The sequence below is a fragment of the Bos indicus x Bos taurus genome, chromosome 21, assembly GCF_003369695.1.
Source record: "Bos indicus x Bos taurus breed Angus x Brahman F1 hybrid chromosome 21, Bos_hybrid_MaternalHap_v2.0, whole genome shotgun sequence".
Lineage (NCBI taxonomy): Eukaryota > Metazoa > Chordata > Mammalia > Artiodactyla > Bovidae > Bos > Bos indicus x Bos taurus.
Window position 1 is genome coordinate 68,112,065 of NC_040096.1, and position 224,743 is coordinate 68,336,807.

The window sequence follows — 224,743 nt, forward strand, 5'->3', positions numbered from 1 at the left end:
TGCGGTGTCACCGTGGCCTCCCCCTACCAGTGGGCCCTGGCGATTGGCCATCCCGGGTCCAAGCCCTGAAGACACGCAGCTGTCCAGAGAGTTGCACAGACCCCAGGGGCCCAAAGGGTTGCCTCGGAGTTTTTTCCGTTTACCCCGGTGAGGCAGAGCCTGTTCCCCAAGTTTTCCAGAGCAGATTGCTATGGGTCATGTCCCTCTCTTTCAGTCCTTGTGAAAGCAATATTGTTTGAAGTAGGGTTATGTGGTTATAAAATGATGAGGCTCCCTCTGTGCTGAGTCCTGGAGCCGTGGTGGTGGGCGGGGAGACTGTCCTCAAGGACAGACAAGACATCTGGATTTTACCAAAAGGCAGAGGTTTTTGTTCCAAAATGAGGTGTGACAGTGGTTGACAGGCTAGTTTTCTTCTGTAGCTTACTAACTGCCACCCAAGATGATCTCCGAGGAGAAATTCTGGAGACCAGGGGAAGCACCCCCACCCCCACTCCAGGCTGCTAAGGGCCCTGCAGGTGGACGTGGGAATGCCGAGGTGCCGGGCAAGGCTGCGCAGTCCATCAGCTCCGTGGGCTGTTAACCCAGTGTCCACAGAGGCCCCCGCGGAGTGGAGCGCGTGCACCAAGCAGCCTGAAACACCAGGCCTCCCAGGAGTAACCCCGTCGCACTCACCACGCCACCGCGCAGCACAGCCCATCGCCAGCCCGGTGACACCACCGGTCTGCAGAGAGACAGCAGCAGGGTTGGGGGCCAGGCAGGGCCCTGGTTCCACGTGAGCGAGCCTGGAGGCGTGAACTGTTCTTCGGCTTTTTTTTTTTTTCATTCTCTGGCTTTTAATTCTTGCTCCCATCCAGTCAGACTCACTGACTGGCTTTCAGGTTATTTAAGTCTTAAATCGGAAAGATTGAAGACAGAAGGAGAAGAGGGCGATTGAAGACAGAAGGAGAAGAGGGCAACAGAGGATGAGATGGTTGGATGGCATCACCGATTCAACGGACAGGAACTTGGGCAAACTCTAGGGGATGGTGAGGGACCGGAAGCCTGGCGTGCTGCACTCCATGACGTTGAAAGAGTCAGACACGATTTGCCAACTGAACATCATCTCCCAGCAACTTCCAGTGGTATGGTTTCTAATTCCTTTGGCTCGACAATTTTTAGAGATTTTTGAGGGTGTCTTTTCACAGTAACCAGTTGCTGCTGCTGCTGCTGCTAAGTCACTTCAGTCATGTCCAACTCTGTGCGACCCCAGAGACGGCAGCCCACCAGGCTCCCCCGTCCCTGGGATTCTCCAGGCAAGAACACTGGAGTGGGTTGCCATTTCCTTCTCCAATGCATGAAAGTGAAAAGTGAAAGTGAAGCCGCTCAGTCGTGTCTGACTCTTAGCGACCCCGTGGACTGCAGCCTACCAGGCTCCTCCATCCATGGGATTTTCCAGGCAAGAGTACTGGAGTGGGGTGCCATTGCCTTCTCCGAGTAACCAGTTGCAAACAGTTAAAAGATCCCTCTTGTTATGCGTTACCATCTCTGTGAAGACTGAGGGAGAGCTTGAAAATGGTCACCTGTGGGCTGGTGAGTGGCCATGCAGACACGGGTGTGTCCTGAGACATACTGAGATGCTGAGGTCCCGGCAGTTAGCCTGGACCTCCGGACAGCTGATTTATGGGCTCACTGAGCAAATGCACTCTGGGCTTCACCTGGAGGCCTGGTGACGCACTCCCTGTGTTTGTCTTGTCCAAGAACGTCTTCCCTCCGCAGCTCTTCCTGCACGGGTCATAATCTGCCTCCTCAGGGCAGGCCTCCTGAGGTTCCAAGGGTCAGAACCTTAGGTAAGCTCTGGGCAAGGGTCAGGGGCAAGTAACAGGTAGGAGCCAGAGGTCTTCAGGAACGGGCCCCTTGGGCCTCCACACTGGAGAAAGCCCGACTGCCAGAGCCACTGTATCCCCAGGCTGGGGCCTCAGGGTGGCGGGGCGACGCAGGGCCGGGCAGAGACTGAGGCTCTGGTCCCGCCTGAGCCCCTGGGGGCTGGGGCCAGGAGATGCTGCTGCCCCCACGGTTCCCAGGATGTTTCAAGAGTGACTTTGTCACAGTGAGAGAAAAGCGCGTGTACTTCACCAGAGAAGCCTGCATCCCCAGCAGAGAGCCCACACACCGAAGCTGAGACCCACTGTCGCCAAATAAATAGTGGCTTCAGGGTGAGCCAAAGCATGTTCTGTATTCAGACAAAAAGCGTGCATGCTTCTTAGACTTTGTAATTAAAAATTGTGAAAGGCAAGTTTGCTTTGAGAAACATCTGAAGCAGCAGCGCCCACAGTGGCCGTGCCCTGGGCTGGGGGGTGGGGAGGGGACCACGGATGTCTCGACACCCCTGTGACAGGAGGCCAGCGGGGGGCGCGGTGCAGAGCACCCCCAGTCCTGGAGCCCAGAGTCCCGAGTGGGTCTCCAGGTGTTTGCACTTGACATAAATTACATGGCAGTTGGACGGTGGGGCCTCGAGAAGCGTCTTAGCAACATGGGTCTTAAGCGTGGTTGAAATGCAGTAACTGCATGTTGTCTTTTTGTAATAATTTAATGCCAAGTGGCTACTTGACTAATGGTGTACACTGTATTGCTAGGTTCTCAAATGCTGAGGGAATTAACAAGAAATGTCAGTGCTGCTTTCCTCTTTCTTCAGTTCTTAAACATTTAAAATTAAATGACTGTGTTAAATGTTACTTTAGGTCACAAATAAATGCAAATAAAATTTTTATTGAAGTCCAGTTGATTTCTAATGCTGTGTTAGTTTCAGGTATACAGCAAAGTGATTCGGTTATACATATATATATGCATACCTGTATTCTTTTATTATTTTCCAATATAGTCAGATCAGATCAGATCAGTCGCTCAGTCATGTCCGACTCGTTGCGACCCCATGAATTGCAACATACCAGGCCTCCCTGTCCATCACCAACTCCCGGAGTTCACTCAGACTCACGTCCATCGAGTCAGTGATGCCATCCAGCCATCTCATCCTCTGTCGTCCCCTTCTCCTCCTGCCCCCAATCCCTCCCAGCATCAGAGTCTTTTCCAGTGAGTCAACTCTTCGCATGAGGTGGCCAAAGTACTGGAGTTTCAGCTTCAGCATCATTCCTTCCAAAGAAATCCCAGGGCTGATCTCCTTCAGAATGGACTGGCTGGATCTCCTTGCAGTCCAAGGGACTCTGAAGAGTCTTCTCCAACACCACACTTCAAAAGCATCAATTCTTCGGCGCTCAGCCTTCTTCACAGTCCAACTCTCACATCCATACATGACCACAGGAAAAACCATAGCCTTGACTAGACGAACCTTTGTTGGCAAAGTAATGTCTCTGCTTTGGAATATGCTGTCTAGGTTGGTCATAACTTTCCTTCCAAGGAGTAAGCGTCTTAATCCTTGTTTATCAAGTAAATTTTAATTACGTTTATTTACATGTGGTGCTAGTGGTAAAGACTCCAGCTGCAATGCAGGAGGCCCCAGGTTCAATCCCTGGGTTGGGAAAATCCCCTGGAGGAGGAAATGGCAACCCACTCCAGTATTCTTGCCTGGAGAATCCCATGGACAGAGAAGCCTAAGGGCTACAGTTCAGGGGGTCACAAAGAGTCAGACATGACTGAGCACACACACAAATTTGGCTCTAAATTTGTATGCTCAGTTTAAAAAAATTAGGTTGTTTTAAGATGATTCTGTCAGCCACATTTAAATATTTTGATAGACTTTTAAATAATTACAGAATAAAAGTTATCTCAGTGATGTATTTTATTCTGCTCTTCCCAGAAAACATCTCTGATAAGATTGAATGCTTCTGTTCTGATTTAAAAAGTAAAATAAAATTGTCTCTCCCCCTCTGTGTGTGGGCGCTGTTTGTTCAGTTCAGTTTAGTCACTTAGTCGTGTCCAACTCTTTGCGACCCCATGGACGGCAGCACACCAGGCCTCCCTGTCCATCACCAACTACTCCCGGAGCTTGCTCAAACTCGTGTCCATCAAGTTGGTGATGCCATCCAACCATCTCAACCTCTGTCTTCCCTTTCTCCTCCTGCCTTCAGTCTTTCCGAGCATCAGGGTCTTTTCCAGTGAGTCAGTTCTTTGCATCCGATGGCCAAAGTATTGGAGTTTCAGCTTCAGCATCAGTCCTTCCAATGAATATTGAGGACTGATTCCCTTTAGGATGGACTGGTTTGATCTCCTTGCAGTCCAAGGGACTCTCAAGAGTCTTCTCCAGCACCACAGTTCAAAAGCATCAGTTCTTCGGTGCTCAGCCTTCTTTATGGCCCAGCTCATCTGTACCTGACCACTGGATAAACCATAGCCTTGACTAGACAGACTTTTGTTGGTAAAGTAATGTCTCTGCTTTTTAATACGCTATCTAGGTTGGTCATCGGGTGCTGTTTATAGACTTTGGTTTTTTAATTGCTCATATTTGCTGCCCGCCAACCCTGGGCTGGAAGAAGCACAAGCTGGAATCAAGATTGCCGGGAGAAATATCAATAACCTCAGATATGCAGATGACACCACCCTTATGGCAGAAAGTGAAGAGGAATTAAAAAGCCTCTTGATGAAAGTGAAAGAGGAGAGTGAAAAAGTTGGCTTAAAGCTCAACATTCAGAAAACGAAGATCATGGCATCTGGTCCCATCACTTCATGGCAAATAGATGGGGAAACAGTGGAAACAGTATCAGACTTTGTTTTTTGGGGGCTCCAAAATCACTGCAGATGGTGATTGCAGCCATGAAATTAAAAGACACTTATCCTTGGAAGGAAAGTTATGACCAACCTAGACAGCATATTCAAAAGCAGAGACATTACTTTGCCAACCAAAGGTCCGTCTAGTCAAGGCTATGGTTTTTTCAGTGGTCATGTATGGATGTGAGAGTTGGACTATGAAGAAAGCTGAGCACCAAACAATTGATGCTTTTGAACTGTGGTGTTGGAGAACTCTCTTGAGAGTCACTTGGACTGCAAGGAGATCCAGCCAGTCCATTCTAAAGGAGATCAGTTCTGAGTGTTCATTGGAAGGACTGATGCTAAAGCTGAAACTCCAGTACTTTGGCCACCTCATGCAAAGAGTTGACTCATTGGAAAAGACCCTGATGCTGGGAGGAATTGGGGGCAGGAGGAAAAGGGAACGACAGAGGATGAGATGGCTGGATGGCATCACCAACTCGACGGACATGAGTTTGAGTGAACTCCGGGAGTTGGTGATAGACAGGGAGGCCTGGTGTGCTGAGATTCATGGGGTCACAAAGAGTCGGACACGACTGAGCGACTGAACTGAACTGAACCCCACAAAGGAACCAGGATGATCGTCAGAAGTGCAGGGTACTCGACCCATCTGGCGAGGGTCGCTGACAGTGCACCTGAGTGAACCGTCTTCCCGTGATAACCCTCACCCACGTACTGGACCGGCGGCCTCCGGAGGGCCTGCGGAGCGGCTGTGTGCCGGCCTGCACTGAGGAGCCTTCCGGGGAGACCAGCCCAGCCTCAGCCTCCTTGGCTGCAGTGACTCACCTGGCAGAGCCCCCGGGCATGTTGCAAGTGTGTTGGGGGGACAGTGCCTGGCACTGACCAGGCTGCTCACAAATGTAGAAGTTAGCGCCTAATAATGTCCGAAGGCCCAGTTCCTGAGCACCTCCTGCTTCCACGGGCGAGGGGGACAGGAAGCTGAGCCCCAGCACCAGCAGGAGTTTCAGCAGGAGGTAGGTGCCTGTAGGTAGCTGTCACATACGGGGGTCTTCCAGGGTCGCCCCTCCTTGAATGAGCCCGCACTTTGATCCCTGCCATCCCTCCCCTGAGGAGACCCACCTCCGTGACCGCTCTCGTTGGAAGCCTGACCGCTCTGCAGAGCGCTCCCCTCCCCTGGAGTGGACGAGCCTCATCTCAGAGCTCCGGCCACAGCTGCGGGCACTGGCTTGTGACAGCGTGGCCCATCTGCTGGGAAAAGCAGAAGGCAAACGACTTTTCAAAAGAAAGGAGCCTCCCAGTGTGTGCTGGGGCCTCCCCAGGCCTAGCCATAGTGGTCAGGTGCCAAGTGCAGCCCTGGCTGGGGGGCATCCCCTCACAGGACATCTGCCGAGCCACCTGCACAGACACAGCTCCCCCACCACGGCGGGGGCTCCCGTCAGCCAGAGCCCCGCTGCATCTGGGCCCCAAATCCAGAATCTGAGACATGGGCCCAGAGGCCACCAGGGGATGTGACTCCCCGTCCAGGTCAGGCGGCCTTCTTCCTTGTCGTGCCCAACCCCTGCCTGGCTTCCCACGCTGCCTGGCGCAGGGTCGGCCTCGGACACACAGGTGTGCTAACGAGAGCAGTGTAGCCCTGGACCCCTTGACTGAGTAATGATAATAGCTGGTGTTACTTCCTGCCGGGCACGGCTCTTGGAGCTTCATTCAGATGGCTGCCTGGCATCCTCGGAGCAGCCCTCGGAGGGCCTCAGCGGCCCCTCAGGGCACAGGGTCCGGGCAGGCCCCTGCACCCAGGGTGCTCTGGAATCAGACCTGTTCTGATTGGCCAGCCAGGTCCCGGGCCTGGCCCCCGGCAGGGAGGATGGACACTGAGAGCCCAGGTTGGAGGCGTCCTGTTCAGTGCCTGGTGCACAGGGCTGCTCGGGGAGGGGGCCGTCCGTGAACAGAGCTGGCAGGAACCCTCGAGGGGCAGACACACATGCAGTAAGGTCAACAGATGCTCAGCGCTGGGAAAATAAGCAGGTACAGGTTTGGGAGGGAGCGGATGGCAAAGATGCCTGACCCAGATCTGGGCAGAAGTGACAGGTCCTGGGGCTGCAGGGGGCCCGGCAGAGCCAAGAGCAGCAGGTTGGCCAGCGTGGTGGGGCAACGGAAACCATGGGGGACAGCGGTTTGGGGAGGTAGGCCAGGGCCTGGCAGGCCACCACACTGACCCTGGCCTTTCCCTTGAGTGTGGGGGGGAGCCACGGAGGGCTCTGAGCAAGGGAGGCCATGGCCTGATCACTGTGCTGATGGCCAGGGCTGAGACCCCGCTAAGCTCCCGCCAGGACTCGGGGTGGCAAGGAAGGTGGCGTGAAGTAGCCTGTCCAGTCCAGGAGCCACTACCTTTCGTGGCCTTTTGTGTTTGTGTTAGTTGCTCAGTCGTGTCCGACTCTGTGACCCCGTGGACTGTAGCCCACCGGGCTCCTCTGTCCGTGGAATTCTCCAGGCCAGAACACTGGAGTGGATTGCCATGTCCTTCTCCAGGGGATCTCCCTGACCCAGGGAGGGAACCCGGGTCTCCTGCATGCAGGCAGATTCTTTACCATTTGAGCCACAGGGAAGGCCTTTGATCTTAGCCAAAAGGCGGAGAAGCGAGAAGTGTGGCTCTTTACGTTTCAGTAAATATAAAGTGAAGTTAAAACTCAGTCCCTCAGTTGACCTTGTTCAGTCGCTCAGTCATGTCTGACTGCGAACTCCTGGACTGCAGCACACCAGGCTTCCCTGCCTTTCACTGCCTCCCAAAACTTGCTCAAACTCATGTCTGTTGAATCGGTGATCCAACCACGACCCAACCACCACATCCTCCGTCACCCCCTTCCCCTCCTTTCTTCAGTCTTTCCCAGCATCAGTCTTTGCCGGTGAGTCAGTTCTTCGCATCAGGGGCCAAAATACTGGAGCTTCAGGTAGTGCTCGGTTGCCCAGCCCTTGTCGGATGACCAACAGCCATGTGTGGCTCATGACTACTGTGTCGAGCATCACAGATTTGAAACATTTCCGTCATCATAGGAAGCCCTTAGTGCCAGGCCAGGAGGTGCGGTGAGCAGTGTTCTTCCTTCTCTGGTCCCGGGGGCTGGCGGTCAGAATGTGTGAGTGTGCACTCAGCAGTACGTGGGGTAGGAAGAGCTGAGAACTGAGGAGGGGATGCAGGAGGCTGTGTCCCTGGGAAGACAGGTGGGCTGCTCAGGGGAGTCAGTACCTGGCCGAGTGGGGCGGGGATCCAGGAGATGCTCCACATCCAGCCAGCCACAGCCACTCAGCTTTTCCCAGGATGTCTGTCTGGCAAGAAGCGCTGCAGCTGAGGCCACAGGGCCACGAGCATTGGAGATGTGGCCGGGCTGAGCTGAGCTGTGCTCTGAGCCTGCGCTGCACCCCAGACTCCAGACTTAGTGTGAGAAAAGGAACGCAAACCATCTCAAAGCTTTTTATCTGTCCAATAGATTATGTGCTGAAATGGTACTTAGATATATCGGGTTCAGTAAGATATATTTTTTGTTGTTAAGTCACTCAGTCGTGTCTGACTCTTTGTGACCCCGTGGACTGCAGCACACCAGGCTTCCCTGTCCTTCTTTATCTCCTGGAGTTTGCTCAGACTTATGGACTTAGGTCTGTTGACTCGGTCATGCCATCCAGCCATCTCATCCTCTGTCGTCCCCTTCTCCTCCTGCCCTCAATCTTTCCCAGCATCAGGGTCTTTTCCAATGAGCTGGCTCTTTGCATCAGGTGGCCAAAATATTGGAGCTTCAGCTGCAGCATCAGTCCTTCCAGTTAGTATTCAGGGTTGATTTCCTTCAGGATTGACTGGTTTGATCTCCTTGCAGTCCAAGGGGCTATATCAAACAGCCTTAAAGGAAATTCTGGGACTTCCCTGGAGTTCCAGGGGCTAAGACTGTGCTTCCACTGCAGGGGGCCTGGGTTCGATCCCTGGTCAGAGAACTAAGATCCTACATGCTGCAATGAAGGTTGAAGATCCTGTGTGCAGCCAAATAAATTAATTAAAATTTAGAAAACAAGGAAATTCTGACAGAGGCTGTAACAGGGATAGACCTTGAGGACAGTGCATAAATTAACACACGCCAGACAGAAAAGGACACATTCTGTGTGATTCCACTGACGTGAGGTGCGTGCAGTCTTCAAACTCCCGGAGACAGGAAGTAGAGCAGTGACTTCCAGGGGCTGCAGGAGGCGAGGTTATTGTTCAGTGGGTATAGAATTTCAACCCAGGAAGATGAAAAAGTTCCATGGCAATGGTCATACAATAATGTGAATGTACTTCATGTTCCTGAACTGTACACCTACGGTAGCTAACAGAAAATATTTTAGTATGTCTATTTTGCAAGGAGATCAAATCAGTCAATCCTGAAGGAAATCAACCCTGAATATTCATTAGAACCACTGATGCTGAAGCTGAAGCTCCAATACTTTGGCCACTTGATGTGAAGAGCCAACTCATTGGAAAAAGACACTGATGCTGGGAAAGATTGAAGGCAAAAGGAGAGGGGGGCAACAAAGGATGAGATGGTTAAATAGCATCACCGACTCAACGGAGATGAGTTTGAGCAAACTCCGGAGATAGTAGAAGACAGAGGCACCTGGCATGCTGCAGCCCACGGAGTGTCGAAGAGTCAGACACAGCCGAGTCACTGAACAGCAACAACATGTTTTGCCCCAATTAAAAACAATAGTTTTTTTTCTGATAAAATTTGCTGAAGAAAGAACAATAATATATCTATCTGAGTAAGGTTAGTTTCCCCTGCTTCTTTTCACCTTTTTTTTTTTTTTTACTGTGGCTACCAGACAATTTTAAAAAACAGTGTGGCTTGCTTGAGTTCCCTGGTTCTGTGAAGAGCCTGGCTGTCCCGGTGGCCCCCAAAAGGTGCATCCACATCCCAACCCTTCCTACCTGGGATGGACCTGATTTGGAAGCAGAGGCTTTGCAGAGGTCATTAAGATAAGGATTATCAGGAAGAGATCATCCTGGATTTAAGGGTGTCTTTAGAAAGGGGAAGAAGAGCTTTCTTGGTGGCTCAGAGGTTAAAGCATCTGCCTGCAACGTAGGAGACCTGGGTTTGACCCCTGGATCAGGAAGATCCCCTGGAGAAGGAAATGGCAGCCCACTCCAGTATTCTTGCCTGGAGAATCACATGGATGGAGGAGCCTGGTAGGCTGCAGTCTACGGGGTCGCAAAGAGTCAGACACGACTGAGTGACTTAACATAACTTAGAAAGGGGAGGGAGAGGAAACCAAGACGCACAGGGAAGGCTGTGAACAGACAGACAGGCTCAGAAGCTGCAGTGATGCAGCGTCTTCAAGCAGGGGCCTCTGGAGCCGCCAGAAGCCGGGGAGAGGCCTGTGACAGAATGCTGAGGGAGGCAGCTGCCCCCGCACCTTAGTCCCGACCTCTGACCTCCAGAGAGCACATTTCTGTGTTTAAAGGCCCCCCGTTTGTGGCCTTTTGTTCTGGCCACCACAGAAAACACTCTGATGGGCTTATGGCAGACTTATGGTGAGTAAGGAGATGAGCAGGAGAACACACTGCATTTTGGATGAGGTTGGGTCGATTTACAACCCTGAAAAAGGACAGGGAGATTTATGTCTGATGGATCAGCAGCTTCTAGAATGAATCAATAAATGAAAATTTCCAGAGGCCCTACTAAAAGCCTCTTCCTGAATCTAATCTTCAGAGGCAAAAACGTGGGCAGAGGCTTCAGTCTTTCTCGCTGCAGCAGCCACGTGGGCACTCGACTTGGGGTCCCGGGGCTAGACCTCAGCTGAGGCCTTACGGCCAGTTTCCGCTTTCGAGCCTCAGCTTCTCCATCTGTGAAGTGGGATCGTGCTTCCTGCCCTGGCTGGCTCTTGGGGAATGGGTGTGCCAGAACACGGGATGCAGTGGTCTGTGGCCTCTGAGCTTCTCTGCAGACGAGGTCACCGTGCTGGATGAAGCAAGAGGCCTTGGGTGCGGCTTAGAGGGGCTGGCACAGCCCAGCCCAGGTGAGCTCACCTCGGCTCTTAGAAGGCCAGTGTGTTCCTTTGCAGCCCTTGCTGTGACGTGTCCCTTCGCACAGTTCCCTGTTCAGCGCCTGTCCCTCCCCCGCTCTGTCCTGCAGAGCTGCGTTGGGGAGGGTGCGGCGGGCACAGACAGAGGCCCGTCCCAGGACTGACAGTCCTCCCTGGGCGCAGCGGCTGGGTCTGCTGGCTCCAGGGTTTCTGCTGGCCTGGCCTTCCCCTCTGCACTCGGGGCCAGCGTGGCGGCCATCCTGTGGAGGGGTGGGCGGTGCCACTCCTCTAGGTCCACTCTGACTGGCCTCTGCCCCCCATGCCCCATGCCCTTCGTCCTGGGCATTTCTCAGGTCACGTGGTCCCAGCTGGGCCAACCTGCAGGTGACTCGAATGGGACAGGATAATGGGCCCTCTTCTCCCAAAGGTGACAGTGAATCCACCTGGTCGAGTGAGAACCAAGAAATCCACGCAGAGAGAAAACCTTCGTCAACGGTGCCCGCAGTCGCACTTCATACAGTCAGGCGTGTTTGGCAGCCGGGGGTTTGGGGATGGAAGGACGGAAGCCAGTCTGGAGGCAGGGACATGGGGCCTGAGGGTTCAACAAACCTGACTGGCTGAGCCAGAGCAGAGGTCTGCTTGGTGGTTCCCCACCGCACCACACCCCTAGAGGGAAATGCCTGCGTGAGCTCAGAGAGCCCCCTGCACAGAGGACCTGCCCCCAGCCTCCATTCTGTCCCCTGTCCGGCGGCAGCAGGCTCCCATCGTCTCACTCTGCCTGCAATGCAGGAGACCTGGGTTCGATTGCTGGGTCAGGAAGATCCCCTGCAGGAGGGCATGGCAGCCCACTCCAGTATTCTTGCCTGGAGAATCCCATGGACAGAGGAGCCTGGTGGGATACAGTCCATGGGGTTGCAAAGAATCAGACACGACTGACACTTTCCCTTTCAAGTCGAGGTGTTCTCCCAGAGGTTGGTACCAGGGATCTGGGGACTTGGGAGGTGGCATCCTGCTGAAGCCCTGGGCTAGGCGTTACGGATGGATGAGGGGTGAGGGGCTCTCTCGCTGCCACTGGTCAGCGGTGCCCAGGGATCAGGGTGAAACACGGCACTGGCACTCTTGAGACCTCTCCCACCCATGGGCTCCTCCCGAGTTTCGCAGGGGCAGGTGGGCAGCCTGATTATTTCCACTTCACAGGCGCAGCCGGGTCCGGATCTCTGGACTCCAGCAGGAATCTCCTGATCACGGAGGCGGGTGGGCAGCTCAGGACTGCACGTGGCGCCTCCTCTTTCTCTCCCTCCTGCCCTCTGCTGTTAAGGCTCTGTGTCCACCAGGAGGACCTCACCTCAGCTGTGCACAGGGAGGGGCCTCGTAGGCAGTGCTGAGGGCCCTCAGGGTGGCAGGGGCTCCCAAAGGGCTGTGAGCACCGGAGGAACGCGGTCCATCTGGGGAATGAACCACCCCCAAACTCATCGGCACAACACAGTGCTCTGTGCTCACGGCCAGCCTGGTCAAGGGTCGGGGCTGGGCACGCACACCTAGGGTGGCTTGTCCACGCTCCTGAACGTCTCAGGGGCTGGGGCACACCAGGGCTGGGGGCCTGCACCGTCCGGAGGCCTCTGCACTCAAACGTCTGAAGGTGATGCTGGCTGTCAGCTGACCATCTATGCAGGCTGCTCTGTGGGGTCTCACCTGGGGAGCACTCAGGCCTCCCAGCTGCATGGCGGCCAGGTGCTGAGAGTGAGCTTCCCAAGAGAGCCAGGCGGAGGCAGGATCAGCCCGTGAGAGCTGGCTTCTCAGAGTCACATGGCGTCACTTCCACTGTAGCGCAGTTCAGTTCAGTCACTCAGTCGTGTCCGACTCTTTGTGACCCCATGAACTGCAGCACGCCAGGCCTCCCTGTCCATCACCAACTCCCGGAGTTCATCCAAACCCACATCCATCGAGTTGGTGATGCCATCCAACCATCTCATCCTGTGTCGTCCCTTTTTCCTCCTGCCCCCAATCCCTCCCAGCATCAGAGTCTTTTCCTGTGAGTCAACTCTTCGTATCAGGTGGCCAAAGTACTGGAGTTTCAGCTTTAGCATCATTCCTTCCAAAGAAATCCCAGGGCTGATCTCCTTCAGAATGGACTGGTTGGATCTCCTTGCAGTCCGAGGGACTCTCAAGAGTCTTCTCCAACACCACAGTTCAAAAGCATCGATTCTTCGGCGCTCAGCCTTCTTCACAGTCCAACTCTCACATCCATACATGACCACTGGAAAAACCATAGCCTTGACTAGACAGACCTTTATTGGCAAAGTAATGTCTCTGCTTTGTAATATGCTGTCTAGGTTGGTCATAACTTTACTTCCAAGGAGTAAGCGTCTTTTAATATCATGGCTGTAATCACCATCTGCAGTGATTTTGGAGCCCAGAATAATAAAGTTAGCCACTGTTTCCACTGTTTCCCCATCTATTTGCCATGAAGTGATGGGACCAGATGCCATGATCTTAGTTTTCTGAACGTTGAGCTTTAAGCCAACTTTTTCACTCTCCTCTTTCACTTTCATCAAGAGGCTCTTTAGTTCTTCTTCACTTTGTGCCATAAGGGTGGTGTCATCTGCATATCTGAGGTTATTGATATTTCTCCCGGCAATCTTTTTCCAGCTTGTGCTTCCTCCAGCCCAGCGTTTCTCGTGATGTACTCCTGCATATAAGTTAAATAAGCAGGGTGACAATATACAGCCTTGACGTACTCTTTTTCCTATTTGGAACCAGTCTGTTGTTCCATGTCCAGTTCTAACTGTTGCTTCCTGACCTGAATACAGGTTTCTCAAGAGGCAGGTCAGGTGGTCTGGTATTTCCATCTCTTTCAGAATTTTCCAGTTTATTGTGATCCACACAGTCAAAGGCTTATTGCCAAACTCAGACTGAAATTGAAGAAAGTGGAGAAAACCACTAGACCATTCAGGTATGACCTAAATCAAATCCCTTATAATTATACAGTGGATGTGAGAAATAGATTTAAGGGACTAGATCTGATAGACAGAGTGCCTGATGAACTATGGATGGAGGTTCATGACATTGTACAGGAGACAGGAATCAAGGCCATCCCCAAGAAAAAGAAATGCAAAAAAGCAAAATGGCTGTCTGAGGAGGCCTTACAAATAGCTGTGAAAAGAAGGGAAGCGAAAAGCAAAGCAGCAAAGGAAAGATACACCCATTTGAATGCAGAGTTCCAAAGAATAGCAAGGAGAGATAAAGCCTTCCTCAGTGATCAGTGCAAAGACATAGAGGAAAACAACAGAATGGGGAAGACTAGAGATCTCTTCAAGAAAATTAGAGATACCAAGGGAACATTTCACGCAAAGATGGGGACAATAAAGGACAGAAATGGTAGGGACCTAACAGAAGCAGAAGATATTAAGAAAAGGTGGCAAGAATACACAGAAGAACTGAACAAAAAAACCAAGATCTTCACTGTAGCCCAGGATTCAAAGGGAGGGGACAGAGACACTATCTTCATTGGGAGGAAGGTCAAAGCCACTCGGTAAGAAGAATGTGGTGGTAGCGGCGGTGGGGTGGGGGTGGGGAGGGACTGAGGCTGCCGTCTTTGGGAACTGTAAGCTGGGCCCACAGCGGGGCCGGTCCTAAGACCACCCAGCTGCCACCCATCTTTTCCCCTGAGATGATGGCTCGTGCCCCCTCCTCACTCTGCACCACACCACACCTCCAGTTCCTGCAGCTTTGGAGCACATGTTCCAGTGTTTATAATCATTTAAAAAATATTTACTTATTTTTGGCTGCACAGGGTCTTAGTTGCAGCCCTGGGGATCTTTCAGTTGTGGCCTGTGGACTCCTGGTTGTAGCAGGATCTTGTTCCCTGACCATCAAACCCCAGTCCCCTGCACTGGGAGTCCGGAATCTTAGCCACTGAACCACCAGGGAAGTCCTTAATCATTGGTTTTTAACAGCAGAATCCGTGGCCTACAGGATGTCTCATGAAGGGATTTTGCACCTGGGGGCTGGCTGTCCCTGAGGAACTATGGCCCTTCCCGCAGGAGGCCTGAGGCCTCCCAGCAGCCATCTCTGCTTAGCCAGCATCACCCCATGTAATCCAGGTGTGGCGCCCCTGGGGATTCCTGCTGGGAGGTACGACTGCCCTCTGTTCCAAGCCGTCTTTTCAAGGGTGCTAGGCTAGCAGATTGCCACATGTGGAATGCTCATACCCTGGGGTGTAAAATGGCCAGTCACAAAGGAAGAGGGTCTGGAAGTTTCTTACAAAAGTAAACACGCCCCTTGCTCTATAGCCCAGCAGTTCCAGTCCTAGGTATTCACCCGAGAAAGGAAAATGTATGTCCTCCATTTCTTTCCGACTGTGGTGCTGGAGAAGACTCTTGAGAGTCCCTTGGACTGCAAGGAGATCCAACCAGTCCATCCTAAAGGAATCAGCCCTGAATATTCATTGGAAGGACTGGTGCTGAAGCTGAATCTCCAATACTTTGCTCATGTGATGCAAAGAGCTGACTCACTGGAAAAAACCCCGGTGCTGGGAAAGATTGAAGGCAGGAGGAGAAGGGGACGACAGAGGACGAGATGGTTGGATGGCAGCACCAACTCAATGGACATGAGTTTGAACAAGCTCTGGGAGATAGTGGAGGCCAGAGGAGCCTGGGGTTGCGAAGTGCACGGGCACCTCCCTGGAGGTCCAGTGGCCAAGACTCCCGGCTCCCAGTGCCGGGGGCGAGGGTTTGAACCCTGGTCAGGGAACTAGGTCCCGTGTGCCTCAGGGAAGACCCCGCGTGCTGCAACTAAGACTGGGCACACCCGAATACACAAACAAAGTAAAATTTAAACAAAGGTGTGTGCATCCTACGTTGTGTAGGTTTTTCCTAAAAAAGGAAGAAATCGTGAACTGCACTCAGCATTCAGGAATGCTGGGGGTCCAGGGCCCTCCTGCGGGCTCGGACTTCTCCAGCAGAACCCAGGCTTCACATCAGAAAAAACAACAATGACAACGACGAAAACGAGAGGGCGGAGCTTCTCCCTGCAGCCCCCCTTCCCTCCGCGCCCCCGCCCCACCCGGGTCCCTTCCCACCCGGTGCACGCTGCTGTTTTCCCATTTGTCTGAGCCAGCCGTTCCCGAAGCTCAGTGAAGGCCGGCAGCGCCGGTTCTTTAAAGGAAAAGCCCCTGGAAATCTGATAAATGCCATTTTCAGAACCGAAGCCCGAGAGGGTGCGGCCTGCCGCGGTTAGCGAGGCCGGCCGCTCAGGGGTCGGCTCGGTGGGTCTGGATGCCAGGCTGCCCCTCCGCGGGTGCACCGGCCGGGAGAAGGCCCGAGAATGCCCAGGCTGCTCCGGCCGGGCTGGCGGGCGGTGCCCAGGCTAGGGGCGCGCGCGGTGGGGCCGGCGAGGAATTGGGGGGTCCTGGCCGCACAGCCTGTATTTACCCTCCCCGCTCCCTGTCCCTCCGCGGGAGCAACGCCCGTGTGGCCTGGGCCGGGGTCGCCACCCAAGTACCGCTTCCCGGCCCCTCCCGGGCAGGCCAACTTAACCCCTTCCTCCCTCCCTCCCTTCCTCCTTCTCAGGCCCTCACGGAACTGGGGCCGCTGCCTCCTACCCCCACCTCTGAAGACCCCGCAGGATAAAAGGGAAACCCCTGATCCCGGTCTCCCCCAAAGGGATGCCTCTGGACACAGACAACCACAGACATTTCAATAAAAAGATGGATGCTTTAAAACTATGGTAAAGGCAAGCCCCACTGTCCACTGGAGACAGAAGGCTGTGTGGTTTGTTGGGTACCATGCTTTTCTTCCTGCAGTTCCTCCACTGAGGCGATCCCAGTTGCCATGTGAATGCCTCTCTTGCAGGGGTCCCCTGATCCCTTGCTCACCTGGTCCACCCTCCTCGCCTAGCTTCCTGTCTCAGCTGCTGCAGGCCCTGGGCTCCCCAGTGCAGGGGCGTTCTCCCGTTGCCCAACCTTGCATCAGTGGTTCTCAATAAATCCTGGCTCTAGTAGTCGTGTATGGATGTGGGAGTTGAACCATACAGAAAGCTGAGGGCCGAAGAACTGATGCTTTTGAACTGTGGTATTGGAGAACACTCTTGAGAGTCCCTTGGACTGCAAGGAGATCCAACCAGTCAATCCTAAAGGAAATCAGTCCTGAATATTTATCGGAAGGACTGATGCTGAAGCTGAAGCTCCAATACTTTGGCCACCTGATTGAAAAGCTGACTCACTGGGAAAGACCCTGATGCTGGGAAAGACTGAAGGTAAGAGAACAGGATGACAGAGGATGAGATGGTTGGATGGCATCACTGATTCAATGGACATGAGTTTGAGTAAGCTTCGGGAGTTGGTAATCGACAGGGAGGTCTGGCGTGCTGCAGTCCATGGGGTCGCAAAGAGTTGGACACGACTGAGCGACTGAACTGAACAAAACCCTCCCAGCCTGTCTGTGATGCCTCAGTGATTCCAAATAGCAAGAGTTTAGCTTTTAGCGTGTTCCCCCCCCCACCCCACTCTTCATTGACCAGGGACCTCAGTCACTGCTCCATCTGGGCCCTGGGGGCTGTACAGCAGGCGCAGCCGTATGGTCCAACTCCCAGCCTCTGTCTCGACCTACAGGCTGCCTGTTATGTCTCAGGTGTTAGAAGAGGGGCGTGGAAGGTGGAAAGGAGACAGAAACAGATGAGGGCAGAGAGCAGGGCAGGAGGATGGAGAGACAGAGACGGGCAGAGAGAATAAGGAGGCGGCCACGGCTGCCTTTCCAGAACAGAAGATCACTTACCCAGGAGTGAGGAACCCCTAGTCCTGCCTACAGGGTGGGGTGCCCACTGGCCCCCAGGCACAGCTCCACCCCTCCAGGACCCAGGCTGGTCTGGCAGGCTGTTGACTACAGGGATGTGCAAGCTTGTTGCCTGTCTCCAGGTTTATGGGAAGGACAGATGAAGGCTTCGCTGCCCCTGCAGAGGCTTCCCCACCACAAAGGCATCAACTCCTGGCTCTGTGGGTGCCTGCACACGGAGACCCAGGGCCTGCCATTTGTTCCTAAAGCTGAATTAATGCCTCTTGCCTGGGAGGCAGCAAGCAGACCTCGGAACATGCAGGGCCTCAGCTGCAACATCTGTAAAATGGAGACAGCGGGACTTCTCTTGGGAGTCACTGTGAGAGTCAGAGGACTGAAGGAGATGGGATGCCCAGGATCCTCAGGGAGGACAGACAGATGGACAGACGCTTGCTTGCTGGTCTCAGTGGGAGACCCTGGGTGACGATGGGCGCCCCGCCCCGCTGCCCGGAGGAGGGTGCCTCGCCGTGCTTCCAGGAGGGTCCCCAGGTATGGTGGGTGATTGCTTTTTTTTCCTCATCACTTCAGATTCATCCCCGCCTGAGGACCCTGGCCTGGAGTGGCCCCTGTGTCCCCAGCACTTTTGCAGTTGGCCCCTTCCTATTGTTTAGATCTCAGCCCACTTGCCTGACTCAGAGTTCACTGCCTCTGCCAGTGGTAATCGTGTGTGCCTGAGTACTGAGTCACTCAGTCGTGTCTGACTCTTGCAACCACATGGGCTGTATAGCCCACCAGGCTCCCCTTGGTTGTGAGATTTCCCAGGCAAGAATACCGAACGGGTTGCCATTTCCTTCTCCAGGGGATCTTCCCGACTCAGGGATCGAACCCGCGTCTCCTGCTTGGCAGGCGGATTCTTCACCACTGAGCCACCAGGGCATCATTGAGCACTGCACAAGCAAGAGCAGGTATCTTCTGTGTCCTGTTTATCAATGCGTGTTGGCTCTTATGTTGACCACTGGCAGTTCAACAGGTATTTGTTGAGAGAATAAAAGAACTAGATAATAGGGCCTGAACAGCTTGGCAGCAGTGGGGATGCAGAGGGATATGCTTGAGCAATCGTAAAGACATCCACTCTTGGCCACCTGTCAGAAAAGGGCATGAGCATCCCAGGTCCCTCACTTGCTTCCGTGATGGGTGAGTGGAAGGAACAATCACTGAGCCTAGAGTCACAGACAGAGGAGGAAGCCTTGCTCAGCCTGCTCCTCCTTCTCTGCAGCACTTTGGTCACAGCTGCCCGCCATGCCCAGTCTAAGGCGGTTGTTGAGGAAGTCACATCCAAGCTGCAGTGTGGCTGATCCAGTAAGGGAATGTGGAGGGGTTGTTTGATTAACTGCTGGTCTCTCTCTGCCCAGTAATTGCTGTGTCACCTTGGGAGCATCCCCTCTTTTAGCTCAATTTCGCATTTATAAATGAAAGCAAAGGAGCTAGACCTTCCTGTGAAAATCCAGCAGCATTTACTTCCTCCTGGGTGACTCAGTAATTGCAGGGTTAAAATGGCTGCTGGTGCTGGGGTGGTAACATCTGAAAAGCTCAGCAGTTCAAAAGCAAGTGTGTGTGTGTGGGGGGGGGGGGGGTTGGGGGGCGTGGTGTGGGGCTGGCACAGAAAGCCCTCCTGGTTAATCATGCCACTTGGGACCTCTGCAGGCACGGGGGTGGGGTAGGGAGGATGGGGTTCTCCCAGGCTGGTGGCAGGCAAGGAAAGCTGAGCCTTGCCCACTGAATCAGCACGTCCTCAGGTCTGGCTGCTGAGTCAGGCCCGCAGAGCCGCGATGCAGCAGAATGGGGCCCAGCAGCGCAGTCTGACCTGGAAGTACTGCCCTTCGGGCTGGGCTGGAGGTCGTGGCATCGCGCGGCCAGGGGTGTGCCCTGGCGATGGCTACCGGGTGGGGTCCGACAGCAGAGGTGGCATCTTTGCTTTTGCCAGGAAGTAGGGGTTAAGTAAGCAGCCCACCCGGCTCATGAGCCTGGGGTGCGGTTCCTGGCGAGGACCTGGAGGCCGCGGGGAGAGCCTGGACAGTGCCTTTGAGCTTGGCCCTCTAAGACCCGATGGCTCAGGGGCGAGGGAATGAGACCTTGGGCAGGGCATGGGGGCTTCGGAGCTAGGTCTCCACCGAAGACTGGATTTTCCTGGCCAGCGGCCTCCTGGCTTATCCCAGCGTCTCTGGACCCTTTCCTGTGGTGGGGCTGGCGAAAGCTCCCCCAGCCCACCCCGCCTCGAGGGTTCTGGAAAGATTTAAATGAGCACATAAAGCATGGGAATAAACATTATTCCTGCTACGTGAGAGCGTGAGCCGGCCGCGCCCGGGAGGGAAAGGCCCAGGCGTGGTGCTGACCGGCCGTGCTCGGCCAGCGCCTTCCTCGGGACCCCTTCTGCCCCGTGCCCCTGCGGGGCCGCCCCAGGAGGGCCCCCTCCCCGCCCCCCGGGCTGCCCACGGCGGCGGGCCGGGGATCGCATCTCCATCCCCGAAGTGCGCTGCGCCCGCCCCGCCCCGGGCTCCCGGGCCGCCCCGCCCCCCGGCGGCGGGGCAGGTGACGTCACGGCGGCGCGCGGCATGATGGGGCGGGAGCGCCGAGCCGGGGGAGGGACGCGGAGACGCCATTTTCGGCGGCGCGAGCGGCGGATCCGGAGCCGGCCGGCCGCGGAGCTGCAGCTGCGAGGAGCAGCCGCGGGAGACAGCGTGCGCAGGCGGCCGAGGATGCTGCGGGGTGGCCGCGCCAGCGCCCCTCGCTCGTGACCGCGGCGCCGCGCCTGAGGCGGCTGAGGCGGCGGCCCCCGGCGGCCCCGGCTCCGCGCACGCGCCCTCCCGGTGCTGACAGCGCGAGCGCGCGGCCCCGTGGGAGCAGCACGGTGAGTCGGCGGCCGGCCCGGGTTCCCCGGCCGCGCCCATGTCCCCCCTGCCGGCCGCGGTCCTCGGGCAGGCGCGTCCGCTTTCCCCCCGGTCCCGGCCGCCCCCCCAGGGCTGCTGCTGCTGCTGCTCCCGCCGCGGCCCCTGCGGGTCTGGGCGCCCTCCGCCCGCCCACCTCGCCCCGGCCCCGCCCGGCAGCATCTCGGGCCCGGCCCTGCATCCCCGGCCCGGCCCCGCCGCGGGGACAGCTGGAGTCCCGGGAGCCGCCCCGGGAGGGGGCCGGGGCGCGCAGGGAGGGGGCGGCTGGCTTTGTCCGAGCCCGTCCCCTTCCTTCCGGCCTCCGCCCTCTCCCGAGGCACCGCCCTGGGTGGACGCGCCTGTCACGCTCCCGGGGGGGCGGCCGGCGGCTCGGAAGCGTGCGGGGACCCTCCGGAGAGGCCGGCTGGACCCTGCCCGCCCACGATCCCTTTCTTCCGGTGGCAGACCCTCAATGCCTCATCCACAGGCTGGAGTTGCCCCTAGTTAACCTGCAGCATCCCTGCCCTGGAGTACGTGCTCTGGTCACATTTGCTGCACCTCTTTCTCTAAAAAATGAAAAGATTTGTAGAGCCAGGCAGTTTTGTATTAAAGATTATGTGTTGTTGCTGCCTTTTTTTTTTCCCCTTAAGCAGCATATTCAGAATTTGCATATTAATCGTTTGATAAGGAGTTCTTGGAAAAATACGTTTTTCTAAAAGTGTGAGAGCAGAACATTTGTGACCCACCATTTAAATTGCTATGAGAAGGGGCAGTTGGTTCTTTGATTCTTTGCATGAGTTAAACTTTGTAGAGCATGACTAAGGCATTGATGAGAATAATTAGCTCAGTATACATACATTGTAATAATTCAGTGAATAGTTGATTAGAAATTGGAACAGCGTCCTTATATCTCATGATCTTATTTAGGATGACCCTCTTTCACGGACGGGCAGCAAGACTTGTTAAAGTGGGGAATTTGATCCACTGTTCTGTTTCCTAGGTACTCGAAGAGTACAGACATGCTAACTGCTAAAAATTCCAGATTGTGTGGGATTGTTTGTGGGGGGAGGACCCTTTCTTAGAGCCAGTTTCTCCAAGTCATCCAAGGATGCGGCCTCATGTTGCAGACGCGTCTGGCCACCCTGTGCTGTCCTGACGTGACAGTGGGTGGTCACCTCGCTGTCCTGGCTCGGGCACCTAGCTTGGCAGTGTCTTCTACGAGTACTGTCGACAGTGCGTAGTGAAGAAAGAGGTGCACGGGCATCACCAGCGAGGAGGAGGGAGGAGGTTGAGGAGAGGCACATGATGCCTTAAACATCATAGTGAGTAAAAGCTCAACTGCAGTGACTTAAAGTTTACATTTTTTGAAAAAATTATACCTTCTCAAGCATGTTTCGTAATGTTGAAAAATAAGTCAATGCATAGCTTCCCAGCTATAAACTATCTCAGACTAGAATTCTATAAAAAGAAAACTAGAAATAGAAAAATGAGAAGTTAAATAAATTGTAGGATTCATATCACCTGGAATGTAAGTGAAGTATGGTAAGAAAGCAGAATTTTATTAACAAATGATCAGTACAAAAATGCTGGGAAGTTTAGATGTCAGCTTTGTGGCCTGGGATAAACAGGATTAGTTTATTAAGATGTGAAGGCGCGGTCTTACACGTCCACTGAGAACCGGCTGAGTGGCACGTGCTCTGCCGAGGAGTCGCTGTTCTCAGGGGCAGCTCGAAGTCTGGACCATAGATGACCGTAAACGCGTGCTGAGTGCTCTGCGTGAGTGACTCTGGCTGTGAGACTTGAACAGTGGGGCGGGCCTGGGATTGGCGATGCTGCAGGTCGGGAAGGGGCGCGGTGGAGGGCGAGAGCAGCAAACGCAGCATGTCCAGAGCGCCGGGGCTCCCGAGGACACAGCCTCGGGCGAGAGAAGCCGGGAGCCGGGAGCAGAGTTGGAGAGGGACTGACGGGGAGGGTGGACTCGGGGAGGCTGGGGCTCTCGAAGCGTTGTAGAAGCGCTGCAGCCTGTCTTTTCCCCTCATCTTCCCGTCTTGCCCTCATTCGGGTGCGTCCAGGCGCGTCCGGAGTCTGCTTTCCTGGGCATCAGCGTGTCCTCAGTTCCTCACGCGTTCCTTGGTACTTGTCACTATGTGCAGCACTACCTCATTTTACTTGTTATTTTTTTCTTTATTTTCTTTTGCCATACCGCTTGGCTTTGGGGATCTTAGTTCCTTGACCACGGATTGAACTGGGTCCTTGGCAGTGAGAGCATGGAGTCCTGACCACTGGACTGCCAGGAAATTCCCTACTTAATTAATTTCTTATTTAGTTTATTGTCTGTCTCCTCCGCTTACATTCAGTCTCCACGAGGGCACTGGTGTGTTCAGTGTCGGTCCTTGGCATGTAATGTGAAGGAATGCGTCGAGGATCACTTCCTTGTCTTTCACTTGGGTGACTCACTGGCAGGTGACGCCCACCACAGTGGGAAGAATGGGAGGAGGAGATGGTGAGCGTGAGTTTGGGTCGATTAAATCCACAGTGCTTATCGGTGGCCGAGCGGGTTGGTGGCCAGTTGGAGATCAGGTCTGGAACTCAAGACAAAGAGGCTGGAGATAAGGATTTGGGAGCATCTGACATTTGGTAGTGATTGCGGAGTACCCGAGGGTAGCGAAGCCCAGGGACACGAGGAGGAGGAGGGCAATATCCCATTGGCTAAGAGGCAAAGGAAGATTTGGACGGAAAAGTATTGGATTTGGTTCTGGAGGGCTGTTACTGACCTCTTAGAGTTTTCCTGAGACTATACTGCTTTCCAAGGCAGGAAGGCTATTTGAGAGATGATGTGCATTTTTTCTCCCAAGGTGTTCTTGTGCCATTCTGTCCTGTAGCTTGCTGGCTAATATACTCTTAGATCAAAAATGAACTATGATTTTGTATTTTATTTAGATTTAAGAATATTTTTAAAATTAATTTTTATTTTTGAGTGCTCCGGGTTCTCGTTGCTGTGCCTGGGCTTTCTTTGGCTGTCACGAGTCGGGGCTGCTCCTCGTTGCTGTGCCCGGGCTTTCTCTGGCTGTCACGAGTCGGGGCGCCTCCTCGTTGCTGTGCCCGGGCTTCTGATTCAGCGGCTTCTGTTGTTGCAGAGCTTCGGCTCTTTGGGTGCACGGGCTTAGTTGCCCCTAGGCATGTGGGATCCTCTCGGAACACGGATCGAACCTGTGTCCCCTGCATTGGCAGGCTGATTCTTAACCACTGGATCACCAGGGACGTCCTCTGATTTTACTTTTAACTGATTTTTGCAGGCAGACAAGAGCTTTTAAATATGCTTGTCGTGTTGTGTTGTTGGTAACTTAATAAAGCAGATGTAAGTGACTATCAAAAGAACAAACAGTTAAGCTAAGTGCATATATGAAGTAGAAGTTATTTCCTTGGTTCTAAAATATTCCAGCTAGCTCAACCTTGGATTGTCCCTTTGATGGTATGTTGTGGAAATTTATGCTCCGCCTCTGAAGTCACTATACTGCTACTGATGAGACCGGTGGAGGTGAATGTGTCGCTGCGCCAGGCGAGCACGGGGCAGGCGTCACCTCCGTCCTGTTGCTGGGGAGATTGAGAATTAGAGACATCTGATAAGGTTGCATCAACCAGAGGTGCCTAGCTGTGAAGTCGGGCTCCTAACTTTCTTTTTCTTGCATGTTTGAAGTTTTGAACCGTGGATCACAGCAGTACTAAGCACAGCCTTCCAGTTGCCTTCCCTGGGAAGCACCTGCCCCGTTTCTTCCATTTCAGAAGCCCAGTGGTGCCGAGGGGTCACGGTCACTCTTTGGAGTTGCTGTCTAAGGTGCTTCGGGCCACCACGCTGCTGTGTTTGTGTTCTTCACAGAGGCTCATGCAGGCCGCGTCGTCAGTGAGAGCTGATTGAGTCTTCATTCTTACGGTGATTATGGTGTTGTGTTTTCTCTTAAATTCACTTATTCTGTTTAAAAATGACTTGTGTTATTGGCCAAATGGGAAGACTATGTTGATTTCTATATTTTTCAGATTGTGATTTAAAAAAAACCCAATTTACCATTGTAATCATTTTTAAATAAGTTCAGTAGTCTTAAATATCGTCCAGTAAGCGTCTAGGGCTTTTCATCTTTTAAAACTAAAACTCTATATCCATTAAATAACTCCCTATTTCCCCCATCCCCTTAGCTCATGGCAACCACCATTCTCCTTCCTGTTTCTATAGCTTTATTTATCTTAGATACGTCATACAGCTGGAGTCATGCAGTTTTTGTCTTTTTGTGACTGGGTTGTTTCACTTGGCATAATGTCTTTAAGATTCTTCTATAGTTTCTATCCTTTTTAACTAAAACATAAAGTTCTAAAGCTTTTTTGTGTGTGAAATTTATATTAGTTCTCTATTTACCATATAATAAATTACTGCAAATTTCGTAGCTTAAAACGATAACCGTTGTTGTCTCAGAGTCTCTGGGTGAGGGGTCCGGGCGTGGCTTCTGCTCCGAGCTTGCGCCGCTGCAGCCCTGTGCCGGGCTTTGGCTCTCTCCCGGAGCTCAAGGGCTCTCGAAACCCTTTTGGTTGTGGCACAGTTCAGTCGTCGTGTTTGTAGGACTGGCGTCCTGGTTTTCTGCCGACTGGCTGTCTCTTGCTGAGGGCTTGGCTCTCCTAGCTCCTGGAGGTGGCCTGTACTCCCCTGCCAGCAACACTGATTTTCTTCTATAACTCCAGATTAGTTGTGTCTATTCTAAAATATCATCCATATGAGACTAAACAGTATGTACATTTTGCATCCAGCTTCTTTGGCAGCACAGCCATTTAAAGTTGAGCACTTGGAATGGCGTGTGTCAGGGGTTTGTCCCTTTCTGTTCCTGAGTAGTGTCCCTGTGTACAGACCTCCCGCAGCCTCGCCGGTTTCCTCCTGATCTGCATCTGGGGCAGGGAGCACTCACTCTTGTAAGGACTGTGGATGTACATTTTCTATTTTTTTGGCCAGGTCATGTGGGGTCTTAGTTCCCTGAGACCCATGTCCTGCCGTGGAAGCTCTTAACCACTGGACTGCCAGGGAAGTCCCACATTTTCGTTTCTTTTGCATAAATATCGAGGAGTGGAATCGCTTATAGGATAGATGTAGGATTGACCTTGAAGATACTGCCAGCTCTCCAAAGCGGTTGTGCGTTTTACAGTCCTCTCCAGCTTTTGGTGTTGTCTGCCTCATCGTAGCAGCTGCTGGCTGGTGGCATCTTGTGCTGGGCTTAGGGCGCCTTTCCCAGATGACTAATGCTGGTGAGCGCTTGTTAACGTACTTGCCGTTTATATTCCTGCTGTTGTGAAGTGTCTGTTCAATTCTTTTGCCCATTTAAAAACCATTAAAAAAAAAATTGATTGTAGGAGTTCTCTAGGTATTTGGATTTGTGTCTTTTGCCACATGTTGCAAATATTTTTTCCAAATCTGGGGCTTAACTGTTTTTTCCTTGTGCCTTTAAAGAGTCTGCCTGCCACGCAGGAGACCCTGGATGGGTTGAACCCTGGTTCGATTCCTGGGTTGGGAAGATCCCCTACTCACTTCCGTGTTCTGGCCTGGAGAATCCCATGGACGGTACAGTCAGTGGGGTCGCAAAGAGTCGGACACGACTGAGCGACTGTCACTTTTTAATAATCAATAGTTTTAAATTTTGATGAAATCCACATTCTCAGGTTTTTTTCCTTCATGGTTCCTGCTTTCTGTTGTCTTTGTTTGAAAAGCATTAAAAATGTGTGCTCTTTAGGGAAAACTTAGGATACAGAAAGATGTAAAGGTGTAAGTGAGTTGTCTATTTCTCTTTTCCCATTTTCTTTCTCTCAAGAGAATTCAAAGATTTTTAAAAATTCTTTTTTTTAGTTAAGAAAGAAAATTATTCCATATGTGTGTTATTGATTAGCACTTAAGTACATAAACTTTTAGTCTTGCGGTATTATGCTAATAAGATGACATTTTTCATTTTGAAATAAAGATGCTTTTTTAAACCACAGAATGAATACTCTGTATTTATACTCCCTTGGCCCGTCACCAGTAACACCTTCTTATGTATTCTCTTAGTCACACTGTCTGGTAAAGTGGTTTTTCCTTTCCATTTGCTCAACCAAGGACTTGTAACAGAGACATCTGCATCATTTGAGTTCACTCATCCTTGTTTTAGGGAAACACGTGTTCTCCTATATTTTCATGTAGTACCTTTCCCTATAGTTTCTCATGCTTAAAATTTGCATCTAGGGAGAGGGGCCTGTGGTCCCACGTCACATTGAACAGCCTCGGTGCGCTCTCGGCCCTGGCCTGGAGCCCTGCGCGGGGAGGGGGAGGCGCGACACCCGCTGGTGAGGGACCCGGCGGCCTTGTGAAACCCTTTCTGCAGGTGGTGTGGTTGGTTATCAGAGTTACAGGGTCTCTGTACACAGAGGTGGCCGACTGCGCAACAGAACCCCACTCAGTCAGGTTCTGAGCAGGGCTATGGGGATAAGTACCCAGAGCTGTGATTCTACAGGGGCATTTATGGTAGACTCACCCAGGAGGAAAATACATGCTTTTGTAAGCTAGTGGCTTATAGCTTCTGGATGTAAACACGTTCATATTAGATGCTGTAATTGTGGAGACTTTAATTTTAAAGCATTTCACTTTATAGGTTTTTCTGATTTTTAAGCCAGCAGGATTGATTCATTCAGTTCATCCTTGTGATTCAAGTTTAGCAGAGGAAATAAAAGGATTAGATAAAGTTAGATCAGAGGAGATGCTGTGGTTCTAGTAGAAAATGATGGAGTCAGTCAAGTCTCCATTCGGGAACACTTCAGACTCTGGACCCGTACCTGGCAGTTACCTGTGTCTTTCCCTGGCCCAGAGTTTGCTCATAGAGTACCTCCTCCCATGAGGAGATGACGGTGTTTCTTCATGGGTGAGGGGTAGGCCGCGTAGAGCTGGATGAAATATGTTATCATTATAATGTGGTGTTATATTTAGGAAACAAACTCACGATTGTAATACAGACCACGAAAGGGCATGACATTTGCATTTTTAGCCATAAATGTCATGGTGTGAAAAAGATTGAGACTCTGCAGGAGGGGTTTTTGAATTTTGCTTCAATGTGAACCTTAACTTTATTACATAAACTGAGAGTGACGCACCTCCTGCGTATCCTCCCTGCCCCCCCAGAGCAAAGCCAGCCATCCTGTGGAAAGTCTCGAATTGCTGTTCACTTTTTAAGTACGTTGTATTCTCCCTTTGACTCCACACTGTATAATTTTCATTTTGAAATTTCAGAACCAAAAAGTTTACGTACATTTTTACTTCTAACATTACTATTGATTACTTTGCTTTTCTAATAGCAGTAAGTAATGAATTGTGTACTAGAAATTTTAAAATACCTTGAAAAGGGCTTTAGATTTTTGTTGTTTATCAAAAGGGGGCAGAGGATAAAAAGATTGAGAATTGACGCTTTCTGCGACTCCCTGACAAAGCTAAAATAGATTAGGTAGGTCTCAGAGTGGGGTTTTGTGTTTTTGTTTTCTGTGCTTTGTATCATTTAATTAAAAAAAAATTCTGGTTGTCCTCCTCGCCCTCCAGCCTTTGGCCGTGACTCATCTACTTTCCAGCACCATGGACGTTTCATGTAATGGAGTCACGCAGCGTGAGGCCTGTGGCTGCTCCCTGCAGTTAGCACGGGTCGGCTGTGCTGTAACATGTATCCGTGTTTTGTTCCTTTTTATTGCCGAATAATATTCCAAAGGGTTATACCACACTTTGTTTATCCATTTGTTAGTTGAAGAACATTTGGGTCATTTCCACATTTTTACTGTTAGGATTAATGGCGAAATTTTTGTTTACAAGTTCTACATTGTCCAGAGTTTTATTCTTTGGACCATTCTGTGTAAGTTTTTACATACACGTGTTTTCAGTTTTCTTGGGTGTATACCCAGGAGTGGAATTGATGGGTCATTCGTGTATTTAATTTTTAAATTTTATTGCTCTCTCGTGTTGCCTTAGTCTCTGCCGTGCACAGAGTGAAGCAACTGCGTGCATGGATGTATCTGCTCTTTGTCTGTATCTGACCTTCCCGGTTAGGCCACCACGGAGCTCTGCGGCAGGTTCTCATTAGTTATCTACTTTATATGTAGTGTCGAGAGTGTGTATGTGTCAATCCCAATCTCCCAGTTCATCTCCCCCGCTCTCCCCCTTTGGCATCCATACATTTGTTTTCTATCTCTCTGTATCTATTTCTGTTTTGCACATAAGTCATTTAATTTTTTAAGTTTTGACACTTGTATCATTTTACCCACAAAACACTGTAATCTTGGGTTCCAGGATACTGAATGTCTTAGTCGTTGTTATAACAGTTTGTTATAACTTTGTTATAACAGTTCAGGCTGTTATAACAAAATGTAATGAACTGGGTGGCTTATAAACAACAGGAATTTGTTTCTCATAATTCTGAGGACTGGCAGGTCCAAGGTCCTGGTGATTGGAGGTTAAGCACCTGGTGAGGGTCCATCTAGTCAAGGCTGTGGTCATGTATGGATGTGAGAGCTGGACTGTGAAGAAGACTGAGCACCGAAGAATCGATGCTTTTGAACTGTGGTGTTGGAGAAGACTCTTGAGAGTCCCTTGGACTGCAAGGAGATCCAACCAGTCCATTCTGAAGGAGATCAGCCCTGGGATTTCTTTGGAAGGAATGATGCTAAAGCTGAAACTCCAGTACTTTGGCCACCTCATGCGAAGAGTTGACTCATTGGAAAAGACTCTGATGCTGGGAGGGATTGGGGGCAAGAGGAGAAGGGGACGAGAGAGGATGAGATGGCTGGATGGCATCACTGACTCGATGGACGTTGAGTCTGAGTGAACTCCGGGAGTTGGTGATGGACAGGGAGGCCTGGCGTGCTGTGGTTCAATGGGGTCACGAAGAGTCGGACACGACTGAGCGACGGAAATGAACTGAACTGAGGGCCTGCTTTCAGAGGCCTGTTTCAGAGGAGCCTCCCCAGGGTCACTGGGGAGGGGTGAGGGGCGCCTCTAGGGTCTCTTCTGTGAGAGCGCTAGTCGTACTCGCGAGGGCTCTGCTCCACCCGCAGGGCCTCCTGAAGGCTGCCCGTCCGTGCCATCGTGGTCGGGGCTGGGTGTCAACGTAGAATTTGGGGGAGCATAAACGTTCTGATCATGGGACTGAACTTCCCCGAATACCACTTAGGTTGTTTCTTCAGACTCATTAGAGGCTCACCCCTGCTTCTGCTCGCTCCCCCACCCCGCCTCCTGTTCCTCAGGGCTTGTGTAGAGAGATGGGCCATGGATCTGGCTGGCTGCCGGTTTCTCACTGGGTCAGCTCTTGGAAAGACATCTTAAGTATGGTTTTCTGCTGTCAGTCTTTGCAAGGCAAAGACTTCCATGTTTCTCCTCCATCTTATTTTTATTTCTCTATGCTATCTTCTGCTGTGTTTATAGGAAGTTCATTTTGCACCCGAGAACTGTCAGAATAATTCACCTTTGTTGGCTGTCATTCACTCTGCATACAGACTTGTTGCTTCCCCTCGCCCCATTTCTTTTTTTAAAAGTTAAGATATCAGTTCATTGGAGAAGGAAATGGCAACCCACTCCAGTAATCTTGTCTGGAAAACACCATGGACAGAGGAGCCTGGCAGGCTACAGTCCGTGGGATCACAAGAGTCAGACACGACTTAGCGACTAAACCATCCACCACTACAAAGTGAATATATGCCTAAAGATAATATGTGAAAAGGATATTTGCCATATACTAGCTAGTTTTTTGGTGGGAGGGTGGGAGTCAAGGAAGACTTGGGGTTATTTTTTCATCAACTTCCATTTTATACTTATTTATAATGGTCATTATTTTTACTAATGCTGTAAAACTATGAAAATGAATAAAATACTAAAAGTTTCATATAAAAAAATTTTAAAAAGATATCAGTTCATAATAACATAAAATTAACCATTTTAAAGGGTATAATTCATGAATTTTTTAAAAAGTATATTCTCTATATACTTGGGTAAATGCTACCACCGCTAACCTAATTCTTCACATTCCTTTTGGAGTGCTTGGGTGTTTTTGTTTTATTTTTTAATTTTCTTTACCTTGAGCTTTTTAACTCCTTAGTGGAATTTCACGTCATAAAACCTTAGGAGGTACGGTGACCAAGGTGGTGCTCTTTCTATCTCTGGTCTTTGCTTTGTTTTTATTCATTTTTGAGAGGGGGGAGTTTGTGGTGAAAGTTGTCAGACTGTTGAAAATTGTATTGCCTGTTAATTGGTAGGGTATTTGATTGTGTGTGTATAATCTCATTGTCTGTGGTTCAGAGGAGGAGAGAGTGAATACATGATCAGGTGGTAGAGAGGAAACAGGATTGTCACATGAAAATGATCATCTGGTATGACAGAGCCTCCAGTCTGTGTGATCTAGGGTGGTCTTTAAAGAGTGGCTTTAGACTTTTGGGTCTTATGAAATATGCAGTGTGTTCACTGTTTCTGTTCTTGTCTCAGTGTTAGGTTGGCCTGTTTTTACTGTGGCAGAAGTGTCAAACCCTTTCTGTGTGAGGTCTTAAGAAGTTCCATTGCCTGCGGCTCCAGACTGTCCGGTCAGGCGTCACTGCTTCCTGAGTGGTGAGCGCAGCAGCACAGCAGCCTGGCGCTGGAGCGAAGGCGCATCTGAGCGGAGTGAGCAGGCTTGGATTCGGCTCCTGTCCGGATAGTGTGAGCTTAAGTCCATCTCCTCCGTGGTGAGTAGGAATTAGTGTTGGCCGACTCAACTACCTGCTGGCTATGTACTGTTTTTGTTCTTTTAAAACAACACACAGATGAAAATGCTCGAAAACGAAGTTGCTTGATGTCAGTTCTTAATACACGTATTGCATATTTACTTTTTGGTTTTATTTTTCTCAAAGCTATACATGTACTTTTTTGTATACTTTGCATATTGATTTTAAAAAATAACTGTTTTACTTTAGAGTAGTTCTGGGTTCACAGGAAAGCAGCCGCGATGGTGCAGAGCCCTCCTGAGGCTGCAGGGGCCCCAGTGGGCCTGTGCCCTGCGCTCCCGGCGCTGACCTGCTGGTCTTCTGCCTTTGTGCCAACTGAGGAATCAGCAGTGGCACATAATTGCTCACCAAACTCCACGTTTTATTTGGGTTTTCCTAGTTTTCTTCTTTTTCTGTCCCAGAACCCCATCCAGGGCATCATATCACATTGAATTTAGCTATCGTTTTTCCTGGTCTTTGACAGGCTGCCTTAGTGCTGTCTGACTCTGCAGCACTATGGACTGGAGCCCTCCAAGCTCCTCTGTCCATGGGACTCTCCAGGCGGGAGTACTGGAGTGGGTTGCCATAGCCTCCTGCAGGGGACCTTCCTGACCCAGGGATCAAACCTGTGTCTCCTCTGTCTCCTGTGTTGGCATGTGGGTTCTTTACCACTAGCGCCACTTAGGAAGCCTTTTGAGCAGTACTGGTCAGTATTTTATAGAATACCCCTCAATTTGTATTTGTCTGGTGTATTTCTCATAGTTAGATTGCATTTATGGGTTTGAGGGGAAGACCACTGGGCCCAGGAGTGGTTTCTAAACCATTCTGTCAAACAAACCAAGATTCCCTGGACTAATGGCTGATTCTAAGGCTAGGGTAGGGAGAATACAAGACGGGCCTAGAACATCTTGTGGTGCCAGAAAGTGCTCGAAAAACAAAATGATGGGCGTGTCAGGGGGCACAGAAGCAATGGAGAGCGTTCCCATGGCCAGAGCTGGAACAGTTCGAGCAACACAATAGTGTGGTATCTTTAATGATTAGTATTCTTAGGGATAGCCTGTGTAAAATGCTCTTTCCTAGTGGCATAGCGCTAAAGAATCTGCCTGCAGTGCAGGCAGCTGGGTTGGGAAGGTCCCCCGGAGAAGGAAGTGGCAGCCCACTCCAGCGTTGTTGCCTGGAGGATCACACAGACAGAGGGCGCTACAGTCCATGGGGCCAAAAAGAGCCAGACGCGACTCAGCCGCCAAACAGTAACGAAGCGTAAAGCCAGCTCCCACGGTCGACGCTGGCGCCAGCGATAGATGGGTGAGGAAAGAGGCCCTCTCCCAGACAGGAGCGGCTCTCAAAGCTCAACACGGCCTCTGGAAGAGTCCTTAATGCTCCTGCCCACCCCTGGGCTGCACTGAGGGACTTGCTGGTGTGTGGGGAGGCGACCTGCAGCGGGGGGCCCGCACCCAGGGCCTCAGCAAGATGCTGAGACCGACATGGCTCAGGCGGGGCCCGGACTCCTGTGAGAGGCGACGAGAATGGTACGGTCTGCTTTCAGACAGTCTGAAAGTGTTGTCACATAGGGTTTTTGTCACTCTGTCCAGAAGTAACTGTTGTCATTTGTTCTGAGTGAAATGACGGCTTTTCTATGATGACCACCATTTCTAAGTAACATGCTGATATTGCTGTCTGATGGTTTCCAGTTTTGACTTCCCTCTGTAGATGTTTAGAGCTTGCCTGTTTTCTTGCCCCTCCTGACTACACAGGTGCGTCCTTTGCGTTGCCACAACCTCCCCATAGAATTGGACTTTCACTTGCTTAGGTCAGTCTTTACCGTTTGTATCTTTATCACTGTGGACGTGCCATAGCTGAGTCATGCAATAAACTGCTGACTCTTGCCTCTCCAATCTCTTGTTTTGTTCGGAGTTGATACTTGTTTTTATCTCCTTCAGCAGTTCAGTTCAGTCGCTCAGTCGTGTCCGACTCTTTGCGACCCCATGAATCGCAGCACGCCAGGCCTGCCTGTCCATTACCAACTCCCGGAGTTCACCCAAACTCACGTCCAACGAGTTGATGATGCCATCCAGCCATCTCATCCTCTGTCATCCCCTTCTCCTCCTGCCCCCAATCCTTCCCAGCATCAGAGTCTTTTCCAATGAGTCAATTCTTTGCAGGAGGTGGCCAAAGTATTGGATTTCAGCTTTAGCATCAGTCCTTCCAATGAACACCCAGGACTGATCTCCTTCAGAATGGACTGGTTGGATCTCCTTACAGTCCAAGGGACTCTCAAGAGTCTTCTCCAACACCACAGTTCAAAAGCATCAATTCTTCGGTGCTCAGCTTTCTTCACAGTCCGACTCTCACATCCATACATGACCACTGAAAAAACCATAGCCTTGACTAGATGGACCTTTGTTGGCAAAGTAATATCTCTGCTTTTTTGTATGTTATCTAGATTGGTCATAACTTTCCTTTCAAGGAGTAAGCATCTTTTAATTTCATGGCTGTAATCACCATCTGCAGTGATTTTGGAGCCCCCAAAAATAAAGTCTGACACTGTTTCCACTGTTTCCCCATCTATTTGCCATGAAGTGATGGGACCAGATGCCATGATCTTCATTTTCTGAATGTTGAGCTTTAAGCCAACTTTTTCACTCTCCTCATTTACTTTCATCAAGAGGCTTTTTAGTTCTTCACTTTGTGCCATAAGGGTGGTGTCATCTGCATATCTGAGGTTATTGATATTTCTCCCGGCAATCTTGATTCCACCTTGTGTTTGTCCAACGTTTCTCATGATGTACTCTGCATATAAGTTAAATAAGCAGGGTGACAATATACAGCCTTGACGTACTCTTTTTCCTATTTGGAACCAGTCTGTTGTTCCACGTCCAGTTCTAACTGTTGCTTCCTGACCTGCATACAGGTTTCTCAAGAGGCAGGTCAGGCGCCCTGGAGTCTTGAGTGCGGGTCCGTGTGTTGGGTGCAGGGATGTCTACCTGGTGCTCGCGCCTTCCCCGTGCGGAGCCCCCTCCTGTGCCGGAGCCCCCTCCCCGTGGGGAGCCCCCTCCCCGTGCAGAGCCCCGGTGTCCTCCTCTGCGCCATGTCGTCTGCTTTCTTGGCTTACCTTTGTTTTGGTTGAGTACGTCTTCAGTAGCCTGAGGAAGGCTGCATTGGGAGGTGACAATTTTTGAGACCTGTGACTGAAAATGTCATTCTTCTCACCGTTGACTGAGAGTCTGGCTGGCTGTAGAGTTCTAAATTGGAAGTAATTTCCTTTCAGAAGGTCGAAGGCATTTGTTTATTGCCTTTTGCTCCCAGGGTTGTTCTCGAGAAGTCTGAAGTGGCTCTGATTGTTTTGACTCTCTGCACGGCCTCTCCCTGCCCTGGTGTGTAGAATATTCCTTTGTCACCTCGATGTTTTCTTGAAAAAATAGTCCTTCGGTAAAGTCTGACTCCTAAGCCTAGAACAGTGTCTGGCGTAGAATTGGGGGCTCAATAAATGTTTATTGAGTGAAGGGCTGTTACTGTCTTTGGGTCGTTTGGCGGCGAGGGCCGGGCTGCCTGGTCTGGAGGCCTGGTGGAGGTTGGGGGGCTCCTCCAGCTTCTCTCTGGTGTGGCCGAGCTCAGTTCTCACATTCCCCTGCCAGGCTTCATTGGACCTGGTGGTCTTTCTCAGTTTAGAGCCCCAAGCTAATATTGTACCGGATTGTCCGCTCTAAATTGTCCCATTCCCGTCGTTCCTAGCAGGAGTTGGTTGTAACTCTGAAGAGTTCTCTTTTTACCCCTGGTGTGTTAGAGGAAGTAAAAACCACTCTTGTCATAAAGGACAAGTGATGTTAAAGAACAGGTTGAAAGGAAGAATGAGTTGCAGCATGAGGTGTGAGCTGTTTGCTGTTTTGCGTATCAGCTCTCGGATCACTTCAAAGCAGAGGTGAGGGAGCAGAGTGTGCACCTTAGCAGTCTTGTGCTCACAGCGTCTCTGTGTTAGTTACCGTTGCTGGTCCTCCCTTTCAGTCACTGTCGAGGCCCAGATCCTCGCCCTGCCCGAGTCACGTGAAGCACGTATGCCGCACACAGAAGGGAGGCGGTTGCTTGTCCATCTTGTTTCGAGCTTGAGTGTGCAGGGCTCAGTCCCTTCCTTCTTAGTGAAGGGCTCGTGTTTTGGTTTCCTGTGTTTCCCAGGGGCAGGGCAGCCTTTCAAAAGGAGAACCTGTGTTTTTGAAGTGGCATTTTAAAAAGAAGTAAGAATTATTTTTAGGTTACAGAATGCTCCAGGCAGGATTTAATTGTGGGTCTGAATGTGGAGATAAGCTAGATTCGTATTACTTCTCAATTCTGACCATAGTGTGGTCAGATGAGTAAATGATTGCAATAAATCCTTGGACATGAGACTGGTAGTGTGTGTGTGTGATTTACTGAAGTACAGTTGGTTTACAGATACACACACACACACTCTTCTCCACTGTGGTTTCTCATAGGACATTGAATGTAGCTCCCTGTGCTGTACGGTAGGGCCTTGTTTATCCATTCTGTGTATAATAGCTTGTATCTGCTAATCCTGAACTCCATTCCATGCCTCCTCAGCCCCCTGACAACCAGAAGTCTGTCCTGTACAGCTGTTGCGACTCCTGTATATTAAAAATGCCTATCAAAGCTGTTATACTGGAGCTTCCCTGGTGGTCTAGTGGTTAAGATTATGCTTTGCAATGCAGGGGGCCCAGGTTCGATCCTTGGTTGGGGAACTAAGTATTCCCTAACTCATGCCATGGGGCACCTAAGCCTGCAAACCACAACTCGAGAGTCAGTGTGCCACAAGGAAAGAGCTGCTGTGCCACAGCTAAGACCCGATGCAGCCAAACAAATAATATTAAAAAAAAACTGTTATATACACTATTGGATAAAAATTACAAAGACTGAATCAGTGTTTAAAGTAATGGAAACAAAAATAGTTCTAAAGTCAAATAAAACTTACGCTTTAGGATTATTTTTGTCTTCATTATTTTACTTAGCGACTGTTATCATTTGCAGTCAGAGTAGAGAATTTATTGGGGACTTGAATCCTGAGAGTTGGAAGTTAGTAATAATAGCTTTGCCTGTTGAACTGTGGATTTAAGAGATTTGATACGAAGAAGGACTTCTTGTGTTTTAGGAACTCAATTCAGATGTTAGATTTCTCAGGTTCTGCCTTGGATCATGCAGTTAAGTATCTAGTCCGTTGCCTTCCCAGAGGAATAACGGGGCTTGAAAGAGCTCTCTTTTTGGAAATAAAAGCACAGTAAACAATTTCACAGTGAGAGACTTTATTTTTTTGGGCTCCAAAATCACTGCAGATGGTGACTGCAGCCATGAAATTAAAAGATGCTTGCTCCTTGGAAGAAAAGTTATGACCAACCTAGACAGCATTTTAAAAAGCAGAGACATTACTGTGCCAGCAAAGGTCCAGCTAGTCAAAGGTATGGCTTTTCTAGTAGTCATGTGTGGATGTGAGAGTTGGACTATAAAGAAAGCTGGGCGCCAAAGAATTGATGCTTTTGAACTGTGGTGTTGGAGAAGACCCTTTGAGAGTCTCTTGGACTGCAAGGAGATCCAACCAGTCCATCCTAAAGGAAATCAGTCCTGAATATTCATTGGAAGAACTGATGCTGAAGCTGAAACTCCAATACTTTGGCCAGCTGATGCAAAGAACTGACTCACTGGAAAAGACCCGGATGCTGGGGAAGATTGAAGGCGGGAGAAGAAGGGGACAACAGAGGATGAGATGGCTGAATGGCATCACCGACTCAGTGGACATGAGTTTGAGCAAGCTTCTGGAGTTGATGATGTACAGGGAAGCCTGGCGTGCTGCAGTCCATGGGGTCGCAGAGTTGGACACGACTGAGTGACTGAACTGAAACAATTTCATGTGGTTAATTAGAGTAGCCTGAGGCCAGATGTTGTGTGTGTCACTGAGGGGAAGGAGAGGGGAGTATTTCTGAGCCCTTAACCTCGGTCCCCGGTCAAGTGTGTATCCGTGCCACTGGACATCGAGGTGAGATTGAGGCTCCAGTTCACAAGGCAGGTGAGCGAAAGGCAGGGTGTCTGATTGGACTTGGATGCGCCGCCCCTGAAGCGGCTTCCCTGGGTACCTGTGAGCTGTGCCGGGCCTGTGCCAGCCGAGTCCTCCTCCTGTGTAGTCTCCTCAGGGCACGCTCCTCAGCAGGGCTGGAGGAGGGCTGACGAGCCCGGGTGTCTGAGGTCACCTGGAGGCCAGTGCTTTTTTCCTTTTAGACGTCACTGTGGCCTCTGCCTTAAATCTTTGAGCTCTTCACTGTGATGGTCTGCAAAATAGTGTTTCCCCAGAAAGGTGGTTTCCAGATCAGACTTCAGTGGCAGATTTTTATTTTTTGGCTGCGTCGTGTGTCTTGCAGGACCTTCATTCCCTGACCAGGCACCGGGCCCAGGCAGTAACAGCAAAGAGCTCTGACCACCTGGCCGCCAGGGGACCCCTCAGAGTGCCTTGGTTACACAGACTCTTACCAGTCTTGTCTTCTAGTTTTCTGCTATTTTATTCATAGAACGCTCTTTACCTTCACCTGTATGTGCATAGATCTTTGCCTAAATTTTATTCTGGTTTCTTGTGGGTTTTTTTTTTTTAAACCTTGAATTCTTTATTCAGTATGGAATTTATTTTAGTGTACAGTGAGGGTGGGAATGCGTCTTCTTTCCCCCTAAGTAGACAGTTGTCTCATGCTTTCTTTAGATACCCTACGTTTGGTTATAATGGCCTAGCTTGCAGATGAGAGAGACACTGAGCAGACTGAGTCTAGGTGCCACTGTGTGCTCTCCTGTGATGAAGCAGCAGCAGTTGTGTCCGCGTGATGGTGATCCCAGTGGGAGGTAAGGAGGCTGTTGGGATAAAGGCGTGTGCCTGAGGAGTAGCGTGAGGTATGAGCTGGGGAGATGGACAGTTTGGAGAGTCTTGTTCTTGTAACACAGTATTTGAAACGTTATCTTGTGGATGAGGTAGTGAAGGTATTTTGTGTTTATTGTAGAGGGCAGAGGTTGGCTCAGTGGGTAGAAGTTACAAGGGGAGCTGGTATCAACGTAGCAGGAGGAGTCACTTCCTAACTGAACTCTGGAGCAGCCTGCCACGGACTGTCCAGCAAAGTGCTGAGCTGTAGTCCTGTGTCTGCAGGCCTGGAGGGGTCATTTGTCAGGGGCGTTCCTGACACCTCCGCTCCCGGGAGGGGTGTGCTGAGTCCTGTGTGGGTGCTCTGTGGCCACTGTTCTCAGTGCCTCGCCTGCACCCCCTCCATGCACTGGGGCCTGCAGGGGCCTGCACCCGCTCCATGCACCAGAGCCTGCAGGGGCGGTCTGCCACCCATAGCGCCCAGGAGGGTTGGGCCTTGCCGTGCTGTGGGGAAGGCTCATGGCAGAGCCAGGCCTCCGGCTACCCGCTGCACCGTGAGAACTGTGGGCCCAGGAACATTGGGATTCTATGCTTAATTTTCTTTTAAGAGTTTTTAAAAAACCTGCCTTAAGTGACTGTTTTTGGGGGGTGGGCTGTGTGCGTGCGCGCATGCGTGCATCCACATAACGTTTGTACTCGTTATTCTTGTGTGTGGTAAAACTGTTACAGGAGTGTGTGAGCACGCAGTGCCCTGTGGCTGGTGGTGTTACATATTCCTTAAAGAATTAAAGTTGGGTTTCTTTAAATGGATTTACTTACTTGAGGCATCTCCTTAATTAAAGTGGCCGTTCTTTTCATCTTGTCTCGCTTTTGTTCCTGTAGTAAAGTCTGCCTTGTGTGGTTTTCCTACTTTTATGTAAACACTCTGTTCCCCTTTCTCTTTTTCGTGAACAAGACGGTCCCCCCTTCCCTTTTCAGCTACTGCTACGACCTGAAGAGGTGTGACACTGCCCATCCTTAGAGCCCGACAGGGTTTGGTCTGTACAGACACGACCGAGCAGTTGCTGGCGCGGTGCGTGGCTGTCTGGGGAGAGGCGGGGCACCTGAGGCGGTCGTGGGCTGGAAAGTGAGTGCAGCGTGTCTGTGTGCCCCCAGTGTCCCCCCCGCCCACCCCTGCTCCTGCCGTTAGAGTGCAGGGGTCTCCGAGCCTCCCTCCCGAATCCTGGAACGCCTGTCTGTATTCCCGCCTCCACACTGCTCCCTGGGAATGAGGACTTTGCTTTCACTGTTGTGCCTGAGTCCAGTCCCTGCTTGGTGACTGAAAGTGAAAGTGAAGTCTCAGTCGTGTCCGACTCTGTGACCCCATGGACTGTAGCCTACCAGGCTCCTCTGTCCATGGGATTTTCCAGGCAATAGTACTGGAGTGGATTGCCATTTCCTTCTCCAGGGGATCTTCCCAACCCAGGGATTGAACCTGGGTCTCCCGCATTGTAGATAGACGCTTTACTGTCTGAGCCACCAGGGAACTGAGATCCTGCCAAAAAGCCTGTTCCCTGTGCCCGGCGTCTGTCAGTCCATCCATTCACTGGATGGTCTGTGGGCACAGGAGCTGTCCTGGGTAGTGTGCATCCGGCGGGCCACAGGGTCGAGTCCTCCTGCCTTATAGATGGAGCTCACACCCACGGGGGTATAAGATACGAGAGAACAGAGGTTCTGGCGTCGCAGGTGCTCTGCGGGAGGTCACCCTGACACGATGATTCCGACTTCCATCCCTGTCACTCTCCTGAACAGGCTTTCCTGATGGTCACTGTTTATGGCCTTAAAACAAATGAATTGTGGGGTTTAAAGGCAGACACTGAAAGCTAAGAGATGATAGTAGAAAGAGCCGTTGCTTCGTTTCAGCTGTCGTCACCACTTTGCTGACGTCGTGTTATGCCGTGCCCTTCTTGTTTAATTGTTTACCTTCTCGGCTGTGCTGGGTCTTGGTTGCTGCCAGTTGCCAGGGACCAGCCCCGGCTGATCCAGGGTATTCGAAGGGGAGACAGCGTCGGCGACTATTTATGTATGTATTCATCAAAGATATAAAGAATAATAGAATGAGGATAGCTCAGTAGGAAAATTCAGTGGAGAAAAGAAGCTGAGTAGCTTGGTTTACGCGGAAAATCAATATAACCCGTGACACCAGGTTAGCTCTGACCACAGAGGCCGCAGGCGCCCTCTCGAATAGCGGAAGGTGCCCCACCTTAGACACCTCTAGTGGGTCTTAGAAGCCCAGGCAAATAAATGGTCGCAGAGGATATCTGCGCTCCAGATGGACACTCAGCTGGAAATTGAGGGGAAGAATGACATGGGGAGACCAAGCGTTGGTGAGCAAGGCCCGTAGCTTTATTTTCAACAGGGGCTTATATACCCTAAGTTACACATAGAGGATAATAGGGGATGCAAAGTCAGCAGTCTTTGATCCTTATCAAAAACCAGGATTTCTTTCCTGCAAATTTATCGTATACAAATGGTTTAGGTGATTTACATCATTTTCTGGCCAGAAGGCTTATTGACATTTTATGACTCTTGACAACGACTTATCAACAAAGACTTATTTTCTCAGAGTAATTATTTTAAGGTTTGGCGCCATCTTCCGAAGATAAAATTGCATTCCTATAGGGCGGATGTGTAATGGGTTTACAACAAAGGAAAGAATTTATTACCTTAAGGGTCTAAAGTTACTAACACCGAGGCCACTACTTATTTTTTCTACATACCAACTATATTAATTAATACACATTCAAGGATACAATACAGGGAATGTGAAAACTTGGCAGAAAGCATTGGTTCATCAATGAAATCTTTTACTAGTTTTATTCTGACAGTTTCTAACTCTCTGAGAGGCTCTAAGCTATTTGAACATCTTAAGCTTCCCGTGCCTCTCGAGGCTGGGAGACTGTAAACAATCGTATGCATAGCTGTAGGAGTCCGGGTAAACTTGTCAGGCGAGTTAGAGAGCTATCTGAGGGGTTTGGATTTAAACACTCCTAATTGCCCAGGAACTTTATTAATTGGAGCTGAAAGTTAACTCTTTGTCAGAGAGAGCGAGATGGTGGTAGGGGACAGCCCCCAGTAAAGTCAGAGGTGAGAGCACAAAGCAATAAAGTAGGCAGACTCTGGTTTTTTGGGGGGTAGATGCTCTAGAATATCCAGGGGGACTCCTGAGGCTCGATCCTGCCTTTGCATATGCCGAGCCTCCTTCCTCATGACCTTTGTCACGAGTGGAATGTCTCTCGCCGGCTCCCGGCAGCCAGTGGGTTTTCTCTGGTCGCAGTGTGGGAGCTGTTCCTGCTGCGGCTCCCAGCTCTAGAGCGAGCGCTCAGTCGTGGCTCACGGGCTCAGTTCTGCAGCCTGCGGACGCCGTGTCCCCCACGTTGGCAGGCAGATGCTTCTCCACTAGACCACCAGAGACGTCCCCCCGGAGTCTTCCCAGCACTGGTCATGCCCCGTGTCACCAGGCTGCAGTCAGGCGCAGTCCTCTTGCCGCTCTGATTGCTCTGCATTCCTTTGCTGGTTTCTCTTTTTCTAGCTGTGACTCTTTCTCAAGGTTTTATCTGGCAAATATGTGATGGAATTTACTGACCCTTCTGCATTTCATTAAGGAGAAAACAGCTGGTAAACACTCAGAGGGAAGTTTGCCTCACTGAGGCCGTGTGTCTTGGAAATGCCATGCGGATGTTCTGCTGCTTTTGATGCTTGTCGTTACTCTCATTCCTGTAAAAAAAATTCAGACAGAAGCCAGAAAAGTAATTAATTTGGTCTGCGAAGGAGAAACAGAAACAGTGTAGTGTAGTATTTCAAGGGAACAAGTCATAATGTACTTACTTATTATTCACCTGTAAAAATGCTGATTTAAAAGTCTTCATGTGTGTACTTTACTAGAGGTGTAACATAAATTAAGCCTGTAATGCGATGTCTGACTCTTTTCTTTTTGTGTTCTAGAATGTATGACAACATGTCCACAATGGTGTACATGAAGGAAGACAAGTTGGAGAAGCTCACGCAGGATGAAATTATTTCCAAGACAAAGCAAGTAATCCAGGGGCTGGAAGCTCTGAAGAATGAGCATAATTCCATTTTGCAGAGTTTACTGGAGACACTAAAGTGTTTGAAGAAAGATGACGAAAGTAATCTGGTGGAGGAGAAATCAAACATGATCCGAAAGTCACTGGAGATGTTGGAGCTTGGCCTGAGTGAGGCTCAGGTATGGCCTCATGACGTGACCATGAACTTGCCAATCTGGGAAAATGGAGACTTTGTTTGAAATCGAGGTTTAAACTAGAGGGTAGATACTTATAGAATAATCGAAATCAGCTTATATGTGGGTTATGTATGCTATGAAAATGATGATTGATTTGGGCATCCGATCAGATCAGATCAGATCAGATCAGTCGCTCAGTCATGTCCGACTCTTTGCGACCCCATGAATCGCAGCACGCCAGGCCTTCCTGTCCATCACCAACTCCCGGAGTTCACCCAAACTCAACGTCCATCGAGTCAGTGATGCCATCCAGCCATCTCATCCTCTGTCGTCCCCTTCTCCTCTTGCCCCCAATCTCTCCCAGCATCAGAGTCTTTTCCAATGAGTCAGCTCTTCACATAAGATGGCCAAAGTAGTGGAGTTTCAGCTTTAGCATCATTCCTTCCAAAGAACACCCAGGGCTGATCTCCTTCAGTATGGACTGGTTGGATCTCCTTGCAGTCCAAGGGACTCTCAAGAGTCTTCTCCAACACCACAGTTCAAAAGCATCGATTCTTCGGCGCTCAGCCTTCTTCACTGTCTAACTCTCACATCCATACATGACCATGCCTCAGTTTTAAAAAATAATGTGAAAACAGAGGTAACCCTTTGTGTCAGTTAGGGTTTGATTCGGTGCACAAGAAGCAAAAGCAGCGGCTCAAATGTCAGAGTCGGATGTAGACCACATAACCGTGTGGGCTGTCCCAGATGGCCCTGCTTCCCTTTCCAGGAGCGGGCGGAGATGCCCCTCAGCGACACGGGGGGACATGCAGACGGGCTGCACTCACTTCCAGCCCGCGACTGCCTCAGGTGCCCCGCCTCTCCCCAGAAAGCCATGCCCCACGCCAGCAACTGCTCGGTCGTGTCTGTACAGACCAGACCCCGTCCTAGCCCAGGCTCTAGAGCTGCATGGTTGTTGGGTCCCTGCCCCTGCTGCCCTGCACCCCGGCCCGCCTGTCTCGTGGAACAAGACAGTCCAGCTGCAGCCCCATGACCCAGTCCTGTGACTGTGAAGGGTGCAGGAAGGTCGTGCCTCCCTCTGCTTCCTTGAACTGTGCCTGGCACTCTGCTTACATTTCATTGATTCCACGGGCACATCTAGTTGTGAGGGACGCTGGAGGATGGAGCCTTTCCCCTTAAAGTTCCAGGTTCTTATGCCTAAGGAAGAAGGATGAAAGAGTGTTGGCCAGCAGCTCACTGTGAGTGTGAACCTCCTTTGTCAGGCTGGCAGATACTGGAGTTAAAAGGAAGAGGAGGAAAGAGCCCCCTATCCTAGACTTTGAGGTTTTAGACCTGGGAGGGTAATAAGAAGGCAGGGTAGGTGCACGGACTGCAGAGGACAGACTGACCGAAGCCAGCCTTCCTCCGCAGCCCATGTCCTCCCAGGAGCTTGTCTCTGCCCCAGGCAGGCCCTTCCCTGAGGCCCATCAGTGCACCCCCGGCAGAGCCCAGTGGGCACCTCCGCCTGCGAGTGCATCAGGGCGTCACGGCTCTCACTGTTGGCCACAGAGCCTCCCTCCCTTCCCCTGCAGTGGCGAGGGCGACTTGCCCCGTAACCAGCCCGCTCTGCACATGTGTGTGTGTGTGTACGTGGCGTTTGCTCACGGCAGAGAGTCTCTGAGAAATTCTCTTGGCACCACCTAGATAGAAAATGAAAACACGGCTTCAGTAGAACAGTAGCCGCCTGTCCACTGCTAGTCCGTTAGAGGTGCTTTCAGGTAGAAAAAAACTAATTTTTTTATACATGTTCTGAGCATGTCAATATTCTTTTTTTTTTTTTCAAGAGAGAAGGAAGAGGCGTTTAATTTAGCTGTTGTCTCAGTCAGATCTGGCTGCTAGAACAGAATGCCGTCAGGTCAGGGCTTCAGCAGTGGGCATTTGTTTTCCACAGTTCTGGAGGCTGCAAGTTCGAGGTCAGGGTATCAGCATGGTTGGCTTCTGGTGGGAGCCCTCTTGGTTTCCCGAGGGATGCCTCCTTGCTGTATCTTCAGCAGGCTGGGGAGTGGGGTGGGCAGAGAGGCAGAGGCAGAGAGAGATGAATGTGTAACATTCTTGATCATGCCCTGCATGTGGCTGGTGACTGAGGGTGGAAATAGTAAACAGCAGACTGCTTGTACGTTCTCCGGAGCACGCGTCTGCGAGGGTGAGCTGGAGCTGCAGCCCCAGGGCGCTTGCGGAGGCGGGAGGTAGCGTTTGTTAGGCTGAGCACTGCGGTGCCATCAGCGTCTCTGTCGGTCCAGGTCATGATGGCGCTGTCAAACCACCTGAACGCCGTGGAGTCGGAGAAGCAGAAGCTGCGTGCGCAGGTGCGGCGTCTGTGCCAGGAGAACCAGTGGCTGCGGGATGAGCTGGCCAACACTCAGCAGAAGCTGCAGAAGAGCGAGCAGTCTGTGGCTCAGCTGGAGGAAGAGAAGAAGCATCTGGAATTCATGAATCAGCTGAAAAAGTACGATGACGACATCTCCCCTTCGGTGAGTGGTCCCGCAGGAGCACAGGGTTGGCGGTTGCGCCCTCCCGCCGCCGCGGTTCTTTCCCCTCCAGAGCCTGCGTGTGACACGACCCGGGGCTAAGGGTCCTGAGGCTGAGTCCCTGGGAGAGTCGTACACGTTCTCTTTGGAGTACTTTTCTCATACGTGTTTATTTTGAACAATCGTCAGAAAATGTAAAAGTGCTTGGTAAATACAAAATAAATGCAGAGAGGAGCCATGGCCTTCGGTGAGGGCTGTCCCGGCCTGAGATCTGCTGGGCGCCCCTGGCGCTTGCTGTTGGCTCCCCGCCCAGCCCGCCACTGGACGCGCCATCAACAGTGCCTGTCCAGCCCCCTGTCGTCCGGGCTCGGGATGCCTCTGTGGTTTGTGGGGGATCTTGGCTTTGTCTTTGACACGCCCCCAGTGCCCGTCCAGCCCCCACTGTCCGGGCTCGGGATGCCTCTCTGGTTTGTGGGGGATCTTGGCTTTGTCTTTGAGACGCCCCCACGCCCAGGACACCGCTTGGTCCTTCCGCTCACTCGCTCGTGCGACTGCCTTGGCCTGTCTTGGCGTTCCTGGAGTGTGAGGGTTCCCCAGGGTCTTGGTCCTTTTCTCCTTCTCTTGGTGCTCTCTGGATTTTCATCCCAGTCTCTGTTACTATTGTTTCTGATACAGTTAACTTTTTAGAAGAGTAACCTTTTTTATTTTGGAATGATTTTAGATTCACAGAAAAGTTGCAATGGTCCTGTGAAGAGAATCCCCATATACCCTTCACTCACTTTCCCTGGGTCGGGAAGGTCCCCTGGAGAGGAGATGGCAGCACTCCAGTGTTCTTGCCTGGAGAAACCCACGCACGGAGGAGCCTGGTGGGCTGCGGTCCACGGGCCACAGAGTCGGACGCGCCTGAGCATCTCCACTCTGAGTCTCCTCATGCTGCGCCTGGTATCTCCGCAGCACGTGTCTGAGCTGACTCAGGCCATGTCTGTCTCCAGAGAGCGACAGGCTGCACGGCTCAGACAGCAGATACTTGTTTCTCCTGCTTCTGGAAGCTGGAACTCCGAGACTGAGCAGGGTGACAGCTTTGTTGGAGCCTTGGCGAGGGCCTTCCTCCTGGTGTGTCGTCACATGGCCTCCTGGTTGCTTGTCTCCTCCTGTTGCTGTCACGGCACCGATGTCATCACGGGGCCCCCACCCTCAGGCCTGCCTCTGATCCGTGTTACCCCCAGATATCATCACATTGAGCTTTAGGGCTTCAGCATATCAATTGGGGGGCAGGGACAGACGTTCAGTGCGTAGCAGTGCGTGTGCCCGAAGTGAGAGCATGCCGTTGCCGATCACTGTGGACAGAACTACAGCCTTTGTTTGAGTTCCCCAGTGCTTCATTACGTCCCTTTTCCTCTCTAGGGTCCAGTCCAGGATTTCACACCGTGTTTGGAGATAAGATTTGTTTAACGTCTGTGTAGTTCTAGGCGTGATTACTACGTGATCTGTATACCGTTGAGAGTTGTGCGTTTGTGTCTCCAGTCTGAGCCCGCGTCCCATCTGTTAGAATAGTTTGTGCGTTGCACGAGCAGACCTGCACTTATTCTGTGTCTTAGCTTGGGCTGCGTGCAAAATACCGTGGGCTAGGTGGCTTAAACCACAGACCACGAGTTTGGTCATAGGTCTGGAAGCGGGGAGTCCAAGATGAGGGTGCCCCAGGGCTGGTTGCTGGGTAAGACTCTTCCCCGCTTTCAGACAGCTGCCCTCTGACTGTGCCCTCACACCGTGCGATGGACGCACGGGGCAGGGGAGCTCGCCTGGTGTTTCAGGGCCCAGCACCAGGGTCTCAGCCTCGTGGTGTTTCTAACCGGTTCCCTCCCAGAACCCCGTCTACATGCCGTCACATGGGGTTGCGGCTTCCCCATGATTTGGGCCATGGTTAGTCCAAAGCGCCCTGTTGCATTAGACTTGCTGTACTTCTCTCTTGCATCTCTAAGTCAGGAGCAGCTGATGTTTTGATTTTAAAGACACTCCTGGAGGCTGCTGTGCAAATAAGAATAGTTGATTCACCTGGAAAATGAGGTGACACTGAGCAGCGGAAAGCTGCTGTCTCAGATTCAGAGACATTTAAAACTTTCTAATACTTTCTAATTTGGAAACGTGTCTGGCTTGGAGAAGAGATGCGGTGAGCCAGCCCCGCCTCCCCTTTCAGGGCACGCCCGTGGTACCTTCTCTCCCCATCCCTGCTCCTCCTTGCGCTGCTGGTGCATCTCCCTGGCCTGAGGGCTCTCCTGTTGGGGCCAGGGCCACACCTGGGAGGCTGAGCAGGGTGCCACGCTTCGTCTCCTCTGCAGCCCAGAGTCCACTTTGCTCATGATCTCTGCAGAGTCCTTGGTGGCGTTTCCCACTCGTCCCAGGATCCCGCTCAGGAATGTTGGAAACGTGGTGTGTACCCCTCAGGGTGTCCCCTCCAGAGGAGCCTGGTGTCCTCCTGTGCCAGGGTGATGCCGAGTTCTTACCTGGTTGAACTGCTGTCCGTTCATCCCATCGTCTGATCACTGTCTCTACCTGAGGGTTCCTCTCTGGGCGACCCAGTCACAGGCTGTCACACTGCCCTTAGGGGTCCTGTGTGGTGCTGGGTGGGACCCAGTCACGGGCTGTCACACCGCCCTTAGGGGTCCTGTGTGGTGCTGGGTGTGGAGGGGTTGTCCATCCCACCAGTTCCGCAGTCTTCAGAGATTGGCCATTTTAATCACTTGCTTCCAAGTAAGATAAGAAAGCGCTCCCTGCTCTTTGCACTTCCTGGGGCCCGGTTGGCGACTCAGGCATAGAGGTGCCTTCGTGGTCTGTTTGTGGCTCCAGCCTACACAGGTACTTTGAGTTCAGGCCAGCAGACTTCCCATTGCTCTTTCCTAAACCGATAGATAAAGCAAATTGTGGCTAATCCTTGATTTGATCTGGAAAGAGAACTGTCTTTTTTATTTTTAATTAAAATGAAATTTATGTTAAAGATATCCAGTGCAGCTTTTATAATATTCGTGAAACTAACTGTCCAGGGTTGGTTTCATAGGAGGACAAAGACGCTGATTCCACCAAGGAACCTTTGGATGACCTCTTCCCAAATGATGACGATGACCCCGGTCAAGGAAGTGAGTTGGGAGTGGGGGCTGGTGGGCGGGAGGTGGCCTCTCCTCTTGGGGGTAATTGCTGTTATTAGTGGGCGCTTGCAGCCTGCCTTGCAAGAGCGCGAACATGCACACAGACTGCCTCACAGGTCGCGTGTTCAGCCGGCCCCTAGTAAAGAGGAGTGGGCCGCCATTTCCCCCGGGGTCTGGGTTCTCAGTGTGTGGAGGAGGGGGGTCCTCCTGGGGCCGCGGCAGCCTCGCTTTGCAGTGGGGGTGTGCAGCACCCCCGCCCGACAGGCTGCGAAGGAGGCTCTGGTTGGTGTCCCGTGCGGCCTCCCCGCGTCTGAACTGGCCTCTCTCCGCAGTCCAGCAGCAGCACAGCAGCGCAGCGGCAGCCGCGCAGCAGGGCGGCTACGAGATCCCCGCGCGGCTGCGCACCCTGCACAACCTGGTGATCCAGTACGCCTCGCAGGGCCGCTACGAGGTGGCCGTGCCCCTCTGCAAGCAGGCCCTGGAGGACCTGGAGAAGACCTCGGGCCACGACCACCCTGACGTGGCCACCATGCTCAACATCCTGGCCCTGGTGTACAGGCTAGTAGTCTCGTTTTTTCCTCTTCACTCCACCCAGACAGCGTTTCCAATGAACTTGCCCCGAGAATGTGTTTCTATAACCTGCTCTGAGCTGCTTCTCCAGCCTTACCATCCATTTGTCTTCAAAACAGTCAGGGGTTCAGTTCAGAACACAGAGCTGCTCCCTGGCAGGAACGTCACCCTGTAGAGCGGATGCTGCCTGGGACGCCTGGGCCAGCCTTCTTCCCTCAGGCCACTCTAGACTGCTGGTTATTTTTCCCCACAGTACTTGGTGTACCAGGCTCCCTTGGCCCAGAATAGCCCCCGACGACTCCTGCCTGTCCCCCGACCTCTCTTATCCCCGTCAGCCTTCCTGACTCCAGGGCTCTGTGCGCCCTGTCCCCCAACCTCTCTTATCCCCGTCAGCCTTCCTGACTCCAGGGCTCTGTGTGCCCTGTCCCCCCACCTCTCTGATCCCCGTCAGCCCTCTTTCCTGACTCCAGGGCTCTGTGTGCCCTGTCCCCCCACCTCTCCGATCCCCGTCAGCCCTCCTTCCTGACTCCAGGGCTCCGCACGCCCGTCCCTGTTGGCCCCGTGACCCTCGGCCCCACCTCTCTCATAGCTCCTGCTCTGTGCTTGGCATCCTCATTTGAATTTTGTCATCTCTTCTCCTGGAATCCTGATTCCTTGACGTTAAGGACCAGGTTGTCTCGTTTCTGCCTTGAGTTACGTCCTTGAGCATGTTTCCTAACTCGGAAGCCCTTGGTGAACTCACTGAATGGAGTTCAGTCGTTTGCCTGTGGCCCCGGGCAGTGGTCCACCAGAGCCCTTTGCTGAGCTGAGCTGAAACGGAGCAGGTCGGGTGAGTTGCCCCTGTGGAGGGGGCAGTTACTCCCAGGGCAGGACTGGTTTGCGGTGGCTGCTCCAGCGTGGTGGATTTCAGGGAGCGGCACCTTGTTTCTTCATTAGTTTGATTGTTTACAGGTCAGCAGACATTTTTGAGACCCAAGTGTATGTAAAACTTCAGGCTGGTTCCTGTGAGACTGTACAGATGAATACGTAACACCTGTTCTCAAGGAGAAAGCAGGATACTGAATTGGAAGTCAGGAGAATTCAGTTTGTATCTCTGCTAAGTGGCCACTAGACTGAAGGCGTTGTCCGGAGCCCTTAGCTTTTCTGAGCCTCAGAAGGGTTGCAAGGGTTATGAAAGGTGATGTTACCTGGCAGTGTGAAATAGATAGCATCACCTAAGTGTTTCTAAAGGAGCTTAGAACCTTGTTTAGAGAATAGGCTGGTTACGTTCATGTAATTATAGAAGCAAGGAGACTGTCATCAATAGAATAGTGCAGGCGTCGGGGTTCCATGGCAGCCCAGGGTTTAGTTCTCGGTGCTTCCACTGCCAGGGCCCAAGTTCAGTCCCTGGTCGGGGAACCAAGATCTTGCAAGCCTTGCAGCATGGCCAATAAATAATAAAGTAAAACAACACAGAAGTGCTGATGCGGAGCTGCCTTCTAGTTGGGAGGATTACGGAGGCCTAGTGGAGGGGTGCGAGTGCTTTCTGGGGCCTTGCAGGGTGTGCTGGGGACTTACTCCTGCGTCCCACGGGGCAGAGCAGCGGGAGTGTGGTGGGAGTAGGCCATGGGGCTGCAGGGGAGTGCTTGAACGTGCCTGTGCCCAGCGGCTGGGTCTCAGAAGAGAGTTGTGGGAGAGGGGAGGACAGAGCGGGGTGGGGGCCGGGCCACAGGATCTGCTAGGGTTGGAGCTGGGCACTGAGTGGGGTGCAGACAGGAGCCGGAGGGTCTGTGAAGGGGAGTGAACCATCGAGAGCGAGGGAGTGTTTCCAGCTAATCCTAGATATTTTTATTGTGCGTGAGTTAGGTGAAAACCGCATGTAGAACGTGACTGGGACTGTGGTACGTAGAAGGCGTGGTCACGTAGACGCACTAGGAATTTGATGGCCTCTCCTCTTTCTCCTTGGTCCTGTAGCGTGAGGGTTCACTCATGTCAGCAGCATGTTTGAAACCAGCAGCTGTGTCTGTGTTCACACTGTATTCAGTGCTGAGTCCCAGAGCTGAGCCATGACTCAGTATTTCAGCTTTCTTCTATTAAGGGACATTTAATTTTAAGCTCTTTGGGGGACGGGTATTAATATTATACTGATGAACATGTTTTGGGCAAAAGATTTTGAATTTTTTTCAGTGTGAATTCCTGAGTGGTAAGAGTCTTCACCTTACACGCTTCTTGATACAGATTGCCCAGCTGCTGAGGAAGGTGGTGCCAGCTCACAGTCCCCAACCCTCGCCAGCCTGGGGCGGGGCTGGTTATCGCCTGCTCTTTATTACGGAGACATACAGCTTTGTGTGTTAATCTGTGTTCTGTGATTCTGCATTTTTAGTTGTTTGGGCCTTCTGTGATCCCGCCCACTTCTGTATTGGGATTTATTTTAATGCTGGCAAGGTGTGCATTGGTTTTCATTTGAGTTTGAATGTTTGGATGGGCTTGTGGAATGCGTGCTGAGCCCCGCCCCCTGAATTTCTGACTCAGCGGGTCTGGGGAAGGGCCGGGTTTGTGACTGGTTCCGGCTGTGGTTTGCCGCGCTTGCTCTTGGCGTGACGCCCTTGAGGCTGAGTGACAGTCCCTGGCGTTTTGTGACGGGTCTGTCTTAGAGCAGCGCTCAGTGTGCCTGCTTGGTCTGAGCCATCGCACTCTCGGCACTGGGGGCTGGCTGTGGCTGTATTTAACTGGGTCTGTGTCATACCTGCTGACTTTCACAGAACGTTTGAGTCAGTTTAATATAAGATGTTAATAATATAACATAGTATAAGATGATAATGTAAGTTTAATATAATAGAAAACCTTTACTCCAGGGAGTCAGTGCCCTTTGAGGACCAGCAGCCTCAGCCCTCTCTCCGGGCGGTGCGGGCGGAGCCTTGCTGGGTGGCTGTCCTCGAGCGCTGGAGCGGTGTGCGCGCTCCGTGTCACACAGTGTCACACAGTGCGCGACTGCTTTGCAGCCCTTCGGTCGGTCGGTAGCACTTAAACGCAGGGGGCTGGGCTGGGCCCCAGCTGCTTCCGTCTCCCCACTGTCAGCAGGCCCCTCCGCCCCACCCTGAGCTGCTGCTTTGGCAAATCATTAGCCTCTTAGAGCGGCTCTGTGAGTTACGTCCTTCCTTTGCAGTGGGCTGGTTGAGGCGGCCATGTGGCGCGCCAGGCCGTGCGGCCGGCAGCTGGGTCCGCTCTGCGCCCGCCCTGTCTGCACGGCCACACTTGCCTGTGCGGGGCAGCGGGCACGTGCAGACCCCTCCGCACGCGGGGCGCTATTGTCCCAGCGGTCTAGCTTAGCAGGCCCGACTCCCAGCTCTCCTTGCCAACGTGTCTGTTGAGGAAGTCTTTTCTCTCCTACTGTTAGGGATGTTTTTAATAGTTTTAATAGCTAACTTTTAATTTTTTTTAGTAATTAAAACTTAATTTTTATTTCCTTAGTTCCAGAATTACATTTTAAAAGGTGTAGTGAGCTGTGTGTAAACATATAATTGTGTGTTTTTTAATTTAGAGACCAAAATAAATATAAAGACGCAGCTAACCTACTGAACGATGCCTTGGCCATCCGCGAGAAAACTCTGGGCAAAGATCATCCTGCGGTTTGTATACTGGTTCTTCATCCTTTTTCAAGTTTTACTGTCCCTAATACGTTTTTTTTTACCCAACTCATTTCACTGTTAAACTCAACAGGGAAGATTTAAGAGCTGCCCTCTCACTGGACGGCGCAGGTAGGACTTGCTCGCTCGGAAGCAGTGATGCGCCCTAGGGTGGGGGCTCACACTGAGCGGATCTCAGCGTGCACTCATGTTGTTGATCACCCCCCTCAAATGGATCACGTATGGTGTTTTTGATCCTGGATCAAATTGCATGTCCTTCTGTAAATTTTTTCCTAAAGATTTTGTATTGCCTTTTTATTAAAATCTGGTCACATTTGCATATAGATCTATTTTGGTTGGTTTTGTGGCTTCCAAGTGAAATTCAAAAAAAAAATAATCAAGATCATGTTGATGCTGATTTGTTAATGGTCTGGTGTTACTTTTGGCCCACTGTGGACAGTGATGTTGCTCTCTCACCTCTGAGTGGAGTCACGGTCCTTCATCGGCTGGAGAGCACTTCCGCCACGCACTGGGGGTCGTGTGTGTGTGACGTTTGACGTCCCCTCTGCCGTGGCATTTACCGTTCTTCCTGGTTCCCTCTGTTGGTAGGTGGCAGCAACTCTGAACAACCTCGCAGTGCTTTACGGCAAAAGAGGGAAGTACAAAGAAGCCGAGCCGCTGTGTAAGAGAGCTCTGGAGATCAGAGAGAAGGTGCGCCCAGGATGGTCCTTGTTCCCGAAACGCCGCACTTTATGCTTTTAAATAATTCACTCTACGTTTTGAGATAGGACCGTGGCGATACATCCTCACTGGCCAAGCACCTAAAATGCGCCCTTCAGTCCAGGCTGCAGACCGAGGCGCGGCCGGCGGGCCTGCCTGGGGGTCTGGGGCAGTCAGGGTGCAGAGGGTGGAGCCTTGAGTTCTAGGCTCTCCCAGCCTGAGGCCTAGAGTGGCCTGGAAGTGACTCGGCTGAAGAAGGAATTTCTGAGGCCTGTGAGTGCCAGGCATGGGGCATTTCATTTGCAGTGGGGCATGTGCCTGTCAAGAAGAAAAACATGAAAATTAAATGGTCACCAAATATGCTTATAAAACTTACTGCGATAGCTTTTCTTTTGAGAACCAGAAAATAATTCAGAGCATAGACTGAGTCACTGTCGTGGACGTTTAGTGTTGGTTAGTACAGTGCATAGTGATTAGGTGTTTTTAAAATGGGTCTTGTTCATTTCCACAGTACTCCATATAACTGTGTATTCAAATGTTGCAGACACTGGGCAGGTCCACGTCATCACGTTTTAATTTGTTTGTGTCATTGTTATCAAATGTTATATTATCGAATGTTATTTATCATTGATACTGAGAGATTAATCATTTAATTTTGAGTCATAATGGCAAGTACTTGGGAAAGGGAAAATGAAAAGAAGCTCATTATCAGGTTATACAGGTAAAGTTTCGTCTATGCTGTCATTTGCGTGATGGTTATAAAGAAATAAAGTTTTTATTTTATTTTTTATTTATCCACTCAGGTTTTGAGTGGGCTGGGGTTAAAATCAGGGAGAAGCACACATGTATCCTGTTGTGGATTGTGAAGTCTAGATGATGGTCTGTAGGTTTTTTCGTGTTTATTTGCTCTCATTCACTCACTCATCTGGCAAACATTTATTGAGGACTTGGGAACCCTCACTTGGTTAGAGTTGATGATTTTGAATTAGCCACAGTCCCTTCCCTGGGAGCATGGTCCACCAGGCAGACGTTGGCTTCTGGCCGAGAGCTCAGGGAGAGTGTAGAGCAGCAGCTCCTTCAGGTCCAGGGCTGGGGCTGTGCTGACGTGGCCTCCCGCCGTCAGTTGGTCTGGAGCCGAGTCTTAGGGCTTCCCAGCCAGGGAGAAGAGGGCAGTGCAGAGGGAGGGAGAGGCCGAAGGCCTGTTCAGGTCCTGAGGAGGAGGTTCACTGTTTATTCATCCACCTGTGTGCCAGCACCTTTCTGCTGCTGCTGCTGCTAAGTCGCTTCAGTCGTGTCCGACTCTGTGCGACCCCATAGACGGCAGCCCAGCAGGCTCCCCCGTCCCTGGGATTCTCCAGGCAAGAACACTGGAGTGGGTTGCCATTTCCTTCTCCAATGCATGAAAGTGAAAAGTGAAAGGGAAGTCGCTCAGTCGTGTCCGACTCTTAGCGACCCCATGGACTGCAGCCTACCAGGCTCCTCCGTCCATGGGATTTTCCAGGTAAGAGTACTGGAGTGGGGTGCCTTTGCTTTTTCCGAGCACCTTTCTAGGTGCTGAGATAACATTACACCTAGACACGGAGACAAAGCACTCTGAGGCTTGCATTTTACTAGGGGAGAGTCAGGTGATAAAGAACTAAATTGATGAATAAGGCGGTTTTGAGGAGTGAAACTAGCAAAGAAAGAAAGAACCCAAGTGATGTGCTTGTGAGTTAACTGGGTGGGGACGGACTCGCGGGGCCCTCAAATTGGATGGAAGCAGGTCCCTTCTGAGGGAGCCTGAGACCTGCACGGTGAGTTGTTGGTGGGAGTGGGGAGCTGGGTGGGGCTGGGAGAAGAGGATTGGATGTCTGGGACAGCATGTTTGAGTTTGAAGAGCCTTGCAGTGAAGTTTGAAGTGTGAGGGACCTGGTTTGTGATCACAGAATTTGGTTTTAAAGAGAGGATGTGTAGGATGTTAGCTGAGGAGCTGGAAGTTCCCTTTGAGGCTGTTCTTCACAGGAATGAGTGTAATGCCGTTAGAGTCAGAAAGGGCTGGGTATGAGTCTGGGCATGTTTAGAGCTTGGCAGGCAGATGTAGGTAGCCTTTATAACCAGATGTAGGTAGCCTTTATAAAACGCAGCTTCTTCATCTTCAGAGTGTCCATAGTATTACCTGCCATGTAGGATTATTGTAAGGATTCAAGACGCCAGAGCTTGGGAAGGAAATCAGCACAGTTTCCTCCCTCCCCCAAGAAGACTCAACTAATGCTGGTTAAGTTATTTTTGTGCTGCATGTGTGGATGTTTAAGTATCACAGGCCTGGAAGCAAGGCACAGTCCTCTTGATGTTTAGGAAGAGCCTTCTCGTGGTAGGGTAGGGAGTGGGTTGGATGGTACCCTGTGAAAAAAATAACAAGTGTTTCTAATGCTGTTTTTTATTCCTAGGTTTTGGGAAAGGATCACCCAGATGTTGCCAAGCAGTTAAATAACTTGGCCCTACTATGCCAGAACCAGGGCAAGTATGAAGAAGTGGAATATTATTATCAGAGAGCCCTCGAGATCTACCAGACAAAACTGGGACCTGATGACCCCAATGTGGCCAAAACAAAAAATAACCTGGTATGTTGACAGGTCAGCCCTGTAGATAGTCAGATTCCTTGCTTCCTGAAGCCTCAGCGCTGTTTCATAGTTGAACCTGCAGATAAGAATGTGCTTCCCTGACGTGTGAAGAGTAGTAAGTGCTTTGTTTTATTTTAAGGCTTCCTGCTACCTGAAGCAAGGAAAGTTCAAGCAGGCAGAGACCCTGTACAAAGAGATCCTCACTCGCGCACACGAAAGGGAGTTCGGTTCTGTGGACGGTAAGAGATGCACTTTTGTTTCTAAGCAGGTTAGCTGTAGGATGTGTTAAACATAGGGATTTCCAGTTTAAAACTTGGTAATACCAAGGTCATCACAGCGTGATGGCCCACCTGCCTCGTGTTTCCAGGTTGCCCTCACCCAGAGTCTGCACTTGCTTTAGGCACAGCCTGGATGCAGTAACTCCAGAGAGCCTTCCTGGAGTCCTTAGCTGCTTTCTTGAATTGTTCAGTGGTCCAGTGGCTCTCAAAGTGCCGGCAGGCATGCAGCAGCTTCAGCACCACCTGGGACCTGTCAGGTTCTGCAGCCATCCCAGTCCTGCTGGGTTGTCTCATGGCCGTAAGGAGCTGAGGCCTGCCTCCTTTATAGTTCTTAAAGTATTGTAGGTGCTTAATACACAGTTTTGGAATAAACATTTTGTCAGACTTTTAACTGCTCAGTAAAACAGTATCTGATGACGTGAGGCATCTTCCCCCTTCGGTGGCCGTGACGAGAGGGGTTGACAATGTGGACAGTTGTTACCAGTGTGTTGGAAACCTTAGGATTCCTGGGGAAAAGAGGTTGTGGTTAATAAAATACTTCCTTTTATGGAGAATTTCTGGAAAGCATTTTTGAAAACCTTTTGAGAAGTGTATTAGTTTTTCTCTGTCAGCAAGTGGAGCAGTAAGTCTGTTTTACTGTCAGAAGATGGTAATGCCTCAGGCTTGTCATTCTGGAAACGGACTCTGTCTGCCCTGGCCCCTACCGGATCACAGCTCACCTCCCTGGACCTCACAGTCCACAGGGAGCTTCCGTGTCCTCTCACTGCAGAAGCCTTGCTGGGTGTCGGTTGTTCCAGGTCATCAGCTTAGTGCTGCTTCAAAAAAGTTCTCAGGGAAGTGATTTGCTAACTTTCCTTGTCATTTGCTGACTTCTCTCTACTAAAAATAGTAGCATGGAGTCCAGTTAATTGGGTTCTAGTTAGAAGTGGTTTCCTGTACTTGGATTTATCTTCCACACAAACGTTAGAACATGGGACAGAAAGGTGCAGGTGTGCCCTGACTGGCTGTTGGGGCATGGCTCTCAGGCCACAGGCCTCTTTGCTGTGGTGCAGCATTGAAATGCATGACCTGGCGTGTTGTCCGGAAATCCATTTCTCCTGACTGAGGTGGATTCTTGTCGAACAGTAGGATTAGATCAGTACATACAGCTGAGACGTCAGTAAACAGCAGTGTCGGTTCCCTTCAGTTTCTCAGTCATGTCTGACTGTTTGCGACCCCATGAACTGCAGCACGCCAGGCCTCCCTGTCCATCACCATCTCCCGAACTTGTTCAGATTCATGGCCATTGAGTTGGTGATGCCATCCAACCATTTCATCCTCTGTCATCTCCTCCTCCTTTTTCCTTCAGTATTTCCTAGCATCAGGGTCTTTTCCAATGAGTCAGTTCTTTGCATCAGGTGGCCAAAGTATTGGAGCTTCGGCTTCAGCATCAGTCCTTCCAATGAATATTCAGGACTGATCTCCTTTAGGATGGACGGGTTGGATCTTCTTGCAGTCCAAGGGACTCTCAAGAGTCTTCTCCAACACCACAGTTCAAAAACATCAGTTCTTTGGCGCTCAGCTTCCTTTATGGTCCATGTCTCACGTCCGTACATGACTACTGGAAAACCATAGCTTTGACTAGATGGAACTTTATCGGCAAAGTAATATCTCTGCTTTTTAATATGCTGTCTAGATTGGTCATAGCTTTTCTTCCAAGGAGCAGGTGTCTTAATTTCATGGCTGCAGTCACCATCCACAGTGATTTTGGAGACTAGGAAAATAAAGTCTGTTACTGTTTCCATTGTTTCCCAGTCTGTTTGCCATGAAGTGTTGGGACTAGATTGCATGATCTTAGTTTTTTGAATGTTGAGTTTTTTCCTCTCCTCTTTCACTTTCATCAAGAGGCTCTTTAGTTCCTCTTCGCTTTCTGCCATAAGGGTGGTGTCATCTGTATATCTGAGGTTATTGATATTTCTCCTGGGAATCTTGATTCCAGCTTGTGTTTCATTCAGCCAGGCATTTCACATGATGTACTTGGCATATAAGTTAAATAAGCAGAGTGACAATATGCAGCCTTGATGTACTTACCTTTCCCAGTTTGGAACCAGTCCATTGTTCCATGTCTGGTTCTAACTGTTACTTCTTGACCTGCATACAGATTTCTCAGGAGGCAGGTCAGGTGGTCTGGTCTTCCCATCTCTTTCAGAATTTTCCACAATTTGTTGTGATCCACACAAAGGCTTTAGCATAGTCAGTAAAGCAGAAATACATGTTTTTCTGGATCTCTTGCTTTTTCGATGATCCAGTGGATGTTGGCAATTTGATCTCTGGTTCCTCTGCCTTTTCTAAATCCAATTTGAATATTTGGAAGTTCACGGTTCATGTACTGTTGAAGCCTGGCTTGGAGAATATTGAGCATTACTTTGCTAGTGTGTGAGATGAGTGCAATTGTGCGGTAGTTTGAACTTTCTTTGGCATTGGCCTTCTTTGGGTTTGGAATGAAACTGACCTTTTCCAGTCCTGTGGCCACTGCTGAGTTTTCCAAATTTGCTGGCATATTGAGTGCAGCACTTTGGTCTCCTTGTGATGATAACAGCATCATCTTTTAGGATTTGAAATAGCTCAGCTGGAATTCCATCACCTCCACTTGCTTTGTTTGTGGTGGTGCTTCCTAAGGCCCACTTGACTTCGCATTCCAGGATGTCTGGCTCTCGGTGAGTGGTCACATCATCATGGTTATCTGGGTCATTAAGACTTTTTTTGTACAGTTCTTCTATGTATTCTTGCCACTTCTTAGTAGCTTCTGTTAAGTCCATACCATTTCTAGCCTTTATTGTGCCCATCTTTGCATGAAATGTTTCCTTGGTGTCTCTGATTTTCTTGAAGAGATCTCTAGTCTTTCCCATCCTGCTATTTTCCTCTATTTCTTTGCTTATTCACTGAGGGAAGGCTTTCTTACTCTCCTTGCTATTCTTTGGAACTCTGCATTCAAATGGGTGTGTCTTTCCTTTTCTCCTTTGCCTTTCGCTTCTCTTCTTTTCTCAGCTATTTGTAAGACCTCCTCAGACAGCCATTTTGCCTTTTTGCATTTCTTCTTCTTGGGATGGTTTTGATCACCACCTTCTGTGTTATAAAGCTCCATCCATAGTTCTTTAGGCACTCTGTCTTATCAGATCTAATCCCTTGAATCTCTCTGTCACTTCCACTGTATAATCGTAAGGAATTTGATTTAGGTCATACATGAATGACCTAGTGGTTTTCCCTACTTTCTTCAGTTGAAGTCTGAATTTGGCAATAAGGAGTTCGTGATCTGAGCCACAGTCAGCTCCCGGTCTTGTTTTTGCCAACCATATAGAGCTTCTCCGTCTTCGCTGCAAAGAATATAATCAATCTGATTTCAGTATTGACTATCTGGTGATATCCACGTGTAAAGTTGTCTCTTGTGTTGTTGGAAGAGGGTTTTTGCTATAACCAGTGCGTTCTCTTGGCACAGCTGTTAGCCTTTGCCCTGCTTCGTTTTGTATTCCAAGGCCAAACTTGACTGTTACTCCAGGTATCTCTTGACTTCCTACTTTTGCATTTCAGTCCCCTGTGATGAAAAGGACATCTTTTTTTGGTGTTAGTTCTAGAAGGTCTTGTAGGTCTTCATTGAATCGTTCAACTTCAAGTTTGGCATTAGTGGTTGGGGCATAGACTTGGATTACTGTGATACTGAATGGTTTTGCCTTGGAAACTAACAGAGATCATTCTGTTGTTTTTGAGACTGCACCCAGGTACTGCATTTTGGACTCCTTTGTTGACTGTGAGGGCTACTCTATTTCTTCTAAGGGATTCTTGGCCACAGTAGTAGATATAATGGTCATCTGAATTAAATTTACCCATCCCGGTCGATTTTAGTTTACTGAATCCTAAATTATCGATATTCACTCTCGCCATCCTGTTTGACGACTTCCAATTTACCTTGATTCATAGACCTAACATGCCAGGTTCCTATGCAGTATTGTTCTTTACAGCATCGGACTTTATTTCCATCACCAGTCACATCCACTCTGGGCGTTGTTTTCACTTTGGCGCCATCTCTTCATTCTTTCTGGAGTTATTTCTCCACTGATCTCCAGTAGTTTATTGGGCACCTACCGACGTGGGGAATTCATCTTTCAGTGTCATATCTTTTTGCCTTTTTACACTGTTCGTGGGGTTCTTAAGGCAAGAATACTACAGTGTGAGTAAGTTTTAAATACTGTTTAGTCTTTTTTTTTTTAAAAAAGATTGAGATTTAAAATATTTTTTCAGATTTTTAAACAGTTTTTGTGCCAGCACCCCTAACTGAATAATCCATCTGTTCCCACCACTAAGTCTTAAGGTCTTATTGGTCACATTCTAAATTCTTTATCAAGTCGGTGGTTTCATTGCTGTTGCTAATGGTGGGGGTGGTTTTTGTGTTGAACTGTTTCTTTCCACTGATGCAGATACTGATTCTGTGTCAGTTACACATCTTCTTGGCTGTTGTGGCTTGAAGTGAGGCAGGCGTGGGAGGGGTGAAGGTAGAACATGTGATGTGTAGAGGGCTCTCTCATTAATCTTCCTTTTCAGAATTTCCTTGGCTAGTCTCACTTTCTTTTTTTTTGCTTTATTTTTTAAATTGAAGTATAGATTTAAAATGTTAATTACTGCTTTACAACAAAATGATTCGGTTACGAATACATGTACATTCTTCTTAAAGTGTCCTTTGTGCTGTGGTTTATCACGGGACACTTACTGTCTGCGTGCTGCTCGGCAGGGCCCTGTGGTTTGCCCGTCCTCCACGTGATCGTTGAGCCTGCTGACCCGGCCTCCCTCTCCACTTCCCCCAGCCCGTCAGCAGCTCCCAGTCTGTTCTGTCCCTGAGTCTTGTTTCTGTGTCATAGGTAGGTTCCTTTGTGTCGTAATTTAGGTTCTGCATGTACGTGGTATCTTGTATTATTTGTCATTCTCTTTCGGACTTCACTTAGTATGATCCGCTCTAGTTGCATCCATGTTGCTGCAAATGGCATTATTTCACTCTATTTTTTTAATGACTGAGTAGTATTCCATTGTATATATGTTATCCGTCCATTTGTCAATGGACATTTGGTTTGTTTCCAGGTCTTGGCTACTGTAAAGGTGCTGCTCTAGACATAGGGATGCCTGTGTCTTTTTGTAGTAGCGTCTTCTCCGGGTGTGTGCCGCGGAATGGACCGGCAGGGTCATGTGGTGGCTCTATTTTCTGAGAAACCTCCAGGCTGTTTTCTGTAGCGGCTGCACCAACTTATATTCACACCAGTGGGGTAGGAGGGTTCCTTTTTCTCCTCACCCTCTCCAACACTTACTGTTTGTAAACTTTAATTATGGCCGTCCTGACAGGTGTGAGGTGGTGCCTCATTATAGCTCTGATTTGCACATCTCTGGTAATTAGTGATGTTGAGCATCGTCTCATGTGCCTGTTGCTGATCTGATCTGTATGTTGTCTTTGGAGAAACGTCTATTTAGGTCTTCTGACCATTTTTTGATTGGGTTGTTTGTTCTTTTTTGTGTTGCTGAATTGTGAGAGCTATTTGTATATTTTGGAGATTAATCCCTTATCAGTTGTATCCTTTGCAAATATTTTCTTCTGTTCTGTAGATTGTCTTTTAATTTTGTTTATGGTTTCCTTTGCTGTGTAAGCATTCACTCTTAAAACCAGTATTTAAAACTAGTTTTACTCTTCTCCTATGGCATACCAAATAATCATCATCATAATTAATAACCATATACACTAGTCTTTCAATGAAAAAAGAAAACAGTTGAAATTTGTAATGTTACTTTTCTTAGCAGTTCTGTGAAGTGGGTCACACCTTACTCCATTTTAGGAGCGAGGACCCTGCAGCTCAGTGCTTTGCCCAGATCGGGAAGTTATGGGTGGTTGGATTGGGTGGGGACACAGGTCTTGTTCTCCGGAGCCTGAAATACGTCCTCATTGCGGGAAACCTCAAAAATAAGTGCAGAGATGTGAACAGGAGAGTCTCTGTCATTTCATTACCCAGATACGTCTTTCAGTGTTTTTAGTGTCTTTCCTTCCTTTTTTTCTTATTGATTTGTATAGTTGAAACGACACTTTACATATAATCACATCTACTGATTATTTTCCTTTATGCTAATAGCTTAAGCATTTTTCATGTCATAACCTTCACTTGTAATACAGCTTGCCTGCCGTGTTGTGGTACATTAGTTGTTTGAAAGTTTTGGGTGAACAGTTATGTGTGAGCATTCTCAAAAGTTAAGAAAAGTTTAAAGGAATGTTGATTTATAGTTTTTTCACTTTTTCTCTCAACATCTTACTACTTGGACTTTGTTTAATGTTGGGTTCCTCAAATTCTAAATGGTCCCAAGTGTTATGTGAAGATTCTGGCATTGAAAGTTTTCTTACAGGGTTTTTACCCAAGCTCCACTGGGGGACTGGGCTGCAAAGAAACAAGCCTTCTCTCTGCTGAAGACTGCGCCTTGGGAACCCGAGCAGAGGGGCTGTAAGCCCCGGATGCACTAGGCCAGGCTTGCTGCAGACACTCAGCTTGGCTTGTGTCCAGGGAAGTCGAGTAGCATCTGCGGCTCGCTAGGAGCACAGTTTTGGCCCTGCTGGGAAAGAGGCTAGAAAACAAAGCACACGCCATCAGCTGGGCTAGAAAACAAAGCAGGCGCCGTCAGCTGGGCCACAGCAGGCAGTGCTGCTCTCACGCCTCACAGTCAGGTGCTGGAGGACTGAAGTCATTTCTTTTTTACCTGTGAAGCCCCAGCTCTCAGAAAATAGTAGGCGTTCAGTGAATGCTTGGAGAAACAAGTCAGTGAACAACAACGAAAAGTTTCCTTATAAAGACTCGCGCATTTGTCCGTGTTTTTGACAGTCACCTCCCTGTCTGGGTAGGCACCTTTGATTCTGCGTCTTCTGTTCACTGATTGGCGCGTACATGGTCATTTCCTCCTCGTTTCTTCGGTCTGGTTCTGCGTCAGAGTCCTTAGTCTCCAGTGTGAAGCCTAGTCTGTCCTAGTTGTGAAAAGTAATATCTCAGAAGGATCACATGGAAAACAAACAGAAGCCTTGCAAATGCTGGCACTGGACAACTTCTGCACAGTGGGCTCTGCTACGCCTCAGTTCATGGCATGTTATTTTTTCTTCATAGATGAAAATAAACCCATTTGGATGCATGCTGAGGAGAGAGAAGAATGCAAAGTAAGAACACATTATTTTGTGAAGTTTTCTAAACTGAATATATTGCTTGATAATTATCTACTTGAAATTCTTTGTTGCAATTCAGGGAAAGCAGAAGGATGGGACGTCCTTTGGAGAGTATGGTGGCTGGTACAAGGCCTGCAAAGTCGACAGGTGCGTCTGCTTGCCTGGGAGACAGGCCCTTAGCCGTGGGAGGCGCTGGCGCTTCAGGGGCAGCCCGTAAACCACCTCGTGTGTGTAAAGTTTCTCAGGGTGGTGTGGCTGCACAGGCCCTTATTTTCCCCAGATTCCAGTAAAACTCCATAACTTTGTAAGTGAGGTAATTTATACAAAACCCACCTCAATATGATCCCATGGGCAAAAACATGGGCCCTGTTCATTAATGCTGTGTCTTAAGGCTAGCTCCCAGGTTGCAGGAGGAGAGATGGCTACGTGGAGACATAGACTCTAAGGCCATAGGGCAGACTCACAGGAACAGGCCTGCAGCCCGCGAAGCCCGCGCTTTGCAGCTGTGTCCAGGCACACACCCCATCTCCTGCAGCCTCAGGGCCTCCAGTCTGCAGAGGGCAACGTGGCTCCTCTGCCAGCAGCCCTCCAGCCCGGCCCAGTGCTGCTTCCTCCTTTTACTGGAGCGCTTCTTGTCTGTGGTCTTTTCCTGTTTGAACTTGCACTTATCTTCTAAGACTCGCTTTACTGGTCTCCTATTCAGTCCAGTTCAGTTCAGTTCAGTCGCTCAGTCGTGTCCGACTCTTTGCGACCCCATGAATCACAGCACACCAGGCCTCCCTGTCCATCACCAACTCCCAGAGTTCACTCAGACTCACGTCCATCGAGTCGGTGATGCCATCCAGCCATCTCATCCTCTGTCATCCCCTTCTCCTCCTGCCCCCAATCCCTCCCAGCATCAGAGTCTTTTCCAATGAGGCAACTCTTCGCATGAGGTGGCCAAAGTACTGGAGTTTCAGCTTTAGCATCATTCCTTCCAAAGAAATCCCAGGGCTGATCTCCTTCAGAATGGACTGGTTGGATCTCCTTGCAGTCCAGGGGACTCTCAAGAGTCTTCTCCAACACCACAGTTCAAAAGCTTCAATTCTTCAGCGCTCAGCCGTCTTCACAGCCCAACTGTCACATCCATACATGACCACAGGAAAAACCACAGCCTTGACTGGATGGTCTCTCATTACTATTTCAGGAGACTCTACTGCTCTGAACCCTGGTTTGGAATAAATGTCCCTCCTCTTACTCCCCATAGCACTTACCGTAATTTCTGAATTTCACATGCTTTCTCCCAGTACTGTGTAAACTGTCTCAAAACATGGAGTATAGCTGCTGTATTATTTATTTAAAACCATTTATTGTATCTTTTTTGCTGATTGGGTCTTAGTTGCAGCACACATGGAATCTTTTTTGTCCTGCAGTGTCTTTTTTTGGGGCACACAGATTCTCTAGTTGTGGCCCTCTGACCTAGTTGCAGTGCAGCATGTGGGATCTAGTTCCCTGACCAAGAATTGAACCCAGACCCCGTGCATTGGGAGTGCAGAGTCCTAGCCACAGATTGGACCACCAGAGAGTTCCCAGCTTACTTCTACAGCTCCTGTCATCAATAAGAGGAAAGCCTCCTGGAGTATATCTGTAGTAACATGAGCTGGATTTATTTCTCATTGTCAGCCAGACTGCTCTGTCAGCAGCACAGAAGCACACCATCTGTGTCCACACTGTGTGGTCCTCTTTTGCACACACAGCCGTCATTCTCTGCCTCGGGTCCCACTGGTGATGGTTTTGGTTCCACTCTGCTTCCCCTCCTTGAAGGGGAACGGAGAGGGTGGACGGCAGCACTTGAGCGCGTGTCCTCTGCGCTGCCTGGCACAGTCAGCTCTGCTTCCGGGGGAAGCTGATGGCCACCAGACACACCCAGCACAGACCTTCCTGCTGAGACGCCCAGTAGGCTGTGTGAGCGGAGACAGCACAGGGGTTTGTCCCACCAGCTGCAGGGCTCAGTGCCGTAGGCAGGGGATGCATGAGCTAGAAGAGCCTTTTAGAATTTTACAGCTAAAAAGTACTGTAGAAATCAAACTGTAGCAGACTTAAGTATGTTTGTCCTTTGGATTAGGTGCTGTTGAAGGTGACTGCTCTGTAACTTACATTGAGTCGGTTTGTGAATTATATGCTTTCTTACAGTCCAACTGTCACAACTACTTTAAAAAACCTTGGGGCGCTTTACAGACGTCAAGGCAAATTTGAAGCTGCAGAAACACTGGAAGAAGCAGCCATGAGGTCTCGTAAACAGGTCAGTCAGCGGCCTTCTGCTTGTGGGTTTGAGTTTGATTCTGTTTCATGAGACTTGTTGAAACACTGATTTAGAGAGAGAAAACATTTACTGATTTAGTTTGTACAAATAAAATCGGGTTGCTCAAATGCCGTGAATATGACACCACAGGCACAGGCTGCAGAAGCAGAAGTCAGTCAGAACCCCCAGAGTCAGAAACGCCTGTGCCTTCGGGGATGCTGTCAAGAGAACAGAAGGGCACCCACAGAGTGGGCGGACAGGTTTGCAGACCACATCTCTGACGCCCTCTAACATCCAGAACGTATAAGAAGAAAAGGAGCAGCTCATGAAAAAATGAACACAGGCCCTAAATCGACGTTTCTCTGAAGGTGCTGCACAACTGCCAGCAGCTCGTGGAAGGATGCCGCAGGCGGTTAGTCACCCGGGGACGCAAGTGCACGCTCGGCGAGGCGCCGCTGCACGCCCTCTGGGCTGGCTGGAAGGAGAAACACAGCAGAAATAGCAAGTGTTGAGGAGGAGGCTGTGCACGGCTGGTGGCGGCGTGGACGGCCCAGCTGCCGGAGAGGGCAGTTGGGAGGGTGTTTCAGGAGCGAGGCCTGGAGCTCCTGCCTAGCCCTGCGCGCCCGCTGCTGGCGCCTGCCTGAGAGAGGGCAGCCAGGTGCTGGGCAGATGCCGCTGGTCCCCTTCCTCCACGCCGGGTTCTATGCAGCTGCTCTGAGCCCTTGTCCCCAGGAGGCACAGTCGGGTTCCTGCGAGTCTGGTCACACTCAGTCATCAGATCAGCACACAGCCTGTCCCCGCTGGGCTTCTGTTCAGACACCCTCTTTAGTGTATGTTGTTGACTCATTAATGCTGACGTCATGGCCAGCAGCACTGACTCCCGCCCGATGGGAGCTCAGTGTCTCCATGAGGCACGTCCAGAGGACACTTGAGCACCACTCAAGGGTCCACCGACCAAAATGCAGATGACACGGTTCTGAGTAAGTGAGAGTGGGGGCAGGACCGTTTGTAGTATGAGATGAAGCAGGAACGCAGTGTTGCTTTGGTCCGTCTGAGTGCAGATGTGCGTGTCAACTGACTTGAGTTTTCCTCCACCCCGTGTGTGTCAGTGAATCCCCACGCAAGCACTGAGAGTGTTGATTTGGGATGAGTTTTCCCCCACCCCGTGTGTGTCAGTGAATCCCCACGCAAGCACTGAGAGTGTTGATTTGGGATGAGTTTTCCCCCACCCCGTGTGTGTCCGTGAATCCCCACGCAGGCACTGAGAGTGTGGATTTGGGGTGACAGATCCACTTTGGCCAGCAGGTGAATTGGCAGGTATGGGCCCCGTGAGTGATGAGGAAATGTGTCCATGGCAGTGTTGGTTTCAGTAGGTTGAACGTCCAGACAGCTGTGCGTTGGTCGATAGGTGAGTGGATACACCATGTGGTCCATCCATGCGATGGAATGTTATCTGGAAATGAAAAGGACTGCTGAAGCGCTTTGCTTCACCGTCTGAGGTGTGTTAGGCTGAAACACGGTTTGTTAAAGCACATACAAGCGCTGCTTTTGTGCCCTTTAATTACCAGTTTTCAGAGTTAAGAGGTTAATACGTTACTATATATGTGTACGTGTATAAAGATGGCAGGTTTTGTTTTCTGTTTTTAGGACTGGAGGGGCTGATGTGGTTTTCTTCCCCAGAATGGTGTATGTGTAGGCTATCATGCAGTTGTTGGTTTATGGCGACTTTTGGGCTGGGGTGAAAGTTACCCGTCGAGATTCTGTGCAGAGGGATTAGAGGAGGCCCAGCAGAGGGCCTGTCCATGGTCTTCTCCCTGCCTGTGCCCCTGCAGGCGCCCCTTCCTGTCGCCCTCCCTGGGTCTCCGACTGAGGGGCTGCTGTTCCGGGGAGGGGGACTCTGAGCACGCGTCCTGGGTGTGTGCAGCGTGGGGTCCTGGCTCTCGGCCTGTGACGCCCCGCATCGTTGGGCCTTGCTGTGAACCAGCACTGCACAGTGTTACCAGCCAGCAGCGTCTCGAGCCCGGAGCTGAGCTGCAGACATTTGAGAAGGGGCTGCCAGTGCTTTGCTGAGGACGGCCTCTCCTGACAGAGGGCCAGGTCCGCTTCACTGTGGCAGAGACAGCAGCCTGCGTCCTGTCTGGGGTTGTGCCCCTCAAGGAGGAAACTGTGAGGGTCATCGAAGGGACTGTGTTTGCGTGCCGTCTGGGTGGAGGTCCATCCAGAGCGTCAGGCGGGCTGTGCCTGGTCATCGGGTGGCTCTGGAGTGCACGTGGGACCCTCGCTGCCCGGCGCTGGCGCGGGAGCTGCACTCAGGTGTGCGTGGGTGACCCCGAGGGTGAGGTGCCTGGCCTCTGCTTCCCGTCTCTCTCAGCAGCAGCAGAGTTTGCCCTGAAAATGCCTTTCATAAGCCAGGGGCTAATTGTACTGAGAACAGTGTAACCTGTGAGTCTTCACCGTGTACTTATTTTGGAGGTGCGGAACACCAAGCACTTGGTGTTAAAGTGTTAGAACTTGGGCGTTTCCCCAGCGTCTCTGATGAAACTTCCCAGACATTGTCCCGTGTACTCGCCAGCTAGACTGAGTTGTGAGCGTCTCCCATGTGTCCTCAGTCCTTCTGCTCGGAGGCCTTCCACAGTTGTGTACCTCACTGCACTCCTTCTGAATACCTCAGCACGCACCTCATCACCTGAAGCTCAGTATTCATTCATAGTGTTTTAAAATTTGAGGTAAAAATCTATATATGGTGAAATGTGCAAGTCTGCATGTTAAGAATCACTGTTCTCACTTACCCTCCAACGTTTAAGAGCTTTTTTCCCCTGCTATATGTTTAGTTATCTCAGAAATCCACAATAGACACTCAAAACTAGAGTCAGAAGGTCAGAGTCCCAGGATGTGTGGAGGACAGAGAAGGCCGGTGCAGCAATTCAGCAAGAGGAAGATCGCCTTCCCCCACACAGGTCTCTGAGGCTGGTGACCGTCTTCCCAGTGAACACACAGACAAAACCCATGGCACAGTGCTGGTAGGAGGAGGGGAGGTTGACAGAGACCAAGCCCTGAGCATTTGGAGTGGGAGCACTGACTCCAAGACCCTAGACCACCAGAGAACTAACCCTGGGGAGGATCAGGTAGTGAGACTCACACAAAGGAGAGGCCACTTGAACGCGTGACCTGGCATCGCCCGTCCACCAGTAGCGCCCTGTGCAGGACGCCTCATCTAAACAGCAGACAGGATTACCACGCCACTCGGCCTTGCCCAGCAGAGGAAAAACAAACCAACAACTCAGCACAAATCTCACCCTGTACGAAGCTTACACAAACCACGGGACCCACCATAGGAGGGCAGAAACAAAAGGGAAGAAAGAGTTCAGCCTTGAAGCCTGGGAAAAGGAGACCTCAAACACAGTGAGTTAAAAAAAAGTATGTAAAGGCAGAGGAGTACGACACGAAGGAACAAACTGGAGACACAGAGATCCAAATAAATGAAGAGGAAACAAGCAGGCTCCCTGAGAAAGAATTCAGAATAATGATAGTAAAGATGATCAAAAACCTTGAAGACAAAATGGAGGAAAATGCGAGAATCAGTTAACAAAGACCTCCAAGAATTAAAGAATAAATACACAGAGACAGACCACACAATTACTGAAATTAAAAATATTCTAGAAGGAATCAATAGTAGAATATCTGAAGCAGAAGAACAAATGAGTGAGCTGAAAGATAAAACAGTGGAAATAACTTCTGAAGAGCAGAATAAAGTAAAAAGAGTGAGAAGAACTGAGGATAGTTTCAGAGACCTCTGGGACAATATCCGAGCCACTAACATTTGAATTATAGGGGTCCCAGAAGAAGACGAGAAAAAAAAGGGTACAAGAAAATTTTTAAAAGAGATTATAGTTGAAAATTTCCCCAGCATGGAAAAGGAAATAGTCAATCAAGTCGTAAGAGGTGCAGAGAGTCCCATGTAGGATAAACCCAAGGAGAAACATACTAAGACACATACTAATCAAACTAACAAAGACTAAATTAAAAAAAAAAAAACTGCAAGGGAAAAGCACCAAGTAACACATAAGGAAAACCCCACACATTTAACAGCTGATCTTTCAGCAGAAACTGTAGGCCAGAAGGGAATGGCAGGGTATATTTAACATACTGAAAGGGGAATATCTACAACCAAAATTACTGTACCTGGCAAGGATCTCATTCAAGATTGATGGAGAAATAAAAAGCTTTTCAGACGAGCAAAAGTTAAGAGAATTTAGTACCACCAAACCAGTTTTACAATAAATGTTAAAGGGACTTATACAGTCAAGAAATATAAGAGAAGAAAAAGATCTACAAAATCAACCGCAAACAATTAAGAAAATGGCAATAGGAATATATATATCAATAATTACTATAAATGTAAATTGATTAAATGCTCCAACCAAAAGACACAAAATGGCTGAATGGTTACAGAAACAAGACTCATATATACGCTGTCGACAAGAAACCCATTCTAGACGTTATGACACATAGAGACTGAAAGTGAGAGGCTGGAAAAATACACTCCATGCAAATGGGAAGCAAAGGAAGGCTGGAGTAGCAATCCTCGTATCAGACAAAGTGGCCTTAAAATAAAGAAGATGACAAGAGATAAGGAAGGATACTACGTAATGATCAAGGGATGCATCCAAGAGGAAGACGTAGCAGTTGTAAGTATCTGTGCACCAACATGGGTGCACCGTGCATAAGCCAAACACTGACAGACAGACAAGGAGAAGGTGACAGCAACACAGTCATAGTAGGGGACTCCAACAGCCCACTCACACCAGTGGGCAGGTCACCCAAACCAAATTAATGAGGAAACGGATCTTAAATGATACATGAGGTGAGATGGGTCTCATTGACACCTTTTGGACATTCCATCCAAATGCAGAAGAATATACCTTCTTCTCACATCCTCATGGAACATTCTCCAGGATAGACCACATCTTGGGTCACAAATTGAACCTCAGTAAATTAAAGAAAATTGTCATAGAAAGGAATGCATCTGAGTCGGTTTTAATGATGTGGATGAACCTAGAACCTATTATACAGAGTGAGGTAAGCAGAAAGACAAAGATAAATACTGTATTCTAACTCATATACATGGAATCTAGAAAAATGGTACTGAAGAATTTATTTACAGGGCAGCAGTGGAGAAACAGAAAATAGACTTAGGAACCTGGGGAGAGGGGAGGAAGAGGGTGAGAGGCATGGAGCCAGTAACAGGGAAACTTACATCACCGTGTGTAAAATAGAGGCCTCGTGTAAAATAGCCTCGGGAGTCTGCTCTGTGGCTCGGGAAACTCAAACAGGGCTCTGAATCAACCTAGGGAGGTGGGATGGGGCGGGAGACTGGAGGGGAGGTACGTATACCTTTGGCTGATGCATGTTGAGGTTGACAGAAAACAAATTCTGTAAAGCAGTTATCCTTCAATAAAAAATTTTAAAAAGAGAAAGAAACCCGTAGTAAAACTTCACCGCTAATGGATCAAACCCTTGTCCCCCTGCCTGGCTCGCAGGGTCTTGACAATGTTCACAAACAGAGAGTAGCCGAAGTGCTGAATGACCCTGAGAACACGGAGAAGCGGCGGAGCCGGGAGAGCCTGAGCGTGGACGTGGTCAAGTACGAGAGCGGCCCTGACGGAGGGGAGGAAGTGAGTATGAGCGTAGAGTGGAACGGGGTAAGTACAGTGCACAGCGCGCCCGCCCAGCCCTGCCCGGAGGCCGCGGCCCGGCGCCCCGGCGCACCTGAGGGCAGCCTCCTTTCCTCAAACTAAGTACCAATTAAGCCTTTTGTAAGTTCCAATCTTCTGCTAATACTGCAATCTGTTACTTGTTTGAAGAGATTGTCTTCTCTTTAGGAATCTGTGAGAGCGGTTGGCTTTCTTCTGAGCACGTAATGCTGATTGAGTGTCCTGGTTGCTTAAAGCATACTCCATCATCTGGTTTGGTTTTAATGTTAGGGTTAGTGCGGCAGAGAACTAACTCGCTTTTTTAACTTAACCCATTTTCATTGCTAACTTCAGTGCTCCTAATTTCACTGACGAGGCTGCCGTAGATTTTGTTAGAATTAATCAATCCTTCAAAGGAAGATGATGATCCAAGTAGAACTTGTCTGTAGAAGAGAACAGGACAGGGCCTCCCACAGGGCGCTGGTGGTGAAGAAGCCACCTGTCTCTGCAGGAGACGTAAGACATGCAGGTTCCGTCCCTGGGTTGGAAGATCCCCTGGAGGAGGGCCTGCCAGGGGCCTTTGGGTTGCAAGCTTGTGCCTGCATCGGATACTTGTCACCTCCCTGGCAGACTCTGCCTCTGTGGAGCGTCTTCCCATTGCTGTTCTCCAGGGTTGCCAGAGAGCACGTGGCCTTCTGCACGTTTCCCAGTGAGCTGTTGAAACACATTGAGCTGGTGTCTTTGAAATTTCACTTTTATGGGAGAGGGTTGAATGCAAGTTTACTTTTAATATAGTCAGGTGTACTGTTCATTTTTGTTTTTGGAAGTCATATAATGCAGTTTGATGCGGGTTTCCCAGGTTGCTCAGTGGTAAGAATCTACCTGCAATGCGGGAAACCTGGGTTCTATTCCTGGGTCGAGAAGAGTCCCTGGAGAAGGGAATGGCAACCCACTCCAGTATTAGTATTCTTGCTTGGCAAATTCCATGGACAGAGGAGCCTGGTGGGCTGTAGTCCATGGAGTTGCAAAGAGTTGGACTAAATAACAATAATAAAAAATACAATCTGACTAGTTATAACTGCAGATGTTTTGCCAAATAGTTGAGGGTCTTTCTTACAGTCTCCTTTTGAATCTATTCTTCGGGATTTTCTCTGGCTGTAGCAGTTGGGCAAGGGTCAGCATTCTAGGTTGACGTTTTACACAGAACATTACTGGCCAGACTTTCAGGGAGAGTGCCTTTTACTGTCTTTATCTGGCAGCTTCCTGGCTTTGGTTCTTCCTGTGCCAAGACAACCAATCAGCATGTGCTTTGACCACGCGCCCGTTGGGCAGTTGTCCGGGGCGAGCCGGCGGCGGCGCAGCCCTGCGGGTGTCCACGTCCAGCCCGCACTGTGTACTGTGCTCTCCCCGTGGCCGTGCTGGCTGCTGTCCGCGTGCTTTGTGTAGAGGGCCCGCCCTCCGCTAGTCCTCAGAAGCCAGGGGCAGGGTTTGATCCTTCAGAGTGAAGTTCTGGGGGGAGCTTTCTCTTGAGACAGTATTTCTAGGTCAATGTTTGAGTGACATCATGGGATAATAAAACCATTGACACTTCAGGGCTCTCTTAGAGTCTTCAAGACTGAGAGCCAGGGTGAGGAGAGCTGCTCTCATCCCTGTGGAGGGGGAGCCGTGGAGCCGTGGGTGCAGAGGCTGGAGGCTCCCACCTCCCCCAGTGCCTGCCTGCTCCCGCTTTGGTCTCCTGTTGCCTCTCGCTGGGACAGGCTGTCACTCAGGACGTGCGCACGGCGGGCACTGGCTACCTGTTTACTTAACTCCTGGACACCAGCAGCTCTGTGTCTTTGACAAAATCCATTCCAAGGCACTTGGCGTGGCAGTGGGTTCATTGGCTGAAAAGAATCTAGGTTTTCGGTCATCCATTGCAGCACCTGAAATCACCTTGGGCAGCATAAGGACCACCTCCCCCCGAATGGGGTCTTCTGTGAAGCAGCGAGTAAGCAGAGAGCCCCTGGGGTTCACCGGGGAGGGACAGCGAGAGCCCACTGAGACCACCCCACTCCCGCGGGCCTTGCTCTCAGACTGGCTTCCCCTGGAAGCGCTGAGGTTCGGGGACCATGCTGCTTTCCCAGCAGTTGACTTGTTCTGTTTTCACTGCATATGTTTTAAGAAGAGGCAGAAAAGCCTTACGCACCCTTAGGTGTTCTTTAAATTCAGCTTTGCTGAATCCGAGGAGCCTGTTGTAAGCGCCCCTGGGTGTGGGCTCACACACGCTATCCCCACCTTCCCTGCCCAGGTGTGACGTTAAGTCCCTGACGCCATCTTGGCGTGAGTGCAGGCGTCCCTGGGGCTCCAAGGCAAACAGATGAAGAATTGCTGCTGTTTGCAGCCACTTTCCTGTGGGCATTAAGATTTTCTTAGTGTTACGCAGTCAGGATAAAAGAAATAAATTGAGAGTTGAGGCAGGCGCTTAGGCTGGACCTGTCTGTAACTTAACATTTCAGATCACAGGTTCTGCGAGCCTGCCGCCCTGTTCTTCACTATCATAAGGACTTGGTACACACTCACAATGAGAAAATGCTATTTAGGTTTTATTTTATATTGGGGTTCTATGTTAGATTTTAATTTTTTAAAAAAGGATTTCATGGGTAAAAGAATTTGTCCCCTGATAAATAAAGTAATGTGAGCCAAGTGGACAAAAACACAAAAGGGTTTCAGTGCTCCTTAAAAAGTTTGGAAGGTGGAGGGAAAGCGCTGAGTAGCCCTCACTTGGGCTTTCACAGGACCCCAGGCCCAGGCCTTCTCAGCACTCAGAAATAACCCTGACCATGAAGGGCAGTCGGAGACGACAGGTGGGTTATGATCACGACCCTGGCAGATGCTGCACGGCTGGGTCAGCACCCAGCTGAATCATATGCTGTTAAAACACGAGAGCAGTAAGCCTGCTGGGCGTATTCTAATAATTCAGGTGAAGTTTCAGAATCAGATTCTCAACATGGTAGATAATTTGTTTAGAGAGGTACAGTTCTGTTCTTTTTTACTGTACCATGAAGACCGTAATTGAAGTACCTGAAAGTGTAACTCCATCAAGCGTTGTTTTTAGGTAGACTCTTCAGGTCTAACAGTCACTCTCAGGATAAGTCTCCATGGCCCTGCCTCTGAAGACAGACGCTGTGTGCACAGTAGCCCTTTCTGGGTGACACTGGCCTCGTGGGTCTCTTCGGACCACGTGTGTCAGTCCTGGACCTGGGTCCCCGCGGGGCGTGCGGAGCCGCAGGGCTGCTCTGTGACGAAGGAGTTGGATTGGCAGTGGTCCCCCCAGGCTTCCAGGAGATGCCGCACGCCTGCTGTTCTGGGTGGAGCATCAGCCTGGAGCGCCGGGGTCCTTGTGAAGGAGCCCCGCTTCTCGTCAGCATTCTTGTCAGGCTGCCCCCCATGTTAATGATTCTGAAAGCTTCTCACCCAGTAAGCTCTTCCCAGGATTACTGGGAATGACATATAGTGTTAATTACAAAGAGTTTAATATTTATTTTCAAAAAAAATGACATTAGGAAGACAACGAGAACATAGCAAAGGAAAAGAATTTAAAAGTACCAGTCCCCTGAGTCCGAGGCCAGTGCGCACTGCCGTGCCGCCCTGCACCCCTCCCTTGCGCTCTCAGTGTCTGTTCGGAAGCCCGCCCTTTGATGCAGGGATTCTTCCGCGGCAGGATAGAGGTCTAGACTGTTTTCCAAGTTGAATGCAGGGCCACTTCCCACCCCTGAAGTGTGTGCTGAGTAGAAACGCACCCAGTCTGGGTGGGTTGGTGCTGTCCTGATGCTTCTCTGAGGGGAGGGTCCCAGGGGGTGGTCCCAGGGCTGAGAGCAAGGAGGGCGGCACCGGTCCCCAGGTCTGCTCCACCCCCCGCCCCGCCCCGCCCCGCCCTGCCTGCCCTGTGGGGGGCGGGGAGAGAGTGCATGTGTGCGTGTGTGGGAGGGAGAATTCTGGAACCCGAGTGAAGTGGCTCTCCCGTACTCTGAGTGTCTAGGACAGGAATATTATAAATGACACTCTATAGTGTAGCACTGAATTTTGAAGTGAACGGAACTTGAACGGAAGTTAAACTGTTTTCAGAGTTATATTAACATTTTAATAACGTTCTTTTTCTGAAGAGCAGCAGGAACTTGTGTTTTCTTGTCCTCCCAGCACTGATGGGGAGTTGGTAACAAGTTTTATTTTTCCATTTTAAAGATGAGAAAGACGAAGCTCGGGCTGGTTAAATGACTTGCTCAGCATCGCATGGTGAGTCAGCGCGGGTGGGCGGGGCGCAGGTCCCTGCGGGCGGGCTCCCCGCCAGCCAGGACCAGGATGCTCGCTGCCGCAGAGATCCGCTTCCATAGTTACTTTTACTTTGGATTATCAACTGCATGTTTAAAATGTGCTATAAACTTTGAAAGCCAGTGTTTCTTAAAATGTCTGAAATATCAGTGTATTTTAGAGGAAGTCCTGTCTGAGTTCAGGGGTCCCTGTGTAGCTCAGGGCTGCAGGATCTCTGGGTCAAGGCTGGCATGAGTGCACTCCTCGCCCACCGTGGGGTCTTCCTGTGGCCACTGTGCTTTTCGTTTCGGAATCTCCTTATGCACAGTAATTCCAAAGACATTTCACGGTTGTGTATTGAGGAGATTTCTGCCACGGTGCCAGTCCATGTTCTAAACTGTTGGATTTTATTCTGACAACGATTCGGCGTGATGAGTAGATGAAGTAAAGGTGGCGTACAGAAGGCCCAGGGCCTGTTTTATCTGGGGCTGGCGGGAGCAGGCAGCAGGCAATCCCAAAGACCCAAGCGGCTGAAACGCTGCCACGGAGCTGTGACCTAGAAATACTGTGGGCCGGGCGGCGCTGCGAGGGCGCCCTCCGCCCGCTCACCGGGCTCTCTCTCCGTTTCTGTCTGACAGGCCTAGCCGCCCTGTGCGACACCCGCTGTCTCCTGCATGACGGGCTCCTCCTCTCTCTCCAGTGCTGACCGCTGTCTAGCATCCCTAGGATTCTCTCTCTGACTGGCCACTCCTTCTGGTGCTGCTGTCCTGTCGGGGGTTCCTTATCTCTGTATACATGTAGCTTTGCCAGATATGTACTTAGTAATACAGACTGTATTAATACACCGTCTGCTGTGTGATACACGAGTTAGACGACCAAGCGCTACTTGCCGTCGTCCCCTTTGTGAGAGGTAGTTGGTAGTCCCCCATGTCCCTGCCGTGGCATGACGGTGCCCGTGACCCTCCTAGGCTCTCAGAGTAGGGCATGTGCTCTCCAGGGCGCCCGGCGGTCCTGGCGGGACCACCCTGGGCCCTGGGCGCTCCCCGTTGGATCGTGCTCAAGTAGAATCTGCTGTGTAGTCTCTGTGTGGAATTTTGGCAATTCTGCTTTTCTCTACTAATCTTTAAGTGTTCAGTGATTTGTGTATTTGTGTCTTTCTAACTTCTAATAAACTCACTCCAACTGACCTGTGTCTTGGTGTCTGTCTGCCTCATAGAACTTCTCACGCTTTCCATGGAATGCGGCCTTGCCGGAGCTTCTAGAGGGGGAGGGATGGGTCTCCTGTTCATCTAACCAGGTGGCTCCTTCTAAGAATAAAAGTTGCTCTGTACACGTTTTCCTCTTGAGTATTTGATTTTCATGTCCAGATTCTGCCGCGTGTTTCAGTTATTAATGTCTGAATCGAGAATGGGGAAGCTGGGTGCACTTTCTTGTTTCCTGCGAAAGTCTAAGGGTTTTTACTTATTGTATAGAATGAATGTTTTGTTTACTTTTCCCACCACTTTTATAATCAGCATGTAATAAAAGAGTCCTCTAAACCCGAGTGAAGCAGCAGTGTGTCTGTCGCTGCAGGCAGAGCTGTCGAAAGGCCGCTGCCTGCGTCAGACCAGCTGCCCCGGGTCCTGCACCGCGAGTGGACCAGGGCCTCCATGTCACTAAACCTGGGGTTTGATTTTGGTGATACTTCTGGAAGCTGCCTTAATTTCCTTGAGACTTTCTGTGTATCTTTTCTTTTAAAACAGTAATGTAATTTTTCTTTTGGGGATTTTATTATTTTTGTTTGAATAAGCTTTTTCATGTTCAAAGGTTTTCATTTTCTTTTGGTTACCTTTAATGAAATTTAAAATGGGAAGACTTTGAAGTTTATTTGAAGCGTATTTACATACATGGTAAATTGGTAATTTCCGTAGGGATCATAAGCAGCAAGTCACAGGCCGGCAGGTCACCCTGATGTGGATTCCTGGGAGGAGAACCCCTTGCAGTTTCACATTTGTTCACGTCTCTTTCAGGATGGCACTGGATCTTTAAAACGCAGTGGCTCCTTTAGCAAACTCCGGGCTTCAATTAGACGCAGCAGTGAGAAGCTGGTTAGGAAGCTGAAGGGAGGAAGTGCCCGAGACAGTGAGCCGAGGAACCCCGGGTAACTATCTCCAGCCCCGCCCCGCCCCGCCCCCCGCGCCCTCCTCCCCCGCCGGCTCGCGCGCACCCACACTCCAGCCGCGCCCCACGTGGTGGCCATGCAGGGTTCAGTAGTCGCAGTCTAATTATTTGCCAGGACAAGTTGAGAAATAATTGTGAAATTTCCTGTTTAGAGGCTAAAAGAGCTGAAGGCTTTAAAAGAAATTTATGAAATTCTTTAGTTTTGTTACATGTTCAAAGAAAGCCTTAGCAATGAAAAATAAGAATTTAATATTAAAATACTGAGCATACTAACTTCTTTTCTCTTATCATGCACTATTCATTTTTAAGCTAGTTTTAATCTTTTGAAATCAACTGCCAGCTATGAGTATATTAAATCCCATCATACAGGTATTACTGTAGGAAGAAAATGGTTTGACAAGACTTTTTGTTAAAATGAATTTCTTTTGGAGATTTAAAAAACCTTCGCTTTTGCCATGTGTTTAGAAAAGGGTCTCAGTGATGAATCTTTTAGGGTCTTTTGAACAAAAGCTTTTGTCAGAGGAACTTGGTTCTAAGATACTCCTTGTCTTCTATGAGGATCATCAGGGAAGGGCTCTTTGTCCTCCTCTCGTGAGTGTCGACAGGTCGCCTGGTTTCTGGGTTACTTTCGTGGGGATGGCTTCCTCCTCCTGGATGCGTTTCTTCCAGAAGCACTGGGCTGTGGTGTTAGCTGGTCCGTGAAGCTCAGCCTCCCCAACACGGTACCTACTTTTTAAACGTTGATTCTTAGTATACTCAGTTTTAAAGCATTTCATGCTGAGTGCTGTAGTAATTCTGACCCGTTACTCCTTTGGGTGATGTGTGAGAATGTAAAGCTGGGTCCCTTTGCTATCGGGCATGTCCCGTCTTGCTCCTCTGTCCTTGGGGAGGGTCCGGGTCCCGAGACCCCTGGTGTCCCCCAGCCCCGCCCCCGGGCCCGAGCTCCACTGGTGGGGAGGGGGCCCGCCTCAGCTCTGCGCTCCCCCCCGCAGTTTGGCTGGTGGGGGACGTGCTTCCCAGTGGCTTTGGAGGCCAGAGGGACGGTTGGATTTCTGTATGCTGCCATCGCCCTGCTTCTCAGAAGCGTCCGCAGCTGCGTCCGCACAGGGAGCCGTGGGAGCCCCCCCGCCGTCCACTGTGAAGCCGCTGCAGGGTTTGGACGCAGGGCTTGTCGTGCCGATGGTGTCCTGCCTGGAGAAGACAAGTGCGGTTAGGGAAGGAGGTCCTGAGGGGCCCCCGTTGGACTTCCAGAGCTAACACGGCGGGGTGCTGCCTGCCCCTCTGATGTTTGGAAGATTGAACCTCTTGTTCCCAAGCTGGGAGGGCTGAGCCACTTGCTGGGCACCTGCCGAGTTTCCGCTCCTTCCGCAGCCGGTTCTGAGGTGTGCAGGGACCACACAGCACGCATTCGGTGTCTACAGGCCGCCCCCAGGGTGGTCACATGTTGGCGGGCCTGAGGGTCTGGGCGTCTTACGGCCTGTCGGCAGTGCAGAGCCCAGTCCCGAGTCCCGGGCTATGGCGGAGCTCATGGTTTGTATCTGGTGCGGCTTGTTCCTGGCGCTTAGGGCCAAACAAACCCGAGCTGAGGCCTGATGAGGATGAAGCCCACGTCGGGACAGACTGACAGTGTTCATACATAGTATACTTGGGGTGGCATCTTACAGAACTTTTTGAAAAGTAAGTAATTTAGAAGGTTTAGTCCATCAAATGCATAAGACAAAGTAATCTTTCCAGATAAAAGTAACACTCTTAGTTCACTGGGCAGGTGGCTCTCCAATCCGAGGGGGCCTCAGAGTCTCCTGGGCCGGGGCCTGTCCCTGCATTTCTGATGGGCGGGGGGCACACGAGGGGGTCTTGCCCTTCCAGCAGTTTCCTGGGTCGTGCCAGTGCTGCTGGTTGGGCCACATTTGACAGGCACCGAGCTGGGGGTTGTAGGAGGGGGTCTGTGGCCTGCGGTGGGCACAGTCCAGGAGCCCCTGAACGCCTGGCAGTGCAGACCCTGAGGGTTTAAGTCAGGGTGAGGATGCGATTCAGAGGAGGTGTTGACAGGCATCAAGTTACTCTTTCATCTCATCTTGTAAAGAGAAGTTTGAGCACAAAGGTGGTGTATCTTTCTTAGAAAACGTTAGCTGGCCAGTTACATCGGAGAATCGTGAAGCATGCCCAGATGTCCGTGCTTTGCTCCTGAGAGGTTCTGGACAGAGGAAAAGCCATGCAGGACTCCGGGTTCCTGGGGATGTTTCTGTCCTGTCCTGGGGGGAGTTTGGGGAGCGAATTTTACTTGGGGATAAGTCAGTTAAGGCTTTGTTTTTGGTGCAGTTTGTTCGGTGAGACCCAGGATGTGCCTGCTGTGTGCCTGGCACTCTGCCTGCGGCACTGGTGGCCACTCGGCCAGTTCCTGGGCCTCTGGTGCCTGCCTGCACGGGTGTGCGTGTGCATGTCTGGTTGCACTCAGCCTTTACGCCTGTGCTTCAGCCTCACGGCCATGTGCTCAGCACAGCGGTCACTGTTGACGTCAACAGCTCAGAAGCAGAATCACTGATCCTGTCAAAACACTTAGAAGTCACCCTTCCTGTTGGTCCTTCTAGCTTTTAAAGCTAGGGTGACTTCTGCTTGAGGTCATCATAGCGGCAGTAAGCAATGCAGTATTTAACTATCCATAATTTTAGATGGTAGGTGATTTGAGGCATATATTAAGTATTTTAAAGGTGTCAAATCGAAGATAAAAGTAAATATATGTACAAAGCTCTATGTTTTGTGTAAATCCAAACCCATGAAATTTGTTTGAAATTTTGGTTTCTAGGCAGAGAAACCCTAGCCTCAGAGTTTTACTAATAAAAGGTTACTTGTTTTTCCTTAGATTTAATATGGAAAAATCTCTGAGGTGCGTAGTACGTTCAGGCATGTGATCTCCGCAGTGAGCTCCGCGGGGCCCGCTTTGGCACAGTCGCTCAGGTCCGCGTTTGTGGGCCCGAGGGTGGCCCTGGCCGGGCCTCTTGGCTCCCAGAGGAGCTGGGCTTCAGAAAGGGAGGCTCTGAGGATGTTGAGGTTTAACCGAGACAGGCTTTTTGCCGAGGAAGACGCAGAGAAACTGCAGTTTTTATCTAACGGGTGCGGAATACCGAATATCTGGGGCATCCATGTTGGGACCTGGGCGAGCTGCAGACCTGCCCAGGTCAGGGACGGCCCAGGCCCCTCGGTGACAGGCCTGGAGGGGTGGGGTCCAGGCCCCCACGGTGACAGGCCTGCCCAGGTCAGGGACGGCCCGGGCCCCGCGGTGACAGGCCTGCCCAGGTCAGGGACGGCCCAGGCCCCTCGGTGACAGGCCTGCCCAGGTCAGGGACGGCCCAGGCCCCTCGGTGACAGGCCTGGAGGGGTGGGGTCCAGGCCCCCACGGTGACAGGCCTGCCCAGGTCAGGGACGGCCTGCCGCGGTGGCAGGCCTGCCCAGGTCAGGGACGGCCCAGGCCCCTCAGTGACAGGCCTGGAGGGGCGGGGCCCAGGCCCCCACGGTGACAGGCCTGCCCAGGTCAGGGACGGCCCAGGCCCCGCGGTGGCAGGCCTGGAGGGGCAGCTTGGCTGCGCTCCCCACTCCTAGTGACTCACGTGCTGACGCTTTGTCCTTGCATGTCCGCCGGGCCGGTACAGCATGAAGCGAGCCAGTTCTCTGAATGTCCTTAACGTGGGTGGCAAGGCGGCCGAAGACCATTTCCAAGCACGGAGCCCCACCCCGCTTTAGCATCCTCCGCCTTCTGGACCGTGCTGGCGGGGCCTTGGCTCCGCACCGCCGCAGTCCCAGCACAGCTGTCAGCGTTTAGCCTTCCCGATCCCAGACAAGTAGACAACACGATGATGTTCTCAGTCGGCACGGACCGAACTATCGAATGGTGGGAGCGCTCGCTTTGGGAACGTTCTTAGCGTATAAATGGTCTTCAAAATGTTGATTGACAATTAAAAGCTAAATGATAAAGTAATGACAAAACTTGACCAGTTGTTGATGTGTATTATTAATTTATGATTTTAGCCTCCAGCAGGGCCGGAGTGTGTAACTAATGTGACGTGGCTAAGCTGCTCAGTGTTCTGAATTACCTGGAACTTCAGTGAGATGAACACAGTCACTCTCACCTGTCCAAGTCTCACGTGAACCGGCCATCTTTCCATTTGAGACTGTTGGCACCCCGTCTCCATCAGACGTGGCCTCTTTGTCTCCCATGTGGGGCCCGGCCCCTGGCCCTTCTGTGACCTGGGGCGGGCAGCTGTCCCTGGACCAGGCATCCTGGGCACTGCACCCGGCTCCCAGTTGCCTCAGTCCCCCTGGTGACTGTGATGTCCTTAGGCGGTGGAGGGCCAGCTGGTGTGCTGACCCCCACTCCCCCCAGCACCTGGGGTGACGGTCCACAGGCCTCTGGTCGGGGGTGCCGACCCCTGCTCCCCCCAGCACCTGGGGTGACGGTCCACAGGCCTCTGGTCGGGGGTGCCGACCCCTGCTCCCCCCAGCACCTGGGGTGGCTGTGTACAGGCCTCTGGTCGGGGGTGCTGATCCCCGCTCCCCCCAGCACCCGGGGTGGCTATGTACAGGCCTCTGGTCAGGAGTGCCGACCCCCACTCCCTCTGGTCAGGGCCTGGAGGTTGCGTTCCTGGTGAGGACGTGAAGGAAAGCCCCTTTGTTTTCACAAGGTCGGGAGTCGATACAGTCTTCTCGCCTGATTCTTGCTTCTTGCACACGCATGTCTGAGCGGCAGGACTCCTGTGACCTGAGTCGGCGCCAAGACCGCGGAAGCCGGTGTCCATGAGGCGCTGCGGGGAGTGACCTCTCCCCTCTCTCTCATGCAGAAACGAAAGCGTTGTCTGGCAGGCTCAAGGGCTCCGAGTGCCAGGCCCCCAGGGGAGGCAGAGCTAAGTTAAGCCCCGAGGCTAACGCGCAGAGACCCTCAGAGCTTGGCCAGGGCCCTCCCCCTTCAGGGGCCGCCTCCTTTCCTGAGTTCCGTTGAGTTCTGTAGCCCTCATGCCCACGAGCTGCCGCAGCTGACAGTGAGGCCACTGCCCACCGACTCTGCCTAGCTCTGAAACCTGCTTTCAGCTGTGCCGTATTAAGGCTATTCACAGAGATGGGAACCTTAAACACGTCCTTGGAGAAAGGGAATGGGTGACTGGTGGCTGTGGGCAGGCCCTGCCCCGCTTTGCAGCCCCTTCGCAGCCCCTGTCGCTCCTGGGCCCTGTGCACACTGAGATGCGTGTTTTCCTTTTCAAAGCTCTTCTTCGGAGGGTTAAGTAACACAGGGTAGTTCTGACGGAAGCATTTTCAGATCAGCCCTGAGATTGCTCAGGGGAATCATGACGCGCCAGCTGGTTCGCTGAGGGCGACTCCAGGTGGTGCCCGCTGAGCTCGGGGCACGTGCACGCTGAGGTGGGTCTGGGCGTCCGGGTGCTGACAGATTCCAGGGGTAGTTCATTCTCCTGTTGATGAGGGGGGAGACGTCCCGGCAGAGGCGCGCCAGCCACCTTCCCTCACAAGCTGCTCTGGGTCGGGTGGTGTGCCTCCCGGGGCTCTCTTCAGGGACCGCTGGCTGCATGTGTCCTCCACCCCAGCAGGGAAGGGGGCGGCAGCAGCCCCCTGGGGTCGTCTCATGGCGAGGCGGGGCTTTAAACCTGGGAGTTTCTCTAATCGAGGAACGGGCCACCCCTGCACAGGGCCTGCTTGTGAGTGCCGCTGCGTCCCCGGAGGCTGGGGCTTCTGACCCCTCCCTGCGCTGCAGCCGCTCAGGGGTCGGGGTGTTCTTTCTGAGTGCTCCCTAGAGGTGCTGGAAAGGAGCGGGAGAGCAGGGCCGTGTCCCCTGCCACGTGGGCACTGCGGCCCTTTCGGGTGCCTGTCGCCTCACAGCCCGGCGGGGGCCGCGGCGCCGCCCCAGCTCCTGCCTCCACCGCGTCCACACTTTCTCCCAGAGCCACCCAGGTTGCCTTAGTGACCGCGGTCTCTGGGAAAACAAAGGGCGTTCAGAAAGAGTGAGCCTGGAGCTGAGGACAGAACGCTCCCAGCTGGTGGAGACAGACCTCCTCTGCAGGGCCCTGGGGTGACCCTGGCCTGGCGTGGAGCCCGCTGGCCCCTTTCCTGAGGGTGTGGTGGCCTCTGCAAGGCCGCGTGGAGACAGTGTTTGGGTGAGCGGGCGGGCTGCTAAGAGCCGGCCTGTTCAGTGGGGGGCGCTCTGTTCTGGTCTCTGAGGGAAGCCCGGTATAGTTCTCAGAGGGCAGCGGGGGCCCGCCCGCCTGCCGTCTTTTCCTGGTGAGGGGACCCTTGGGGGCCAGGACGCATTTCTACATTGTTTCTGACAAGTCAGACTCGCCCCAGCCAGAGGACCCAGGCTGTGGAGGATCTGAGCATCCGCAGGAATGTGAGGGCAGGCGTGTGTCAGGGCGAAGGTCGGGGGATCCGGGCCTTCTAGCCTCCTGCCCCTCCCCCGGGGGCTGCAGGGATTCGGCTGGTTATTTTCTGAAACTTAAAAGTATTCCTCTGTCTGTCGGGTCAGAAGACTGCTAGGGACAGCACGTCCCCAGTCGTCCCCACAGGGCAGCAGCCTCCCAAGGACTCGTGTACAGCGTGCAGCTCTCGCCTCGTTTATACGGGTTCCTGGGAAGGCCTGCTACGTCTGTGTGGGGCCAGCCTCTGATGGGTTTCTGTTTGCGCTTGTGTGTGAGCGATATAGTGGTCCTGGGGTTTCTGGAAGCTAAAGCGGCGCTCAGCGCCAGCCCGGGTGAGGTTCAGGTCAGCGCAGTCGCTGGGCAGACACGCCCTCCGTGGGATCCCGGACACAGACGCGCGGGCTGGTTTCACTGTTCTCACGGGTGTGGAGCCACCCCTCGGGGTTGCGGGCCTGCGAGGGCCGTCTGGCTATCCCTGGGTTGTGGGCGGCTGAGGGCTGGGGACAGGCGGGCGCCCTGGGACGCCCGTCAGCTGGGCGGGTGGATGTGGTCCCCGGGGCGCGTGTGGGCGCGCATGCAGGTCCGCACCTCTGCGGCGTGGAGCGGCCGTCCGTGTTCTCTTTTCTCACTGTGGCTGTGACTTGCCTAGGAAATCATTTGCAACTGTTCATAGTTAATTACAAAAATAAACTTTTATTTCCTGTTGTAAAGTCCCTGTACTTTGCAGAAAGGCTCTTCTGTAAAACTCCAACCCTGAAAGAAGCTTTTCCTATTTAACACTAGCCACTCGGTCTTTTAGGGTCACAGGCTACTTTGAAAACGTGCTGAAAGCTGGAAATGGATCATCCTGTTCTAGAAAAACACACAACAGACAGCGTGCTGATGGCCGGGGCTGGCCGTGAGCCTGCAGGGCGGGCCGTGTCGGGGCGGGGTCGGCCTGCACCCTGCCAGCAGAGCAGCCGTGAGAGGGCGGCCGGCGGGTGGGGGAGTCCCAGCAGAGCCGGTACTGCGGAGGACCAGGGGCGCAGGCCCTTCACCCGGCGTGTGCGTCCACAGCTGCTGGGCAGAGGCGTGGCAACGGTGGGCGACGGTGACTCAGCCCTTCCGGAACTGGGCCAGCGTGTCCTCAGTGACTGCAGGGCCTCGTGCTTCCACACCGGATGGCCGTGGCTGGGCTAAGCAGAGGGCCCGTGTTCCATGCAGAAGCGCCGGCCGTGGGCGGGGGGAGCTGGGTCTGGGCAGGAGTTCCTGCCGGAGTGGACCCCCCGTCCCCAAGGCCAGGACTGAGGTCCCAGCCACTGCAGCACACTGGACCGGCTGCCCTCGTAGACGTGGGTCCAGAGGGGTTTCCGCAGACGGGCCTAGCTGGCTCCTGCAGCAGGGGCAGCTCCCCACCCCAAGGGGGGCCTGGACCCTGCAGTCAGCTGCACGCAGTCCCAGGCATCCCCCGCACGCCCTCGGCGGTGATCGTGTAGGAGCAGGATGAGGCCGGCAGGTGGGGGGCGAAGACTACCCTGAGGGTGCGGCCAGGCGGGGTGAGAGGCGCCTCCTCAGGGCGCTGCCGGTCGGCCAGCAGCCTCACGAGTAGCTGGTTGGCCCAGGTTATCCCCAGGGCTGGGGACATCCTGAGACGGGAAACAGCATGTGTCACGTGGAACCAGCGCCTCCCACCCCCGCGGGGACCCCTGTCCTCAGGGCGCCACTCACCCTGGTGGCCCGGCCACCAAGTCCTGCTCCTCCACGGCCTCTGTCACCTGGAGGGTGCAGAGCGGTCAGTGATGCGACCCTGCTGGCCCGGCCCCGCGGGGGGCTGGGGGGAGGCCCACCTGGTTGACGCACAGCACGGGGCTCCGGAAGGCGCAGCTCAGCCGTCGCAGCTCAGCCCCCAGCGCCAGCAGACGCTGGGCCCTGAGGGCCAGGGCCGCCCCGTCGAACTCGCAGCGGAAGGGGGCTGCCACGGAGTCGATGACCACCAGGCGGGCCATGCCCCGTGCCAGCAGCACCGGCACCTTCTCCCTCACGCATTGCAGCAGGGTGTCCTGGGGACCGGGAGGCCCGTCAGCACCTGCTCAGAGCCCCCCGTCCGCCCTGCCCTGCTGCTCTCCCCTCCCGGGGCCGTCACAGGCCAGGCCGGCCTGCCTCCCACCCACGGCCCCGAGCCAGGCACTGCTGCCTGCATCCAGCGGCACCACCAAGGCTGACCTGTCGCCAACCCGGCTGCCCACACCCAGCCAGGGGGCATGGCGCAGGGCCTGACCATCCTGCATCCAGCGTGCAGACCCCCGGGCTGGGCCCGGCGACGTGCCAGGACGCCCTGCGGGGCCCTTAGCACTGTGTCAGAAGCAGCCGTCCTCAGAGGCCAGCCCTGCTAGGACTCCCGGGAGCTGCCATGCCCGCATCCCCGCCCTGAGCGAGGTCCGCTCTGTGCTTCACCCGCAGGGCGCCGCCGGCAGAGCCCTTCTCTGTGGACAACGACAGCAGCAGCAGCGGCCTGGAAGACGCCAGCCTGAGCGTGAGTCCCGTCACCTGGGGCGGGGCGCGGGGTCGGGACTCCCCAGAGCTGCCGGGCGCGGAGACCCTGTCCCCCAGGAGGCGGAGGGGGCTGGGCCCAAGGCCGCTTGTGCAGGGGTGTCGACCTGGGCGGGCACAGGGCGGGGGCTCTCAGGTGCAGCCCTGTGGGCAGGGGCCCTGACCCTGGCCCTGACCCACCGCCCCCTCTGCAGTGAGGCGGCCGCAGAGGAGTCCGGCCTGAGCTGCTGTGCGCGCCCCGAGGGCCCGGTGACGCCGTGAAGGTCACGAGGCTGGAGGGCCTGGGGCAGCGCCCGCAGCGCTGACCGACACCCCTGTCCCAGCGCCCTGACCCCCCGTACGCCTCACACTGCGGGGCCCAGGACAGCCCGCGTGCCCGCGACCTGCCCGGCCCCGGTTGCTGCTCTGTCACTGCCCTGGGCTATGTGTGATCATGTACTTTACTGTAAATTTCTAAAAATTAAACTTTATATGTCTTACCCTTTACTTGACATGCTTTCTATAGCAACCCTTAAGCGGGGGAGGGCCCAGGTCGGGGCACACAGCTCTGCTCCCCACTGCCCGGCTCCCTTCTGAGCCCTCCGCCTCGTTACTCAGCTGCAGACGACGGCCCCAGCTAGCCGCCCGCCCCCTCCCCGGGCATGGCTTCCAGACGTGGCGGCGCCCTGGCAGCCCAGCCCGGCGGCCAGCAGTCTGAGGAGGCTTGTCTGGCTGGGGACCCGGGGCTCCAAGGGGGCCTTCCCCTCCTTCAGAGGTGTAGAACCCCACTCGACTCCGGCCAGGGCAGCAGGACCCATTCTGCGGGCAGTGGGCATCTCTGCGGCCAGGTGAATGGGAGCTGGCGGCACTTGCCGGGTGGGGACACGGGGGCTTGCCTGGGGCAGGAGGCGGTGTGTCTCCTCAGGGCCAGGGTTGGCAGAAACGCACAGGACGGCCAGTTCATCCCAAGTCCAGGCACCGAGTGACGCTGGCCTGAGTGGGACCCATGGTCCCCAGGCTGTGACCCCCTGCAGGCGGGCCTGACCGTGGTTCTGGGCTTCGTGTGCACGGCCCAGCCGACGTCCTCTCAGACACTCACCACGTCGGCTGCATGCTCGATGAAGATCTGGTGGCCGAACCTGATCTTGGAGATCACGTGCCCCGGGACGTCTGCCCGCAGGCGCTGCTGCTGGGCGATGAGCTGCTGCAGGCGGCGGCTGGGGAAGGCGTCCTCTGTGCACACGTACACCGCCCCTGGGAGGCCGTGGCGCGTCAGCGGCTGGCACACGGCCCCCTTCCCGCACTGCCCCGTGGCCTTCCCTCTGACCCAGGGCGGGGCTGGCCGGCGCCTGCCTCCCACCTTGCCGACAGGACGTCACCCTGGGGGCCTGCCCTTGGGCCGTCTCAGGTGGGAGTGGGTGGCGTTCTCAGGGGCCTGTGCTTTTGGAAACACCTCTTTCTGCGGACACGGGGGGCCTCTCCCAGGCCCTGTGGATCAGAGGTTCCCAGATCCCACTGTCAGGCTCCTCCCACAGTTCTAGGCTACGTGGAGGGAACGGTCTTTGCTGCGCCTGGAAAAGCCAGTCAACAAAACACCGGCGATACATCGCTGGGGCCTGAAGCCCCTCCAGAAGATCCAGCCCGAGTCCCGCAGCTGGAAGGAACCAGGGCCACGGGTGCTCCACAGAGGTCCCAGGATAGTTCAGTGGGAGACAGCAGTCTTTTTAAGAAATGGCAGTCGGACAGACATGCCCATGTACAAAAGGACGAAATCAGACTTGTGCCTCACACCACATAAGAAAACCGAATCACAGTGGGCCAGCTACGAGAGCCCAAAGCACAGCACCCTTAAGGGAAAACGCAGGCGTAAATCTCAGACCTCGGGTCAGGCAGTGGACCCTTATCCACGACGTGAAAAGCGCAGGTGAGAAAGACCAGGGAAGCTGGACACCGTCAAAGTGAGGGCAGCTTCAAAAGTCCATCGAGAAAATGAAGAGACAACTTCGAGAAAGAATACTGCGAGCTGTGTATCTGATGAGAGCCTAGTGTCCAGATGACACAAAGATCACTTAGGTCAGTTCCGTCACAGAAAGACAGATCACCCGAGGGTTCAAACGGGCAGAAGACGGAAGAGACGCTGCTCCAAAGACGCGCAGCTGAGCGGCAGCTCATGCTGGGCGCTCGGCACCACTGCTCTGGGGCCACAGTGACGACGCTCCCACGTTGGGTCAGAGGGCCAAGGGCCAGCTCAGACACGGGGGCCGGGGGCTGCCTGCAGCCTTCCTGGGAAGGAGACGGTGCAGCGGCTGCGGAGAACAGTCTTTGGCACCACGGAGCTACCACGAGACCCAGCATCACTCCTGGGCGTCCACCCGGAGCCACGTGCCAACAGAAGGCGTGAAGAAGCCACGTGACCGTCGCCGGATGGGAGGGCGGTGACTAAGTCGGGGTTCCCTGGTGCCGCGGTGGGTCAGAGCCCACCTGCCAACGCCGGGGACACGGGTGCAAGCCCTGGTCCAGGAAGACCCCACGTGCCCTGTGCTCTGGAGCCCCTGAGCTGCTGCTGCCACCACGCCTGAGAACCACAGCTGAGGAAGCCCTGGGCCACAAGGGCTGAGCCCAGATGCCATGTGCCCAAAGCTGTGTGCTCACCACCCGCGCTCCGGCAAGATGCCGCCGCGGCCAGAGGCCCCCGTGCCGCAATGAAGACAGGCCCCTGGTCGCCGCAACTCGACAGAGTCTGCCCATCTGTGAGCGTGTGACCCGCTGTGACCTGGTCCTGCTCCCACAGAACTTCAGACGTGGGGGATGCGGAGCCAGGAGAACCGCCCTGAGTGGTCAGGGCTGCCCATGTGCCCTGCGCCCCAGATCGTCCTGGGCAGGCGGTCTGTGCGCCCCCCACGTGGCTGAGCCCCTGGTGCCTGTGTGGCGCCTGCACAGGTCCAGAGGGGCGTACCATGCCTTTCAAAATTAGGGCTTTCGGATCTGATTCGGGGAAGCTGCCTTCTCAGCAAGACGTCCAACGGACCCACGTTTAATGTGGTCACGGCGGCCACATGCCAGGCCCCTGCAGGGGACGCCCATTTACATGCAGCCCAGGCCAGTCTGTCCCTGTGGGCAGGCCCCGGGCTCTGCGCTCAGCTGGCAGGGGGTCCATCTGGGTGTGAAGAGATGGGAAACGGCCCCCCGGGGCCCGCAGGTCCGGACCCCCACCCCCGGCACTCACCGGCCCCAAGGCCTCCGTGGCGCGGCGGCAGCTGCACAGCCAGGCAGAGCTGCAGCGCCAGCTGGGTCTTCCCAGCCGAGCTGCGTCCAGCCAGCTCCGTGATGCCGTCCAGGGGCAGCCCGCCACGGAGCAGTGCGTCCAGCACGGGGCAACCCAGGCTCAGGCGCTGGTGCTGCTCAGGGAACGGCCCCTCCTGCCGGAGCAGGTGCAGCGCTGGGGGCGGCGGAGGGGGAAACAGGTGAGCCCAGGCCCCCCACGCCAGGGCCACAGCCCCGCGGGCACCCCGCCCAGGCCCCAGCCCCGCGGGCACCCCGCCCAGGGCCCCAGCCCCGCAGGCACCCCGCCCAGGCCCCCCACACCCCATGCCGGGGCCCCAGCACCTGTGCACACTCCGTGTCCCCGCAGGAGTGAGGCAGCCGCTCTCAGCAGGAGCTGCACGTCGGGGCTGGAGAGGTGGGTCCGTCTCTGCAGATCTGGTCCAGAAAGATGCAGGACCTCCTTCACTGACCTCAGTTTGGCTGAAATCACAGAACCGGTCACAGGACGCGGTCAGATGCGGTGCCCGTGGCAACAGTGACGCAGGGACAGCAGGTGACTGCCAGCTCTGGGGGCCCGGCGGGCAGTGGTTGGCCCAGCTGCTCCCTGAAGCTGCACAGACCCCTGGACGACAGGTCAGGGAGGAAGGGGCCTGTCCCCAGGGTGGGGAGCAGCGGCCCCCAGACACATCTGAGACAGGCCTGCATGTGCATCGCCAGGGAGGGGCCGCAGGAGGGGACTCAGACGAACGTCCACTGCGCCCGCCTGTGGACGGCCAGGGAGTAAAGAGGGAGAGTCAGCTCTCTGGTGGCACTGTCAGGGGGTTACGGGGTGAGGCCCGAGGGTGGGTGTTTGGGAGGAAAGGGAGTAATTCTGAGCTTAGATCAGTGTATTATTTTTAAACTAGTAGGAAAAAAAAAAGGCTAACAATCCATCCAATCGGTTCAGAGAAAGGCAAAAAAGAGCGCACACACACAGGACAAATGCAACAGCATCAGGGCGCAGAGCCGGCCTTCTTGAGCGTCCTCGAGTGCACATGCTGCTCTGCTCGCTGTGGATCAGAGCGAAAGACGGGGCCTCCGGAGCGAGGAGCAGCCCAGCCCTGTCCACCGTCCACCAGTGCAGAGCGCCTGACCCCACAGCATCCTCACAAGCACAGGGGGCAGAGATGGAGGGCATGCGACGGGGGGAGGGAGGGGGGATGGAGGGGGTGGGAGGATGGGATGGAGGCGGGGGTGCGGGGGCCAGCCGGGCAGTGGAGGAGTTGGTACAGCCTGCGGACGGATGTGCCCAGACGCCAGCAGACTGGGTGGGCCGGCCTGACGGACGCCCTTCGAGGTGTGGGAATGACTGGAAGGCACAGGAAACGCGCCCATGAGAAGGGAGACAAGCACTAACTTTGGGGAAAACCAAAGATGGTCAGGAAACAGTTGTGAGCCGAGGTTCTGTGACAGCCGTGATGTCCCGGTGACAACTCTGATGACTGATGTGGCCCAGGCTGCGTTCCCACTGGGGGGTGGGTGGACCAAGTCGGGGCAGAGGGGGTGCAAGGAAGCCAGCTCTCGCCCCGAAATGGAGGCCTGTGAGGAGCCGGAAGTCAGACCCAGCAAACACGGCAGCAGAAGCACAGCCCATCGCTGAGCGGCTCACAAGGACCGAGTCCCGTCTCACTGCGGACGCCGTACGTGCTGCTTCAGCGGAAATGACCTAAAAGAGCCTTTCACACAGCCTTTTTAGTTTAGTGTGAAACACACACCCACGCAGGCCAGCCTCGGGGCGCCGTCCGGGGCCAGGAGGCAGAGGGCTCCCAACGCTCAGACAGGCCACCCTGTAACTGCTCTCCATAACGTGCGCGCAAGTGCACGGCCACACATTCTCACGATCACGTCACAGAAACATCGGCAAACACACCTTTCTTAACTGCAGCGACGATTCTGGGATTCAGGTCCAGCCGATCCAAATCCATGTCTTCAGCAGGGACAACCAGAAACGGACGACTGCCCTGCGACACGACGTGCCGGCCGCCCCCTCGAGCGGCCCGGGAGGCGAGTGCAGCAGAGTCACCGAGCCTGGGGGCAGTGGCCGACTGTGGGGCCCAGGGCTTGGAGGCCCCCCAGTCCCAGGGACAGCGCTGAGATCAGCCCCAGGCTCTTCTCGCCAGGAACTCAGAAGCCTGGGCTCAGCCCACCCTGGCGTGCGTTTCAGGAATCCCCGAGCACCGCGCCCCCATGGTCAGCCTGCTTCATCCACTTTGGGAAGGTGAGAAGCGGGCTTGTGTCCCAGCCCTGGCCCCTCTGACCCACCTCTCTGGGGCGCGGGTGCCGGGCCCAGGCTGCACTCCGTGGCGTATGCTCCCCTGAGCACGTTTCCGTGGGGATCTGGAGAGAGTGGGAAGGCGAGTGGTGGATCCTGTGGGCGCCCAGGAGGTCGGAACCACCGTGACCACTGAGCCACTCCAACAAAGGACAGCGGACACCTTGCCCACCTGGCCTGCAGCTTGCCCTGGCCCCTGGCCCAGAGCAGCATGGGGGGCGGGGTGGCAGTGGGGCGGCCATGCCAGGCTGTGGCCACTCGGCTGAGGCTGGGCCCAGCAGCCAGCAGCAGCAGCAGGAAGGCCCGTGCCCCGGGGCTCCTGACACCGAGGGGGGCAGCATAGTGCGGACTCGGCCTTCCGCACGGACACCGCTGACCCTCGGTATGCAGTATGGGGTTGTCCCCGAAGCCTCGAGAGACAGGCCGCCCGCCCCCTCATCCAGTCTGGTCAGGAGCGAGGGCCTGGCTACCCAGCACCCATCAGCTGTCTTGGGGTGGCCCCAGGCCCTTAGAGGCAGTTCTGGGAGCAGGAAGTCCGGATTCTGAATGACCGTGGGAGGGAAGCCTGTGCGGGGACTCGGCCGGGAAGTGCCTGGATGTAAAACCCCATCCTGAGAGCAACTGGACACACACAGGAGAGCCAGCGGTGACCAACCATGGGGCCTCGAGCCCAAGTAGAGCACCTGCTGCTACCTGACACAGGCCCGGGAGCCCCACCGAGAGCCCCAGGAGGGGCCCGGGCGAAGCCACCAGGGACAAGTGTGTGCCCCGCAGCACCCAGCATGGGCACGGGCGGGCCTGGGCAGCCCCCGGGAGCATTGCGTGCAGGGGTCTCAGGGAAGAACAATTAACAGCAGGTGCTGCTGCTGAGCGAGCGTGAAGGCATGTGAACCCCTGGGCCAAACAGGAGACTCCTCCCCAGGTGGAATCACTCTCCTGTGTCTCTGGGGCTCTCAGGTGGCCCAAGGACTTCTGTGCCCCCAAACAGGCTGGTATGGGCCCACCCCCACTCTGGGGACAACAGTCAGGTTCCTGGCGGCTTTAATTGATTCACACTGAGGACTCAATGGGAGGAGGGAAGATCTTTCTGAACTGACGCACTAAGCGCCTCTCCCTCGGCCCAGCACCGGAGGGGGTTGGGTGCGGTGGGGGAACCCTGGGGGAGGCAGCTGGCCGAATCCCCACAAACTGAAACTGTTACTCCTCTGATTTCAGGCAAAGGATCAATACACACAGCTCCAGGCTGTTGCTCTAAAATCATGAAAGGTTGAGGGCTGACATTTACCAAACAATCCAACTGTGTGACAGGTACGAACATCACACCAGAAGTATTACAACCCTTGTATTGCTGGCAAGAAAACAGAAGCACAGAACGGTTAAGCAACAAGCTTCAGGTCACACAGTCAGCAAGTGGGTGGCCTGGTATGCAGGTCCAGGCCTGGGCTCTAAGCCCCTGACCCCGCGTTTGCACTGCCCATCTGTTAACAACTCCAAAGGAACTGTTTGGACCGCAGAACTCGGTCATCCAGAGGCCGACCCGCCTGAGGGTGTCCAGCTCCCTCAAGACGTTTCCTTTCTTTTCCTGCTCTCCTCCCAGAAAGGGCGCCAATGAGTACGCCTTCATCCCAGGGCTACTGTAGGGAGCTGTCACCGGACCCCGTGGGCGGCCACACAGGTCCTCCCCTGCCTAGGCCAGCACTGTGGTTTCTCCAGAGCCGGCCAGCCTGGACTTCTGGCCCCGCTCCCTCCGCAGGACCCTGTTGCTCCTCTGGGGACCTCTCCTCTTTTCAGCCCCTGCGGCTTTGAGCACTCATCCCCAGTCCCCCGGGCCTGCGTGTCCAGCAGGCCCCCGCCTGGGCCGTCCTGACAGACCAGGGGACGCTGCAGCCGCGCCCTGCCACCCACGCACACCTGCGCTTCCCACCTGGCACGCTCTGAGCCCGACCCCACCCTCCGCGCCCCACCCCGCGGCCCCGGCGCGGACGCACAGCCTGAGCAGGCTCTGCAGCTGCGCGGGCTCACCGCCCCGGGACCGAGGCCCTCCGTCCCAGCCCTGCCCGGCATCCGCCCGGCCCTCTCCCACCCCCGGGACTCGCGGGGGCCCTGGCTCCGCGGTCCCGCCTGCCCGTCCGCGGCTGCGCACCGCCGATCGGGGCTCTGGGGAGGCGCCGGCCGGCCCCCGCCGCGAATCCCAGCAGCAGGGCCGCGCGGGCGCCCAGCCGGGCCCTGCCCGCGCCCCAGCGGTCTCTACGCCCAAAGCCACCCGGGACTCCGGCCGCTCGGGACCGCAGTGGCCACCGGCGTCCTCACCTCGCCCGCGCTCCTCACGCTCCTTCGCGCCGCCCCACCCCTGCCTCCTCCTCCAATGAGCGCAGGGCGTCCCGCGCCGGATGCGCCAATCAGAAGAGAAGCGGAGCCCACGTCGCCGACTGACTGGCCAATCCGAAGTCTCAGTCGCCCCGACGGGGTGGGGCGTGCTTGGGAGGGTCCTCGCTGACCATTGGTGGCCGGCCGCAGGGGGGCGGGGCAGGCGATCTTGCGTCGATTGGAGCACGCGGCGGCGGGGCGGATCCCTGGCGCCGATTGGTCCGCGCTCTGGGCCTGGCGTGGCGACTGGACGCGAACGCTGTCAGCCATGCTGGCGGGGCGGGGCGGGGCTCCCGTAGGGCTCGGGCCGGGCAGCTGGCGGCGGGCGGCGGGCGGCGGGCGGCGGGCGGCGGGCGGCGGGCAGCGGGCGGCGGGCGAGCGCTCAGGCGGCGTCATGTCCTCCGAGGTGGCCGCGCGCCGCGACGCCAAGAAGCTGGTGCGCTCCCCCAGCGGCCTGCGCATGGTGCCTGAGCACCGCGCCTACGGCAGCCCCTTCGGCCTGGAGGAGCCGCCGTGGGTCCCGGACAAGGAGGTAGGTCGCGGCCGCCCGCCAGTCCCGGGACCCCGGCCGCTACCCCGGCCCTCCTGGCGTCCGCGCCGGCTCCCCGGGCCCGCCCGACCTCCCCGGGCGGGGCGCCCCGCCCTCGGCTCCCCGCGCCCCCGGCCCCGGCGGAGCTCCCTGGCGGATCCCCGGCTCCACCCCCGCCCGGGCGCTCCGCCTGGCCCTTTTCGCGGGTGCGCGGCTCCCCCACCCCGACATCCCTCCGTGATTCCGCCCGGGCCCTGCCCCCTGCGCCGTCGTCTGTGGACCGGCCGCCTCCCGCGGTCGAGCTGCTGGGCTGGAACTTTTCTGACAGTTGGCTCCCCCTCCCCGCGCGGGGACGTGGGGAGGGCAGCGTTTCTCTGCGATCGGCCCTCGGGCAGGGCCCTCGCCGTGGCCTGCGGTGCTGGGGGGTGCTGGGTGTGAGCGAGCGTCGCCAGGCGGGGCGTCTGCAGGGCGTCCTGCCTGGGGAGTCGCACCTGCTCCCGGCGGGGCGGGGCGGCACCTCTGTGCCCTTGTGTGCTGCGCTCAGGAGTTTGGACCGGATCCCGTAAGCCAGTGGCTCTCAGCTGTGCGAAGGCTGGCGGAGAAGCCTGGTGCGTTCCTGTCAATCTCGAGCGTCTAAGAGACGGGAAAAGACCACGCTTTGGAAACAAACTTTAAGTTACAGCCCCTCGTGTTCTAGCTGACCGCTTTTCCTCCCTGCCCCAGGAATCGCGGTGGCAAGTTTTCCGCAGGGAAGGGTGGGGAGGTACGGGAGGAATGCGATCGGGTGTTTTCCAGGCACCGGAGAGCTCAGAAGCTAGGGAGGGGCGGTTGGCCCGCTGGGAGGGGAGGGTTCATTCCCTCCGCCCCCTGGTCAGCGAGCCCAGCCCGCGGTGCTCCAAGAGGGCAGGGCGCTGGCGGGGGCCGCGGGGGTCACTGGGCTGGGCTGGCCCCGTCGGCCCCTCCTCTCGGGCCTCTTGTCGCCCCAGTTGTGCTCTTCCGTTTCTGCGTTTCTCCTCCGGGTGCTTGCGGTCTCTGAACTCGCGGAATGTACTTTTCCTCACACGGTGCCCTTGGTTAGTGCCGTTGAAAGGTGGTTAAAGAAAGAAAGAAAAAGGGAACATCACAGCTCTCATTCTCTAAGCCAGCACGTGTCCGGGAGCTCGTTTAACTGAATCGGTGAGGGAACCTGGCAGGTGTCATTACGGCTCAGAGGGAAGTCACAGCAGCACCGCCTGGCCTGGGAGGCGGCAGGTGAAGGGGCTGAGGTCCAGCCGATCGAATCGTCTCCATCGTGGGGGGCGGAGCCAGGACGGGCCAGTCGCGGGGCCCACAGCACCTCCACCCCCTCAGCCCAGGCCAGCGTGTCAGCCTTTTCTGGTGTTGTCCCCAGGGCCATTTTAGACATTTCTTCCCCCGACTGATCCCCGTGAAATGCTCAGAGCAAGGACCGTGTGTGAGTGGAAGCCGCCTGGATGCCCTGCACTTTGGCTCTTCAGTTCGCTCTGGGGCCCCTCTGTCCGTCTTCGGGGCCCTTTGTTCTTTCCTGAAACGACCCCTTTGCTGCCTCGGGTGTCCTCTCTGAGCAGTGGGGCGTGGGGGCCCGGACTGGGGTCTGCGGGCTCCCGGGAAAGGTGGAGGAGTCAGGCAGAGGTGCTGTCCCCCTCGGCGCTCCCTCCCCAGTGGAAGTTTCTCGTGCTTTCCAGAAACACACCCCAGTTTGCCGTCTCAGCAGCCAAAGAAGGCGGAGGGAGCTCTGAGGAGGGGAGGAGGCCTCCCAGTGGCCGTGACCCGAGTTTGAGGAAGTGCGTGTGGACATGTACCGGGCAGGGGGCGTTTGCAGTGACCGAGGGGAGTGTACTGGAGGAGAGCTGGCTGGGGTGGGGCAGCTCGGGCTGGGAGAGTCGGATGGAGGCTGGCTTCTATCTGACCTGGGGTGGCTTGGGGGAGGTGGGGGTTCCCCTGCTGCCCTCCCGGTTCAGCAGTGCCCAGCTCACCCTGTGCTTCTGGGGCCTTGATCCCAGTGTGTGTGTGGTTTGGAACAGGCAGGGAGAGGGTGTAGGGAGAGCATGGAGGGGACATGCCGTCCCCGCTTCACCCGCCTCCACTCGGCTGCGTGGGGACGAGTGTCTGGTCATGTATGGAACCGGCCGGCACCCATCGTTCCTTGGGGTCTGTCGACTGTTGACTTGGTGCTCGGCCCTGTGCCACCTTGGTACCTCGGGCCCATGGGGACATCCCTTACAGATGCTGGAGAACTTGGGGGTGTGCGTTATCTGTGACTCTTGGCTTCTCAGAGGGGTTCCTGCCCCCAGAAATAACGGACTCGCTTTTCTGTGTGCCTCCAAGAGCTTGTGAGGTTGGGGGGGCAGTGGGGGGACATGGGGGAGTGGCAGGAGGCCTGGGCCTAGCTCGAGCCTCGTGTGACTGTATCCACGTGTCCCCCAGCAAGGAGAGTGGGTGTGCAGCCGTCGGAGACTGCTGTGACCCGCGCGCACGCGCCCTTTCCTGCCGTCTTGGGTGTAACAACGGCGACGGTGGCTCTGTGCTATTGTTTTGATGTCAGTTCAGTTCAGTAGCTCAGTCGTGTCCAACTCTTTGTGACTCTGTGGACTGCAGCATGCCAGGCCTCCCTGTCCATCACCAACTCCCGGAGTTTGCTCAAACTCATGTCCATTGAATCAGTGATGCCATCCAACCATCTCATCCTCTGTCGTCCCCTTCTCTTCTTGCCTTCAATCCCTCCCAGCATCAGGGTCTTTTCAAATGAGTCAGCTCTTCGCATCAGGTGGCCACAGAATTGGAGTTTCAGCTTCAGCATCAGTCCTTCTAATGAATATTCAGGACTGATTTCCTTTAGGATGGACTGGTTGGATCTCCTTGCAGTCCAAGAGACTCTCAAGAGTCTTCTCCAACACCACAGTTCAAAAGCATCAATTCTTTGGTGCTCAGCTTTCTTCACAGTCCAACTCTCACATCCGTACATGACCACTGGAAAAACCATAGCCTTGACTAGACGGACCTTTATTGCCAAAGTAATGTCTCTGTTTTTTAATATGCTGTCTAGATTTGTCATAGCTTTTCTGCCAAGGAGCAAGCATCTTTTAATTTCATGGCTGCAGTCACCATCTGCAGTGATTTTGGAGCCCAGAAAATAAAGTCTGACACTGTTTCCACTGTTTCCTCATCTATTTGCCATGAAATGATGGGATCAGATGCCATGATCTTCGTTTTCTGAAGGTTGAACTTTAAGCCAACTTTTTCACTCTCCTCTTTCACTTTCATCAAGAGGCTCTTTAGTTCCTCTTCGCTTTCTGCCATTAGGGTGGTGTCGTCTGCATATCTGAGGCTATTGATAATTTCTCCTGGCAATCTGGATTCCAGCTTGTGCTTCATCCAACCTGGCATTTCGCATGATGTACTCTGCATGTAAGTTAAATAAGCAGGATGACAATATACAGCCTTGATGTACTCCTTTCCTGATTTGGAACCAGTCCATTGTTCCGTGTCCGGTTCTAACTGTTGCTTCTTGACCTGCATACCGATTTTTCAGGAGGCAGGTCAGATGGTCTGGTATTCCCATCTCTTTCAGAATTTTCCACAGTTCGTTGTGATCCACACAGTCAAAGGCTTTGGCATAGTCAATAAAGCAGAAATAGGTGTTTTTCTGGAACTCTCTTGCTTTTTCTATGATCCAGTGGATGTTGGCAATTTGATCCCTGGTTCCTCTGCCTTTTCTAAATCCATCGGGAACATCTGGAAGTTCACGTTCACGTGCTGTTGAAGCCTGGCTTGGAGGATTTTGAGCGTTGCTTTGCTAGTGTGTGAGACGAGTGCAGCTGTGCGGTGGTCTGAGCAGATATAGTGGTCTTGACATCAGATGCTCTGCAGGGGCAAATGGGGGCCACGGGGTGTCAAACAAGAAGCAAAGTTGGACTTGGGTGGGGAGAGATTATGTTTCAGAGGGTCATTGTGGGGTGGTTCCAACCAAGGGATCCACAAGCTGCCCAGGGGCAGACAGCAGGGGCTTCTCCATGGGGGGCGCAGCCCAGGCTTTGGGGAGCAGGGTGGGAGGGGCAGGCAGGGGGCAGCTGGTGTGATCTGAGAGTAGTTCGGGCGCATCACCCCTGGACTGTCTCAGGCTAAGAGGTGGGTCAGAGTTCAAGGGCCTGAAGGAAGGAGAGATTAATGAACGTTGCATCAAGTGAGGTTCATGCGCACGTCGTTTCGGTCAGTGAGGGGACCAGCAGGTCCGTGGGTCCCGCCTGCAGCCCCTGTCTGGCTTGTGGAGGGTGGCTGGGGTTTCTGTGCGTCTCCTCCAGGGCACGTGAGGAGGGCGCTCTTTGCAGGACGCTTTCCGAGAACACTGCCTGAGGGGTCCCTGTCTCTGGCCTCTGGGATCCCAGGTGGATCCCTCGTGGTGGGGGGGCCAGGCCCCACAGGCCTGCCCGCTCGCTCAGGAGCTGCCCACGGCTCCCGTGGCCGGTGGGGCGCTCCTTCGGGAGGCGTTGTCCGCGCCCAGGTTCTGCAGGAGAGGCGAGGCCCGTCCTGGGAGGTGGCAGTCCTGGGAGGCGCCCGTCCCTCCTCTTCTCAGCACCCCCCTTAAACCGTGTTGTCAGACTCACCTCGTCCCTGGGGCTGCTGTGGGTCTGCTCCTCAGATTTCCCTGTGAGCTTGTCTTTTTAATATTTCATTGCTTCCCTCAGTTAATTGAGTTAAATCTTTGACATGGATTTATTTTATATTTATAGGAGTTTTTTTACTCTTTAAAAATGGTTGCTTTTCAACAAAGATGTGTTAATACGTGTAACTTTGAAACTTACCTTTATGATTTACTTCTCGAGGAGTCTGAGAAGCTCTTACGTGGGAGCCTGGCGTCTGGGAGGACAGCGTGGGCGGCGGTCCCCTGTCGCTCTAGCCTCAGAGGGAGGGCGGGCGGCTGTCCTAAAGCTCCATCCTTTCTAGTCGCTTCTCTTGAAACATTCCTTTAATCTCTCCAGTCTGTCTTCTGTTGTACTTTGAAGGAGCCACCTGAGCACTCCCAGGGCTCCCAGGGCAGCTGGTCGGCAGAGACCGCTGTCTCCGAGCAGTCCTCCAGGGCCTCTGCGCTGGGCTGCCAAGGGGTGCCCCACAGTTTCCGAAGGCCTCCTTTGTTCCGGCCCGGCTTCCTGTGGACCTTTCTGGTTTCTTCCTTTATCATCCCTTGTTGCCTCACTTAACCCCCGGCATCGTCAGAAGTCTCCTGCATGTGCAGGGTGGGCGCCAGTCAGCTGCTGGCTCTCTGGAGCAGCGAGGGGTCGGGTCAGGGCTGCCTGGCTCTGACCCCTGACCGCCTCCCCCCGCTCCCCCCACCCCGTCCTCTCGTGGGCATCTGTGGAGACCCCTCGCCTTACCACCAGCTCCCTCCCCCGTCTGTGGGGTGAGAGCCCTGGGGGGCAGCGCAGGGGCCCTGAAGGTGGCTGGCTGCTCGTTATTGACCTGGGGAAGGGGCAGCCCGGGAGGATCTGGCAGGGGCCGCACACCCGTGCACGTGTATCTGTGTGTGCACACCTGTATGTCTCCTCTGAGATCAGCCCCCGCCCGCCCCAGGGGTGCCATGGGGACAGGCCTGGTGTGTGTGGCCTCAGGGGCAGGCGTCTCCGGGGCCTTTGGCCTCGCGGGGGGCGGGGGGCAGGCTGCTGGTCCCTGGTTTCTGGACTGTCTCCCGGATGGCGGTCTCCTACCCCGGGGCCTCTCCTCTGGGTCCAGTCAGCTGCTCAGGGCACAGTGCCGGGCCCGGGCCTGGGCTGGCGTCTCCTTTCGGTGTAGCTGGTCTCAGACCAGGTATGAACTCTTGACTCTAACGTCTTCATCCGCTACTCTTATTTCTTTATTTAATTTTATTTTCATATCAAATCATTCTCTTCATAATTTTAAAAGCTTCTTTTCTCTTATATAATCCCTAGGAAAATTACCTTGTTTAAAAATCTGTTTTCTGAATAATCTCATTGGTTTATTTAGATTAATACAAAAAGTCTAGCTCACTAATATTTTTCAGGGATTGTATTTTACCTTCTGCTGTGGTCTTAGTTTAGAACTTGGTCTCTCAGTTGCTCAGATGTGAGCCTCCCGGCAAGGGGGGAGCTGGGTCAGCCTCCACGACTGCACCCTCATCCCGCAGACTCTGTGGCAGATGTGTGAGGTCACAGAAGAGTGTGGCACACAGAGGCCCTGCCCCAGGTGGAGACCTGAGTGCCAAACACGGAAAGTTCCAGAAGTGACAGGGAGAGGCAGTGGTGGGGTTGGTGGGGGCAGCAGCCCTGGGATCCGCCAGCTCCTGCCCGAGGCGGGCAGACCCTGCGGGTGATTCTGGAGGGCCAGGCCCTGTGTCCCAGGGCGGGAAAGCCGCTGAAAAACAGAGAGAAAACAAGAAAACATCAGTCATGGATCACTTAAAGCTTAGATGGCTGTTCAGTGCAGTGCCATGGCGGTCTGCGGCAGGGGGCATCTGCAGACTGGCCTTGCCCACCACCCTCCCCTGGAGAAGGGCACTGGCCTCGGCTTTAGGCTGAGTTGGGCCTGCGGGGAGGGGGAGGGTGTCAAGGTCAAGGCCTGTCTTGGGAGCCAGAGCAGAGCCTGCCTGGGTTCTGGCTGCCCCGAGTGAAGCCGGCAGAGGACGCTCAGGGCAGGGCGGAGGGGTTGGCCCTGCTGGCCAGGACTGACAGGGGGCGGGCGGGTTAGGCGACAGTCACACGGTCAGGACGCCTGGCCCCCTGACCGGTGGCGGCATTTCACATCCCCCATCTTTGCAGTGAGCAGCTTTCCCACCGCGGAGGCCGGGCCTCGCCACGTGGGGACAGCGCGTCCCCACGGTCAGCTGACAGGTCTGGGCGCTCCTGTGGTTGTGGCTGGGTGGCGACGTGGCCGTCTCCAGGCTGGGCCCTGGCCGGTGCTGGGAGCACTGTCCCAGGCTCGCCCCCGGAGCCCCGGGCGGCCGGGCCTGGCCCCACCTCTGCCGGCTGACCGCTGCCCCAGCTGCGGTGTCTCCTGGCCGAGCCTGGGTGCTGGCGGCCGGGGGGGCTCCTGGAGGAGCAGGCCGCGCGGCCTGACCCCTGTCCCCTTGTCTCCTAGTGCCCGAGGTGCATGCAGTGTGACACCAAGTTTGACTTTCTCACCAGGAAGGTGAGCTGGGCGGGGCAGGAGGGCGGCCCAGGTGCGGTGTGGGGGCGGGGCCCCTCGAGGCATCGCGGTGGCCGCTGGTGCCTGCGGTCTGCGGGGTGCTCACGCCCGTGCCCGCGTCCCCAGCACCACTGCCGCCGGTGCGGGAAGTGCTTCTGCGACAAGTGCTGCGGCCAGAAGGTGGCGCTGCGGCGCATGTGCTTCGTGGACCCCGTGCGGCAGTGCGCCGGGTGCGCGCCGGTGTCGCGGCGCGAGGCCGACTTCTACGACCGGCAGCTCAAGCTGCTGCTGAGCGGTGAGCGCCGGGCGGGCGGGGTCGGTGGGTGGGACTCCGCCGGGTGTGGTCCCAGCCGCTCCGGGGCTCCGGGCGGGCGGAGCCCCCAGGACCTGGCAGCCCTCTCCCCAACCCCCGGCCAGCAGGCCGTCCTGGCCGGGCTGCTCTGGGGGTCCCCTGGGGGCAGGTCAGCGCCCTGCGATCCGGCCCGGGGGAGCCCCAGGCGACGCTTCTGGCCTCCGGCATTGCACCCCGACCCCGTCACGCCCTTCCCGCCGCCGCCTCGCCCCCTTCTGTCTTCTCTGCGTGTCCCTGGCCTGGAGGGGGCGGCGCGGGGGGGCTACCGCGTGCTCACGTCTGCTCCCCTCCGCAGGAGCCACCTTCCTCGTGACTTTCGAGAACTCCGAGAAGCCGGACACGATGGTCTGCCGTCTTTCCAGCAACCAGAGGTGAGGGCGGGTGCTTCTCCCCTGGCACTGGGCGCCCGGAGCCTCGGAGGGCCGTGGCACGGACGCCTCTGTCTGCCGCAGGTTCCTGCTTCTGGACGGGGACGGGGACGGGGACGGTCACCGCGAGGTGGAGGTGGCGCGCATCGCCGCCGTGCAGATGCTCACGGAGGGTCTCCCTCCCGGAGGTAGGCGCCGCGGGCCGGGGGGCTCCGGGGCTCCACTCGCGGGCGTGTGAGGCGGAGAGGAGGTTCCCTGGACGTGCACTCCGCGCTCTTCCTTCCCGTCTCTCGGGCTGGCATCACCCGGTTCCCCAGAGCCTGCGGCGGGGCCCCCATCGCCGCCGCCCCCCAGGGTCTGCGGAGACGGCCCTCCTCGGGGAGCTCGACCCTCTCCCCTGAAGTCCCTCCTGGGCCTCGGGTCCGAGCGCGGAGGCTGACCCGAGCCCTCTCTCTGATTTCTGACCGGCCTTGCTGACCTCTCCTGCCTGCCTGCCTGCCTGCCGTAAAGACACTCTCTCTCACACCAGCCTCCCCGCCAGCCGGCCCGCCGCCGAAGGTCAGCGTGTCTGCGGGGCGGGGAGGGGGGCTCCCTGTGAGACCTGAGGCGGCCAAACCGTGAAGCCGTCTGTCCCCTGGGCTCGGCTGTTCTCTCCTGAGGGGGAGCCCTGCTCCGGCTTGCGAGCTCCGCGCGGCCGCTTCGGGGGGCGGGTTTCCCCGGGGGGCGGGGCCGGGGGGCGGGGCCGGGGCTGCTGGCGCCGCGCCCCCTTGTGGCGGCTCCGGGAGCGCAGGGACCCCTGCTCTGCCCGGTTTCCTGGAACCATCAGTGCTCAGAACCGTGTTCTGGAGCGGAGGTGCGGGGGGCGGTGGAGGGCAGGGAGGGTCCCCGCGCCTGCGCTGTCCACAGCAGGGTTGCCCACTTTCTGTCGAGGGTCGGGATGAACGTCGGTTCAGCCCTGCCGGCCACAGGCTCTCAAAATGCAACAACAGTCACAGGAATCAGGAAAGACCCCTTCCAGGAGCAGGTGGTGGGCAGAACGCAGTGGGCTGCCCCAGAGCGGGGGTGTGGGTGGCGGGGTGGCGCCCCTTCAGAGAGCCCAGGCCGGGGTAAGCCGGCTGACACAGCTGGGACCGCGGCTTGTGAAAAACGCCTTGCAGGCTTGGCACTTCGGGCTGGGTTCTGAGCTGCAGGGACTGGCGCTAGGTGGTTGTCGCGCAGTCACCCCCCAAAGACAGCCTTCCAGGAGCTCGTGTCCTGCGGTGGCGTGGCTCCTCCGCTTTGACTCTGGTGCTCGGCGGTGGGGTGGGTGTGAGGCCAGCACGACAGGCGGGTGTAGCCTCGTGCAGGGTCTCATCCATGGGGCGCAAATGTTTGACCCGGGCCCCTGTCCACCCTGTGAGCTCAGGGTCGGCCACCAGGCAGCCACGGCCCTGACACAGGCCCCACCGAGAGGCCAGCTGTGAGGCCAGCACCAGAGTCAGGGAGAGGGCGCCCGGGCCACTGCTTTGGGGCAGCTGGCACCCTGGTGCTCAAGGCCACTTGGGGCATCCTTACCTTGTTCCCACTCCAGGAGGCAACGCGAGGGCCATAGGCATGACCCTGCAGTACACGACCCCGGGGGCGGAGGGGCTGACGCAGCTGACGCTGACAGCCGGCGAGGACGCCGACGGCAGCAGGAGGCAGGCGACGGCATGGCTGGCGGCCATGCATAAGGTACCTGCTGCTCCGCGCTCTCCCGCCCCCGCCCCGCCGAGGTGCCTCCGCCCGCCTCAGCCAGGCACACGCCTCTTTCTGGTCACCTTGCAGGCGGCCAAGCTCCTCTACGAGTCTCGGGACCAGTAACGCCACACGGGCTGGACGGTCCGCTTGGGGCAGCAGCACCTGCTCGTGGGCGCACAGGCACGACTAACCCTACAAGTGCTGGAGACGCAGCCAAGCCCTCGGAGCCTGCCTAGTGCGATATGCACACGATCGGTTAACGCTCCAGACCATTCGCGCTTTAGAACTTGTCTGACACTTGATACCTAACTGCGGGGGAGGGGGAGGCTGAGCTACACTACTGCTAATACTCTCTGCCTTGTTTTTATGAGTGCCCATGTTTACTAGAAGGTTCTGGTCCCCTGATGCTCACCGGTCCTTCCACAGCCGTGACCCGGGCAGTGGTCCCCTGGCCTGATGTGTGCTGGTGTGCTTCCTGCACTGCCCGCTCGGCGTGCCACTAACCCAGGGCCACAAACCAACCCGGATACTTCACTGGGGAAGGAGCATGCTTTGTATTTTGTACTTTTCACTTACTATTTCACTTTACAATAACTGTACAACAATTTGTATATAAAGCTTACGATTAAAACTTATTTTGAAAGTAAGGGTCAGGCCTTGCCTCTGTGTGTCCAGACAACCCGAGCTTCCCACTCAGCTCAGCTCCGGCTCCAGAACAAAGACTCGAAGCCGCCCGTGGGAGACAGCGTTTATTGCGTGCGTACACGGCCTCAGCACAGGCTGCCCGCGGGTGCGCCTTGCTCGTGAGCACACTGTACAATCGGTGCTCCAAGATCTACACATGTCCATACGTAAATTACACACGAGACTCGTACATGGAAAATAAAGCTCAGGGCCTGGACTTTAATGAGAAAAAAAAACGTTTCCAACATGGTTTTGATAGTTTCGAGTGGTTTAGTCAAAAAATACTTTTGGTATATAAAAGCCTGTACGTACAGTTCAAATCTCGGGAAAGCGCCTCACTGTAAGTCTGGAACCAGGGCAGAGGGACCGGGGAGTCTGGCCCCATCCACCCGCCCCCTGCCCGGGCCTTCACAGCGCCGGGAGGGGCACGGGCACTGGGGCAGCGGGAGGCCGCAGGAAGGCGGCGCCGTGTTGAACTTCTGACCCGGTGGTGTCACCTGGTCCTAAGGTTCCTTGTGCCTGTGGCCTGTTGGTGACCTAGACCGAGGCCTGGAATGGGAAAGGAGCCCACACCTCAGACACCCCGCTAGACAGACCTCCATACGGGCTCCTTTGGTGATGAGAGAAGAAACGCAGGCGAGGATGGCACCAGGCTTCTGACTTCCGGTGGACAGGAGGGCGGGGCTCCAGCGAGGGGCGCGCCTCACAGCTGGCAGGCTCTCTCGGGGGGCTGGGGCAATACTGGGGTGAGGGGGCCTTGGGGCCCACGTCCATAAGAGCATCGTCTTCATTGGCAACCAATCGGGGGTCAACGACAGGGCTTCTTATTGGCAACAAGGGTGGTGGTTTAGAAAGCTGGGTATTTATTTGGATTTACAGTAATTGGCAAAATTCAGTCTCCTTGGAGGTGAAGGCCTCTCTCTGAGCCGAGGGCAGACCCTCACCCGAGGGCCCTCACACCGCGGAAACGGTCTGCTGCGGGAGCCCCTGAAGCTGCGTCCAGCGTCCACTTCCGGGAGATGGCCAAGTCAGCCTGAGTGCTCCCCGCTGCCGGCGAGCCTGTGCGGTGCTGCAGGGGACGCTTAGGCCAGCGTCCGCTGTCGGGGTTTGATCCGTGGATACAACTGGGAGGCAATGGACAGGGCTTAGGACGAGGGGACAACCGCTGGGCAGGGGCCCTGTGCCGAGGCCAGGCTGACGCTCAGAGGCCACCCCCCTCTGGAGACACCCTACTAACGCCCAGAGGCCCTGTGCCTTTTTCTTTCAGGGCACTCGGGACCGGTGTCCAGTGACTGCAGGACGAGAGCAGCTGCCAGCCCACTGGGCGCGGAGCAGAGAGCAGAGGGAGGCCCAGGGCCTGAGGGGCCATCGGTGCAGAGGGCGCAGCCTGCGGGCCCCGGGAGCAGAACACGCTGTGAGCAGCCCTCATCGAGGGGCTCCAGCCTCCCCACAGGCCTCCCCCAGAGCAGATGCCCCCCGACCCGCCCCACTCCCCGCGGCTTCCAGGAAGCCTGGAGAAAGGCAGTCTTGCCCCCGGGGTCTGAGCAGTAGGAGGGCCCCACCCCCAGCAGTAGGAGGGCCCCAGCGCGGCCTTACCCCTAGCAGGTTCCTGGGCACGTAGCCCTCCCGGTCCCCGAGGCGAGCCCACCACCAGTCGGTCTCGACCTCGTCCTTGCGCCGGAGAATGGTGAGCGCATCCCCTTCGCGGAAGGTCAGCTCGTCGCTGTTCTGGGCCTCATAGGCCCACAGGGCATACACCACGCCTTTGTTCATCACGCCCAGCTTCTCCTGCACGCCTGGGACAGGAGAGCCGACAGTCAGGTCTGCAGGGCAGGCTGCTGAGGGCCCGCACCAGGCTCGGAGACGCCGCTGGCCTCGGGCATCCCGCTGGGGCTGCAGCGGAGCGCTTAGAGGCTGGGCCGGCTGCGGCCCCCAGAGTAACGCCACCAGTCCCTTCCACGTCCCAGGAAGAGGCCCGCGGCAGAAGCTTCACGTCCAGAAGCAAAGGTGCGTTCATGCTAAGTTGCTTCAGTCGTGTCCGACTCTGCAACCCTAAGTAACTTGGCCCACCAGCCTCCTCTGTCCACGGGATTCTCCAGGCAAGAACACTGGAGTGGGTCACTGTGCTCTTCTCCAGGGAGAAAAAAAGGTGGTGTTTCTTAGGGTGAAACTTAGAACTCACAAGCCCATGACTGAAGACCTGTGTGCCGCTCGGGGGCGGGAAGCACGCTCCACCAGAGCGACAGGCTGCCGCCTCCCGGCACAGGCGTCCCCCGACCCCCGCACAGCCTGTCCTGGGGGCTGGGCCTGGGGCACTGCCCTGTTGTGCGTCACTGTCCACGGAGTGGGGACTGAGACCACCCGGGACGCCACCCTCGAGGCCTCGCTCCGGGCTGCTGCGTGCCCAGGGCATCCTGGCCGCCCTGTCCCCCTCCTCTGCACAGAGAACATCTGGCAGAGAGGGGAAGACTTTGTTTTGAGCAACTCAACATGGAATCCTGACCATGAGAATGTGACAGGTCTTCAGGGATGAGCCCAAGGGCCGTAGTGACCTCTGTTCCCCGGAGACAGACTGGGCTTCCCCAAGGGTGAACTCAGGGCTTCTCTTGGCCCAGGCAGTGGCATGGTGCGTGCCCACCGCGGCCCAGGAACGGCACCCGAGGGCATGTGCCCACGCCCTTACCGTATAGAAACTGGGAGCACTGGATATAGCCCTCCTCCATCTCCTCGCACTTGTCCGCAGCCGTCTCGATGTCGCTGATGGTGGAGGCGAAGATGGCGGCGCCGCTCTCCACCAGCTGCTTGCAGAGGTGGACGCTGTTGCAAGAGGCGGCGCAGTGCAGGGGCGTCCTGGGGGGCACAGGGCAGCCTCACGTCCTGCCCGCGGCCCAGGTCCCGGGCGGCCTGCAGGGCACGCGCTCACCACCCAGCCAGCTGCTGCGTTGCTGCCTTTGCAGGGACCTGATTCTACGCCCACTTCTACAACGGACACACAGACTGTACACACACACACACCGCCCCCAACACACCACACCCACACCTCAAAAGGCTGGGTGGTGAGCGGACCGAGAAGCAACCTGTAAACTGCCTGTTCGTGGTGTGACGTGAACATGCCCTCACACCGTGGACATGGCCCTCACAGCAGCTGTGATGGTAACGGCTGTACGTTACCACAATATAAAGAAACATGTTCACAGGCGGCGGCACAGACTGCGGCCTGAGGCTCACAGTCAACGGCACGGGTCCCTCCACACAGGCTTTCTGGCCGCTTGAGAACAAATGGTTCCGTGGTCAGCCGTGTGACAGGCATGATCACAGCGGAGCCTTTGGCAAAACCAACGCGAGAACAGAGGTGGCGGGGAGGAGGCGCGGCCCGGGCGCGGCCGTCCTGTCTCCTTTCCTCCTCTGCCCCCACCCACCCCGGGGCCTCACCAGCCGTCGCTGTCGGCAGCGTTCACGTTGACCCCAAAGTCCAGCAGGAACCGCACGATGTGGTGGTGGCCGGCACAGACGGCGTTGTGCAGGGGGGTGATGCCCTCGTCGTTGGGCTTGCTGGGGTCCTCCACCTACGACACGGGACATGACGCGTGAGCCCCGCCAGGCGCCGCCAGGGCCGCTGCCCCACACAGGCACGCACTCACCTCGTAGATGACCCTCTGCACCAGGTCGAACTCCCCCTCCAGAGACGCGTCCAGGAGCAGCGCCAGCGGGTTGAAGCGGACCCGCAAGCCGTGCCCCGTCCGCTCCGAGTTGGGCTTCTTCAGGTTGGTCCGCTTGCTCTATGGGGAGAAAGTGTGCTTTGGATTTCAAAGGGACCCCACGCAAGCAGGCTGGGAGCGGAGCGGAGGAGGCAGGAGGGGTCCTAGAGCCCGAGGCGGAGCTCCACCCGCAGAGCCTCTGCCTGCAGCCCCAGCGAGCAAGAAGGGGGCACTGCAGACCAGCCTGCACCTGGCTCTCAGGGGCGGCTCTGCCTCGGGGGCCCGGCTGTCCCTGCAGGTGTCTGAGGGAGGCAGCGAGGGGAACCTCAGAGCTGAATTGCCCCTGCCCTACCAAGGGGCTCAGGGCAAGAGGCTCCCACCTCCCTCTGCTACTCCGGCACCGCTCTGCCCCCAGCGCTCTGTTTAGTAGGGTCTCCTCCCCTAGCGGACTGCCCTGATCCCAGCGATGCCCCCCTTCCTCAGGAACCCTTGGGCCCCCGGGGCCAGGCTGGCTCCACTGTCCGGCACCACCCGACCCAGGTGTGTCCCTGACCAGCTCTGGCTGGCTGGCCAGGAAGCCGGTGCCCTGGTCTAGGGTGACACCCACCGTAGAGGCCACCGACAGCGGCAAGGCTGGGGGCGCCTGCTCCTCCCCTGGAGAGGGGGCCTCAGCCCCAGGGCTGGGGGCCTGCTCGGTGGACGGGGCCGTGGCCACGTTGTTGTTGTCATCCTCGGCCGGCTCAGCCGTCTGGTGGGTGTTTGGGGGACAGAGCAGGCCCTCGGGTTCAGGGGAAGGGAGCCGGTTGTCATTGGCGTCAGAGGCGGGGGCGGGCTCGGCGGGGAGTGGGGCGGGGAGCGGGGTGGGGCCAGCCTCGCCCAGGTTCCCGTTGGCAGTGGTGTTCCCATTGTCCACATCAGCCAAGGAGCCTAGGAAGTCCTGCGAGGGGCTGGGCTGGTAGAAGGGGGCACCCTCCATGCCGCCAGCCAGCGTGTTGAAGCGCTGGTACAGCAGCTTCTGGATGTTGGGCCCACCAGGGCCCTCGGGCTCTGTGATGGAGCTGCGCTTCTTCAGGGGCCGCGGCGCGTTGGCCAGCTTCCTGCGCAGGGCCTCCAGGTCGGCGTCGCTCTGGTAGCGCAGCGGCGAGTGCACGATGGGCGTCAGCTTGGTGGGGCTGAGCGGCCGCGGCAGGCTCTCCACGGCCCCGTCCCCGGGCGGCGCGGGGCTCTCGGGCTCTGGCTCCTTCTCGGCGCTCTCCCCAGGAGGCGGGGGCTGCGTGGCACCTGGGGCCAGCGAGCCGTGCAGGAAGGGCAGCGGGGACGGGGACGTGGAGCCAGACGGCAGAACCGGCTTCCCGTACACTGGGGAGACAAGCCCAGCGCTCAGCACCTGCCAGAGGCCGCAGGAAAGCCACGGGAACCGCGAACTCCTCCCTGGGGAGGGGGACTCTCTACTTGATTGTGTGTACGGAATCAGGGCTTTTTCAGATGCAAAAAAGAAAAAGGCTGCAAAGCCGCCTACCCACAGTAAAGAGGCACTCGCTGTTTGCTAGCCAAGGAGAGCCACATGACCCTGGGGCTGCGCCACATGGCCAAGACCACAGGCCGCCTCAGGAAGGAAGGGCCCCTGGGGCCCTGGTGCTCCTCGCCCCCAAGGCCAGAGCCTGCCGCAGGTCAGGGCTGGCATTTCCACCTGGGCCCCCCTGGGGAGCCTGGAGATTCTCAAACTAGATTCTGGAACCTGCAGCCCACACGGGAGAACTCTGAGGAGACCCCAGACAGCGCTGAGGCCCAGATCCTGCCGCCCAGGAGGAACCACCATCAGCCTCCACACGCAGGAGCTCCGTTCTCACACCTGCCTCCCCAGGAGACTGGGGTGGACTTCCCTGCACCCAAACCAGGGCTCTATGTCCCTGTGGGCTCTGCGAGAGGACCCCAAAGCAGCAAAACCCTTCCCTCATATCACCCCCAGGGGCCTGGTTCGGCGACTGCTAGGCGGCCAGGGGATCAGGTCCAGGCAGACCCCCACGACACCAGCTCCCAGCTAAGTCCTGCACAAGTCACTACAAAGCAGGAGAAAAAAGGGCAAATTCTGAGATGTCAGCCTTCTATGGCCTGGATTTCCTGAGTAATGTGGGCAGGCGGGCGCTCAGATGGGAAGTCAGGGAGCGGGGGTCTACCGGCAGAACCGCTCTGTGTATGTCATCCTTATCCCCCGCTCACACAGACACCCACAGCCACATGTCACTAGGAATCAAGTCTAACCCTGAACAGCCTATGGCCCGGAACTCAGGGTACAGACCGGCATTTTCTGAAATAGGATTTCCCAGCCCCAGGAGAAGGAGTACACGCCCAGCATACCTGCTTTAACCGACTTATTCACGGTGCTGTGTGCTGCTGGCTGGTAATTCTTAGGTGGTGTGGCTTGCTGGAGGTACATGGAGTATATGGAACTGGAATTCACCGTCTGGGGTCCTTTCCTGGGGGACTGTGGCCTCGACCCTTTATCAGCCAGGAAGGGCCTAATGGCCACAGTCAGCGGGAGTTCAGGTTTGCCGTCTCCGGCTGGAAAGGCAGGCAGCCCTGCCGGCGGGTATGTGGGACTCGGGGGCACAGAAATCCTCTGCTGAATCTGCTGCGAGGAGCCTGGCTGGTGCGGGCCACCCGCAGGGGGCAGCGGGGCGGGCTTCTGCCGACTGGGAAGGCCTGCGCTGGGCCTGGGCAAGCTGCCCTCCTTCCTCCTCTCCAGGGAGTTGGTCGAGCCCGGGCCCACAGGGGCAGGACTTGGGTATGTCCCATAGCTCGGGGGCAGCGGCTTGCTGACACCAGGCAGGGGGGGTGGCACTTTGCCGATCTCCATGCCCTAAATCAAGACGTTAGAGAGGAACAGAGTCAGTTTCTGACAAGCTCAGCATGTTTCCACCCCCCGTCACAGGAGTACAAAGTAGGACTGTCCTCCCTCCAAGGGGCCCGTGAGCAGGTGTGGGCACGCTGCGGGGTCACACAGCAGGGGGACGATCCTGACCACTGGCCTCCCACGCACGCCCAGCCCACGTGCTCAGGGCCGTGAACTCCTTCGGACTTGGGTACGACATGGACACTAACAGGATTAATCTGCCTCACGACACCTCCTACCCCTTAGATGAAGACGAAGGCTGAAGAGGGGTGTGGTCAGCTACGGGCTTGTTTGTGTTCTGGACAAAGACGGATGGCCTACCAGCTTCTCCGGGGCACTCAGGGCTGACAGGGACACGGGCTGGCTAGAGACGGCCCCCTGCTTGAGCGGCCCCTCAGCACTCGCGTCCTTCCAGTCCACGCCGGCCATCTGCGGCGGTCTCACCGAAGAGCTAGAATTCTGTTTTAAGGTCGGCCAGTTTCCATCATTGGCTTGAAAAGAACATAGAATTTAAGTAAAAATTTTCTTGAAATCAGTTGAACCAATGTAAGAATAACCCTCTGCCAGAAGCAAAAAAATCACCTCTGAGACACTACAGTCTGATGGAGCCACGTGGGCAGCTGCCGAGGGCAGCCTCTGCCAAGGGGCCTTGCCAGCACCTACGCGGGCAGCTGCTGAGGGCACCCTCTGCCGAGGGGCCGCGCCAGCACCCACGTGGCTCTCACGTGTGCAGAGACTCATCGACCAAGCACACGGATGCGCCAACCCCGGCGAGGGGCCAGAGGGCTGGAGAAACATTCTCAGCTCCCATTGAAATACAGGTCAAACCCATTACATCCACACCAATGAGCAAAACAAGCGTTGGCACTGGGTTTTCAAACACTGTTTACAAATACAGTTACACACAGCAATAAAAAAGATTTATCTTTTGACTTCGTAATAGGTTTGACTTGTACTGCTTCCGGGATTAGAAGAAAAATTTGACTTTAGTCTGTTAGAAATTTCCATCCTCTGAAAATAATTCATGATCACAGGAGAGCGGTACAGTTCCCAGTGATCGGAGTAGCAGGCCGCAATCTGCTGCGGTGATGAGAAAGCCAGTGAACCCAGGTTCTTAGGAAAGCCACTGAGGAGGCACACTGTTTAACAGCGTTTTCCAAACTGAGAAAGGGTGCAGAAGCATCCCCCGGTGGGAGAGGCCGGCTCTCAGGGAGTGGCAGGGGCTGGACTGGAGGGGAGGGGAAAAGGGACGCCTGGGGCACTGTCCAGACCCTCCTGCCACCTGCCAGCACAGCGGGGGTGGCTGAGGGGCTGCAGCTCGTACCGCGCCTGGTGAGGGGGAGGCACGGGCTCGCACGGCCTGGAGAGGGCCTGAGGGCGCCGGGCAGCGGCACCTCCGAGGCAGAGTCTGCCTGTGGCTGCAGCCCACTGCCTCCCTGCTCAGCCCAGCCCAGCTACCAGCCCTGGCGAGCTCTCCCAGGCCTCAGGCCAAGCCACCCCTTTGCTCGCTGCAGGTCAGGCCGCTCCCCGTCCACAGGTGTGCACGCTCTTGCGCCCCTGGGCGCTCTCAGGCTGGGCCATGTGGGCCACAGACATGCAGTCTAACAGGATGCGCTGAGGGCAAACCCCGGGCTATGGGGCGACAAGCAGAGCTGACTCGGGAGGGGCGGCTGGCCCGCTAAGGTCACAGGAAACGCGGCTGCCAGCCGCTCCCGAGGCGCCAGGCCCACAGGAGAGTCCGTGGACATCAGGCACAGAGGCAGTGGCGAGGGACTAGAACTTCTCTTTCTTCAGCATGAGGCAGGAGGTGCAGAAGAAAGACCCATTTATTCTTGTTAGCAACGGTCAACCATCTCAAAGTGTGATGGGAGATTCCTGCATGAAGTGAAAACTAAAAGCCTCATGATGAACTCAGAAAATCACCTTCATTCTGTAAAAGCAAAACCAGAACAGCCCTTTGGCCGACACCTGCCAGGCCCCTCCTAAGGGGGTCTGGGTTCCGGCCCAGCCTGGACGCCACTCCTGCCCGGGAGGTGGGGACCAGCCCCGTGCAGCGGCCTCTGGTAGGGTCTGAGCAGGGAGCAGCCTTTGTCAGTTTGGAAGAACTGCGGATTTGGCAGCGTTACCAGAGCTCCCCAGAGGGCCTGCCGGCCAACATACGCTTTGCAAACGGGCTCGCGGGGCACTGCGATGGGCCGCGGCCAGGCCCGGCGTCGAGGTGTGACACTGTCCACAAGCGGGTCGCTCTGGGTTGACCACGGCCATCTGTGCGACACGGAACCAGAAGGACAGCCGAGGGCACATTAGTCTTCCAGGAGCCTTCTCACTGAGGCTCTCCACCCGGGCTGTGGGCTGGCATGGGGCCCCCGTGCCCACTCACCCTGCAGCACAGAGGGGGCAGGGCTGCGGCCGAACCCTGGGGACACGGCCTCCTGGCCCCGTGGGGGGCTCCTCCTGGTGGCTCCGGCCAGGCAGACCAGCACACGCCCATGAAGAGGAGGGAACTGCGAGCCACCGGCAGCTCAGGCGGGCTGGCAACGTTTAAGCTGAGCAGGACCTGGCTGTGCTAATTACCTGCCATCGGACCTGAGGATCATCTACTCCCACCATCAGGTGGGTCAAATAATAAAAACAGCTTATCGATGAAAGTTGCACGTCAAGTTTCATGCAGATTACGTGTGCCATGTGGCTTCTGAGACACGGCCACGAAGGGACCTGTGCCAGAGCATGTGGCCCAGGAGGGCTGGGGACGCCTCATCCTGCCGGGGTCAGGGCAAGCCCCAGGTCCTCGAGTGGCGTGGCCAGGTGCTCAGGCAAGCGACCAGCAGTGCACAGACAAACCGACCGCCACCCGTGAAGCCCAGCCGGCGGTCCTGCCATCGCGAGTGGCGAGCGGCAGCTGCACCTGCGCTGAGACCCCCGTGACGGGCGGCCCCTGCCATGGCGTCTTACTGCCCGGCATCGGCACCGTATGCGTCAGGGTCACACGTGGCCTCTTGATGTGCTGTCTTCCTCTGAGAAAGGAGTGTGGACTCCCCATGAAGACCAAGGCTGTGCTCGGCTGGGAAGCCAGGGTGCTGCAGGGACCCCATGTCCTCAGGGAGGTTATGCACCACACGGAGCCAGAGACCTGAGTCCGGTCACACCGCCAACTCAGGGTGGTGAGGGCCAAAGGGATGGTTTGTGGACTTTTTGATGGACAGAGCCCGTGCTGGTGGAGAAGGCAGAGCAGCTACAGCAGTGATCCGCAACCTTGGCGGCACCAGGGACCGGTTTGTGGAAGACAATGTTTCCACGGACCAGGAGGCGAGGGATGACTTAGGGATGATTCACGTGCCTTATGCTGACTGTGCACTTGTTTCTAATCTCATGCCACCGCTGACCTGACAGGAAGTCCCGGCCCATGGCCCTGAGGTTGGGGACCCCTGAGCCACAGAGCTCTGCCCCTGGGGAGGCAGCTGGGTCAGGACGAACAGCCCAGCTGCAGGGAGGCGCCCCTGCTGCCCACCAAGTGCCCTCAAGGGAAAGAAAACCTGTGGTGGGAGAGACCCAGGTCTTAACTAAGCTGTTTTCAGAAACCAGAGTAAGGATGGTGAGTCCAAAAAAGGGCCTGCTCTGGTCTCAGGACTGTCGTTACCGTGGTGGTGCGCAGCTCCCTGAAAGCTGCCCGAGACGGTGACGTGCCTTGGGGGACACTTCACCAGGGCTGGAGTGCGAGGTGGGCCCCTCTGAGACCTCTGCCCCCTGGTTCTCCTCCCTGCCTCCCTGCTCTCCCCAGAAGAGGGCCAGGGCCACTCACCGGATTTGGACCTTCCATGGGCAGCACTCGAGGCGACGGTGAGGGACTGGGGCTTCGCCGGGTCTCCGGGGGCAGGGCAGCTGCCGGTGCTGGGCACCTGGATGTACGGCCCTACCGCCGCCACCCTGCCAGGCGCGCTCAGGGGCGACTGAGGCGACGATGTGCCGTTCACACGGCTCAGCTGCAACATGGAGGAGAGAAAGAGTCAGGAGAACTGTCAGCCTAGTGTGACGGACGGCTCAGACCCGACCCACACGTCAACAGCCACACGTAGGAAGCTCCACCAGCCTGGGAGCCCAGTGCCTAGAAACGGTGAGACCTCCAGAAAGGGCCCTGGCCAAGTCCTGTATGGGTGATGCCTTGATAACACCGACCTGGGTGTGAGCGGTAAAAACTAGGAGCTGAGCGGAGACAGAGCAGCCCCTGGGGACCCCCTCACCTGGGCAGGCAGAGAGGCCCCGTCAAAGCCTGAGCTCTGGGCCTGGCCCCTCCCACTTAGTCACTGTGCTGCCATGGGCAAGTGACTGAGCGTTTCTGAGCCTCTGCAGCCCTGTCTGAAAAGCTGGGGGAAGGGCTGTCCCAAGGACTGAAAGAGACATGCAAGACACAGCAACAGGGTCTGGACGGGCAAGACTCTGAGCAGCTCCCTGAAGGCAGCTCTGCCCATCTCAGCAAGGACACTGGTCCTGTGACACTGCCCCGCCACAAGAGCATGCAGACCAGAGATCTGACAGGGAGACATGGACCCTCAGAGTTCCCCAGACAGGCTGGAAGTGAGACATGCATGCCTTTCCCCCAACTGTTTGCAAAAGTCTGCATGCGTGAGCATGTGTCACTCTGGAGAAACGGTCCATGATTTAAAAAAAAAAAGTAGTATTTATTTTCGTTGCTGCATGTGGGTCTTTACTTGTGGCATGCGGGATCTAGTTCCCTGACCAGGGATCAGACCCGGGCCCCCTGCACTGGGAGTGTGGAGTCCTAACCACTGGACCACCAGGGAAGTCCCAGGGTCCATGATTTTGACAGCTGCTCAAAGGTGCCAAAAACCTTTGGGTTGGAGACACATCTCTGCAGGAGCACCAGCCTCTTCAGGAAGATGCCCTGACGTATCAGGTTCAATAAGCAGTAATGTCTGTATAGCCATTTGGAATGGTTAATTTTACCCATCAACGTGGCGCAGCTGTGATGGTGTTTTTAACATTTAAATCAACAGACTGTGACTAAAGCAGATTGCCCTCCATAATGTGGTTGGGACACCCCATCAGTTGAAGACCCTAGAGGAAAAGACTGCCTCCTTGGAGGCAGAGGGAGTTTTGTTGCAGACAGCCTCAGACCTAGGCTGCAACACCAGCAACTCCCTGGGTTCTTCAGGCCGTAGGCCAGCTGCGCAGAGCTGGGGTGTGCCAGCCTCCACACCTGCCTCAACAGCTCCTGACAGTGAGGTGACTGACTGATCGAGCTCCACACAGGGTGCACAGGGGACTGCCCCACCATCACTGAGACCGAAGCGTGATCAGGGGTGGGGCGAGGGCACGCCTCCTCCCCATGGTCTCTGGGCGAGGGCACGCCTCCTCCCCATGGTCTCTGGGAGAAGGGAACCGTTACCTGCAACCAGGGCATTACACAGAGAACCACTGACCTCTAGGCACCCTGGTTAAAAGAAAACAGTGCAGATATGTAGCCAAGAGCCTCTTCAGCTGAGACCACTGCACACAAGGCCCCCGGCACCCGTCCTCCTCTGGGCCGCCTCCCCCACCCCACCCAGGGAGCCCTGGCGCCCAGCCCTCGCCTCCTGAGCTGCCCCGAGGATGCTGGTCCACCACCAGAGCAGCTCACAGTGAGGACGAGGGGCTCCTGGGGCACCATCCCAGCTGCCGGGCCGCCCACTCCCCTTCCACTGCTGAGGGGAGCAGCCGGTCAGCTCTGCACTGAGGCCCTGCTCCCCCGGAGCCCGCAGCACCACTGGGGGAACACAGAGCCAGCTAGACGCCACACACAGCGGTGGCCATCCTCCCATACGTTCCCTGTGATACACACACTCATGAAGTGCTGGGAGCAACAGCAAGACTCGGGGAGCTCTACTGACAACAGGGCTGGAAACGTGAACACGGGCCCTGGGATATAGAGAACCACCAGAAGTTATACAAGGAGTACAGTGCTGATCGGAAATACACCCGTGTTACAGTTAAACAGAAAAAGACTAGGCACAGAACAGTATAAATGATGTAAATGAAAGTGAAAGTGCCTCAGTCGTGTCCAACTCTGCAATTCCATGGACTATACCGTGCATGGAATTCTCCAGGCCGGGAATACTGGAGTAGGTAGCCTTTGCCTTCTCCAGGGGGTCTTCCTGACCCAGGGATCGAACCCAGGTTTCCTACATTGCAGGCGGATTCTTTACCAGCTGAGCCACAAGGGAAGCCCAAGAACACTGGAGTGGGTAGCCTATCCCTTCTCCATGGGATCTTCCCAACCCAGGAATTGAACCAGGGTATCCTGCATTGCAGGCGGATTCTTTACCAACTGAGCTATGATGTAATTCCTACAATTCCATTTTTAATTAAAAATTGAATACTTTTCTGTCTATATTAAGCAAAAGACTGGCACCATTAACAAGTATCATCGCTGGAGAATGAGGAGGACAGCAGGATGCTGTCTCAGCTGTTCTGTTTAGGGGGCTTCCCAGGTGGCACCAGCAGTAAAGAACCCGCCTGCTAATGCAAGAGACGTAAGAGACACAGGTTCCTTCCCTGGGTTAGGAAGATTCCCTGGAGGAGGGCACGGCAACCCACTTCGGTATTCTTGCCTGGAGAATCCCACGGACAGATGAGCCTGGTGGGCTATAGTCCATAGGGCTGTAAAGAGTCAGACACGACTGAAGCGACTCAGCACATACTGTTTCAACTTTCTTCCAGTGAGTATTCATTACCTTTGAAAGTCAAAATACTAAATAAATAGTTTTTAAAAGCACTAACCCCTTATACAGCACTTTGCTCAAGAATTTACAAAGCCCTGCCACATGGGTTAGGAACCCTTACAGCAGCCCTCAGCTCACAGTAAGTGCATCAGGCACATAAAGTCAAGGACTCTACGCGCACAGCCTGAACCGTGACTCCAGGGCCCAAAGCTCCCCAGTGGAGGGAGACAGAGCCGCCTGGGGAGGGTGCATGGTGAGCAACAGCAGTCTGGGGTGCAGACAGGCTGGTTGATCCCACACTCCAGGAACAACTGTCTTTGGGAACAAGAACTTACTTCTACTGACATTTTTTATGGTTTACGGCCAGTTCGTGCTCTATCAGCTATGGCAGTGGGGGGCAGCAGGGCGGCCTTACAGCAAAGATGTACACTCTGAGGACGAACCATTTGCAGTGTTTTATCTCACAGAAATATTTTCTTTTGCACATGCCTGAGTTTTCTTCCCGTACAGACGCTCGCGCAGCTCGCTAATCCGCTTGTCCATCATGGCCACCTCCACGTTGCGTTTATTCAAGAGCTCCTTCTGCTGCTGCAGCTTTGAATTCTGTTCCTGGTTGAGCTGGTTACGAATCTGCAGAACAGAAAATACAATGTTTATGATCTGTATTCATTAAAAGGTCAAATTCTCATTGTTGGGGGGTTAAAAAAAGGAAGAAGAAAAAAGCAACATTTGGTTCTTACGTGTATTTATATACAGGCATCATCCCAGGTGCTAAATAGTTTACAGGTACAGCAGGGATGAAGCCGGAACCTAATTCTTATGGAACAATAAGAGAGCAGGTATCCGCAAATGTGTCTTCAGAGTGTACAGAGGACTAGTGGGAAACAAGCCTGTGGCCCTAGGGAGCTGGGGTGGGAGGCCATTCAGTGACCCTGTCCTGGACACGCCAAGGGACCTAGGGAGAGGCGTCTGGTTCTGCCCCACGCAGGAGACCCATGGACGGTCCGAACACCAAACTGAATGTTCTTATATCATTTTTAAAAATTGCTGCACACAAACTCTTAATTGTGGCATGTAGGATCTAGTTTTCTGACCAGGGATTGACCCAGGCCCTCTGCACTGGGAGCTTGGAGTCTCAGCCACTGGACCACCAAGGAAGTCCCTTTTATGATATTTTAATGGGTTAATCAGAACTTTAAAAATATGAAATAGAGAACAGAAAACATCACAGTGCACTGCGCACCGGAGGCTAATGAGCACTGTCGTGTCCAACTCTTTCAGATGCACACAGGTACCAGCACATATAAGAGGAACTAAAAAGCCTCTTGATGAAAGTGAAAGTGGAGAGTGAAAAAGTTGGCTTAAAGCTCAACATTCAGAAAATGAAGATCAGGGCATCTGGTCCCATCACTTCATGGGAAATAGACGGGGAAACAGTGGAAAGTGGCAGACTTTATTTTTCTGGGCTCCAAAATCACTACAGATGGTGACTGCAGCCATGAAATTAAAAGACGCTTACTCCTTGGAAGGAAAGTTATGTTCAACCTAGATAGCATACTCAAAAGCAGAGACATTACTTTGCCAACAAAGGTTCGTCTAGTCAAGGCTATGGTTTTTCCTGTGGTCATGTATGGATGTGAGAGTTGGACTGTGAAGACGGCTGAGCGCTGAAGAATTGATGCTTTTGAACTGTGTGGTGTTGGAGAAGACTCTTGAGAGTCCCTTGGACTGCAAGGAGATCCAACCAGTCCATTCTGAAGGAGATCAGCCCTGGGATTTCTTTGGAAGGCATGATGCTAAAGCTGAAACTCCAGTAGTTTGGCCACCTCATGCGAAGAGTTGACTCATGGAAAAGACTCTGATGCTGGGAGGGATTGGGGGCAGGAGGAGAAGGGGACGAAAGAGGATGAGATGGCTGGATGGCATCACCGACTCGATGGACGTGAGTCTGAGTGAACTCCGGGAGTTGGTGATGGACAGGGAGGCCTGGCGTGCTGCAATTCATGGGGTCGCAAAGAGTCGGACACAACTGAGCGACTGATCTGATCTTACCTGACCAGCACATACACACTGGTACCAGACAGGAGGTAACATGTACTTTTTAAGTTTGACTGCAGTCAAAAAGTTGGAAATGCATATAAATAAATATAATACATTCATCACATTTCACCAAAAGAATTCTTAAAAACTGCACTTTTTAACAATTGCTTAAAACCATAAAAAGTAATAAATTCTTATAACACTTTATTTCATGCCATTTTAATACCGTAATATTTATATTACAGAACTTAATGGCAGCCATGAGCCAGTTTATTCCCTGTGATTAAAAATCCCCATTTCGTAAAGTGATAGAATCCTTTTTCTAGCAAGTGCTAATAGAAGCACAAATCTTGCTTCTGGCTTGACAAACCACCTGCTGCACGCCTCCTGAGGGTTGCTGACGACTGTGTCCTCCCAAGATCCACCCTGGTCCCCAGTGTGACTGCACCAGTCAGGAGGCTGGGGCCTTCATGGTGGGGTTGTAAGAGGAGGGAGAGAAAGCAGAGCAGGTGAGGACACAGCAAGAAGGCGGCCAGGAAGGGACCCTCCCCGTGAGCTGAGTCTACCAGCACTCTGATCTGGGACTTCCAGCCTCCAGAACCGTTAAGACAGACCTGTCTGCAGTTTTAAGGCAGCCCAAGCTGACAAACACAAGGATTTAACAACAGGCATCAATCTTGTCAAAACACAGCTTACACAAAGGCCTTAGGTATCATCTGAAGCTTAGTTCTTTACCAGTTCATTATATTGCCAATTAAATTCATATCAAATTTCTGTACTAAAAGCATGCTCAGTGAGAGAAGTCACTCACAGAGAACTACAACTGCATGACTCCATTCATACGGAATTTCCAGAACAGGCAAATCCATAGAGACTGAAAGTAGAGTCACGGCTGCTTAGGGCTAGAGGGGTAGGGAGTTGTGGGGTGATGGTGAAGAGGCGTGGGATTTCTTTTGCAAGCGGTGAAGATAGTCTAAAATCGACTGTGGTGGTGGATACAGACTCTGTGTAGATACTGAAACCACTTACTTGTAAACTGTAAATTGGTGTATCATAAACTATGAATTATAGCTCAAAGCTGTTCAAAACATTCTTTTGTACTGAATACATTTGGTGCCTACTATTAAAGTAGAATTTATTCATTTTCAATTTCTGAGGTTTACAGCCTGCACCGGAAGGACGCCCAAAAGAAGGACGTTTTAACAGAATCATTCCTCAAACTCAGGGGAGTCACCTGGAGCTCCTGGTACAGTCTTTTCAGCTCCACTGCTGCCGGTCCTGTCAGCTTGCCACTGTAAGGCTGGAACCCGTTCAGTTTTCCCTTCTTTAAATCTTCTAATTGTTGACTGAGTTGATCAACTCTTAAAATTGCAGTCTGTACTTCCTGCTTCTTTTCCTGGAACATGGCACTGAATCTTTCTATTTCAGCAGCTGTAATTTCCCATCAGTAAAGAAAAAAACATAATTAGTGGACTTGTTTTTTCATGGTATTTTGCTTTTTTTTGGGTGACAGTTCTTCATTTCTATACCTTTAACTCAACTCTGGCATTATCCTTGGGGAGAAAACCATAAGGTGCATAATCCAGAACGTATTTCAACAAACATGTGACCACTTGGAAGACAGTCATTTGCACTAATTATTTAATGTTTTAATTTTGAAGAAATTACTTATTTCATTGGCTGTGCTGGGTCTTAACTGTGGCATGTGGGATCCAGTTCCTTGACTAGGGCTTGAACCCAGGCTGCCTGCATTGGGAGCGAGGAGTCTCAGCCACTGGACCACCAGGGAAGTGCCTGAATGTTTTTAAATTAGGGCAACTGTCCCAAAGCTACCTTGGTCAAGCCACTTAGGAAGCTCAATGCACCAAAGATACCACTCTGTGAGGGCAGGACCACCCAAATCTATCTTGCTTATTACTGTAACATAAAGCAGGTACTGGGCTTCCCTGGTAGCTCAGATGGTAAAGAATCTGCCTACAATGAAGGAGACTGAGGTTAAGTTCCTGGGGAGGGAAGATCCCCTGGAGAAGGGAATTGCTACCCCCTCCAGTATTCTCACCTGGAGAATCCCATGGAGTCGCAAAGAGTCCGACACGACTGAGCAACTCACGCTACCACCACCAAAGTGGGCACTAACTGAACAGTAAAGTGACGATCCACGCACACACACGGTGAGCATCTGTGTGCTTCAGCTCAACACACAGATAGAACTGAGGCTGCTCGGTTAAAACAGAACCTCCCTCATGAACTGAGTCTTAAGAGGACCCGAGTCTTAATCCAACGGGTGGCTACAAGCGAGGTAACAGGAGGGTCTCCCTAATACCCTGCTAAGGCTGCAGAAGGTCTTCTAAGACCTCCTAGTCTCACCACGCATCCTGGCAGCTGCAGATGGCAGAGCAAAGCTCCAGCGCTTCCCTACAGCGAGCTCTGGCATCAGCTTATGACTGAGGCGCTTGGAAACCAGCCTGTCTCACTTGGTCTATGCCTAGGGAGCGTGGACGCCCTGGGCCGCAGCACGTACATAGATTGCCATTCATGATTTTGCTGTAGTCTACTTGTCCTCTCATGGCACGGATCTTCTTCAGCTTATTTTCCTGGGCTTCAACTCGTTCTTTCAATTTCTGAAGCTTTTCATTTTCAGAAATAGACTGCTGCTGACGGCGCTCCTGTTGCTTTAGAAAATGTAAACGCTGTTCCTATCGAGAGAGGAGAATAGCTAGCTTTGAAAATTGAAATGCACAGTCACTTCTGAACACTAAAAACAGTTTAAGTGGAACCCACAGGATCTCCTGTCTTCATGAATATTAGAGAAATGCTGGACACCCCCTCACTGCCATCCTGTGTGTGAAGCCCAGCAGCCCAAGCTTCCTGCTGCTGGTACCAGGTTTCCCGTGCCTACAAAGCAGCTTCCACGGGTCCCTTGCTTAACCTCCTAAAGGAAATGAGCACTGACCAGCAGATTTTATACTGAAAAGAGAGAAGGTGATTAGTAAGGAGATGAACCTCTAATTTGCTAAGTGGCAGGGACCCTGGAGGAAGTGCTTGTTTTCTTTAGGACTAGTTTCTTCAAAAGGAATCAAACATTTTATCATTAAACAAGAACAGGACAGCCCTACAGTAAAAGCACATGTAACACTCTTCGATAGTTTTTTACCCCACTCGTGTGAAGGCACACCTACAGGGTAACAGCACCACTGTGGTCCTGTCCGCATGCGTGGATATACCTAAGGAGAATATACCTAAGGAGAATATACCTAAGGAGAATATACCTAAGGAGAATATACCTAAGGAGAATATACCTAAGGAGAATATACCTAAGGAGAATATACCTAAGGAGAATATACCTAAGGAGAATATACCTAAGGAGAATATACCTAAGGAGAATATACCTAAGGAGAATATACCTAAGGAGAATATACCTAAGGAGAATATACCTAAGGAGAATATACCTAAGGAGAATATACCTAAGGAGAATATACCTAAGGAGAATATACCTAAGGAGAATATACCTAAGGAGAATATACCTAAGGAGAATATACCTAAGGAGAATATACCTAAGGAGAGGTCTACATGTGACTGCAGGCATGACACGTGCAACCTAAGGAAGGGGATATGAGCTGAAACATGGAATAACCCGCATCAACTTGAGTTACACTGCTGAAAATATCAAAGATTCCTTTCAATAGCAGTACCCCTGAATCAATATTTGGAGAGAAAAAGAAAAGCAGAATTAGAAAAGCTTATGATGACATAATACCATGTACATTTCATCTTAGAAACATTATTAATGGAATGAATATATCTTCCAATTTACATAGCTTTTAATTGTTCTTTATCCTTGTATTACTAATAAATCCAATAAACTTTGCAAGACTACCTTCAAAAACAAGTCCAATTTAAACTGTTATTAACATGAATATGGACAGAGTCACATGGTCATTCAATAAATGAAAATAAGTTGAACTGGACATTTGGTTACTAAGCTCTCTCTACAGAGAAAGCAGTAAGAACCTGGGCAGTGATGTCTGCGTGTTCTCTGTGTAGCAGTGTCAGGACAGTTAAGATTATTAGGTCAGGAATCATGCTCAGCAGGCATGGGAGATAGGTCTGATGTTTCAGTCCAAGACTAAACCACTATTCAGAACAGTTGTGAAACCAAGCCATCAGTGTGGGGCCATCCCGGGTACAAAAGCCCTACTGTGTCCCCATTTCTGGTTTATAGGAAGAGGGCTTCAGACTCCTACCCCTTCCCTGAGTCCAAAAGGCAGACTCACACAGTCACTAACCAGGGCAGCGAGGGGATGCAGAGATAAAGCAGGAGCTGTCGGGAAACAGGGTCCTGGCCCCTCCGCCTGCCTCCCCGCTCCCCCGGGGACACACTGCACAACCTATCCTGAGCTCCTCTGCAGAAATTTAGGCCTCACCGGGTGGAGGCTGGTAACTCCAGGCTGAGCACAAGACTCCTAGACACCAGCCTGTTATCTCACCACCAACCTATCAGAACACAATTACACACTGCAGTCTTCACCCCAAATTTTGCCTATTAAAAAAAATACATTCCTGAGAACCATCAATGAGTTGGATTTTTTGAGCATGAGCCAACTGTTCTCCTTGCCCGGCTCTGCAATAAAGCTTTCTCTTTTCCAAACTCCAACATTTCCATTTTGGTTTCTTTGGCTTCATTATGGGTGGGCAATAGTTTCAAATCCTGTGACAAAGTTTCAGTGACAAATCGAGTCCTCAGTGTATACAGTGAGTTCCTACCATGCCCCAAACAGAGTTCTTGCAGGGCAGGGTACGAGGAAGCCAGTATCTTCGGGGCCCATGACCAGCGTCTTATTGCGGACCGCTGGCTTCCTCTAGAACACTAATGCCAACCACGCCAGCTGAGAACACACCCAGAGGAGAAAGAAGGGGACGATGGACAGCATCTTTTCTTTCCAAATTTTATCTACAAGTGGGTTAAGTTCAACCGCTTCCTGTCCTGGGGGTCTGAGTGTGCAAGTCAAGGGTCAGATGCTCTTGCCCGATACTTCCCCAATGTCAAGAAGCCATAGTGTGCCCTTCTTATCACAGAAGCGATCATGAAGAGGGACAACGTTTACCACTGTGGGAGCACAGTTCTACTCACACGGATCAGCCATGGAATCTAAACTAACGCTGAAGAACACTCTTGCTGACCGTTCCCCACTGCCACTTAGTAACGTACCTTGGCAACCAGCATCTGCTGCTGGTTTTCAATCTGCTGTTGCTGCCGAGCTGCCATATCTTGGAGTTCTGAGAGGGTAAGTTCAACACGTGGATTCCCAACCTATAGAGAACAAAACACGCTCAGACTGGAATGGATGCTTGTCTGGGTCATCATTTTTCTCTAATGTCAGAATGCACACACATCAAGATTTTTAAATAGGTTCCCTAGAAGTTAGAGGAACATAAGTTAGTTTACTTTCTCCTAAGAACCTTTCCTCATTGTTGACTGCTTCTATTAAATTTATTTGAGTAAATGGGGATGTCAAATGTTTAAGAGTACACAAATTAAAAAATAAATGTGCAGGTGACACCTAAGGGCAAATGTCATTTCACTGCCACCTGGTCTCGAGAAGCGGAAATGCATCAAAGATTCTGAAATATAAATATCTCATTAAAAACACCATCAGTATGGCCTACACCAAAGACTGACCCACGATCGACAGAGCATTATCCACATCCGCAGGAGTGGCAACTGATGGAATCTGAAAGCATGTCCCCATCCTGTTACTGACAGGATGCATTTTTTTGTGCTCATCATGAGCTTTCAGTTCAGTTCAGTTAAGTCGCTCAGTCGTGTCCGACTCTTTGCGACCCCATGAATCACAGCATGCCAGGCCTCCCTGTCCATCACCAACTCCCAGAGTTCACTCAGACTCACGTCCATCGAGTCAGTGATGCCATCCAGACATCTCATCCTCTGTCGTCCCCTTCTCCTCCTGCCCCCAATCCCTCCCAGCATCAGAGTCTTTTCCAATGAGTCAACTCTTCGCATGAGGTGGCCAAAGTACTGGAGTTTCAGCTTCAGCATCATTCCTTCCAAAGAACACCCAGGGCTGATCTCCTTCAGGATGGACTGGTTGGATCTCCTTGCAGTCCAAGGGACTCTCAAGAGTCTTCTCCAACACCACAGCTCAAAAGCATCAATTCTTTGGCACTCAGCTTTCTTCCCAGTCCAACTCTCACATCCATACATGACTACTGGAAAAGCCATAGCCTTGACTAGATGGACCTTTATTGGCACAGTAATGTCTCTGCTTTTGAATATGCTATCTAGCTTGGTCATAACTTTCCCTCCAAGGAGTAAGCGTCTTTTAATTTCATGGCTGCAATCACCATCTGCAGTGATTTTGGAGCCCAGAAAAATAAAGTCTGACACTTTCCACTGTTTCCCCATCTATTTGCCATGAAGTGATGGGACCGATGCCATGATCTTCATTTTCTGAATGTTGAGCTTTAAGCCAACTTTTTCACTCTCCTCTTTCACTTTCATTGAGGCTTTTTTTAGTTCCTCTTCACTTTCTGCCATAAGGGTAGTGTCAGCTGCATATCTGAGGTTATTGATATTTCTCCCAGCAATCTTGATTCCAGCTTGTGTTTCTTCCAGTCCAGCGTTTCTCATGAGGTACTCTGCATATAAGTTAAATAAGCAGGGTGATAATATACAGCCTTGACATACTCCTGTTCCTATTTGGAACCAGTCTGTTGTTCCGTGTCCAGTTCTGACTGTTGCTTCCTGACCTGCATAAAGATTTCTCAAGAGGCAGGTCAGGTGGTCTGGTATTCCCATCTCTCTCAGACTTTTCCACAGTTTATTGTGATCCACACAGTCAAAGGCTTTGGCATAGTCAATAAAGCAGAAATAGATGTTTTTCTGGAACTCTCCTGCTTTTTCGATGATCCAGCGGATGTTGGCAATTTGATCTCTGGTTCCTCTGCCTTTTCTAAAACCAGCTTGAACATCTGGAAGTTCACGGTTCACGTATTGCTGAAGCCTGGAGAATTTTGAGCATTACTTTACTAGTGTGTGAGATGAGTGCAACTGTGTGGTAGTTTGAGCATTCTTTGGCATTGCCTTTCTTTGGGATTGGAATGAAAACTGACCTTTTCCAGTCTTGTGGCCACTGCTGAGTTTTCCAAATTTGCTGGCATATTGAGTGCAGCACTTTCACAGCATCATCTTCCAGGAAAGCTCAACTGGAATTCCATCACTTCCACTAGCTTTGTTCGTAGTGATGCTTCCTAAGGCCCACTTGACTACACATTCCAGGATGTCTGGCTCTAGGTGAGTGATCACATCATCGTGATTATCTTGGTCAAGAAGTACAGTTCTTCTGTCATGAACCTTGCTCTAAAGTAATTACTTCCCACTTATGAACTCATTTAAGCCTTAAAATGACACTCTCAGGCAGAGATCATTACAGCTCCATTCTACAGATGAGAAAATAAGCAGAGAGAAGTTCAAATAATATGCCCCAGGTCAGTTGCATGGACAGAGAAGGATGCAGAGGTTTGTTCCTGACCATCTCCTACAGCACCCCCTTCTAGACTGGACGTGTGACATGCACTGCATCACACAATCTTCACAACAGACCTGTGCAGGCAAATGAGCCCACACTGCAGAGGAATCCCGGGGGAAAGGCAGAGGGATATGGTTAAGGACACAGAGCTGGCAGAGGGCCAGAGCTCCGATTCCAGCCACGCCTGTCTTCCTTCAGCCTTCTCCAGCCCATGGGTCACACCACGCAGGTGCACAGCCCCTCCTTGGAGCTCCACGGTCCATCTCTGGGCTCCTCTGTACTCTGGGCCTCTTGTAACTTTTCACAAGGGTACCAAGCCCTGTTCCTCCGACTTCTGTCCTCCCCAAATCATATGGTGGTAAGCTCATTCTGGACTGTTAGAAAGTGGAATCAGGATTTAATTAACTGGAGCCCCCATTCTGTTTATCTAAAGTCCTGATAAAGCAATGTGGAGCAAGTTCCTTTTCTAAACCAGGTGCTGTAAACTGTCAAGTTACAGAAATTTCATTTGAGATTGGTTCATTCTACAAAAATGCCCCACCTGTCACAATGCACTCAAATTTCTGCTTTAATATTAAGAAAGTGTTCTAATTTCCATCTACTGAGATTTTTGCAGTCACCACCACAAGGAATTTTTAAATTACTTATTTTTGGCTGCGCTCGGTCTTTGCCGCTGCGCACGCTTTCTCTGGTTCCGGCGAGCAGGGGCCACCATTAATTACAACGCGTGGGGTTCTCGTTGCCGTGGCTTCTCTTGGTGCAGAGCACAGGCTCTCGGCGCGTGGGCTTTTGTAGTTGCGGCTTGCGAGTTTAGTTTGTCCCATGGCATGTGGAAGCTTCCCGAACCAGGGACTGAACCCATGTTCCCTGCACTGGCAGGTGGATTCTTCATCAGGGAAGTTCAACAAAAGGTATTTTTGAAACTTTCAGAAACATATTTTCGACTAGAGAAAAATGAAGTTCCTGTAACAAATCTTTCACTTTACATTAATTTCATAATTTTACAACTTGAAAAAACCCCAAAACTTAGCTCTTTGGTCTCCCCTCCCCACCAAGGGCTTAAAATAACAATGAAAAGACGACGGAGGAGAAACTGAACGGTTGCGTGTTCTGATATTTACACTTGTGAACAAGACACAGCTCTCTGTATGTGTTGTATTATGTGTGTCTCTAATTATAAACTAAGATATATTATATTGACATAAGTAATTCAGATATTGTATCTTAGGTATATACTAATATATATTGTACTTTAATAGAAATTTTCCCTGGTGGCTCAGATGGTAAAGGTCTGCCTACAGTGTGGGAGACCCAGGTTCAATCCCTGGGTCAGAAAGATCCTCTGGAGAAGGAAATGGCAACCCACTCCAGTTCTCTTGCCTGGAATATCCTATGGACAGAGGAGCGCGGTAGGCTACAGTCCATGAGGTCGCAAAGAGTTGGACATGACTGAGCCACTTCACTTTCAAAACATCTATATGTCACATGGGCTAGCCCAACACAAAGCTCTTAATCTGAAGTTGAATAGAAATTTATTGATGTAGATATTACAAACATAAAACTGTATAAATCTGTGTTCAGCTCAGTGAATTATTTCAAAGTGAACACACCTGTGTAACTTAACTTTATTTTAAATGGGTTATAAAAACACAAGCCACCATAAACTTGTAAGTCAAAAGATAGGCAACATTTTATACTTTAGTACATATTCCCTAATTTGTTCAATGTGAAAATTTAGCAGCAAGCATCTTTTCAGGGTTTTTTTTTTTAAAGAAAACAAAAACCTCTGATGCAAATTCGATCCTTTTATGACAGGCCTAACAGCATGTATTTCTCCATGTAAACTAAACCCCAGAGGAATAATTTTAAATTCTCCATATGAACTCAATTTATTCAGACAAACCTATGACCTAATTCCTCACTTATTTCTTTTCATTGCATCTAATAAGAAGAAATCAAATCCTGCTCCCTTGGGCACTTGAAGGTCCCTCATTATGGTAGTTATCTGATGAGATCAACTCCAGGTTACAGAGAGGACAAGTCACTTCCACGACCAGTAAAATGAGTGGGAAAGTTCTCTCGGGACAGCTCTGCAGGCCCATGCAAAGGACTCAGCTCCCCAGCCTTGACAGGGTGGAGGGGTCAGGAGAACTGGAGTTATTTTTTTGTTTGAGCACTATACATGTTTGAAATCATGGTAAGTCATTTACTCTTGATATGCCAGATATAATCCCAGACACTGTAAGTAATAAAAAAGTAAAATGCAGTTGGTCCCTGTTTCCAACGAGCGAGCCTCTCTTCTGCTGAATGAGATAAGAATCCATCAAGTTCAACCATGAGGAATGGAACCTGAGCTCAGTTCTCTATTCTGATATTCTCACTGTGAAATAAAACGAGCATTCTCCCAGCGCAGCGGTGAGGACTTGCGCGTCATCGTGCACTCCTGTGAAAAGTGCACTGTGCGGCTGGCACCATCTTGGAAAGCCTGCGAGCAGCTCAGAAAAGCAGGACCACAGCCGGCTGCCCTGGTCCACCTGAGACCTGCAGGTCTGAGAACACAAAGCGCCTCTTAAAGCCTCACACCCCAAAGAGCTACGAGTCCAAATGAGAAGCCGAGCCCTCCTTACATTACTGCTCCTGACTTTACAGAAATTCCGTGTAAAAACATTATCTCATGGGCTTGAAAACAGATCCTCCAGCCCAGTCAAGCTCTGGATGACTGTGATTCTGGCCGACACCTTGATTACAGTGTCACAAGAGACTCTGAATCCAAGTCACCCAGACAAGCCCTGACTTCCTGACCCCTAGAAACTACATAGATACTATAATGTGCTGTTTATTTCATAACACTGTTAATAAAAATCCCATGATTTTCTAATTTTTATGTTCCTAATTTAAGATCAGCAACTTAAAAAAATTGATAAGCATATATTCTAACCCGTTTCTTTTTTTTTTTTTTTTTTTTTTAGTTTTTTTCTTTCTAACCCATTTCTGACACAAAACTTCAAAAACATACATAATGGCAGTAAGTTAACAAAATGAAATGACAGGCTAGTATATTAAACACACAGTGAAATTTTTCACATTTACTTTAACTGAGGCATAATTTACAGACCATAAGCACACCATGTGAAGTATGCTGCTGCATTAGGTGACCACTGCACATCACCGTTTAACCACCACCCCAGTCAACACAATGCCGCCATCATCCCAGAAAGCTCCCCTCCGAGCTTCCCAGTCAATTCTACCCGTGGGGGTGGGGGCGGTTGCGCCACGATCACCAAGCCCTGTGTGCTCAAGAAGTTCACTAGACAGGGTCACTTCCTTGGGTCTGGCTTCTTTCCTTCAGCACGGCGTTGTAGAAACTCGTCCACGCTGCTCCTTTCTGCTGTCGACAGCACTCACTTGTATAAGCACTTTTATTTTCCCGCTCATCTGCTCATGAGCATTCAGGTCATTTCCACTCCTTAGCTATGAGGGATAAAGCCATCTTGAACATTCATGCACCAGTATTTATGTGGACAAATGTTCTGGCTTATTTTGGGTAACTGATGTCAAGAAGTGAAGCTGGGGACTGAGCGCTGTGTGGTTAAGTGCTCGTTTCACTCACTCAAACTGACAAACTGCTCTCCAGCGTGAAGCATCATCCTACACTCTCCCAGCAACACACAAGAGTTCCAGCTTCACCTCATCCTCGCTGACATCATCCTACACTCTCCCAGCAACACACAAGAGTTCCAGCTTCACCTCATCCTCGCTGACATTTGGCGTTGTCAGGGTTTATATTTTAATTATCCTCTTTTTAAAATAAAATGTTAACCTCTTGGTGAAGAAAGAATCTCATATAATGGTATTTTATTTTGATAAGAATGAAAAAGGTAAGCATAAAAATGTTATTAAGCTATCAACCCCAAATGCACTATAATCAGATTTTCAGTAAATAAGCTAGCTCAATTTGCTAAAAGTTAGACGTAAACGGGGACTTATTGGCTAATGTCTCATTTGTACTAATTATGTTGAATCACAACTAAGAAAGCCAACAAAACAAAGTATGCTTGACAAACAGGCTATCAGAACTAGATTTTTTAGATATTAACTACAACCCACTTGATAATTATGGTTAAAAGCTTTAGATCACAAGTCAGTTGATAACATGGCTTTAGTCAAATGTGTTTTCATCTCAAGTAATTTGTTTTATATATAATTTTGAAATTGGTTCTGCAATAATTCATTTATTAAAAACATATAATAAGGTTTCTTAACACAAACCATTGTAGACAATTACGCAATACACTTGTCTTCCATCTTAAGCCTCTAATTATGTTTTTATAGATATTTAGTTTTTCAAATATTAGTAAAAAGACTTAGCTTTATCTCCCATTTATTGTACTGTGAAAACATTCTGCCAACATGTGCTAAATGTATTTTTCCAATACGTGCCCCAAACTATCAAAGACCAAAAATTTGTCTGTGAAAACAAAAGGATTCATCACCGCACACAGTATCTGTTCAGTTAATGACCCCTCACTACCACAGTTCCTAGAAAATGACGCCATTTTCCAGACAACTTTCTTTGGTATAGTGACTCATCCAAAACACATCAGTAAGTGCTGTGTTGCTGTTCAGTCGCCAAGTGGTATCCGACTTTGCAGAGTAAGAAGTGACACTGTGACACCAGTTTCAAGCAAACAGTTGGTTTGAACGAAGCGTGTCCCATGTGGCTCCGCGGGAGGGGACCCTCGGGAGCTGGGCAGCTTTCCCCAGATGCCACGCCCCCGTGCGCCGCCCCTTCCTTCGTGGCTCCTGTGCTGCATCCTCTGGTGGGGGGACCTCACAGCCATGACGACGGCCATGTGCTGAGTCCTGTGAGTCCTCCGAGCAAACTGCTGACACCGAGGGTAGTCCTGGGACCCCCGGATACAGGCACACGCATTAAGGATAAATCAGTTTGCCTTTACACCATAAAGTCAAACCAGATCTTCAGAATTCTATTGGACAAGTGAGCTCCGAATGCTTACGGCAGTGTGTACATATAACCTGGACGTTCCCAGACGGGCAGAGCAACAGTGTCACACGAGGGCCTTCAGGCCCACCTCACACTTACTGAATGAAAAGTTCTGCCAGTGGGGCCGGGGCCTTTGTTTCTTAGACAGCTGACTTTGTGCCCTGCACTGCGGGGAGAGCAGTTGCCTCAGCAGCTGCTGGCAGGCATGGGGCACACAGGTTCAGGTGCTGTTATTCTAGGTCCAGGGTACACGGCAAAAACATTTTTGGAGAAGGATATTTTTAACATCTTATTAACTTTAAAAAATGCACATAAAAGTGCTTTGTAGACAATAAAGTGCTTCACAAAGGTAACATATTATTAGGCTTAAAAGGCAGATGTGGTGCCATAAACACCGTAACCTCTTAGACGTCATGCTTCCAGCACAAGAGTCACGCCTCCTCACCAGCTCCCAACCTTCCTCTAATTATAAGCTCGCATGTAGGCTGCAAACACAGCTTTAATTTTGGTTTCAGGTTTCAGTTTTGTTGATCTTGACACGTAAACATCACCTCCATGTTTACAACAAACAACCTCATCCTGGAAAGATCAAGGACCCATTGCATCGAAACTCACCATACTGTTACTGATCTCCTTTCCTCCTGAGTCCCTTTGGTTTATTATATACACACACACACAGTCCCCGCCTATTTGATATACTTATTTCTCTTCCCTGAAGTTCAGGCCACAGGAAATCTTAGAACACAAAGGGATCTTCAAGATTCTGTTGGACAGCTAAGTTCTGAATGCTTTGGACAGTGGGTACATGCATCCTGGAGGTTCCCAAACCTGGCAGGGCAACAGTATTATATGAGTCTTCCAGGCCCATCCCAGCCTTACTGAATCAGAAGTTCTGCCTGTGGGGCCTGGGCCTTTATTCCTTCAGACTTTCTGAAGCACATACGCCTGCCAGAACCCCACAGAGGTTTCAGACTCAGAGTGCACCAGCAAGTCAGAAGGCAGGAATAGGAAAAGGATTTGTGGAATGATCTTTAGCAACTGGAGGGTAAGGAAGGAGAATCCTTAATCCTGACAGGAGGAACAGTTCTCCCTGAGTGGCACTCAAAAGGAGAAAACAATCCAGTACCCCACCTGGCCCTACAGTGGTTAGTATCTGAAAAATCTGAAACACCATTAAATGCTTTTCAACTTTATAACTAGTGTATAAAAAAGTACTCAGTTCAGTTGCTCAGTCGTGTCCAACTCTTTGTGACCCCATGAACTGCAGCACACAAGGCCTCCCTGTCCATCACCAACTCCCAGAGCCCACCCAAACCCACGTCCATCAAGTCGGTGATGCCATCCAGCCATCTCATCCTCTGTCGTCCCCTTCTCCTCCTGCCCTCAATCTTTCCCAACATCAGGGTCTTTTCAAATGAGTCAGCTCTTCACATCAGGTGGCCAAAGTATTGGAGTTTCAGCTTCAACATCAGTCCTTCCAATGAACACCCAGGACTGATCTCCTTTAGGATGGACTGGCTGGTCTCCAAGGGACTCTCAAGAGTCTTCTCCAACACCACAGTTCAAAAGCCTCAATTCTTCGGCAACGCACACATCCATACATGATCACTGGAAAAACCACAGCCTTGACTAGATGGACCTTTGTTAGCAAAGTAATGTCTCTGCTTTTCAATATGCTATCTAGCTTGGTCATGACTTTCCTTCCAAGGAGTAAGCGTCTTTTAATTTCATGGCTGCAATCACCATCTGCAGTGATTTTGGAGCCCAGAAAAATAAAGTCAGCCACTGTTTCCACTGTTTCCCCGTCTATTTGCCATGAAGTGATGGGACCGGATGCTATGATCTTAGTTTTCTGAATGTTGAGCTTTAAGCCAACTTTTTCACTCTCCTCTTTCACTTTCATCAAGAGGCTCTTTAGTTCTTCTTCACTTTCTGCCATAAGGGTGGTGTTGTCTGCATATCTGAGGTTATTGATATTTCTCCCGGCAATCTTGATTCCAGCTTGTGCTTCATCTAGTCCAGTGTTTCTCATGATGTACTCTGTGTATAAGTTAAATAAGCAGGGTGACAATATACAGCCTTGACGTACTCCTTTCCTATTTGGAACCAGTCTGTTGTTCCATGTCCAGGTCTAACTATTGCTTCCTGACCTGCGTACAGGTTTCTCAAGAGGCAGGTCAGGTGGTTTGGTATGCCCATCTCTTTCAGAATTTTCCAGTTTATTGTGATCCACACAAAGTCTTCGGTATAAACAAAGTATAAAAGTCTTTAATTATGCTCAGATAAAAGCACACAGATATTATCAGCACTGACAACACAGAAGCACAGCTGAAGAAGCTAGAAGGGAGGAGGGAGATGGAGAAAGGGGAGGGGTGCTGAGAGCCTCGTCTTACGAGAAGGGAGGTCCAGAGACATGGTTTCAAGGCGACTGTACAAATAAACAGAGATATATCATTTAAAGTCACGATGGTAATCGATAAAAGAAAGACAATTGAAAGCCAGTAACATGAAGCTGGAAAGTAGAGGGGCAAAGTGCCTTGCTCAAATTCAGCTAGTTAGAAAGTTCTGAAGCCAGTGTCTGAAGATGGGCCCTCTGCACTCCAGGCCCGTTTCTCTCACCCATGTGTGACCATGCCAAGCACTGTGCTAGGCAGTAACATGCCGAAGCTACACGTCCAGTGAGGGCAGAGCCAGAAAAAGAAATATTCTTCAGCCTGAAAACTATTTGGAAAAGTTACTATGAAAATTTCCAGAAAAGACCATGATTAAAATTTCTCTCATTCTTCATTCTCCTCTCATTCATTCATCGTCATTCATTCATTTCTGCTCTTTCAACACAAATTTCTTAAAAAGAATCCATCTGCTTGGACAAACTTCTTCCCCTATAACCAATGTTAGGCCTTTTCTCCAACTCTACATCAGATGACAAAGGAAGTCCTCTCTCCTGGAGACACCTATGATGACTTCAACCCATCAGCCATCTTGTCTTTTAAAACCTGACGGAGGATCAAGACATCAACACTGAAGACACAAAGCGAGTCTGCACGCCTGTCTCAGTCCAGAGACGAGCCCATCTGCCTCCGGGGGACGGAGCCCGCGGCTGCGGTTCCAGGACCTGCCGTGGCAGCAGCACGTAGAGGGCATTGGAGGGCACTGCTCTGCTGGAGACCACCCAGTGCATGGGCACAGTGAGGATGATGAGACCAAGACCGCTCAGGCTGCTGTGTCACACCTTCATAGAAATGAGCAAAATACTCGACAAAGATGACAACTTCCACTGTGAAAACACACAGGGAAACCCAAGGCAATGGGGCTGAGGGGCCACAGCGGGGCGCTCTCTCACACACAGCTCTAGACACCAGTGCAGATCCCAACCCAACAGGAAGAGGCGTACTGTGTGTCCCCAGAGGAAGAAACACCACTCACGGCCAACTGGCAGAAGAAGAACCACCTCCTCCTTGCCTGGCAACAATGCAGCTAAGGAAAGGCCACCAAACTTCAAACTCCCAGTTTCCTCCAAAAGACTTTTTCTTGATAACAGCCCCTCCCAATCTCCCCTTCTCCTCTATAAAAGTGTTTCCTCTTGTTTCAGAGGACTTGCATGTGGCTGTCCATAGCTGCATGTCCTGAATTACAGTTTTTTGCTGTTCCCAAATAAACTTGTTTTGCTGGTAAATAATTGGTAGTTTTACTGTTTTAGGTTAGTACTACTCAAAAAATAATTCTTTAAAAATAAATTATACAGCTTCTCTGGTGGTCCAGTGGTTATGAATCTGCCTTGCAATGCAGGGGACACTGTTTCCATCCCTGGTCCAAGAAGAGTGCACAAGCCGTGCAGCAGCTAAGCCCGTGAGCCCCAACTCTTGAGCCCCAGTTCTAGAGTCCATGTGCCCCAGAGCCCGCGTTCTGCAACGAGAAAAGCCACCTCCACGAGAAGCCTCCACACGGGAACAAGAGCAGCCCCCGACGACTGCAGCTAGAGAGAGCCTGCACACAGCAATGGAGATTTAGCACAGTTGAAATAAATATTAACAATTAAATTATAACCAAAATTCATTAGTACCTATAAAAAGCAAACTTGTTCAATAAAATTCACTATTACTTACCCCATTTTCAGTGCGTTTTTCTCCAGGTACATTTGTTACATTTCTCTGAGTTCTTTGCTCCTGGGTCTGACGGCCACCTAGAGAAATGAGAGTCCCAAACTTACTAAAAGACATCCTGCTGTGCTGCTGCTAAGTCGCTTTAGTCGTGTCTGACTCTGTGCGACCCCATAGACGGCAGCCCACCAGGCCCCCCTGTCCCTGGGATTCTCCAGGCAAGAACACTGGAGTGGGTTGCCATTTCCTTCTCCAATGCATGAAAGTGAAAAGTGAAAGTGAACTCGCTCAGTCGTGTCCGACTCTTAGCGACCCCATGGACTGCAGCCTACCAGGCTCGTCCGTCCACGGGATTTTCCAGGCAAGAGTACTGGAGTGCACTGCCACTGCCTTCTCTGATATCCTAGAAAAACCATATTTTATAATTTCTTCACTTATTCAAATATTTATTGAGCACAAATATAAAATACCAGGCTGGACAGCTCAAAAATTAGTACAGTTGAAAAAATGTTTTATAATCAACATAAAGTTGTTTAAATGAATTTTTTTCTATATTCTATTTCAGAATCTTGAAACTGATTTATCAAAAAGTGTCTAACACTTAAAAATGGTCAAGATGGTAAATTTCATGTTATTTGTATTTTATATATATTATCTATTTTTATTAAAAATTAAAGCTTTTATTTTAGTAGAGACTAAAATAATGACCTTTATGAGAAAATAATCTAGAAAAAGAATGGATATATGTATACATATAACTAATTCACTTTACTGTAAATCTGAAACTACCATAGCATTGTAAATCAACTGTATTTTGATAAAAACTTTAAGAGAGACAAAAATAGAACTTATAATATCCAATAATTTAAAAACTGATGCACAAACTCATCTTCACTACTAGGGTTAAAACTGAGATGGGATACTATCTTCTGAATTCTCCTTTGTTCTATAAAAATATATATATTTTTTTAATTTTTAAGGGTTTCAAATTTAAACTGGCAAAATTCTCCTGCCATTACTTTTTTTAAAAAAGTGTGCTGCGGTTTTGTGCCAGGTGAGTCCACAGTCACAAACGGCTGTGCTGCGCTGGATGCCTGCTCCTCCTCTGCTCGTCTCTCACCTGATGCTGTTTTGAGAATTATCACACCCCAGAGCCTACTTTATTACTAAGAAAACATAATTTCAAAGGGTCATTAACCTGATGTTAAAATAAAGAGAAAAGAATAACATGTTTTCTTCTATTTCTTTCCTGCTACTTTGCAAGTTTTGAAGAAACATTATATTATGGAAAATACTGCCTCACCTTAAGCCATACATTCTCAGAGAGTGCTATCACCCCCAAGGAAGCAAAGACTGGCTCTTGGGAGATTAAAAAATCTTACTCTTTTTATGCATAAAGCCAAGCTACTGAGTACATAAGCAGACACAGAGCACATCTGATGGGGAAGCAGGGCAAGTAAGAATCCAATACCCAATGCAGGGCCCTTAGGGAGGCCATGAGTGAAAAACAAGGGTAAATAAATGGGAACGACGGAGCGTGCAACCAAACACAGTCACATGACACGCAACAGGCGCTTCATAACAGCTGTTCTCTGTTAGCAGAAATTACATATACACACATTCTGGAGTATGGTATCTACCAGTTTACAGGATAAATTAAACTCTTTACTGAAAGTAATAGTACTTCTTTGAAATAAGGTGCTCGGGTTAATTTAATATTCTATAATTGCTGCTTCTTCCAAACAATAAACAATCAAATTAGAATACTACAAAACACAGAGAAATTATACCAAGGGTCGCTTAATCTTTGATGGTGAAGAAGAAACGTGATGATTTTGTACTCCAAAGTCAGAAAACAGTAAGAGCTGCCATTTAGTGAGCACCGCAGCAGGACACCTCACTAACTGCCACCGCAACCGTGCGCACCACACACAGCAGGAAGCGGAGGCACAGGGGTGTGACGCCAGGCGCCCCAGCCCACACCCAGCCAGCAGCAGGACTAGCGTTGGACCCAGGCGGCTCCGCTCCAAACTCCACTCCATCAGCTCTGCACTCTAGCCAACGCCCTGCACGTGACCTGCGTCTCGTTCCTTTACACACTAGGCTCCTGTTCCCCCAAGTGTGAAGGTGACGGGAGGTGACGGGAGTCCTCCGCGCTCCCCTCTAGCTTCCACAGAGAGAATTCAGTCCGACTCTTTGAAGTGCGGGATATCCTCCACTTCTGCCAACGCTGTTATTAAACATTCTAGCTTTGCTGACGTGATGAGTGAAATACAGTTATCTCGCTGTGTTCCCTGCACTGCTTTCTTTAGGAGTTTATGGATGGACGTCTTTCCATATATTCCCAGGCCATATGTATTTCCTCTTTGCTATGAACTGCATGTTTGTATATTTTGCCCATTAAAAAAAAAAAAAAACTGGTTTTAAAAAACCTCACAAATAGGGACTTCCCTGGCAGTCCAGTGGTTAAGACTCCTTGCTTCCAAATCAGAGGACCTAGGATAGATCCCTGGTTGGGGAACTAAGATCCCACATGCTCCATGGCACGGCCAAAAACAACACAAACAAAAAGAAGCCAACAGGGATAATGTGCAATAAAATAGTCTTCTTTTGACAAAAAGATGTCCTTCCAATTTTTTTTTAATATCAGAAGTAATCCACAATCACTGTTAAACAACAAGTTAAGGGATTTTTTCTTAACTGTACAGTGTATATGCTTTCCAAAAAAAAAAAAAAGATTCCTTTATTTAAATTTTAATTAAAAAATGAGTAATTTATGGGAGACTGGTATTGGTATATGCACACTCCTGTATATAAAATAGATAACTAATAAGAACCTACTGTGTAGCATAGGGTACTCTACTCAATGCTCTATAACAGCCTATATGAGAAAAGAATCTTCAAAACGTGGATGTATGTACATGACAACCGCCTCACTCTGCTGCACACCTGAAACTAACACAACACTGCAATTCAACGATGCTCCAATAACAAGTTTTCAAAACAAGTAGTGTGTCCCCACTGTTCCAAATTCAAAAGGAGCAAGAAGGCATACTTGACCAGTTTCCCCTCTCTCCTTCCCCAGAGGCCAGCCATGTGACCAGAGTCTTGCTGATGGTTCCACAGACACTACACACACACACCAGCCAATGCAGGCCACGCCGCTCCTCTGTCACCTGTTACACAGAGGGCACCACGTGTGTACACGGTGCTTACTCAGGGAACGAGTGTAGGAGGTGGTTCAGGACAGGGCGCGGCACAGACACGCTCTCGTTTCTCCAGCCGACACCCCTGGAGGCACTAACGGCTGCCCCCGCCAGCGGCACCCCGTGAGTGACGCTGCAGAAGTGCCACTTGTATGTGTGCGGACACAGCCACGGGACAGACAATTCTCAAAAGCGAGGCTGCCGGGTGAAAAGTTTTATGCTTTTGTAAGTGTGGTAGATATTGCTAAATTAAATTGCCTTCTACAGAAGCTGCCAACAGTGTGGAAGACTGCCTGTTTCTCGGCGTCCGCCAACACTTGGTAAACGTTCTAATCTCTGCCATGTGACAGGTGAAACAGTGTCTCGGTGTTTGCCCTGCCTGTCTTTTTTAGGAGTACAGCTGGGCATCTGGCCATGTGTATTTCCTTTGCTATGAACTACATGTCTGCATATTTTGCACATTTTATTTTACTGGCTTTGTTATCATTATATATAAAGGTAACTAACCCTTTGCAATATGAGCTATATATGCTATTTCCCAGTTTATAATCTGTCTTTTGACTTCGCTTTAGGGTGGTTACTGCCATGCAGGCTTTTGTTGTTGTTTTTTAAATAACTGTTTGTCTTTTCTATTATGGTTTAGCGTCACACTGAAGTCCTGTATATATATACACACACACACAAGACTATGTGTATATAATAATAATATATATATATTACATTTGTTTTGTCCTTGTACCACAAGGCTTGCAGGGGCTCAGTTCCCTGACCAGGGACTGAACCTGGGTCACAGCAGTAAAAGACTGGAATCCTAACCTAGGCCACTAGGGAACTCCCCACTTAGGTGGGGTTCTTTTTTTTTTTTTATTTCTCTCTCTTCAAATACACATATATGTGTTTTTCAGAATTTTTATGATGCTTTCATGGTTTCATTTACTCTTAAAATCCAGAGATTTCAACCATGTGATATTTATCAAAAACAGTCCCTTCTGGCAGCAGAGCCACGCCCATGTTTCATGCATTATGTGACTGGCTCAGGATCCTGAGGAGGCAAGGGCTGGGAGCCTGAAAGTGTGAAGCATCATAAACGGCACTAACAGGGGTGAAACCTCACGAGACACCAACTCTCCCTCTCACCACCCGTGAGTTAACAGGGGAATAATTTAACGTTTATTCCTATTTTCCTTAAATTAACTTTCATGGCAAAAATTAGCAAATGGGGGGAAAGCACTTATCTACCTTGTTCACTGCTCTCTGTTGGGGAATCTTCATGTCGAAGGAAAAATTTCACTTCTTCCCTTCGTGGCCCCCACTTCTGAAGATGTTCATACATCATATAATCAAAGGGTATGGGACGCTCTAGGAAAAAACAAACAAAAAAATTCTTACTTTTCCCAGAGACAAACAAAATGAATCCTATCAAAAGTAAAAAATGAATAAAAATAAATTTAAATAAACGTACACACATATATATTAGAATTCAAGGATATAACAAGCACTAAATTTTAACTTTAATGAAATAAAAGCAAGACTATAAACACAAAGAAGTAATCATAAAAGCAATTTTGCAACATTAAATAGGGAACATTGGGAAAAATGTCCTTTATTATATTTATCATGAAGCAGGGTACCTCCCACTCTTTCAAAGGAACACATTAACAAACTGCCCAAATTTTATTATTCACTAAAATGTTACAGGCAGCAATCAGATGTACAAAGACTTGACACACACTTCGGGCAGTGCAGCCAGCCCACAGCAACACTTGCACCAGAACGTTCACAGCAGCCAAACAGTGGAAACAAAGCAAACCTCCACTAACCGATGAAAGGATAAATGCAACGCTGCATATCATACAACGGGTAGTTTCAGCCAAACAGAGGAATTAGGTATTGATGAGTGCTACAACATGGATGACTCTTAAGCAAGCTAAGTGAAAGAAAGCCAGAGCAGAGTCACAGACTCTATGATCCGATCTATATGGGGTACCTAGAAGAGTCAAACACAGAGCCAGACAGTAATAGAGCGGTCGCCAGGGGCTGGGGTGGGAGAAACGGGAGGCAGACAGTTCGGAGACGCTGAGAACGCCCTAACACCCATAAAGCTGCACCCAAATGGGGGGTTTTATGCTATGCTAATTTTATCTCAACTTAAAGGGAAAGAAAGGAAACCTTGAAATGTTCCCACTGCTGCTTGTGCTTGAAAGTGAGGACGGACACTGGCAGGTCTCGAGGCTGGGAGAAAACGGCCTGCCCTGGGAGGAGCGGGACGCAACTGAACTGCGCTTCTCCTCTCAACGCAGGAGCACGGCTGGGTGAGAGACCCCTGCCCAGATCAAGTCAGGAGAAAGAGCCGCGCGTGTGGCAGCCTCGTCATACACGCAAGATGTGATTTAATTTTCGGCCTGAGAGAAGGGCCAGACTTCCACAAGGAAGAAAACCCCGCCATTCACAGAAACACAACGCGCACTGTGCTGCTGCTGCCACTTCATCTTCCTACACGTGTAGGCAAGCTTTGTCTTGTTCAACAAACCTCGAAGGCAAGGACATAAATCGTCTCATCTTGGTTAATTCAACTCAGAACTGAGTATCTGTACAGCAAGAAGCAAGCACAAATTGAACACTGAAGAAGTATTCAATATTACCATTCCATATTTTGTGTTTTTTTTTAATTTGTTTAATTGAAGGATAATTGCTTTACAGAATTTTGTTGTTTTCTGTCAAACCGTAACGTCATTTACTTTTTGAAAGTAACAATTTTTGTGTTATAAAATTTTTTTTAAAAACATGTATATTCTAATGCTATAGCTGTGGAATTTAAGACTAATCATGTCCATCAGTTTAACATAAAATTTTATCTTAGGCCATATTTTTATTAGTATTGCTTTGGCTTACAGATTTGTTTCACATTAATTAAAATCAACTTATAACCTTCACTTGGGCTTCCCTTGTGGCTCAGCTGGTAAAGAATCCGCCTGCAATGAGGGAGACCTGGGTTGGAGACCTGGGTTTGATCCCTGGGTTGGGAAGATCCCCTGGGGAAAGGAAAGGCTACCCACTCCAGTAGTCCGGCCTGGAGAATTCCATGGACTATAATCCATGGGGTCCCAAAGAGTCGAACACGACTGAGTGACATTCACAAAATCTTCACTTAAATCTGAGCATAACTTCACCAAGTCTGAGCATAACTTTATAAATATTAAGTCTAACTTTTCCTTAAGCCAGTTATTTAAAAAAAAATGTTTCCCTTTATAAATAAAAACATTTTTAAGAAAAAATTAACTTTAAGAAAAGCAAACTGAGCTTCAGCAGCTTAAATAAAGGTTAACTAAAATGTTATTTCTGTTTTAAAGTGAAAACAAAACTACCCTGCACATATCATGTAATCAATACTATACCTCATCAACACTGTATGTACTGGAGAAATCTGTAAGACAACTTTCAGGCATTCTCGGAAAAGGCAACAAAAAACACCAAGTAGGAGACTTCACAAGAAGAAAAGCTGAAGGTCCTGCCTGCCCGCCTGATTCACATTAAGCTGACGCCCGGTGTGAGGAAGGGGCCAGATGAGAGCAGGGTAATAAGCGGGCCAAATGAACAGGCTGTTATGGGCTGGGCTGTGTCCCCTCACACAGAAACCCACATGCCAAAGTCCTGAACCTAGTCCTCCATAAGAATAGGACCTTATTTGGAGACAGGATCTTTAAGAAGGCAGAAAGTAAAAATGAGGTCATTAGCATGGGCCCTAATCCAATGTGCCTGGTGTCCCTTTAAGAAGAGATTAGGACACACACACACAGAGGGAGGGCCACACGAGGACATGGGGAGGAGGCATGACCATCTACATGCCATGCGGAGAGGCCTCAGGAGAGACCAGCCCTGCTGACACCTTGAAGTCAGACCACTAGCCTCTAGAACTGCAAAAAGATGGGTGAATTTCTGTTACTCAAGCCGCCCAATTTGTGGCACTTCATTACGGTTGCCTGAGCAGACCAATACACAGATCCACACAGAAACACTCTCCTCTCAACAGGGGACTGAAAGGGGCTTCCCTGGTGGTCCAGTGGTTAAGAACTACCTTGCAATGCAGGAGACTCGAGTTCGATCCCTGGTGGGAGAACCAAGATCCCAAGTGTGGTGGAGCAACTACTGAGCCTGCGCACTCTGTGCCACAGTGACAATCCCGCATGCTGCAAGTGAGACCCGACACGGCCAAATAAATATTAAAAATTTAAAAAAGCATTGACGATTATATTGGAGTATTCTATTTATGAACACTGATGACATGAGTATACCGTGAGTAACAGATGTGGTAATTTTATGCAAAGGGTTCTCCAAAATCTGAAAATCACTTGAATTGCTCCTCCAGGGTAAAAAGACTGAGAAAGGCCGTGCTTGCTCCCTTCCTTTGAACTTCATCCGCCACCATCTTGCCCAGACTTCGCTCTGCAGCTCCAATTTACTCAATGATGTGTTTACTCAGGGCCTGCTATGAGCACCAGGCTGGGCACTGCACGTATGACGGTAAACAAGTCCCCGCCTTCAGCGGTTTTAGTCCAGTGAGAGAGGAAGAGATGAAAGCCACTGTCCTGTTTTGATAAACACAATGACAGTACTGAAGCAAAGAGGAGAGACCTGTAACACCCTCTAAGACTCAAGGAGAGTGAAGGTTGGGGGCCAGGTGCTGGGGACTGCTCTAGACAACGGGAGCAGCAGGCTGTGACCGTCTGTTCTGCCGGGAGGCAGGCCTCATTCTCGATGAGGTAAAACCCCAGGCCATGGAGACGGCCATGGAGCCAGGGACAGCACCAACTCAAGACTCACGTAAGAGACTAGCATCCTCCAGCAGCCGGGACCACGAGGGCTCTCCCAAGCTAATACAAGAGGCCGACCAGGAATTAGAAGTGATAACAAGCAACAAAGGCAAGAATGCTGAGGCGAGAGAAGAGCGCACAGTGACAGAGCGACCAGGCTCGAACATTCACCCTGAAACCACCACTGCGTCATCCCTTCCTGTGTGTCAGGCTGATACCCGAGGACCTGGCCTCTTCTGCTACTTCGGTGATGGCCCACCATTTCTCAAAGTCAAGTTTCTCTTGAGAATGTTGTCCTTAAAGTTTTTACTCCAGATGTGAAGGATAACACAGAAAATATTTATAAATCATATACCTGATTAGGGACTTGTATCTAGGATACATGAAGAATTCTCACTGGGGATGTTGTGTACAGCACGGTGACCACAGTTAACATTGTAACTGCAGGTGTGAAGCTGCCAAGAGAGTAGACCTTAAAAGTCCTCATCACAAGAACACATATTCTGTAACTGTGTAGGGCAATCAATGGATGTGAACTAGACATACTGTGGTGATCATTTCACAATACACACAAAAATCAAACCATTACGTGGTACATTTCAAACATCATGTTGTACGCCAATTACACCTCAGTTAAAAATTGTTTTTAAGAAGTGTTAAGAATTCACTGATTATCCCTGAGTGTCCTTAAACACATCCACCTGGACACGTCTCAAACGCAGCATGTCCAGCTAGCCGCTCTTTTGCTCCCTGACGCGGAGTCGTGAGTGCACACTGCCCCTTCTTCCACTCGCTGCTGGAGCGGAGGCCTTGCCCATCTCAGCACCCCCGTCAACGCTGTCTGAGGGGCACACCCTGTCCATTCTCTTCTCCAGTCCTTCCTTCACACTGCTTCTCTCACCCAGCATATCTCATCCCAGCTCAATTCAACCTCTCCGTTAGAGTCTATGTTATTTTGCAGAATTTTCTGCATTCAGTAATCATATTACCTGCACTGATCTTCTCTGACCAGCTAGCATGACAAATCCTTAAATGTAAGAGCCAGCCTTAACTCTTCTCAATTTAATAAATATTTATTAAGGGCTTACTATTAATATTTAAACATATGTCCCCTTCCTCTTAAAACGTCCCTCCCAACCCACCCCTCTAGGTTGTCACAGAGCACTGGGTTGAGCTCCTTGCTATAACACACTTTTTTGAAAATAGCATTTATAACATCCTATCCCCATGTGATATAACGAGTTTTTAATTTCTCAATTCCTTATTACCTCAGGTAACAAAGAACCAGGAACAAAATTCTGCATTCAACAAACATCGGATTTCATGTACTTGGTCACTGTTATAGAGCCTAATACATACCATTTCCCCTCCACACTTCAGCTAAATGGCAACTGCCTTCTCCAGGTTCTTTGCAGAATTCTACAACATCACGACATGTTGTTTCTGGTGTTATAGGAACTTCTGTTAAAATCTGTTCATTGTTGCTCAAGAACACGGTTAATATCATCTGTAAGAAAAAAGATTAAATTAAAGCTACAACTTAAGAGTCATTAAGCAATAAAAAGATTAACTTGCAAATTAAAAGTGATTTCCCCACCTTCCTACCACCACTCCATCCAGCCAAAATGCTTACAGGACAGGTTAGGCTCACTCTAAAGTTCATGTTGAAAAGTTAAAATGTAAGACAAGTCGGGAAAATGCCCGAAGAGGAGTGTTAGAAGGGAAGTAGCACTGCAGGGCCGGGGGAGCCCGGGAGGCTGCCGTCTCTGGGGTCACAGAGTCGGACACGACTGGAGCGACCTGGCGGCGGCAGCAGCACTACTGGATGTCATAAAGCCTCGATACGGTAAGGCTCCAGAACACGAAGGGCCAGACCAGCGGACAGACCATGAAGTCCAGAAACAGAAAATGGCAAATGATGAAGGAGGCGCCTCAAAACCGACGAGGGACAAGCTATTCAGTGAATGATGCCTGAATAATTAACACACCCCACTGGAAAAAATGGGTTTATACTGCATATTATACACAAGCGGTAAGTTCCTAATTAAATATTTTAAAATAAATCACAGAATTATAAAAATTCTAAAATAAAACTGGGTAAATTTTTTTGTAACCTTGGAGTACAGAGCCCTTTCTAACTATGATTAAAAAACCATTATAAGATATATTCAAGTAATTAAATACAAGGATCTTTTACAAAGCAAAAAAGACAAACTGGGGGAAATATTTGCAACTAACATTACATATGAAAAGTCAGTCTCAACACTAAAGTGAAAGTGACAGTCGCTCAGGCGAGTCCGATTCTGCGACCCCGTGGACTATACCGTCCACAGGACTCTCCAGCCCAGGATACTGGAGTGAGTAGCCCTTCCCTTCTCTGGGGATCTTCCCAACCCAGGGATCAAACCCAGGTATCCCACATTGCAGGTGGATTCTTTACCAGTTGGGCCACAAGGGAAGCCCTCAAGATCTAAAGGGCTCCTAAAAATTGGTACTAGAAAGACCAAAAATCCAACTTATTTTTTTAAATTGAAGAAATAATATATCACAGTAAAAAAATGAAAATGGTTCTTAAATGAAAGCACATTATAATTTCAAAAAATAAAAACTGTCCAGTATTATTTTTTTTAATCTTAAAAAAAAAAAAAAAAAAAAAAAACACACCAAAAACCTATCACTTTGACCTAAGAACTCAACAGATCCTGTGAGAAGGATTTTTAAAAACATTACTCCTAAAGTAAAATTTAAACCAAAGATTTTCTTTAATCAGACAATATCATAGAATATTTGTTTAATCTTTGATCAAAGTCAGAAACAAAATCTGTATTTGTCCCCAAATTCCCTTCTCAAAATCTCAGCTGTCAACTGAGTATCTTAGTATAGTTTATTGGTACAATATTTTTTTCTTAGAAGTGCCCTACATTCCCAACTTTTGAGATTTAAACATCTTTATACTGGTGGCCAGGTTTTATTTGACCAAAACCAGTCACAGTTACGAACTGCTCTCTGGGCCCCGTCTCCTCTCACCCCACCTGCCCCATGGCTGCCACCGGTTCCCTCTCTAAACGTGAACCAAGTGAAGTCACTTCCTGGCTTAAAACATTCAGGGGCCTCGTACCACCCAACAGCCACCCTTCCCCAAACATGTTTTCTGGTTTATAAACAGGAAACCGGGCTCTTTACGGAGCACTCAGAGGCGAGCATTGCCATGTTCATGTGGATCTCTAACTTTTCTCCCCCAGGGACTCTCACAGGGCCTGGATCGCCACGGAACACCCTTTGAGAGAGCCTGGACAGCAGGACAAGCTGCAGGCCCTGACCAAGGGGAACACTCCTCACCACCTCCCTGGCCTGCCAGGACTCGTGCCTTCCTGCGCTCAACCTCGCTGCCCCTCCCCAGCTCTCTCAGGCCACCGGCCCTCTGCCCCAGGGCCCCTCCTGTTTGCCTATAAACTCCTGTTCACCCTTCAAAACTCAGTTCAGATGCTACCGCCTTTGCAAAACCTCCTTTCACCACCTTCTCTCACCAGGGAGGCCACATGTTCCTTCCTCTGTGATCCAGTGACCCTTCACACACATCTTTATTACATCACAGCGCCAGCCTGTTTACCTGCCTCACCAGGCTCCAGGCAATTCACTTTTGAATCTTTCATTCCACTTCCTGATCAGTATCTGATGCCTGCAAGGCTCCCTGAAATCTGGTCGACTCCACGAACGACACCAAAATGTAAAGTCTCCACCACGCCACAGAACTGGAGGAACACTACACATGCTCTAGGTGAGACACAGCCGATCCGTTCAGTAAACAAGCATTTTCATTCAGTTCTTCTGGAAATTATAAACACAGTTCTATTTTACAAGAAATAAAACAGTTCTTTCTGCTCACTGATCCAGACAAATTTTTAAATGTCGGGGGTCTTTTAAACACATAACTGGCTTGGAATCTAAATAATTTGGAATAAAACAGGTAAATCCTGGATCTAGTACAAACAAGTCCAGAACTTGAAGGGCCTTAATGCTATACCAGTTTCACCAGAACAATCAGAATAGATTTTTACTTTTATTTACACTTTTATTTTACAGTTCTAATGGTAATTCTGGAGTAGGAAATGGCAAACCACTGGAATATTCTTGCCTGGGAAATCCCATGGACAGAGGACTCTGGTGGGCTACAGTCCACAGGGTCACAGAGCTGGACACAACTGGGCATGAACCCACACATGGTAAATATTTTCCCATGTGATTTCACAGTCTATGCTTTTTAAGATCTAACAATAGGTTTTCCCAAACCACAGTTTATAAATCAAACTTTCAAGGCAGCGAAAATTTTTTTAAAAATTATCTTCTCTTTAAGTGCTGTAACTACAACTCACTGATGACCAGCAGAGGGTCCTGCTCCTCTCGGTTCTTCAGCCCTTTCAGCTTCCTCCTGCACCCCCACACCCACTACAGGGTCCATGGCTTGTTCTCCATACTCTGAGCTAATGAAGGTTTACATAACCACGTGCTGCGGGAAGCCGGGCCTCTGGCCAGAACTAGGCTCGCATGCTCACACCCACCACGGGCACACAGTGGCATCCATAAAGGCACGGACTGTGCTTCTCTGCTCAGAAAGGTTTCTTTAGGAACTTGTTGTCAGAATGAATGACAGTGTGACACTCTGGGGATACTTTCTGAATTACCAAGAGTTGTGAGTAAGTTCAACGTGATGGAAGAAGCAGAGGAGAAGCAGAATGGCAGAGTTGTGAGTCTGAACGTTAATTCTTAAAAGTTAAGAACTCCCAGATAACTGATCCAAAAGTCACTACACATTATTTCAGTTTTTAATTCTATTTTAAAGTCTTTACTAAACCCTATCTTTCCTAATCTTAGCAAAATCTCTAATTTCTCTAATCTCTACTACTCAGTCAAAGCTAATTTTATTACAATCATGAGATTTAAAAGCTTTTGAGATAAATTAAGCTGGCATTGACCTGGATGGTACATACTTCCTAAAGCATCTTCTAAAATTAGAGCTGAAAAGGCATGGGGCTGCTACCATTATTACAGTAAGGTTTCCCCAGATTAAAAGAAATGGAAGGATCTTCAACACAAGTAACATGTGCATTCACGCCAGATGCATTTTTTAAAGCATCTTTGAAATCACAATACACCTTACAATTGACAGCATGTCACAATCTAAGGGGTAGTGCTGTGCTTTTCTTTAATAGTATGCATAGAGATGAAACCCAATAGAGTTAAGGGTTAAGAAGACAAAGGAAAAAAAAAGAATTACTGTTCATTCCTCCTCAAAGATTACTATATTGAAAATAAAAGATCTGGTCAACCACGGTTAGACACACGCAGACTTGCACCGTGTGCTGCAACACGCAGAGCGCACGACGGCAGACGCCTCACACGCCTTCTCACACCGCCCCCTCTGCCCAGACAAGCCAGGCTGCCAGGCCCTGCCGGCCCTGCCCCACCTTCCCCATCATCCGCAGTCATCCACCTCCTCTGGGGAGCACTTCCTGCCACACTGCCTCCCCATCCTGACCTGGTGAGAGTCAGAGCCTCCTCTTTTGCTCTCCTATAACAGACCGTGGCTATTTCTGGCACAACATTCTCGCACTAAATTATCAATGGTTTTCATGATTATATCCTCTACTGAAACAGTGTTTGTGACTCACAGGGGTGAGCTGTGACCCCCATTACCTGCTCTTAAAATTATCTAAGTGTGTCCCAAGTTGTACATATTTTCACTTTTAAAAGTTGTTAAAAACCCCAAAAAGCCGCAGGCCGCGGCGGGCAGCACTTGTGTTCTCTAACTCAGTGCCGGAGTGGACCACATTGGTAAGCGGTGCTCGGTAAGTGAAAGACCGAGGCAGCCTAGCAGGCAGCCACCAGCATAACCGAATCGAATCCCTCAAGAGGGCACTTCTCCTCACTCTCAAGGTCATCTGAGCCCCATAAAGCAAGTCGCCAGGATCAACCACTGATGTAAGGAACCGCCTGGGTGGAGCCTGTAAGGCCTTCGTGCGCCTGACCGGCCCGTCTGAAGCAGCCTCCCCATCTGCAGCCTCTCACCACTTTGTTTTCTTCGCGTTCACCACCACCTTACACACCTGTGTAAGCCGTGTATTTATTTGTTTCTCCTCTGTCCTTCCACTAGAACTTAAGCTCCTGAGGAGCAGGGATTTAGCTAGTTCACTGCTGTGTCACTACCGCCTGGAGTGGAGCCTGGCACATAGTGGGCACTCAATCAACTCCCCCAAGTACATAAAATAATTATTTTTAAAGTAGGTTGTGTCACAAAGGGTAGGTGTCTGCCTTCTTACACTATCTTCAAGGTCTCAAATAGGAAAAAAAGATCAATATTATACCCCTCTAGTCGCTGAGTTACTCCACATTAGAAGGAAAAGAATCTTTTAAAAATGCTAGTGTAAAAGTCAGAAGCCTGTACACACATATGTGATATTTGGCAGATTCCACTCAAACCTAGACATCACAGACATCCCTCGGTAAAGCCTTCCTGCTTTCCATAAGGTGGCACTGAAGGGTGCCAGGGGGTGAGTTCCACCTCTACCCCCACACATACACTCCTGCAAATTTTGGGGAAAAGAATTAACTCCAAAGAAGAACGAATAGTTTTGTAAGATCATATTAAGTTCAATTTCCATGACTAAAACGTATTATTTTGGCAAAGAACTAGAACTAGCCTTTCAAGGATAATGAAAAAGTTTTTCTAAATAAGGGAGAAACATTTAACACTCTTGAGAGGACAGATACATTTAAATATTTGAGTTGCATCTACTCATAAGAAGAAACTAATACAGTTAAGTGACCTTTAAATTAGATCCTCAAAAACCATATCATTTATGTTTAGTTCAGGTCACTGTTTTTATTCACTTTAATAATTTATTGTTTTAAAAATATATATTCCATCATATGAAAACTTCCTCTCAATAGCTTGAACTGGTGAGATCTGGTTATACACTATTCCTGGGAATACAAAATATACATCTCAGCTTCCCTTCACCTAACTTATTTAGTCCCTCCAGTATTTAAAAGCATATGCATTTTGGGGGAACCTGTCTAGAACCTTATAGAAATGCAAAACTCACGAACCTTCTCATAAAAACTAGGTATGCCATAAGTCCATAGCATGTGTGGAGGTGAAGCAGCTGAGCAAATTTAATCTAGTCTCCAAAACTTAAAGAATCTCTGAATAGGAAAAGGGCAGTATCAACTCTTGACACCCCTACTCATCAATGTTGGGAATCACTGCCCAGAATGTCCGCTGCTTTACTGACTCTGTTCATGTGAACATTATGGAAACAGAACAAATACTAATTTTCAACCACAGGTTGTGACCTACTAACATGCTGTATAATCAGTTAGTGCCCTCGGGGCCAGTTTTGTTTTTAATGGAACAGAACAATATAAAACAGTATTATAATACACTGCAAATCAACTATACTTCAGTATAAAATAAAAACTAAAAAAAAAAAAACCCAAACACACACACACACAAATTATTAAGAAAATGAAAAGACCAGCCTGGGAGAAAATATTATAAAACACATAACTGATAAAGAACTTGTATCCTAAATATACACAACTGAAAACTCAGTAATAAGAAAACAAAGAACCCAATCAAAAAGTGGATAAAAGATCTACGCACCTCATCAAAGAAAGCACCACCCACCTAAGAGAATGTCCAAAATCCAGAACACTGGCGATCCGAAATGGCGGTGAAGCAGCGGAGCACAGGAAGGTGCCGGTGGAAGTGCGAAGCGGCACAGCCATTCTGGAAGACAGCCTCAGTTTCTTCCAAAACGCACTCTTACCGTGTGATCTAACAATTAAAGATTCTTGGTACTGATCCAAACGAGTTGAAAACTTATATCTAGACAAAAACCTACACATGAATGTTTATAGTAGCTTTATTCATAACTGTCAGAGCTTGGAAGTCACCAAGATATCCTTCAGTAGGTGAATGAATGGATAAACTGTGGCGCATCCAGACAAAGGACACCAAGCGGTGATAAAAACAGCTACCAAGTCACAAAAGACACAGCAAACAAACACACATGGCCAAGTGCAAGAAAGCAGTCTGAAAGGCCACATACTGTATGACGCCGATTAAACGATATTCTGAAAAATAAAAATCTGTGGAGATGGTAAAAAAAAAAAAAATCAGTGGTTGCCAGGAGTTGAGGGCGGAAGGAAGGATGAGTAAATGAAGCACTAAGAATTTTTGAGGGCAGTGAAACTACTCAGTATGATACTATATTGGAAGATAAAAGACACTCGACATTTGTCAAAACCCACAGAACTGTACAACAGACACAGTGAACCCTCATGGAAACTATGGTCTTTAGTTAATGGATGAACATTAGTCTAGGCACTGCCATCTGCACTTCACACATTCTCAATTCTCACACCAACTCTATGAGACAAATACCACCTTCATTTTACAGATTAGGGAAAGGAAACTTGGAGAGGTTAAATAACTTGTCCAAGGTCACCGAGCTAATGAATGCCAGACCAGGATTTAACCCTGATCTGACTAACTTCAAAGCTACAGTCTGAATCACTACTCTAAACCACTCCAAAAGAAAAAAGAAAAACAGAAAAATTTTAATAAATACCTTCGTACTTAGAATATACCTGCCATTACTAAATAACTTCTCAATTAACCAAGTGTCATCTAGTGTCTACAGTTGAAAGAATCTGAAATGCACAAGTGAATCATATAAGGGAACCAGAATAAAGAATCATGCATTTTCTTCTAACTGTTCAAATATAAAGATGATCTCCTAATAGATGTTCTAATTACATTTTACTGACCTTACAAAAGTTTAAATTAGGTGTATTAACAATTCTCAGAATAAGGCTTCCTTTTTCTATTTATTTCTTTGTAAAATTCAAGAAAATATATTCCTATATGAATTTTTGAAAAACACTGATCTAATCCTAGGTATATACCCTAGAGAAGTATGTCTACACAAAAACTTGCACAAAAAAATTAGAGCATAACTATACAGTCATAACAGCAAAAAAGTAACAGTCAAAACCAATGAATGGACAAACAAAGGTTGTACATGTTATACAATGGAATATGACTTGACCATAAAAAGGAGTGAGGAGAATGCTACATTCCTGAGATAATGGATAAACCTTAGAAACGCGATGCCAAGTGAAAGAAGCCAGATACAGAAGGCCACATGCTGTTACGACCGCACTTACACGCGATGTCCAGAGCAGGCAAACCCACACAGAAGCAGATTAGTGGCTGCCAGGGGTGGGAGGGAAGGAGGGAAGTGACTGCTAACGGGCACCGGGGTTCTTCTTGGGGTGATGAAAACGTTCTAAACTTAGCTAGTGGTGATGGTTACACAAACCTGTGGATATATTAAAAGCACTAAACTGCAGACTTCAAAGGCATGAATGTGACAGTATGTGAATTATATATCAATAAACTTATTTTTAACATATCTAGTTATACCAGTTATTCGACCTATTCAATCAGTAAAGTATTTTTCCCAATGGAAATAACTTTAAATAAATATTATATCATTTCTTTGTATTTATTTTTTTCTCTAGTAATAAAGATTTATAATTAGACAAATCCTATTTTTTCATGTCTGCTAATACCAAAAAGTCAAGTACTAATCCTTTTGCCAGCAGGAAATAAAACTCAAAACAGAAATAATTAGTAAAGCAATGTCTCTGAAGAGCACTTTAATATAATCATGTGTATAGACAATACATGACCACAGGAAAAACCATAGCCTTGACTAGACGAACCTTTGTTGGTAAAGTAATGTCTCTGCTTTTGAATATGCTATCTAGGTTGGTCATAACTTTCCTTCCAAGGAGTAAGCATCTTTTAATTTCATGGCTGCAGTCACCATCTGTAGTGATTCTGGAGCCCAGAAAAATAAAGTCTGACACTGTTTCCCCATCTATTTCCCATGAAGTGATGGGATGGGATGGCATGACTCATTGGAAAAGACTCTGATGCTGGGAGGGATTGGGGGCAGGAGGAGAAGGGGACGACAGAGGATGAGATGGCTGGATGGCATCACTGACTCGATGGACGTGAGTCTGAGTGAACTCCAGGAGTTGGTGATGGACAGGGAGGCCTGGCGTGCTGTGATTCATGGGGTCACAAAGAGTCGGACACGACTGAGCGACTGATCTGATCTGATAAGACAATACTATCTATCTGTACAAAATGAGAACACAATTTACACAGAAAAGTAAGTCCAATAGCCCCCTCCTATCTTTTTACAGATGACTCTATTTTGTCCTTCAGGTTTGAGCCAGCTCTTTAAAACCATGATTCTCCTCTGAATTTGCTTATGATGCTTTGAGTTACCATTCTCAAAATGTTTCTCCTCTTTAGAAAACTAAGCAAAACTCAAGTGTAGAAAACAGACGTCTCAGTGCCTGAAGATTATCTATGCCATTTACAAAGAAAAAAAATACTTCCAAAGCTGTCTCTTGGGCTTCATGGAATCTAAATGCAGGCACTGGTGACACGGAGCATGATAAGACGTCCTAATGAAACAAGACAGAGCACGGCCGGCACAGCAGAGTGACACGGCGGGTACGGTCTCACCTAATGAGGTGTGGGCCACGGAAGGGGAAGTCTGATGCTAGCACTGTTCAATAACAACTGTAAGCAGGATCTGGAAATCACCATAAAAGGAAAACCAAACATTAAGTTACTAATTTCCATGCATAAAGACTTGCCTAAGTTTTGTCATTAATGTAAAAAAATCAAGATCTCAGGGTTTTTAAATAAGTTTTCATAATAAATACCTGTCTATATCTTATACTTATGAAAAGTGCTTGTTGGAAGTAGGAGACACACAGAGCTAGTGTTTGTTAATTCTGCTAGTACTGACATATCTTAGGTGCTTAAAATGAGAACTGAAGTTTATAACAAGATACTTCAAAGGACTTTTACAATTTGTTGATAGTAAAAACGGCTATTGTTTCAGTGTTTCCTATGTTCACAGACAGGCTGTTTGCCCGCATCACATCACTGAACTCTGCCAACAGTCCACGGAACTAGGCACTGGGATGATCGCCACGGCAGACAGAGTAAAGGACTGCCCAAGGTCACATGACTAAGAAGTGCCAGAGTGTCTGACCCAAGTGTCTGACTCCAAAGCTTAAGTTTCTACTTGAGTTTAGGAACAAAGCGGTGAACACCTAAAACAAGAAAAAGCACAGAAGCATTCAAGCTCTTCTTCCCTGTGAAGCTGTAGGAGACAATCTCCATTCAAAAGTTATGAGATAGTAACAAACCATTGTGTTTATAACTGAAGAACTCAAATCCATGACACACAGGCTTCCTTGAAAAGCAAAACATCGTAAGTAAGAACACAGAAGAGAAAATCAGTAGAGACTCATTACAGAACCCAAAGGTGAACCTATTCCACAGCCTGGATGGCCTCTGGGCAAAAAATCTTATTGCAAAATTCAGACTTAAACTGAAGAAAATGGGGAAAACCACAAGGGCATTCAGGTGTGACCTAAATCAAATCCCTTATGATTGTACAGTAGAAGTGACTCAAGGGATTAGATCTGATAGAGCTCCTGAAGAACTATGGACGGAGGTTCGTAGCACTGTACAGGAGGTGGTGACCAAAACCATCTCCCAAAAAAGAAATGGAAAAAGGCAAAATGGCTGTCTGAGGAGTCCTTACAAATAGCTGAGCAAAGAGAAGCAAAAGGCAAAGGATAAAGGAAAGATATACCCATCTGAATGCAGAGTTCCAAAGAACAGCAAAGAGAGATAAGAGAGTTTTCCCAAATGATTAATGCAAAGAAATAGAGGAAAACAATAGAATGGAAAGGACCAGAGATCTCTTCAAGAAAAATCAGAGATACCAAAGGAACATTTCATGCAAAGATGGGCACAATAAAGGACATAAACAGTAAGGACCTAATAGAAGCAGAAGAGATTAAGAAGAGGTGGTAAGATTACACAGAAAGACTGTACGAAAAAGGTCCTAGTGACCCGGGTAACCATGATGATATGGTCACTCACCTAGAGCCAGACATCCGGGAATGTCAAGTCAAGCGGGCCTTAGGAAGCATTATTACAAACAAAGCGAGTGGACGTGATGGAATTCCAGCTGAGCTATTTCAAATCCTAAAAGACGATGCTGTGAAAGTGCTGCACTCAACATGCCAGCAAATTTGGAAAACTCAGCAGTGGCCACAGGACTGGAAAAGATCAGTTTTCATTCCAAACCCAAAGAAAGGCAATGCCAAAGAATGTTCAAACTACCACACAACTGCACTCATCTCACACATGAGCAAAGTAATGCTCAAAATTCTCCAAGCGAGGCTTCAACAGTACATGAACCGTGAACTTCCAAATGTTCAAGCTGGATTTAGAAAGGCAGAGGAACCAGAGATCAAATTGTCAACATCTGCTAGATCGTTGAAAAAGCAAGAGAGTTCCAGAAGAACATCTATTTCTGCTTCATTGACTATGCTAAAGCCTTTGACTCTGTGGATCACAACAAACTGTGGAAAATTCTTAAAAGAGATGGGAGTATCAGACCACCTTACCTGCCTCCTAAGAAACATGTATAGAGGTCAAGAAGCAACAGGTAGAACCTTGTATGGAACAACAGACTGGCTCAGGATTGAGAAAGGAGTATGACAAGACTGTTTATTGTCACCCTGTTTATTTACCTTATATGCAGAGCATATCATGAGAAATGCTGGGCTGGATGAGTTACAAGCTGCAATCAAGATTGCTGGGAGAAGTACCATCAACCTCAGATACGCAGATGACATCACTCTAATGGCAGAAAGTGAAGAGGAACTAAAGAACCTCTTCATGCAGGTGAAGGAGAGTGAAAAGGCCAGCTTCAAACTAAATGTTAAAAAAACTAAGATCATGACACATAGCCCCATAACTTCATGGCAAATAGAAGGGGACAAGGTGGAAGCAGTGACAGATTTTCTCTTCTTGGGCTCTAAAATCACTGTGGATAGTGGGATGGTGACTGCAGCCATGAAATTGAAAAGACAATTGCTTCTTGGCAGGAAAGCTGTGACAAACCTAGACAGTGTGCTAAAAAGCAAAGACATCACTTTGCTGACAAAGGTCCGTATAGTGAAGGCCATGGTCTTTCCAGTAGTCATGTATGGTTCTCAGAGCTGGATCATAAAGAAGGCACAGTGCCAAAGAGTTGATGCTTTTGAACTGCGGTGCTAGAGGAACTCTTCAGAGTCCCTTGGGCAGCAAGATCAAACTAGTCAATCTTAAAGGAAATCAACTCTGAATACCCATTGGAAGCACCGATGCTGAAGCTCCAACACTTAGGCCACCTGCTATGAAGAGCCGACTTGCTGAAAAAGACCCTGATGCTGAGAAAGATTGAAGGCAGGAGGAGAGGATGACATCAGATGAGATGGCTGGATGGCATCACTGTGCAATGGACACGAACCTGGGCAAACTCCAGGAGATGGCAGGAGGGAGACAGGGAGGCCTGGCGTGCTGCAGTCCATGAGGTCAAGAAGAGTCGGACACGACTTGGCAACTAAACGACAGTGAGAAGGTCTTGTAGGTCTTCACAGAACCATTCAACGTCAGCTCCTTCAGCATTAGAGGCTGGGGCACAGGCTTGCATCACTGTGACACTGAACGGTCTGCCTTGGAAACAAACTGAGATCATTCTGTCATTTTTGAGACTGTACCCAAGTACTGCATTTCGGACTCTTGTTGACTATGAGGTCTACTCCATTCTTTGTAAGGGATTCTTGTCCACAGTAGTAGACACAAAGGTCATCTGAATTAAGTTTGCCCATTGCTGTCCATTTTAGTTCAGATTCCTAGAATGTCGATGTTCACTCTTGCCATCTCCTGTTTGACCACTTCCAATTTACCTTGATTCATGGACCTAACACTCCAGGTTCCTATGCAGTACTGTTCTTTACAGCTTCAGACTTTACTTTCACCACAAGACACATCCACAACTGGGCATCGTTTCTGCTTTGGCCCATTCTCTTCATTCCTTCTACAGCTCTTTCTCTGTTCTTCGCCAGCAGCACACTGGACACCTACCGACCTGGGGGCTCATCTTCCAGTTTCTTATCTTTTTGCCTTTTCATATCGTTCTGGTCCCATCACTTCATGGGATGGGAAACAATGGAAAATGTGATAGACTTTATTTTCTAGGCTCCAAAATCACTGAGGACAATGACTGCAACCATGAAATTAAAAGACCCTTACTCCTTGAAAGAAAAGCTATGACAAACCTAGACAGTGTATTAAAAAGCAGAGACATTTCTTTGCTGATAAAGGTAGGTATAGGCAAAACTATGGTCTTTCCAATAGTCATGTACAATGAGACCTGGACAATAAAAAAGGCTGAGCGCTGAAGAATTAATGCCTTCAAACTGTGGTGCTGAAGAAGATTCCTGAGAGTCCCTTGGACTGCAAGGAGATCAAACCAGTCAATCCTAAAGGAAATCAACTCTGAATATTTATTGGAAGGACCAATGCTGAAGCTCCAATATGTCAGCCACTGGACTCGAACAGCAGACTCATTGGAAAAGACCCCAATGCTGGGAAAAGATTGAAGGCAGGAGGAGAAAGGGAAGACAGAGGACGAGATGGCTGGATGGCATCACCGACTCAACAGACGTGAGTTTGAGCAAACTGGGAGATGGTGATGGACAGGGAAGCCTGGTGTGCTGCAGTCCATGGGGTCACAAAGAGTTAGACACAACTGAGCAACTTATCATCAACAATACTGTTCACGGGGTTCTCAAGGCAAGAATGCTGCAGGGCTTTGCCATTCCCTTCTCCAGTAGTGCCCGTTTTGTCAGAACTCTCCACCGTGACCCGTCTGTCTTGGGTGGCCCTGCGCCGCATGGCTCACAGTCTCTGAGCTCCGCATGGCTGTGGTCCGTGGGGTCATTTTGGCTGGTTTTCTGTGATTGTGGTTTGCTCTAGAGGCCATGGGGCTGCAGCCCTTGCTTCTTCTGTGTCCTCTGATGGGCAGAAAGCTTGTGCAAGCCTCCTGATGGAAGGGACTGGCTACAGGCAAAACCAGGTCTCGCTCTGGTGTACAGGGCCATGCTCATGCTTTCACGCATGTGTGCTAAACTGCGTTAGTCCTGTCTGACTCTTTGCGACCCTATGGACTGTAGCACCAGGTTCTTCTGTCCATGGGATTCTCCAGACAAGAATACTGGAGTGGGCTGCCATTTCCTTCTAGGGGACTGAACCTGAGTCTCTCGTCTCTTGCACTGGCAGGCGGGTTCTCTACCACTAGAGGGCCATGCTCAGTACATCTTCAATCCAACTTCCTGCTGATGGGCGGGGGCTGGGACCCCTCCCTGTAGTTGGGCCCAAGGTGGCCCTGTCCTGCAGTCTGCAGTCCCATGGTAGCATTCCAGGCTCCATGGAAGGGCTAACGGCGACCTCCTCAAACAGGACTTACTCCAACATGCTGCGCCCCCCAGGGCTGCTGCTGCCAGCGCTCTGGCCACAGGGCAGGCCACCGGCGACCCACGCCTCCCCGGGAGAGTCCCAAACACGCACGGACAAGTGTGGCGCAGCCTCTTACGGGTCCCGGCTCCTCTCCCTTGGGTTCTGGTGTGCACAGGGTTTTGTTTGTGCCCTCCAAGAGCCTCTTTCCCCTAAGCCCACGTAGCCAAATTCTGCTACTCCATACACTGCTACAAAACGGTTTTCTTCCCTCTCTGCTAGCAAAAAATAGTTACTATTGTTGGCTCAGTACTCAGTGTCTCACAAGAATCCATATTTTAACACAAAAATAAAATAATGTGTCCCCTAAGGTAATATTCACGCCAGTCCTATTAAATGCATACATTTTAAGCTGTGAATCTGAGAGGACGGTACACAGGTGCCCCATTTTCTTTTCAGTAGTCACTAAAACTGTTTGGGGAAAAAGATAAAAAATGTTTTTTGGTAGTCTGAATTAGCATAAGTGACCATTTGGTTCTTAATCCATTTGTAAAGGCATTCAATGCAATTAAGAGAGAGATACTGAGAATTTAAAATTTAAGCTATCAGAAAGATCAGTCATCAGATCCTGGAGCCAAAAAGCAGCCTTATCTATGATAACCACCCCTCTTTCCCCATTTACAGATGAGGAAGCAGAAACCCAGAGAAGGAAATAATTTGTCAAGACTAATAAATCTTATGAGTAACAAAACCAAGACTGAAATTAGGTCTCTTGATTCTGAGCCAGACAGGCTTCCTCTCCCTCAGCAGTTTATTTAGTTACACTGTTGACTTAATATTAAACCAGAAGGTCTGTGAACTGTCCAGCAAGAAGTCTGACATACAATATTCTCTCAAATCTAATTTCCTCCCCTTTTTATTTAAATACCTGACAACAGCTTTGGGCGCTGTGAAAACCAGAAAAACCCCAGAACTTTAAAAATTACAGAAATGAACTGAAATTAATTACAAAAGAGAATCATGAAACAAAACTGACACAGGAACACATTACCACATGCAAATGATAAAGGGCAGCTGATCACTAATCAGCCCGGTAATGAAATCTGAAAATGACTCCACGACCATCAACAGGGTCCTGAAAGAGAAAACTTGGTGACCCTATTCAGTTCAGTTCAGTTCAGCCGCTCAGTTGTGTCCCACTCTTCGAGTCCCCATGAATCGCAGCACGCCAGGCCTCCCTGTCCATCACCAACTCCCGGAGTTCACTCAGACTCACGTCCATCGAGTCAGTGATGCCATCCAGCCATCTCATCCTCTGTCATCCCCTTCTCCTCCTGCCCCCAATCCTTCCCAGCATCAGAGTCTTTTCCAATGAGTCAACTCTTTGCATGAGGTGGTCAAAGTACTGGAGTTTCAGCTTTAGCATCATTCCTTCCAAAGAACATCCAGGACTGATCTCCTTCAGAATGGACTGGTTGGATCTCCTTGCAGTCCAAGGGACTCTCAAGAGTCCTCCAACACCACAGTTTAAAAGCATCAATTCTTCGGCGCTCAGCCTTCTTCACAGTCCAACTCTCACATCCATACATGACCACCAGAAAAACCATGACCCTATTAGTTAAAAATAATTAAGTACAAGGAATTCAACTGGAATACAACTGAGGTGACCATATAATTAAACACTTGGCCACTCTGAGTGAAAATAAAGGAGCTAATAAAACAAAGTGCCAGGACAACAAGCAACAACCCAAGACATTCTCTTGTACACCTGGATGTATGGGCATCAGTATAAATTGCACCTAGGGAACTACACTGTTTCATCGGCAACAAAACCCTCTGAAGGGAAGAGTTCCACAAAGCAGCAAGTATTTAAAAAATCAGGACTAAAGAGAAAACAAAAACTACAGAAACAGATATATATATATATATATATATATATATTTTAGTGAAGATTCATTGCAACTATCTACTTCACCAGCAGATAAAAAGTAAGCCTTATAAGATGACTCATCAATCCTACCTCAAAAAAATTGGTATCCACCCTCACCCAACAGAAAGAAGGAAAAGAACCATTTATGCCATGTCAGTGAGAGCCGCAGGAGCTTCATCCCCATTCTACGGGAGGAGAAGCAGCGTCCAGAGAGGATTATATTGCTCAAGGTCAGAATCTAAACCCAGGGATGACATCGAAAGCCACAAGGCCCTTGAGGCTCCCAGGTCTCTTTCAGGGTAACGATCACAGCGTGGCAGGCCACCTTTCTCCTTCCTTTCAAGATGAGACAGGCACTGTTCTTATCCTCAAAAAAGAGAAAAAGGCATGGAGAGGGCTTCACGTGGGCTTAGCACACTTGACCCCTCTGAGGGTCCTCCTCTTTCAGGACAACAAGGACCCTCCTCCCCAGATCTGGGCCCCAGGGGACAATCAAGGACCCCCCCCACATGCAACCAAGATCCTACAATCAAGGAATCAACTAATCTTGGAAATTCAAACCACAGAACCTAGCTTCAACCTTCACGGGTTCTCTGTCCTCCTCCTTGGCTGCTACGTCCAGCAACCGTGGTGCCGACATCTGTTACTGACCGACACTCACCATGTGCTAGACTCACCTGAGCTTTCTCCAGCATAATACCGTTCAGTCCCGCCACATATCCTGGGGAAGAGGTTTTTCTTTTTGCTATTATTCTTATTCTTTAATTAACACAAATTAACACACACGTAATCTTCTTTAATCTAACAACAGATGTAATAAAAAGACGGTTCCCCCAAAGACTCACACCTTTAAACAGCTGGTATATACCCTTGCGGCTCAGACAGTAAAGGGCCTGCCTGCAGTGCGGGAGACCCAGGTTCGATTCCTGGGTCGGGAAGATCCCCTGGAGAAGGAAATGGCAACCCACTCCAGTATTCTTGCCTGGAAAATCGCACGGACAGAGAAGCCTGGTTGGCTACTGTCCATGGGGTCGCAAAGAGTCGGACACGACTGAGCAACTTCACTTCACTTCACTTCATATACCCTTGCAGACCTTTCTCTTCACGACAAAACTCTTCTCTTCTTTTTCCCAGTGAGACCACATTAAATAGAAAACCAGTTTTCCAGCCAACAATTCATTTGAGGCATTTTTCCACAAGAATTTACACAGTTCTGCCTCTTTTTTAAAAAGACTATATATTACTTCTCCCTATGGCCACAGCAGAACTGACTGAGGGAGAGGCACTGTTACTTTCAGATGAGCAGATAAGGCTCTGACAGGTATGTGACTTAAGGTCACACAGTAAGAGGCAGGGAAAGGGCTAGACCCAGGCCTACCTGATTCCAGAGCCTGTGTTCGCAAACACTGGGTCCCACACGACACCTGTTTTGAATGTTTCTGTCAAGTAGACTACAACCCCTTTCAAGACGGTGAATTAGTGTCTTTCAGTCTCCAATGCCCAGCGCTGCACTGGCATATAATCAGTTAGTACACACTTGTATAAACGGCTGCTGCACATCGGTTTTCTGTGCCACGTTTCCCAACCCTCCCATGCCATTCTTACCTTTCACAGGGCCCTGGCGCATCACGGAGGCACGAACGTACCTGCTGCAAGTGCAGCTCTCCCGCCCCGAAGAGAGCTGCCTCCTGCTCTCGGCTGGGCCACTTGGCCCCTCTCCGTCTCAGAATTCAGATGCAACGCAAGCTCAGAGCCCACCTGCTTCTCGAGGAACTTCCCTGAGAGGGCTTCCCACGCAGACCCCTCTGTTCAACTACCACAACACCGCAAGAAGCTGGCACTAGAAAGGCACTTAGCAGTTATTCATCCTGGACCCCTCCTCACTTCATAGTAATGGAGAGAGTAATCCACAGTTTTATGACAAACTAGTAAGGCTTCAACCTACAAGAAGTTGAAAATTTCAAAAGGAAAGGAAAGGCATTAAAGGAGAGTTTGCTACGTACCACTCAGGGAGGGAGAGGGCAAGATAAGAAGGCAGTGAAATTTAATACAAAAATCTAAATGTGTATTGGAGCCTCCAAAACATTACTCCTCCTAAGTTTACAGTCCTGACTCTTCAGTAGTGCAGACCTTGGCGACCTCTACTATCAGAGTTTCTCTGAATATTAGCCAACACCTCACTGACTGCTGCATCACTAACCATAAAGCTGCAGATTAAGAGGCTTTAATGACAGTTTTGCATAACAAAAAGCTGGCAAAACAAACACAAAAGATAACTTTCCATTAAATTTAGTCATGGAACTCAGCTATTTGACTTGACTACTGAAAGCATAAGTAGCTGCTATCACTAATATAAAAACAGCCCACCTTTCCTCTCAGTTTGAGCATTCTTTGGCATTGTCTTTCTTTGGGAATGCCAAAGAATGCTCAAACCACCACACAACTGCACTCATCTCACACGCTAGTAAAGTAATGCTCAAAATTCTCCAAGCCAGGCTTCAGCAATACGTGAACCGTGAACTTCCAGATGTTCAAGCTGGTTTTAGAAAAGGCAGAGGAACAAGAGATCAAATTGCCAACATCCGCTGGATCATCGAAAAAGCAAGAGAGTTCCAGAAAAACATCTATTTCTGCTTTATTGACTATGCCAAAGCCTTTGACTGTGTGGATCACAATAAACTGTGGAAAATTCTGAAAGAGACAGGAATACCAGACCACCTGACCTGCCTCTTGAGAAACCTGTATGCAGGTTAGGAAGCAACAGTTAGAACTGGACATAGAACAACAGACTGGTTCCAAATAGGAAAAGGAGTACGTCAAGGCTGTATATTGTCACCCTGCTTATTTAACATATGCAAAGTACATCATGAGAAACGCTGGGCTGGAGGGAGCACAAGCTGGAATCAAGATTGCCGGGAGAAATATCAATAACCTCAGATATGCAGATGACACCACCCTTATGGCAGAAAGTGAAGAACTAAAGAGCCTCTTGATGAAAGTGAAAGAGGAGAATGAAAAAGTTGGCTTAAAGCTCAACATTCAGAAAATGAAGATCATGGCATCTGGTCCCATCACTTCATGGGAAATAGATGGGGAAACAGTGGCTGACTTTATCTTTCTGGGCTCCAAAATCACTGCAGATGGTGACTGCAGCCATGAAATTAAAAGACGTTTACTCCCTGGAAGGAAAGTTATGACTAACCTAGACAGCATATTAAAAAGCAGAGACATAACTTTGTCAACAAAGGTCCGTCTAGTCAAGGCTATGGTTTTTCCTGTGGTCATGTACAGATGTGAGAGTTGGACTATAAAGAAAGCTGAGTGCAGAAGAATTGATGCTTTTGAACTGTGGTGTTGGAGAAGACTCTTGAGAGTCCCTTAGACTGCGAGGAGATCCAACCAGTCCATCCTAAAGGAGATCAGTCCTGGGTGTTCATTGGAAGGACTGATGTTGAAGCTGAAACTCCAATACTTTGACCACCTGATGTGAAGAGCTCACTCATTTGAAAAGACCCTGATGCTGGGAAAGACTGAGGGCAGGAGGAGAAGGGGACGACAGAGGATGAGATGGCTGGATGGCATCACCGACTCAATGGACGTATGTTTGGGTGGACTCTGGGAGTTGGTGATGGACAAGGAGGCCTGGGTCATGGAGTTGCAAAGAGTCGGCCACGACTGAGCGACTGAACTGAGCTGAACTCCCTCTCAGTTACCTCGTATAAGCCTTCATATCTGATTATCAGCAATTCTGCAGGAGGACTCCTACCAGAAACCCACTGGACCATGAGGTATTCTCTGTTAACAATATTTGAGGATCTGTTCAATTCTAGAGGCAAATAACCATATAAGGAGATTAAAATTAAGACTCCCGAGTTTATGACAAGACACTGCAGTGTAAGAAGACACATAAAACAAAAACCGAGTGTAAAGCAAAGGCTGACAACGTAGATAACATAAATTGGACACACTTACAGGATCACTCATTCATTTATTTAGGAGTATTTCACTGAGACCAACAAGGCGCTGGGCACACCCTGTCAACACCGCCCCCTCACAGAACCTGGAGCTGAGATAGAGATACCAGGAAACTCCAGTGGGAAACTGCAGTGTGCCACGAGACCCACAGGAGGACTGCCTGATCTGGATGCCAGCTCAGGAAAGACCTGCCAAAGGGAGCAACGTGTAGGCTGAGACTGAAGGAGTTAGCCATGACAGGAGTGGGAATGCCTGTGGGAGGCAGGAGGCGGGCAGATTATTGGTTTTTTCCCCATTTTTTTAACTGGAGCACACACTCAGTTGCATCCGACTCTGTGACCTCAGGGACTGCAGCCCACCAGGCTCTCCTCTCCATGGGATTTTCCAGGCAGGAATACTGGAGTGGGCTGCCATCGCCCCCTCCAGCTTATTGAGGATAGTTGATTTACAATGCTGTGTTAGCTTCTGCTGCACAACAAAGTGAGTCAGTTGTACGTAAATATATAACCATCCTTTTTTGGATTCTATTTTCATGTAGGTCATTACAGAGTACTGAATAGAGTTCTCTGTGCTATTCAACAGGTTCTTATTAAAGATCTACTCTCTATATAGCAGTGTATATGTCAATTCCAATCTCCAAGTTTATCACTCCCATCACCTGCCACCCTCACCCCCGTAACCACGTTTGTTCTCTACATCTTGACTCAACTTTTGTTCTGTAAATTTGTAAACTTGTACCATTTCCTTCAACTCCACATATAAGCAGTATCATATGGTATTTGTCTTCACTCAGTATGACAACCTCTAGGTCCATCCATGTTGCAGAAAATGGCATTATTTTGTTCTTTTTTATGGCTGAGAAATATCCCATTGTATCTATGCACCACATCTTCCTTATCCACTCCTCTATGGATGGACATTGGGGTTGTTTCCAAGTCCTGGCTATTGTAAACAGTGCTGCAGTGAACACTGGGGTGTATGTATCCTTTCGAATTATGGTTTTTTCCAGATATATGCCCAGGAGTGGGACTGAAGGTTATGGTAGCTCTATTTTTAGTTTTCTAAGGAACCTCCACACTGTTCTCCATAGTGGCTGTACCAATGTACATTCCCATCAACGGTGTAGGAGGGTCCCTTCCTCCACGCCTTCTCCAGCACTTACTGTTTGTAGGTCTTTTGACGACGGCCTTTCTGACCAGTGTGAGCTGATACCTCATTACAGGTCTGATTTGCACTTCTCTAACAGTGAGTGATGTTGAGCATCTTTTCTCGTGCCTCTAGGCCATTTGGATGTCTTGTCTGGAGAAATATCTCTTCAGGTCTGGCCATTTAATTGTTTGTTTTTTTTATTTTGAGCATGAGCTGTCTGTGTATTTTAATCCCCTGTTGGTCACTTTGACTGCAAATATTTTCTCCCATTCTGTGGGTTTTCTTTTTGTTCTGTTGATGGTTTCCACAGTTACGCAAAAGCTCCTAAGTTTAATAAGGTCCCATTTGTTTGTACGTGTGTGCTAAGTCGCTCTGTCATGTCCAACTCTTAGCAACGCCATGGGCTGTGTAGCCCACCAGGCTCCCCCGTCCCTGGGATTTCCCAGGCAAGAATACTGGAGTGGGCTGCCATTGCCTTCTCCGGGGACCTTCCTGACCAGGGATGGAACCACATTTCTTGCACTGGCATTCTTTACCACTGTGCCACCTGGGAAGTCCACCCCATTTGCTTATTTTTTGTTTTATTTTCATTACTCTCAGAGGTAGATGAAAAAAGATCGTTCTGCGATTTATGTCAAGAGAGTGTTCCGCCTACGTTTTCTGCCAAGAGTTTTATAGTATCCGGTCTTACATTTAGGTCTTTAATCCATTTTGAGTTTATTTTTGTGTATGGAGATTATGTTCTAAGTAGAGAGTCTGCTTAACTGTTCCACAGACCGCCAATCAATGGCAGATGAAAACGGCCATGATTAAATCACCCCCATTAGGCACTTCTCTCTTCCGTGCCCAAAACCTGACATTTAAATAGCCACACCAGAATTTGGTTATGTTTCCAGTCATATTTCACTCTTAAAGGTGATAAAGGATGTCCTCTTAAACATCTCTGACATGCTAAACAGTGATCTTTTTATATTTTGGTTTTACGTTTGCTATTCTTTTCTATTTTATTTGCAAATAAGAGTAGAAGATGAAACTCTCAAAATAATTCAGTGCTGAATATACCAAAGGAAAAAAGTTAGAACTAGGTAGTCTTCTCAGACATAGTAGGGCTGATACAGTATTTCTGAGAGAGAGTAGTTTAATTATAACAGTGAAAGTGAAAGTGAAGTCACTCAGTCGTGTCCAACTCTTTGCGACCCCACGGACTGTAGCCTACCAGGCTCCTCCGTCCATGGGATTTTCCAGGCAAGAGTACTGGAGTGGGTTGCCATTGCCTTCTCCAGAGGATCTTCCCAACCCAGGGATCGAACCTGGGTCTCCTGCATTATAGGCAGACTCTTTACCATCTGAGCCCTCAGGAAGTCTAACAATACTAGTAATTAAATATTGATAAAATCATCCTTCAAATTTTCCTAATTTTATTCATAATCCTAAATCCTTTAATTATACTATTTCTGTGGTTGTTAGCACCCTCAATGTTGCAGCAAAGTTCTTTACCTAAAGACATCAGTTAGAATGTATCCTCACAAAATTACAATTTAACCTGTTTTCATCTGTGAAAACACCTATTGAAGCAATCTCTAAAGCACAAATGTCTTTTAAGTCTACTGAATTAAGATCCTTTAATGTTTTGGAGATACCAAACGTGGGGGATAAAAGCACACATCCATAGTGCTTATTATACACCGGCCACTGTTACAGGTTCTTTACATACGAATAATTCATTTAATCTTGACAAAATCTAATAAGGTAGGTCCTTCTATGACCTCCATTTTACAGATGAGGACAATAAGACACAGAGAGATTAGGAAACTCACCCAAGATCACACAGGTAGGAAATCAAATAGCGGAGATTCAAACCCAGTCATTCCCAAATCCGTGCTCTTTAACTACTGCGTTACACTGTGGCTCAACAGTTTTTCAAACATAAAAGCAAAAATCAGTTAATGAAAACCGCTACAATAAAACACCAGCAATGTATAATCCTCGAGGAATTAATTCTTATGAATGATAGCATTCTCTGAATAGCTGAGGCTCTAATCCCTTTGTCTGAGCCCTAAATCTGAAACTGTTCTATCCATTCGATGTGGCCACGAGCACACGTGGCTATCGAGAACTTGTAATGTGGCCAGTCCAAAATCAGATGTGCTATACAAATACAATATGTGCTGGAATTTGAGAGGCTTAGTATGAAAAAAGAGCATAAAACACCTCACTAATCATGTTTTGTTTTGTTTTTTGCTTTTTTTTTTTTACTTTTTAAATTTTATTTTATTTTTAAACTTTACAATATTGTGTTAGTTTTTGCCACAGCTCACTCAACTAATCATGTTTTAATATTAACTGCATGTTTAAATAATTTTTGGATATATTGAGTTAAATAAAATATATTATTAAAATTAGTTTCACTCATTTCTTTCCACTATTTTATGTGGCTACCGCAAGATTTTAAGCTGCATTTGTGACTCACCTTATGTTGCCACTGGACAGAGCTCATCTAAATGTGCCCAGCTGATGTCTACGTTACTGACGCTATTTACCCTTTCCTTGATGACTCAGTCATCATGAGGCCTCTAACCACCACCCTGTGCATAGTCTGTAATCTGTCATCATGCTATCTCTGGTGGTGACTGAGGTCAGGATGCCCACCCTCAGACCACAACCTTGGGGTTTCTTAAAGCTGTTTCTTTCTGTGGTTTCCAGCAGCCTGTCTGCTCATAGTTACACCCCTCCAGCAACCTTGACTATAGCCTCTATGAAGATTTAAAAGCCAGGTAAATTAAAACTATGCAACATGTTAGAGTCAAGGGTAAGTGAGGGCTGCAGAGGGCCTTCAATGCATGACTCTTTGACAACTGTTTTGACTGCTCAGAGACCTCTCCTGTCTCAACTATCCCAACAGACTCTTCTCATGGATTCCAGACACTCAACGACAACTTTCACTTAAACCGGAGCATCTACAACTCTGCTTAAAATCCTGCAACAGTTTCAGTTTGAGATGAAAAAATTCTGAAGATGGATGGTGGTGATGGCTGCTGAACAATGTGAATGTACTTAAATGTCACAGAACTGTACACTTTAAAATGGCTAAAATAGTTAAATTTTATGTATATTTTAACACAATTAATAAACAAACAAACTTCAACAGTTTCATGTTCCTCAGGATGAAGTTCAAACTCGTATGCAGGTCATACAAAGTCCTTGGAATCTGACCTCACCAACCTACCTCACCAGCCCCACTGCTGCATTAGGCCTTACGCTCTAAGCAATTTCCCTCAACACACCACACCAACTCAGATCTCAGTGCCCTGAAAATGTGAAGTGAAAGTTGCTCAGTAGTGTCTTTGACTGTTTGCCACCCCATGGACTATACAGTCCATGGAATTCTCCAGGCCAGAATACTGGAGTGGGTAGCCTTTCCCTTCTCCAGGGGATCTACCCAACCCAGGGATCAAACCCAGGTCTCCTGCATTGCAGGTGGATTCTTTACTAGCTGAGCCACAAGAGAAGCCCACAAAAGTGGACCTCTATCTAAATCCCTTGCCCATCCCCTCTATCCCTTCTTCCTCATCCTTCTCAACTCCACTCAAACGCCACCTCCTCTGTGAAAACTCTCTGGACATCCCAAGGGCAGGAAGACTCCTTGCACTACTGCGCCCCGCCATAGCGTGCACTCTGCATCTCGTGCAATCTTTATCTTCCAGAATGGCACTTTCTGTTTATAGGACTGTTCCCCACTGTGAGCTCACTGAGAGCAGGGACTATGCCAGTCCTGGCACAGAGCCAGCATAAAGGGATGTTCCCTAAATGCCTGCTGAGGCCATTCAGTAAACAAGCATTTAATGACTGTCGACCAGAGACACTGGGGATACTGCCGTGAGAACAGAAAACGAAGCCCCCCTTTCACGGAGCCTCCACAAGTAACTGCCAGGTGGCCATAAGCACTATAAAGAGCAGTGCAGTGCAGTCAGGAAGGGCATTTTATACAGGGTGCTCGGGAATGTGCCAAGGAGGTAGAGACCAGAAGGAAAGGGCTGGCTCTCCCACTCAGGGACAGAGCACTGAGTGAAGAGAACACCAGCTGGTTCTGAGCTGTGGTCTCGATGACACAGGGTACTGGAAGGCAAACTTTCATTTCTAAGAAATGCAAACTGCCCCTCTCTGACCTAGCAACTGGACAGATTTCACAGTCACCACTGAGTTCTCTCAGGAGGAAGAACACAGCCATTCTACCCAGGTGGGGTACAGTGCACGTAGGCTCCTCTGCCGTGAGGCCTTGCAGCTACTGGAGAAAACGTAAGAGGAACAGGTATGACTGAGTGCTATTTTACATTAACAGGATGCACTAAGCACCTGGCAATCCTCATAGCCGCCTCTGAAACACACTCCTACTAAACCCATTGTAAAGAGAAAAGTAAGGCACAGAGAGGTGAAATAATTTGTCTAAGGCCACCGAGTTGCTAAGTGGCGGAGACAGACTTTGAAACCAGTCTTGGCTCCAGAGTCTGAGCTGATAACCACTAGGCCCCCTGTTTCACATCTGTATTTCTATCACAAAACTCTCTGTTCCTATCGTTGGGCTTTTTTACTATTAACCCTAAAGCCATCAAATTTTACTTCATCTGTCTTCACATTTTGATCATTCAAGAGTTTAGTTGTTATTTACTGATATTATTTTCAAGACCGCCATTAGGTAGAAATATAAGCATGCAATGTACACAACAAGCAAAACATAAACCATCAATGCGGAGACACAGCTTACACCGCTATGAACAGTGTGCGTATAAACTCCATAAAGACAGCAGAGGCCCAGGCCAGCCGCTGCCCCGTGCAGGGGGTCTAGTGGGGGCTCAGGGTGGGGCTGATCAGGCAAAACAACAACTACAAGGAATGCCATGCGCAAGTGGCGTGCCACAAATGCCCAGGAAGCAAATACCAAACACGCAACATTAGAAATCAGTGAATATACGAAAAATGGTTTTTTAACTTAACATATTTATTTTACTTTAAGAGTAACATCTTTCTGGATACAGCAGACATCTCAAGCTCAACACACTCCAAATAAACCTCACTCGTCCCCCTACAGCCCTCTAAACCTATTCCTTCTACGTGTTCTCCAGCTTAATCGCAGGAAAGACAAGCCCAGCTGCTGAAGCAATAAACCTGTTATCCTCAGCTCCAGCCACTGTACTTCCTTCCTCTTGGTCACACACACTCACATGTACACACACTCCACACACCCTCTCACTCCAGCAGATCTCTTTTACCTCCTACTGGATCTTTCCCTTCACCTTCCGGTCAAGTCTGACCTGTACCAACTGGTCTCCTAACTGTTTTTCCTGTTTCTTTTTAATTTGCCTTACGTCATGGTCCTCCCCGATAGCTCAATTGGTAAAGAATCTGCCTGCAATGCAGGAGGCTCTGGTTCAATTCTTGGGTCGGGAAGATCCCCTGGAGAAGGGATAGGCTCCCCACTCCAATATTCTGGCCTGGAGAATTCTATGGACGAGTTCATGGGGTTGCAAAGAGTCGGACACAACTGAGTGACTTTCACTTCACTTCATGGTCCACTCCTCCAGTCTTGGTTTCAGAATTATCTCTCCACAATACAAATCTGACTGCATCACTCCACTTTTTAAAAACATTTGGTGGTTTCTGATCACCCACAGAATCAAGTGCAAACCCCATCAGAGCACACGCCCACCTCTTCACAAAGGGATCTGACACTACTTTCCACATCGTACCTTCTTTCATTCAACAAATGGTCACCAAGCACCAACTATGTGGCCAGTCACTGGGACAGGCACTGGTGAAACAGTAAAAAGCTCCTGCCACGATGAAAATTACAGTCTACGACCAAAAAAGACATTAACCAGTCACACAAATGTTTAAGACTGCAACTACACGTACTGCAAAGGCAGACCAGGCAAAATGTTCTGAAAAGACAGTGGCAAAGGCTGTATTATATTACAATACAAAACAGGTAATACAAAGATTGTATTACAACACAATCTTGTAAACTTACAACTTCTAAATTGTACTTATCAAAAGGTGAATTTTATGGTATGTGAATTATATCTAAAAAAAAAAAAAGGGGGCACACCAGGTTGAATGCCTCTACTGATGTATTTGGCTAAGGCAAAGATGAAAAAGCTTCCCAAAGGAAATTTAACTTATTACATATAACATTTGCTGAACCCTGACTACACAACAGGCCACTTTCACTGTAATAATCCACTGATCCTAACAACCCGAGGGTTACTATTATTATTATCCTCAGTTTAAAGACAGAGAATTGGTCGGAGAGTCAACTGGTGACGCCAGAATCCACACAGATGCCAGGGCCCGTACTCTTATCTGCTACAGCGAGGCCCCCGGCAATGACTACTGATTCAGAATGACTTATGATGCAATAAGTAAACCACTGTGTTTCATTTCTTCCAAAGGAAATTTCTCTCCGTGTCCTCTGCCCTTATAGTAACACACAAGGCCCTGTAAGATCCTTACCCATCCACTTGCCACCAACACCTTCCTGCTTCCTCTCCTCCAGTCTGCCCCTCACATGCTCAGCTCCAGCTACAGACCTCCCTGTTTCTCCAGTGTGCTGGGCCTGCTCCCGCCACAGGGCCTTTGCATTTGCTGGAGCTACAGTTATTACAATCACAGCACACGTTATAAAGCATGATTCAGTCAAGACCAGTTAACAGTGTCTCTGGACACACAATAGTGCTAGCAAGACCCTGTTCTGAATTGTACACTAACATTCAGAATGTCATTTATTAATTTTAATCAAGACTACCTCATTTTCTAGTCTTTATTGTTCTGTATGATATCACCTAGCAAAGATTTTTACTTTACAAAATATAGTAACAGCAGCTTTTGCTTACCAATTAGTATGAACAACAGTCATATGGCTATCTTGCAGTGAAATAAAACAGAGCAATTAAGCCAAGAAAGTGTCACAATAGAACCTGAATACCACCATTCTTCTGTGCAGCCCCAGGACCACAGTCTGTGAAATAACTATGGCAACAGCACTTGCAGACATCAAAATCCCACCGAAATTTTGCTGAGAAGTTACTGCCCATCTGTGCAAACACACAAAAAAGCACACTGACAACTGGTTACGTAATTTCCACACAGCAACCTGGTCATATTTTAAGTTTTTATCTTGCTAAAAATTCTGAGTAACTCTTAGGCATATACACTGACATAGACTTTTCAAAGTAGGATGCTGAGAAAGCAAAGATACATTTAACACGTCTGTGCATGCTCAGTCACTCAGTGACGTCCAGCTCTTTGTGACCGTGTGGACTGTAACCCTCCAGGCTCCTCTGTCTATGGATTTCCCAGGCAAAAACACTGGAATGGGTTGCCATTTCCTCCTCTAGGGGATGTTCTTAATCCAGGGATCGAATCTAAATCTCCTGCGCTGGCAGGCCAATTCTTTACCACTGAGCCACCTGGGAAGCCCCACATTTACGTTTAAAACAGAGTCGTCCCCAAACTCAAGATGGCGAAAACTATCGTCTTTTATCAGATAGGTTCACCATGCTGCTGCTGCTAAGTCGCTTCAGTCGTGTCGGACTCTGTGCGACCTCATAGACAGCAGCCCACCAGGCTCCCCCGTCCCTGGGATTCTCCAGGCAAGAACACTGGAGTGGGTTGCCATTTCCTTCTCCAATGCATGAAAGTGAAAAGTGAAAGTGAACTCGCTCAGTCGTGTCCGACTCTCATCGACCCCATGGACTGCAGCCTTCCAGGCTCCTCCGTCCATGGGATTTTCCAGGCAAGAGTACTGGAGTGGGGTGCCATTGCCTTCTCCGAGGTTCACCATGAGATCCTTTAAAATATTAAGCTCCAACTGAGCTAAGCATCAGGTAAAAGTATTTAGCCTAATTCAATTTAAGTCCATGGGGTCGCTAAGAGTCAGACATAACTGAACAACTTCACTTTCACTTTTCCTTTCATGCATTGGAGAAGGAAAGGGCAACCCACTCCAGTATTCTTGCCTGGAGAATCCCAGGGACGGGGGAGCCTTGTGGGCTGCCGTCTGTGGGGTGGCACAGAGTCGGACACAACTGAAGCGACTTAGCAGCAGCAGCAGCACCAGCACCACTAGCAAAATGCCTTGACTATAGCAAACTCCTGTGACTGGCACAAAGGCCAGGAGCAAAGACTTTTGAGTCATATAGTTTTGTTTTCAAACAGCACTCTACCACTTAGTAGCTGGGGGCTCTTACCCAAGTTCTCCATAAAAATGAAGACATCACCATAAAACCCATAGGATGCAACTGTTGTTGTTTAGCCTGCCAGGATCCTCCATCCACGGGATTCCCCAGGAAGAATACTGGGGTGGGTTGCCATTTCCTCCTCCAGGGGATCTTCCTGACCCATGGACCGAACCTGCATCTCCTGACTGGCAGGTGGGTTCTTTACCAATGAGCCACCAGGGGAAGCCCATAGGACACAGTGTTTTAGCACATAATGACAAGCACCATTCATTGAGTGCTTATTACTACTAAATTAAATTGTTGAAGTTAAACAGCTGGAAAACTTTACTGCTGTACTTAATACTGTAGCCTTCAGAAGAGTTATTCCTAAAGACTATTTCTAAGTTCAATAAAACTGTAATAATAAACCTTTCATATTTGCATCTTTGTATGATCGAAGCTTTCCTTTTCCTTCTGTGAACTTTTTGGCACTCCAAAGGTTAGAAATAGTTTGATTATCTTAAATGGTAATATTATCTTTGAATTTTTGTCTCAAAGAAACCAGAATTTAAAAACAAACAAACAAACTTCTCCAGTCCTGAGTGCTTTGTTTACTGAGTTAGGCTATAAAATAAAACCAATCAAAATGACTTAACTGGGTTTCTCGGGTAGTGCTAGTGGTAAGGAACCCGCCTGCTAACGCAGGAGACACAAGAGACTAGGGTTTGATTCCTGGGTCAGGAAGATGCCCTGGAGAAGGAAATGGCAACCCTCTCCAGTATTCTTGCCTGGAGAATCCCATGGACAGAGAAGCCTGGAGCAGCCTGAAGGGCTACAGTTCAAGGAGTCACTAGAATTCTTAAAAAAAAATCTTCTCCAGTCCTTAGTGTTTTGTTTACGGAGTTAGGCTAGAAATTAAAGCCGATCAAATGACTTAATTATGAACGATAACAGCGAACATCCATTGAGCTTCTTCTATCAGTTCTATCATACCAAAATACTCAGGCAGTCAACGCGCTTACTAAAGACTGCCGAAACAAGCGGCAGGTTGTGTAAACCTCTGATGCAGCCAATGAAAATATTGTTGACCCTCATTACAGTATCTGTCACATATTAACTAATAGACCAAGCACAAATTCTTGGAAAAGACCAGGACCAACTCATTTTACAGGTAAGAAACGGAGGCTCAAAGACATTTAAGTCCAAAGGTCACAGAGTTACTTACAAGTGGGGATTAGAACCTTAGCCTCTCTGCTTCCAGTTCACTGTTTTGTCAATTACATGAAAGCTGATGGTTTCCAAAGGAATCTATTTCAGAACCTCAAAATGTTTTCTACATCATCAAAAGTGAATACATGAAATAACAATGTTTGTTTAATGAGAGCTAAATATTGAGCACAAATTAATGTAACCCACAGCCCATAGTGAGTATGCTCAAAGAGCTCCTAGGACAGAAATAAGTGGAATCAACTAATCACACTGCATGGTGTCTACTAGAGGTAAGGAGTCCCACTGCTAACACGACCGAAACACTACCACCAGCGTGCCTTTCTTACAAATAATACACACTTCAGAGCCACAGAACTTCCTTTACCCAAGTCAACAGTCCTTTGAAAGAGAAAAAAGTACCCTTAGCACCATGCTCCAGATACATTTCACCTGTGCACAAAAAGCTCCACAGCTGCAAAGCGCTCATTCCGTAGAAAAGAATGACGCTAATGAGCAAGGCACTTTTCAGCCTTTTCATGCTCTGAACCAGGCTACTTTTATTAAAATCCTTATTTCTATCAAAGTTGTTTAGGTATGGCCTAAATGATGTCAGGTCCAGAGGTTAGGGACCAGTCAACAAGTCATCTTTAAACTGTGATCCCTTTTCCCCCTGGGAAACTGTTTTAAAATGTCACCCATTGAAAAAAGGTGAATGACCACACATACTAGAATGCAATGATATTTTAATAACAGAAAATTCCAAAATATAACTTTGTTTAAAATTGACAGTCATGAAACTTGATGTAACAAGCAAATTGAAGACCTCTACAAAGACCTTATTGTGTCAGATGAGAACATGGCAAGATACTAATTTCCAACAGCTGAGAGGCTGGCTGCTGCAGTAAATCATCTAATCAATTAAAAGTTGTTACAGATACTACCCACTAATTGCCAATTCTCAAATAAGTAAAATACCATACACTCTAAACCTGTGTTATTCAAGACAGTAGCCACTAAGCTACATGTACTACTGAGCACTTGAAATGTCCTAGTCTGAACTGAGGTGTGCTATATACATAGAACTTCATTGGATTTACACTGGATTCACACTGATTTCAACATCTTAGTACCAAAAAAAAAAGTATCACATGAGTAAATTTTTCATATTGATTATATGTTAGTTATAATATTTTTAATATATTGAGTTAATAAAATAAACTATTAAAAATAATACTGGTTACTAGACAAATTTGAATCTCATCTGTGTGGCTCATTACATTCTTAATGGGTAGTGCTACTCTATATAAACTCTGCAAAATATGATCTAAACCTCCTTCAATGATTCACGATGATGATGATGATGAATATAAAGAAAAATCTTATTTATATCTTGGGTGCACAGTTTAAGATAGTACCAAGTAAGAATGTCATGTCCTTAAAACTTCTATGAAATTTACAACCAACCCCAACTACATTTATAGAGGAAGGACTCAATCTTAAAAGTCGTACTTAGGGAACAAGAAGGAAATACAAAAGTAAAGACCTTGAAAGTGGGACTAAGAGAAATACCATCTGTTTCTAGAAGGCATTTTAAAATAAAAGCAGTGTGTTTTAAATACTTAATAGGCCTGTTTTTTAAAAACAGTATTTGATTATTATGAGTATCACAAAGAAATCTCCCAACTGCCAGCTAAGCAAACTTCTGAAAAGGAAAACCTGGTAGACTAGAAATTCTAATTATGTGGAGCAGAGAAATAAAAAATCTGAATGTATCATATGGAAAATGTAAGCCAAATTCCTTAACAGAGTATTTAAAATGAAACATCATACAATGATGAAATCAGTCAAAACTTTATAGGTGTGCTTCAATATTACTACAGTATCAATTACAGGATTTAGCTAAAAGTGGTTTCAAAATTCCAAAACACCATAATGCCTTTTCCCAATCTAGCCAGTGAGAATTAGGGAGAGAACTGTTTCCAAATGCCTTATCTTGCAGAGGTTAAAATTAGAAATTGACAATTCAGAGCCATATTAACTATAAAAAATATCTGCATGGCATTCTGTTTAACAAGGACTTCTGGACACATCATCCTTTTTGATCCTCAGGACAGCCCTCAGATATTGGTCTGTTTTTATCCCTTCTTTGGAGGTAATTCCAGGCTTGGAGACCTTGACTTGTTCAAGGTCACATTGCTAAAAAGTAGCAGAACCAGTATTGGATTCTGGATCTTCTGATGCTGATCCAGTTCTTTCTTTACAAGACAATCATTCATTTAAAACCAAACATTTAGAAATATAACAAGCTCTGATGCCAAAGAAGGATCTAAGGATCAACTAGGTCAAATCTTAAGACTCTGCAAAGGCAATGCGTTGGAATCAGTTCAAAAAGGGCAGAAGAGATTACCAAGAGACAGGAAATGATTTGAAAGATCAGGGAGAAAAAAAATTCTAATCTAAGTGTCCTTGGGTGCAGCACGGTGGAATAATAGTATTCAAGCAGAAAATGCAGAGAAACTGTACTTTCCTTCTGAAATGGATTTTCAAATGTAGAAATTGTAGGCTAAATTGTTACTTTACTACAAATGCCTTTGAGAATTTTACTTAATATACAGGCACTCAGAAAACCAATACATCCAACTGAGTATCACCAGCCCTTCATTTTTTTCATAAATCAAGACACTTTACTTCACAAAAAGCCAGAATAGAAAAATTATAATTCAGCACCCACGGCTCTTTAGATGATAGGTAAAGGAAAAGCTCCGCTAGGAGCCTGGCAATCTAACAAGCTCTGTCTGCTAGTAGAACGCACCCTTGAGGGCAGGACAAGGCGGCACCGCACCACAAACGAACCTAGCTCAACCTTCAAAAAGGCGGCGACAGGCCAGATAACGCCAAATGTACAAATCTTGAAGGTACGGTAAAAGGGAATGCCTAAAATGGCTCTCAAAATCCAGTCCCCAAGTAAATTGCTAAATACAACAGGATTTCAGAAATCACTAAAAGGACTACGGAGAAATGTGGGTTTCCAGCGTGGGAACACCACACGGGGGTGCCCACACTGCCGACTCCAAATACGACACCAGCAAATTTCAGGCGGGGTGGGGTGGGGGTGGGGGGGGGACAGAGGCGCCTCGAGACCCTGAAACAGGGCGAGCGCTAAACGACCCCCGCCAGGACGGACGGGGTGGGGAGGGGGGAACTGACCGGCTCCAATCCCACCTCCGGCTTCCCCTCCCGGGCAGCCCGGCCGCGAAGGCTCGGCAGGAAAGGGCCGCGCTGGCGGCCGAGGGGGCGCCGGCCAGGGATCCCCCGCCCCCGGACCCCCGACCACGCCGGCCCCCGCTGCAACCCCCGGACCCCAGGTCCCCGGACCCCCGGCTCAGCCCGCGCTGACAGCCGGCGCCGCCCCACCTGCCCGCCCGCGGCGGGGGGGCGCCGAGACCGGGCGCGCCCGCCAGGCCACTTCCTTCCCCTCCCGCCCGGCCCGCCGAGCTCGCGAGGGCCCCCGGGGGCCGGGAGGCGCGGGAGGAAGGAGGTTTGGCCGGCTGCCCGCGGAGGAAGCCGCCGCCGCCGCCCGCACCCACCGGCATCATCGCGGCGCGGGTCCGCGGCGCCCTCGGCCGCCTGACAGGACGCTCGGCGCCGCGCCGTGCCCGCCGCTCCGGTCGCCCTCACAGGCCGCGCGCCCGCCGCCGCGCTCTCTGGCCTTCACGGGGAGGCGGCGGCTGCGGCGGGCTGCGGAGTCTGGCCGGTTCTGTCGCGGCCGCCGGCGCGCTGCGTCGCTGTCCCGGGACCGGCTGCCGCCGCCGCCGCTGCCTCCTCCGACCGCCCGCCTCCCGCCGCCAGCCCGCGGACTCTCCTCAGCGCCCGCAGGCCCCGCCCCCAGCGCGTCGCCCCTCACGGGGCCCGCCGCCCCCTCCGATTGGTCCGCCCGCGCCGGGGGCGGGGCATTCCCGCCCCGCCCCGCCCCGCCTCGTTCCCGAGCGCGGCCAGGTACGAGCGCGTCCGCGCTCCCGCGGAAGGCGGAGGGGCGCGCGCGCTGCGGAAGCCGGGCCGCTGCCCCGCCCCGCTGGCCGGCTTGTGGGGCCCTGGCCGTGCGCTGCCGCTCCTCCGAGACCTAGGGCATGGGGGAAACTGAGGCCCAAGGGAGGGAGGACCTGGCCGGGGCACCGCAGCGCGTCTCGGCGGGGCCACGGCTCGAACCCGGGCTCCGGGAGGCCCGGCGCGGGCGGGGCGCATACCGCGGCCACGGCGCGCGCGTGCCCCTCTGACCGCGTCCTGACCCCGGCCTCCCGGCGCCCCGCGGGGCTGCAGGGCTCGGGCTGGAAGCGGGTGGGTGCGCCCCAGACCACGCGTGTGACCTGGCTCCGCATTGCTCAGCACGGACCCACGAGCCGGCGTGGCGTTCGGGCCCTGGGCACCTGTTCCCCGCCACCACCACCTGCTCGCGGCTTCTACGACCCTCCCGGGGCCCTTTCCCCACGGCCAGCCGACCTTCCCGGGCACGTGGCGGCTCTTCAGCCTTGGCATTTCCCGCAGGCGGTACCCCTGGCCTAGGACGCCTGCAGCACCTGTGCCAGCATCCTTCAGAGGCGCAGACGTCCCGGGCGGCACGCAGTCTTCCTCTCCAGGGTCCTCTTCTCTCCTTACGGCCCTGTCTCGCCAGCTCCGCGGTCTAAGCGCTTGAGTAACAGAGACCAGGGCTGGGCTGGGGCTGAGCGGACCCTCACTGCCCAGTGAGCGCTCATCCTTTCTGTGCCCGCCACACTGTGCCATTCACTTGAACCCTGATGGGAGATGAGATGGTGACCTGTGCACTCCACAGGCAGCACTGAAACTTCTGGAGTATCTGGAGCGTAGGGGTCTGTTTATCGCCCCAAACCCACCTTGGGAGTGGACCATAGAGATGACAGCAGGTGATGTCAGAGGGACGTCTCTAGGGACAGAGATGATCAGAGTCTGTCCCTAGCCTGTCTGCTCCTTTGAGGGGCCTGAGCCGCGGGGTGGGGCTGAGGGACAAAGAGGGGGAGCCACCACCATCCTCTTCTTGGCTTCTTCTTCAGAGGCCAAGGCTGTTGGTTAGTGGTTGAGAGTGTAGACTTTCCAGTCAAACAGACACTGCCTCAGCCACGCCCTCAAGTATGATCTTAGACAAGCTGCACCTTCTCTGTTTATCTCAATTTGCCCATCTCTATAATGGGAGATTACAGAAATAATAACACCTGCCTCCTGGGATTTAGGGAGATTCGGATGAGTATGAAAATCTCCCAACACAGTTTGTGACCCATGGGATCGGCTCTATAAATAATAGTTTCTGTAGTTCTGCTATCCTTAGCAAGCAGGCTTAGTATACAGAGGTGACCCAGGTAATCCCCTGGGAGAGGGACTATGCAGAGATTTTTAAATTTATACACACTGGGCATCAATGGCTAGTGACACATCTCTTCTGGGAGAGAAGAGAGAGCTCTAGGTAATAACAGGAGATCCCAGGTTGAAGGTCAGAGACCTGGTTCTAACTCCAGCCCTGCTTCTGACTCCCCATGTGGCCCCAAGCAGCTTGCATCTCCTCTCTGGGTCTCAGTTTTCCCACATCTAACTGGGGCAAGTCTAGAGTCCATGATTGCTGAGGGCCTTTCAGCTCTGACACGCTCCAGTCCTGAGTCGTGAAGGGGTGGGTACAGGCAAACAGGCTTTGTCAGGGCACAGCAGAGAAGTGCCACCTGGGATGAGATGGCCAAAATGAGCTCACTCTCCCGAGAAGGGGAAGCTAGGCCACTGGGTCCCCACTCTTGCCTGCAGGACCCGTGGGCACCGACAGAGGCAGCTGCCCCACCCTCACACCGAGGTACCCTCTGTCCTCCAGGCAGGCACCCATGTGAAGCCAGGCTGCTTGGTGGCCAGCCACACTGACTCTGGCTAGTCCTCCTCCTCTCCATTCTGCTGCAGCCTCTAAGCACCAGGCCCCATCACCTGGTCCATCATCTGGTATCTAGACCAAGGGCGTGCAGAATTGGCCTCCCAGCTCTGACCTCCACACCCAAAGCATCCCACACGTGGACATAATTGGGTCAAGATAAACACCCTGCCAAGCTGTCTATGTTTCCACATCACCCAGATTAAAGTTCACAAGAAGCCCTTCAGGAGTCACTGTTGATGGTGGGTATGGTTCTTAGGGTGGTGGAAGAAGACGTCTGGGTTGTTCAAAGATGCACAATGGTTCAGCAAAAGAGAGAGTGAGTCAGGCAGGAGATCCTATCCAGCCTAAGCGCACTCGGCAAATCCTCGATAACTGTTGAATGTGGGTGATGGGTCCCTGGGATGTGCTTTTCTCTCTACTTTGTATGTTTGAACTATTTTATATTAAAAATGATTACACATTCTTTCAAGCATGTTAAAAAGCCCATTTGGGGAGAAAGTAGAGTCAAATTTGCATAAAGGAATTCTTGAAGGACCAAGAAGCCTAATAAGGGATTGCAGGCAGGATGCGGACTGTGTGGATTAGGTCAGAGGTCAGACTGACCATTTTCACTGCTACTTAACAAACAAACTTTGGAGCAGCTTTAGATGCACAGGGAAATTTCAAAGATAATACAAAGTTCCCATATTCCTTCCCGGACCCCACTCTGTTTCCCCTCCTTTTAACATCTTACATTTGTGGGTGTGTGCATTCTCAGGCATTTCAGTCAAGTCCAACTCTTTGCGATCCTGTGGACTGTAGCCCACCAGGCTCCTCTGTCCATGGGATTCTTTAGGCAAGAATACTGGAGTGCCTTGCCTTGCCCTCCTCTAGGGGATCCCTGACCCAGGGATTGAACTCCCATCTCCTTCAACTCCTGCACTGCAGGCATATACTGTACTGCTGCACCACTGAGGAAGCCTGTTAGTGTGGTACATTCGTTTAAACTAATGAACCAAAACCGATACATTTTTTATTAACTCAAGTCCACGGCATCACTGACTCAATGGACATGAGTTTGAGCAAATTCAAGGAGATGGTGAAGGACAGGGAAGCCTGGAGTGCTGCAGTTCATGGAGTCGTAAAGAGTCAGACACAATTTAGCAACTGAACACAATACCTTATTTGGGCTTCCCAGCAGGTGCTAGTGGTAAAGAACTGCCTGCCGATGCAGAAGATGTAAGAGACTCAGGTGTGATCCCTGGGTCAGGAAGATCTCCTGGAGGTGGGCATGGCAACCCACTCCAGTATTCTTGTTTGGGAAATCCCATGGACGGGAACCTGGTGGGCTACAGTCCATGGCATTGCAGTCAGACATGACTGAAGCGACTTGGCACATACATTGGTTCTACCCAATGTCCTTTACTCCGGGATCCCACCCAGGACACATTACACTTAGTCATCATGTCACCGTCAGTTCCTCTTGGCTGTGACAGTTCCCTGAACCCTCCTTATTTTATATGACCTGACAATTTTGAAGAATACTGGTTAGGTATTTGATAGAATATTCATTGGAAGGACTGATGCTGAAGTTGAAACTCCAATACTTTGGCAACCTGATGTGAAGAACTGACTCATTGGAAAAGACCCTGATGCTGGCAAATATTGAAGGCAAGAGGAGAAGGGGATGACAGAGGATGAGATGGCTGGATGGCATCACTGACTTGATGGACTTGAGTTTCAACAGGCTCCAGGAGATGGTGATGAACAGGGAAGCCTGGGGTGCTGCAGTTCATGGGATGACAAAGAGTTGGACATGACTGAGCAACTGAACTGAATTGAATGAGAATATTTCTCAGTTGAGATCTGATATTTTCTTCATGATTCGCTTGAGTCTGTGGGATTTGGGGAGGAATATCCCAGGGATAAAAATGCCAAGATCATCACATACTATCAACATGCAGTTCCACTGGTTGATGCCGACCTGCTCATCTAGTCACTATGACTTTTTCTGTTTGATTTTTGAACCAGGTTAATAATATAGGATTTAAAGTTTGAAAATTTCAGTCTTAAGACCTATGTTAGTCTTAACAACAGAAATTTATTTTCTCACAGTTCTGGAGGCTGGAAGTCCCAGCTCAAGGTGTTGGCAAGTGTGGGTTCCTCTGGGGCTTCTCTCCTCAGCTTGCAGATGGCTGCCACCTTGCAAGCCCTCACATGACCTTTTCTCTTTGTGCGTGGTGTCTCTTTGTTCTTGGTGTCTCTCCCTCTTTTTATTTATTTTTAAAACATCTTTATTTATTTGGCTGTGCCAGATCTAGTTGCAGCCTGTGAGGTCTTCAGTCTTTGTTGTGGCATGAAGGATCATTAGTTACAGCATGGGAGAAGGCAATGGCAACCCACTCCAGTACTCTTGCCTGGAAAATCCCATGGATGGAGGAGCCTGGTAGGCTGCAGTCCATGGGGTCGCTGAGGGTCGGACACGACTGAGCGACTTCACTTTCACTTTTCACTTTCATGCATTGGAGAAGGAAATGGCAACCCACTCCAGTGTTCTTGCCTGGAGAATCCCAGAGACGGGGCAGCCTGCTGGGCTGCCGGCTATGGGGTCGCACAGAGTTGGACACAACTGAAGTGACTCAGCAGCAGCAGCAGTTACAGCATGGGACCTAGTTCCCTGATCAGGGGTCAAACCTGGGTCCCCCATATTGGAAGCTCGGAGCCTTAGCCACTGGACCACCAGGGAAGTCCCTCTCCCTCTTTTTATAAGGTCATCAGTCTACTGGGGCTTCCCAGGTGGTGCTGGTGATAAAGAACCCATCTGCCAATGCAGGAGACACAAGTGACTCTGGTTCGATCCCTGAGTCAGGAAGATCTCCTGGAGGAGGGCATGGCAACCCACTCCAGTATTCTTGCCTGGAGAATCCCATGGATAGGTGCCCGGCAGGCTGCAAGTCCATGGGGTCACAAAGAGTCAGACACGACTGAAGCCACTTAGCATGCACGCTAGTCTGCTGGATCAGGGCCCACCATAGGATCTCTGTTTAATCTCGATTACGTTTTTAAAGGCCGTATCTTCAAAGACAGTCACATTCAGAGGTGTGTTAGGGGTTAGGAGTTCAACATATGAATCTTGTGGGGGACACAATTCAGCCCCTAACGAAACAGTTCATAGCCTGGCCCCAGTCGACCTTTTCAGGTTAATCCCCTAGCCCCCAGCACCCCACACCTGGTGTTTATTGTTGTTGTTTGGGGTTTTTGGCTGCTCAGCTTGTAGAATCTTAGTTTCTCCCATCAGAGGTTGAATCTGGGCCCCAGGAAGCAAGAGCTCTGAGTCCTAACCCCTGGGCTACCAGGGAATTCCCACATATCTGGATCTTACATGTCAGCCATCCAGAGGCCGGGCCCTCCCCTCATCCAGGACCCTACTCCTGCAAAGGTGCTTCTGCCAATTTCCTCAAGAATTGTTACCTACTCTTGTCAAAAATCAAATCCTTCCTCTTCTTCAAGGTTTTTCCAGATTCCCCCCAGGAGGACTCAGCTCTGCAACCTTCTCCCAGACTGCTTAGACCTGGCTCACTCATCACAACCTGGAGACACATCTGTCTCCCCCAGGGGCCGGCAGGCTCGCTTGGGTAGTAAGTGTTCACTGGCCTTCTCCCGTGTGCCTAGCGCTGGTCCAGGCCCCGGCAACAGAACCTTGAGTAAGATAGACATGGTCCCTGTCCTCAGGGAACTTATATTCTGGTCTGGGAGAAAAGGATAAATAAGAACACAAGTAAAGTACTCTTCAAATGCTGGTAAGCATATAAAGAAAATGAAATAACCCAGATTCATGTAACAGAGATGGCTGCTTTTGCCAGGAGAAGGTGACATTTGAGATGGGGCTTGGATACTGAGCAGGCAGCCTTCTGGGGCTCCCGGGGAGGGGTGTGTGAAGGAGGAGGAGAGTGGGTGAGAAAGGAAGGCTCTAAGGGGAGCTCTGGGGGCAGCCTGGGGGTGCAGCAGGCAGAGCAGGGCAGAATGGAGGGAGGTGAGGTCAGGTTGGGGTTTGTGGGCCATGAGTCTGGCTCTTATTCTGGGTGGAGAGAAAGACCAGATTGGTGTTTTTCAATGCCCACTGGCCACCACGGGGAGGCTGGCTGGCATATGGCAGGAGGAGGGGGGAGGCCCCTTAAGGGGACTAAGGTGGAGATGCTGGGTGCAAGGAAGGGGTCCCCTTTGGAATGTGCTCTGAAGGGTGGGGCTTGGGAAGGAGAGAAAGGGACCTGGGACAGCCCCGTGCTGGGGCGCAGAGTCAGACCAGGCCCTCTGGTACCCACAGAGCCCCCTGCAAGTAGGAGCCAGTAGATCCCGTGCAGACATCCTGCTTTGTCATGCCCACCGAAGGGCCACACACAAGTCAGGACTCCCCTTCCTCTGAGCAGGCTGAGTCCGCACCCCACTGGGCCCTTCATTGACCCAGCACTGCAGGCAGTCAGGCACGGATGGGGCTTCTCCCCTTCTCGGCACCCCCGCCCCCACAACTGCTGCCCACCCCATCCCTTTTCTCCCCCTGCCCTACTCCCAGCTGGAAACATCCTCACCTCTCCTCTCCATTCAGACCCTTTTCCACTAAAGGGGTTTTTCTAATGTGGAAATCATACCTGCCCACTGCCTCTCAGGGACCCCGCAGTGGCTCCCTCAGGGGGCAGAGACAGAAACATCACTTTGCTGACAAAGGTGTGCTAAGTCGCCTCAGTCGTGTCTGACTCCTTGCGACCCCATGCACTCTAGCCCACCAGGCTCCTCTCCATGGGATTCTCCAGGCAAGAATACTGGAGTGGGTGGCTATTTCTTCCTCCAGAGGATCTTCCCGACCCAGGGATCAAAGCCCCCAGTCTCCTGTGTCTCCTATATCGGCAGGCAGGTTCTTTATCATTAGCGCCACCTGCGAAGCCCGAGGTGGCGGGGGAATAAGTTAAAGCTCTGGGGATTTAGACCTTCCGTGCCCAGGCCTACTCCCCTCTGCAGGACAGGCCCTCCCACCTCCACCCGCCCCAGGCCAACTCCTACCCCTCCCACTCCGCCCTCAGGCAGCCCTCCACCCGCACAATCCCTGCCTCTCCCCTCCCCCCTCCGCGAGTGTGTGGGAGGAACCGGGGGGAAGGAGGCTCTTGTTCCGCCCCCGCGGTTCCCGGGGAAACCGGTTTCCACAAACCTTGGCTGCGAACCAATCGTGGTTCCGTTCGCTCCTCTGGGGCATCAGAACAGTAATATTTTCGGTGATCAAGGTTAGAAAAGAACTTGATAGGAAGGCAGCCAGCAGTCTGTTTCTCCGTTTCGCTCTACTGGACGCGGCCCTGCGGGGGTGTGTCCGCCACGGGGTCCCCCGCCGCCCAGCACCGAGTGGCGCTCACCGCGCGCCCCAGCGCCGCCTCCATCTCGTGAGCGCACGGCAGACCCCGCAGCTGCAGGCCGCCGAACCGCAGCGCGGGGGCAGCTGGGGGGCTGTGCCCATGCCCACACAGGCCCCTGTTGCTGCCACTGGGCCGAGGTGCTGGGTCACCGCCCCGGCGCGGGCGGGGGCGGGGAGCGTCGTTGGCGGAGGGGCGCCCCTGCCCAGGACGCGGCCAGCGCTATATACACCGAAGCCTCGGCTCATCCCTGCGGGCACCTCGTGAGGCCGGTGTCGTTTGAAGCCCAGAGAGGGTTCGTCACTCGTGAAGGGCCAGGGCGCGGGGACCTATAGTGCCCGGGGCTCGAACCTGGCAAAGCAGACGCCGGCCCCGCGGCCGCGGTGCCCCAGGCGCGTTCTGGGAGCCTCCGGGGCTCGCTGCGCCACCGCCTCCGCCTCGAGTGGGCGGGGCCTCCAGGTGGGCGGGGCTTCACCCCAGGTTGGAGGGGTCCACGCGGTACCTTGCCTTGACCGATAGACGCACACACATCACCCTACACCACACTAGATCACACACCCAACACACCCATCTCTCTCTCACACACACACACACACCCCTCGTCCTGGTGTGAGGCCTAAATAGCATTCTCCTCTCTTCCTGGGGTCCGCCTAGGGCCCCCGTGGGAAGAAGAGAAGACAGTGCTGGGCCTGGACACTATGGATTCATTCATTTCCGACCTCGACTGTTTCTTCCGTGCTGGCCTCAAGGCCCCAGGTTGCGGTTCGCTGCCTGCAGGAAGCTTGTTGGAGGTCGTGACCAGTGCAGGTTGCGCAATTCCGTCTCCAGGTTTCTGTTCATCCTCAAGCGTCCTGCCCTTGGCGTTCCCTCCTCCACTCCCGCAACATCCTGGCCTCCGTTCCCGCCCAGCCGCTGTGCAGTGGCCCCTGGTCAGCCAGCCCTCCCCGCCCCCCACCCCTCTCTCCCACATTTCAGGTGCTTCCAGTTCCCCCATTATTCATGACGCTGTCACACCAGTCAGGGGCCTGTGGGAAAACAGATGGCTTCCGCGAATCAGGGAAATTCCAGGAGGATTATTTACAAAGGGGACTACTTACCAAATGGGCAGGGCCACAGGGGTTAAGGGAACCAGCTGAAGAGTCCAGCCCTCCAGGACCAGCGCAGGGGGGACAGTCACCAACCCCAGGGCTGGAGGGAAGCAGCAGGGGAGGTCCCCAGCAAATGAAAAAGAAGTCACCAAGGGGGCACCTGGCCCTGACCTTGAGAGCAATGACATTCGATCAGGTACCAGCCTGTCCAAGGCCCCCTGACCTCCCACTAGGACACTTTACTGGGCCAGCCCACTGGGTTCTGAGTGCCAGGAGGCTGTGGATACAGGCCATGGAGATAGACTTCCTGCGGCAGGAGACAAGGTTCAAACATAGTTGTGATGCTAAATCCTGCACTCTATACACACCTTGCCTTATTTTATGAGCTTAGAATCCATTTCACAATTACTGCTTGGATATTTTGTAGCAAGAAGTTGACCAGATGAGCTTTCAGACAGGACCTGTGCTTGGACAGTGGAGCCCCATCACCTGCTACATATAGGTCTGGCTGTGTAATTTTGGGTAAGTTACGTAAACTTTCTGTGCCTCAGTTTGTTCCTCTGTAAAATGGGGTAACAGTGCCTTCCTCAGGGATTTCTGTCTGGATTACACATGTGATGAGTGTGGCACACAGTGAATGCCAAGCGGGCATTTGCTGTCACCCTGAACTGGGTAAGGTGCTGCTGCCAGATCAGGAGGGTCCCTGGCTTCAGAGCCACTGCCCCCATCCACAGTTCTGCAGCCTTGGGTGCCTAGGCATGCCAGGCTAACCCTAAAAAGCCCTCACCGGCTGAAGAGCGGAGCCTTCTCTTCTCGTTCTCTCTCCCCCCCGGCCCCCGCCTCAGCCTCCTCCGCACAGACACAACACAACACGAGCTGGAGCAGGGTGATCTGTCCTTTCTGCCAACCCCAGAGACGGCGGCTGCTGGCACTCGGCTCAGTACGTGGGGATAAAGTGACTGACTGCTACCACTTGTAGCCAGGTGCCCGAGACGATTCTGTACAAGTTCCGGAATTTCCTCCAAGTGAATAAGGACACCTGACATGCCTCCAAGTGACCCTGAAGGGTGATTGCCAGCCCTTAGCCTGCCTGGCTGAGCAAGGAGGGCGGTGCTGCTGAATGAGGGGTGAAGAGCCCGGCAAGGCCATGTGGGAGCCTTGCTGGAGAACATTGGTCTTGACAGATGGGCCCTGCTGGGCCAGAAGGGGGATGTACACGGCACGTGGGCACACCCACACCCACACAACACAACACGTGTAGGTCACAGCCCATCGCTTGCTTGTCACCTCCCCAATCAGCTTCTAAATCTCCCTACTTGTAACAAGTGATTACAGTCAGAAAGATCTGATTCAAATTCCAATTCAAAACCCCAATTTATATTATTATGAAAATCATCTGTGGACTTGAGTTCTCAAACATTGTATTTATCTGTTTAATTCCGGTTGCACTGGGTCTCTGTGCGGTGCGCTGGCCTCTCATTGTGGTGCCTTCTCTGGTGGTGCACAGGCTCTAGGGTGTGGGCTCTGTAACTATGGCACAGAGGCTCAGTTGCCCCGTGGCATGTGGAATCTTCCCGGACCAGGGATCGAACCCGTGTCCCCTGCATTGGCAGTCAGATTCTTATCCACTGTACCACCAGGGAAGTACTCTCTGGACTTGATTTTTCACCAGATTTTTAACTATTGCAAATAGAACGCCAGTACTTCTGATGGACGACTCACAGGCCCATCTCCGACTCACATGCCCCGGGGGAACCTCTTTCAATTATTGTGTGTGTGTGAGAGAGACCTTCATATTTATGAAAATTACGCTTATGTTGTTATTTCTTGAGTTTTCAGTTCGACGTATTATCAACTATCTCCCTACTATGACAAATGAGAATTTAGCAACCTTACTTGCCTCTCCCAAAACGTCTTTTCCCTTTTTAGTTCAATTCAGTTGCTCAGTCGTGTCCGACTCTTTGTGACCCCATGAACCGCAGCACGCCAGGCCTCCCTGTCCACCACCAACTCCTGGAGTTCACTCAAACTCACGTCCATTGAGTCGGTGATGCCATCCAACCACCTCATCCTCTGTCGTCCCCTTCTCCTCCTGCCCTCAATCTTTCCCACCATCGGGGTCTTTTCAAATGAGTCAGCTCTCCACATCAGGTGGCCAAAGTATTCAACATCACTCCCTCCAGTGAGCACCCAGGACTGATCTCCTTGAGGATGGACTGGTTGGATCTCCTTTCAGTCCAAGGGACTTTCAAGAGTCTTCTCCAACACCACAGTTCAAAAGCATCAGTTCTTCAGGGCTCAGCTTTCTTTATAGTCCAACTCTCACATCCATACATGACTACTGGAAAAACCATAGCCTTGACTAGATGGACCTTTGCTGACCAAGTAATGTCTCTGCTTTTTAATATTCTGTCTAGGTTGGCCATAACTTTCCTTCCAAGGAGCAAGCATCTTTTAATTTCATGGCTGCAATCACCATCTGCAGTGATTTTGGAGCCCAGAAAAATAAAGTCAGCCACTTTTTCCACTGTTTTCCCCATCTATTTGCCATGAAGTGATGGGATCGGACGCCATGATCTTCGTTTTCTGAATGTTGAGCTTTAAGCCAACTTTTTCACTCTCTTCTTTCACTTTCAAGAGGCTCTTTAGTTCTTCTTCACTTTCTGTCATAAGGGTGGTGTCATCTGCGTATCTGAGGTTATTGATATTTCTCCCAGCAATCTTGATTCCAGCTTGTGCTTCATCCAGCCCAGCGTTTCCCTCTTCACAGCACAGTTATATCATATTTCCTGTTTAAGCAATATTCAGAATTTCATTATTTTACCTTTATACATACTGTTCATGGCTGAGCTAAGCTGTGTACGGACTGTTTTGCTAGGACACATGTTTTGTTAATGCCTATTATTTCACTGGTGATTGGTGGGCAGGGCCATAACGTCAGCACAACTCGGGTCTCTCTCACACAATTTTCCCCAGTGTGTTAATATTTTTGAGGTCAGCAGAGACAAGAATTCCAACAATTAAAAGAGGTCCTTAAAAAAAAAAAAGAGGTCCTTAATAGTATATGAAGGCCTTAAAAAGTTAAAGTAAGCTGGAAAATCCCATAGGGACGTCTTAGTGCAAGAAGAGTACTGTGGGGCCATTTCACTCCTCTCTCTGTTCAGTCTGGCTGGGGAAGCTGAGCGTGCCGATGAAGGAGCTGCAAAGACGTGCCCTTCTATTAAAACATTTCTTTTAAAAAAATTTACTTGGCTGCCTTGGGTCTTCGTTGCCTCAGGCAGGATCTTTCATCGTTGGGCACAGTCTCTTTAGTTGTAGTGCTCCAGCTTAAGTTGCTCCAGGGCATGTGGGATCTTAGTTTGCTGACCGGGGATGGAACCTGCCTCTGGTTTCTTAACCACTGGACCACTAGGGACGCCTCAAAACGTTTTGTTTTGATAAACAGAGCTACCTCCAGATTGTATCTTTTTTTAAAGGTTTCTTTATTTGTGGCTGTGCTGGTGTGTGGGGACTTCTCTTGTTGCAAAGCCCAGGGCTCTAGGGCTGGTGGGCTCAGTAGTTGTGACTCATGGGCTTGGTTGCTCCTGGGAGTGTTGGATCTTCCTGGGCCAGGAATCAAACCTGTGTCCCCTGCATTGGCAGGCAAATTCTTAACCACTAGACCACCAGGAAAGTCCTCCAGACTGGATTTTTATTGTTGATTAAACTGGTCTCTTTTAGAGGCGAACGTCTTCAGGGGTCAACATCTCTGAGAAGGAAGCAGAAGCCTGAAGGCTGAGACTGCGTAGGGAGACAAGATGCTGATGGCAGAGGAGAAATGACTCTGCTAGTATCTTCATTAGTATCATTGTTGTGTGTGCTGGGGCTCAGCCTTCAAAGTTGTGCAAAATATAATCTTAATAAAGGATGTGTATCCAGAGTACAGAAAGAATTCTTATGACTCAATAATAAGACAAACAACCCAATAAAAAATGAGCAAAAGATTTTGAAGAGACACTTCAGCAGAGATAGAGATGGCATATAAGCACATGAAAAGATCATCATTGCTCCTCATCATGAACTACCATCACACACCAGCTATAAAGACTAAAATGAATGAATGACAATATCAAGTGTTGACAAGGAAGTGGGGCACAGTGAACTCTCACACAGGGCTGCTGGGAATGCAAAATAGTTCAGCCCCTAGGGAAAAGTTGTGTATTTTATTATCTTTCTTTTTTTAAAAAAAGTTATTTCTTTTTTATCGAAGGATGATTGCTTTACAGAATTCTGTTGTTTTCTGTCAACCCTCAACATGAAACAGCCGTAGGTATACATATATCCCCTCCTGTTTGAACCTCCCTCCCATCTCCCGCCCATCCCACCTCTCTAGGTTGATTCAGAGCTCCTGTTTGAGTTTCCTGAGCCATACAGCAAATTCCCGTTGACTATCTATTTTACATATGGTAATATAAGTTTCCATGTTACTTTTTCCATGCATTTCACCTTCTGTATTTTATTTTCTTAAATTAACAAAGGTCCGTCTAGTCAAGGCTATGGTTTTTCCAGTGGTTATGTATGGATGTGAGAGTTGGACTGTGAAGAAAGCTGAACGCCAAAGAATTGATGCTTTTGAACTGTGGTGTTGGAGAAGACTCTTGAGAGTCCCTTGGACTGCAAGGAGATCCAACCAGTCCATTCTGAAGGAGATCAGTCCTGGATGTTCTTTGGAAGGAATGATGCTGAAGCTGAAACTCCAGTACTTTGGCCACCTCATGCGAAGAGTTGACTCACTGGAAAAGACTGATTCTGGGAGGGATTGGGGGCAGGAGGAGAAGGGGATAACAGAGGATGAGATGGCTGGATGGCATCACTGACTCAATGGACGTGAGTCTGAGTGAACTCCAGGAGTTGGTGATGGACAGGGAGGCCTGGCATGCTGCGATTCACGGGGTCACAAAGAGCTGGACATGACTGAGCGACTGAACTGAAATGACTAAACTAGACTTCCCTGTTGGTACGGTGGACAAGAATCTGCCTGCTAATGTCGGGGACATGGGTTTGATCCCTGGTCAGGGAAGATTCCACATGCCATGGAGCAACTAAGCCCATGTACCACACCTACTGAGCCCATTGTGGGCTCTAGAGTGCTAGAGCGCTAGGTAACAAGAGTAGGCCCTTCTCACTGCAACTAGAGAAAGCCCGAATGCAGCAATGAAGACTCAGTGCAGTAAAAAAGAAAATTAACTAGTTAAAACATTGAGGTATAGTGCATTTACTATATTGTTTTAGTTTCAAGTGTACAGAAAAGTGATTCATATATATATATATATATATACACACACATCTACTTTTTAGATTATTTTCCACTATAGGTTAATATATTATAGTTCCTTGTGCTATACAGCAAATCCTTCAGATCAGATCAGATGAGTCGCTCAGTCGTGTCCGACTCTGCGACCCCATGAATCCCAGCACGCCAGGCCTCCCTGTCCATCACCAACTCCCAGAGTTCACTCAGACATGTCCATCGAGTCAGTGATGCCATCCAGCCATCTCATCCTCTGTCGTCCCCTTCTCCTCCTGCCCCCAATCCCTCCCAGCATCAGAGTCTTTTCCAATGAGTCAACTCTTCGCATGAGGTGGCCAAAGTACTGGAGTTTCAGCTTCAGCATCATTCCTTCCAAAGAAATCCCAGGGCTGATCTCCTTCAGAATGGACTGGTTGAATCTTGCAGTCCAAGAGACTCTCAAGAGTCTTCTCAACACCACACTTCAAAAGCATCAATTCTTCGGCGTTCAGCCTTCTTCACAGTCCAACTCTCACATCCATACATGACCACAGGAAAAACCATAGCCTTGACTAGACGAAACTTTGTTGGCAAAGTAATGTCTCTGCTTTTGAATATGCTACCTAGGTTGGACATAACTTTCCTTTCAAGGAGTAAGCGTCTTTTAATTTCATGGCTGCAGTCACCATCTGTAGGGATTTTGGAGCCCAGAAAAATAAAATCTGACAGTTTCCACTGTTTCCCCATCTATTTCCCATGAAGTGATGGGACCGGATGCCATGATCTTCGTTTTCTGAATGTTGAGCTTTAAGCCAACTTTTTCACTATCCACTTTCACTTTCATCAAGAGGCTTTTTAGTTCCTCTTCACTTTCTGCCATAAGGGTGGTGTCATCTGCATATCTGAGGTTATTGATATTTCTCCTGGCAATCTTGATTCCAGCTTGTGTTTCTTCCAGTCCAGCGTTTCTCATGAGGTACTCTGCATATAAGTTAAATAAGCAGGGTGACAATATACAGCCTTGACGAACTCCTTTTCCTATTTGGAACCAGTCTGTTGTTCCATGTCCAGTTCTAACTGTTGCTTCCTGACCTGCATACAAATTTCTCAAGAGACAGATCAGGTGGTCTGGTATTCCCATCTCTTTCAGAATTTTCCACAGTTTATTGTGATCCACACAGTGAAAGGCTTTGGCATAGTCAATAAAGCAGAAATAGATGTTTTTTCTGGAACTCTATTGCTTTTTCCGTGATCCAGTGGATATTGGCAATTTGATCTCTGGTTCCTCTGCCTTTTCTAAAACCAGCTTGAACATCAGGAAGTTCACGGTTCACATACTGCTGAAGCCTGGCTTGGAGAATTTTGAGCATTACTTTACTAGCATGTGAGATGAGTGCAATTGTGCGGTAGTTTGAGCATTCTTTGGCATTGCCTTTCTTTGGGATTGGAGTGAAAACTGACCTTTTCCAGTCCTGTGGCCACTGCTGAGTTTTCCAAATTTGCTGGCATATTGAGTGCAGCACTTTCACAGCATCATCTTTCAGGATTTGGAATAGCTCAACTGGAATTCCATCACCTCCACTAGCTTTGTTCATAGTGATGCTTTCTAAGGCCCACTTAACTTCACATTCCAGGATGTCTGGCTCTGGGTCAGTGATCACACCATCGTGATTATCTGGGTCCTGAAGATCTTTTTTGTACAGTTCTTCTGTGTATTCTTGCCATCTCTTCTTAATATCTTCTGCTTCTGTTAGGTCCATACCATTTCTGTCCTTTATCGAGCCCATCTTTGCATGAAATGTTCCCTTGGTATCTCTAATTTTCTTGAAGAGATCTCTAGTCTTTCCCGTTCTGTTGTTTTCCTCTATTTCTTTGCATTGATTGCTGAAGAAGGCTTTCTTATCTCTCCTTGCTATTCTTTGGAACTCTGCATTCAGATGCCTATATCTTTCCTTTTCTCCTTTGCTTTTCCCTTCTCTTCTTTTCACAGCTATTTGTAAGGCCTCCGCAGACAGCCATTTTGCTTTTCTGCATTTCTTCTCCATGGGGATGGTCTTGATCCCTGTCTCCTGTACAATGTCACGAACCTCATTCCATAGTTCATCAGGCACTCTATCTATCAGATCTAGGCCCTTAAATCTATTTGTCACTTCCACTGTATAATCATAAGGGATTTGATTTAGGTCATACCTGAATGGTCTAGTGGTTTTCCCTACTTTCTTCAATTTAAGTCTGAATTTGGCAATAAGGAGTTCATGGTCTGAGCCACAGTCAGCTCCTGTTTTTGTTTTTGCTGACTGTATAGAGCTTCTCCATCTTTGGCTGCAAAGAATATAATCAATCTGATTTCGGTGTTGACCATCTGGTGATGTCCATGTATAGAGTCTTCTCTTGTGTTGTTGGAAGAGGGTGTTTGCTATGACCAGTGCATTTTCTTGGCAAAACTCTATTAGTCTTTGCCCTGCTTCATTCCGTATTCCAAGGCCAAAGTTGCCTGTTACTCCAGGTGTTTCTTGACTTCCTACTTTTGCATTCCAGCAAATCCTTGTTGCTTATTTTTTTATGTGTATTATTTTGTAAGTGTTTATCTCATACTTCTAATTTATTCCTCCCTCTCCCTCTCCTCTTTGGTAAACTGTAAGGTGTTTTTTTTTTTTTTTTTCCTATGTCTGGGAGTCTTGTTTCTGTTTTGTATATACATTCAGTTGTATTATTTTTTAGACTCCACATGTAAATGTTTGTCTCCTTCTGTCTGACTTACTTCAGTAAGTGTGATAATCTCTAGATCCACCCATGTTGCTGCAAATGTCAATATTTCAATCTTTTTAACAGCTGAGGAATACTCCATTGTCTACACACCACATCTTGGAACAATTGTCTGTTGATTGGACACTTGGGCTGCTTCCAGGTCTTGGCTACTGTAAATAGTGCTGCTACGAACACTGGGGTCCACGTATCTTTTTGAATTAGAGTTTTCATCTTTTCTGGGATATGCTTGGGAGTGGGATTGCTGGCTCATTTGATAAGTCTGTTTTTAGTTTTGTGGGGAAATTTCATACTGATCTGTTCTTACTGTTCTCGATGGTGGTTACATTCCCACTAACCGTGCAGGAGACTTTCTTTTTCCAGCGTGTATCATTTGTAGATTTTTTGATGACAGCCCTTCTGACTGGTGTGTGGTGACACCTCATTGTGGTTTTGAATCAGAATTCTCTGTTAGCGATGTTGAGCATCTTTTCATGTGTTTGTTGGCCATCTGTATGTCTTCTTTGGAGAAACATTTATTTAGGTCTTCTGCCCATTTTTTGATCGGGGTGTTTGTCTTTGATATTGAGTTTTACAAGCTGTTTATTTATTTTGAATATTAATCCTTATCAGTCACATCATTCACAAATATTCTCTCCTGTTCCCTAGGTCGTCTTTTTGTTTTGTTGATGGTTTTCTTTGTCATCCAAAAGCTTTTAAGTTTGATTAGGTCCCATTTGTTGATTTTTGCTTTTATTTCTTTTGCCTTGGGAAAATGATCTAACAAAATATTGCTACGATTTATATCCAAGAATGTTTTGCCTCCATTCTCTTCCAGGAACTTTAAGGTGTCGTGTCTTATATTTAGGTCTTTTAAGCATTTTGAGTTTATTTTTGTACATGGTGTGAGGGAGTGTTCTAATTTCGTTGAATTACATGTAGTTGTCCAGCTTTTCCAGCACCACTTGTTGAAGAGACTGTCTTTTCTCCATTGTATATTCTTGCCTCTTGTCACAGATTAACTGATCATAGATATGTGAGTTTATTTCTGCGGTCTCAGTTTGATGTCTGTGTCCGTGTTAGGGTGTGAAAAATGATGAGCAGTTCCACTTCTAGTCATTTACCCTTGAGAAATGAAGGTATAAGTTCACATGAAGACCTGTGGACAAAAACCTGCCTAAATGCAGCTTTGGTCATAATAACCCCAAACTGGGAACAATGTAGCTTCCACTCACATGGTTACTGTGGTGCCTCTATACAGTGAAACATGACTCCAGCAATGAGACTGGGACAAGCTCAGTTGTATACATGGCAGAATGGATGCATCTACAATAGCATTATGCTAAGTGAAGGGATTCAGACACAGAAGCTACCAACTGGATGCTTCTGTGACATTCTGTAGGCCATAGGCACTGAAGTAAGGACAGTCATCGGATCAGTAGTTCCCGAAGGATTCAGGGGAGGTGACTGCGGTGGGGTCTGAGGCAGCTTTTGGGGATAACAGAAACGTTCTATATCTTGATAGTGGTGGAGGTTACATGCTTAGTTACATGTTTAACAACTCATTGAATTGTACACTTTAAAAGATTTGATTGTGTACAGATTTTACCTCAACAAACTCAACTTCTTAAAACAGTTTTTATTTTTAAAAATATGTATTTTTGGTTGTGCTGGGTCGTTGCTGCGTGCAGGCCTTCTCTAGCTGCGGTGAGCAGGGGCTTGCGTTGCGGTGCCAGGCTTGTCCCGGCAGTGGCTCCCCTTGTTGCGGGGCACCGGCCCTCGACGCACAGGCTGTGGCTGTGGTAGTTGCAGCTGGCGGGCTCAAACGGGCGGGCTCGGTGGTTGTGGCGCACGGGCTTAGCTACTGTGCAGCTCGTGGGATCTTCCCGGACTGGGGATCAAACCTGTGTCCCCTGCGTTGGCAGGCGGATTCTTATCCACTGTACCACCCGGGAAGCCCTCTAAACAGGTTTCGTCTCTGTTTTGTTTTAATCTTTTGGCCATGCCACATGGCATGCGGGATCTTCGTTCCCTGACCAGGATTGAACCTGTCTCCTCTGTAGTGGAAGTGGAGTCTTAACCACTGGCTCACCAGGGAAGTCCCTTCTGGAAGGTTTTCTTAAACATGTCTTTGATAATCTTCTTTCTTTTGTTTTCTCTTTCTTTCTCTGTGTGTGTCAGGAATTCCTGACATTTTGGATGCGAGACTCTCTGGTTTGGTCTTTTAATTTTCTCCTTAAATTTTCTCTCCTCATTTCTACCTCTGTCTTTTGGGAAATTTCTTCAGCTTGAGGAAATGATGATCCCGAGATGATCTTAATCAATTTCACGGCTTTAAATGCTGTTTACATGCTCATGACTCCCAGATTTGCGTCTCCAGCCGGGACCTCTCCCCTAAACTCCATATTCTTTTATACAACCAACTTCTCAGCATCTCTCGTTGCATATCTAATACGCATCTTGGCTTAATATATCCAAAGCGGAATGTCTAGTTTCTAACTGCCTGTGCTATGCCGAATAATGGCCCCCCAAAGATAAACACATCCTAATCCCAGAAACTGGTGGATATTACCTTATATGGCAAAATGGACTTGCAGGTGGGATTCAGTTAAGGCTCTGGAGACAGGGAGATGAGATGAGTCCTAAATGCCATCACACGTGTCCTTATGAAAGGGAGGGGAGAAGGTCAGAGGAGGAAGTAGGAGATGGGACTGCAAAAGCACGTGGGTGGAGTGAAGTGAGGGAGGGCCTCCAGAAGCTAGGAAAGAGAAGGACACAGCTTCTCAGAAGAAGTCAGCCCTGCTGACACCTTAGCTTTAGGCTAGTGAAGCTGGTGTCAAACTTCTGGCCTCCAGAACTATAAGAGAGGAAAAAAACCAGTGTCGTTTTAAACCACCGAGTTTGCAGTCATTTGTTATAGCAGCAATCAGAAACGGGTACATTTCGCACCTCACTTGCCTCATAGCCTTCCTCAGGTTGGCTGAGGGCAACCCCATCTTTCCAATAGCTCAGGAAAAAACTGCCAAGTGGTCCTTGGGTCCTCTTTGACCCATACCCTACATCCAGTCTACCAGAACACTCAGCTCTACCATGAAAGCATCTTTAGAATCTGGCCAGGTCTCACCCTCTCCATGCAACCCCCGGGCCAGGAAGGCCTCACCCTGTCCTTGGGTCACTGCCCTGGCCTCCAAAATGATCCCCTGTTTCTCTGCCTGTGCTTCCCACTGAACTACCCACCCTCCACCCTAGAGCCCATTCTCAACCTACCACCCAACATGATCCCTTTAAAATGAACCAGATCATTTCACTACTCTAAACCCTCACTTGCTCCATCTCACCCAGCCAGAGTCCCTGCAAGCCGACAGGGTGGGCACGAACGCCACGTGCCAGCCCCTTCGTCACCTCATGCCCAGCAGCTCTCCCCTTGTCTAATCCAGCCACACGCCCGCCGTGCTCAGTTATGCCAGCCACACTCTGTCTCAGGGCCTTGGCACTTGCTCTTTCCTCTTCTGGGAAGTCCTCCCAGATTCCACAGGACCAGAGCTGCCTGTGTCATTTGTGGGGACCAGTGGGACTCCTCATTCAAAAAGCAAAAAAAAAAAAAGGTATTATTAAATGGTCCAAGGTGTAAAATGTTTTCCTTTCTTCCAAGAGACAGTCTCTCTCTTGATCTGTCCTGCTCTTTTTAATTTGTCATTTAATGTTGTGCTCCCTGTAAGGACTGCTTCCGAACCTGCAGATCCTTACGAGACCCTTATGGGACTCCGGGTATACACACACATCACCAGCTGCTGAGTCTCCTCTGCTAGAAAGACAGTCTCCCCTTCCCATGGGCGACCCCCCAGGGGTTACCACCTCTGTTCAGAAACTATTCAGTACCTTGGCCCTGCCAAACCTCCTACAGAACATGCCTCGCAGCTGCCAGCCCGGGGCAGGGACTGCCACCTCCATGCCCAACCCTGGGACACCCTGGGATGTGCATGACCGTCCCTGAGCCTCCCTGAACTCCAGTTCCCACTGGGGGCAGGAGGTGTTAGCCACTGGGGTTGTGTGTGTGTATGTGTATGTAGCTCTGATGGGGTCCGGGGCGCCAGCCAGCGGAAAAGAGGGCAGCTGAGAGGCAGGGAAATGGTGGGCAGGAAGACTGAGCCTGGCTCCAAGCCCGGGGCATCAGACTCCACTTGTAACACACATTCAAGGGCAGAGTGATCAAGACTCTCAGGACAGCGGGCAGAGCGTTGGCCCAGGGGTGGGACCCTGTGCTGGTCCACGAAGCGGGCCCTGGATGTGCTTTTCTCACTCAGTGTCATCAGGGAGGCCCCCGAGCCCTCCCCCATGCCCGGCACGCCCTTTCCCTGCACTCCAGCTGGCACTGTACCCACCTCTGGAAGAGATGCTTGGTGGGGGCGGGGTGGGGGGCTCTCCCCGCACCTAGAACACCGCCCAGCGTGTGAGAGGTGCTCAGTGAATCGACTGAGTGCACAGCAGAGCGAGCGAGTGGATGAGTGGCCTGGCCATGCCGGCTCTCTTCCCACGGGCATGCCTCTGCAACCTCCTGGGCCTGCCAGCTCACCCCGCGCTCTCTGCGTTCAGAGCTGGGGCTGCGCTCTTGGCCCAGGTCCTGGCCTGTTGCTGCCTCCGCGGGCTTGCGGCCAGCCCCTCGGTGCTCCGGGCTTCTGGAGGGTGGCACCTGGGACCCGCCGCCCACTCGGCTGGTCTGACCAGCCCTGGCCTTTCTCAGTGCTGCCCCTCCTCTGAAATTCAGATTTTTCAGCCCTCAGGGCCAGGCTCCTTTGTAGGCACTTGCCAACTTGGTAAAACTATGACTCTCAGATAAAGATACCGTCAGCCCTCCCACTGTTCGGGTGGGTGAGCTGAGTGGGAGAGGCTGAGCAACGCGCCTGAGGCCGCACAGCTGTGAGTGTCTGGGCGGGACTGGAACCTGAGCCGCCAGCCTGCAGAGTCCCTGGCTCTAACTGCTCCCTTGCCCCCAGCCAGGCGCTCGTCCAGATTAGACAAGTTGGGTGGGGAGCGCCCGCCCTGGAAGAGCCTGTGTCCTCACTGGGATTAGACTCTGGGGCGACTGAGCTACGGGCCAAGCGCTTGGAGCCTGGCACTGGAACCTGCTGCTCTTCCCCGGGGCTTCCAGGGATGCCCACCACCCTCATCCTCAGAGGAAGCAGCCTGGGGTGCTTCCAAGCTAGGGGGGAGCTGCAGGGGGGTTCATGCCCGCCCCCCCTACAAGTGGCACAAGCCCTAGGTTAGGGGCTGTGCAGGTGACCTCATCCCCCAAGGGTGACAGGCCAGACCTGGCAGAGAGCAGCTCCAGCCTTTCAGTCCCAAAGGCCCAGGTTAGCGCAGAGAAGGGGCCAGGACCCACCACCCGGAGGAGCGGAGGAACGAGGGCCGGTTCCGGAGGTGCGGGGAGCAGGGGTGCGCTCCACGCTGTGGGGCCTCTGCGGGGGCCGGTGCTCCAGGAGCTGCCTGTGGGAAGCCTCCCAGCACCTCGGACTCGTCGGGTAACTCTGATAAGTTTCGTAGTGTGCTGGCTGTTTGAGTATGCCTCCTGTTAGCTCCCTGAGGGCGCTTTCACGTACAGCGTCTTTTACCCTCACCTCTTCCCGCGCCTGGGAAGCGAGTGCCGCTACCACATACCCAGCTGACGGATGAGTAGACTGAGAGCAGAGAGCACAGGCAACCTGCTACCCGGGCTCACACCCGCGGGAGGGGGCCTGGAGCCCACTGCCCACACCTGCGGGCAGCGGTGCCCGTGGTTCCAGCAGCAAAGGCCTCTGCCCGGGGCCCAGCTGAACACAGGTGCCAGGCAGTGCCCGGTGGGGTGGGGCCAGAGGGTGGAGTTGGACCTGGGCCCGAGGGCAGAAAAGGATCCATCTGCTGACACGCTGGACCCAGGCGTCTCATCACAGAAGGACTTTCATCTCGTCCACCAGCCCGCTGGGGCCCCTGGTCCCCTCGCCACCTGCACAGCCTCCTGGCCAGAGCCCACCGACCAGGCTGGGTCCCAGACAGGCCCAGTATACTGCCCTGGGGGCTGGCCTGGCTGGCAAACAGCAATGGTGTGTGGTCTGGAAGGGACTGATGCTGCCAGGCCGCCCTGGTGCCCCTCAGGGCTCACACAGAGGTCACCTGCCGCTGACATGGGGAGGGGGTGGGCAGGGCGTGTGCCAAGGGGGCCTGGCTCCCGATCCCCGGGGCCCCCACCCTTGCGCCTCTGGGGTGCGGCCCAGCCCCCTCCAGCCTGCCCTCATTCTCTCCCTCCCCTGCCTCCCCTGCCCCACCCCGTGCCTCTGCCCCCGCTGTGTTGGGACCCCAGCATCCCCCTGCTCCCATCTTCCCTGCTCGGAATCCTACTCGGCAAAGCTGCCCCCAGCCCACCCCCTTCTCATCTTGTCTACCCGGGGCATCCGCCTAAGCGATGGCAGGCTTGACCTCAGGACATCCTCAGAGCACCAGACACAGCCTGCTGGGCGGGGCGGGCGTGTGCCTTAACTGAGGGCTGCTTCCTGTCCCGAAACTCAGGGCAGGCCAGAGGGAAGGGTGTGGGCCAGGCCCAGGCCTGCCAGGAGGGGTTCTCAGCCCCCCGTCCACTCAGGTCCGCGGCACTGCCCTCCTACCCCATCGAGGCTCAGGGCCACCCTACACGGCCACTCACCAACATGCACCCTGCGAACCCGCTGCGCCTGGTTCTCAACTAGAGGTAACCTAGACTTACCTAAGGCCCAGGTGTGCATGGCTGGAAGGTAGACGGACTTGCAGTGAGTCAGGCCTCTGTAACTCAATAGGCTTCTCGCCTATTGGTGGTGGCTGGTAGCTGCTACTAAGGCAGCTTATCTGTTCATCCTCCAGGCCTGTGGGCAAGAGCTGGGTGCTGGGTGCTGGATGCTGGGTGGGGAGGGAAGGGCGGGCCCTGCCTCACTGCAGCCTTCGGGAGCACTTGGACGTCCCACCCTGACTCCTCACCCTCCTTCTTCTCCACCGTCACTGTCACCCGCCTAGGACCTGTCTGTCCCTCCCTGACGCCCTCACCCTTCGAGGAACTGGCACCCAGCAGTGTGTGGGATGGGAGTGAGGGTGAGCGAGACATCTCGGGCCCCCTCTCATCTTACAGATGCGAAAGCCAAGGCCCAAGGGGGTCGGGGGGAGGCCCGAGGACACGGTGAAGTGGGTCAGTGTCGGGAGGCTGCAGGCCAAGCGAGGAACCAAAACCAGGTCTTTGGTTTGATCTCAGGGGGGATCTGGGTTCCGGAAGCCTCCAGGAGCTGCAGTTACAGGTCAGATTCAGGCCAGCGAGCGTCCTGGGGACACTGCGGTGCTGTCCTGCACCTGCCCTGACAGCAACTTGGGTGTCCGAGTGTCCCCGCAGCCTGGGTGGCGGGGGTGGTGGTGGAGCAAGCCAGGCTCCACAGAGGGCTTCTGGAAGGCTGGGCCTCCAGGGAACAGGGCAGGGGCCCCAGAGACCCCTGGAGACATGTGCCATTCCCAGGCTTTCTGGAGAGCGTCAGAGGCCTTTTGGCTTTCCCCAGCCCCCATCCCCATGGCCGCAGTCCACTTGTCCCTGAGCCAAGGCCTCTCCGTCCCCTTGACAGCAGGGCCACTCACTATGCATCCTGTCCCCAAGCCCACCCTTCCCGAGGGCTCACACAGCAGCCTGCTGAAACCCACGTCTCACCAGGCCCCCTGACTCCTGCCTGCCTGGAGGATGAAATCTGACTTCCTGCACGTGGCATTCAGCTCCCCCATCTTTGCTTCCAGTGTCTGGACTGCCCTTGCTGCTAAGTCACTTCAGTCGTGTCCGACTCTGTGCAATCCCATAGATGGCAGCCCACCAGGCTCCCCCGTCCCTGGGATTCTCCAGGCAAGAACACTGGAGTGGGTTGCCATTTCCTTCTCCAATGCATGAAAGTGAAAAGTGAAAGTGAAGTCGCTCAGTCATGTCCGACTCTTAGCGACCCCATGGACTGCAGCCTACTAGGCTCCTCTGTCCATCGGATTTTCCAGGCAAGAGTACTCAAGTGGGGTGCCATGCCACCCCAGGCGGGAGGTGGTGGTGCTGGGCTTTGTCCAGATGTAGATGGACCACCCAGATGGCATGGAGCAGCTGGGCCTTTGTGCGTGTGAGAGAGGGTATCTGTGAGCGTGGCAGGGTGTGAGATGGCATGTCCAGTGGTGATGCCGGCCGCTGTAGGGTATTCCCGAGAGCTTTACTGCTGGGGACACATCCTGGGACCAGGTTCTGCTGCGCTGCTCTTCCCCGCACCCCCCCCTCCACAGCCACCCCCTCTCCGATCCCATGTCCTAGATGTGGTGACAGTGACAACGTGGACGATAAGAAGAGCTTTGTCCCCAGCCCCCGCCCTGGGAGGGTCCTCAGCAGACACCCTGCATGGCCACAAGACTGGGTCTCCAGGAGAAGGGGCGCACCACACACACCCCCAGCCCCGCAACTGGGAAGTCCTGGTTGGAGGGGCTCCAAAGCCCCAGGGCTTCACTGCTGTGCTGTCCTGGAGCTGGGGCAGGGGTGTCCCTGGAAACAGAGTGCCCCCTGAAGGAGCTATGAGCTGACCCCTGGGTGGTCAGGTTTGGTCTCCCCGCAGAGCAACCCCCTTTCTCCAGCTCTCTGCTGCTTTGACTCCGAGGCTGTTGATTTAAGTGTCTCCCTCTCTGGGTCCCTCAAGCAGAAACTCTCCACTGATGCTCCCAGGGCTGACCTCTACCCCGGCTCTCCTCAGCCCAGGTGGTTACTGCTGGCTTACAGCTGTGTCTGGTCCTCTCACTGGACTCTGAGGATAGAGCCCGAGGGGCTGGCTCTGAGGAGATGTCAGCAAGTCATGGGGGAAGCACGGAGGGACGGATACATGGATGGATATGTGAGTGGGTGGGTGGGTGGATGGCTGGGTGAGTGGGAGGGTAGGTGGGTGGATGGCTGGGTGAGTGGGTGGATGGATGGAAGGATGGATACATGGATGGATATGTGAGTGGGTGGACAGGTAGATGGATGGATAGATGGACAAACAGGTAGGGGATTGGGTTTGCAGGTGGGTGGATGGATGGGTGAGTAGTTGGCTGGAGAATGGGCAGATATCATGTTCCTTAGAAGAGGCCAGCAGACCACCCCTGCTTCCCTGCACACCCTGAGTGCCCCAGGGTGCCTGGCCAGGAAGGAATCATAGAGGCTGTTCATTAAACAGCTGAGGAGGTGGGTGAAGTTCAGCCTGCAGCAGACAAGCCTCAAGCGAGCAGGAGAGCTGCCTTTGAGGGTTTGCAGGGCTCTCCCCTGGGAAAAGGCAAGCGCACCCCCTCCTGAGCCCGTGGCTCTAGCAATGGTCCCAGGACTGGTGGGGAAGTGGGAGGGAGGCAGATGGTGTCTTGAGGCAAAGCCGAACGCTGGAGCCCGCCTCCTCTCCTGCTGCGTTCCTGACAAATGGTAAACGGAACCCAGTTTTCCTGCTAACTTACATTTTCAGTTCCAAAATTTGTCTGTGACTCCAAACGTTCTAATTAACAAAGTATCTTTCTGTTGCAAGCAATACACTCAGTCCCAGATGAATGACACGGAGGTGCCCACGGTGCAAAGCCGCGTGGTACCCACCCACCTCCCCACCCCGGCCGCCCTCCCCGCGGCTGCTCCTCTCTCCCTGGGCTTAGCCTGGCCCCTGCAGCTCTACTCGCTCTGTCTCTGACTTTCCAAATTTCAGATACTGTGGTCTCCTCGATAGGAAAGGTGGAAATTCAACCATGTTACAGTTGACCCCCGAACAATGGAACAGGGGGACTGAGCCCCTTGCAGTCACAGCTCTGAATGTAACTTTATAGGTGGCCCTCCTATCCGACGTTCCACATCGGAGGAGTCAACCGACCTCAGACTGGGTAGTGCTACAGTGGGCACTGGGCTTCCCAGGTGGCACTAGTGGTAAAAGAACCCATCTGCCATCGCAGGAGATTCAAGAGACGTGGGTTTGGTCCCTGACTTGGGAAGAGGCCCTGGAGAAGGGCATGGCCACCCACCCCAGTATTCTTGCCTGGAGAATCCCATGGACGGAGGAGCCTGGCGGGCTACAGGCCATAAGAGTCAGACAGGACTGAAGCGACTTAGCACAGCGCACTCATGGTGGGCACTGAGTGAAGAAAAAACCAACAACCTGAGTGTCAGTGAACTCGCAAAGTTCACACCCATGTTGTTCAAGAGTCTGCTTTACAAGACTCTCACGTAGTTCCTTTTATTCTTCTGGTGCTCTTTGGGTGACTTTATTTTTTTCCTTTTGAACTTTTTCTTTTGTATTGGGTGTAGCTGATTAACGACGTGATAGTTTCGGGTAATCAGGGAAGGGACTCCGCCGCACACACACATGTATTTATTCTCCCCTCAGACCCTCGCACGTCTGGGCTGCCACGTGACGTTTCGCAGAGCTCCATGTGCTAGACAACAGGGCCTTGTTGTTATCCATCCTTCCTTGGTGGCTCAACTGGTAAAGAGGCTGCCTGTGAAGCCGGAGGCCTGGGTTCAATCCCTGGGTCAGGAAGATCCCCCGGAGAAGGAAATGGCAATCCACTCTAGCATTCTTGCCTGGAGAATCCTATGGACAGAGGATCCTGGTGGTTATTCATTTTAAGTATAGCAGTGTGTACATGTCCATCCCAAACTCCTTAACTATCCCTTCCTGCTGCTGCTGCTGCTAAGTCACTTCAGTCGTGTCCGACTCTGTGCAATCCCATAGATGGCAGCCCACCAGGCTCCCCCGTCCCTGGGATTCTCCAGGCAAGAACACTGGAGTGGGTTGCCATTTCCTTCTCCAATGCATGAAAGTGAAAAGTGAAAGTGAAGTCGCTCAGTCGTGGCTGACTCTTCGTGACCCCATGGACTGCAGCCTACCAGGCTCCTCCGCCCATGGGATTTTCCAGGCAAGAACGCTGAAGTGGGTTGCCATTTCCTTCCCCAGGGGAATCTTCCCCCCGCCCAGAGATCTCTTATGTCTCCTGCATTGGCAGACAGGTTCTTTTCCATTAGTGCCACCTGGGAAGCCTTCTTTCTACCATATAGCCTAGCAATTCCACTGCTACGTACATGCCTAAGAGAAATGGAAACACGTGTCCACATAAAAACCTGTACACGAATGTTCATAGCAGGATGACTCACGATTGTAAAAAAAGGGGAAAACAACTGAGATATCCAGCAGCTGATGAATGGGGAGACAAGTGCGGTTTGCTCACAGAGGGAATATTGTTGTTGCTTAGTCTCTAAGTCATGTCCGACTCGTTTATGACCCCACGGACTGTAGCTTGCCAGCCTCCTCTGTCCATGGGATTTCCCAGTCAAGAATACTGGAGTCTGTGGCCGTTTCCTTCGTGAGTTGGGACTAGACCCGCATCTCCTGCATTGGCAGGCGGATCCTTTACCACTGAGCCACCGGGGAAGCTCAGAAGGGAGTGTTATTCGACCACAGAAAGGAAGGTAGTATGGAGTCAGGTTCCGCCATTGAATGCACTATGCTTGGTGAAAGAAGCCGGACACACACAAAAACGTGTATTGTATGATTCCATTTATGTGGAATGTCCAGAACAGGCAAATCCGTAGAGAAAGAAGGCAGAGTCACGGACACTGGGCCTGGAGGGGAGGGAGGAACGGGTGAGATGGACTGCAGTGATGGTTACACAGCCTGTTTCTGCGTGAAGACTCGTGGAATCGTATGTTTTAAAAGGGTGCGTTTTATGCTAGGCGCGTTATACATCAATAAAGCTGTTACATGTAAAGTATGTAAAAATAAGTATTCATTGGATGAAGGAGACGTGGTACATATGTACCACGGAACACTACTCGGTCAGGTAAAAGAACCAAATAAAGCCGTCTGCAGCAACGTGGACGCACCTGGAGATCATCATACTAAGCGAAGTAAGCAACACAGAGAAAGACGAATATCATACGAGATCACTTATACATGGAATCTAAATATGGCACAAATGATCCCGTCTACGAAACAGGAAGAGACTCACAGACATAGAGGACAAACTTGTGCTTGTCGAGGGGGAGGGGGCTGAGGAAGGATTGGATGCAAGCTATTCTGTGTAGGGTGGGTAGACGAGGTCCTCCTGCAGAGCACAGGGAGCTGTGTTCAGTGTCCTGTGATAAACCGTGACGGGAAAGAATGTGACACGAAATGTGTGTGTGTGTGTGTGTGTGTATGCATTATATATATAATATATACATGTTTACAGTCACTTATGAGCCCGCCTTCGGGAGGCAGGGTCACTGATGCCCTCTCCTCCACTCCCGCAAACCTCCTCAGTCAGCCCCAAACACTGAACCTGAACGCTGTCCGACATCAGTCTATGGACTCACGCTGACAGATGGAGGGAGGCTGAGGTAGGGAGAGGATCTTGCAAAGAGGCGAAATCCCGCTGTGACCGAACTGGGATTTAGCAGCAGTCGCTGCGTGTTGAACGCTCACCCAGTGCCAGGGGTGTTTCACATGCACCCTCTTATCAAGCCTCAGGATGACCTGAGGTCAGGCACCATGTCCCCATTTATGGAGGAGGAAACTGAGGCTCAGAGCCCTCACCTGACTGCTGGACTGTGGCAGAGCTGGGATCGAAGCCCGGGCCTCTCGGAGTGCCAGTCCGAAACTCTTCACCGCTTGGGAGAACAGCCCACATTTGCTTTCTGTCTCCGAGTGTGAGTTTTCTTATGCCAGAGCTCACGTAGGCCTATTCATTTTCTGTGGTTTAAACCCTTTGAAGGATGCAAGCCACATCCCCAAGAATGTCCCTCGGTGCAGAGGAAGGCAGTGGACGCGAGCCCCCCACCTTCCACCCCGCCATCTCACCCCCGTCCCACCCACCTGGTGCCAGGATGCTCCAACCTCCCTTGGCCTTCATCCTGACCTCAGGTGGGTGCAGCCCGGGCCTTGACTGTGACCTGCTTCCCAACAGACAATGGGAGGCCTGTTTGCTTGTCCGGGAGCTGGATTAGACAACATTTAGCTTTCCCCAGGTGGACAAGGGCTGCCCTTCCCCCGCGGGGCTGGTGCCAACCCCCCCCGCCCCCGACCCTCTCCCAACCCCCTCCCCCGCAGCAGAGCCTCTCCCTGCTGCTCTGCACCTCGGCACCCACTCCAGAGGCTTAATCATTAACGAGCACATTTGGCCTTTGGTTTCAGGTTGGAATTTGGGAGCTGTGCCCAGGAGCAATTATCTCTGACACTTTATTTTGTGTAAAATCACTCTTAGCTGCCATTAGCTGATAAAGCTGGCCTAAAGAGAGGTCCCTTAGCCACACTGGCCTCTTGGCATCTGGGCCTTTGTGGGAGGGGGCTGAGGGACCCGCCTTTTGGGGGCTGGGAAATGGTTTCTATTTCTTTTATTTTTAAAAAGCAATGTTTCCTTGGTTTGTATGTTTTAAAATTTTAATTGGCTGACTTTGGCCGCACGGAGTCTTCACTGCTGCTCGCGGGCTCTCTCTAGTTGCTGCGCATGGGCTCCCCATTGCCAGGGCCTTTCTTGTGGAGCACGGGCTTTAGGGCACGGACTCGGTAGCTGTGGCTCACACAGGCTTTGTTGCTCTGCAGTAGGTGGGATCTTCCTGGACCAGGGATCGAACCCGTGTCCCCTGCACTGGCAGCAGATGCTTCCGCCCACTGGACCAGCAGGGAAGCCCCAGAACACGGCCTGGTCCTGTGGCTGCGTGGTGGTACCCCCCCAGTGCCCCGACTCTGGGCAGGCCTCCCAGAAGCCAGGAAAGTCGGCGTCTGCAGCTTCAACCCCTTTGCTGTCGTTCCCCGAGTGAAAAGCCGTGGGGATTAACGGCTCCCCCATCCCCCCAGCCCAGGCAGGGGCCCAGACAGCAGCGCCTGCCTCTCACCCCTCCTGGGATTTGCGGACCCTGCAGGGTGAGGGAGTGAGCAGACTCCAGCTCATGGGGTCCACTCAGGGCTCCTCCGGACGCTGGTGCCGAAGCCCCGTCTCGTCCCTCTCCTCCTCCCCTGACACCTGACCCCTGACTCCCACCCAGACCCCATTCCCCCCTACCACCACGCTGAGAACAGCCGTGGGAGCCTAGGGGCCTCCCGGTGCAGCCCCCACGTGTTTCCGCTGCTCTGGCATTTAGGGAGCTGGGACTGGAGGGCGCGGCTGGCCGAGAGGAGCCCGCTCGGGAGGAGGGTGGTGCTGTCCCTGTCTCCGGGGGGCCCTCCACCTCCCCGCTGGGATCCACTCTCCACTCCCTCCCAGCTAAGCCCCCATCATCACTGGAAATGCTGACTGCCCGTTGGTCGACACCTTCTGCCCTGAGAACCACCTCCCCGACCAGGACACGCCCCACCCCCAGAACCACTGGACACCCCCACTCCTGCACCTCTGCCCCTGGAGCCGCCCCCAGTGCTCCCCAGAAACGCAAGACTGAACCCTCAGAACCCCCGCCTGCCCTGCCCCGCAGGTCCCCGGGGAGCTGGCCGTCCCCCTCCCTCTGCCACGGTGCCCATCTGGGGGACGAGGTGGTCTTGCTCGGGGTGACTCCGTGGCCCGCACTCGGCTGGGGACAACCTCCGACCCTCGGCCAGTGTGTCGGCAGCTCTCAGCCCCAGAGGTGCCATGGGAACCGGGGGCACCGAGAGCTGGGCCGGAGCCTGGGCCCAGCCGTGGCCACTGCCTGTTTCCCCAAGTGGCCTCGGGCCTCCCCTGGAGCTCTGCTCTGTGACCCTGGTCACTGGGCGTCATCTCCATGCTATCCGGTGAGGCTTCGGGGCCTCCCCCACCACCCGCTTCCAATGGCCGGACACTCGCTGTGGCTCCAGCTGGCCATGCACGTGGTGCTGGAAAGGCCGCCTGGGGCTGCAGAGTGGGCATGCCGGGGGTGGCGGGGGGGCTTGTCCAGTGCCCCCAGGAGCCTCCCAGAAATCCAGAAAATTAAGAGCTTGGGCAGAACCCCCAGGGCCCTGCACCCAGCCTCCGTCTTGCTCTAGGATCTGGGCCCTGTCCTTGGTTCTGCCAGGGGAGCCAGACCCCCCCTGCCCCAGAGTGGGGTGCTCACGGGGAGGCCAGCGGGCACCTCACTGGGAGCAGACCTCCCACCCAAGACCCCTCCACGCCCACTCTCTCTTTGGCACCCCTGCTGCGCCAGGGCCCCCGGACCAGAGCACCGGCCACCTGGCCGGCTGCACTGCTTCTTGCATTTGAGTTGTTCACTCGTCTCTGTTGCTTTAGGAACAGATTGAAAATCTTAAAGAACTTGACTCGCCAAGAAGTGGCTGTAGAGATAGATCAGAGGGGGACAGGCTCTGGTGTCAGCAGGGTTTGCAGGAAGCTGGCAGGTTATTCAGTAGCTTCACTCACAGATACATCCCCGAGGGATGAAGGCACTGGATGTAAACGACAAGCTGGGCACGTTTGGAGGGAAGTCCACAAGCGTGGACCTGCCCAAGGAGGGGCGTCCTCGCCCAGGGCCAGATGTCCAGTGAAAACACCGCCACGCGCCCTTCTGCTGCTCCCCCCGCACAGGGTCAGGGACCTGAGTGTCCCCAAACCAGCAGCTTGTCATGGCTTGTTGTCTGGTGCCACACGGCTGAGGAGCCAATGTTTCCTGATGTTGGGGAGCCGCCTCCTGCTCCCGGCACTGCCCCAGCCTGGCTCCGAGGGCTGTTGTGTGCACCCCATAGCAGTGCGTGGGTCCCAGGGCCAGAGGGGACACTGGGAAGCCGCAGGCCTGGGTGGGGGCCCTCAGGCCCTGCTGACACCCACATATGGGCCTGGGAGGACCTGCAAGGACCAGTGTTGGGTGCTCCCCACTGGGCCAGGAGGCGACAGACCCGGCAAGGCCCACCCCAGTTCAGCGCCAAGTGGGATCGGCGGGGAGGCGGCCTGTGAGCGGGAGGCCTGGCAGGGGCACCATCAGCCCTTCCCTGCTTCCCTGATGCCCCCTCGATGGCTGGGATGAACCGCCCCCCTCCCCCGCCCCCAGCCCTGGAGCCTTTAAGAGGCCAGCAGGACGCAGGCTCTGTAGGAGCTGCTGAGACTGGATGATGCATCTGCAGAGGCACACAGCAGACCCACGAGTGCCTCAATCCCTTGAGCCTCAGTCTCTTCATCTGTAAAATGGGGGTGAGGGTGCTCAGGGAGGACGCAGGCGACATAATCCAGGCGCCTGGCATGAGGTCAGCGCTCAGGACGATGTCTAGGCACACGTCCAGGTGCAGAGGGGTGAGGGGCTCCCTGGTGGAGGAGGGCTTGTCATCTTCTCATCCTGTGTCTTCTCTGGATGAGCCAGACTGACCACGAGGACAGGGGCACCTCGGCAGAGGGCCCAGGACGCCTGGAAACTGGGACGGCCCAGGAGGTCTGTGTGCCCAGACGCTGGCTAGGGAGGCGGGGAGCTGGGGAACGAAGGGGGGCAGGGAAGGGCCAGGCCAGCTGGAGGCCAGTCCAAGGCCGAGCTTTCCTCCTGGGTGTCCCCTGCCCTCTGCTGCCTCTGGGCCGTGCAGACCAGCTGGCTGGGGACCTGAGCTAACATTTCGTTGAGAATTCCCATGTTGCCCCCAAAGGCCCGGGCAGTGCACACAGTGAGGGCTGGAAAACATTCCTGAGCATCTGTCCTGATCCTGGAGCTCGCCTGGCCCCTCCTGCCCCACTGCCCCTGCAATGCTGAGAGGTCTACTCCCTGAAGTTTCTCTACAAAAGAGGAAAACGAGGCTCAGAGAGGAAGGATCTCAGGGTCCCAGTGTTGGTCCGAGGCCAGGTTGGCTTTAAATCCCAGTCTGTTTTCACCACCAGGGCCAGAGGGGCCCAAAGAAGGCCACTGCGGCCAGAAAGGATGGCCCATCCTGTGCCGTGTCCCAAATTCCTTTGGCCCAGTGTCCTCCTCACCCCAGCGATCGGGGGCCCTCACTGTGGTGGTCCTTCCAGCAAACTCCAGAGGCTCAGGAGTATCCCTGAGGCTTCCCCCAGCCAAGGTCAGGGCTGGCAATGCTGACCTTGAAAGGGGTCCCGGCCACGGTGGTCTCCGCAGGGCCGCTCCGAGGCAGGAGATCCAAAGCCGGTGGGTGCAGCCTCCAGCCCCTCCCGCGGCCCCGCGGCCCCGGCACTCAGGAGCTGACAGCGCCCCCTGGCGAAGGTCCGTCTCTGAGCGCGGGAGGCAGGTCCGAGGAGGGTACGTGGTCCTGGACCCGCAGAGGGTAACGGCAGCCCCGGGGCTGCACCGAGCCGGCTCCTCACCGCGGGGCCTCCGGGCGGCCCGCTGCTCCAGGAAGGGCCTCGACACGGGCTCTCCTGAGTCTGGACCTGGTCGCCCTGCCCGCTGGCCTCGGTCTTTGGTCCTGACTCAAGCTGACCGGTCCGAATCTCCGCCCTGGAAACCTGGCTGCGGATGCGCCCACGGAGGGGCCACACCTGGAGGCCCGGCCCGGCCTCCTCCGTGAATGAATATTGAAAAGGACCTTTTATAGCTGTGTTGGGATAAGGATGAGTATGTTCATATCATACGTGGAAATATTTTCTTCAACCTAAAAGTTTATTTATTTATTTTTTCCTTCTGGCTTGAGAAGAAATAAATGCATCTCCGGGGGCACCGAGCCAGCTGTGCTCCATGGAGGCCCCTGAGGTCAGCGGAGGGTCAAGCTCCGCCTTGACCTGGGAGACGCCTCAGCTCTCCGGTTGGGCTCCTTGCGGCCTGAGTTGCTCAGATCTGGCGTCTGAGCGCTGGCGGCCTAAGGACTCACACAGCCCTCCCGCCATGGCTGTGGGCCACCCGTGAGCCCTGCAGCCGCGGGTCCCACTTCACAGGTGAGGACATGGGGGCCTGGAGAGGGAGCTGCCTTGCTGGGGCCCCCGCTGTAGGTCCCGAGCCAGGTTCGGAGAGCCCGCATGCAGTTTGTTGTTTTTCGTTAGAAAGGTGAGCAGCGTCCTGCCCAGCCTGTCCTGCCCACGCGTTCCTTCCTCCCCGGTTCTTCCCACGTCTGCTCTGAGGTCAGGGGCATGGCCGATGGGGCTGGAAGGATGACACTGGGGGTGAGAGGAGGGCGTAGGTGGGACACCCCAGATGAGTGGGCAGCAGCCTCTCCAGACCCCCTTGAGTGCCCCCGCTCTGGGCACAAAGCCAGTTCCTGCAGCGTCCCCGAGTCTCCCAGCCTGCAAGGCCCTGGCCAGGAGGGGTGCCCCGAGGCCGCCCTGCAGGACAGAGTCCCTCTGGGGATGGGTCTGTCCGGAGAGCAGCACCAGGACAGGGACGCTGCCCAGCTACCTCCAGGCCCAGGGAGCGACCCCAGGCCCCCCTTCTTCTCTGTCAGCTTTTCCTGAGGACAAGAAAAGGAGCGGGAAGTGTGGATGTAAAAATAGAAGCTCCGGCCAGTCAGGACAGGCCTGGAGGTAGCTGGCCTCACATCTTCCTTCTTCTGCAGGCGGGGCTCCGGCACGCCTGGTGTGGGCAGGGTGTCCTCTGGGCCCCCCTCCCCTTGAGCTGTGCAGGCACCCCCAGGGCCCCCATACCGGGAGGCACACAGAAGGGGCCACGAGCCTTCCGGGCGGGCACTACGCTGGGGCTGCTGCGTGTTTTCCGTGCACTGGAGCCTCCAGCTGCTGGAAGGAGCTTCCTCCCAGGGCTCACTGAGGCTGGGGGAGCCACACTCATGGCATCCGGCTGGTGTGCCCCCATCCAGCTCGAGAGGTGGTGTGTGTGTGTGTGTGTGTACTCAGTCGTGTCGGACTCTTTGGGACCCTATGGACTGCGTCCCCCACCAGGGAATTCTCCAGGCAAGAACACTGGAGTGGGTTGCCATTTCCTACTCCAGGGAATCTTTCCAACCCAGGGATCGAACCCGGGTCTCTTGCATCTCCTGCACTGGCAGGCAGATGAATTCTTTTCCCCTGCGCCATCTGGGAAGCCCCCATCCAGTTAGAGAGGTGGAGCCTCCCTTACCTCTGCCCAAATCCCCACTCAGAGGGATGACCCCTCTGGAGCTGCCTCTGACCTCTAATCTTTCCCAGGTGGGTTAAACGGGAGGTCTGGGAGGAGGTGGGGTCAGGCGGATCTTCTGAAGATCTTTCCAAAGACCAGCAAGCGCTGTGCCCCCGACCCAGCCTATCCCCCCCGCCCCCCTTGGCCCTGGGCTTGGGGCTGAAGCCCCAGGGTGGACAGCTCCGGGTTCTGCACGATGCAGCAGGAAGGCACTGCCCGAGGTTGGCTGGCTGGCCATCCTGCCTTGTCGCTCTCTGGGAAGTCAAGGCCCCTCTGCAACCTGTTTCCCCATCAGCCAAAGGGACATTTAACCTCTGCCTCCTTATCAGAATTGGAGATGGTGTGTGTAGACTGCGGTGCGCACACACGGCTTCTGCATCTGTGGGAAGCAGGGCTCCTTTCTGAGACCGCAGCAGAGAAGCCCCTGAGCTCCTGCCGTCCCCCCGCAGCCGACGTCCCCCTCCTGCTCCTCGTCCCCACGGCGCCCGTCACCGGCCCCCCGATGTGCCCCTCCTGCTCCTCGTCCCCACAGCGTCCGTCATCGCCCCCCGATGTCCCCCTCCTGCTCCTCGTCCCCACGGCGTCCATCACCGGCCCCCCCCCCACGTCCCCCTCCTGCTCCTCGTCCCCACGGCGTCCATCGTCTTCTGGCCTCGCTCAGCTGATGCTGAAGGTGAGTCAGGCGTGATGATGACCCGAGAGCAGGTGAATCACGGAGCACGAGGAGGAAGTGGGTGATTACCGGGACTGTCTCTCTGGGAGGCCGAGAGCAGGAGTGACCTCAGCCGCAGGAGGTCCCGGGCGGAGCTCCACCTGCTCGGTGCCTGCGGCCTTCGCTGGACCCTGGCTGAGAGAGCACAGGCCCAGGCTGAGTGCCCTGTCCAGGCTGCGTGGAGCTGGGGAGCGGGGCATGGTAGTTGGGGGCCCCACCCGCCCAGAGCCCACCTTTCCGAGGTCTGGACCATGAGCCTGTAGCACCTGCTCCAATGAGATCAAGTCAGAGGGTTCAGAGCCGGTGACAGGGGACACTCAGGGAAATGTAAACTTTAAACCGCATCGAAGTTTGTAAGTCGGGTTTCGCATTTAAAAATTTTACCCAAGGGAACTATACTCAGTAGTTTGTAACAACCTACAAAGGAAAAGAATCTGAAAAAGAATATATACATACACCAGATGAGTAACTGAATCACTTTGCTGTATACCTGAAACTAACACCACGTTCTAAATAGACTCGACTTCAATTAATAAAATAAATTTACCTAAATCCTCGGGCAGTATCATGGGCCCTTAGAGTGGGCACCCCTTCCACGGGGTGCCCTGGGCGCCTCATTCCCTAGTCCCAGCCCTGCAAGCTCTCCTATTTCTGCACACGTGGGTCTGGGACAGGAGTCCGGAGCTGGCTCAGTGCACAGACCTCGAGGACCGCCCGAGGGCCGCTGAGGGCAGCGCTGGGAGTGGGGTCTGTCTGTCCTTTCTGGCAGGAGGCAGCGCTTGTGCAGCCTCAGCTGGTGACAAAGGGGTAGAAACGCTCCTGGACGGAGGATGGAGGGCGGGGTGGGGGAGCTGACCTGTCCTGCCCCGTCCCAGGGTCAGACAGCTCGGGTGTGACGTCTGGATCCTGAATGGCCCGGAGCTCAGGAAGCCCCTCCCCACGCGGCCTCCCGGGGCTGCCCAGGCTGGCTGGGCTGGGGGATTATTGCCTCATTGTTTTTAAAGTGCCCTGTTGTTATTTTTGATTACCGAAGCGATACACACTCCTGATAAAGACCTGTGAGCACTGAGTGGGTGGCGTTATTAGCTTGGTTCACGGTTCACAAATGGGGAGGTGACGCTGCCCATTGCAATTCATCAGATCAGCAGCAGGATGACAAAAAGGCTTTAGTCACTGTCCTCTGGGACACAGCTGGGGAAGGCTGCTTGCTGGCAGACAGACAAGGTCTGCACAGGGACCCTCCCAACCAAAAGCTGACCAAAGCGAGGGTATTTTCTTCACAACCCTGCGGAGGTGAGGCAGGGGGTCTCACAGCAGATGCTGGCCCGGTCCCCAGGCCGCTGGGGGCCCACGGGGTGACTGTCCATCTTGCTTCTCCAGCTGCTTCCTGCTGCCAGGTCTGGGGCTGGGGGAGGACGGGGCAGGGCTGCTCTGACACTTGGGTGCTTCCCGGGGGTTGGGGGGTCACTGGGAGCTGGTGGGCGTGGGCTGACCCCCTTCTGTCATATGTGGGCACCTGAAGACTTATCCTGGGCCGTGTGCGTGAGGCTTCTCTGGGGAGCCTGGAGGCAGGGGTCATGCGGAGGAGCCCTGAGCTGACTTTCTGTGGCCCCGATTTTAGGGAGAAGCCCTTCCCTCACCCCAGACCATCCCCTCCTGAGGCTCACAGGACGCCTCCGTTCATTCCCCGGCAGTCTCACCAGAGCTGCTGGTGGGGACAGCACAGCCCCATCTTACAGGCACGGAGGCGAGGCTTGGGGGATGATGCCCGCATGTCCAAAGCTCTCCTAGCTTCCCACCCACATTGGGCTCCCCAGGCCCTGACCCTGTGGACACGATGCTGCCGTCCATCTTCAGGAAGCAGGAGCTCCCAGAGCCCAGCAGTGACCAGGCAGCAGGTGTGACTTCCTGGGAGGCCAGCTCTGGAACTCGTTTTTCCTGGTGCCCTCCTGGGGACTGCATTCCACTGAATCTGACACACATTTTTTCAGGCCTAGCTGTGACCCTTCAGGCAAGGGTGGCCACATCTGGGGAACCTCCCGGAGCCCCTGGGCAACCTGGGAGGCTGGGCTTGTGTCTGGATGCTGTGCCCGCAGGACCCTGCAGAGCAGGTCTTCTGTGTTTGTCAACCATGCCCTGGGGACAGGTGGATCATGGGTACATTTGGTTTAGAGGTGCCTGGGCCTGGTTTGGGCTGAGAGGAGGGACTGGGAAAGGGTTTCGGAATGGGGTGGGGTGCCAAGATGGGGCTGGTGGTCAGTGGTGGGGTGGGGAAGGGCCAAGTGCGGAACGCTGGTGTGCGCTGCAGTCAATGCTGGTGCCCTCTGCTAGAACCGAATCTTCGGTGGCTCAGTGGTAAAGGATCTGCCAGCCCATCAGGAGACACAGGTTCGATCCCTGGGTGGGGAAGATTCCCTGGAGGAGGAAACGGCAGCCCACTCCAGTATTCTTGCCTGGGAATTCCCATGGACAGAGGAGCCTGGTGGGCTACAGACCATGGGGTTGCAAGAGTCAGACACGACTTAGCAACTAAACAGGAGAGAACAAGAAGAGTCTCAAGTTCAGAACACCTTGCAGGGGTGTCACAGGCACTTGACAGAGCTCTCCATGCCACCTGTGTCCTGTAACTTCACTGCTCTGGGTGCTGGGACACGACGGAGCACACACACATCCCATCCCTTACTAATATATTGAGTTGGCCAAAAACTTCTTTTGGGTTTTTCCAGAAAAAAACTTTAGTTTTGTTGTGTTTAACTGTTTGGCTAATCAATCTTGGTCTGACAAATTTTCTTTTTCTCTACTTTTTGGTCATGCTGAGAGGCACTCAGGGTCTTAGTTCCCTGACCAGGGATTGACCCCATTCCTCCTGCAGTGGAAGCTCGGTGTCTTAACCACTGGACTGCCAGGGAAGTCCCACAAATTGTCTCTTTGGAAGAAAATGTTTATTCATGGGTGTTTGGCATGAAAAATACTATTGCTGTTTTTTTTTTTTTGGCACCTCCAAAGATTTAGAAGACACATGTGGAAGCGAGGCTGGGCATCAAGTCCACCTGCCATGTCCCCTGGGGCTGGGAGACTCTCCATGCCACGCCAGGCCCACTTTGGAACCGCCTCTGACCCAGAGTCCAGGCCGAGGCAGCAGAGGAGGCAGCAGCACCAGCTTGTTGAGTGAATAAATGGCCTGGCTCCGGGCCGGTTGTTGGAACGCAGGTGCTGAGGAGGAGCAGGTTAGGAGGGCAGGGCTGTGCTAGGCTCTCAGGGTGTAATTCTCCCCACGCCTTTGCAAGAAGCGTGCAATTTACATTTTTATTTGAGATCACACAGTAATTCTTGAGCAGTGTCATAAAATTCAAGGTGTTACCAATAAAATCCAAGTCCATCTTGATCAAGCCCCTGACTCCCGGCATATTCGCTGCTTAGTTTCGGCGTCCACTTTGGCAGACGTGGCTTCCCAGGTGGCAAAGAATCCACTTGCCAGTGCAAGAAACGCGGCAGACTTGGGTTCGATCACTGGGTCGGGAAGATCCCCTGGAGGAGGAAATGGCAACCGACTCCAGTGTTCTTGCCAGGAACATACCACGGACAGAGGAGCCTGGGGGGATACAGTCCATGGGGTTGCAAACAGTTGGACGTGACTGAGCAGCCACACGCATCTCATCCCTTACTTGTATATTGAGGTGGCCAAAAAGTTCTTTTGGTTTTTTCAGAAGATGTTACAGAAAAACCCGACCGAACTTTTCTGGTCAACTTAACACAAGCTCGTGCTTATATAAATGCACAATCTGAGTGTTGTGCCTGTGGGCGTGCTGAAACTCAAACGGAGTCGCTCTGTATGTGCTATCCTGTGGCCTGCGTTTGCCTTGAGCAAACTAAATCCTGAAGAGCCGGTCCGTGTGCAGAGGTCTTCTTTACAACCTGCATCTGCTGCAGAGGGCCCCGGGCTGCAGCGATGGCCACCACAGGAGTTAGCGCCCCGTCTATGGAGGAGGAAGTTGAGGCTTCCTCCTGTGGAGGCTGTGTGACCTGCCCCGGGTCACGTCCAGCCGTGTGAGGGTCAGGGGCTGGGAGAGGGGCGGGCGGGACTGCTGAGTGTGGAGCACGAGGAAAGCGGCGGCAGCTGAGGGGAGCACCGGGGCCAGGGCCCAGGGCGGAACTCCGCGGGCCTCCGCGGGTCTCGGCGAGGCCAGGTGGAGCGCCGGAAGTTGGCCGCTAGTCCAGCGGGAGCGCCGGAAGTTGGCCTCCGCCCGGAAGCCCGGGGTCCCTCGCCCCGCCCCCCGCCCTCTTTCCCTGCGGCTCTGCTCCCCGCAGCCTCTCCTCCGCGGCCCTGACCGCCCGGGCCCTGCCTTCCAGGACACTCAGCCGGGCCCGTGGGTCCAGGTCTCCCCACGCCCTGTGACGCCAGCGCTGGGTGGCCTCTGTCGGGCCGGGGAAGGCCAGGCTCCCGGGTGTGGCCCGCAGCGCTTCCGCGAAGGCCCAGGTGCTAATTGGGGCGCGCTTCCCCTAAAGGCGGTAGGACGCGGGGAAGTGGCCTCCAGCCTCCGCCGGGCGCTGTGTCCTCCTGACTCACTGCTGGCCCGCCCGCCGGCCGCTGGGTCCCCAGACCTCAACTGAAGAACCTTGCCCTGTGCTCCCGGGATAGGCCTGCCCCGGCTGACCCACTTCCCAGGCGTTTGGCTGAAAGAGGCCGGGGCGATCCCCAGGGCTTGGGGCGGCGTGGGTGCGGCTGGGGTGTGTCCTCGGCACGGTTTCCCCACCTGACCACCTTGTGCCTATCTCCTGGGAGGCCACCGCCCTGGTCACAAGGCCACTTGTGCCCAGCGGCCCAGGGGCACTGCCGGCAGCAGGCTGTCGCTCGGGTCTTCCTGAAGGGGTCCCAGGGAGGAGCGTCCCACCCCACAGGACCTCGGCTTGGCCTGCAGGTTGGGTGCCCCCCAGGCCCTCCTCTGCTTGCTGTATGACTGACCAGCTGCATCTGGCCCTGCAGGCCTTCTGAGCTACAGCGGAGACTGATCTGTCTCACGGGCTGTTACCTGGATCTGACTGGAGTCTGTTGAGAAGGAACGGGGCAGGCTGGCGGCAGGCTGCTGCCCTGGGGGCACTAGCATGCTGGGTCCGTCTGCATCTCGAGCAAGCCGGCTCAGTCCCGGTGAAGCCCATGGGGCTCACTTTTGGGGTTCTCAGTCCCGGTGAAGCCCACGGGGCTCACTTTCGGGGTTCTCAATCTGGCTGCAGAGGAAATCTCCTGGGAGAGCATTTAAATGTTTTTCCTTATGTGAAACATTGTTAATATTTTCCCTCAGGCTTGTTACAGAAGGAGACAGGATTTGTAATGAACATTCATATCCCCATATCAATGATCAACTCAATTCATGCCCATCTTGTTTTATTTATACTCTGCACAATTCTCCTTACATTGTTTTGAATCAGGCAAAGAAAGTGTTTTTTCTTTCCTTTTTTTTTTTTTCAAAGTACAAGTCCTAGACTGTCACCCCTAGGAATTTAATTGAGTCATCCAGGCTGGGGCCCAGAAAAAGTGTATTTTAGCAGCACTCCCTCTTGGGAGGTACAGAGATGCAGCTGGTGGGGGGCGGGGGTGCTCAGAGCTGGCAGATCTATGGTGCTGCCTCCAGGAGAGGCTAGGCGACACCGTGAGCCCCCAGAGGTGAGGCCCAAATGGCGTGTCCGGGTTTGGATGGACCACTCAGAGGGTGCGTGGTCCAGATGAGGGGAGAGACCACACATGGACAGGGATCCTGTCCAACTTGGACCTGAGGAGCCTTCAGGGTCTGCTGACAGCCCTATTGACCCTGTTCTCAGGGAGAGCAAAGACCGCAATGTGTAAACCCACTCAGAAAGGTTAGCTGGTCAGCCACAAGGCTGCATGTTCCCAGGGGACTGCGCCAGCCAGCTCCTATCTAAGGAGGTCCGGGCGCTGGCGGAGCTGGCCCACAAAGGATGCTTTGTTCCCTGTTAAAGTAAACACTTCCCTTGGATATTTACTCCTGGGACTTGAATGTAATATGGGGTGTAAGTTACTCTTTAACAGGAGACTTGATCCAGGCCACCAAGCTCTCCTGAACTAATTTCCTGGAAGAAAGGTAGCCCTCCGCCAGCCCAGGTGGTTATTAACCGCTCCCTGTGGTAGTCAGAGGAGCTGGCCATGGCTGTCCCCGGGGCCTCAAGTTCCCCCAGAACCCTGGTCCTGCGTGGGCCACCCTCAGCCTTCCCTGAAGGAGAGCAGAAGTGAGCAGGGAGTCCTCACTATCTGGGCAGTGAAACCAGAGGCTTAGCAAACTTTTTTTCCTCTGGGAGGTGAGAAACCTGTCTGTTCAGTTCCCACTGGGAGTGAATGTGAGCTGACCTGGGCTCCTGGCCGGAGAAGGGGGCACTGCAGACGCCCAGGCTGGCTCCTGGCGCCAGCGCCCAGCCCACAGCCACAGCGGCCGCCCCCAAACATGCACTTCCAGGTCACAGGCCTGTTGACGTATTTGACACATCCACTGGGGGATTTACAAGTCAAAATTTTCAAAGCCTCCTCAGTGATGGAGTAAGAGGTGATGGCCAGAGCTGTCGTGAAGGAAAGCCACTTCCAGTCTCTGCTTGACACCCGATGTGAAGGCAGGTCACGTGCAGGCTGGCTGTGCCTGGCGGCCTGGAACAGAAAGATGGGCTGGGCCAGTCGGATGTCCCCCGAAGGTATCTGGGCCAGGAAGAGAGGGAGATGCCCCGCGGAGGAGGGCAATGCAGGAAAAGCGTCACATGGGCCCCTCGTGGCATCATGGCTGTGTCCTCAGGCCGAGAGGAGAGGAGTGGGCAGCTCAGGCACCAGGGGGAAGACGTGCTGTGAGGCCTGGGGGGATGCGGAGAGTTTCCAGCTCCCAGAGCCAGTTCTGGTTCCAGGAGGCCCTGGACCCCCCCGTGCTTTCCTGGGGTGTCCAGGGACACCCTGTCCCTCCTGGGCCGACATGAGTGGACAGGCCCAGTGAGAGCATTTGGGATGGACATCTGTGGACCCTAGCCCTGCTCTCCTTCCGGCCTGTCTGGGTTTACAGGAGGTGCAGGGGTGGAGCCGGGCTGGCCCCACACGGGAGGGCAGTTCTGGGCCGGTCCAGTGTGGGTCCAATGCCCACCTCCAGGGAAACACAGGTCAGGTCTCCCTGCTGCGATGCTGGCGCCTGGTGGTCAGTGTTGGGTGTTGGGTGTGGCCCACCTGTGAGAGTTCTGGCAAGCACAGAGACTGCGCGGGCGGGAGGGACCTCGGGAGGCTCTGGTCAGTAGCGACAGTAGCTCCATCTTTGTTATATGCATATTTGACCACAAACCGGGGACTGGAAGATAGTTGGTCTCCCAGAGGAGACGGAACCAGGCAGGACCTCTGACGCCCAGCTTCATGCTCAAATCAGGGCTGGGAGGCAGACGACAGCCCAGCCTACTGCCTGGACGCACTGGGGGCTGGAGTGCGGACGACACCGGGCCCAAGGCCACCAGAAATGGAGTCTAGGGCCACAAGACTGACTGTGGCCCCCGCACTGTGGGTGGGTGGTGGGGCTCCCGGCCTTGGCCAGGAATGGGGGGCAGGGGCGGGAAGGGGGACAAGTGCTCGGACCTGCAGCTGCTCCCCCGGGACATCTGGGTGCTGAGTGGAGGGGCCCCGCATTAGGAAAACCTAGTGTGCCCGCTGTGACTCACTGCCT

At 51.6% G+C, this 224,743-nt stretch overlaps 4 protein-coding genes across 37 annotated transcripts; 2 read left to right on the forward strand and 2 right to left on the reverse strand.

The window, feature by feature from the left end:
- The first annotated feature begins 20,155 nt into the window (after window positions 1-20,155).
- KLC1 (kinesin light chain 1) lies at window positions 20,156-86,797 on the forward strand. Of its 17 annotated transcripts, none has more exons than XM_027521013.1 (16): window positions 20,158-20,412; window positions 30,942-31,177; window positions 42,057-42,318; window positions 44,595-44,825; window positions 47,875-47,953; window positions 48,295-48,520; window positions 52,053-52,140; window positions 52,747-52,848; window positions 55,284-55,457; window positions 55,597-55,696; window positions 62,890-62,939; window positions 63,025-63,092; window positions 65,118-65,226; window positions 70,767-70,928; window positions 77,216-77,346; window positions 81,014-81,352. In XM_027521013.1, the coding sequence occupies exons 3-16, from the start codon at window positions 42,058-42,060 to the stop codon at window positions 81,102-81,104; spliced, it is 1,872 nt and encodes a 623-aa protein (XP_027376814.1). In that variant the 5' UTR covers window positions 20,158-20,412; window positions 30,942-31,177; window position 42,057; the 3' UTR covers window positions 81,105-81,352. The 17 variants fall into 17 exon arrangements, 14 of the variants coding, with proteins under 14 accessions (XP_027376815.1, XP_027376814.1, XP_027376806.1 ...); XR_003507325.1 differs by lacking the exons at window positions 20,158-20,412; window positions 30,942-31,177; window positions 81,014-81,352 and adding exons at window positions 75,141-75,191; window positions 86,222-86,294; window positions 86,506-86,539; XR_003507327.1 differs by lacking the exons at window positions 20,158-20,412; window positions 30,942-31,177; window positions 81,014-81,352 and adding exons at window positions 75,141-75,191; window positions 86,222-86,294; window positions 86,506-86,517 and having other exon boundaries at window positions 70,767-70,901.
- Window positions 84,449-94,494, reverse strand: XRCC3 (X-ray repair cross complementing 3). 12 transcript variants are annotated; one of them, XM_027521031.1, is made up of 9 exons: window positions 94,176-94,494; window positions 91,856-91,930; window positions 91,464-91,621; window positions 89,897-90,034; window positions 89,517-89,729; window positions 87,390-87,544; window positions 85,609-85,821; window positions 85,490-85,536; window positions 84,449-85,407 (listed from the first exon to the last, which is right to left on the reverse strand). In XM_027521031.1, the coding sequence occupies exons 3-9, from the start codon at window positions 91,516-91,518 to the stop codon at window positions 85,203-85,205; spliced, it is 1,026 nt and encodes a 341-aa protein (XP_027376832.1). In that variant the 5' UTR covers window positions 91,519-91,621; window positions 91,856-91,930; window positions 94,176-94,494; the 3' UTR covers window positions 84,449-85,202. The 12 variants fall into 12 exon arrangements, 11 of the variants coding, with proteins under 11 accessions (XP_027376832.1, XP_027376829.1, XP_027376823.1 ...); XM_027521028.1 differs by adding an exon at window positions 93,151-93,213 and having other exon boundaries at window positions 91,464-91,930; XM_027521022.1 differs by having other exon boundaries at window positions 91,856-93,213.
- Window positions 94,495-94,560: 66 nt separating this feature from the next.
- Window positions 94,561-105,002, forward strand: ZFYVE21 (zinc finger FYVE-type containing 21). 4 transcript variants are annotated; one of them, XM_027521928.1, is made up of 8 exons: window positions 94,561-94,764; window positions 101,869-101,919; window positions 102,043-102,211; window positions 102,564-102,639; window positions 102,721-102,824; window positions 103,147-103,194; window positions 104,207-104,349; window positions 104,443-105,002. In XM_027521928.1, the coding sequence occupies exons 1-8, from the start codon at window positions 94,627-94,629 to the stop codon at window positions 104,476-104,478; spliced, it is 765 nt and encodes a 254-aa protein (XP_027377729.1). In that variant the 5' UTR covers window positions 94,561-94,626; the 3' UTR covers window positions 104,479-105,002. The 4 variants fall into 4 exon arrangements, with proteins under 4 accessions (XP_027377729.1, XP_027377730.1, XP_027377733.1 ...); XM_027521932.1 differs by lacking the exon at window positions 94,561-94,764 and adding an exon at window positions 94,964-95,369; XM_027521931.1 differs by lacking the exon at window positions 94,561-94,764 and adding an exon at window positions 95,973-96,214.
- Window positions 105,003-105,091: 89 nt separating this feature from the next.
- Window positions 105,092-188,331, reverse strand: PPP1R13B (protein phosphatase 1 regulatory subunit 13B). Of its 4 annotated transcripts, none has more exons than XM_027521923.1 (18): window positions 188,085-188,331; window positions 146,415-146,562; window positions 141,484-141,603; window positions 137,045-137,121; window positions 125,596-125,697; window positions 122,908-123,082; window positions 121,621-121,817; window positions 118,836-118,976; window positions 115,430-115,610; window positions 113,791-113,895; window positions 111,952-112,121; window positions 111,096-111,597; window positions 109,345-110,096; window positions 108,681-108,818; window positions 108,472-108,605; window positions 107,723-107,889; window positions 106,636-106,835; window positions 105,092-106,163 (listed from the first exon to the last, which is right to left on the reverse strand). In XM_027521923.1, exons 1-18 carry the CDS (start codon window positions 188,127-188,129, stop codon window positions 106,122-106,124), a joined length of 3,396 nt encoding a protein of 1,131 aa, XP_027377724.1. In that variant the 5' UTR covers window positions 188,130-188,331; the 3' UTR covers window positions 105,092-106,121. The 4 variants fall into 4 exon arrangements, with proteins under 4 accessions (XP_027377724.1, XP_027377725.1, XP_027377728.1 ...); XM_027521924.1 differs by lacking the exon at window positions 188,085-188,331 and adding an exon at window positions 180,573-180,796; XM_027521927.1 differs by lacking the exon at window positions 188,085-188,331 and adding an exon at window positions 145,411-145,510 and having other exon boundaries at window positions 146,415-146,502.
- Window positions 188,332-224,743: the final 36,412 nt, after the last annotated feature.

Bases quoted from the DNA above. Each gene is read 5' to 3' on its own strand.
- XRCC3 (XM_027521022.1), bottom strand. From the start codon at position 92,304: ATGAGGGGGCGGGCGGCCTGTCTCTCGAGGCTTCGGGGACAACCCCAT. The intron at 90,035-91,463 runs GTGTGTTTGCCG...CTGTGATTTCAG, and splicing joins CGTCGCTGCAGTTAAGAAAG to CCAAACTGAGGTCAGTGAAG. The intron at 85,408-85,489 runs GTGAGTGGCGCC...TTCCCGTCTCAG, and splicing joins TTGGTGGCCGGGCCACCAGG to GATGTCCCCAGCCCTGGGGA.
- PPP1R13B (XM_027521923.1), bottom strand. From the start codon at position 188,129: ATGCCCCAGAGGAGCGAACGGAACCACGATTGGTTCGCAGCCAAG. The intron at 113,896-115,429 runs GTGAGTGGCCCT...CGTGTCGCACAG, and splicing joins CCATGGAAGGTCCAAATCCG to ATGGCCGTGGTCAACCCAGA. The intron at 108,819-109,344 runs GTGGGTGTCACC...TTCTCCCCATAG, and splicing joins CGCTGTCGGTGGCCTCTACG to AGCAAGCGGACCAACCTGAA.
- KLC1 (XM_027521014.1), top strand. From the start codon at position 42,058: ATGTATGACAACATGTCCACAATGGTGTACATGAAGGAAGACAAGTTG. The intron at 47,954-48,294 runs GTGAGTTGGGAG...CTCTCTCCGCAG, and splicing joins CGATGACCCCGGTCAAGGAA to TCCAGCAGCAGCACAGCAGC. The intron at 55,697-62,889 runs GTAAGAGATGCA...TTTTCTTCATAG, and splicing joins GGAGTTCGGTTCTGTGGACG to ATGAAAATAAACCCATTTGG.
- ZFYVE21 (XM_027521928.1), top strand. From the start codon at position 94,627: ATGTCCTCCGAGGTGGCCGCGCGCCGCGACGCCAAGAAGCTGGTGCGC. The intron at 101,920-102,042 runs GTGAGCTGGGCG...CCGCGTCCCCAG, and splicing joins TTGACTTTCTCACCAGGAAG to CACCACTGCCGCCGGTGCGG. The intron at 103,195-104,206 runs GTCAGCGTGTCT...TTCCCACTCCAG, and splicing joins CAGCCGGCCCGCCGCCGAAG to GAGGCAACGCGAGGGCCATA.